At 54.0% G+C, this 282746-nt stretch overlaps 5 protein-coding genes and 2 long non-coding RNA genes across 12 annotated transcripts; 1 reads left to right on the top strand and 6 right to left on the bottom strand.

The window, feature by feature from the left end:
* Positions 1-25843: 25843 nt before the first annotated feature.
* LOC310883016 (uncharacterized protein) lies at positions 25844-29460 on the bottom strand. Its single transcript, XM_083802636.1, has 2 exons — positions 26012-29460; positions 25844-25895 (listed from the first exon to the last, which is right to left on the bottom strand). Exon 1 carries the CDS (start codon positions 28915-28917, stop codon positions 27643-27645), a length of 1275 nt encoding a protein of 424 aa, XP_083658762.1. The 5' UTR covers positions 28918-29460; the 3' UTR covers positions 25844-25895; positions 26012-27642.
* A 45105-nt stretch (positions 29461-74565) lies between these two features.
* Positions 74566-209522, bottom strand: EPHB2 (EPH receptor B2). Of its 2 annotated transcripts, none has more exons than XM_083802643.1 (16): positions 209289-209522; positions 168043-168107; positions 162876-163560; positions 125031-125186; positions 124071-124406; positions 104943-105067; positions 99966-100128; positions 99188-99296; positions 98897-98964; positions 96457-96579; positions 95806-96053; positions 94567-94782; positions 92854-93003; positions 89448-89641; positions 88617-88772; positions 74566-85824 (listed from the first exon to the last, which is right to left on the bottom strand). In XM_083802643.1, the coding sequence occupies exons 1-16, from the start codon at positions 209371-209373 to the stop codon at positions 85716-85718; spliced, it is 2988 nt and encodes a 995-aa protein (XP_083658769.1). In that variant the 5' UTR covers positions 209374-209522; the 3' UTR covers positions 74566-85715. The 2 variants fall into 2 exon arrangements, with proteins under 2 accessions (XP_083658769.1, XP_083658770.1); XM_083802644.1 differs by having other exon boundaries at positions 98897-98961.
* Positions 144769-158192, bottom strand: LOC310883026. The gene is made up of 2 exons (XR_014573290.1): positions 149203-158192; positions 144769-145526 (listed from the first exon to the last, which is right to left on the bottom strand). It is a non-coding gene; the product is annotated as an uncharacterized lncRNA (long non-coding RNA).
* Positions 209523-235726: 26204 nt separating the features above from the next.
* On the bottom strand, positions 235727-238049 carry C1QB (complement C1q B chain). Of its 4 annotated transcripts, none has more exons than XM_083802648.1 (3): positions 237891-238049; positions 236886-237055; positions 235727-236479 (listed from the first exon to the last, which is right to left on the bottom strand). In XM_083802648.1, the coding sequence occupies exons 2-3, from the start codon at positions 237043-237045 to the stop codon at positions 235905-235907; spliced, it is 735 nt and encodes a 244-aa protein (XP_083658774.1). In that variant the 5' UTR covers positions 237046-237055; positions 237891-238049; the 3' UTR covers positions 235727-235904. The 4 variants fall into 4 exon arrangements, with proteins under 4 accessions (XP_083658774.1, XP_083658775.1, XP_083658776.1 ...); XM_083802649.1 differs by having other exon boundaries at positions 236886-237058; positions 237891-238045; XM_083802650.1 differs by having other exon boundaries at positions 237938-238041.
* Positions 238050-239668: 1619 nt separating this feature from the next.
* C1QC (complement C1q C chain) lies at positions 239669-242041 on the bottom strand. 2 transcript variants are annotated; one of them, XM_083802647.1, is made up of 3 exons: positions 241780-242041; positions 240951-241140; positions 239669-240694 (listed from the first exon to the last, which is right to left on the bottom strand). In XM_083802647.1, exons 2-3 carry the CDS (start codon positions 241129-241131, stop codon positions 240138-240140), a joined length of 738 nt encoding a protein of 245 aa, XP_083658773.1. In that variant the 5' UTR covers positions 241132-241140; positions 241780-242041; the 3' UTR covers positions 239669-240137. The 2 variants fall into 2 exon arrangements, with proteins under 2 accessions (XP_083658773.1, XP_083658772.1); XM_083802646.1 differs by having other exon boundaries at positions 241787-242030.
* Positions 242042-243249: 1208 nt separating this feature from the next.
* Positions 243250-245660, bottom strand: C1QA (complement C1q A chain). The gene is made up of 3 exons (XM_083802652.1): positions 245504-245660; positions 244489-244660; positions 243250-244344 (listed from the first exon to the last, which is right to left on the bottom strand). The coding sequence occupies exons 2-3, from the start codon at positions 244649-244651 to the stop codon at positions 243776-243778; spliced, it is 732 nt and encodes a 243-aa protein (XP_083658778.1). The 5' UTR covers positions 244652-244660; positions 245504-245660; the 3' UTR covers positions 243250-243775.
* Positions 245661-260023: 14363 nt separating this feature from the next.
* On the top strand, positions 260024-268827 carry LOC310883027. The gene is made up of 3 exons (XR_014573291.1): positions 260024-261260; positions 267469-267651; positions 268225-268827. It is a non-coding gene; the product is annotated as an uncharacterized lncRNA (long non-coding RNA).
* Positions 268828-282746: the final 13919 nt, after the last annotated feature.

Here is a 282746-nt window from a genome sequence, read left to right as displayed (position 1 = left end):
TCTGTACCACAGGGTCCGTCCGTCAGGAGCAAACTGCTCCAACCTGGGTCCCCCACGGGTGGCAGCTCCCCCCAGACCCCCTGCTCCTGCGTGGGCTCCTCTCCATGGCTGCAGCTCTGGCCTGGGGCCTGCTCCTGCGGGGGCTCTCCACAGGCCGCGGCCTCCTCCAGGCCACAGCCACCTGCTCCAGCGGGGGCTCCTCCACGGGCTGCAGCGTGGAGATCTGCTCCGTGTGGGACCCGTGGGCTGCAGGGGGACAGCCTGCTCCACCAGGGGCCTCTCCCCAGGCCGCAGGGGAACTGCTGCTGTGAGCCTGGAGCACCTCCTGCCTCCTGCTGCACTCACCTTGGGGGCTGCAGAGAGGTTTCTCACTCCTCCCTGACCCAGACGCTGCTGTGCAGCAGGTTTCTTTCCCTTTCTTAGATGGGCTCTCACACAGGCGCAAACATCATCCGTTTTGTCTCAGTTCTGGGCAGCAGCGGGTCCCTCTGGAGCCTCCTGGAACCGGCCCTTATCTAACATGGGGCAGCTGCTGCATTCTCCTCACAGAGGACACCCCTGCAGCCCCCCGCTACCAGAACCTGTCCTCGTAAACCCAACACAAGACACCGACCGAGCCTCCCTCATTCCCAGCAGGTGGGTCAGGCTGGGAACCCAGGCCAGTGCCCGGCAGACCCTCCTGGGCCTTGAAAAGCAAGCTTTATGGGGACGTAGCACCCAGAAAGAACGGAGTCACACAACAGCATTCCTTTCCAAAACCGCCTCATAGACACCTGGGCCAAAGAGCAGGGCCTTGAGCGGGTATATCACGATGACAGAGTTCATTTCCTTCCCAGTAGCTGGCATGTGCCGTTTTTTGGGATTTCGGGGCTACAGTGTGCTGCTAAGAGGGATGTCTTAGCTCCTGCAGGGCAGTGCTTCCACTAAGGCCAGGACTTTTCTGCATCTTCTACTGCCCTGCAAGCGAGGATGCTTGGGGCACACAGGAAGCTGGGAGGGGACACAGCCGCAGGGATTCCATAAGACACAAGCAAACGCGGCCTTGGCTTGGTGACACTTTCTCTTGATTACTGCTCAACACAAATTACCTCGAGCAAGTCTACTGTGACGACTAAAGGAAAGAGACGTATGGATGCTGCTAAGCTCTTCTAGCTTGTACCAGGTAGGAAAGATACCTCTGTAGCAGGCGTGAAGAGGATAGCACTAATTAATTAGATGAGAAGCGGAGGAAAGGCACTTAGAGGTAGTGAAAAGCAGTTAATGTGATGTTCCGGGGAAGCTTCAGTCTGCTTAAGGAGTAGCAAGAACAAGCCTAAAGTCATAGCCAAATACAAGAAAGAGAGGAGGACACGCAGCATGAGAAGCTCCTGAGAGAAAGGAGCTCTGTTTTGGGTAAAAATCAGTCCCTTTTTCTATCATGGAGACATCCAAGGGCGTAGGACACGTGCACTTCAGGGAACCAAGCGATGCTGTGCATTTCTCTCGTCCCCCTGACACAGCCACTAGGTGACGATGCTTCCAATTCTCTCTAAAGAAACCTTGCTTTCTCAGGCCCAGGTGTCCAGCTGCACACCAAGGACGTCCCTGGCTCCCAGGCACAGTTCCCAGGCCCAAGGCCGAGCTCCCCTCCGAACCCCCATTCCAGCAGACCTTGCTCCTGGCATTGTGGAGCAGCCATTTCATGTCAGCCTTTTCTCCTGGCAGTCAGCTTAGCGCCGTAACCTCTGCCATCGGGGCGCCCGAGAGCCGTGTGAGGTCAGCAGAGAGTCACTGTCAGCCTTTGACCTCACAAAGGTGGGTGGCCATAAGTGCCCTGAGCGTCCAGCTCGCATTGAGTACTGCTGGTGGCACTCGAGGCGTGGAGGTCTGCATGGTGCAATGGGAGACGCCGATGTCCTGCTGCTGGAACAAGAGGCGCTGATGTGCTGCTGGCGCAGGAGGAGACTTGAAGGTGCTGCTGCTTAGAGGTGCTGAGGAGCGCGCAGCCTCCGTGCCGCTGGCTGAGCATGCTACTCTTAATTAGTGCTCTACCCTTCCTATCTTTTTCCTAAGGTGGCTAGAGAGAAATGCCCATATCTGTTTATTTCCTGAATGTAAGAAATGGAAGAGCCTTGTATCTGCATATTCACCAGATTCATCCCAGCGCCCTTGGTACTGGTGATCTGCATTGATCTGTAATAAAGAGCAATCGGTAGCACACCAAGTCTCCGTGACCTTGCATCTAACAGAATCGTCCAAACCCCTGTTGTGATCTCTCTCTAGCTGTGGGCTGGCTAAGCTGTCTGTTGGATGGTGAAAATGGGAAATGATTGGGATGGGAAATGATGAGTGGGCCGAGAAATCATTGCTGGGATGGGAAGACTTCCTTGGGGTGGAAAGCCATTGGGCTAGGAAATCAAAGAGATGGGAAATCTTCCCTGGGTTTGAAATCCTGGGGAAGCAAAAGCGTTGGGATGGGAAATCACTCCGGGGATGGGGAAGTATTGGGATGGGAAGCCTTTAATGGGGTGGGTAACATTCACTGGGGAAGGAAGGACTTGGAAAAGTAATCAGAGAGATGGGAATTCTTTGGGATGAGATCTCTTTGGATTAAGAAACGCTTTGTGTCGATGGGAAATATCTCGTATGGGAGTCTGTTATCATGTGAAATTGTAAGGATGGGAAATGACCGTTGGGATGAAAAGCTGGTACTGGGACGGGAAGTGCTTGGGACGGGGAAGTGTTGGTGTGAAAGCGGCACGGCAAATGATGCGTGGGAGGGAAAGCCTGATGGGGATGGAAAAGTCTTGCGATGGGAAGCCTGCTTGGGTCCAAAAGCTGCAGTCCTCACCAAGATGGCGGCGAGGGGCTGGTCAGCCGTTGGGACGGAACGGCCGTTGCCCGCGTTCCCCAACCGACCGCCCCACTCTCCAGCCACCATGGCAGGTACAGCAGCCGGCTCCCGCTCCTCCCGGGGCTGCGGCCCTGCTGGCGAGCCCAGAGCCCCAGATCTCACCCCAGCGCCCTTTTTCCCACAGAGGGTTTCCCCAGACGGCTTCCGCGGCTTCCGCAGACGCAAAACTCCCCCTTCGTCGTCCCAGCCGTGCCGCCAACGGTGGCTGCCTGGCTGCTGCCCTCCCTCCCCGGAGCGATGGCGCTGCCCTTGCAGCCCCCCCAGGTACCCACCCTCCCCTACGCGCTGCCCCAGGCCACCGTCTGGCACGTGGTGCCGGGGGTCCAGGGGCAGGTGCTGCAGCTCCCCGCCGGGGTGCAGCTGGCACCTGGGGGGCACCTCCTACCCGAGGGGCACCACCTGCAGCTTGGGCAGCTCCCCGCCGTGGGGCAGCTCCCTGCTGTGGGGCAGCTCCCCCACACCGCTCCTCCCTGGGCCCCCGCCTACCAGTGGGGACAGCCCGTGGGGACGGGGACGGTGCTGCCCCAGGATCCCCTCTGGCTGGGGCCCGGGGCCGTGCTCCATGGGGAGCTCCTGCACCCCGCAGGCACCTGCCTGCTGCAGGCCCCTGCCCACCCCGGCCCCCCACCACTCCTCGTCCCGGGGCCTCCGCTGCGGGGGCAGGCGCTCCCCGCGCCCCGCACCCTGACCAGCAGCCGGGGGCAGCTGCCGGAGCCCTGCGACCACGCCGTGGGGCTCAGCGAGGACCAGGGGCCCCCGCTGCCCGGCCCCACTCCCCCCGAGCCTGCCCAGGCTCCAACGACCGCCAGCACCCAGACGCTGACGCCCGACGGTGAGTTTGGGGCTGGCACAGCCGGCCGCTGGGCGCCCCACACCCAGGAGCCATGCGAAAGCTGGCATCGCCCATCCTGGGGGATTTGCTTGCTTTTTCCTCAGCGGCGACAGTTGCAGAGGTGCCTGAGGAGCCCCTGGAGCTGCTTGAGCTGGGCCCCGATGCCTTCGCCGAGGCCTTTCCCCACCTGGCAGGGGACAGCCAGCAGCTGCAGCACCTGCAGGACCAGCTCCCGGCCGACCTGGACATCTCCGGCTTGGAGGAGCTGCTCAGCTGGCTCGATGCCGTGGAGCCCCAGGACGCCTTCCCCGGTGTCCCCAGCAGTCCTGTGCTCAGCCGCTTCCTGTCTGAGCTGCCCGACCTCTGCGAGGACATCGAGGAGCCGAGCACACAGGGACTGGCAGCCACCAGAGCGCTGGGTGAGGTACCCTCAACCCCTGGGGTGCACCCCGAGAAGGTGCAGGGTGGGCGGGCGGTGCAGCCCCCTGCTGTGCCGGCAGCGAGCTCCCCCCTCAAGCCTGCAGCCAGTCCCCAGCTCAGTGCCCTCAGGAGACCCCTGCCCAACCCTCCCTTCACTCTCCCCAAAAGGCCCCCCCACCCTGAATTCCTCACTGCCCTTAGCAGACCCCTGCCCAAGCCTCCCTCGCGTCCCCTCAAGAGACCCCCCGACCCTGAATTCCTTAATTCCCTTAGGAGACCCCTGCCCAAGCCTCGCCTGAGTCCCCTCAAGAGCCCCCCCGACCCTCAATTTATTAGAGCCCTTAGGAGACCCCTGCCCAATCCCCCTCTGGGTCCCCTCAAGAGCCCCCCCGACCCTCAATTTATTAGAGCCCTTAGGAGACCCCTGCCCAATCCCCCTCTGAGTCCCCTCAAGAGCCCCCCGCCTGCCCCTGCGCCCACCGGCACCAAGTGGGGGGCCAAGCGCCCCGCGCCCACCAGCACCCCCAGCACAGCGCAGAGCTCCCAGCACAGGAGGCCGGCGACGCAGAAAACCCCCGGCAAGGAGAAGACGACGCTGCTGGGCCAGGGTGGCCAAGGCCCCAAGACGCTGTGCCAGGGGAAGACGGGTGGCCAGAGCGCGCTGGCTGGCAGCAGCAGCCAAGCGGGCGGCGGCAGGCAGCAGCCGGCGAGCGACAGCACCAGGGCGCCCAGCAAGAGGGCCCGAAGCCCGGGGGCTGCTGGGGGGCAAGGAGCAGCGGCACCGCCTCCCCGGAGAGCGCTGCTGCTGCTGGAGCCCCCCCCCATTAAGCCCCGTGCCCGTGCCCGTGCCGTGCGGGCCCAGGACAGGCTCCGTCCCCAAGCCATCGGGGACAAGACGCTGCAGCGCCAGCACCCGGGGACAAAGACCCCCAGCGAGACTTTGCAGCCGCTGGGGGCCAGGGCCAAGGCGCTGGGGCCAGTGCGCCAGCCGCCCTGCGTGCAGCCGCAGCCCACCTCCAGCGGCCCCAGCAGCATGCCCAGGGCCCCGCCGACGGTGCCAGGCTCCAGCGCTGTGCCCGCTGCCCCCCGGCCCCCAGCTGGCGACAAGGCCCAGGCGGTGCCGGCACCACCAGGCGGCACGGTGCGAGCGTGGAGAGCTCCCCTGCAGCAGGCGCCCAGAGCGCCGTGCCTGCCAGCCGCGGGGGGCCAAGCGCAGCGGGAGCCTCTGCCCACGCAGCAGCGCACGCTGCAGCGTCCGGCGCAGCCCCGCGTGGACTACGTGCCCTGCGTGGGGCCCTGGGCGGGCGGCGACGCGGCGCCCACGCCGCTGGAGGAGCAGGAGGCGTCGGTGCCCATCACGCCGCAGCAGCGTCCGGAGCGGGAGCGCCTGAAGAAGCTGGCCCAGGAGGAGCGGCAGCGGGCGGCCCACCAGATGAAGATCGGCCCCGTGCAATTCTTCGTGCAGCGGCGGAAGGACCACGCCATAGCCATGTATTACGGCTACCCGTGACCCTGCGCTCCTCGACGGCCCCCGCAGCACCCGGGCCCGCTCAGCGTGCAGGCACAGAGACCTCTGCAGGCGCCTGCTCCAGCTTCAGCCACGCTCCTCAGCCCTTGCCCCTCTCGCTTGCCCTCTCCCTTCTCCAGTGCTGGAGCTAGGCAGTGTTTGCCACTGTCAGGGATGGGCAACTGGGGCAATGGGAAATGCGCGGCTCACGAATGAACGTTGCAGTGGGAAGCTGTTGGGATGTTGGCAATAGCTGGGGTGGGAAAGGTTGGGCACGGGAACTGCTTGTTGGGACACCAAACGGCTGAGATCCCAAACTTATTTCTTCTTTCGGGTCATTTCTCTTCTTTAGTGCCTTCCTTATTAAATTCCTCTAGTGTAGGTGTTCACTCAGCAAGGCCTCTGCCTGCAGCTGTTCTGGCACTGGGATGCCGAGGGGATTTCATGCAGCCCGCTCCCGCTGCCCATGCTCAGTCCGTGCATGGATGTGGGCATGGCCAGCACGGACGGGAGAAAATGGGTGGACGGCTGGGTGGATGGGAGGGTGCAGGGAGTTGGGAATTCAGCCTTGGGATCAGACACGGGAGGTTGTTGGGATAGGAAATGATCAGTGGGATGGGAAGTCACGATGGGGATAGGAATTCATTAGAATGGGAAAAACTGGTTTTGTTTTTATTTCATTAAATTTACTTTATTGACTGTGTTGTACAGGATGGCATTTTTTTAGTTTCTCTTCCTTTTCTACCCTATTAAACTCTCTTTATCACAACGCACTGCTTTGTACTTCATTTTTCCTTCCGAGTCGTTCTGGATTCACTCAGGATGGGGGGGACATTAGTGAACGCCTGCGTGCTTCAGATCCAAGGTCACCTTTGCCCTCAACTCAAGATACATGTTTGCATCTGTTGTCATGAAACAAAATTAACAACAACAAAATAAAAGTTAACTACTTCCGAGCACCAGCTGTACCTTTGCTGGGGTCTGCTCTATGCATTTTGAAGACCATTCAATACTATTCAGCACCTTCAGGAGGAAACGTGTGGTTCTAGGGAAATGCATCTTGATCTGATGCAAACCTGTCATTTTACCTGCAGCCCCTGCAACCCCTGTGATGTTCCCTGCAGCCACTCCAACCCTGTGACAGGCCCTACAGCTGGCTGCGGGGACTCCCCCGTTGCCGTATCAGTCGCCAATACACACAAGATGAAGGAATGGATGCAGAAGTCATCTCGTTTAGGCAGGGAAGAAAGTCCTCCGGAGAAGGGGAAGGAGCAATAGGAAGGCGAGGCAGGCGACCCCAATGTAGGGCCATCCCAGGGAACAGGAGGCTGTTATAAAATAGAAAAGAGAGAAAAGCAGCAGGAAGCAGGTGATCCCCATCCCTGGGCGAGCTGCGAGACATGGGACAAGATTTCAGCTGTCATGCAGGCGAGCACATTGTCACCTGGCTGCTGCCATGCTGGGATAACAGCTCCGGGAGCCTGGAATCGGAGGGCAGGGAAGCCAAGCAGCTGGGATCCTTCTCTGGGGAAGGGGGCACTGAGAAAGCGATCGGAAACGGGGCACAAGCCTCTGGAGGCGGCGCCTGTCAGGCGTGAAGGAAAGGGATCCCTTCCAGGAAGATGCTGTGGGGTTGCTGAGGGTCGAAGAACAGCAGGTGTTGGCTGCTCCCACCGTGCTGCAGCAGCGGCAAGGGAGAGACGTGGTGGTTTTCCTCAGCTGGGCAGCTGAGCTCCACCTCAACCGCTCTCTCCCTGCCCCTCCTCAAACGGAAAGGGGAGAAAATAGGATGGAAAGGGCTCAAGGGCTGAGAGAAGGACAGGGAGATCACTCCACAATGATCGTCATGGGCAAAAGAGGCTTAGCAGAGCCTGTTCCAGTCCAGCCGGGGCCTGCTCCTGCGGGGGCTCTCCACAGGCCGCGGCCTCCTCCAGGCCACAGCCACCTGCTCCAGCGGGGGCTCCTCCACGGGCTGCAGCGTGGAGATCTGCTCCGTGTGGGACCCGTGGGCTGCAGGGGGACAGCCTGCTCCACCAGGGGCCTCTCCCCAGGCCGCAGGGGAACTGCTGCTGTGAGCCTGGAGCACCTCCTGCCTCCTGCTGCACTCACCTTGGGGGCTGCAGAGAGGTTTCTCACTCCTCCCTGACCCATCGCTGCTGTGCAGCAGGTTTCTTTCCCTTTCTTAGATGGGCTCTCACACAGGCGCAAACATCATCCGTTTTGTCTCAGTTCTGGGCAGCAGCGGGTCCCTCTGGAGCCTCCTGGAACCGGCCCTTATCTAACATGGGGCAGCTGCTGCATTCTCCTCACAGAGGACACCCCTGCAGCCCCCCGCTACCAGAACCTGTCCTCGTAAACCCAACACAAGACACCGACCGAGCCTCCCTCATTCCCAGCAGGCGGGTCAGGCTGGGAACCCAGGCCAGTGCCCGGCAGACCCTCCTGGGCCTTGAAAAGCAAGCTTTATGGGGACGTAGCACCCAGAAAGAACGGAGTCACACAACAGCATTCCTTTCCAAAACCGCCTCATAGACACCTGGGCCAAAGAGCAGGGCCTTGAGCGGGTATATCACAATGGCAGAGTTCATTTCCTTCCCAGTAGCTGGCATGTGGCTAGAGAGAAATGCCCATATCTGTTTATTTCCTGAATGTAAGAAATGGAAGAGCCTTGTATCTGCATATTCACCAGATTCATCCCAGCGCCCTTGGTACTGGTGATCTGCATTGATCTGTAATAAAGAGCAATCGGTAGCACACCAAGTCTCCGTGACCTTGCATCTAACAGAATCGTCCAAACCCCTGTTGTGATCTCTCTCTAGCTGTGGGCTGGCTAAGCTGTCTGTTGGATGGTGAAAATGGGAAATGATTGGGATGGGAAATGATGAGTGGGCCGAGAAATCATTGCTGGGATGGGAAGACTTCCTTGGGGGGGAAAGCCATTGGGCTAGGAAATCAAAGAGATGGGAAATCTTCCCTGGGTTTGAAATCCTGGGGAAGCAAAAGCGTTGGGATGGGAAATCACTCCGGGGATGGGGAAGTATTGGGATGGGAAGCCTTTAATGGGGTGGGTAACATTCACTGGGGAAGGAAGGACTTGGAAAAGTAATCAGAGAGATGGGAATTCTTTGGGATGAGATCTCTTTGGATTAAGAAACGCTTTGTGTCGATGGGAAATATCTCGTATGGGAGTCTGTTATCATGTGAAATTGTAAGGATGGGAAATGACCGTTGGGATGAAAAGCTGGTACTGGGACGGGAAGTGCTTGGGACGGGGAAGTGTTGGTGTGAAAGCGGCACGGCAAATGATGCGTGGGAGGGAAAGCCTGATGGGGATGGAAAAGTCTTGCGATGGGAAGCCTGCTTGGGTCCAAAAGCTGCAGTCCTCACCAAGATGGCGGCGAGGGGCTGGTCAGCCGTTGGGACGGAACGGCCGTTGCCCGCGTTCCCCAACCGACCGCCCCACTCTCCAGCCACCATGGCAGGTACAGCAGCCGGCTCCCGCTCCTCCCGGGGCTGCGGCCCTGCTGGCGAGCCCAGCGCCCCAGATCTCACCCCAGCGCCCTTTTTCCCACAGAGGGTTTCCCCAGACGGCTTCCGCGGCTTCCGCAGACGCAAAACTCCCCCTTCGTCGTCCCAGCCGTGCCGCCAACGGTGGCTGCCTGGCTGCTGCCCTCCCTCCCCGGAGCGATGGCGCTGCCCTTGCAGCCCCCCCAGGTACCCACCCTCCCCTACGCGCTGCCCCAGGCCACCGTCTGGCACGTGGTGCCGGGGGTCCAGGGGCAGGTGCTGCAGCTCCCCGCCGGGGTGCAGCTGGCACCTGGGGGGCACCTCCCACCCGAGGGGCACCACCTGCAGCTTGGGCAGCTCCCCGCCGTGGGGCAGCTCCCTGCTGTGGGGCAGCTCCCCCACACCGCTCCTCCCTGGGCCCCCGCCTACCAGTGGGGACAGCCCGTGGGGACGGGGACGGTGCTGCCCCAGGATCCCCTCTGGCTGGGGCCCGGGGCCGTGCTCCATGGGGAGCTCCTGCACCCCGCAGGCACCTGCCTGCTGCAGGCCCCTGCCCACCCCGGCCCCCCACCACTCCTCGTCCCGGGGCCTCCGCTGCGGGGGCAGGCGCTCCCCGCGCCCCGCACCCTGACCAGCAGCCGGGGGCAGCTGCCGGAGCCCTGCGACCACGCTGTGGGGCTCAGCGAGGACCAGGGGCCCCCGCTGCCCGGCCCCACTCCCCCCGAGCCTGCCCAGGCTCCAACGACCGCCAGCACCCAGACGCTGACGCCCGACGGTGAGTTTGGGGCTGGCACAGCCGGCCGCTGGGCGCCCCACACCCAGGAGCCATGCGAAAGCTGGCATCGCCCATCCTGGGGGATTTGCTTGCTTTTTCCTCAGCGGCGACAGTTGCAGAGGTGCCTGAGGAGCCCCTGGAGCTGCTTGAGCTGGGCCCCGATGCCTTCGCCGAGGCCTTTCCCCACCTGGCAGGGGACAGCCAGCAGCTGCAGCACCTGCAGGACCAGCTCCCGGCCGACCTGGACATCTCCGGCTTGGAGGAGCTGCTCAGCTGGCTCGATGCCGTGGAGCCCCAGGACGCCTTCCCCGGTGTCCCCAGCAGTCCTGTGCTCAGCCGCTTCCTGTCTGAGCTGCCCGACCTCTGCGAGGACATCGAGGAGCCGAGCACACAGGGACTGGCAGCCACCAGAGCGCTGGGTGAGGTACCCTCAACCCCTGGGGTGCACCCCGAGAAGGTGCAGGGTGGGCGGGCGGTGCAGCCCCCTGCTGTGCCGGCAGCGAGCTCCCCCCTCAAGCCTGCAGCCAGTCCCCAGCTCAGTGCCCTCAGGAGACCCCTGCCCAACCCTCCCTTCACTCTCCCCAAAAGGCCCCCCCACCCTGAATTCCTCACTGCCCTTAGCAGACCCCTGCCCAAGCCTCCCTCGCGTCCCCTCAAGAGACCCCCCGACCCTGAATTCCTTAATTCCCTTAGGAGACCCCTGCCCAAGCCTCGCCTGAGTCCCCTCAAGAGCCCCCCCGACCCTCAATTTATTAGAGCCCTTAGGAGACCCCTGCCCAATCCCCCTCTGGGTCCCCTCAAGAGCCCCCCCGACCCTCAATTTATTAGAGCCCTTAGGAGACCCCTGCCCAATCCCCCTCTGAGTCCCCTCAAGAGCCCCCCGCCTGCCCCTGCGCCCACCGGCACCAAGTGGGGGGCCAAGCGCCCCGCGCCCACCAGCACCCCCAGCACAGCGCAGAGCTCCCAGCACAGGAGGCCGGCGACGCAGAAAACCCCCGGCAAGGAGAAGACGACGCTGCTGGGCCAGGGTGGCCAAGGCCCCAAGACGCTGTGCCAGGGGAAGACGGGTGGCCACAGCGCGCTGGCTGGCAGCAGCAGCCAAGCGGGCGGCGGCAGGCAGCAGCCGGCGAGCGACAGCACCAGGGCGCCCAGCAAGAGGGCCCGAAGCCCGGGGGCTGCTGGGGGGCAAGGAGCAGCGGCACCGCCTCCCCGGAGAGCGCTGCTGCTGCTGGAGCCCCCCCCCATTAAGCCCCGTGCCCGTGCCCGTGCCGTGCGGGCCCAGGACAGGCTCCGTCCCCAAGCCATCGGGGACAAGACGCTGCAGCGCCAGCACCCGGGGACAAAGACCCCCAGCGAGACTTTGCAGCCGCTGGGGGCCAGGGCCAAGGCGCTGGGGCCAGTGCGCCAGCCGCCCTGCGTGCAGCCGCAGCCCACCTCCAGCGGCCCCAGCAGCATGCCCAGGGCCCCGCCGACGGTGCCAGGCTCCAGCGCTGTGCCCGCTGCCCCCCGGCCCCCAGCTGGCGACAAGGCCCAGGCGGTGCCGGCACCACCAGGCGGCACGGTGCGAGCGTGGAGAGCTCCCCTGCAGCAGGCGCCCAGAGCGCCGTGCCTGCCAGCCGCGGGGGGCCAAGCGCAGCGGGAGCCTCTGCCCACGCAGCAGCGCACGCTGCAGCGTCCGGCGCAGCCCCGCGTGGACTACGTGCCCTGCGTGGGGCCCTGGGCGGGCGGCGACGCGGCGCCCACGCCGCTGGAGGAGCAGGAGGCGTCGGTGCCCATCACGCCGCAGCAGCGTCCGGAGCGGGAGCGCCTGAAGAAGCTGGCCCAGGAGGAGCGGCAGCGGGCGGCCCACCAGATGAAGATCGGCCCCGTGCAATTCTTCGTGCAGCGGCGGAAGGACCACGCCATAGCCATGTATTACGGCTACCCGTGACCCTGCGCTCCTCGACGGCCCCCGCAGCACCCGGGCCCGCTCAGCGTGCAGGCACAGAGACCTCTGCAGGCGCCTGCTCCAGCTTCAGCCACGCTCCTCAGCCCTTGCCCCTCTCGCTTGCCCTCTCCCTTCTCCAGTGCTGGAGCTAGGCAGTGTTTGCCACTGTCAGGGATGGGCAACTGGGGCAATGGGAAATGCGCGGCTCACGAATGAACGTTGCAGTGGGAAGCTGTTGGGATGTTGGCAATAGCTGGGGTGGGAAAGGTTGGGCACGGGAACTGCTTGTTGGGACACCAAACGGCTGAGATCCCAAACTTATTTCTTCTTTCGGGTCATTTCTCTTCTTTAGTGCCTTCCTTATTAAATTCCTCTAGTGTAGGTGTTCACTCAGCAAGGCCTCTGCCTGCAGCTGTTCTGGCACTGGGATGCCGAGGGGATTTCATGCAGCCCGCTCCCGCTGCCCATGCTCAGTCCGTGCATGGATGTGGGCATGGCCAGCACGGACGGGAGAAAATGGGTGGACGGCTGGGTGGATGGGAGGGTGCAGGGAGTTGGGAATTCAGCCTTGGGATCAGACACGGGAGGTTGTTGGGATAGGAAATGATCAGTGGGATGGGAAGTCACGATGGGGATAGGAATTCATTAGAATGGGAAAAACTGGTTTTGTTTTTATTTCATTAAATTTACTTTATTGACTGTGTTGTACAGGATGGCATTTTTTTAGTTTCTCTTCCTTTTCTACCCTATTAAACTCTCTTTATCACAACGCACTGCTTTGTACTTCATTTTTCCTTCCGAGTCGTTCTGGATTCACTCAGGATGGGGGGGACATTAGTGAACGCCTGCGTGCTTCAGATCCAAGGTCACCTTTGCCCTCAACTCAAGATACATGTTTGCATCTGTTGTCATGAAACAAAATTAACAACAACAAAATAAAAGTTAACTACTTCCGAGCACCAGCTGTACCTTTGCTGGGGTCTGCTCTATGCATTTTGAAGACCATTCAATACTATTGAGCACCTTCAGGAGGAAATGTGTGGTTCTAGGGAAATGCGTCTTGATCTGATGCAAACCTGTGACGCACCCTGCAGCCCCTGCAACCGCTGTGATTTTACCTGCAGCCCCTGCAACCCCTGTGATTTTACCTGCAGCCCCTGCAACCGCTGTGATTTTACCTGCAGCCCCTGCAACCCCTGTCATGTTCCCTGCAGCCACTCCAACCCTGTGACAGGCCCTACAGCTGGCTGCGGGGACTCCCCCGTTGCCGTATCAGTCGCCAATACACACAAGATGAAGGAATGGATGCAGAAGTCATCTCGTTTAGGCAGGGAAGAAAGTCCTCCTGAGAAGGGGAAGGAGCAATAGGAAGGCGAGGCAGGCGACCCCAATGTAGGGCCATCCCAGGGAACAGGAGGCTGTTATAAAATAGAAAAGAGAGAAAAGCAGCAGGAAGCAGGTGATCCCCATCCCTGGGCGAGCTGCGAGACATGGGACAAGATTTCAGCTGTCATGCAGGCGAGCACATTGTCACCTGGCTGCTGCCATGCTGGGATAACAGCTCCGGGAGCCTGGAAAAGGAGGGCAGGGAAGCCGAGCAGCTGGGATCCTTCTCTGGGGAAGGGGGCACTGAGAAAGCGATCGGAAACGGGGCACAAGCCTCTGGAGGCGGCGCCTGTCAGGCGTGAAGGAAAGGGATCCCTTCCAGGAAGATGCTGTGGGGTTGCTGAGGGTCGAAGAACAGCAGGTGTTGGCTGCTCCCACCGTGCTGCAGCAGCGGCAAGGGAGAGACGTGGTGGTTTTCCTCAGCTGGGCAGCTGAGCTCCACCTCAACCGCTCTCTCCCTGCCCCTCCTCAAACGGAAAGGGGAGAAAATAGGATGGAAAGGGCTCAAGGGCTGAGAGAAGGACAGGGAGATCACTCCACAATGATCGTCACGGGCAAAAGAGGCTCAGCAGAGCCTGTTCCAGTCCAGCCCGGGCCTGCTCCTGCGGGGGCTCTCCACAGGCCGCGGCCTCCTCCAGGCCACATCCACCTGCTCCAGCGGGGGCTCCTCCACGGGCTGCAGCGTGGAGATCTGCTCCGTGTGGGACCCGTGGGCTGCAGGGGGACAGCCTGCTCCACCAGGGGCCTCTCCCCAGGCCGCAGGGGAACTGCTGCTGTGAGCCTGGAGCACCTCCTGCCTCCTGCTGCACTCACCTTGGGGGCTGCAGAGAGGTTTCTCACTCCTCCCTGACCCATCGCTGCTGTGCAGCAGGTTTCTTTCCCTTTCTTAGATGGGCTCTCACACAGGCGCAAACATCATCCGTTTTGTCTCAGTTCTGGGCAGCAGCGGGTCCCTCTGGAGCCTCCTGGAACCGGCCCTTATCTAACATGGGGCAGCTGCTGCATTCTCCTCACAGAGGACACCCCTGCAGCCCCCCGCTACCAGAACCTGTCCTCGTAAACCCAACACAAGACACCGACCGAGCCTCCCTCATTGCCAGCAGGTGGGTCAGGCTGGGAACCCAGGCCAGTGCCCGGCAGACCCTCCTGGGCCTTGAAAAGCAAGCTTTATGGGGACGTAGCACCCAGAAAGAACGGAGTCACACAACAGCATTCCTTTCCAAAACCGCCTCATAGACACCTGGGCCAAAGAGCAGGGCCTTGAGCGGGTATATCACGATGACAGAGTTCATTTCCTTCCCAGTAGCTGGCATGTGGCTAGAGAGAAATGCCCGTATCTGTTTATTTCCTGAAAGTAAGAAATGGAAGAGCCTTGTATCTGCATATTCACCAGATTCATCCCAGCGCCCTTGGTACTGGCGATCTGCATTGATCTGTAATAAAGAGCAATCGGTAGCACACCAAGTCTCCGTGACCTTGCATCTAACAGAATCGTCCAAACCCCTGTTGTGATCTCTCTCTAGCTGTGGGCTGGCTAAGCTGTCTGTTGGATGGTGAAAATGGGAAATGATTGGGATGGGAAATGATGAGTGGGCCGAGAAATCATTGCTGGGATGGGAAGACTTCCTTGGGGTGGAAAGCCATTGGGCTAGGAAATCAAAGAGATGGGAAATCTTCCCTGGGTTTGAAATCCTGGGGAAGCAAAAGCGTTGGGATGGGAAATCACTCCGGGGATGGGGAAGTATTGGGATGGGAAGCCTTTAATGGGGTGGGTAACATTCACTGGGGAAGGAAGGACTTGGAAAAGTAATCAGAGAGATGGGAATTCTTTGGGATGAGATCTCTTTGGATTAAGAAACGCTTTGTGTCGATGGGAAATATCTCGTATGGGAGTCTGTTATCATGTGAAATTGTAAGGATGGGAAATGACCGTTGGGATGAAAAGCTGGTACTGGGACGGGAAGTGCTTGGGACGGGGAAGTGTTGGTGTGAAAGCGGCACGGCAAATGATGCGTGGGAGGGAAAGCCTGATGGGGATGGAAAAGTCTTGCGATGGGAAGCCTGCTTGGGTCCAAAAGCTGCAGTCCTCACCAAGATGGCGGCGAGGGGCTGGTCAGCCGTTGGGACGGAACGGCCGTTGCCCGCGTTCCCCAACCGACCGCCCCACTCTCCAGCCACCATGGCAGGTACAGCAGCCGGCTCCCGCTCCTCCCGGGGCTGCGGCCCTGCTGGCGAGCCCAGCGCCCCAGATCTCACCCCAGCGCCCTTTTTCCCACAGAGGGTTTCCCCAGACGGCTTCCGCGGCTTCCGCAGACGCAAAACTCCCCCTTCGTCGTCCCAGCCGTGCCGCCAACGGTGGCTGCCTGGCTGCTGCCCTCCCTCCCCGGAGCGATGGCGCTGCCCTTGCAGCCCCCCCAGGTACCCACCCTCCCCTACGCGCTGCCCCAGGCCACCGTCTGGCACGTGGTGCCGGGGGTCCAGGGGCAGGTGCTGCAGCTCCCCGCCGGGGTGCAGCTGGCACCTGGGGGGCACCTCCCACCCGAGGGGCACCACCTGCAGCTTGGGCAGCTCCCCGCCGTGGGGCAGCTCCCCGCCGTGGGGCAGCTCCCTGCTGTGGGGCAGCTCCCCCACACCGCTCCTCCCTGGGCCCCCGCCTACCAGTGGGGACAGCCCGTGGGGACGGGGACGGTGCTGCCCCAGGATCCCCTCTGGCTGGGGCCCGGGGCCGTGCTCCATGGGGAGCTCCTGCACCCCGCAGGCACCTGCCTGCTGCAGGCCCCTGCCCACCCCGGCCCCCCACCACTCCTCGTCCCGGGGCCTCCGCTGCGGGGGCAGGCGCTCCCCGCGCCCCGCACCCTGACCAGCAGCCGGGGGCAGCTGCCGGAGCCCTGCGACCACGCTGTGGGGCTCAGCGAGGACCAGGGGCCCCCGCTGCCCGGCCCCACTCCCCCCGAGCCTGCCCAGGCTCCAACGACCGCCAGCACCCAGACGCTGACGCCCGACGGTGAGTTTGGGGCTGGCACAGCCGGCCGCTGGGCGCCCCACACCCAGGAGCCATGCGAAAGCTGGCATCGCCCATCCTGGGGGATTTGCTTGCTTTTTCCTCAGCGGCGACAGTTGCAGAGGTGCCTGAGGAGCCCCTGGAGCTGCTTGAGCTGGGCCCCGATGCCTTCGCCGAGGCCTTTCCCCACCTGGCAGGGGACAGCCAGCAGCTGCAGCACCTGCAGGACCAGCTCCCGGCCGACCTGGACATCTCCGGCTTGGAGGAGCTGCTCAGCTGGCTCGATGCCGTGGAGCCCCAGGACGCCTTCCCCGGTGTCCCCAGCAGTCCTGTGCTCAGCCGCTTCCTGTCTGAGCTGCCCGACCTCTGCGAGGACATCGAGGAGCCGAGCACACAGGGACTGGCAGCCACCAGAGCGCTGGGTGAGGTACCCTCAACCCCTGGGGTGCACCCCGAGAAGGTGCAGGGTGGGCGGGCGGTGCAGCCCCCTGCTGTGCCGGCAGCGAGCTCCCCCCTCAAGCCTGCAGCCAGTCCCCAGCTCAGTGCCCTCAGGAGACCCCTGCCCAACCCTCCCTTCACTCTCCCCAAAAGGCCCCCCCACCCTGAATTCCTCACTGCCCTTAGCAGACCCCTGCCCAAGCCTCCCTCGCGTCCCCTCAAGAGACCCCCCGACCCTGAATTCCTTAATTCCCTTAGGAGACCCCTGCCCAAGCCTCGCCTGAGTCCCCTCAAGAGCCCCCCCGACCCTCAATTTATTAGAGCCCTTAGGAGACCCCTGCCCAATCCCCCTCTGGGTCCCCTCAAGAGCCCCCCCGACCCTCAATTTATTAGAGCCCTTAGGAGACCCCTGCCCAATCCCCCTCTGAGTCCCCTCAAGAGCCCCCCGCCTGCCCCTGCGCCCACCGGCACCAAGTGGGGGGCCAAGCGCCCCGCGCCCACCAGCACCCCCAGCACAGCGCAGAGCTCCCAGCACAGGAGGCCGGCGACGCAGAAAACCCCCGGCAAGGAGAAGACGACGCTGCTGGGCCAGGGTGGCCAAGGCCCCAAGACGCTGTGCCAGGGGAAGACGGGTGGCCACAGCGCGCTGGCTGGCAGCAGCAGCCAAGCGGGCGGCGGCAGGCAGCAGCCGGCGAGCGACAGCACCAGGGCGCCCAGCAAGAGGGCCCGAAGCCCGGGGGCTGCTGGGGGGCAAGGAGCAGCGGCACCGCCTCCCCGGAGAGCGCTGCTGCTGCTGGAGCCCCCCCCCATTAAGCCCCGTGCCCGTGCCCGTGCCGTGCGGGCCCAGGACAGGCTCCGTCCCCAAGCCATTGGGGACAAGACGCTGCAGCGCCAGCACCCGGGGACAAAGACCCCCAGCGAGACTTTGCAGCCGCTGGGGGCCAGGGCCAAGGCGCTGGGGCCAGTGCGCCAGCCGCCCTGCGTGCAGCCGCAGCCCACCTCCAGCGGCCCCAGCAGCATGCCCAGGGCCCCGCCGACGGTGCCAGGCTCCAGCGCTGTGCCCGCTGCCCCCCGGCCCCCAGCTGGCGACAAGGCCCAGGCGGTGCCGGCACCACCAGGCGGCACGGTGCGAGCGTGGAGAGCTCCCCTGCAGCAGGCGCCCAGAGCGCCGTGCCTGCCAGCCGCGGGGGGCCAAGCGCAGCGGGAGCCTCTGCCCACGCAGCAGCGCACGCTGCAGCGTCCGGCGCAGCCCCGCGTGGACTACGTGCCCTGCGTGGGGCCCTGGGCGGGCGGCGACGCGGCGCCCACGCCGCTGGAGGAGCAGGAGGCGTCGGTGCCCATCACGCCGCAGCAGCGTCCGGAGCGGGAGCGCCTGAAGAAGCTGGCCCAGGAGGAGCGGCAGCGGGCGGCCCACCAGATGAAGATCGGCCCCGTGCAATTCTTCGTGCAGCGGCGGAAGGACCACGCCATAGCCATGTATTACGGCTACCCGTGACCCTGCGCTCCTCGACGGCCCCCGCAGCACCCGGGCCCGCTCAGCGTGCAGGCACAGAGACCTCTGCAGGCGCCTGCTCCAGCTTCAGCCACGCTCCTCAGCCCTTGCCCCTCTCGCTTGCCCTCTCCCTTCTCCAGTGCTGGAGCTAGGCAGTGTTTGCCACTGTCAGGGATGGGCAACTGGGGCAATGGGAAATGCGCGGCTCACGAATGAACGTTGCAGTGGGAAGCTGTTGGGATGTTGGCAATAGCTGGGGTGGGAAAGGTTGGGCACGGGAACTGCTTGTTGGGACACCAAACGGCTGAGATCCCAAACTTATTTCTTCTTTCGGGTCATTTCTCTTCTTTAGTGCCTTCCTTATTAAATTCCTCTAGTGTAGGTGTTCACTCAGCAAGGCCTCTGCCTGCAGCTGTTCTGGCACTGGGATGCCGAGGGGATTTCATGCAGCCCGCTCCCGCTGCCCATGCTCAGTCCGTGCATGGATGTGGGCATGGCCAGCACGGACGGGAGAAAATGGGTGGACGGCTGGGTGGATGGGAGGGTGCAGGGAGTTGGGAATTCAGCCTTGGGATCAGACACGGGAGGTTGTTGGGATAGGAAATGATCAGTGGGATGGGAAGTCACGATGGGGATAGGAATTCATTAGAATGGGAAAAACTGGTTTTGTTTTTATTTCATTAAATTTACTTTATTGACTGTGTTGTACAGGATGGCATTTTTTTAGTTTCTCTTCCTTTTCTACCCTATTAAACTCTCTTTATCACAACGCACTGCTTTGTACTTCATTTTTCCTTCCAAGTCGTTCTGGATTCACTCAGGATGGGGGGGACATTAGTGAACGCCTGCGTGCTTCAGATCCAAGGTCACCTTTGCCCTCAACTCAAGATACATGTTTGCATCTGTTGTCATGAAACAAAATTAACAACAACAAAATAAAAGTTAACTACTTCCGAGCACCAGCTGTACGTTTGCTGGGGTCTGCTCTATGCATTTTGAAGACCATTCAATACTATTGAGCACCTTCAGGAGGAAATGTGTGGTTCTAGGGAAATGCGCCTTGATCTGATGCAAACCTGTGACGCACCCTGCAGCCCCTGCAACCGCTGTGATTTTACCTGCAGCCCCTGCAACCCCTGTGATTTTACCTGCAGCCCCTGCAACCGCTGTGATTTTACCTGCAGCCCCTGCAACCCCTGTCATGTTCCCTGCAGCCACTCCAACCCTGTGACAGGCCCTACAGCTGGCTGCGGGGACTCCCCCGTTGCCGTATCAGTCGCCAATACACACAAGATGAAGGAATGGATGCAGAAGTCATCTCGTTTAGGCAGGGAAGAAAGTCCTCCTGAGAAGGGGAAGGAGCAATAGGAAGGCGAGGCAGGCGACCCCAATGTAGGGCCATCCCAGGGAACAGGAGGCTGTTATAAAATAGAAAAGAGAGAAAAGCAGCAGGAAGCAGGTGATCCCCATCCCTGGGCGAGCTGCGAGACATGGGACAAGATTTCAGCTGTCATGCAGGCGAGCACATTGTCACCTGGCTGCTGCCATGCTGGGATAACAGCTCCGGGAGCCTGGAATCGGAGGGCAGGGAAGCCAAGCAGCTGGGATCCTTCTCTGGGGAAGGGGGCACTGAGAAAGCGATCGGAAACGGGGCACAAGCCTCTGGAGGCGGCGCCTATCAGGCGTGAAGGAAAGGGATCCCTTCCAGGAAGATGCTGTGGGGTTGCTGAGGGTCGAAGAACAGCAGGTGTTGGCTGCTCCCACCGTGCTGCAGCAGCGGCAAGGGAGAGACGTGGTGGTTTTCCTCAGCTGGGCAGCTGAGCTCCACCTCAACCGCTCTCTCCCTGCCCCTCCTCAAACGGAAAGGGGAGAAAATGGGATGGAAAGGGCTCAAGGGCTGAGAGAAGGACAGGGAGATCACTCCACAATGATCGTCACGGGCAAAAGAGGCTTAGCAGAGCCTGTTCCAGTCCAGCCCGGGCCTGCTCCTGCGGGGGCTCTCCACAGGCCGCGGCCTCCTCCAGGCCACATCCACCTGCTCCAGCGGGGGCTCCTCCACGGGCTGCAGCGTGGAGATCTGCTCCGTGTGGGACCCGTGGGCTGCAGGGGGACAGCCTGCTCCACCAGGGGCCTCTCCCCAGGCCGCAGGGGAACTGCTGCTGTGAGCCTGGAGCACCTCCTGCCTCCTGCTGCACTCACCTTGGGGGCTGCAGAGAGGTTTCTCACTCCTCCCTGACCCATCGCTGCTGTGCAGCAGGTTTCTTTCCCTTTCTTAGATGGGCTCTCACACAGGCGCAAACATCATCCGTTTTGTCTCACTTCTGGGCAGCAGCGGGTCCCTCTGGAGCCTCCTGGAACCGGCCCTTATCTAACATGGGGCAGCTGCTGCATTCTCCTCACAGAGGACACCCCTGCAGCCCCCCGCTACCAGAACCTGTCCTCGTAAACCCAACACAAGACACCGACCGAGCCTCCCTCATTCCCAGCAGGCGGGTCAGGCTGGGAACCCAGGCCAGTGCCCGGCAGACCCTCCTGGGCCTTGAAAAGCAAGCTTTATGGGGACGTAGCACCCAGAAAGAACGGAGTCACACAACAGCATTCCTTTCCAAAACCGCCTCATAGACACCTGGGCCAAAGAGCAGGGCCTTGAGCGGGTATATCACGATGACAGAGTTCATTTCCTTCCCAGTAGCTGGCATGTGGCTAGAGAGAAATGCCCGTATCTGTTTATTTCCTGAAAGTAAGAAATGGAAGAGCCTTGTATCTGCATATTTACCAGATTCATCCCAGCGCCCTTGGTACTGGTGATCTGCATTGATCTGTAATAAAGAGCAATCGGTAGCACACCAAGTCTCCGTGACCTTGCATCTAACAGAATCGTCCAAACCCCTGTTGTGATCTCTCTCTAGCTGTGGGCTGGCTAAGCTGTCTGTTGGATGGTGAAAATGGGAAATGATTGGGATGGGAAATGATGAGTGGGCCGAGAAATCATTGCTGGGATGGGAAGACTTCCTTGGGGGGGAAAGCCATTGGGCTAGGAAATCAAAGAGATGGGAAATCTTCCCTGGGTTTGAAATCCTGGGGAAGCAAAAGCGTTGGGATGGGAAATCACTCCGGGGATGGGGAAGTATTGGGATGGGAAGCCTTTAATGGGGTGGGTAACATTCACTGGGGAAGGAAGGACTTGGAAAAGTAATCAGAGAGATGGGAATTCTTTGGGATGAGATCTCTTTGGATTAAGAAACGCTTTGTGTCGATGGGAAATATCTCGTATGGGAGTCTGTTATCATGTGAAATTGTAAGGATGGGAAATGACCGTTGGGATGAAAAGCTGGTACTGGGACGGGAAGTGCTTGGGACGGGGAAGTGTTGGTGTGAAAGCGGCACGGCAAATGATGCGTGGGAGGGAAAGCCTGATGGGGATGGAAAAGTCTTGCGATGGGAAGCCTGCTTGGGTCCAAAAGCTGCAGTCCTCACCAAGATGGCGGCGAGGGGCTGGTCAGCCGTTGGGACGGAACGGCCGTTGCCCGCGTTCCCCAACCGACCGCCCCACTCTCCAGCCACCATGGCAGGTACAGCAGCCGGCTCCCGCTCCTCCCGGGGCTGCGGCCCTGCTGGCGAGCCCAGCGCCCCAGATCTCACCCCAGCGCCCTTTTTCCCACAGAGGGTTTCCCCAGACGGCTTCCGCGGCTTCCGCAGACGCAAAACTCCCCCTTCGTCGTCCCAGCCGTGCCGCCAACGGTGGCTGCCTGGCTGCTGCCCTCCCTCCCCGGAGCGATGGCGCTGCCCTTGCAGCCCCCCCAGGTACCCACCCTCCCCTACGCGCTGCCCCAGGCCACCGTCTGGCACGTGGTGCCGGGGGTCCAGGGGCAGGTGCTGCAGCTCCCCGCCGGGGTGCAGCTGGCACCTGGGGGGCACCTCCCACCCGAGGGGCACCACCTGCAGCTTGGGCAGCTCCCCGCCGTGGGGCAGCTCCCTGCTGTGGGGCAGCTCCCCCACACCGCTCCTCCCTGGGCCCCCGCCTACCAGTGGGGACAGCCCGTGGGGACGGGGACGGTGCTGCCCCAGGATCCCCTCTGGCTGGGGCCCGGGGCCGTGCTCCATGGGGAGCTCCTGCACCCCGCAGGCACCTGCCTGCTGCAGGCCCCTGCCCACCCCGGCCCCCCACCACTCCTCGTCCCGGGGCCTCCGCTGCGGGGGCAGGCGCTCCCCGCGCCCCGCACCCTGACCAGCAGCCGGGGGCAGCTGCCGGAGCCCTGCGACCACGCCGTGGGGCTCAGCGAGGACCAGGGGCCCCCGCTGCCCGGCCCCACTCCCCCCGAGCCTGCCCAGGCTCCAACGACCGCCAGCACCCAGACGCTGACGCCCGACGGTGAGTTTGGGGCTGGCACAGCCGGCCGCTGGGCGCCCCACACCCAGGAGCCATGCGAAAGCTGGCATCGCCCATCCTGGGGGATTTGCTTGCTTTTTCCTCAGCGGCGACAGTTGCAGAGGTGCCTGAGGAGCCCCTGGAGCTGCTTGAGCTGGGCCCCGATGCCTTCGCCGAGGCCTTTCCCCACCTGGCAGGGGACAGCCAGCAGCTGCAGCACCTGCAGGACCAGCTCCCGGCCGACCTGGACATCTCCGGCTTGGAGGAGCTGCTCAGCTGGCTCGATGCCGTGGAGCCCCAGGACGCCTTCCCCGGTGTCCCCAGCAGTCCTGTGCTCAGCCGCTTCCTGTCTGAGCTGCCCGACCTCTGCGAGGACATCGAGGAGCCGAGCACACAGGGACTGGCAGCCACCAGAGCGCTGGGTGAGGTACCCTCAACCCCTGGGGTGCACCCCGAGAAGGTGCAGGGTGGGCGGGCGGTGCAGCCCCCTGCTGTGCCGGCAGCGAGCTCCCCCCTCAAGCCTGCAGCCAGTCCCCAGCTCAGTGCCCTCAGGAGACCCCTGCCCAACCCTCCCTTCACTCTCCCCAAAAGGCCCCCCCACCCTGAATTCCTCACTGCCCTTAGCAGACCCCTGCCCAAGCCTCCCTCGCGTCCCCTCAAGAGACCCCCCGACCCTGAATTCCTTAATTCCCTTAGGAGACCCCTGCCCAAGCCTCGCCTGAGTCCCCTCAAGAGCCCCCCCGACCCTCAATTTATTAGAGCCCTTAGGAGACCCCTGCCCAATCCCCCTCTGGGTCCCCTCAAGAGCCCCCCCGACCCTCAATTTATTAGAGCCCTTAGGAGACCCCTGCCCAATCCCCCTCTGAGTCCCCTCAAGAGCCCCCCGCCTGCCCCTGCGCCCACCGGCACCAAGTGGGGGGCCAAGCGCCCCGTGCCCCCCAGCACCCCCAGCACAGCGCAGAGCTCCCAGCACAGGAGGCCGGCGACGCAGAAAACCCCCGGCAAGGAGAAGACGACGCTGCTGGGCCAGGGTGGCCAAGGCCCCAAGACGCTGTGCCAGGGGAAGACGGGTGGCCACAGCGCGCTGGCTGGCAGCAGCGGCCAAGCGGGCGGCGGCAGGCAGCAGCCGGCGAGCGACAGCACCAGGGCGCCCAGCAAGAGGGCCCGAAGCCCGGGGGCTGCTGGGGGGCAAGGAGCAGCGGCACCGCCTCCCCGGAGAGCGCTGCTGCTGCTGGAGCCCCCCCCCATTAAGCCCCGTGCCCGTGCCCGTGCCGTGCGGGCCCAGGACAGGCTCCGTCCCCAAGCCATCGGGGACAAGACGCTGCAGCGCCAGCACCCGGGGACAAAGACCCCCAGCGAGACTTTGCAGCCGCTGGGGGCCAGGGCCAAGGCGCTGGGGCCAGTGCGCCAGCCGCCCTGCGTGCAGCCGCAGCCCACCTCCAGCGGCCCCAGCAGCATGCCCAGGGCCCCGCCGACGGTGCCAGGCTCCAGCGCTGTGCCCGCTGCCCCCCGGCCCCCAGCTGGCGACAAGGCCCAGGCGGTGCCGGCACCACCAGGCGGCACGGTGCGAGCGTGGAGAGCTCCCCTGCAGCAGGCGCCCAGAGCGCCGTGCCTGCCAGCCGCGGGGGGCCAAGCGCAGCGGGAGCCTCTGCCCACGCAGCAGCGCACGCTGCAGCGTCCGGCGCAGCCCCGCGTGGACTACGTGCCCTGCGTGGGGCCCTGGGCGGGCGGCGACGCGGCGCCCACGCCGCTGGAGGAGCAGGAGGCGTCGGTGCCCATCACGCCGCAGCAGCGTCCGGAGCGGGAGCGCCTGAAGAAGCTGGCCCAGGAGGAGCGGCAGCGGGCGGCCCACCAGATGAAGATCGGCCCCGTGCAATTCTTCGTGCAGCGGCGGAAGGACCACGCCATAGCCATGTATTACGGCTACCCGTGACCCTGCGCTCCTCGACGGCCCCCGCAGCACCCGGGCCCGCTCAGCGTGCAGGCACAGAGACCTCTGCAGGCGCCTGCTCCAGCTTCAGCCACGCTCCTCAGCCCTTGCCCCTCTCGCTTGCCCTCTCCCTTCTCCAGTGCTGGAGCTAGGCAGTGTTTGCCACTGTCAGGGATGGGCAACTGGGGCAATGGGAAATGCGCGGCTCACGAATGAACGTTGCAGTGGGAAGCTGTTGGGATGTTGGCAATAGCTGGGGTGGGAAAGGTTGGGCACGGGAACTGCTTGTTGGGACACCAAACGGCTGAGATCCCAAACTTATTTCTTCTTTCGGGTCATTTCTCTTCTTTAGTGCCTTCCTTATTAAATTCCTCTAGTGTAGGTGTTCACTCAGCAAGGCCTCTGCCTGCAGCTGTTCTGGCACTGGGATGCCGAGGGGATTTCATGCAGCCCGCTCCCGCTGCCCATGCTCAGTCCGTGCATGGATGTGGGCATGGCCAGCACGGACGGGAGAAAATGGGTGGACGGCTGGGTGGATGGGAGGGTGCAGGGAGTTGGGAATTCAGCCTTGGGATCAGACACGGGAGGTTGTTGGGATAGGAAATGATCAGTGGGATGGGAAGTCACGATGGGGATAGGAATTCATTAGAATGGGAAAAACTGGTTTTGTTTTTATTTCATTAAATTTACTTTATTGACTGTGTTGTACAGGATGGCATTTTTTTAGTTTCTCTTCCTTTTCTACCCTATTAAACTCTCTTTATCACAACGCACTGCTTTGTACTTCATTTTTCCTTCCAAGTCGTTCTGGATTCACTCAGGATGGGGGGGACATTAGTGAACGCCTGCGTGCTTCAGATCCAAGGTCACCTTTGCCCTCAACTCAAGATACATGTTTGCATCTGTTGTCATGAAACAAAATTAACAACAACAAAATAAAAGTTAACTACTTCCGAGCACCAGCTGTACGTTTGCTGGGGTCTGCTCTATGCATTTTGAAGACCATTCAATACTATTGAGCACCTTCAGGAGGAAATGTGTGGTTCTAGGGAAATGCGCCTTGATCTGATGCAAACCTGTGACGCACCCTGCAGCCCCTGCAACCGCTGTGATTTTACCTGCAGCCCCTGCAACCCCTGTGATTTTACCTGCAGCCCCTGCAACCGCTGTGATTTTACCTGCAGCCCCTGCAACCCCTGTCATGTTCCCTGCAGCCACTCCAACCCTGTGACAGGCCCTACAGCTGGCTGCGGGGACTCCCCCGTTGCCGTATCAGTCGCCAATACACACAAGATGAAGGAATGGATGCAGAAGTCATCTCGTTTAGGCAGGGAAGAAAGTCCTCCTGAGAAGGGGAAGGAGCAATAGGAAGGCGAGGCAGGCGACCCCAATGTAGGGCCATCCCAGGGAACAGGAGGCTGTTATAAAATAGAAAAGAGAGAAAAGCAGCAGGAAGCAGGTGATCCCCATCCCTGGGCGAGCTGCGAGACATGGGACAACATTTCAGCTGTCATGCAGGCGAGCACATTGTCACCTGGCTGCTGCCATGCTGGGATAACAGCTCCGGGAGCCTGGAATCGGAGGGCAGGGAAGCCAAGCAGCTGGGATCCTTCTCTGGGGAAGGGGGCACTGAGAAAGCGATCGGAAACGGGGCACAAGCCTCTGGAGGCGGCGCCTGTCAGGCGTGAAGGAAAGGGATCCCTTCCAGGAAGATGCTGTGGGGTTGCTGAGGGTCGAAGAACAGCAGGTGTTGGCTGCTCCCACCGTGCTGCAGCAGCGGCAAGGGAGAGACGTGGTGGTTTTCCTCAGCTGGGCAGCTGAGCTCCACCTCAACCGCTCTCTCCCTGCCCCTCCTCAAACGGAAAGGGGAGAAAATAGGATGGAAAGGGCTCAAGGGCTGAGAGAAGGACAGGGAGATCACTCCACAATGATCGTCACGGGCAAAAGAGGCTTAGCAGAGCCTGTTCCAGTCCAGCCCGGGCCTGCTCCTGCGGGGGCTCTCCACAGGCCGCGGCCTCCTCTAGGCCACAGCCACCTGCTCCAGCGGGGGCTCCTCCACGGGCTGCAGCGTGGAGATCTGCTCCGTGTGGGACCCGTGGGCTGCAGGGGGACAGCCTGCTCCACCAGGGGCCTCTCCCCAGGCCGCAGGGGAACTGCTGCTGTGAGCCTGGAGCACCTCCTGCCTCCTGCTGCACTCACCTTGGGGGCTGCAGAGAGGTTTCTCACTCCTCCCTGACCCATCGCTGCTGTGCAGCAGGTTTCTTTCCCTTTCTTAGATGGGCTCTCACACAGGCGCAAACATCATCCGTTTTGTCTCACTTCTGGGCAGCAGCGGGTCCCTCTGGAGCCTCCTGGAACCGGCCCTTATCTAACATGGGGCAGCTGCTGCATTCTCCTCACAGAGGACACCCCTGCAGCCCCCCGCTACCAGAACCTGTCCTCGTAAACCCAACACAAGACACCGACCGAGCCTCCCTCATTCCCAGCAGGCGGGTCAGGCTGGGAACCCAGGCCAGTGCCCGGCAGACCCTCCTGGGCCTTGAAAAGCAAGCTTTATGGGGACGTAGCACCCAGAAAGAACGGAGTCACACAACAGCATTCCTTTCCAAAACCGCCTCATAGACACCTGGGCCAAAGAGCAGGGCCTTGAGCGGGTATATCACGATGACAGAGTTCATTTCCTTCCCAGTAGCTGGCATGTGGCTAGAGAGAAATGCCCGTATCTGTTTATTTCCTGAAAGTAAGAAATGGAAGAGCCTTGTATCTGCATATTCACCAGATTCATCCCAGCGCCCTTGGTACTGGTGATCTGCATTGATCTGTAATAAAGAGCAATCGGTAGCACACCAAGTCTCCGTGACCTTGCATCTAACAGAATCGTCCAAACCCCTGTTGTGATCTCTCTCTAGCTGTGGGCTGGCTAAGCTGTCTGTTGGATGGTGAAAATGGGAAATGATTGGGATGGGAAATGATGAGTGGGCCGAGAAATCATTGCTGGGATGGGAAGACTTCCTTGGGGGGGAAAGCCATTGGGCTAGGAAATCAAAGAGATGGGAAATCTTCCCTGGGTTTGAAATCCTGGGGAAGCAAAAGCGTTGGGATGGGAAATCACTCCGGGGATGGGGAAGTATTGGGATGGGAAGCCTTTAATGGGGTGGGTAACATTCACTGGGGAAGGAAGGACTTGGAAAAGTAATCAGAGAGATGGGAATTCTTTGGGATGAGATCTCTTTGGATTAAGAAACGCTTTGTGTCGATGGGAAATATCTCGTATGGGAGTCTGTTATCATGTGAAATTGTAAGGATGGGAAATGACCGTTGGGATGAAAAGCTGGTACTGGGACGGGAAGTGCTTGGGACGGGGAAGTGTTGGTGTGAAAGCGGCACGGCAAATGATGCGTGGGAGGGAAAGCCTGATGGGGATGGAAAAGTCTTGCGATGGGAAGCCTGCTTGGGTCCAAAAGCTGCAGTCCTCACCAAGATGGCGGCGAGGGGCTGGTCAGCCGTTGGGACGGAACAGCCGTTGCCCGCGTTCCCCAACCGACCGCCCCACTCTCCAGCCACCATGGCAGGTACAGCAGCCGGCTCCCGCTCCTCCCGGGGCTGCGGCCCTGCTGGCGAGCCCAGCGCCCCAGATCTCACCCCAGCGCCCTTTTTCCCACAGAGGGTTTCCCCAGACGGCTTCCGCGGCTTCCGCAGACGCAAAACTCCCCCTTCGTCGTCCCAGCCGTGCCGCCAACGGTGGCTGCCTGGCTGCTGCCCTCCCTCCCCGGAGCGATGGCGCTGCCCTTGCAGCCCCCCCAGGTACCCACCCTCCCCTACGCGCTGCCCCAGGCCACCGTCTGGCACGTGGTGCCGGGGGTCCAGGGGCAGGTGCTGCAGCTCCCCGCCGGGGTGCAGCTGGCACCTGGGGGGCACCTCCCACCCGAGGGGCACCACCTGCAGCTTGGGCAGCTCCCCGCCGTGGGGCAGCTCCCTGCTGTGGGGCAGCTCCCCCACACCGCTCCTCCCTGGGCCCCCGCCTACCAGTGGGGACAGCCCGTGGGGACGGGGACGGTGCTGCCCCAGGATCCCCTCTGGCTGGGGCCCGGGGCCGTGCTCCATGGGGAGCTCCTGCACCCCGCAGGCACCTGCCTGCTGCAGGCCCCTGCCCACCCCGGCCCCCCACCACTCCTCGTCCCGGGGCCTCCGCTGCGGGGGCAGGCGCTCCCCGCGCCCCGCACCCTGACCAGCAGCCGGGGGCAGCTGCCGGAGCCCTGCGACCACGCCGTGGGGCTCAGCGAGGACCAGGGGCCCCCGCTGCCCGGCCCCACTCCCCCCGAGCCTGCCCAGGCTCCAACGACCGCCAGCACCCAGACGCTGACGCCCGACGGTGAGTTTGGGGCTGGCACAGCCGGCCGCTGGGCGCCCCACACCCAGGAGCCATGCGAAAGCTGGCATCGCCCATCCTGGGGGATTTGCTTGCTTTTTCCTCAGCGGCGACAGTTGCAGAGGTGCCTGAGGAGCCCCTGGAGCTGCTTGAGCTGGGCCCCGATGCCTTCGCCGAGGCCTTTCCCCACCTGGCAGGGGACAGCCAGCAGCTGCAGCACCTGCAGGACCAGCTCCCGGCCGACCTGGACATCTCCGGCTTGGAGGAGCTGCTCAGCTGGCTCGATGCCGTGGAGCCCCAGGACGCCTTCCCCGGTGTCCCCAGCAGTCCTGTGCTCAGCCGCTTCCTGTCTGAGCTGCCCGACCTCTGCGAGGACATCGAGGAGCCGAGCACACAGGGACTGGCAGCCACCAGAGCGCTGGGTGAGGTACCCTCAACCCCTGGGGTGCACCCCGAGAAGGTGCAGGGTGGGCGGGCGGTGCAGCCCCCTGCTGTGCCGGCAGCGAGCTCCCCCCTCAAGCCTGCAGCCAGTCCCCAGCTCAGTGCCCTCAGGAGACCCCTGCCCAACCCTCCCTTCACTCTCCCCAAAAGGCCCCCCCACCCTGAATTCCTCACTGCCCTTAGCAGACCCCTACCCAAGCCTCCCTCGCGTCCCCTCAAGAGACCCCCCGACCCTGAATTCCTTAATTCCCTTAGGAGACCCCTGCCCAAGCCTCGCCTGAGTCCCCTCAAGAGCCCCCCCGACCCTCAATTTATTAGAGCCCTTAGGAGACCCCTGCCCAATCCCCCTCTGGGTCCCCTCAAGAGCCCCCCCGACCCTCAATTTATTAGAGCCCTTAGGAGACCCCTGCCCAATCCCCCTCTGAGTCCCCTCAAGAGCCCCCCGCCTGCCCCTGCGCCCACCGGCACCAAGTGGGGGGCCAAGCGCCCCGCGCCCACCAGCACCCCCAGCACAGCGCAGAGCTCCCAGCACAGGAGGCCGGCGACGCAGAAAACCCCCGGCAAGGAGAAGACGACGCTGCTGGGCCAGGGTGGCCAAGGCCCCAAGACGCTGTGCCAGGGGAAGACGGGTGGCCACAGCGCGCTGGCTGGCAGCAGCAGCCAAGCGGGCGGCGGCAGGCAGCAGCCGGCGAGCGACAGCACCAGGGCGCCCAGCAAGAGGGCCCGAAGCCCGGGGGCTGCTGGGGGGCAAGGAGCAGCGGCACCGCCTCCCCGGAGAGCGCTGCTGCTGCTGGAGCCCCCCCCCATTAAGCCCCGTGCCCGTGCCCGTGCCGTGCGGGCCCAGGACAGGCTCCGTCCCCAAGCCATCGGGGACAAGACGCTGCAGCGCCAGCACCCGGGGACAAAGACCCCCAGCGAGACTTTGCAGCCGCTGGGGGCCAGGGCCAAGGCGCTGGGGCCAGTGCGCCAGCCGCCCTGCGTGCAGCCGCAGCCCACCTCCAGCGGCCCCAGCAGCATGCCCAGGGCCCCGCCGACGGTGCCAGGCTCCAGCGCTGTGCCCGCTGCCCCCCGGCCCCCAGCTGGCGACAAGGCCCAGGCGGTGCCGGCACCACCAGGCGGCACGGTGCGAGCGTGGAGAGCTCCCCTGCAGCAGGCGCCCAGAGCGCCGTGCCTGCCAGCCGCGGGGGGCCAAGCGCAGCGGGAGCCTCTGCCCACGCAGCAGCGCACGCTGCAGCGTCCGGCGCAGCCCCGCGTGGACTACGTGCCCTGCGTGGGGCCCTGGGCGGGCGGCGACGCGGCGCCCACGCCGCTGGAGGAGCAGGAGGCGTCGGTGCCCATCACGCCGCAGCAGCGTCCGGAGCGGGAGCGCCTGAAGAAGCTGGCCCAGGAGGAGCGGCAGCGGGCGGCCCACCAGATGAAGATCGGCCCCGTGCAATTCTTCGTGCAGCGGCGGAAGGACCACGCCATAGCCATGTATTACGGCTACCCGTGACCCTGCGCTCCTCGACGGCCCCCGCAGCACCCGGGCCCGCTCAGCGTGCAGGCACAGAGACCTCTGCAGGCGCCTGCTCCAGCTTCAGCCACGCTCCTCAGCCCTTGCCCCTCTCGCTTGCCCTCTCCCTTCTCCAGTGCTGGAGCTAGGCAGTGTTTGCCACTGTCAGGGATGGGCAACTGGGGCAATGGGAAATGCGCGGCTCACGAATGAACGTTGCAGTGGGAAGCTGTTGGGATGTTGGCAATAGCTGGGGTGGGAAAGGTTGGGCACGGGAACTGCTTGTTGGGACACCAAACGGCTGAGATCCCAAACTTATTTCTTCTTTCGGGTCATTTCTCTTCTTTAGTGCCTTCCTTATTAAATTCCTCTAGTGTAGGTGTTCACTCAGCAAGGCCTCTGCCTGCAGCTGTTCTGGCACTGGGATGCCGAGGGGATTTCATGCAGCCCGCTCCCGCTGCCCATGCTCAGTCCGTGCATGGATGTGGGCATGGCCAGCACGGACGGGAGAAAATGGGTGGACGGCTGGGTGGATGGGAGGGTGCAGGGAGTTGGGAATTCAGCCTTGGGATCAGACACGGGAGGTTGTTGGGATAGGAAATGATCAGTGGGATGGGAAGTCACGATGGGGATAGGAATTCATTAGAATGGGAAAAACTGGTTTTGTTTTTATTTCATTAAATTTACTTTATTGACTGTGTTGTACAGGATGGCATTTTTTTAGTTTCTCTTCCTTTTCTACCCTATTAAACTCTCTTTATCACAACGCACTGCTTTGTACTTCATTTTTCCTTCCGAGTCGTTCTGGATTCACTCAGGATGGGGGGGACATTAGTGAACGCCTGCGTGCTTCAGATCCAAGGTCACCTTTGCCCTCAACTCAAGATACATGTTTGCATCTGTTGTCATGAAACAAAATTAACAACAACAAAATAAAAGTTAACTACTTCCGAGCACCAGCTGTACGTTTGCTGGGGTCTGCTCTATGCATTTTGAAGACCATTCAATACTATTGAGCACCTTCAGGAGGAAATGTGTGGTTCTAGGGAAATGCGCCTTGATCTGATGCAAACCTGTGACGCACCCTGCAGCCCCTGCAACCGCTGTGATTTTACCTGCAGACCCTGCAACCCCTGTGATTTTACCTGCAGCCCCTGCAACCGCTGTGATTTTACCTGCAGCCCCTGCAACCCCTGTGATGTTCCCTGCAGCCACTCCAACCCTGTGACAGGCCCTACAGCTGGCTGCGGGGACTCCCCCGTTGCCGTATCAGTCGCCAATACACACAAGATGAAGGAATGGATGCAGAAGTCATCTCGTTTAGGCAGGGAAGAAAGTCCTCCTGAGAAGGGGAAGGAGCAATAGGAAGGCGAGGCAGGCGACCCCAATGTAGGGCCATCCCAGGGAACAGGAGGCTGTTATAAAATAGAAAAGAGAGAAAAGCAGCAGGAAGCAGGTGATCCCCATCCCTGGGCGAGCTGCGAGACATGGGACAAGATTTCAGCTGTCATGCAGGCGAGCACATTGTCACCTGGCTGCTGCCATGCTGGGATAACAGCTCCGGGAGCCTGGAATCGGAGGGCAGGGAAGCCAAGCAGCTGGGATCCTTCTCTGGGGAAGGGGGCACTGAGAAAGCGATCGGAAACGGGGCACAAGCCTCTGGAGGCGGCGCCTGTCAGGCGTGAAGGAAAGGGATCCCTTCCAGGAAGATGCTGTGGGGTTGCTGAGGGTCGAAGAACAGCAGGTGTTGGCTGCTCCCACCGTGCTGCAGCAGCGGCAAGGGAGAGACGTGGTGGTTTTCCTCAGCTGGGCAGCTGAGCTCCACCTCAACCGCTCTCTCCCTGCCCCTCCTCAAACGGAAAGGGGAGAAAATAGGATGGAAAGGGCTCAAGGGCTGAGAGAAGGACAGGGAGATCACTCCACAATGATCGTCATGGGCAAAAGAGGCTTAGCAGAGCCTGTTCCAGTCCAGCCGGGGCCTGCTCCTGCGGGGGCTCTCCACAGGCCGCGGCCTCCTCCAGGCCACAGCCACCTGCTCCACCGGGGGCTCCTCCACGGGCTGCAGCGTGGAGATCTGCTCCGTGTGGGACCCGTGGGCTGCAGGGGGACAGCCTGCTCCACCAGGGGCCTCTCCCCAGGCCGCAGGGGAACTGCTGCTGTGAGCCTGGAGCACCTCCTGCCTCCTGCTGCACTCACCTTGGGGGCTGCAGAGAGGTTTCTCACTCCTCCCTGACCCATCGCTGCTGTGCAGCAGGTTTCTTTCCCTTTCTTAGATGGGCTCTCACACAGGCGCAAACATCATCCGTTTTGTCTCAGTTCTGGGCAGCAGCGGGTCCCTCTGGAGCCTCCTGGAACCGGCCCTTATCTAACATGGGGCAGCTGCTGCATTCTCCTCACAGAGGACACCCCTGCAGCCCCCCGCTACCAGAACCTGTCCTCGTAAACCCAACACAAGACACCGACCGAGCCTCCCTCATTCCCAGCAGGCGGGTCAGGCTGGGAACCCAGGCCAGTGCCCGGCAGACCCTCCTGGGCCTTGAAAAGCAAGCTTTATGGGGACGTAGCACCCAGAAAGAACGGAGTCACACAACAGCATTCCTTTCCAAAACCGCCTCATAGACACCTGGGCCAAAGAGCAGGGCCTTGAGCGGGTATATCACAATGGCAGAGTTCATTTCCTTCCCAGTAGCTGGCATGTGGCTAGAGAGAAATGCCCATATCTGTTTATTTCCTGAATGTAAGAAATGGAAGAGCCTTGTATCTGCATATTCACCAGATTCATCCCAGCGCCCTTGGTACTGGTGATCTGCATTGATCTGTAATAAAGAGCAATCGGTAGCACACCAAGTCTCCGTGACCTTGCATCTAACAGAATCGTCCAAACCCCTGTTGTGATCTCTCTCTAGCTGTGGGCTGGCTAAGCTGTCTGTTGGATGGTGAAAATGGGAAATGATTGGGATGGGAAATGATGAGTGGGCCGAGAAATCATTGCTGGGATGGGAAGACTTCCTTGGGGTGGAAAGCCATTGGGCTAGGAAATCAAAGAGATGGGAAATCTTCCCTGGGTTTGAAATCCTGGGGAAGCAAAAGCGTTGGGATGGGAAATCACTCCGGGGATGGGGAAGTATTGGGATGGGAAGCCTTTAATGGGGTGGGTAACATTCACTGGGGAAGGAAGGACTTGGAAAAGTAATCAGAGAGATGGGAATTCTTTGGGATGAGATCTCTTTGGATTAAGAAACGCTTTGTGTCGATGGGAAATATCTCGTATGGGAGTCTGTTATCATGTGAAATTGTAAGGATGGGAAATGACCGTTGGGATGAAAAGCTGGTACTGGGACGGGAAGTGCTTGGGACGGGGAAGTGTTGGTGTGAAAGCGGCACGGCAAATGATGCGTGGGAGGGAAAGCCTGATGGGGATGGAAAAGTCTTGCGATGGGAAGCCTGCTTGGGTCCAAAAGCTGCAGTCCTCACCAAGATGGCGGCGAGGGGCTGGTCAGCCGTTGGGACGGAACGGCCGTTGCCCGCGTTCCCCAACCGACCGCCCCACTCTCCAGCCACCATGGCAGGTACAGCAGCCGGCTCCCGCTCCTCCCGGGGCTGCGGCCCTGCTGGCGAGCCCAGCGCCCCAGATCTCACCCCAGCGCCCTTTTTCCCACAGAGGGTTTCCCCAGACGGCTTCCGCGGCTTCCGCAGATGCAAAACTCCCCCTTCGTCGTCCCAGCTGTGCCGCCAACGGTGGCTGCCTGGCTGCTGCCCTCCCTCCCCGGAGCGATGGCGCTGCCCTTGCAGCCCCCCCAGGTACCCACCCTCCCCTACGCGCTGCCCCAGGCCACCGTCTGGCACGTGGTGCCGGGGGTCCAGGGGCAGGTGCTGCAGCTCCCCGCCGGGGTGCAGCTGGCACCTGGGGGGCACCTCCCACCCGAGGGGCACCACCTGCAGCTTGGGCAGCTCCCCGCCGTGGGGCAGCTCCCTGCTGTGGGGCAGCTCCCCCACACCGCTCCTCCCTGGGCCCCCGCCTACCAGTGGGGACAGCCCGTGGGGACGGGGACGGTGCTGCCCCAGGATCCCCTCTGGCTGGGGCCCGGGGCCGTGCTCCATGGGGAGCTCCTGCACCCCGCAGGCACCTGCCTGCTGCAGGCCCCTGCCCACCCCGGCCCCCCACCACTCCTCGTCCCGGGGCCTCCGCTGCGGGGGCAGGCGCTCCCCGCGCCCCGCACCCTGACCAGCAGCCGGGGGCAGCTGCCGGAGCCCTGCGACCACGCTGTGGGGCTCAGCGAGGACCAGGGGCCCCCGCTGCCCGGCCCCACTCCCCCCGAGCCTGCCCAGGCTCCAACGACCGCCAGCACCCAGACGCTGACGCCCGACGGTGAGTTTGGGGCTGGCACAGCCGGCCGCTGGGTGCCCCACACCCAGGAGCCATGCGAAAGCTGGCATCGCCCATCCTGGGGGATTTGCTTGCTTTTTCCTCAGCGGCGACAGTTGCAGAGGTGCCTGAGGAGCCCCTGGAGCTGCTTGAGCTGGGCCCCGATGCCTTCGCCGAGGCCTTTCCCCACCTGGCAGGGGACAGCCAGCAGCTGCAGCACCTGCAGGACCAGCTCCCGGCCGACCTGGACATCTCCGGCTTGGAGGAGCTGCTCAGCTGGCTCGATGCCGTGGAGCCCCAGGACGCCTTCCCCGGTGTCCCCAGCAGTCCTGTGCTCAGCCGCTTCCTGTCTGAGCTGCCCGACCTCTGCGAGGACATCGAGGAGCCGAGCACACAGGGACTGGCAGCCACCAGAGCGCTGGGTGAGGTACCCTCAACCCCTGGGGTGCACCCCGAGAAGGTGCAGGGTGGGCGGGCGGTGCAGCCCCCTGCTGTGCCGGCAGCGAGCTCCCCCCTCAAGCCTGCAGCCAGTCCCCAGCTCAGTGCCCTCAGGAGACCCCTGCCCAACCCTCCCTTCACTCTCCCCAAAAGGCCCCCCCACCCTGAATTCCTCACTGCCCTTAGCAGACCCCTGCCCAAGCCTCCCTCGCGTCCCCTCAAGAGACCCCCCGACCCTGAATTCCTTAATTCCCTTAGGAGACCCCTGCCCAAGCCTCGCCTGAGTCCCCTCAAGAGCCCCCCCGACCCTCAATTTATTAGAGCCCTTAGGAGACCCCTGCCCAATCCCCCTCTGGGTCCCCTCAAGAGCCCCCCCGACCCTCAATTTATTAGAGCCCTTAGGAGACCCCTGCCCAATCCCCCTCTGAGTCCCCTCAAGAGCCCCCCGCCTGCCCCTGCGCCCACCGGCACCAAGTGGGGGGCCAAGCGCCCCGCGCCCACCAGCACCCCCAGCACAGCGCAGAGCTCCCAGCACAGGAGGCCGGCGACGCAGAAAACCCCCGGCAAGGAGAAGACGACGCTGCTGGGCCAGGGTGGCCAAGGCCCCAAGACGCTGTGCCAGGGGAAGACGGGTGGCCACAGCGCGCTGGCTGGCAGCAGCAGCCAAGCGGGCGGCGGCAGGCAGCAGCCGGCGAGCGACAGCACCAGGGCGCCCAGCAAGAGGGCCCGAAGCCCGGGGGCTGCTGGGGGGCAAGGAGCAGCGGCACCGCCTCCCCGGAGAGCGCTGCTGCTGCTGGAGCCCCCCCCCATTAAGCCCCGTGCCCGTGCCCGTGCCGTGCGGGCCCAGGACAGGCTCCGTCCCCAAGCCATCGGGGACAAGACGCTGCAGCGCCAGCACCCGGGGACAAAGACCCCCAGCGAGACTTTGCAGCCGCTGGGGGCCAGGGCCAAGGCGCTGGGGCCAGTGCGCCAGCCGCCCTGCGTGCAGCCGCAGCCCACCTCCAGCGGCCCCAGCAGCATGCCCAGGGCCCCGCCGACGGTGCCAGGCTCCAGCGCTGTGCCCGCTGCCCCCCGGCCCCCAGCTGGCGACAAGGCCCAGGCGGTGCCGGCACCACCAGGCGGCACGGTGCGAGCGTGGAGAGCTCCCCTGCAGCAGGCGCCCAGAGCGCCGTGCCTGCCAGCCGCGGGGGGCCAAGCGCAGCGGGAGCCTCTGCCCACGCAGCAGCGCACGCTGCAGCGTCCGGCGCAGCCCCGCGTGGACTACGTGCCCTGCGTGGGGCCCTGGGCGGGCGGCGACGCGGCGCCCACGCCGCTGGAGGAGCAGGAGGCGTCGGTGCCCATCACGCCGCAGCAGCGTCCGGAGCGGGAGCGCCTGAAGAAGCTGGCCCAGGAGGAGCGGCAGCGGGCGGCCCACCAGATGAAGATCGGCCCCGTGCAATTCTTCGTGCAGCGGCGGAAGGACCACGCCATAGCCATGTATTACGGCTACCCGTGACCCTGCGCTCCTCGACGGCCCCCGCAGCACCCGGGCCCGCTCAGCGTGCAGGCACAGAGACCTCTGCAGGCGCCTGCTCCAGCTTCAGCCACGCTCCTCAGCCCTTGCCCCTCTCGCTTGCCCTCTCCCTTCTCCAGTGCTGGAGCTAGGCAGTGTTTGCCACTGTCAGGGATGGGCAACTGGGGCAATGGGAAATGCGCGGCTCACGAATGAACGTTGCAGTGGGAAGCTGTTGGGATGTTGGCAATAGCTGGGGTGGGAAAGGTTGGGCACGGGAACTGCTTGTTGGGACACCAAACGGCTGAGATCCCAAACTTATTTCTTCTTTCGGGACATTTCTCTTCTTTAGTGCCTTCCTTATTAAATTCCTCTAGTGTAGGTGTTCACTCAGCAAGGCCTCTGCCTGCAGCTGTTCTGGCACTGGGATGCCGAGGGGATTTCATGCAGCCCGCTCCTGCTGCCCATGCTCAGTCCGTGCATGGATGTGGGCATGGCCAGCACGGACGGGAGAAAATGGGTGGACGGCTGGGTGGATGGGAGGGTGCAGGGAGTTGGGAATTCAGCCTTGGGATCAGACACGGGAGGTTGTTGGGATAGGAAATGATCAGTGGGATGGGAAGTCACGATGGGGATAGGAATTCATTAGAATGGGAAAAACTGGTTTTGTTTTTATTTCATTAAATTTACTTTATTGACTGTGTTGTACAGGATGGCATTTTTTTAGTTTCTCTTCCTTTTCTACCCTATTAAACTCTCTTTATCACAACGCACTGCTTTGTACTTCATTTTTCCTTCCGAGTCGTTCTGGATTCACTCAGGATGGGGGGGACATTAGTGAACGCCTGCGTGCTTCAGATCCAAGGTCACCTTTGCCCTCAACTCAAGATACATGTTTGCATCTGTTGTCATGAAACAAAATTAACAACAACAAAATAAAAGTTAACTACTTCCGAGCACCAGCTGTACCTTTGCTGGGGTCTGCTCTATGCATTTTGAAGACCATTCAATACTATTGAGCACCTTCAGGAGGAAACGTGTGGTTCTAGGGAAATGCGTCTTGATCTGATGCAAACCTGTGATGCACCCTGCAGCCCCTGCAACCGCTGTGATTTTACCTGCAGCCCCTGCAACCCCTGTGATTTTACCTGCAGCCCCTGCAACCGCTGTGATTTTACCTGCAGCCCCTGCAACCCCTGTCATGTTCCCTGCAGCCACTCCAACCCTGTGACAGGCCCTACAGCTGGCTGCGGGGACTCCCCCGTTGCCGTATCAGTCGCCAATACACACAAGATGAAGGAATGGATGCAGAAGTCATCTCGTTTAGGCAGGGAAGAAAGTCCTCCTGAGAAGGGGAAGGAGCAATAGGAAGGCGAGGCAGGCGACCCCAATGTAGGGCCATCCCAGGGAACAGGAGGCTGTTATAAAATAGAAAAGAGAGAAAAGCAGCAGGAAGCAGGTGATCCCCATCCCTGGGCGAGCTGCGAGACATGGGACAAGATTTCAGCTGTCATGCAGGCGAGCACATTGTCACCTGGCTGCTGCCATGCTGGGATAACAGCTCCGGGAGCCTGGAATCGGAGGGCAGGGAAGCCAAGCAGCTGGGATCCTTCTCTGGGGAAGGGGGCACTGAGAAAGCGATCGGAAACGGGGCACAAGCCTCTGGAGGCGGCGCCTGTCAGGCGTGAAGGAAAGGGATCCCTTCCAGGAAGATGCTGTGGGGTTGCTGAGGGTCGAAGAACAGCAGGTGTTGGCTGCTCCCACCGTGCTGCAGCAGCGGCAAGGGAGAGACGTGGTGGTTTTCCTCAGCTGGGCAGCTGAGCTCCACCTCAACCGCTCTCTCCCTGCCCCTCCTCAAAGGGAAAGGGGAGAAAATAGGATGGAAAGGGCTCAAGGGCTGAGAGAAGGACAGGGAGATCACTCCACAATGATCGTCACGGGCAAAAGAGGCTTAGCAGAGCCTGTTCCAGTCCAGCCCGGGCCTGCTCCTGCGGGGGCTCTCCACAGGCCGCGGCCTCCTCCAGGCCACAGCCACCTGCTCCAGCGGGGGCTCCTCCACGGGCTGCAGCGTGGAGATCTGCTCCGTGTGGGACCCGTGGGCTGCAGGGGGACAGCCTGCTCCACCAGGGGCCTCTCCCCAGGCCGCAGGGGAACTGCTGCTGTGAGCCTGGAGCACCTCCTGCCTCCTGCTGCACTCACCTTGGGGGCTGCAGAGAGGTTTCTCACTCCTCCCTGACCCATCGCTGCTGTGCAGCAGGTTTCTTTCCCTTTCTTAGATGGGCTCTCACACAGGCGCAAACATCATCCGTTTTGTCTCAGTTCTGGGCAGCAGCGGGTCCCTCTGGAGCCTCCTGGAACCGGCCCTTATCTAACATGGGGCAGCTGCTGCATTCTCCTCACAGAGGACACCCCTGCAGCCCCCCGCTACCAGAACCTGTCCTCGTAAACCCAACACAAGACACCGACCGAGCCTCCCTCATTCCCAGCAGGCGGGTCAGGCTGGGAACCCAGGCCAGTGCCCGGCAGACCCTCCTGGGCCTTGAAAAGCAAGCTTTATGGGGACGTAGCACCCAGAAAGAACGGAGTCACACAACAGCATTCCTTTCCAAAACCGCCTCATAGACACCTGGGCCAAAGAGCAGGGCCTTGAGCGGGTATATCACGATGACAGAGTTCATTTCCTTCCCAGTAGCTGGCATGTGGCTAGAGAGAAATGCCCGTATCTGTTTATTTCCTGAAAGTAAGAAATGGAAGAGCCTTGTATCTGCATATTCACCAGATTCATCCCAGCGCCCTTGGTACTGGTGATCTGCATTGATCTGTAATAAAGAGCAATCGGTAGCACACCAAGTCTCCGTGACCTTGCATCTAACAGAATCGTCCAAACCCCTGTTGTGATCTCTCTCTAGCTGTGGGCTGGCTAAGCTGTCTGTTGGATGGTGAAAATGGGAAATGATTGGGATGGGAAATGATGAGTGGGCCGAGAAATCATTGCTGGGATGGGAAGACTTCCTTGGGGGGGAAAGCCATTGGGCTAGGAAATCAAAGAGATGGGAAATCTTCCCTGGGTTTGAAATCCTGGGGAAGCAAAAGCGTTGGGATGGGAAATCACTCCGGGGATGGGGAAGTATTGGGATGGGAAGCCTTTAATGGGGTGGGTAACATTCACTGGGGAAGGAAGGACTTGGAAAAGTAATCAGAGAGATGGGAATTCTTTGGGATGAGATCTCTTTGGATTAAGAAACGCTTTGTGTCGATGGGAAATATCTCGTATGGGAGTCTGTTATCATGTGAAATTGTAAGGATGGGAAATGACCGTTGGGATGAAAAGCTGGTACTGGGACGGGAAGTGCTTGGGACGGGGAAGTGTTGGTGTGAAAGCGGCACGGCAAATGATGCGTGGGAGGGAAAGCCTGATGGGGATGGAAAAGTCTTGCGATGGGAAGCCTGCTTGGGTCCAAAAGCTGCAGTCCTCACCAAGATGGCGGCGAGGGGCTGGTCAGCCGTTGGGACGGAACGGCCGTTGCCCGCGTTCCCCAACCGACCGCCCCACTCTCCAGCCACCATGGCAGGTACAGCAGCCGGCTCCCGCTCCTCCCGGGGCTGCGGCCCTGCTGGCGAGCCCAGCGCCCCAGATCTCACCCCAGCGCCCTTTTTCCCACAGAGGGTTTCCCCAGACGGCTTCCGCGGCTTCCGCAGATGCAAAACTCCCCCTTCGTCGTCCCAGCCGTGCCGCCAACGGTGGCTGCCTGGCTGCTGCCCTCCCTCCCCGGAGCGATGGCGCTGCCCTTGCAGCCCCCCCAGGTACCCACCCTCCCCTACGCGCTGCCCCAGGCCACCGTCTGGCACGTGGTGCCGGGGGTCCAGGGGCAGGTGCTGCAGCTCCCCGCCGGGGTGCAGCTGGCACCTGGGGGGCACCTCCCACCCGAGGGGCACCACCTGCAGCTTGGGCAGCTCCCCGCCGTGGGGCAGCTCCCTGCTGTGGGGCAGCTCCCCCACACCGCTCCTCCCTGGGCCCCCGCCTACCAGTGGGGACAGCCCGTGGGGACGGGGACGGTGCTGCCCCAGGATCCCCTCTGGCTGGGGCCCGGGGCCGTGCTCCATGGGGAGCTCCTGCACCCCGCAGGCACCTGCCTGCTGCAGGCCCCTGCCCACCCCGGCCCCCCACCACTCCTCGTCCCGGGGCCTCCGCTGCGGGGGCAGGCGCTCCCCGCGCCCCGCACCCTGACCAGCAGCCGGGGGCAGCTGCCGGAGCCCTGCGACCACGCCGTGGGGCTCAGCGAGGACCAGGGGCCCCCGCTGCCCGGCCCCACTCCCCCCGAGCCTGCCCAGGCTCCAACGACCGCCAGCACCCAGACGCTGACGCCCGACGGTGAGTTTGGGGCTGGCACAGCCGGCCGCTGGGCGCCCCACACCCAGGAGCCATGCGAAAGCTGGCATCGCCCATCCTGGGGGATTTGCTTGCTTTTTCCTCAGCGCCGACAGTTGCAGAGGTGCCTGAGGAGCCCCTGGAGCTGCTTGAGCTGGGCCCCGATGCCTTCGCCGAGGCCTTTCCCCACCTGGCAGGGGACAGCCAGCAGCTGCAGCACCTGCAGGACCAGCTCCCGGCCGACCTGGACATCTCCGGCTTGGAGGAGCTGCTCAGCTGGCTCGATGCCGTGGAGCCCCAGGACGCCTTCCCCGGTGTCCCCAGCAGTCCTGTGCTCAGCCGCTTCCTGTCTGAGCTGCCCGACCTCTGCGAGGACATCGAGGAGCCGAGCACACAGGGACTGGCAGCCACCAGAGCGCTGGGTGAGGTACCCTCAACCCCTGGGGTGCACCCCGAGAAGGTGCAGGGTGGGCGGGCGGTGCAGCCCCCTGCTGTGCCGGCAGCGAGCTCCCCCCTCAAGCCTGCAGCCAGTCCCCAGCTCAGTGCCCTCAGGAGACCCCTGCCCAACCCTCCCTTCACTCTCCCCAAAAGGCCCCCCCACCCTGAATTCCTCACTGCCCTTAGCAGACCCCTGCCCAAGCCTCCCTCGCGTCCCCTCAAGAGACCCCCCGACCCTGAATTCCTTAATTCCCTTAGGAGACCCCTGCCCAAGCCTCGCCTGAGTCCCCTCAAGAGCCCCCCCGACCCTCAATTTATTAGAGCCCTTAGGAGACCCCTGCCCAATCCCCCTCTGGGTCCCCTCAAGAGCCCCCCCGACCCTCAATTTATTAGAGCCCTTAGGAGACCCCTGCCCAATCCCCCTCTGAGTCCCCTCAAGAGCCCCCCGCCTGCCCCTGCGCCCACCGGCACCAAGTGGGGGGCCAAGCGCCCCGCGCCCACCAGCACCCCCAGCACAGCGCAGAGCTCCCAGCACAGGAGGCCGGCGACGCAGAAAACCCCCGGCAAGGAGAAGACGACGCTGCTGGGCCAGGGTGGCCAAGGCCCCAAGACGCTGTGCCAGGGGAAGACGGGTGGCCACAGCGCGCTGGCTGGCAGCAGCAGCCAAGCGGGCGGCGGCAGGCAGCAGCCGGCGAGCGACAGCACCAGGGCGCCCAGCAAGAGGGCCCGAAGCCCGGGGGCTGCTGGGGGGCAAGGAGCAGCGGCACCGCCTCCCCGGAGAGCGCTGCTGCTGCTGGAGCCCCCCTCCATTAAGCCCCGTGCCCGTGCCCGTGCCGTGCGGGCCCAGGACAGGCTCCGTCCCCAAGCCATCGGGGACAAGACGCTGCAGCGCCAGCACCCGGGGACAAAGACCCCCAGCGAGACTTTGCAGCCGCTGGGGGCCAGGGCCAAGGCGCTGGGGCCAGTGCGCCAGCCGCCCTGCGTGCAGCCGCAGCCCACCTCCAGCGGCCCCAGCAGCATGCCCAGGGCCCCGCCGACGGTGCCAGGCTCCAGCGCTGTGCCCGCTGCCCCCCGGCCCCCAGCTGGCGACAAGGCCCAGGCGGTGCCGGCACCACCAGGCGGCACGGTGCGAGCGTGGAGAGCTCCCCTGCAGCAGGCGCCCAGAGCGCCGTGCCTGCCAGCCGCGGGGGGCCAAGCGCAGCAGGAGCCTCTGCCCACGCAGCAGCGCACGCTGCAGCGTCCGGCGCAGCCCCGCGTGGACTACGTGCCCTGCGTGGGGCCCTGGGCGGGCGGCGATGCGGCGCCCACGCCGCTGGAGGAGCAGGAGGCGTCGGTGCCCATCACGCCGCAGCAGCGTCCGGAGCGGGAGCGCCTGAAGAAGCTGGCCCAGGAGGAGCGGCAGCGGGCGGCCCACCAGATGAAGATCGGCCCCGTGCAATTCTTCGTGCAGCGGCGGAAGGACCACGCCATAGCCATGTATTACGGCTACCCGTGACCCTGCGCTCCTCGACGGCCCCCGCAGCACCCGGGCCCGCTCAGCGTGCAGGCACAGAGACCTCTGCAGGCGCCTGCTCCAGCTTCAGCCACGCTCCTCAGCCCTTGCCCCTCTCGCTTGCCCTCTCCCTTCTCCAGTGCTGGAGCTAGGCAGTGTTTGCCACTGTCAGGGATGGGCAACTGGGGCAATGGGAAATGCGCGGCTCACGAATGAACGTTGCAGTGGGAAGCTGTTGGGATGTTGGCAATAGCTGGGGTGGGAAAGGTTGGGCACGGGAACTGCTTGTTGGGACACCAAACGGCTGAGATCCCAAACTTATTTCTTCTTTCGGGTCATTTCTCTTCTTTAGTGCCTTCCTTATTAAATTCCTCTAGTGTAGGTGTTCACTCAGCAAGGCCTCTGCCTGCAGCTGTTCTGGCACTGGGATGCCGAGGGGATTTCATGCAGCCCGCTCCCGCTGCCCATGCTCAGTCCGTGCATGGATGTGGGCATGGCCAGCACGGACGGGAGAAAATGGGTGGACGGCTGGGTGGATGGGAGGGTGCAGGGAGTTGGGAATTCAGCCTTGGGATCAGACACGGGAGGTTGTTGGGATAGGAAATGATCAGTGGGATGGGAAGTCACGATGGGGATAGGAATTCATTAGAATGGGAAAAACTGGTTTTGTTTTTATTTCATTAAATTTACTTTATTGACTGTGTTGTACAGGATGGCATTTTTTTAGTTTCTCTTCCTTTTCTACCCTATTAAACTCTCTTTATCACAACGCACTGCTTTGTACTTCATTTTTCCTTCCGAGTCGTTCTGGATTCACTCAGGATGGGGGGGACATTAGTGAACGCCTGCGTGCTTCAGATCCAAGGTCACCTTTGCCCTCAACTCAAGATACATGTTTGCATCTGTTGTCATGAAACAAAATTAACAACAACAAAATAAAAGTTAACTACTTCCGAGCACCAGCTGTACGTTTGCTGGGGTCTGCTCTATGCATTTTGAAGACCATTCAATACTATTGAGCACCTTCAGGAGGAAATGTGTGGTTCTAGGGAAATGCGCCTTGATCTGATGCAAACCTGTGACGCACCCTGCAGCCCCTGCAACCGCTGTGATTTTACCTGCAGCCCCTGCAACCCCTGTGATTTTACCTGCAGCCCCTGCAACCGCTGTGATTTTACCTGCAGCCCCTGCAACCCCTGTGATGTTCCCTGCAGCCACTCCAACCCTGTGACAGGCCCTACAGCTGGCTGCGGGGACTCCCCCGTTGCCGTATCAGTCGCCAATACACACAAGATGAAGGAATGGATGCAGAAGTCATCTCGTTTAGGCAGGGAAGAAAGTCCTCCGGAGAAGGGGAAGGAGCAATAGGAAGGCGAGGCAGGCGACCCCAATGTAGGGCCATCCCAGGGAACAGGAGGCTGTTATAAAATAGAAAAGAGAGAAAAGCAGCAGGAAGCAGGTGATCCCCATCCCTGGGCGAGCTGCGAGACATGGGACAAGATTTCAGCTGTCATGCAGGCGAGCACATTGTCACCTGGCTGCTGCCATGCTGGGATAACAGCTCCGGGAGCCTGGAATCGGAGGGCAGGGAAGCCGAGCAGCTGGGATCCTTCTCTGGGGAAGGGGGCACTGAGAAAGCGATCGGAAATGGGGCACAAGCCTCTGGAGGCGGCGCCTGTCAGGCGTGAAGGAAAGGGATCCCTTCCAGGAAGATGCTGTGGGGTTGCTGAGGGTCGAAGAACAGCAGGTGTTGGCTGCTCCCACCGTGCTGCAGCAGCGGCAAGGGAGAGACGTGGTGGTTTTCCTCAGCTGGGCAGCTGAGCTCCACCTCAACCGCTCTCTCCCTGCCCCTCCTCAAAGGGAAAGGGGAGAAAATAGGATGGAAAGGGCTCAAGGGCTGAGAGAAGGACAGGGAGATCACTCCACAATGATCGTCACGGGCAAAAGAGGCTCAGCAGAGCCTGTTCCAGTCCAGCCCGGGCCTGCTCCTGCGGGGGCTCTCCACAGGCCGCGGCCTCCTCCAGGCCACAGCCACCTGCTCCACCGGGGGCTCCTCCACGGGCTGCAGCGTGGAGATCTGCTCCGTGTGGGACCCGTGGGCTGCAGGGGGACAGCCTGCTCCACCAGGGGCCTCTCCCCAGGCCGCAGGGGAACTGCTGCTGTGAGCCTGGAGCACCTCCTGCCTCCTGCTGCACTCACCTTGGGGGCTGCAGAGAGGTTTCTCACTCCTCCCTGACCCATCGCTGCTGTGCAGCAGGTTTCTTTCCCTTTCTTAGATGGGCTCTCACACAGGCGCAAACATCATCCGTTTTGTCTCACTTCTGGGCAGCAGCGGGTCCCTCTGGAGCCTCCTGGAACCGGCCCTTATCTAACATGGGGCAGCTGCTGCATTCTCCTCACAGAGGACACCCCTGCAGCCCCCCGCTACCAGAACCTGTCCTCGTAAACCCAACACAAGACACCGACCGAGCCTCCCTCATTCCCAGCAGGCGGGTCAGGCTGGGAACCCAGGCCAGTGCCCGGCAGACCCTCCTGGGCCTTGAAAAGCAAGCTTTATGGGGACGTAGCACCCAGAAAGAACGGAGTCACACAACAGCATTCCTTTCCAAAACCGCCTCATAGACACCTGGGCCAAAGAGCAGGGCCTTGAGCGGGTATATCACGATGACAGAGTTCATTTCCTTCCCAGTAGCTGGCATGTGGCTAGAGAGAAATGCCCATATCTGTTTATTTCCTGAATGTAAGAAATGGAAGAGCCTTGTATCTGCATATTCACCAGATTCATCCCAGCGCCCTTGGTACTGGTGATCTGCATTGATCTGTAATAAAGAGCAATCGGTAGCACACCAAGTCTCCGTGACCTTGCATCTAACAGAATCGTCCAAACCCCTGTTGTGATCTCTCTCTAGCTGTGGGCTGGCTAAGCTGTCTGTTGGATGGTGAAAATGGGAAATGATTGGGATGGGAAATGATGAGTGGGCCGAGAAATCATTGCTGGGATGGGAAGACTTCCTTGGGGGGGAAAGCCATTGGGCTAGGAAATCAAAGAGATGGGAAATCTTCCCTGGGTTTGAAATCCTGGGGAAGCAAAAGCGTTGGGATGGGAAATCACTCCGGGGATGGGGAAGTATTGGGATGGGAAGCCTTTAATGGGGTGGGTAACATTCACTGGGGAAGGAAGGACTTGGAAAAGTAATCAGAGAGATGGGAATTCTTTGGGATGAGATCTCTTTGGATTAAGAAACGCTTTGTGTCGATGGGAAATATCTCGTATGGGAGTCTGTTATCATGTGAAATTGTAAGGATGGGAAATGACCGTTGGGATGAAAAGCTGGTACTGGGACGGGAAGTGCTTGGGACGGGGAAGTGTTGGTGTGAAAGCGGCACGGCAAATGATGCGTGGGAGGGAAAGCCTGATGGGGATGGAAAAGTCTTGCGATGGGAAGCCTGCTTGGGTCCAAAAGCTGCAGTCCTCACCAAGATGGCGGCGAGGGGCTGGTCAGCCGTTGGGACGGAACGGCCGTTGCCCGCGTTCCCCAACCGACCGCCCCACTCTCCAGCCACCATGGCAGGTACAGCAGCCGGCTCCCGCTCCTCCCGGGGCTGCGGCCCTGCTGGCGAGCCCAGCGCCCCAGATCTCACCCCAGCGCCCTTTTTCCCACAGAGGGTTTCCCCAGACGGCTTCCGCGGCTTCCGCAGATGCAAAACTCCCCCTTCGTCGTCCCAGCCGTGCCGCCAACGGTGGCTGCCTGGCTGCTGCCCTCCCTCCCCGGAGCGATGGCGCTGCCCTTGCAGCCCCCCCAGGTACCCACCCTCCCCTACGCGCTGCCCCAGGCCACCGTCTGGCACGTGGTGCCGGGGGTCCAGGGGCAGGTGCTGCAGCTCCCCGCCGGGGTGCAGCTGGCACCTGGGGGGCACCTCCCACCCGAGGGGCACCACCTGCAGCTTGGGCAGCTCCCCGCCGTGGGGCAGCTCCCTGCTGTGGGGCAGCTCCCCCACACCGCTCCTCCCTGGGCCCCCGCCTACCAGTGGGGACAGCCCGTGGGGACGGGGACGGTGCTGCCCCAGGATCCCCTCTGGCTGGGGCCCGGGGCCGTGCTCCATGGGGAGCTCCTGCACCCCGCAGGCACCTGCCTGCTGCAGGCCCCTGCCCACCCCGGCCCCCCACCACTCCTCGTCCCGGGGCCTCCGCTGCGGGGGCAGGCGCTCCCCGCGCCCCGCACCCTGACCAGCAGCCGGGGGCAGCTGCCGGAGCCCTGCGACCACGCCGTGGGGCTCAGCGAGGACCAGGGGCCCCCGCTGCCCGGCCCCACTCCCCCCGAGCCTGCCCAGGCTCCAACGACCGCCAGCACCCAGACGCTGACGCCCGACGGTGAGTTTGGGGCTGGCACAGCCGGCCGCTGGGCGCCCCACACCCAGGAGCCATGCGAAAGCTGGCATCGCCCATCCTGGGGGATTTGCTTGCTTTTTCCTCAGCGGCGACAGTTGCAGAGGTGCCTGAGGAGCCCCTGGAGCTGCTTGAGCTGGGCCCCGATGCCTTCGCCGAGGCCTTTCCCCACCTGGCAGGGGACAGCCAGCAGCTGCAGCACCTGCAGGACCAGCTCCCGGCCGACCTGGACATCTCCGGCTTGGAGGAGCTGCTCAGCTGGCTCGATGCCGTGGAGCCCCAGGACGCCTTCCCCGGTGTCCCCAGCAGTCCTGTGCTCAGCCGCTTCCTGTCTGAGCTGCCCGACCTCTGCGAGGACATCGAGGAGCCGAGCACACAGGGACTGGCAGCCACCAGAGCGCTGGGTGAGGTACCCTCAACCCCTGGGGTGCACCCCGAGAAGGTGCAGGGTGGGCGGGCGGTGCAGCCCCCTGCTGTGCCGGCAGCGAGCTCCCCCCTCAAGCCTGCAGCCAGTCCCCAGCTCAGTGCCCTCAGGAGACCCCTGCCCAACCCTCCCTTCACTCTCCCCAAAAGGCCCCCCCACCCTGAATTCCTCACTGCCCTTAGCAGACCCCTGCCCAAGCCTCCCTCGCGTCCCCTCAAGAGACCCCCCGACCCTGAATTCCTTAATTCCCTTAGGAGACCCCTGCCCAAGCCTCGCCTGAGTCCCCTCAAGAGCCCCCCCGACCCTCAATTTATTAGAGCCCTTAGGAGACCCCTGCCCAATCCCCCTCTGGGTCCCCTCAAGAGCCCCCCCGACCCTCAATTTATTAGAGCCCTTAGGAGACCCCTGCCCAATCCCCCTCTGAGTCCCCTCAAGAGCCCCCCGCCTGCCCCTGCGCCCACCGGCACCAAGTGGGGGGCCAAGCGCCCCGCGCCCACCAGCACCCCCAGCACAGCGCAGAGCTCCCAGCACAGGAGGCCGGCGACGCAGAAAACCCCCGGCAAGGAGAAGACGACGCTGCTGGGCCAGGGTGGCCAAGGCCCCAAGACGCTGTGCCAGGGGAAGACGGGTGGCCACAGCGCGCTGGCTGGCAGCAGCAGCCAAGCGGGCGGCGGCAGGCAGCAGCCGGCGAGCGACAGCACCAGGGCGCCCAGCAAGAGGGCCCGAAGCCCGGGGGCTGCTGGGGGGCAAGGAGCAGCGGCACCGCCTCCCCGGAGAGCGCTGCTGCTGCTGGAGCCCCCCCCCATTAAGCCCCGTGCCCGTGCCCGTGCCGTGCGGGCCCAGGACAGGCTCCATCCCCAAGCCATCGGGGACAAGACGCTGCAGCGCCAGCACCCGGGGACAAAGACCCCCAGCGAGACTTTGCAGCCGCTGGGGGCCAGGGCCAAGGCGCTGGGGCCAGTGCGCCAGCCGCCCTGCGTGCAGCCGCAGCCCACCTCCAGCGGCCCCAGCAGCATGCCCAGGGCCCCGCCGACGGTGCCAGGCTCCAGCGCTGTGCCCGCTGCCCCCCGGCCCCCAGCTGGCGACAAGGCCCAGGCGGTGCCGGCACCACCAGGCGGCACGGTGCGAGCGTGGAGAGCTCCCCTGCAGCAGGCGCCCAGAGCGCCGTGCCTGCCAGCCGCGGGGGGCCAAGCGCAGCGGGAGCCTCTGCCCACGCAGCAGCGCACGCTGCAGCGTCCGGCGCAGCCCCGCGTGGACTACGTGCCCTGCGTGGGGCCCTGGGCGGGCGGCGACGCGGCGCCCACGCCGCTGGAGGAGCAGGAGGCGTCGGTGCCCATCACGCCGCAGCAGCGTCCGGAGCGGGAGCGCCTGAAGAAGCTGGCCCAGGAGGAGCGGCAGCGGGCGGCCCACCAGATGAAGATCGGCCCCGTGCAATTCTTCGTGCAGCGGCGGAAGGACCACGCCATAGCCATGTATTACGGCTACCCGTGACCCTGCGCTCCTCGACGGCCCCCGCAGCACCCGGGCCCGCTCAGCGTGCAGGCACAGAGACCTCTGCAGGCGCCTGCTCCAGCTTCAGCCACGCTCCTCAGCCCTTGCCCCTCTCGCTTGCCCTCTCCCTTCTCCAGTGCTGGAGCTAGGCAGTGTTTGCCACTGTCAGGGATGGGCAACTGGGGCAATGGGAAATGCGCGGCTCACGAATGAACGTTGCAGTGGGAAGCTGTTGGGATGTTGGCAATAGCTGGGGTGGGAAAGGTTGGGCACGGGAACTGCTTGTTGGGACACCAAACGGCTGAGATCCCAAACTTATTTCTTCTTTCGGGTCATTTCTCTTCTTTAGTGCCTTCCTTATTAAATTCCTCTAGTGTAGGTGTTCACTCAGCAAGGCCTCTGCCTGCAGCTGTTCTGGCACTGGGATGCCGAGGGGATTTCATGCAGCCCGCTCCCGCTGCCCATGCTCAGTCCGTGCATGGATGTGGGCATGGCCAGCACGGACGGGAGAAAATGGGTGGACGGCTGGGTGGATGGGAGGGTGCAGGGAGTTGGGAATTCAGCCTTGGGATCAGACACGGGAGGTTGTTGGGATAGGAAATGATCAGTGGGATGGGAAGTCACGATGGGGATAGGAATTCATTAGAATGGGAAAAACTGGTTTTGTTTTTATTTCATTAAATTTACTTTATTGACTGTGTTGTACAGGATGGCATTTTTTTAGTTTCTCTTCCTTTTCTACCCTATTAAACTCTCTTTATCACAACGCACTGCTTTGTACTTCATTTTTCCTTCCGAGTCGTTCTGGATTCACTCAGGATGGGGGGGACATTAGTGAACGCCTGCGTGCTTCAGATCCAAGGTCACCTTTGCCCTCAACTCAAGATACATGTTTGCATCTGTTGTCATGAAACAAAATTAACAACAACAAAATAAAAGTTAACTACTTCCGAGCACCAGCTGTACGTTTGCTGGGGTCTGCTCTATGCATTTTGAAGACCATTCAATACTATTGAGCACCTTCAGGAGGAAATGTGTGGTTCTAGGGAAATGCGCCTTGATCTGATGCAAACCTGTGACGCACCCTGCAGCCCCTGCAACCGCTGTGATTTTACCTGCAGCCCCTGCAACCCCTGTGATTTTACCTGCAGCCCCTGCAACCGCTGTGATTTTACCTGCAGCCCCTGCAACCCCTGTGATGTTCCCTGCAGCCACTCCAACCCTGTGACAGGCCCTACAGCTGGCTGCGGGGACTCCCCCGTTGCCGTATCAGTCGCCAATACACACAAGATGAAGGAATGGATGCAGAAGTCATCTCGTTTAGGCAGGGAAGAAAGTCCTCCGGAGAAGGGGAAGGAGCAATAGGAAGGCGAGGCAGGCGACCCCAATGTAGGGCCATCCCAGGGAACAGGAGGCTGTTATAAAATAGAAAAGAGAGAAAAGCAGCAGGAAGCAGGTGATCCCCATCCCTGGGCGAGCTGCGAGACATGGGACAAGATTTCAGCTGTCATGCAGGCGAGCACATTGTCACCTGGCTGCTGCCATGCTGGGATAACAGCTCCGGGAGCCTGGAATCGGAGGGCAGGGAAGCCGAGCAGCTGGGATCCTTCTCTGGGGAAGGGGGCACTGAGAAAGCGATCGGAAACGGGGCACAAGCCTCTGGAGGCGGCGCCTGTCAGGCGTGAAGGAAAGGGATCCCTTCCAGGAAGATGCTGTGGGGTTGCTGAGGGTCGAAGAACAGCAGGTGTTGGCTGCTCCCACCGTGCTGCAGCAGCGGCAAGGGAGAGACGTGGTGGTTTTCCTCAGCTGGGCAGCTGAGCTCCACCTCAACCGCTCTCTCCCCGCCCCTCCTCAAACGGAAAGGGGAGAAAATCGGATGGAAAGGGCTCAAGGGCTGAGAGAAGGACAGGGAGATCACTCCACAATGATCGTCACGGGCAAAAGAGGCTTAGCAGAGCCTGTTCCAGTCCAGCCCGGGCCTGCTCCTGCGGGGGCTCTCCACAGGCCGCGGCCTCCTCCAGGCCACAGCCACCTGCTCCAGCGGGGGCTCCTCCACGGGCTGCAGCGTGGAGATCTGCTCCGTGTGGGACCCGTGGGCTGCAGGGGGACAGCCTGCTCCACCAGGGGCCTCTCCCCAGGCCGCAGGGGAACTGCTGCTGTGAGCCTGGAGCACCTCCTGCCTCCTGCTGCACTCACCTTGGGGGCTGCAGAGAGGTTTCTCACTCCTCCCTGACCCATCGCTGCTGTGCAGCAGGTTTCTTTCCCTTTCTTAGATGGGCTCTCACACAGGCGCAAACATCATCCGTTTTGTCTCAGTTCTGGGCAGCAGCGGGTCCCTCTGGAGCCTCCTGGAACCGGCCCTTATCTAACATGGGGCAGCTGCTGCATTCTCCTCACAGAGGACACCCCTGCAGCCCCCCGCTACCAGAACCTGTCCTCGTAAACCCAACACAAGACACCGACCGAGCCTCCCTCATTCCCAGCAGGCGGGTCAGGCTGGGAACCCAGGCCAGTGCCCGGCAGACCCTCCTGGGCCTTGAAAAGCAAGCTTTATGGGGACGTAGCACCCAGAAAGAACGGAGTCACACAACAGCATTCCTTTCCAAAACCGCCTCATAGACACCTGGGCCAAAGAGCAGGGCCTTGAGCGGGTATATCACGATGACAGAGTTCATTTCCTTCCCAGTAGCTGGCATGTGGCTAGAGAGAAATGCCCGTATCTGTTTATTTCCTGAAAGTAAGAAATGGAAGAGCCTTGTATCTGCATATTCACCAGATTCATCCCAGCGCCCTTGGTACTGGTGATCTGCATTGATCTGTAATAAAGAGCAATCGGTAGCACACCAAGTCTCCATGACCTTGCATCTAACAGAATCGTCCAAACCCCTGTTGTGATCTCTCTCTAGCTGTGGGCTGGCTAAGCTGTCTGTTGGATGGTGAAAATGGGAAATGATTGGGATGGGAAATGATGAGTGGGCCGAGAAATCATTGCTGGGATGGGAAGACTTCCTTGGGGGGGAAAGCCATTGGGCTAGGAAATCAAAGAGATGGGAAATCTTCCCTGGGTTTGAAATCCTGGGGAAGCAAAAGCGTTGGGATGGGAAATCACTCCGGGGATGGGGAAGTATTGGGATGGGAAGCCTTTAATGGGGTGGGTAACATTCACTGGGGAAGGAAGGACTTGGAAAAGTAATCAGAGAGATGGGAATTCTTTGGGATGAGATCTCTTTGGATTAAGAAACGCTTTGTGTCGATGGGAAATATCTCGTATGGGAGTCTGTTATCATGTGAAATTGTAAGGATGGGAAATGACCGTTGGGATGAAAAGCTGGTACTGGGACGGGAAGTGCTTGGGACGGGGAAGTGTTGGTGTGAAAGCGGCACGGCAAATGATGCGTGGGAGGGAAAGCCTGATGGGGATGGAAAAGTCTTGCGATGGGAAGCCTGCTTGGGTCCAAAAGCTGCAGTCCTCACCAAGATGGCGGCGAGGGGCTGGTCAGCCGTTGGGACGGAACGGCCGTTGCCCGCGTTCCCCAACCGACCGCCCCACTCTCCAGCCACCATGGCAGGTACAGCAGCCGGCTCCCGCTCCTCCCGGGGCTGCGGCCCTGCTGGCGAGCCCAGCGCCCCAGATCTCACCCCAGCGCCCTTTTTCCCACAGAGGGTTTCCCCAGACGGCTTCCGCGGCTTCCGCAGATGCAAAACTCCCCCTTCGTCGTCCCAGCCGTGCCGCCAACGGTGGCTGCCTGGCTGCTGCCCTCCCTCCCCGGAGCGATGGCGCTGCCCTTGCAGCCCCCCCAGGTACCCACCCTCCCCTACGCGCTGCCCCAGGCCACCGTCTGGCACGTGGTGCCGGGGGTCCAGGGGCAGGTGCTGCAGCTCCCCGCCGGGGTGCAGCTGGCACCTGGGGGGCACCTCCCACCCGAGGGGCACCACCTGCAGCTTGGGCAGCTCCCCGCTGTGGGGCAGCTCCCTGCTGTGGGGCAGCTCCCCCACACCGCTCCTCCCTGGGCCCCCGCCTACCAGTGGGGACAGCCCGTGGGGACGGGGACGGTGCTGCCCCAGGATCCCCTCTGGCTGGGGCCCGGGGCCGTGCTCCATGGGGAGCTCCTGCACCCCGCAGGCACCTGCCTGCTGCAGGCCCCTGCCCACCCCGGCCCCCCACCACTCCTCGTCCCGGGGCCTCCGCTGCGGGGGCAGGCGCTCCCCGCGCCCCGCACCCTGACCAGCAGCCGGGGGCAGCTGCCGGAGCCCTGCGACCATGCCGTGGGGCTCAGCGAGGACCAGGGGCCCCCGCTGCCCGGCCCCACTCCCCCCGAGCCTGCCCAGGCTCCAACGACCGCCAGCACCCAGACGCTGACGCCCGACGGTGAGTTTGGGGCTGGCACAGCCGGCCGCTGGGCGCCCCACACCCAGGAGCCATGCGAAAGCTGGCATCGCCCATCCTGGGGGATTTGCTTGCTTTTTCCTCAGCGGCGACAGTTGCAGAGGTGCCTGAGGAGCCCCTGGAGCTGCTTGAGCTGGGCCCCGATGCCTTCGCCGAGGCCTTTCCCCACCTGGCAGGGGACAGCCAGCAGCTGCAGCACCTGCAGGACCAGCTCCCGGCCGACCTGGACATCTCCGGCTTGGAGGAGCTGCTCAGCTGGCTCGATGCCGTGGAGCCCCAGGACGCCTTCCCCGGTGTCCCCAGCAGTCCTGTGCTCAGCCGCTTCCTGTCTGAGCTGCCCGACCTCTGCGAGGACATCGAGGAGCCGAGCACACAGGGACTGGCAGCCACCAGAGCGCTGGGTGAGGTACCCTCAACCCCTGGGGTGCACCCCGAGAAGGTGCAGGGTGGGCGGGCGGTGCAGCCCCCTGCTGTGCCGGCAGCGAGCTCCCCCCTCAAGCCTGCAGCCAGTCCCCAGCTCAGTGCCCTCAGGAGACCCCTGCCCAACCCTCCCTTCACTCTCCCCAAAAGGCCCCCCCACCCTGAATTCCTCACTGCCCTTAGCAGACCCCTGCCCAAGCCTCCCTCGCGTCCCCTCAAGAGACCCCCCGACCCTGAATTCCTTAATTCCCTTAGGAGACCCCTGCCCAAGCCTCGCCTGAGTCCCCTCAAGAGCCCCCCCGACCCTCAATTTATTAGAGCCCTTAGGAGACCCCTGCCCAATCCCCCTCTGGGTCCCCTCAAGAGCCCCCCCGACCCTCAATTTATTAGAGCCCTTAGGAGACCCCTGCCCAATCCCCCTCTGAGTCCCCTCAAGAGCCCCCCGCCTGCCCCTGCGCCCACCGGCACCAAGTGGGGGGCCAAGCGCCCCGCGCCCACCAGCACCCCCAGCACAGCGCAGAGCTCCCAGCACAGGAGGCCGGCGACGCAGAAAACCCCCGGCAAGGAGAAGACGACGCTGCTGGGCCAGGGTGGCCAAGGCCCCAAGACGCTGTGCCAGGGGAAGACGGGTGGCCACAGCGCGCTGGCTGGCAGCAGCAGCCAAGCGGGCGGCGGCAGGCAGCAGCCGGCGAGCGACAGCACCAGGGCGCCCAGCAAGAGGGCCCGAAGCCCGGGGGCTGCTGGGGGGCAAGGAGCAGCGGCACCGCCTCCCCGGAGAGCGCTGCTGCTGCTGGAGCCCCCCCCCATTAAGCCCCGTGCCCGTGCCCGTGCCGTGCGGGCCCAGGACAGGCTCCGTCCCCAAGCCATCGGGGACAAGACGCTGCAGCGCCAGCACCCGGGGACAAAGACCCCCAGCGAGACTTTGCAGCCGCTGGGGGCCAGGGCCAAGGCGCTGGGGCCAGTGCGCCAGCCGCCCTGCGTGCAGCCGCAGCCCACCTCCAGCGGCCCCAGCAGCATGCCCAGGGCCCCGCCGACGGTGCCAGGCTCCAGCGCTGTGCCCGCTGCCCCCCGGCCCCCAGCTGGCGACAAGGCCCAGGCGGTGCCGGCACCACCAGGCGGCACGGTGCGAGCGTGGAGAGCTCCCCTGCAGCAGGCGCCCAGAGCGCCGTGCCTGCCAGCCGCGGGGGGCCAAGCGCAGCAGGAGCCTCTGCCCACGCAGCAGCGCACGCTGCAGCGTCCGGCGCAGCCCCGCGTGGACTACGTGCCCTGCGTGGGGCCCTGGGCGGGCGGCGACGCGGCGCCCACGCCGCTGGAGGAGCAGGAGGCGTCGGTGCCCATCACGCCGCAGCAGCGTCCGGAGCGGGAGCGCCTGAAGAAGCTGGCCCAGGAGGAGCGGCAGCGGGCGGCCCACCAGATGAAGATCGGCCCCGTGCAATTCTTCGTGCAGCGGCGGAAGGACCACGCCATAGCCATGTATTACGGCTACCCGTGACCCTGCGCTCCTCGACGGCCCCCGCAGCACCCGGGCCCGCTCAGCGTGCAGGCACAGAGACCTCTGCAGGCGCCTGCTCCAGCTTCAGCCACGCTCCTCAGCCCTTGCCCCTCTCGCTTGCCCTCTCCCTTCTCCAGTGCTGGAGCTAGGCAGTGTTTGCCACTGTCAGGGATGGGCAACTGGGGCAATGGGAAATGCGCGGCTCACGAACGAACGTTGCAGTGGGAAGCTGTTGGGATGTTGGCAATAGCTGGGGTGGGAAAGGTTGGGCACGGGAACTGCTTGTTGGGACACCAAACGGCTGAGATCCCAAACTTATTTCTTCTTTCGGGTCATTTCTCTTCTTTAGTGCCTTCCTTATTAAATTCCTCTAGTGTAGGTGTTCACTCAGCAAGGCCTCTGCCTGCAGCTGTTCTGGCACTGGGATGCCGAGGGGATTTCATGCAGCCCGCTCCCGCTGCCCATGCTCAGTCCGTGCATGGATGTGGGCATGGCCAGTACGGACGGGAGAAAATGGGTGGACGGCTGGGTGGATGGGAGGGTGCAGGGAGTTGGGAATTCAGCCTTGGGATCAGACACGGGAGGTTGTTGGGATAGGAAATGATCAGTGGGATGGGAAGTCACGATGGGGATAGGAATTCATTAGAATGGGAAAAACTGGTTTTGTTTTTATTTCATTAAATTTACTTTATTGACTGTGTTGTACAGGATGGCATTTTTTTAGTTTCTCTTCCTTTTCTACCCTATTAAACTCTCTTTATCACAACGCACTGCTTTGTACTTCATTTTTCCTTCCGAGTCGTTCTGGATTCACTCAGGATGGGGGGGACATTAGTGAACGCCTGCGTGCTTCAGATCCGAGGTCACCTTTGCCCTCAACTCAAGATACATGTTTGCATCTGTTGTCATGAAACAAAATTAACAACAACAAAATAAAAGTTAACTACTTCCGAGCACCAGCTGTACGTTTGCTGGGGTCTGCTCTATGCATTTTGAAGACCATTCAATACTATTGAGCACCTTCAGGAGGAAATGTGTGGTTCTAGGGAAATGCGTCTTGATCTGATGCAAACCTGTGACGCACCCTGCAGCCCCTGCAACCGCTGTGATTTTACCTGCAGCCCCTGCAACCCCTGTGATTTTACCTGCAGCCCCTGCAACCGCTGTGATTTTACCTGCAGCCCCTGCAACCCCTGTCATGTTCCCTGCAGCCACTCCAACCCTGTGACAGGCCCTACAGCTGGCTGCGGGGACTCCCCCGTTGCCGTATCAGTCGCCAATACACACAAGATGAAGGAATGGATGCAGAAGTCATCTCGTTTAGGCAGGGAAGAAAGTCCTCCTGAGAAGGGGAAGGAGCAATAGGAAGGCGAGGCAGGCGACCCCAATGTAGGGCCATCCCAGGGAACAGGAGGCTGTTATAAAATAGAAAAGAGAGAAAAGCAGCAGGAAGCAGGTGATCCCCATCCCTGGGCGAGCTGCGAGACATGGGACAAGATTTCAGCTGTCATGCAGGCGAGCACATTGTCACCTGGCTGCTGCCATGCTGGGATAACAGCTCCGGGAGCCTGGAAAAGGAGGGCAGGGAAGCCGAGCAGCTGGGATCCTTCTCTGGGGAAGGGGGCACTGAGAAAGCGATCGGAAATGGGGCACAAGCCTCTGGAGGCGGCGCCTGTCAGGCGTGAAGGAAAGGGATCCCTTCCAGGAAGATGCTGTGGGGTTGCTGAGGGTCGAAGAACAGCAGGTGTTGGCTGCTCCCACCGTGCTGCAGCAGCGGCAAGGGAGAGACGTGGTGGTTTTCCTCAGCTGGGCAGCTGAGCTCCACCTCAACCGCTCTCTCCCCGCCCCTCCTCAAACGGAAAGGGGAGAAAATCGGATGGAAAGGGCTCAAGGGCTGAGAGAAGGACAGGGAGATCACTCCACAATGATCGTCACGGGCAAAAGAGGCTCAGCAGAGCCTGTTCCAGTCCAGCCCGGGCCTGCTCCTGCGGGGGCTCTCCACAGGCCGCGGCCTCCTCCAGGCCACATCCACCTGGTCCAGCGGGGGCTCCTCCACGGGCTGCAGCGTGGAGATCTGCTCCGTGTGGGACCCGTGGGCTGCAGGGGGACAGCCTGCTCCACCAAGGGCCTCTCCCCAGGCCGCAGGGGAACTGCTGCTGTGAGCCTGGAGCACCTCCTGCCTCCTGCTGCACTCACCTTGGGGGCTGCAGAGAGGTTTCTCACTCCTCCCTGACCCATCGCTGCTGTGCAGCAGGTTTCTTTCCCTTTCTTAGATGGGCTCTCACACAGGCGCAAACATCATCCGTTTTGTCTCACTTCTGGGCAGCAGCGGGTCCCTCTGGAGCCTCCTGGAACCGGCCCTTATCTAACATGGGGCAGCTGCTGCATTCTCCTCACAGAGGACACCCCTGCAGCCCCCCGCTACCAGAACCTGTCCTCGTAAACCCAACACAAGACACCGACCGAGCCTCCCTCATTGCCAGCAGGTGGGTCAGGCTGGGAACCCAGGCCAGTGCCCGGCAGACCCTCCTGGGCCTTGAAAAGCAAGCTTTATGGGGACGTAGCACCCAGAAAGAACGGAGTCACACAACAGCATTCCTTTCCAAAACCGCCTCATAGACACCTGGGCCAAAGAGCAGGGCCTTGAGCGGGTATATCACGATGACAGAGTTCATTTCCTTCCCAGTAGCTGGCACGTGCCGTTTTTTGGGATTTCGGGGCTACAGTGAGCTGCTAAGAGGGATGTCTTAGCTCCTGCAGGGCAGCGCTTCCACTAAGGCCAGGACTTTTCTGCATCTTCTACTGCCCTGCAAGCGAGGATGCTTGGGGCACACAGGAAGCTGGGAGGGGACACAGCTGCAGGGATTCCATAAGACACAAGCAAACGCGGCCTTGGCTTGGTGACACTTTCTCTTGATTACTGCTCAACACAAATTACCTCGAGCAAGTCTACTGTGACGACTAAAGGAAAGAGACGTATGGATGCTGCTAAGCTCTTCTAGATTGTAGCAGGTAGGAAAGATACCTCTGTAGCAGGCGTGAAGAGGATAGCACTAATTAATTAGCTGAAAAGTGGAGGAAAGGCACTTAGAGGTAGTGAAAAGCAGTTAATGTGATGTTCCGGGGAAGCTTCAGTCTGCTTAAGGAGTAGCAAGAACAAGCCTAAAGTCATAGCCAAATACAAGAAAGAGAGGAGGACACGCAGCATGAGAAGCTCCCGAGAGAAAGGAGCTCTGTTTTGGGTAAAAATCAGTCCCTTTTTCTATCATGGAGACATCCAAGGGCGTAGGACGCCAGCACTTCAGGGAACCAAGAGATGCTGTGCATTTCTCTCGTCCCCCTGACACAGCCACTAGGTGACGATGCTTCCAATTCTCTCTAAAGAAACCTTGCTTTCTCAGGCCCAGGTGTCCAGCTGCACACCAAGGACGTCCCTGGCTCCCAGGCACAGTTCCCAGGCCCAAGGCCGAGCTCCGCTCCGAACCCCCATTCCAGCAGACCTTGCTCCTGGCATTGTGGAGCAGCCATTTCATGTCAGCCTTTTCTCCTGGCAGTCAGCTTAGCGCCGTAACCTCTGCCATCGGGGCGCCCGAGAGCCGTGTGAGGTCAGCAGAGAGTCACTGTCAGCCTTTGACCTCACAAAGGTGGGTGGCCATAAGTGCCCTGAGCGTCCAGCTCGCATTGAGTACTGCTGGTGGCACTCGAGGCGTGGAGCTCTGCATGGTGCAATGGGAGACGCCGATGTCCTGCTGCTGGAACAAGAGGCGCTGATGTGCTGCTGGCGCAGGAGGAGACTTGAAGGTGCTGCTGCTTAGAGGTGCTGGGGTTGGGCAGATTACTCTAGTGCTCTCTCAGCAAGGCCTCTGCCTGCAGCTGTTCTGGCACTGGGATGCCGAGGGGATTTCATGCAGCCCGCTCCCGCTGCCCATGCTCAGGCCGTGCATGGATGTGGGCATGGCCAGCACGGACAGGAGAAAATGGGTAGACGGCTGGGTGGATGGATGGATGGATGGATGGGAGTTGGGAATTGGGCCTTGGGATCAGATGTGGGATGTTGTTGGCATAGGAAACAATCAGTGGGATGGGAAGTCATGGCAGAGATAGAAACTCTTTAGGACGGGAAAAATGTTCTTTTATTTCATCAAATTTACTGTATTGACTGTGTTGTACAGTATTGCATTTTTTTAGTTTCTCTTCATTTTCTACCCTATTTATCTCTATCACAGTGCACTGGTTTGTACTTTTTTTGCCTTCTGAGTCTTTCTTGATTCACTCAGGCTGGGGGGGGACATGAGCGAATGGCTGTGTGGTGCTGTGCTGCCTGCTGGGTTAAACCACAATAGTGTTTTTGGCAGCCAGCCTGGGGCACAAAGTGTTTATCTTGCCTCACCTCTCACCAGAGCGTGTTCAAAGAAGATTTCTTAGCAGCTTTCTCTGAGTTTGCTAGTTGCTGGTCACAATGTTGATTTTTTCATTTCCATTTTTGTTTTCTGTGTTTTTTTACATTTTTCTTCTTAATCTGTTTCTTGTTCTTTTTCCCCTCTAGGGGCTGGCCTATGTCTGATGATGGAGAAGCTAAGTTAGCAAAAATAAAAAAAAAAAATTAACTAGTTCCTAGCACCAGCTGCATGTTTGCTGGGTTCTGCTCTATGTATTTTGAAGATCATTCAATACTATTCAGCACCTTCAGGAGGAAATGTATGCTTCTAGGAAAATGTGTCTTGATCTGATTCAAACCTACGACCCACCCTACAGCCCCTGCAACCCCTGTGATGGGCTCTACAGCTGGCTCCATTGTTTACCCTGTTGCTGTATCATTTGCTGATATACAGTGGCACTAGTAGAGGCACTACTGTTTTAAGCAAGCTTTAATGTTCTCATTATCACAGCTAAACAGAGGGAAGAAGGTACCACACTTAAAGGTGGAGCAGGAAACATACCTCGTCTTGACCTTCAGCTCCCTTCACTCCTCCACCTTCTGTCTTCACTAAAATCCCCACCCCATCATGCAACGCTGTAAATCAGCACCTTTCTCTGGAGCTCTCCAATTAAGATTCAGCAGTGCTTGGAGAGCAGCAGTCGGCCCACACTGGACTAATTAAGTTTTCCTGCCTGAGTAATTACAGTCCAGAGGTGACCACGAAAACCAAGCAAATCGATTTGTGTTTTACTGAGATCCTCATCAGCCACGGAGCACTAACCAAGAAGAAAAAATGACCAGAGACAGAGCTGGCCCCCAAACAAGTAACAAAGGGTGGTCTGAAACTGCCTGCTGACCTTCCATACTGGAGACTGCAAAAACAATTCACATAATCTTTTTGTTTTGTTTTTCTTTTTCCACTATAAGTCAGTTGCCACAGTCACCCTTTTGAAAATTTAAGCTTCATCTCCTTCACTGGCATGAACATCCCATACATCTCATTTATATTCTAGCCAAAACACTCTTCTAAGCTCAGTTTGTAAAGATGAGCATGCTCATTTTGCGAACGTCTCAGCAAACACTGGGAGTGACTTTCCCACTTTCCAAACAGAGGCAATCTGCTGCTCTGCTGAACCAATGCATTACTGTCAGCAGCTCAAGCTATTTTCTAAGAAAAACTTTTCCCAATGTGCCAAGGACCCAAGCAAAGAATTGTCTCCACATACCACGTATTTGATGCACAACTGCTCATGAAATACCTCTCTCAGCCTTAACAGAGACCATCCCAGAGAAACAGCCTCCTGAAATTCAAAGTTTTATCCCTTCCTATCTAATATTTCCAGGTAGATCATGTAAATTTAGATGAAGAAACAAATGTTTTTAGCTGGTAGTATCGCAGAGAAGATGATTTTTTTCCTACGTGGTAAAGAGCTGGTACAAGTGGTTATTTCAGAAGTGTGCGGGAGGGTTTGTGGACAGGAGCTGTCTCACTTGGAAGGGTGCAAGTGGGATGGATCTCATTATAGAAGAAACAAGATATTGTACCCAACTGGAAGTGATTCCTCTGCCCAATCAAACCAGGTGGAACAGTCCAGTGTGGTGCATGCGTCCCAGAGACACTAACAAGCACACATTCAATCTGAGTTTTGGTGGCCAGCAGTGGTAAGGACAATTCTGCTAGCTCCATGTGTCTGAGTTTTTCTGAACTCTCTCTTGGCATGCTTCTTCTCTAAATGGAGAGCATCAAGGAGGGCATCACACCATCTGAGGTAGGGACAGTCATTCTGGGGAGGTGTCTGTCACTTTCTACTGAAAGGGAAGCACTCAAACCAGTTGACAAACTTTTACCCAATTAAAGGTAGCTTAGTTAAATGCCAACCTAAGTAACAAGGTTTTGCAATGGTTTGAGGTTACTTAGTGAACCCCAGAAAAGGAGCAAGGTAAATTACCCTAGTGGAGCTCCACCCAGAGACAGGACTCTTCTGGTATCCTCTCCTGTGTGTTTGCAGCAGCTCAACAGTCTTCATAAAGCACCATAATAGACAGTATAGGAAAAAACACTCAAAAAAAAAAAAAAAAAGATGTCTGGAATGTGCCTTACATTAAAGACAGAAAAACAGTGTGGCAAATACCTTGCTACCTCCAGTGATGTGAGCATCAGGAAATACCTGCAGAATTTTAGCTCAATCTTCTTTGTAACAGCTTTCAAATAGATGCAGCTGCAATTAGATCTTCCTTCAAGTCCCTCTCCACCTGGTTAACCCAACCCAACTCTTCACCTCTCCTTGTGGGCCCTGTGACCCAGGTCTGACTGCCTTCATTGGCATCAGCTGGCCTTTCTCTATTTTATCCATATCCCTCTTGAAATGGCCACAAACCTATTCACAAGACCCAAAACAGCCACAAGAAATCCTATTTGTTTTCACTGGTACTGACTGGAAAGGAAATTACTTTCCTTTATTTGCCTTGCCACAATCTTCCTAATGTTGCTTAGGATGTGGTTTTCCATATCTGCAAGGAGGGCAACCTCTTGGCAAATGTTCAGACTTGCATCCATAATTTCCTCCAGGAGGACTTGTGAATTTTCAAGAAAGCTGAAAATATCCACTGCTGTCAGACAAGGGACTTGAGCTGATTTGGAATGACTCTGGGATGTTGCGATGCCTGAATTGGCCTGAACAGAATGGAGAACTAGTCAAGTGCATCTTGCTAAACCCTTCTCTTTAAAACACATGTATGTAGATACGGACACGTGCATTTCTGCACACACGCGAGTATGTGTGTGGTGATGTGTCTCACTCCCAGCCACTTGCTGCAGAGGCAGATGGTTGTCTCTAAAAGTTAGTTTAAGGCTTTGAGACTCTTCAGAAGGTGTTGTGGTTTAACCCAGCTGGCAGCTCAGCACCACAGAGCTGTTCACTCACCCTCCTACCCCAGTGGGATGGGAGAGAGAATAAGAAAAAAGTAAAAGCTTGTGGGTTGAGATAAAGACAGTTTATTAGGACAGAAAAGAGAAAATAATAATAGTACTACTAATAATAATGTGTACAAAACAAGTGATGCACAGCACAATTGCTCACCACCCTCTGACTGATGCCCAGCATATCCCCAAGCAGCAGTCCCCCCCACCCCAGACAGCCACCCCATATTAATTGCTCAGCATGACATCAGATGGTATGGGACATCCCTTTGGCCAGTTTGGGTCAGCTGTGCTGGTCCTGTCCGCTCCCAGCTCCTGCTGCAACCCCAGCATCCCCACTGGCAGGGTGGTATGACCAGCTGAAAAGTCCTTGGCTTAGGGTAAGTACTGCTCTGCAACAACTAAAACATCAGCATGTTATCAACATTATTCTGATCCTAAATCCAAAGCACAGCATCATGCCAACTACTAGGAGGAAAATTAACTCTATCTTAGCTGCAACCAGGACAGAAGGATATGTTAGCCATATGTTTTATTTGACCAGGAAGATGCAACTTTGGAGATGTGCATACAGCACGATATAATTGTTTCTGGGAGCTTTCCAGGATTCTCCTGTTGTGTACACAATCCTACTGGCAGCCATTTGAGTCGGGATTCACAAAAAGTCAGTGGCAGGGCCCTCAAAGCGATGATCAGCCACACGGACATCAGGATGGTTTGAGAAGAGCACTTCTGCCCCGCCATTGACTGGAGGGAACGGCCTCAAGTTGTGCCAGGGGAGGTTCAGGTTGGAAATGAGGAGACATTTCTTCTCAGAAAGAGCAGTCAGGCATTGGGACGGGTTGCCCAGGGAGGTGGTGGAGTCACCGTCGCTGGCGGTGTTTAAGGAAAAGTGGGACGTGGTGCTTAGGGACATGGTTGACATTGGTAGTAGGGTGATGGTTGGACCAGATGATCCTGAAAGTCTTTTCCAACCTTAATGATTCTATGATTCTATACTCCACAGGGAAGAGCTGTTTCACTGAAAGATGTTATTGGTCAAAAACACAGTGCTACACCCTGAAAACAGCCTGCTTCATGGAGAAAATGCCATTCTCTGTTGAGGATCCTGCTGAGTTTTTTCACTTGTCTGCCTCAGAGCACATAAACGTCCTAAAGAAAAACTGTGCGACGATCAAGGTGTCCATCAGTGGTTTTTGCCCAGTAGTTCAGTGATTTGATGCTCCATTTAGGTCTATAACCTCTCACCTAGAGAAGCTATTTACTATAAAAAGCTGTTCTCACTAACTACGTCAAGGTTGCTGGGTTTGGGTTTTGTTATTTTGTTTTGTTTTGTTTTGTTTTTGGTGGGTGGTTTGGTTTTGGTTTGGTTTGGTTTCTTTTGGGGTGGGTCTCGTTTATTTTTCATTTATGTTTCCCATGCACAGAAGTTTACCAGGTTTTTCTGTGGTGGCCCCTTTCCAGAATGGACTTTTGTTGCCAACACATTTGGTTTTGGACTTAATTGGCTTTCAAAGTCCTGCAGATGAGTGTGCACTGAAGAAAGGTTGTGTTTGGATAGGCCCAAGTCCCAAGTTCAGTGAGCATTTGTGAAGAGGGATGAAATTGGTGGGATTTTTTAATTTGCTCTTTCTCCATGTTTCCTTGCCATCATTCCCTCTGCTGTCAATTGAAAGACCTTGTTTTTTTGACTTTACCAACCTCAGCGAAGCAGATACTGAAGGGACCCTGAGGCGCTATTACCACAACGAATGGTGTGCCAAGAGCTTTTTGTCCTTCAGTGTAAGCGGCTTGCAGTATGCAAACCCACTCTGTTAGGTCACAGAGGTTAATAAAAACACAACAAACAATTTATCAACATGGTAATTTGAAAACCACCATTGGTGAGAATTACCAAATTTGCATCCCAGAATAATTATCTTTTACTGTAAGATAAAGCCTCCCCCAGAATTCTCCCACCCTGTGTGCAATGGCACCAAGAAGATGATTTCTCTTGACGCGCTGAACTTTTGAACCCGATGAAGAAATCTTTTTTTTAGCTATACAAGAGAGTCACCGAAAGTTCATTGCCCTTTCTCACATTTGCACCACCAAAGGGACATAAGGAAAAACATCAAGTGTAATATCCATCAATGTTAGAGAGGCATTCAAAATACATCACCGATGCATAAATAAACCAAATGAAACTCCAGTGACAGGAGGATGTTCTGGAAGAACAGAGATACACAACAATATTTAATTATAAATTGCATCAAAATGATTGTCTTCACTCATCAAAGGACTTCTCACAATCATTCCTTTGGTTCAGATGTAAGCCTGAAATCCTGGGTGCTTCCATCCAAAAGCTCTGTATTTTTCTTGGTTCACTGGCTACTTTTTCCTGCCAAAGCTCATAAAAATCCAGACACCAATTTACTTAACGCAAGGGGTGTGAAATCCCCACTTAGGGAACGTGAATTTAATTGGGAAAAAAAAAATCATAAATCCAGGCCACTGAGCAGTTTGAATTGGCAAGCTTTCCTGTGACCTTGATTTTTTTTTTCCTTGAAATGTTTTTGCCAGTAGAAGTTGGATGGAAAAATCCCCACTGAAATTGCCAAGCATTAGTTTTTCCTTTAACCAGAGTAGCAGGTGTGTGCACTGTATGTAAGGCAAAAGCTGGTTAAAGAAAGTCTTCTGATAGGACAGGCAGACAAAAAAGCAGATATACTAATTGCTCAAGTATTTCATCTAATGGGAACCCAGGGCTGCCAAGTAATTGCCATTACCAATGGTTGTGGAAATAAATTTATCTGGAGCATCTTTGTTTCTATAAGTAGAAATTTAATCAGGAATAACCTGTGGCGTGTGCTATGAAGAAAATCAGGCTACAAAGTCATAAAGATGCCTTCTGGTGGGAGAGTCTCTGAAGACTCGCAGAGGAAAATGCTGCAAAAATATGGCCTACAGACACCCTGGACAGGTAGAGATCCTAGTTACCAGAGGTAATGGCAGTGATAATGAAAAAAGTACAGGGGGATGTAGACCATGGACTGGTCTTGCACCAAGGAGGAGATGATTTTTACAGCCTGAAGCTGAAAATGGATTGTGGGTGCAGAATAAATATTTTCTACTCCATAATTCCTGGACATGGTCCTTTATTCCTTTCTAATGTATGTCCATCAGTTAATCAGAATAATACACTGTCACACGAAACTCAAAGAAAGCTAAAACTACCGTATTCCCTTCTTTCTGTACACTACTGTGACAGCTTGTCGTGGGATCATTTCACTAACTCTGCTCTCTGAACAGTATTGCCACACTCTTGTGAGTGAAGACAGACATTTCTTCTTTGTGCATTAAATTTCTTCACTTTAACCTGTATGAAAACAGAGGTAGAAAGTAAGGAATCTTTCACAGCTGGTGAAAGCACTTTACTGTCCTATTGATGTTAGCATACTCCTTGTTGTCAGACTCAACTTTAAGTTTAGGCAAAATCTAACTAGTTGGCAGGGGAATAGAAAACACAACAAAATCTTGCTTATAAGCTGTAAGTCTTCAATTTCTGGATGTTTCTTAGTGAGTCATCAAGTATTTTAACGGCTTTCAGTGGGACAGTAACTGTAAAGGACGCCGGGGAATAACTACCAGCACTGTTGCCTGCAGGATTATCAATGTGTTAATTTGAAGAGGCGTGTGATCAGAAATAATGTTGGGTCATCAGGAGACCGTCATTAGCCTGAGCATTGTGCCACTACTGATGGACCAGGCAGCTAACATCCATTTCAATGATCTGCAATAATGCTACGGGAGAGGGACAAATGGCATGTCTGTGAAACTGGTGTGTGCTACCCAGGTAACATTCAGAGCATCATAAAAAACCTACTGAAAAAGAGATAATCATAAGAAAATGCAAATACAGGAGAAAGAGGCTCAGTGTAGAAAACTGTAACTACTATGGAATTATTTGAGAATAATTTGAAAGACATTCAGCAAGCAGAGGAACCAAATGAAGCACACGACACAGGACAGGGCAGGGACAGACCTCATGGAATTAGTTTAATATTGGTTTATCATACACAAAGCACGGGAGAGAAAAAGACCTTAATGGATTATGCCTGATGGAAGGTAGAAAAACAATTGAACAGACCTCCAGGAGAGAAAACCAGTTTCTTTCTGCCCAACATAAAATGAGACAGCTTTTTTCAAAGTTTTTGAAAGGTGCAGAGTGAAAGTCAGGGAGGAAATCAAGTCAGAGCAGTACATCCTCCAGCCCCCAAGTCAGTAGGACAGAACACTAGAAAATGTACATAAATGACTATTTTCCATCTAGATAACTTGTGTTGACTGAGAAAAAAAAGTGCAAATGCACTTTCTTTTCATGTAACAATGAAAAAAATGAATAAAGTTTACACCTTTCCAGTGATAGAAATTATTTATTAATCTTCCTTCCCATCCAATAAACATTGAAAAAAAAAAAAGAGAGATTTTGACCTGTACAAAATGTTTTTAATGTCTTGGTTCATCTTCACTTTTTCATTCCACTAGGCTGTGCTGTCCATATGTATTTGTTGTCATGGTACACTGAGATTTGCTGGTTGTTACCAGGGTTCAGAGAATGTTTCATCTGTAACGTTCCATTGTGATTTCCTCAAACACGTGGATTTATGCTGTTATTTATTCTTTATATAAATTCACACTGCTTTTTTTTTTTTTTTCCCCCAAATTGTAGCTTTATCCTCCAATAAAATCAGAATTTTATTCTTCTCCAATAGGATCAGAATTGCTGCCATTTGGGTTTACATTCACTGAGGTCTAATTGCCAGTGGAGCTGAAAAATTATATACACACTTACACAAGAATACACACACACATATATGTGTATGTGTGTTATTAATAACACTAAATTTGCGAAGAAGGGAGAGTTCAGGAAAGATGGAAAAGAGTCAAAAACTGTGTTATGTTTGGCAAATTTTTTTCAAGAACAAAGAATGGGGTGGATTTTTTTTTGTTTTTGTTTGTTTTTGTTTGTTTGTTTGGTTGGTTGGTTTGGTTTGTTTTTTTGAATACCAAACATTTACCCATAGACCCTTGCGTATTTATTGAACAGTTAGGATGTTTCCTTGTGACATATTTAAAATAAAATAGTCCTACCATTGGTTCAAAATGACACTTGTATACATTTGTATTCATAAAACAAAAAGAAAGAAAGACACTTGTAGAATTTGTGGAACCAAAGAGAAAGCAGAAAGTGTTGTTTTTACTATCATGAAATTCTTCAGGGAATTTGCACGTATATATGTTTCATTTTACCTAATGAAAACAACAAAACATCAAAAGAATAAGAATAATTCTATTTTGATTTGAACATACTGCCCGCCCTCCCCCCCCCCCCCCCCCCCCGCTCCCCTTTCCTTGGTTTGGTAAATTAGTGACTGATCCTGTGGTTTCCACTGTAAGAATAATGGCACTGCATTTATTTCTTTCTCTGCAAATCTTCCCCCTAGCATTCAGAGCTCCATAACTTCTGGTGAATAATGTCCTAACTAGCATAAATGTGTCATCTTTGTATATGTGTCCTGATCAGGTTAGCTGAGATGTTATTATCATCCTGGCCATTTATATATATGATTGACCGGAAATCTCTCTGTAATTGATTTTTATCAAGAAATGCAAATATCTGGAGTTTTACTTTTTACTGTGCTTGTAGTCAGCCTGGATCTTCATTCAAGTAGTGCTGTATTTTCTGTTTTGATGAATTTCTCCATCACGATCACAACAAAGCATCTTCTGTATACATTCCAATTTTTAACAAAATATGGCATAAAAGAATAAGATTGTGAAATGCAAAACCACACTGCTTAAATCTTATTAAAACATATGTAAATCAACAATGACAAAGATAGATTTGAGACACCAGGAAAAGAAAAAAAAAAGAAAAAAACAGTACTCAGAACTGGGAAACAGCTCAGATAAGGATTCAAGAATAATTAATAACATAATAATATATAATTTATAATATATATATTAAAAAAAATAAACACCACACCCACCAATCCTCCCCCAAAAGAACGAAAAGAAAGAAAGAAAGAAAGAAAGAAAGAAAGAAAGAAAGAAAGAAAGAAAGAAAGAAAGAAAGAAAGGAAGAAAGAAAGAAAGAAAACCCCGAATTCAGCACTAATTTTCTGTGAAGGTTTGGACAGAAGAGGGTTAAAAGAGATCATTCTGTCTATTCAGATAACAGCTGAGAAGAAAAGATGATGTCTCTTTATATATGCATCTTTTGAAGACCTGTGGCAAAAGCTGCAAGTTGAAGGCTCTTTGTTGGCCGCCAGAGAAAGCTCCTTTCCCAGAAGAGTGGCGCAGCACCGGGACAGGCCACCAGGCAGGTGGGGGATTTCCATTTGAGGTTTCTGAGACTCATCTAGACAAAGCTGCTGTTGCTGTGATCTCATGTTGGGGACAGCTCTGCTGTGAGAGTGAGGTTGGACCAGAGACACCAGAGGTTCCTTCCTCCGAGACACTGTCTGTAAATAACAGGATGATGTGGAAGAAGAGGGGACAGCAGAGCAGAGATCCAATTCACTTTCCAGGGTCCTTTAAACCTTCCAGAGTCACCTAGCAGCACACTCCAGGGAAACCGCACTGCTTGGCAGTGTACTTGATGTCCTGCCACTCCTCGGAGCCCAGTGTCAGCTCAATCTTTGTTCCCCACATCCTGTTCCTCACTTTCATCATGCTATCATACCTGGGAACATATGGGAATCTGCACTGCAGATGTCTCTGAAAAGATCTGAAATGTCAAAGTTTTTATCATGTTCTGCTACTAAAAGTGTGTTAGAAAGGAGTTGCAAATCCTAAAGCTATTGCAGTGCATAAGAAAATAATTAAAAAAAAAAATACAACTGTGTGGTAGCTCCCGTCCCTGAGTAAATGAGTGCAGAGATGTAGCAGTGAGAAATGGTGAGCTCTCAGTGGAATTGGCCCAAGAACAAGTTAGGGCATATACTATATTTGGCTTGGCTACTAAATGTCCTGACAATAGTCACATACAAGATAAAGGGTTAAAAAAAGTCTTGATGAGAACAACCAAGGCCCACACACTTACTTGTCTTGGTGGCAGAGGTATGAACAAAGCTGGTAAGCACAAATAAGCAAAGTGAAGCACACCTGGGGGTAAGCAAAGAAAACATAAAACTATGAAGCAAAAAATGTCTCAAAACTGTGAAAAGCAAATAAAGAAATACAGAAGAGGGGAGATAAATATGCAATATAGATGTGCAGACAATTAATATAATGCCTTTCAAAAAAAATCTCATAATAGTGTTGTATCTAGTAATCATAGTAAAACCAACCATTATAAGAAAGTTTGACCAGAAAAAGCCAAGGAAACAAAACATCACACCTGGGATATAAGCAGGGTCTTAAAATATCATGTATTACACATTTATGGTACTAGCATATTCCAAAATGGTAGAAGTATTTTTTATTTTTTTTAGCGCTGACTAGCTCCAGATAAGGGCAGAAGCACACAAACAAACAGGAAGCTCAATGGGAAAGAGACATGAAGACATCTGTGAATAAGCAGAACTACAAAGACTTCCACTGCATTGTACCAAGGGAGAAAGCAAACCTAGAGCTAAGCAAAGAGAAATTAAAATTTCATGAAGGCTGTAAGGCAGTGTCAGAAACAAACATTATACCAGAAAGGATATTCATCAGCTCAACAACACAGGAATCATTGCTTTCAGCAGTAAATTACGAGAATCATGACATGAAATCAGAAAGAAATAATCCATAAAAAATTCATAGGAGAGAAATGGGCAAACAAACATAAAATATTCAGAGCAGACAGTGTGATGCATCTGAGAGCTAAAGAGAAATCCTTTATGATAACCCGGTCTGTGGATTCCTGCTGCAGATATTGTTGCGGTTTTGGAGCTAGCAGTTTCAATGTATGCTAAGCTTCAGAGGCCACCAACCTCCTATGCACTTTCTTCTGCACAATGATGGCACAATCCTGAATGAGGCTGTTAAGACCTTGAACCTGACAAATTGATATTGTGAAGAGCATTAACCGCATTGGTTTTTGTGCAGATGTAAGAAGGTCCTTAAGAAATCCTGTAAGTATTTAATAAGCCATATTTGTGGTCTTTTCAAGGAACCATGCCTAAGACTATCACAAATATTAAGGTATGTCGAGGGTTCATTGCTAGTCCTGTAGTTGAAAGCAGACAGATCCCTCAATCCTGATGTCTGGGAACAGAGACTCTCTTGAGAGGACAGGGAAACCATTCTGGATTTAAAGGTTTCCTTCAAGTCGAACTTGACTATGAAGTGTAAATCCAATTCCATAAATGGGTCCCTGGCCTTCATGCTTCATACTTGGTTGACAAGCTGAAGTCAGGCCTTCCCTCTAGCTGACACAAGAAAGAATTTACAGCTGTGCCTCCTGTAATTCTGCTCTATCACAAGAGTATAAAAACACTTAGCATATGAATAAGTGAGCTGCCATTCTACCCCCAGAAGTACGCACATGTAGGCAGGAGACGCAATTAAACAGGTTTAGAGCTGCACAGAAGTTCCTGTGCAATCCAGAAAATCGTGGAGCTATCTATGTCTCCTGGGGCAGAAATATAAGTGCTTAAATAATCCTGCAGTTTTAGACATCATGATTTAGCCCTTTGGAGCCTGACCTCACATGTGGGTCTGAACCAGGTGGCATCTGCAGGGAGAGCTGAGATGTAATGACAGATCTCCCTCTAATGTCGTTCTTTAGGTAAATATCATTTTTGGAACCCTAAGCACCCTTGGTAGATTCTGGTTATGCAGCAGTTTTTCATCAAGTGTTTTTCCACTCAAACTCACTGAGTTATGCATGACTTGTATCAATGTGATGGGAGAGAAATATAAACCACCCAGAAAGCAGTAGGGTGTCTCCATGGAGTGTAGCAGAGAAGCTCTGAGGGAGATTTTGGGCTGCTGTTTGTTGAAAGGAGAGGGGAACATGAGCTATATATTTCACTGATAATTTCTTACCAGCTGGCTTTCCAGGCAACAATCAGTTACTTGGGGAATGGATGACAGAGGACAGGAACAGCATTATCCTGTAAAGTTCCCTTCTTGGGTCAGGAAAGGAAAAGCTTATAGGGTGGGTATATCAAGTTTATACATGAGACCTATCCAACTGAGATTCCTTCTTAATGGATTGCCATGAAAGCAAGGAAGCAGACTGGAAGCAGCCCAGGTAAGACCAATTTCATGTTTGTCAAGTGGGCTGAGGACCTTCCACTAATTTTCTGCATGCGCTTTGTAGATGCAGTCCGCGTAGAAGAACCCAGGTGGCTGGGGTCTTGTAACACTCAACATTACAAGGATACTTTGGGAGAGTGGGAGACCTGATGCAGAAAGTAACGCTTGGAGGAGAAATGGGGTGCTGAGAGGGTTCATGGAAAAAGACTTGGTCATGGGCAAGTCGGGAGCAGACTGGCCCAGACTAATGCACCAACCTGACACCAATATTGCTGAAAATGTGGCTTACTTGGGAAGAACCTCAGGTTTGTCCCGAGAAGACCTTGGTAGCTAATGCTGACCCTATCATTTATTCAATCGGTTTCCAACAGAGATCAAGTCTTGCCCTAGGTGGAGACAGCACTCTTCCCTGGTGAACTGAAGTGGCCAGTGAGATGGGATATGAGGTTTCATGACAGGAAAGACAAGCGATGCCTTTGCTGTCTAGCCAAGACCCTCCTCTGTGATTGTTCTGCATGTGGACTGAGGGCTGGTGTCTGGGTGGACAAGCATCAGATGCACTCACTTCCAGATGGCTCAGAACTACCTGGTTCCCAGTTTTTACAGTCATCCTTCTCCACACACACATTGAACCAGTGGCTTCTGTCCCTAGCTGCTCATAAATTGCAGGGCCTTGAGAAGAATTGTCACCACAGGACCCAAGCACCCTTGGTTTGGACCCAAGCACCCTTAGGGCCTTTCCAAGACCCTGTGAAAAGAAGCAAACTTACATCTTGTTTGGCTACTTCAAGAATTGTCCTGCCAGAAGTAATGATGCTGAATAATACCTAAATGAAAGACTTGCCTAGTTCGTTGGTTTTGTTCTGTTGCTTTCCATTTGTATTTCTGGTTGACAAGTCATTTCAGAACTGTCATGTATTGATCATGTGCAGAGACTGGAGTTGGCAGGTTCAGGTCCAGATCCAAAAATTTAGATGCACATCCAGCTCCTGCTTTCTAAATGTAGCTGTGCAGAAGTGTTTTATGACTACTGAAATATTTACCTCGAAGTTATAAACAAACCTACGGTTCTCCTGAGACATAAATGCAAAAATATCTTTTTCCTTAGGAAAGGAAGTAGGAGGGTGACAGAAACAGATATCACAGATCCGTGATTGTGAACTAAATTAGTGACGTTCTTATTGCAAGTCAAACTCTTTATTGCTGCTGAATGTCAGATTATAACATTTAATGTTCTATAGAGTCTATTTGCTATATTATTCATATTGGTCATCTAAACTACACCTAATTCTCCCATTGTGTGTGAATTTAAGGGTTGAAGTATTATTGCAGAGAAGAATTTAGGGATACTAATTATATTAAGAGCATCAAGTTCATTTCCACAGAACCTGAATTGCAGTGATCATTTATGTAGGTGATTTTATTTATTTATTTTATTTTAACATGCAGGACTGTGAAGGGAGCAGGAGTCTCATGAAAACAGCTATGATTTACCTTCAGTGCTGGGTTTAAGCAGGAATGTGATTGCTTAGGTAATGAATTGCCTTCTTTCCTTATCCTCTTTAAAAATGCATGTCATTGTATTGGGCAGCTGAAATGTTGTTGGACTAACATACCTCTTGTTCCTTGACAAATGAATACCAAGCAAAGTCATCACCCAAGTTGTAAGTTCAAAGTAGTTACATAAATGCTTAACACGTGCACATATGAATTTGTGGCATCTTTTTAACTAAAACACAAGTTAATGCAAACAAAGTGTTCTTTTGGATAATTTACAAGTGGAGCAAGTGACTATATTTGCCAATTAATTATTCAGACTAAATGCTGTAAGCCAGCTAAGAGTGATGTCTATTTATTTTGAAGTCATTTCCCATTAAGCAGGTTCTGGGCATGTTTTCCTCCCTGTAAGAGATCAATAACCCATATGTTTGTCTAACACAATATTTACACTCAGGCAGGATTCTTGGGAAGGGTAAAAGATAGACAAAGCACCTAGAAAAGAAAGCCACAAGCAAATGCTTTAAACTTTACAATTCACATTTATTTTGAAAAAATGTTTTGTTAAAAATACTCCTACAAAGGCATTGGAGCAGCGGGTTTCTGTTTCCTTTATAAATACATCTGATTTCTTTCTTTATTTATTTTTCTCAGTAACATTGAAAGACATCTGACAAAGCCAGGGGAAGCCCTGATCTGAATGGAAGACACATCCCTGTGTAACAAGGACCTGCACACTATCTCCCCATTCACAATTAAAAAAAATACAAATGTTGTCATGAAAAATGTTACATTGTCCACAGAGCCATGACCAACACACAGGATGATGAATAGTAGGAAACTAAGGTTGGGGATACTCCTGGAGCCCAGCTGATGGATCCTTGGACCAATGGTGATAAAAAGTAGTGTTCACTAGACATGCTTGTTTTGGGGTAGTTGAAGTTCCACAAAATTCCCCCGTCCTACACTGCCCAAAGCTGTGAGGAATTCAGAGCCTAGCAAAATTTCCCTATAAACTTCCCTACAATATAGTCGATTTCTCCACAACTCTTCCATTTGAGGCCGATTGCTTCCCACCTTGTCGTGTTGGAGGAGCTATGCAAGCACACCACAGTAATCTAAGGTCCTGACAAGCGGGGGGACTTCTTGCCACAACGCTCAACCTCTCTTTCCTGCTACAGTACTCCCATCTCCCCAAATCACCTTTCAGCCTTCAGCATAAGCCTTCCCTACACGACTCTCTTTCTTTCTTCCTTGCCTTGCTAACCTGGGGTCTAGTTGTTGAGCTGGGACAGGTTGTCCCTGCAAGTCTTCTAAAACAGAAACATGGGCACCTATGTTGGCTCTTCAGTTCCTCAGAAGCCTATTGATATACAATATCTGAGGCTGCAGAGGGTAGTTTGACTATCTGTGCCCAGCTCAGCTTGCATGGAGGTCTTTGAGGTCCTAATTACAACTCATCTGTGTCCTGCTACCCACCACATCTCAGAGTATAGCTTGGCCAAGTGAGTGGTGATCACAGAGTAGAATGAAAACATTTAGGCTGGAAAAGACCCTTAAAGATTATCAAGTCCAACCATCACAAAATTACTCACGACAGCAATTTGAAACACCAAGATCGTTTCTCCAGCAGGACCTGTTACTGCTTGGCTCTGGCTTCAGTCAACTGAACGCTCCCACAAAACTTAACACGGTTTCTGTGCTGAGCCAACTCTTCACAAGGAAACAGAAGAAAAACAAACCTACAGCTGCACAGCCCAGTACCAATCTGAAGGTTTCCTTTGCCCTGGGATGAGGCATGACATAACTATGTTGTCAGAGACCTTATGGATGTCTTAGTCCTACAGGATTGCAAGTTGAGGGCACGGGTGTTTTATGAAAGACTGGTAGAGAACTCTCAAGCTAAGACTGATGGTTGTGCTCATTTGCCTGTTGGTAAGAGGTAGGGTTGGACCCTTCGCCTTGAACTATTCCATGGGAACATTGACCAAGGATCCTGGCACTCCTGCCCCAGTTCCATATAAATTTCTACACCCTTCTTCAGAAAGACCTGGGATGTGAAGTGGCTGATGTTTTGAGGAGGACAGGCAGAGAGGGATGTTTCTTTTAAAGAAATGTAACTGAATACAGGTTTGCTGCAGAGATGTGCTGAGCCAGCTCCAAGGAAAAGAATACCTGGAGGTGGCCCAAACCTGACAAATCCATCCTGCTATTCTATACTGGGAGAGGGACAGAAGACAAAGAAACAAGAAAGCTGGAGAGAGACTTTTTACAAGGGCATATAGTGATAGGACAAGAGGCAATGGCTTTAAACTGAAGGAGGGTAGATTTAGAGTAGATATTTGGAAGAAACTCCTCACTGTGAGGGTTGTGAGGTACTGGAACAGGTTGTCCAGAGAAGTTGTGGATGCCTCATCCCTGGAAGTGTTCCAAGACCAGACTGGATGGGGTTTTGGGCAATCTGGTCTAGTGGGAGGTGTCCCTGTCCATGGCAGGGGGTTGGATTAAGTCCCTTCCAACCCAAGCAGGTGTTATGATTCTACACGATGAATATACAAAGCAATGTAGAGAAGAGACAGCCACTGATAGGGGGCAAGCAATAAGAAAGAAAAAGGATTTAAGGTTCACGGTGTGAAAAATGGATGAAGTCACAAAAGGAGGGGATTCAGTAGAGCATATCCTTGCAGGTCTCTCTTTTGGATCACAAGTGAAGGAGCAGATGCAACCTCCCCAGTCCCTGATTTGTCCCACTCCTGCTCCAGCATTAGGACTAGGGGTGTGATGTGATGTGTGGTCTTGTTTGAGGAAGGCCATGATTAAAAAGGGGAGAAATGAAGCAATGACCTCAGCATCTGGAGGATCTGGAGGTTCTAGCAGGAGCACAGACTGGCATACTAGAGTTGTGTGTACCATGGACTGCTCTCTTTGCAAGAGGGGCACATGTTTGGGAACCAAGACACTTAAATTGTCTGAGAGTCCATGCTGATGTCTCTCTACAAATCCTTTACTTCCTCAGTGGCTGTCAGTCTTTATTTCTCTGTACCTCAGTCCTGTGGTAAGCCTTAGCTTGTCTCTAGGATGTGTGTTTTACAGACTGTGACGTATTCAGGTAAGGTAGGACAGACACAGTGCTCAGTAGAAGCAGGGCTTGCCAGCATGGAAGCTGCAGCCATACAACTTTGCTTCCTTATATGAGGTTTGGGCTGTCCCCATTTACAATAAAGGCTGTGATTTTCATACGACCCCAGTGCTCCCAGGACCATAAACACAGGAGCTGGGATGTTCAGAGAAGAAAAAGAAGCTTATAAAACCATCAGCTAGAAGTACCCTGGTTCTTTCCCTTCCAGAGCAGAGGAAAGAACAGTCATACTGGAGATCAGACTTAGAGGGGGCCAGACAAGATAGAGCAAGGGAAAATACAAATACGCCAAACAGTGTGTCCCTTTCCTCATCTTCCATAGCTTAGAGAGGTCGGCAGGGTGTTAGGACTACACAGCCAGTATCCCTTCTGCCTTGGACAGGATCTTCTGCCACATTCCTGAGCTACTTGGAAGAGGGAAATGAATCATTGCCTGTATCAGATAGCTTTTTATTTATGCTATCAAGGTATCCTAAGAAACATAAGTTTTGTCTGGATCTAAGTTGTCCCCAGGACATAGAGAACAAATTCAGAACTGGGCCAGCACTCACAACTGAACATTGTACTTAATACCCGACTGTATCTGGTCCTGGAGGCCCAACCGCTTGGTCTGTGCTCTGGGATGCCTCTTGGCTTTCACTGCAGGCACCGAGCCCAGCTCTGAATTGCATTGAGACGTTTGACCATTTTAGAAGCTTGTCCCAGGCTTCTTTCCTGAATTTTCATCCTTAAGGCAGCTCTCATGTATTTATTTGGACTCATATCCATGCAACCAGCAGAGACTGCTCATGCAGGCTGAGCTAATCTCCAATGCAGGTGCAACAGTCTCACTGTCAGACAACAAACCATGTTAGAAGAAGGAAAGGGAACACTTCTTCCTCCAGCAGCTGTCTCCATGCCTCAGGTTCTCTGAACCAGAAAAGAAAGTTGAGACAAGGATGCTTCCACAGAGAGCTTCCACATTCAGCATGGTGGACCACCAAGAAGCCTTCCCTTTTGTGCCATTACTGCTGTTTGAAGCACTGACGATACGCTGCAGCTGTGAATCCCAGAGATGCCTCATGTTACACAGGGAACAGGGGGGAGGAATTGAGTGGTTTCCCCTGACAGGGGAGTACCCCTCTGGCTCCATGTGGAAATCCTTCACCAGAAAAAGCCATAACGTGTCAGTTGCAAGATGGTATAACAGAAGTGCTAGTAGGAGTTGTGTCATACACTCCATGCCCCCAGGCACCCATGACCCAGACAAAAACAGAAGAGGTATTTTTGCATTGAGGATGCTACTACAGATCTTACTTTCACAAATTTGTCCAATCCTCTTTTGAAAGTATCTAACGCTTAGCATCATCAACATCCTGCAGCAGTGAGTTCCAGCATTCAATCCTTGTGCTTTGTCACAGCATATTTCACTTCACCTGTGGCCCTTCTTTTATTGTGAGAAATAGTGACTACTTCTTTACTCACCTTTCTCACATCTTTCCTGATTTAATGGCATGAAATTTCATATCATCATTTGCCTCTGTCACACCTAGAATCAAAATCTATTTAGTCCCCTCTCATACTTCCAAAGTCTTCTGACTGTTCCTGTGGCCCTTCTTTGCATATTTCTTAGTTTCTGTGTATCCCTTTGGGAATTAAGTCCATCAGTACATTCAGTACTGGCTCGTAACATCATCCTTATGTGAAGACCATTGGGTGCTAATATCTGTTAGCAGAGACTTTGCACTCATTCTCAGAAAAGACCAAGCAAGGGTGTGGATTTGCCACACTACCTGTCCCAGGGTGGTGTCCACAATACATGAGGACCTCTTCAGTTGGGTATGGTGCTTTTGGCATCCTCTGTCTTCCAAACTCCTAAACCAGCTTGTAGACACAGATTGGAGCCAACAAGGGGGCAGTGCAGAAGAATTACAGTTTGGGGGAAAAGTGGGATTTGACTGTCTGTTTAAACCTCAGGCTAGAATAACATGCTTCCTTGAACTCCTTCCATTAGTTTTGCTAACATAGCTGTTTGGCTATTAAAGACTCATAAAAGATTATTTCTTTACCTCTTAGACTTAGTAGAGTTATCAAAGGACACAGTATGCTATCTGTGCAGGAACTCAAGACTGACCCTAGAGGTAGAAGCAGAAGCTACAGTTAAGACAACTGAAAAATTCCTGAAATTTTCTGGAATGAAACAATGGGAAAAGGATCAAGCAAACCTTTTTTTTTTTTTTTTTTTCAAGAAGGCTAAATTGAGCTTCTGAAAAATATGAGGCACACGAGGTTAAGTCCTGTGGCTTGTTGAATGGCAGTCCATGGCTAGACGAAAAATGAGTCAGTGATCAAACCATGTTACTTAAGTGGGACTGCTGCTGCTCTCCTACAAAGCACAGGAGTGCACAGAAGTGCAAATTTCTTACAGAACTGAGAACAAGAGAAACTGCTGAATTATTTGTAGGACAGTGAGGAATGAAAATTAAGACAAACACAGATTTGAGGGGAGAGAAGACCTCTTGATTCTATTCCTAAATTTCTGCAACTAACATTAGGCAGTAGAATGGGTAGGACTAAGAGAGGGAGAACAGTGAAGTAAATTTCAGAAAATAATTGCAAAATGCAGGGAGCTTTCTAGGACTACGGAATGCATCACATTTGAAAGTAAACACACACAGAAGTGGTGTCCTGTCTTTGGGAAGGGTTCAATAGCTGCAATAAGAAAAATCATCCTGGAGAATTCTAAAAATGAGGCCAAAATGAGTCTGAAGAGAGAAAAAAATATATAAATATTTTGCATAGTAGGAGAACTCCAGTAGTTCTAAGCAATGACAAGATGAAATCAGTGCATTGAATTGTGAACATGGTGGAACCAACATCATAAGCAGATGGGACTGGCGCTCAAATCACAGACTAAAGATCCAGGACAGAATCATGGAAAGAAAGCGGACTGAAATTTTGAGGACATGTAATTTAGTTCAATTGTCTGATATAAAAGACTGTTGATCCTAGAGCTGAAAGCATGTCAAGCACTAGCTTCACTAAGAGATCGCAGCATAGAAAGAGGGGAACAAAGCAAATAAGTTAAATTTTAGGATGTCTTTTATGACATTGGATAACTGCCAGCAGACTATAACAATGAAGTTGGTGCAATGTTAGCTGTTCTTAAAACTTTGAAGGGGGAAATGATGAATACTGTATGTGAAGAACTTGTAAAATTTTTCAAGTTGGAAAAGACCTACATTAAATCAGTCTCAAGTTAGACACACAGAAAGGAAGATGAAATGCATTAAAGAAATAGACTCAACTAAAACAAACTGGACAACAGTGTTACTTCCAGGCACTTTGGATTCATAAATCCAAGACAGCCACAGATTTATTATATTGTTAGAGGATACAACCGTTAATGATGCAGCAGAATTCAAGCCCTGATTGCAGGTTTCATACAAATCAGCCTAGAAAATTTACCAAGACGTTTTCTCAGCTGCTCAAATGCACCAAGAGGTTTTCTCTACAGACCTCTGCTAATCTGCAGCACGACGATTACTGGGAAAGAATCTTGCCTTGGACACCAACACAAAGAATGACTTCAAGGGGGTGTGGGGGGAAAAAAAAAAACAGTATTAGCACAGCCAGCACCTACCACCGAACCTCTCTCCTTAGCTCATGAAATGGCAGATCAGGAGGCACCTCCGCACTGGACAACAGCCATTTTATGGCAGGTTTTTCAAGCCGGAGTCACACGAAGGTGTGGCCCTGCTTTCTCCCCAGCCCTACCCAGGATGTGGTGTCGCGTGTCTCCCTGCACGTGGAAACACGGGAGCGCGCTGCCAGCACAAACAAGGTGGCTCTGCTGTACTACGGCTGCCATGGAGTTGTGGGATAAAACTCTTTACATTTGAATCATAATACTGAAGTAATAACTGGATAATTGCTAAACCCAGTGACAGCAGCATTTACCCAGGTTACGCGGAAGGTTACCGCCAGTGAAAGCTTGGTAAAGAGAATGCTACGGAGAGGAGAAGCCAGACTGTCACAAGCAGATCCTCAGCTGCTGCAAGACACAAATCGCCATCGAGTTTGTGAAGGGTAGTCCTGGGATTTTAGGGGTGGTGGCGGTAGAAGATAATTTGTGGAGGGGCAGTGCAGTACGTAGTGCCTTGTGTCTGTGTCCCCACAGCTCATGACTTCTGGCAGTGGTCTATCTTGCAAATTCATTTTTCATTTTGCCCGCCTTATAACTTTGCTGCTAATTCCAGGTAAAGGGCTGGTGGCAGCTGTTGAAAATGACCCATAAAATATAGCATTGTGGTGATTCTTTTACCTTTCTACTATCCATATATGCTTTGCTTTCTTCACTCTGCTCCCTGATGCTCCATATGATTTGATTTTTATCACTGGCCAACTAATATAGTATTTTCAACTTAATGGCCTGCTCAGCTCTTCTGCTGGATGCCATCACAAGACATGGGTGACCTTCAGCAACAGATGGCAGTGGAAAACAGCGGAGAAGAGTAGGTCTTGGTGCTAGCTTGAAAGGTGGAGGGAAAATGTGAAAATTGCAACAAGGTGCCTGAAAAAAAATCTCATTGTGATGATTTTTGTTAAGTATTCACACATGCACATGCACCATAGCTTTTCACAGTGTAAATGTCATGTGTCTTCCCCTTGTTACTTGTTCTCCACATGAAGTTGAATTCTGCAATTAGACTCATATTTCCCAGCAGCGCATTTGACACTCATGAAATAAAAGCATTATGTCACTTTGGTGACTGCCACCAACTGCAGCATCCACCAGAAGCATTTACCACCAGAGCACTTTACAGGAGCTTGGTTCCTCATCCTCTCTGGAAAGCTGGAAGGATGCAGAAAACTGCAGTGTTTTATGGATCATTTCTATTTTAGGTCCAATTCACCATTAGTCCTTCACAATCAGATACAGACTGATATGATGCCAGCAATGTCTGGTAATCAGATGGAATGTGTTACTCGTTACATGTGATTTAGGTCAGAGGAAGAGATAAACGATGTGCTCTCTCTGTCCTGCAGACAGCTGCCATGGCTTTGGTGCGTTGTGGCACTGAGCTGTGTGGTCCCATCCTTCACAGTGGCTTGGGTCTGGTAGGTAGATGTGTATGATGCTAGCCAGTGAGGAGATTCAGTGCATTAAGAAAAAAACGTCTTCAAATGACCTGAAGTGTCCTTCCAAGCCCTGTCTGATAGTGGCTGGCTCTGAAGGGGGATCCTGCCTGGCCATTGCTTATCCCTGGTGTATGCAGGCATGGAACAGAGGGTACAGAGCAGTCAAGAACTGTCTGGGAAAGAAAACTGAAGGGGATTGTGCACTCCTTCCGCATGGCTGCCCCACAGGAATTCGCTGGTGAGTTTTCTGGACAGACAGCTCTCCTTGTACTGCAGAGCCCCCTCGTACAAAAAGTAGCTGTCTGGCTGCGGGCAGGCAGCTTGGCACAGCACCGCGCTTCCCTCAGCCTGGCCTGCCACCAAACAGCTTCAGACGTGCCTTGGGGAAAGACATGCCTTAGGGAACTGGCAGCTGTTAATTGTTAAAACAGAGCAGCTATGCCGTGGAAGAGGCACACCACGAGAGCAGGTCTCACTGCTGCTCCACAGTTCTGTGGGACAGGGTGTGTGGAGAAGAGTTGTTTGTTTTTTTTCTCTGTGTGCCCTCTGACAACACTGTAGTTTAGTTGGCACCATCAATTTTTTGCATGCTGCTCTTTAAAACTGAGTTTGTTTCATGGTCAGGAGCAGCGATTTTTGAAGACACGATTTTTGAACGCAAGGGCATTCGAAGCATCCCTTCAGCTAGATACACACATTAAAACAGACTGGCTATAGGACAGGCAGCCCAAATGTCCAGGCACCACCTGCATACAACACACCTATTGCCCACTCACCCTGAACTCTCTCCACATCAGATTCTGCCCTAAAACAGATAAGAGGGTATAACATTGCTGTCAGAGGGCATGCACCGTAGTTGCTGGGAACAGAACACATCCCAAAGCCCCCAGCACACATCTGCGGCTCATGTTCATCTGATGACTACAGATGTGCTTTTGGGTGCAAGAGCAGGGAAATAAAATATACAAAAGAAAATGCAATCCACCAGTAGGGATCTAAAATGAATAGGAGCTAGGTGGAAAATTCCTTCAGTTAAGGCCCCTGCTGATGAAGCTGTGCACCAAACATTTGGCCAGTGAAAAAGCTAAGCAGAGAAGTAACTCTCACTTGCAGGGAATAGTCTCCTGCCACTCATATGTGCTTCATCATCTGATCTAGTCTGAAAGAAGAAAATGATAAGTACTTTATAAATAGCATCATATATTGCAAGCAGTCTAGGGAGATGATATCTGACCACAGAGGTCTAGACAGCTTGGGAGTTTCATCTACAGACTTCCTCTTGGATTCAGCTCCTGGAAAATACAGCAAACCAGCTCCCAGCAAACATGCCTTCAAACACTCCATGCTGCTGAAAATGAGTGAAGAACCCTACGAATGACATGGCAATGGCAGACAAGAGTTTGTAAATGCACATTATATGGCGAGGAAATGTGTGGAGATATGCCACAAACGGCCAGGGGAAGTTGGGTGGTGGTAGGCATGTTTCAGAAGATATGAGATGGTGCTGAACAGGGATAACTAGTCCAATTATTCTCGTATGTATTTCCCCTGCACTTGGTTGGTGGTATTTACACATACCAAAGACCTGTTGAGTAACTAAAGTATTTATTTCAGTTATTTATAAATCCACTGACTGACCTTTCAGCTTCAGCCATGGCATTTTCCTCCAGAGACCTGGGCTACTAGATGAGTTTTTTTCCTTTGCTCGCCCAGGTTCTCCAAGAGGCAACTGGCTGAGACTGAAGACGGCTCAGAGCCCCCAGTGCATTGTCCAGCGAAGGGACTGCGTGTCCAAAGTGCACAGAGCACATCCACAGAGTTTGGTTACTGTAGTGAAGCATCCACAACCTAGCAGCTAACACAATTCAGGCTCTGAGAAACTGTGTGCTAAGCTCCTCTTAGAGGACCAGGCTTACCCTGCCTTTCTGTGGTACATGCACCGACCCACTTCTGACACTTTTCTAAGCAGTCAGACATCTCCAAGGGGCTCTGGCAGCCAGCTGTGGAGTCACCACTCCCTCCCACGACACATCTATCCTCCCCCGTCTTTCCCTCCCCCCTGTAAAACAAAAACAAAACAAAACAACAACAAAAAACCTTCTGTGATGCTGCTCATCATTGCACCAGCAACCTTGCATTGAGCAGGTGGTCACTTCATCTCGGTGAACAACTGGAAACCCAACAGTTAGAAACATCTGTCAGGCCACGACAAATTGCAAAATAACAAACAAGCAAACATGAGGAAATGTGCATATAAAAAACTTATTCTCCTGGCATATTGTCAATAAGCTGCATTTTTTCCTTCCACAAGGAAAGGATTTAAGTTCTTGAATGATATGATGCTTGGAAATGTCATTTCCTTCTCATTAAAAAAAAAAAATAAATCCAACCCCAAACTCACAAATTGGTGTTAACAAAGCAAGGTAAAAGGACAATTCTCCCAACAATGACAACCAAAAATAAAGGTACACGTCAGCATTTGTAATCAAAATCTACTACATACTGTACTTGGGAAGTCTTCTGGGAAAAGATCATTGGCATCGAGTGAGGACATCACTAAAAGTCTTGTGCATATGATATGTATGAAACAATGATGCCATTGGAGGGTGGATGGACGGACCCTTAGGAAACTGTCACTCACAAAACTGTTCCATGACAAGAGAAAATAAGAGATGTAAAAAGGACTGGTTTTCCCCATCCCCCACCCCCCACCCAAGTGTTACAGATTCCTTCTCATTTGTCGGAAACAGCCTCTTCTAGTCTCAGTTTACTTGTTTAAAAAAAAAAAAAAAAAAAAAAGAATGTCTTCAGCTTTTGAAGTCCAACAATTTCTGAGATGCACTTGGTTCCACAGCACCAGAGAGCTTCAGCTCTGCTCTCTTTCCTCTTTGATTTGCTAACAGGGGCTTTCAGAAAGTACTGCCGGCTGCAGGACATTCCCAGAGCTGCCACTCCATGTGAGAAAGAGAAGTGCTTCTCGGGATCTATCCTCGCATTCATCTTCTTGAAAAAGTCTCATTGCTCCAGAGGTGTCTAGGCCCAGCTGCAGCAACTTTGTGCAAGAGGAAATAGATGAAGCTGCTCTATTCTCTTCCTTTGGAGACTCCTGGTCTTGGAGCCCTTTTCAAGAATGCAATTGCTTTATTATTATTTAAAAATAATTGTCTGTCTGTTTGTTTGTTTTCAAAATAGTTGTCTTTTTTTTTGTTGTTCCCTTTTTCCATTGTTTAAATTCCAGAAGCTCTTGGAGACTATTCACTGTTGATGATAGGGCATTTCTTCCTGTTGCCATGATCCTCAGAGCAGCTGCCTGTCTCTGATCCATGCAGAACACTCAAGAACTAGAGCTCAGACATACAGGGGCAAAGGGGAGCAGGGCCTCAAGGAAGTGGAGCATGAGGACACGTTGATATCAAACCTCCACAGACTGAATTTGGTTCATCTGTGCTCTCATCACCTGGATACTGTTCAGAATTTTCTTCTGGTGTCCTGCTAAAGTGACCCCAACTCGCAGAATGTCCCTTTGGGAGGAAAGAAACAAACACAGCATAAATATCAGAAGAAATTAGAAAGTACATGAGAACAAGCCCATGTATAGCACCCCCTTGCAGTGTGGTGTGTTGGGAGCTGAAGTCTCCAGCCTATATCTGTAACACTACAAATGTAATGAACGTATGGCAAACCTGTCAAAACCTCTGTTCTTTTGTCTTTAGTCTTGCTGGGTGAATCTCCCAATCTTTGCATTTTCTATATAAGTGCAGCAACCCCAGAGTACTAGAAGCCTCAATATAGAGTGTAGAAGCAAATAGTGCATGCTCTGCGCACTATTTAAGTGTTTTTGCCTTTGAAAAGCCTTAGGCTTTCCCACTCTTGTATCGTTTTGTTTCTTTCTTTGCATGCTTGGATTTTCTCTATTGTTTTGTGAGATAGGAAGTTAAAACCTATTTAAACTTCGCTGGCTATCCAAATTTCAAGAAAACAGTGTCTCATGGCAATGCAGCTCCATTTACCTGATAAGCTACTTCTGCAAAGACCAGAGCTGAGCTCAGTGGGACGATCACCTCCCTGGCCCTGCTGGCTGCACTACTCCTGACACAACCAGGATGCCGCCGGCCTTCTTGGCCACCTGGGCACCTGCTGGCTCGTGTTCAGGTGAGCATCGACCAGCACCCCCAGAGCCTTTTCCTCTGCACAGCTTTCCAGCCACTCTGCCCCAAGCCTGTAGCGCTGCGTGGGGTTGCTGTGCCCCAAGTGCAGGACCCGGCACTTGGCCACGTTGAACCTCATCCCACGGCCCCTGCCCATCGACCCACCCTGCCCAGGTCCCTCTGCAGGGCCTTCCTGCCCCCCGGCACATCGACACTTCCCCCCAGCTTGGTGTCATCTGCACACTTACTGAGGGTGCACTCAATTCCCTCATCCAAGTCATCAATAAAGATATTAACGAGGATGGGCCCCAACACCGACCCCTGGGGAACACCACTGGTGACCAGCTGGATTTCACCCTGTTCACCACCACTCTCTGGGCCCGGCCGCCCAGCCAGCTTTTAACCCAGCAGTGTGCCTGTCCCAGCCATGGGCTGCCAGCTTCTCCAGGAGAATATTGTGGGAAGCTATGTCAAAAGGTTTTGCTGAAGTCTAGGCAGACTATGTCAACAGCCTTTCCCTCATCCACCAGGCGGGTCACCCGGTCACAGGAGGAGATGAGGTTGGTCAGGCAGGACTTGCCTTTCCTGAACCCGTGCTGGCTGGGCCTGATCCCCCGATTGTACCGCATACATTGCGTGATTACATTCAAGATGACCTGTTCCATCACCTCTCCTGGCACTGAGGTCACTGACGGGCCTGTAGTTCCCTGGATCCTCCTTACGACCCTACTTACAGATGGGCGTCACGTTAGCAAGTCTCCAGTCATCAGGGACCTCTCTGGATGACCATGACCGCTGATAGATGGTGGAAAGCAGCCCAACAATCACATCTGCAAGCTCCCTCTGCACCCTCAGCTGGATCCCCTCTGGCCCCATGGACTTGTGACAGTCCAGGTGGAACAGCTTGAACTCTAATCATCTCTATTATTATGTCCAGCCAAGCAGGTGAGAAATGTGGAAGAGACACGGGAAGGAGCTGAGGGTCCCCTTTTGATTGTGTTGAAGGCACATGGTAGGGACTTGGAAGATATTGTGAAGGACATGGCTAGGTACTGGGAGAAATAGCATTAATGGACACTGATCGTGTCCATGAAGGATGCAGACTTCATTAGCTGGGCTGCCTGCAATATATCTATTAGATATATCACAAATAGAACCCACAAGATTCAGCAGAGTTGGGCTGTGGTGTGGGTGTGATGTCCTAGTTTGATCAAAGTTCTTCTTCAGATTTTATGGGCCCTCTTCCTCTTGTATGAACATAGCCTATAGTGTGCCAAAACCATCCCCAGGGCCTTGGGGCTGTACCATGGATACACTGAAACAGTCAGAATTGCCATGTGAATTTCCTGGCAGGAAATAAGAACAGAAAGCCAAAAAAAGATCAGTTTGGCTGTTTCTGTGAATGGATTCTGATTGAGTGGTAGTTTTAACGTGTGAAAATAGGCACCAAATCCAATAAACATTCCAAGTTACTATGCACAGAGACATCGCAGTGCTTACAGATGCCTTTAATGCTTGGCGCTTTCTCAGGAAGGATTTCTAAACCTAACTGCAACCGACTACAAATCTTCCCCAGAGGCACCAAAGCCCCACTTAATCCCAAGAGATTTCAGAAACCACCACAACTGGATTTCAACTGCCTGCTAAAATTTTGCCACTGAGGAAAGTTTGAGTGGATACAAGACAATTTAGACCAAAGTGAAACCATATGAAATTTCAGAGGCCTTTCCTAAGTAGAAATTTGTTTGCAGTGTGTTTTCATTGCCAATAAGCCAAACATGCAAGAGGATAGTGGAGTCTTAAAATGCTCTCCAGTAGCTGCAGAACTGCCTGATGCCAGCCTAAAATCTCCATTTGTTCCATGTGGGGGCTTTGGAGACCCTCATCATTGTTTTCATTTTCACGATGGTGACATGCAGTGTGGAAATGAATTCTGCAGATACAGAGCAACACACACAGTCTGGACACAAGACAGTGTGTAGAACACAGACATTTCTGCAGAAACAGAATAGACGAAAAGTGGGTCCACAAGGTAACAAATTCTGTAAAAGTAAAACTACGTCACATAATAATAATAATAATAAAAAAAATCTATTAATGGCCAATTGTTGTTAAACTACTGAGACTTTTCCTTGTGCTTTGGGACTTGAAGCCTGGGCACTTACTCTACACTCATCTGCGATACTATGTCAAAGGTGGTGAAGCCAGCACTGGCAAAGCTCTCTTTGTACTGGCTCATCTTGATGGCATCCAGCCACTCATCCACAGTGTTGAAGCTGGTATAATCTGGGATTGTGCGGTCAAGTAGAGGGAGATTAATCCTGAAACACAGAAATAGAGAACGATCAAAACAAGCAATAATAAGCACGTGTATTTCTGTACCCTCCACCAGCTAGAAGGATGTTGACCAGCATCATTCATAGTGCCTGCACTGCATTAAGCTGTACCACCCACGCTATCCAGCTGAAGCAACGACTGCAGAACACCAGCGAAGTCTGTTTCTGGATCAGTTTGTAAAGAAAAGGATGGAGCTATCAAAGACCATGGGATACAACTCTCAAATCGTGGCTGCACGAGGGGGGGAAATGCACTCCCAGAACTGCACCAGTGCTTCCCATAAATTGCTGCAGTCCTCACCTCCATTCTTGGGAAACATCATACTGTTTGATGAGGCCTTACTTGCCTCCACTGCATGCAAGACTGGGCTACCAGAGCATCCATACCCATCCATCAATCACATGTACATGAAACCATGATGCTCCTCTAACTGTGCAGAGGACCTTGTCCAATTCAATGAGCTCTCTGTGTTCCCAGAAATCTAAGCTGGCCAGAGAGAGACAAGAGTGACTTTGACATCCTCCCGTAAAGGACCAAACTACACAGGTCAAGCAGCCTCTACAACAGCTAGCTCAGAGAGATGCAGGGATAGTGCCCACCAGGCCACAAAGGACGGTAGATCTGCAAATAGAAGCCAAAAGACAAGATAAGATACATACCCAGAGGAGAGAGGTGCCATGGCTTTCAGGCTATTAGGATTTCGGATCATTTTATCTAAAGTGTTGACAATTTGCCCAAATTTGGGTCTGTGGTTTCGGTCCTTCTGCCAACAGTCAAGCATTAGCTGATGCAGGGCATTTGGACAATCCATAGGGGGTGGCAGCCGGTAGTCCTGCTCAATAGCATTTATTACCTGTGACAAGAGAAAAAGAGATCAATACAGTGGCAATAACGTCTTCATCCCTGAATGGAGGAGGTGGCCAAAGAGGCACTTATTTAATTCATAATGTTCCTTTTCTCAGCTCCTGAGGGTGACTGTCATGGCCAACCATAGTGCAACAGGGCTGTTCTGCCCACACTTACTGTAGCCTATTTCAGCAAACTACTCTTGTAGCAACACAATACCCTCTAACTCCCAGCCCTCCTCATGTCGTCTCATCCTCTAAGGTGATGCCAGCATTGATCAGCCAACACTGATAAAGGTCCTTGATCAGTGTTTGTAATACACCATGCCCATTGATTTCGTAATCTCAGAAAAGATAGCCATTTGCCATTACCTTGGCAAAGATTTGTGAGCCTCTGGCTGCAGGCATGAGAAAGGCCAGTCAGAGAGAAGAGTTCATGTTCTTGTCTGGGTGGACACTCTGTGGCCAAGCACCACATTTACATCAGGATACACCACAGCACACCGTAGTAACTCACAGGGAGAACAACCCAATCGAGGGAAGGGGCTGCTCTTAAGTGAGTTACGGACCAGGGAAGCCATCCCTATTTTCCTTCCTCCACTGCTGCTTTCTACTCCTGCATACACTCCAACCCTTCCATGCAGAAGTGTCATATCACTGGGCTGAGTGCACTGAACCAGCAATGAGAGCTGGATCTCTCTACAGACCTTTGTGCAACAGACTGGAGCGCAGCTTCATTCACACAGGTGAGTAGGACAGACACGTGGGTCAGCAGAGCCACATGCAGAAGAACTTTGCTATGGCATGCAGGGAAGGGTTGGAGCACATCTTGCCTAAGCCAAGCTACAGCTCTGTGGGCTAACACAAGAAGGTTTTGCCTGCTGCTTGTCTGATCTTTCCTACAGGACCTGGGAAAATACATGGTCTTGCCAAGTTCAGTGGAAATAGCACATGCACAAGATTAGAGGATCTTCTTCAAGAGGAACCCCAGCTCCCTATTCTGCACGCATAGCCCAAAACCTCCCCTGGGTGATCAAGGAAGACAGAGGTTCATGGTTTCTTCCAGGGGCATATGTTCTCTTGACAGAGGAATGTGACAGGCCTGCAATTCTCTTCCCTCCTGGCTTTATGCATCATATGGTTATATACACAGAACAGGCATTGAAAGCAGAGCAGAAACCTTGTACATTAGAAACAGGCTTTTTCATGGCAACAAAAAACAGAAGCGAGGATTAAAAACCAGAAATGAGGATATTGCAGTGACTGAAATCAGGGACAACACTTTGAAACGACAAACTCTCCATGGGGATGATAAAAAAGGGGAAAGAACTGAAAGAACCCCAACAGGGCTGGTAGAATGACCTTGACGTCTCTATCTAGTCTCACTACTTGATCAGAGCTGCCACAGCTTTGTTCAGATATGTCTTGCACACTACTAAGGACAGAAATCTCCTTACTTGCCTGGTGAGCTACCCCAAGGCTGTAATGCCTTCCTGTGGAAGGACAGTTATATTCATACAGGGAAGGACAGTCATATCCATACAGCAGCATGAATACGTTGTTGAGCAGGAAGGCTGCATAGAGAAAGTGGAGGATACTGCAGATGGGAGCGGGAAGGGGTGATACTGAGAGTGCTGTGGCAGTAGAAAGCTGCCACTCCAAGGGAGGGTAAGTGGAAGATCCATGGCAGGCAGTCTGGGGTGAGAAGTGGGGTATATTGAAGGGCTGAAGATCGATTGTGGCTTCAGGAAGAGGATAGAGTAGTAGAGTGCTCCAAACGTGCTTAGCCAGGATGCTGGGCAGGCTGATCCAAGACAGCTTGGGGCTGGCACTGCTGCTGTCCACATGTGCCAGATGGAATGAGCCCTTCTGCCTCTCCTTCCTCCAAGAGGCAGCGCTGGCTGGATAAGAAGGTGACCCCCTGGGCCTGTGAAGGCCTAACCTGAGAAATCACTGCTGTGGTTTGTGAAGCTCTTGGCTCCCATTCAGGGACTCTCCTGAGAGGTGCAAGCTGTCCCCTCTCCCAGCTCTCTCTCTGGATGGTGGATCCATCCGAGACAGGAGGGGAGGGAGAGCAGGGGAGAGGAGCTCTGGGGAGATGCAGACATCAAGCACTTGGCTCTGGCATTGACTGAATAATTTCCCAAGAAACCTCCTGCCTTGCAGCCAGAAGACACATCCCGCAAGGGGGCACAGGCTGCACTCTCTATTCTCTCTCCTGCCTCCCCAGGCACTCACACCCTAGGGTCAGGAGGCTAAACTACAGTGAGTATGTGCCATGTGCTAACGCGCAGGGCGCACCAGCAGCAATTAAGTGGTGACAGCCTCTGGGGCACGATGCTCTGTGGCACAAGCAGGGGGAGAAGAGGCTGGGGAGGCCTCCAGGAGGGGACAGCAGAGTGCTGAGAATACAGAGGGATACCAGGGTAGGGAGAAGAGCAGTAACATTAGTCTGCAGTAAATGCTTGAAACTGCAAGTGATATTGAAACCCTAATGTGAATGGGAAGGAAATTGGCATTTCTGAGAAGGGCATAACTTCTAACACCCTTCTTTGTGGCCAGAGAATTGATACAAAAAAGTATGCCAGGGGCTGGGACAAGGCCATGTACAGCCAAAGGTGCTAAAATGTCATCTGCTTCAGGCATTAGGGACTCACACTTGAGCAAATAGTGCACCATGAAATTGAGGAATTTGCCCTTCTCTGAAGAAACCTGACATGGTCTGAATGGAGTTGTATTGACCTGAAAAATGTCTAATTTGCCATTCAGGTGGGAGGAGTTGTGAAACCAGGTGGGAGCTTGGGTCTTACTCTCTTTTCCTGTAAGGCAGGGAAGCCTACAGATTGAAGAGTCCACAGATGGATGGACTTGGAGGTGCTTCAGGAGCTCTCATGTCAGTGGAAACTTTTATTTTTTTAACTGCCTCCTCCTTTTCCTCCCAGGTATCTGTCTGCCATAACTGAGGTTGTTCACATTAATCTGATCCTACTGCAGTAGGTTTTATACAGTCTCTAACCTCTGCGACAGCAGCACAATGGGACCAGAACAAAGGTCAAAGTAAATCCCACTATTTCTTCCAAAGGTGTTGACCTTGGACACATCTCCCATAACAGGGAAGGCTCTGGACGTGCCATCAGCTGAGTCCAGATATAACCATGCTTTGGCCTTGCAATCTGCTCCTGATTTCAGTATTCCTGCTCCTCGTTTCTTAAGAACTCACATCTTGGTTGGTCATATCCCAGTAAGGCCGCTCGCCATACGACATCACCTCCCACATGACTATTCCATAGCTCCACACATCACTAGCTGATGTGAATTTTCGGTATTGAATTGCCTCAGGTGCTGTCCACCGTATTGGGATCTTCCCACCCTGCAGGAAAAAAAGAAAAAAGAGAGAGAGAGGACGGTAGCAGAAAAAGAAAGAACAATTGAAAAAGATTTGTCCATTTTCATCCAACTGGTGAAATCCTAGAAGGAAGGGACCTCAGGACTATGCCTAACACTAAATCAGGATGGCCATGCCTTTGTCTAACCAGGTCCTGGCAACCTTCAAGGATGATGATCCCCCCCAGTTTGTCTGGTCATCTGTTGCAGTGCTGTACCACCCTCTCAGGGAAGAAGCTTTTCCTATTATTCAACTTGAACATCCCAAGCTACATTTTTGTCTATTGCCCCATATGATATCATCCGGTAGCACTGCAGAGAGTTTGACTCTGTCTTCTTCATAACTGCTCTTCAAGTACTGCAGGTCACCTTTAGGCATCCGTTCAGCCTCCTTTTCATCATATTAAATAAGCCCTGCTCCTTCCATCTGCCTACTGCTGTACAGCTATCTTCATCATGCCAAAATGCCCATTGTGCTGGTAGAGTCTTTTGTAGAAAAATGAATGACTATGAAATTAGAAAAATTCAAACTGTTTCCCTTTGAATCTCCCTCCATCGTTTTGCTGTCACCTAGCTACCTCAGGAGCAGAATAAAAGGAATTAAAACTTTAGCTTTCAGGTATTCAAGCACTGTTAAAATTCAAAAGAGCTATGGCAGACATCTCATCACTAGCAGCTTCAAAAGACTGGTGAGAGATGATTTCCTACAGATCATGCCCCAACTATATCAACACTCATTTCCAAGAAGTCCTATCATAGGCATTGCATTGGAGTGATGCTCTATGCCTTTGCAAAAAAACATATGGTACGTGGGAAAACTACTGGCTGCAGTCTTACTGAACATGAAAGTCTTCAAATAAGTCCTTGGTCCTGGTACACATTTTGTATTCCAAGACAGGCCATGAGTCCTCAGTGGCACTTGTGTCACTGGTATTGTGGTGTTCCTGGGAAGCTGTTATGTGATCATGAAGCCGTTTTTAAAATTATTTCTCCCTATAATTTTGAAAGATTTTCTGTGAGATCAGTGTCTAATACTGCTCGGCTTTGCCCAGCAAGCATTCACACTTCAGTCTGTCATTTCTGGGGCTGAGCCCATGACATGACATGAAAAACGATCATGGCTTCCCAGACAGCAGGACAGCACAGTTGGACAGTAATGGTAAAAATACAGAGACTTGCTGCCCTAGCAACAAATCTGTCAGGGTGGCATCTTGCAGGACCCCAAGCTGGTCCACACCGGAATGGGATATTTCATTATCCACATCTAAAGACTTTATCAGAGACATGCATGTGTTTGCAGACATGTTTGGAAGAAGGTTCAGTTATCCATAGACATGACTACAGAGCCCATCAACAGCCACTGGAATGACAACTGGCAAGAGAAAATCTTCCTTGGTTAATTTAATTTATCTTTGCCATCTGGCACGTTATGCCTATTGTTGGCACCCTGAGAAAAGTCTTCTCAGTGTCAGCAGGAGATCTCCCCTTCCTCTCTTTCCCTAACTCTTTCCTTCCCCACCCATCCCTCCCGCTCTAAAAGCAGCCTTACCAGTGCACTGGTGTAGGTGGGATCAGAAGTGTCATCCTCCAGAAAACGGGAGAGGCCGAAGTCAGACACCTTGCAGACCAGGTTGCTGTTCACCAGGATGTTGCGGGCAGCCAGGTCCCGGTGCACGTAGTTCATATCGGCCAGGTACTTCATGCCGGCCGCGATGCCCCGCAGCATGCCCACCAGCTGGATCACTGTGAACTGCCCGTCGTTTTGCTTAGGGGAAAAGAAAAGAGTCTGCATGAGAGGAGCAATTCACAGCCTGCCAGGAAAACAGACAGTAGCCTTCGTTTACACCACATTACGACACAGCTATACCACAAACACAGTTAAGTCCCTTCTCAGAGTAAGAGTGTGGAGAGTCAAGAGCTCACGGGGGCTGGAAGTCACCCTCACATGTCCTACAAGCATCACTGCCAATGGCAGTTGTCTGATCTCTGCCACACCTTGCACAGGAGGGTTCAGAAGAGGCAATCTATTCCTATCAGGTGAATTCAACATCCAGTCAACACAGTGATTTATTCATTTCAGACTCAAACGTGTAAATATTTAGACAAAGCAGCTGGAGTTGAAGCCCTGCTGTGTAAAAGATCTGGCAGAACTCACCTCCATGTCCACAGAGGCAGAGTTTGTAAATGTATCTGTGGGCATGCATACACGTAGGCACAGCTGCATGTGTTGTCCCCAGCCGTACATCTACCAGTGTGCTGCATTTTGTCATACTGTATAACACATAACCTGATCCACCCACATTCACACCCTGGGAACAATATGCATTTTTATTAATAATCGGAGTAATTCTTGTTTTGTGGCCTGGTTACAAAGGCCTTTGGGCATGCATTTTTGTTCGGGTACACCTCACCCCTCACAAATCACAAAACAGCTCAGCTGTTTCCTCAGGGCGATGCTGTGTAAGATGCACAGAAAGGTCTGAAAGGCTAGATTGCCTGCGGAAGGGCCACCAGGCTCCAACATGCTCCACGTGCCTTTTGCATGTGCCTTTATGTAACAGCCCTCTGAAACTGAGTGGCACTTCTCTAGTACAAGAGAACAAACACGTGTAACGTGACAGCTCTTGTGCCACTTCTTCTCCTGAGACCACAGACCTCTGCAGCATGCAGCAGCTGCCCCAGTGCCAGGGGTTGCTGGGCATAGTTATAGTGGCACAGGGAAAGGACCCCCCCACTCCAGGCCTCCTCTGGCCCTTCTCCGGGCCTGCGTGCTCCTGGAACCTCATACCCTCAAGAAGGAGTCCAGTGAGCCATTCTCCATGAACTCAGTAATGATCATGACTGGTGAACTCTTGGTTACTACCCCCTCCAGGTGGATGACGTTGGGGTGGTCAAACTGCCCCATGATGCTGGCCTCGCTCAGAAAATCCCGTCTCTGCTTCTCCGTGTAGCCGGACTTCAGCGTCTTGATGGCCACGAAGATCTCTCTTTTGCCGGGAAGCTTGAGATGCCCACTGCACACCTCACCAAACTCCCCTGTGAACAGAGAGAAACAGGTAGGGCTTGCTGGCCTTTCAGATCTCTGCCTTCCTCCCTGAGGGACCCCGTTCCTGAGGGACCCCGCGAGGCACACCCCTGAGCTGACCACTGCTTTGGATTTCCTCCCTCGCGCCACAGCAAAGGCCTCCTTCCTTCAGGTGAACCCATCCTTTGGTGAGGAGTGGTGGACACTGTGCACACACAGGAATTCCTTGTCTCCAGCACTGGGTGTCCTCCAGAGACCGCCATGTGGTGCTAGTCCAGGAAGGCTGGGGCTAAATATAAGACCTCACTTAGAGTAGCTTTCCCACTAAACGTAAGGCTAAATCCTCACCAAAGTCTGAGAGCACAAAGGAGACTGTGCAGCTGAGGGCCAGCCAGCCATTCACAGTTTACCTACCTGCCCCAATCACTTGCTCAATTTTCACACACGAGATATCGATTTCTTTTGCAAATTCCCTGACAGCCTCATTGGGATCTTCGTAGGTAAATGGATCAATATAAATCTTCATCCCTGGAGTCACTGCGTAAAGGTGAGGGAGAGAGTCAGACAGACAGGCACAAATGGACAAACGGCTGGCATCAAGGACAAGAGAAACCTATTTGTTTGTGTACATGGGGTTGTGTGCACACAACTGTAGGCACATGAATGCATGGATAGGCACGTGTGGGCAAGTTTGTGTGTGTGTGCATGCGTGTGTGTGCTTCTGTGCACAAAGACGCACGTCCATGAGGTGGACCAAAATGCTGTTGATGATGAGGGTCTTTTTTTTTTAACCTCAGGAAGTTGCACAATCAAGGGTGTGAAGCAGACACAGCAAAGAAGTTTGAGAAAGAACATGCAGAGCCAGGTTTGCACAGGCCTGGCTTCTAATAAACATTGGGCCCACAGTTGGCACACAACAGGGAGCTATTGGCCTTTCTATACTCACTTTGCTGGGCTCTGGCCAGCCCCCAGATTGGGAGTCCTGTAGAGAAGAGACCACAACTCACTAAATAAGGAGCCCAGCACAGAACCAGAGGCACAGCTCCCAGGTCCACGTGTAGGATGCTGGTCAGACCCATTCAGGCGAGCTGCTGCAGTATAAAGGCTTACAGACTCCCTGTGCCTTGGCAATCTGCTAACCATAAGCTGTAGCCTTCCTGCAGCAGTCACTGCTGGGAATCTGAGGAGGGACTATGCCTTGGATTGGTGTCTTGAATGACGATATGGCTAAAATGCACCCCAGGCCTGTTAACAGTTCATCTGGTGGCATCTAGCCTATTCCAACAGTTGTGAAGGCACAGCTATTAATGCCATCCCAGCCTGAAGCTGTCATGTTACACACCAGACCCTGGGAGAAAGTGTGAATGTATGTTTACACATGCAGCAAGGACTGACAAACAACTGAGAGTTGCATTTACATAATCTTTCTTGAAGACTGTCATTTTTACTGGTAAGTTATAGCAATGCAGCCAGAGCACTGCTGTTCAGGCACAGAGTTGCAGTTCAGTACCCTGCCTTTCGGAATATATTTCCAAGGTAAATGCAGAAACACCAGTGAGCCCTGTGCAGAAACATTACTGATTTTCTACATGCAAAACCATTTTCTGAATAAGGTCCGGGTCTGTACAGGAACAAGGTATAAAAAGGACAGAAATCCTGAAGCTGCAAGTATAATATAATGTAAATGATAACAGAGATATGAACAAAGCAGAATTTCAGTGATCTCTAGTGAGGGAGAAAAAAGACATTGGAGAGGGCATGCAGCCAGGGGTTGATAAGGAGAATGAGGGTGAGGCAGGCTGCATAGTGAGGTTGAAAGCAGGAATGCTGGGTGTGAGGGAGTGTCTTGCAGTGCATGGGTATATCAGAAGTGGCAGGCTGCAAGAAAGGGCATGTTTTGTATTGCATCTATTATAGATATAGATATATAACATTACAGATATAAAAATACCTATTATATAGTTAGATACAATGCATAACATGGTGCATATATATATATATATATGTAAAAATATAGATAGATAAATCATATCTACTAGGATTCTGGAAGCACTGGGATGGGCTATGGCAAAGGCACCATGAAGGACAGTGCTCCACAGCATGTAGGCAAGCTGGGGAAGGGGCCTCTCTGCTGCCCACAAACTGGGAAAAGCTCAGGAATCTGAGCAGCAAGATAGGGTGTGTTGGGAGGGGCTGCACAGCAGAAGAGTGTGAGGTTTTGGGGGCACACAGGAGGGTTTGTGTTTGATGTTGCAGGGGTCTGTAGAGCATGCACGGGTGCCCACTTCATGGTAAGCACCCAAAAGCACACAGGTCTGGAGAACATGAACTTTACTAAGCAGGGCAGAGACCTAGACCGCAGGGAACAGGTGAGGAGATCTAGATGATGCAAGTGGGGATCCAAGCTATGAATGTCAGTCTGAGCTTTGCTTCTGGGGGATGCAATATGCTGGTTCAGAGATGCACACAGCATGCTACAGAACATGTCTAGGAAGGGCATAGGGAACCAGAGGCAGTATTCAGCAGATGCATACTGAGATGAGGAGAAGAAGGGAGGGCAAGCGGACATAAGCCAAAGACACATAATGCAGTCCAGATCTGTCCAGTGGCTTCCTGAAGAAGCTCCACCTTGTTAGACCCCAAGGGCAGAAGCTTTCTTAGGGCAAAGATCAAAGGATCTGGCCGTGTTTGTTGGAGCCCTGGCCAGCACAGAGGTCCTCTTTTCTTCACATGCACACATGTGCCTGGCTAGAGACCCTGAGCCCTTCCCGCACAACGCAAGGAATGAGTGAACAGGAACACAAACCCAAGAGAGAGCGGACCCCCAGGCCTGGTGGGGGACCACGGTACGTACTGTGGCCACTGGTATAGTGCTGCAGCTTGTCAGTGTACTCGGAGTCGGCACGTTCAAAGCCCCGTCTTCTGGAAAGAAAGGGATTCCTAAGCACCGTGCACAGATTGATCGAGGCTGAGAAATGTGCTGTGGGGGCATCTTTTCCCTTCCTGTTTCCATCATCCCCACTTCTACCCCTGCCACCCTTCCTTTCTAATTGCTGTCCCCTCGCACAGCCCCAGCACAGCGGGCCTCTTGCTACCCAGCCCTGAGGCTCATGCGAGCTCAGGTAGTGCACTCAGACTGACCTACCTATTGCACACAATAATGATGATGACTACAGCAATGAGGAACACCAGTCCTGCTGCAGAGGAGCCGATGATGAGCGGCAGCTTCTCCTGGACACTGGTCTGGTACTCAGCTGACATGCAAGGAAGAAAGAATGCGTTACTGCACTGGTTACAGGGTGGGTAGACACTAATATATTCATCGGGGCCAGAGCCTAGGTCTGAGCAATGGCCTGTATTTGCATGGCTATTGCTAACATGTTTCTCGGCATGGATTTTTTCTGTGCTAGCTAGCCCTGTCCCAAGCACGACTCAAGCTGGCTGTGACGGGGATGCTCCCCAGCAGGAAGGCAGGATGGAGCTATCCTTTTTGGGTGGGAAAGTCAGTCCCATGGAAGCATGCTGTGCCTTGCTACTTGGCCTCAGGGCCAGAAAACTGGCTTGACTCGTCTTATTTAGCTGCACAAATTTGGCAAGTAGATCCAAAGCTGTATTTGTCATAAACATCTCTGCAGATGAACGTCATAAATTTTGTTCCCTCTAAATGCAACTGAATGGACAGGTCCTCACGCCAGAAAAGCATGGCAGAAATTGGCCTAGACTGTACGATTCCCTGCATGGACCACCAAGCACTCATGACCCTCACCAGTTCTTGCCAGATTGAATAAATGCATGTGACTTGTCAATGCACCCTTGATGGGACTACCAGGAAGGGGACCAGCACCACTACCCGTGTATTTCCATCTTGTTCAAGTCTCTGTAGACCTTATTTCATGTTTATGCAGTGACAGCTGAAGACTTACCTTCAGTCATGGTCTGGAAATACATCTTGCCACTATACCGGCCATACCCAGCCACAGTACGTGCCCGCACTTGGAAGACGTAGATGGTGCCAGCTTTGAGGTTTTGCACTGTCACAGTGTTGGTGGGGCTCTTCACAGTTGTTGAATTTAACTCACTAAGATCCTGCCAAGAAAATACACATATGTCATCAGAAGAGAGAGCCCAGGCACTGGACCCTGCTCCAGAATCAGGTATGGCATTTCTAGAAGGAAACACAGAACGAGACAGAATGGGTTGCACAGGTTCAGTGGCTGGGGAAACCACAGACCTGAACAAAATGTTCATTTCTCCAAGTCTGTCTGCCAGCAGGGAACTACAGAAGAAGGAATGTGAGTAATGACATCACTTGGCTAAATGCCACATCTCAGGAAATGCTCTGATGAAGGTGTTAGCCTCAAACATCAGGTCTCCAAGTCTTGAGCTCAATGGGAATAAGAATTGCTCCCCTCTTCTGCATCCACTTTCTGTTAGCACCATTCCTCACTCTGTCCTGTGTCTGATCCAGCCCCAGCACCCTATCCATTTGATCCTCCCCACCTTCCTTGGTATATGCCGGAGGTAAAGCCCACCTGAACAAAGGGTTTTGGTTCTCAGGAGAAGTACTGCGACCACCCCTCCGCACAAGGCCTGCTTCACCAGTAACCATGGTTAAGATTTCAAACCTAAGGAACTGAAGACGAGCTGCGAGCGTGATTCCCCCATAAAAGGACACACACACGGAGGCACTGATTTCTAAATGACATTTCTGTAGCTATGTTGAAAGTGCTTATCCTTTCCGGTAACACCACCAATCTGGCAGGTCAGGTTGCCTTAGCAGGATCACTGGTTGCAACAGATCAGTAGCTGACAGCTCAAAATCTGCGCTGGCAAGTTTGCAAGGGAGTTACTGAGAACTACTAACTTCAAGTCACTGCAAAGGGCTCGGCAAGCCCAAGAAATCCCACCCAGCACAGACTTGCCAGCGAGGTGAGATAACCTCACTTCTCATGAGCAAGTAGGCAGGGACCGACAAAGAAGTCATGCAGACAGGGTCTGCACAACCCCATCAAGTGGGTCCTGTGATTGAGGGACTTCTGTCAGCTGTGAAACTCCACTGGGGTGGCAGGGAGGAATTTCTTCATGCTACCATGAGATCAAAGTGAGACTCCCAGCAAGGACGGTGAGAAACACATCCGTTCCTCCTCACCAATGTCTTCAGCAATGGACTCCCGAAGGACAGAAGGTATTAAATAGGCAATCAGGCACAAGCCGTCCTCTTCTTGTGTTGAAGTGAGATTTCCTCACACTGTGGTGCAAGTTGTGCACTCTGTTGCTCTCATACTGCTTTGGCTGCCCTTGTTTTTGATGAAGCAAAAGTCAATGTAGAGCCACTCAGCTTTGTATGCTCCTTGCCTGGAAGGGGCTGTGTCACGCTCTTGTCTTAGCCCTCGCAGCTGCTGGAGCACAGGATGAGTTAGAGATTGTCTCAGCCACCACTGAATGACGGAGCTTGCCTTTAGGGCAGCTGATCTCCATTCTTTTCCTCTCTGCACACTGCTGCCCATCTGTTGACTTTGTTTTCACGTTCAGCCACTTCTGAGAACGGATCTGGTGCCCTCACTCACAAGCTGTTCCAGAGGATGCTCTGCAGCCAGATGCTGGGGTATAAGCAGCATTAGAGGCCCACAAAGAACAGTCATTCTCTGTGGGGCTGCATACAGCAGTCTGCTGCACCAGTATCTTCTTCACATTCATGGGAGAGTCTCGTGGCTCATGCTGGAGTAGAATTGCAAGTGCACTGGCATTTGCAAGATAGATTATGCTCATGACCTTGGTTTGAGCAGACTATAGCTGGAAAGCAGACAAAAGAGAACATTCAGGGAGTTTATTTCTTCTTGTATTAAGTTTTTGATTCAGCAGTGTTCTGGTGTGGGTAGCTGGTAAGAGAGTGGTCTGGCAGGAATGTATCTCTCCAAGTGTGCAGTCAGAGTTGGAGGCTTGGAACTGCTGATGGCATATCACTCTGCAGCATAATGCACAGCAGCTCTGCAAATGCCTGAGATTCCACTATTTACAGTGTTCAGGAACAGTTTTATCCATGTAGGCCTGGCACTGAAGGTGCTTGGGTATCATTGGGGTGATTAGTACTTAGGCTAATGACAATGAAAAGCTCCAGTACAGGTACTTAGATTAAAAGATCAAGAAAAGATTTTCTCACACAAAACTTACTGTCTTGTTTGCCTGAGCAGGCCTCAACACTCCCTTGGACCTTTTCCCAGGGAGCCGAGGAGAGAAACAGGTCAGCAAGTGTTTACAGTTTTAGTGCCCAAGGGCTTGGATGAAACCTCCCAGGCCTTTGGATGGCATTAACGTGGTTGTTTTAAAATCATTTGTCCAACTGTTCGAGGGACCCTCATCCCCATAGACCCTCATCCAGGAGGACTTCAAATTGAATGCCATAGGTACGCTTACGATGATTTATAGGCTAGGAAAATGACATCTGTCTGTCTCACGAAGCTGTGTTCATGCCTGTGCTCTCTTTTAATCCCCTCTTGCAAGGAAAGAGCATTTACATGTCTCCACAGTCCCATAGCTGGAACCAGGGTGAGTGCAACTCCAGTATAATCCCTCTCCTCAAACCTCGCTAGCACCTTCCATGAAGCCTAGCTGGGTAAAACTTTAGAATGGCTTGCCAAATCTCTTATCAAACCCACTCTTTCCCTTTGGCATATTGCTCAGACATCATTGCTTCAGCAACCTGCTTGCTCACTTCAGACACTGCTCTTTTACCTTTCTGAGCTTCTCTGGCATGTCCAGGGCATCCCAAGCGGTTTAAAGTCTATGGCCCTTTGCTGTTTATCCTACCTTGCTTTTCCAGGGCTTTTCCTGCTGATTTTGGTTGGAGTTTGGAAATCCTAATTCAAAATAACATACTTCTAACTTCCTGATAGATTTGATCTTGAGTCCTCATCTGATTCGCCTTCCTCTAAGCCAAATCTAAGCAGAAATCCAAGGCTGATCTACAAAGAGTTTCTTGAAACACACATAGTCTGTGAAATGCCCAAAGGATTTGCAGAAGTGGCTTCTCATAAGTCATGTTTTATCAGCCAAGAAAAAAAAAAAAGCAAAGAAAAATGTCAACCAGCTTAATCTGGCAGACAGCTGCTCTGTGCGTGTCAACAGCAGCAATCTGCTGTGGTTCCTGAAGCAAACAGTGCCACACATACAAAGCTAGCCCATAGCTGGATACCAACTAATAACACGTCTGAAGTTCAGCCCCATTAGGAAGGATGCTCAGAGGTGGTAGGAGGGCCCTGCTGGCCACTCTGGGGATGGATCCATGGGGCCCGCAGCCCCCAGAATCTTCTGGGGTGAGAAATGAGTGTCTGTATGGATAGCAGCAGTCTGGGTGTTAGCAGAGAGGTTGTGGCTCTAATGAAGCTGCCTCTTCAACACTCAAGACACTATGGGATGGCAAAGGAGGAGGAGAGTTAGTGAATCCAGAACTGATCCACAGTAAAATATCCTGCATCCAAAGCAGTGATCAGCTGAAGCATTTGAATACATTGGCTGCTGCTGACCGCTACCAGATCAAATCTTGTGTGTGCAACTGGGACTTCAGAGTAAAGGCTAACAGAGTAGTTTACGGACATGCCTTCTGAGAATGACATACAACTTTGTGGAGATAAAGACACACTTTTCTTCTTCAACCAAAGCACTGGCAAAAAAAAAAAAAAGTTATACCAAGATGTTCAAATACCAGGACAGAGAGAGCTGCAGCAACAGTACTTGGGGCAGCTGGTGCTGTCCTCCCCGCCAGTGCCAGCACCCTCCCAGGAATCGAGTGCCAAGAAAACCATTGCACAAGTGTGGCTTGGGCTGCTTGTCCTTGTGATCAGGGACAAACTGTGTCCAAATCTCTGACAACAGGGGGATTACCTTATACATGATCACCTTGTGGTTGGCTGCCAAGAGAGGCTACGAACAGCAGCTTCCCCTTTAGTCAAAAACTCCCTCTATTTACAGCTTCCCCCAGAAAACCAAGGGGAAGGGGGAGAAAGAAAGAGGATGAGATTAAGAGAAAGATTGGGAGAAAGAACTCCTTGAGATCATTCTGTGTGTCCCCAGGGAAAGGACCCCTCTTGCTTTCCAGATCTGTCTTGTTACTTTCTCATCCATCTTGCCACATATTCTGGGATCATTTCCAAGGGTCAAATAAAAGGCTGTGATTTATGCAATATAGGTCAGGACCTATTTAACAGCCTACAAAGAAGCTCCCCCACCTCCCCATTTTCCCTCTGGCTCTTGGTGATGAGAAAATAGGTCACAGGCAGGCAGTGGGGGGGATTAATCATTTCTTCCAGCAACTGCTGGGAAAAAAAAAATCAGTTCCATTTAATCATAAAGCTTTTTAATTAGTTAGTTTGCATTTTTAACATATAGTTTATAAGCTCTTGTGTAAGGGGGCAGACTCTTGGAAGGAGAAATCTCCTGCTTACCAGTCCCCACCTCCCCTGGGTATCACAGATGAAGTTCACCAGCCATGCAGAGCTTGGCAGGTCCTGGGACCAACATCAGCATGGTCTTCAAGTCCCTCAGCAGCCACACAGCTCCAGACCCACAGGACACCACTCCTCCATAGGGAGGAGGTGGAAGGGACATGCTCCTCAGGGACGGAAGAGTCACAGCTGTGCGATCCCTACACATCAGCCTCCCCCCGAGTCGCATCAGTAGTGCAATATGTTCCTTACATGCAGTGCCTAAGCATCAGGCAGGGTCACCTGGAACCACACTGGGCTCCAAAAGGTTGACAGCCAGTGCCACCCACATGGCCAGCTGCAGCAAGAGAAATAACCTCCTCAGTAGTGGTTAGACAAATGCAGTAGCCAGCGTATGCCCTTTGCGCCACCTCCTCTCCCAAAACCCTGCAGCTGAACCCTGCCAAGGTCCTGCAGTACCTTCTCATAATATTGTAGCTCGTAATCCAGGATGACTCCATTGGGTTGGTCAGGCTGAGACCATGAGAGGGTAATGCTGTCCACAGTGCGGCTCACCTGGTGCATGATAGACACAGCTGAAGGAGCTGGAAGAGAGAGAGAGAGAAAGACCTCAGTCAGATGCTGGTGTGGACACGACCCATATCCCCTCACTGGATGCAGGCAGGCGTGTTATTGCCATTTGGAGCTACTGAATTTTCTTCCAGCAGTGGCAGGGCTCTCCAAGTGTCAGGAGATCCTGGATTCTGCTGCTTAAAGGGAGCAGTTAGGGTTTCCACTGATCAATAAGAGTTCATAATTAGAAACCATGTAGGGGAGCATCTCTAACAGCAAAACTGGAAAGAGACCATTCCCAGGCAAAACGAGCCTAGGTTTGGAGCAAACAGAGCCTTATTCCCCTGGAAAAGTTCTACAAGCCCAGTAATATGCAATCCCCCCTGCTTGCCACGGAGAAGTAGGAGGTTTTGTACTTTTAAATTCGCACAGAGAAGGTTTATAAGGCACAGACAGATGCAGGAAGCAAGCAGCTTCTCTCCTCTTCGGTATGCTGGGTCTGCAAGTTGAACATGCCAATCAAGGGAGGTGCACACAGCAGCCTGAGCATGCAACATAAACCTGACCTGACATGCTGACAATGGTGAGTTCTCTTCCTCGTCAGAATGCCCTGGAAATAGTACACCCAGAGACTTTTCCCACCAAGTACAACGGGACCTTCCAGCAGCTCCTCAGACAATCCAGCCAGCTGTCCACCCCTGGCACTGCCCTGCGCTGCCCATGAGGCTTGACACATGGCTGGAACATTTGAGCCATTCTGGTCCTGTTTGCTGTGGACCAGGGCAGGTGAACAAGCAGCCCGGACTGCTTCAGATCTGTTTAGCTTGGGTGTTGACTGCAGAGATGCCGCAGCACTGCAGGTACCATCCTACAGCTCTCTGCCTGTGCTAAAGGAGCTGACACACGCTGATGCCTGTGCTGACTCCTCTTCTGTGGCTGATACCGGTGAGCTGAGCGTCCTTGCCCACCCTGCACCCAGACTGCTGGTGGCACTTCCAACACAGCCTCCGCTGATGTTAGACTGGAGGCTTCTCCACACCTCAAAAAGCAGCAAACCCAGACTTGGAGAGTGATAACTCCAGCACAGTGTCAGCCCTGGCAAGCCTGACACAGCAGGCTCAATGCATCAGCAGCTTCAGGACAGAGGGGAAGCCTCAGGGGTGGGAGAGGACTAGAAAGTGGTAGTGAGAAAGCTTCCCCATCACTCACGTTCCAGGCCTGTTACAAATGGGTGCAGAGAGGCTTGCACTCAGAAGTGCTTTTACCAGGTCCAAACCTTTCAATATTTCACGGAAGAACGACCCACTTGACACCCATTCTGAGAAACAGCTTGGAGGAGAGGCGCAGAAAGTAAAGCTCACCCACCTCCAGCCTGGTTTTCCTTGGCATCATGAGCAGTGACTGAAACCGTGCCAGCTGAGGATGTGCATTCACAACAATAGTAGGACTGCACTGACTCAACCAGCGTGGCTACAGCCCAGTTCTTGCACTTTGCTATACCAAACTACAGCTGAGATGCTCCTCTCAAAAAATACCAACAAAAGCCATTTTTTCTGATCCACCACCTTTGCCACTTCACTGCTCGTTCGCTGGATTTAGAACACTGCATCTACCAGTCTGATCAAAGTGCGTCTGTCAAGGGGAACAGGGGGGCAGGAGTGGGTAAAGCAAAATCTGCCACCATGCTGCTGCACCACTTCCCTTCATCTGCCCTGGTTGCCCCAGTTTTGAAGAAAGGTATAATGGTGGGTCAGCCTCAGCAAAGTATTGGTGATCTCTGGTTTTGTCCAGCAATTATTAAAACTGAATGAGGGCAGAGAACAGATGCCGAGGCCAAAGCATCACCTCCTCCCAAACTCCAATTCCTCAATCCTTTTCTGGTCAAACCTAGGCTTTTGAGACACAAACTCATTGCTCACCAGTCTCTGGTGATGCATCTCAGAGATGATACTCTCTGTATCATCTTACACCTTCTCTTTCTTCCTGATATACAGTGCATCTTCCTTCCCTCCTTATTGCCCCAGTCCCACTCCTTCTTCAAGGCCCAAATTTACAAACTCCTGGGATTAGTTTCTCAGGCTGGTGCTCAGATAAAACACAGGTAATGTTTCTGGGGCCTGTCAGCTGGTGCCAGAACTTGTTTTTCACATCAACACAGATTTCAGAGGATATCTGCAATCTCCAAGAAAGCACTTCTCTTGGTGGAGAAAGGCTTTGGAAAGAAGATGTGACCAAGCTACAGATTGCCCTGCAGCAGAGATTGGGTTTTGATGGGGATGAGTACACAGCCTGTGGGCTCTCTCGTACATCTGAACTGCACGTGGTCTGCGGACTGATCCCACAGTCCTACACGCTTTCCCAGGACAGAAGCCATGTGTACCCAGAGCTGTCCCACCACAAAACTGGGAGGTGACCATGCCCCGGGAATCAGACACAGGTTCAACGGTTGACCTTGCAACCGGAGAAGGTATGCTCTTCTACTTCCATGCATTACCTGCCAACCTGGAGGGGCATGGCTTTTGCAAGGCTGCTCCTGCTTCTCCAGGCAATGCTGAGGACGCTAAAAAAAGATAACAGCTAGAGCAGCATGTGTGTAAATCACTTGTGACCCCCCTGTGGCCCAGATGCCTGAGTACTTGGTGAACATGTGCTAGTGCTGTGGTTTAACCCGGCAGGCAGCTCAGCATCACACCGCTGTTTGCTCACTCCCCCTGTAGTGGGATGGGGGACAGAACTGGGGGAAAAAATGTAAAACTAATGGGTTGAGATAAAGACAGTTTAATAGGACAGAAAATGATGGGATAATAATAATAATAATAAAAAATAATAATAGAATATACAAAACAAATGATGCACAAGGCAATTGCTCACCACCTGCTGATTAACGCCCAGCCAGACCGCGAGCAGCAGCAGCACTCTCCCAGCCAACTTCCCCCAGTTTTATTACTCAGCATGATGCCGGATGGTGTGTGGGACATCCCTTTGGCCAGTTTGGGTCAGCTGTCCTGGCTGTGTTCCCTCCCAGCTCCTTGTGCACCCCCAGCATCCCCGCCGGCAGGGTGGTATGGGAAACCAGAAGTCTTTCACTTAGAGTAAGCACTGCTCAGCAACAACTAAAACATCAGCGTGTTATCAACATTGTTCTCATCCCAAATCTACGCCAGCTACTAGGAAGACAATTAACTCTGTCCCAGCTGCAACCAGGACACCTAGCCTGGCTCACAGAGTTAAACGGTGGGGCTCAGTGCTTGCCTAGTCCAGTTGAGAGACATTTAAAGCCACTTCTAAAAGGGCACCACAAATGCTGTCACACCTTGAGATGCTTCACACAATGCCCCAGGAGCTTGTGATAGATGGTGCTGCAAATGGGGAATCAAAACTTAAATAGTCTCAAAAGCACCCCTGAAATTTACCTCTGCTCTGTTTTGGGAACAGCAATGTATAGTCCCTGTGCTGGCCTCCTGCATATATGGGAGTACACCCAAGACCAGAAAAACTGTACCCAACCGCAGGATGCCATGAAATAAGCCTTAATGAGGCAAATACACAACATCTTAGGGTGGAGGCAGGTGAGATGAATGACTACAGCAACTTCAGCTCTCTTCCTACATCTCGGGTGAAGGTATCTCAGGATAAGCAGGAACCTCCACCATTGCATCTTCTCAGTAACTGTTCTTGTTATCAGAGACATCAGGAAAATGTCCAATAATAAAATCACAGAAATAATCAGGTCAGGAGTGACCTCTGGAGGTTTCTAGTCCAAATGGCTGCTCCATGATGAGTATCATAGAATCACAGAACAGCTTGGGTTGGAGGGCACCCCAAAGATCACCCAGCTCCAACCCCCCTGCCATTGGCAGGGATGCCACCCACTAGATCTGGTTGTCCAGGGCCTCATCCAGCTTCGTCTTGAACACCTCCAGGGATGGGGCAACCCAGGTATGGGGCATCCACAACCTCTCTGGGCAACCTGTGACAGTGCCTCACCACCCTCTGAGTGAAGAATTTCCTCCTAACCTCTAATCTAAATCTCCCCTTGTATAGTTTAAAACCATTCCCCCTTGTCCTGTCATTATCTGACTGAGTAAAAAGTCCCTCTCCATCTTTTTGATAAGGCTGAGCAAAGATAGCAAAAGACTCAAAATATCTAAGCTGACTTTCCTGAACTGTTGTTTCTGAATAAGCTACACAGAGGTTACTTCCATTGGGTTTCTGAGTGTTTCAAAGGAAAGATGTAACAAACTGCAAAAAGGAGAAGGACAAAAAGAAAAAAAGTTTTTGTTCTTTCAGCCTGCTTTGTGCCAAAGTACTGCCCAGAGAACAGCTGGGCTGCTAATGCCAAAGATTCAATGGCAGCACTTAACCTGGCACTGACAGATCCATCACCTTATTCCATGAACAGTGACTTCTCTTTTGTTGCCTTGTGACAACAGAGTGACCACTTCCAGGTGCAAGCTTTGCCCAGTGCCAGACACTCCCTTAACCATTGTAAGGTTCTCCCTTACTCATGGGAGGGGTTTGAATTCATGTGGATGCTGGAGAAGGGACCTGCCCTGTGACACATAAAGCAGATCAAATTTGGAGCACCCCAGGTCTCAGAGCCACCATCACTTTGGAAGTGTAAGCAGGGGCAGGTTTGTCCTGCAGGTGTCTCCAGGTGTATGCATACAGCAACAATCCAAAATATAAACAGATGCATTTCCACAGGGGGAACCTTTCTTTGCTTGATTGAAACCCTTGGACCCCACATCACTGTGAGGCAAAATGAATAATTCAAGTCCCTGAAAGGCACTTTTCTACATCATCGTTATCTGGTACGGCCTCAGATTCTTTGGATGCCTCTTAGCAGAGCCCTGTGGCTGGAGAAATAAACCGTGCCAAAACCGCTGCTGGAGTGTAAAATATGCTTAATGAAAATCCGCTGATGTAAAAAGGCAGATGACCTGTCCCCTGCTGTAACAAAACCTGCAGTGCGTCGTGAGGGGTGGCAGCAAACACCTCTCATGTTATGACCTCCCTGGTGCAGAAGCATGGAGGAATGTTAGGGATACTTCTACAGACTTCACCCTAAGCATCTGTACTGCCACACAACACCGAGCACAGCCAGATCCTCATCTTGGCCGGGGCTTGGAGCTTTTGCAATTAATCCAATAGGCTGGATAATATGGATGAAGTGGCTTCCCTGGCTCAGGGGCAGCTCTGCCTGTAAAAGAGTCTGTAAAAATCTACAGAGGTGTTTTTTGGTGGTGTTTTGTTGTTGTTTGTTTGTTTGTTTTTATGGCCCACACACAGTGCAAGCAGCTGCCTGAGTTCACTAACTGGAAACACATGAGAAGGACAGGGTTCAAGACATACTTCTCTCTCAGGTCTTGACAGTAGAGCCACGTACCTGTAACCTCCCCGAAGGAGAGGTATAACCACTGAGTTTTGCCAATACTGTAATGACAGCTAAACCAGCAGTGTCCTCACCAGCCACCCCAGTCTAATGCTCCAAGAGCATGCCTGGACCACAGAGCTCCTCCTGCCTTGAGCAATGCCCCTTGCAGTCCTATGGTGAAGTGTCTCTTGGAGCCGGGACATCCTTCCCTCAGTGCTCTGCCCCTCTCACTTCCTACCTTCCTGGCTGGAGACACCTGAGACTGGAGTCAAACTGTGGATGGAGGATCTGAACTGGATTCCTCGCCACCAGCAGGCTGGACTGTAGCCCAAAGCAAAGAGCTCTCACCGCACAGCATATCAGGACAACTGCACCGGCATACTTCAGGAGCCTTCATGGAAAGATTGGGATCATATGTCCTGCTTGACTGACCATCTTCAAAGAAAAGTCAAACGCCTGCTGGGGCGGAAACATAAAGTCATAACTTGATTTGGCAACAGAAGCACCAGAGCCACAAGGCTGTTCAGTCCACTGAGTATTTAACATTTACATAAGCAGTGGAGCAGCTTCAATAGCACAGAAGGCAATGCTTCACGCACATGCAAAGGTTAGTCTTTGTGACTTAGACCCACCAGTGTCAAGGTGGGTCTGAAAGACATCCTGCATAAGCACTCAAACTTAGAAAAAGGGAAATGGGCAAGGAAAGGCCTCCTTTCCTCCTCTGTCTGTGTTTTGTACCATAGACGTGCTGTGGACTAAGTTTGCCAATGAGAAAGAAACCTGGCATCATGGTGCTTGGTACCTCCCAGGGCAGTGTTTCTAGCCTACGTTATCAGCTCAGGTGCCTTTCTTGTGTATAGCTGAAGCTCAAGGGACCTTACTGGGGACACAGAGGAACCAGGTGCCTCCTCACCTAGCAGAGTGGAGCTGTGAAGGCTGAAGGGTGAGACATTTGCTTGTTGTTGAAAATGATAAGTCCACCGTGCCTCTTGGGAGGTTTTCCTCATTGTTACTTGCCATGTTCTAAAATGCATATTTTATTTTCAGGTTGAAATTTATGGACTTCAGCTTCCAACTGCTGGATCTTTTCTTCTTGTGCTAGCTTTGTCACCATGAAATTGAACTGAAAGATCATTAAAACATTTTCTTTTCATCTTCTTTTCTATTACCTAAGTAGATAGAGTTTGCTGAGTGCTTCACAGATTTATCTGCTTACTTATCAATCTGATAACTCTTTTCTGAAACTCTTCCAATATTTTGTTAAACTCCTTTTCAAATCTAAACCTCAAAACTGATCTCAGTAGCCACTAATTGTCCCTCTTAACTACAGACAGCAAAGAATCATTGAATGGTTTGGGTTGGGAGGACATTAACGATCATCTAATTCCAACACCATCCACCAGATCAGGTGGATAGGATATCGTGAGGGACAGTGCCAAATGCCTTGCACAAGTCCAGGTAGATGATATCAGTTGCTCTTCCCCTACCACCAGTGCTGTCTCCCCATCATAGAGGGCCACCAGGTTTGTCAGGCACGATCTGCCCTTAGTGAAGCCATGCTGGCTGTCACCAATCATCTCTTTATTTCCCATGTGCCTTCACATGGTTTCCAGGAGGATTTGCTCCATCATCTTGCCAGGCACAGAGGTGAGACTGACTGGCCTGTAGTTTCCCAGGCCTTCCTTTTTTTCCTTTTTAAAATGGGAGTTGTTTCCCCTCTCCCAGTCAGTAGGAACTTCACCAGACTGCCATGACTTCTCAAATATGATGGACGGTGGCTTAGCAGCTACATCCACCAGTTCCGTCAGGACCCGCAGATGTATCTACTCGGGTCCCATGGACTTGTGCACCTTCAGGCTCCTGAGATGGTCTCAAACCTGATCTTCTCCTACACGGGGCAGTTCATCATTCCTCCAGTCCCTGCCTTTGCCTTCTTGGGCCTGGGCCATGTGGCTGGAGCTCTTGTCGGTGAAGACTGAGGCAAAAAAGTCATCGAGTACCTCAGCCTCCTCCATACCCCAGGTGACCTGGTCTCCCGTTTCCTTCCGGAGAGGGCCCACGGTTTCCCCTAGTTGCCACTGGTTTTTAGTAGGCCTGACTCCCAGTGATGTGACACTGTGTAAAAAGCCAGCTACAGAGTAGGTGAAGTCCACAGCAAATCAGCACCACTTCGGAGCCTGCAGAGCCTCAGTACTGCTGTAAAGCCACAGGAAGTCACACTGTGCAGACTGGGAGATTGCTGCTGTAAAGGGAATAAAACTGAACGGGACTCTACCACCAGCCACAGCAAGGCTACAGGGAGCTGCCTGCAGGCTCGGACTCCTCAGGCAGCATTTTTTGGCTTTTTGATGGGGGAGTTTGGTACGACTGTGTGGCTCCAGCCTCTGGAATTCCAGGGAACGTCAGGATCTTTCCACATTTTCTCTTTCGTGATCTGTATATCTATTTAAAATGCTGCCAGTTGCGATCTGCCACCCATTTTGCAGCTAGCCCCCCACCTCTTCCACTTGCCAGGCCCGCAGGCTCAGCCTTCCACTCATTGCCTGTTTGTGGGTCAGCGCTGTTGAGACCACGGTGTAATCAAAGTGTCTCCATTCCTCTTCTGGATTAGCTGGAAGAGTCAGGTTACAGGCAGCAAAACCGCTATCTCTGATCACTTTAATACCACTAACCCATGTTATGTCAGACAGAGTCAACATTTGCTCTGGAAAACACTCATGACAGAGAGAGAGCAAAGCCCATCCAGCCCATGGCCTCTCCCCAGCAACACTTTGAAATTACCCAGGGGAAAGAAGAGGTGAACAGCTGGGAGTTTTCCAGCATCTCTTTGGAGCCCTTCTGACAGATCTTGGTCCCTGAAGTGTCAGGTTACTGGACAGGGAACTGCTTTTATTATTAGAGGGTCAGCAGGGAATTCTGGCATTTTCAATTACCCGCCTGCAGAAGCGGCTGTGATCTGGGGTCAGGATTAACTGCATGACCTTCAGCTGAAGACAGAGTGGCAGGGAAATGCACCATGATGCTGCAAGGCACCAGCTAGTCCAGAGGCCAAGGGACAGAGCCGTAAACGGGGAGACGGGGAGAAGGCTGCTGACAGAGCATCTGGCAGCAGATGCCTGAACTACTGCAACTGCCCTGCAAATGTGACAAAAGCAGAACTTGGGAAACCTACTGGGAAAAGTGGGATAGCTTCTCTTTTAGTGCATTTACCCAGGGCTTCAACTTTACTGGGTGACCCACGTTGCTCCAGCACAGCTGACAGACACTCTGACGTGGGGAGTGGGATCCCCCGTAGTATCACAGCAGCACATTCCCCAGTACAGGGCTCTTGGGATGCCCAGAACTCTCTTCTGTTTCTTCGCTCCGTGCCCTGCACAACTTGAGCAGCTCACTCTGGTGAGACTAAAGGGCGATGCCACGCAGCATCAAGGACGTTGCTGTGATCAGTCATGGAGCACGGGTTGCTCCAACCGTGAAGCCACAGGGCCTGGTGACATCTAGGCTGGGATCCAGGCTCCAGCGGCACTCAAAAAGGTTTGAAATGACAGGAAGACATAATGCTCCCATGCAAGGATGCAGGCAGGTAAAATATGTATGCATGCCTGCCTCCCCGTAGGGCTTAGGTGAAGTCTGAAGGATGATCTTCCTGCGATTACTGTAAAAGACAGCTGTCCTGGGATTGCGATGGAAGCACGCAGGAGGCCGAGCAGACCTAGGGCTGATTCCCCCTCATTCTAACTTAATTCCCTTCTGAGAGTTTTGGGGACCCATACTTCTTAAATGGGACAGAGAGGAAAGCCGGGATGACTCACTCGGTGCTTCCCCACAGACCTCAGTGTCTTGCATCAGTATCACCCAAGGGGAGTATAATCCAAATCGGCTCTCCCTCCTTGCTCCGAGATGTCCCAGGCCTACGTGGTTCCCAGCAGGTGACTGCCTTCTTAAACCTAAAACTTAAAACCCGCTCCATTTTTCACTGCTCTCTCCTGACATTTAAACACCACGAGCTTTCACATTGCCTGTTCTGAGTACCAAAACAGGGCCCCATGAGACCTCCTGGAGAACAGATCTGAGTTTGAGATGCCTTCCTCTGACATGAGCGCTGAAAGCAACATGGTAAGTAACACCTTGATGAGGAAGGGTGGAAAGGAAGATTTTCCTGATCTGGTATCAGTGGCAGCCCTGGTGACCCTACTCTGCATGGCAGGTCGGGCTGGAGAACTCCAGAAGTCCCTGCACCAGCACCACTGTGTTTGTGACTCTTTCCTGCCAGAAGCGTTCATTACTGCTCGAACTATTAAACGTTCATACTTTTGCAACCAATTATCTCCAGCAAAAGTTAGGGAAAGGGATGCAATGTCTCAGGGACAACAGCAGTAAGGCTCTTTAAAACAACATTCACCCTCAAACCACCAAAAGCCCCAGGACTGGGATATGCATGAGACTTACAAGAGATGTAAAAGACCACTATTTCACAGCTTGTTAGATTCTTATTTCGGAGGTTTCTCGCCTGTTGCTGGCAAGGTAGCCCCACCAGGCTGATACCTATGTTGTCTGTGTGTGGAGTGCCTGGAAAATGTCCCAGCAAGCCCAATTCTCAGCCTCTCAAGTTTGTAACTGTGAACGCTGGAAAATCTTAAAAACACAGCAAGGCAGGGCAAAGCTGGGTCCTGGCTCAGGCCCCATCTGGATCAACAAAGCCTTTGGTGTGAATTATAGCCTTTAAAGGAGTTCCTAATACCGCAAGCCCAGTAACTTGGCTCAGACAGAAGAAGGCTTTTGGCTGTCTTTATGGTCTTTGTTTAACCGAGTTCGTAGCCTTCATTTGCATGCTGCCAACCTGCCCGTGGAGGAGGGCTGGGCTTCACTCTTAGCACCGGGAGGAGATACTCCACCGGCACTCCAGGGGACCCAGCATCCAGTCAGGCAGCCTGAGCGAGTGGGTTTGGGGTCACTCAGTGCCAAGGTCGTCCCCACCTCCTGGCCCACTCCTCGCAGGGAAACATCATCTGTTCCAGATCAAGGCAATGGCATCAGCACAAGGCTGGCAGAAAGCAAGAAAGCTGGCAGAAGCCGCCCCTCCAACCTTCAATGAAATGGCATTTTCTTAGAAAGTGCCTAAATGCAGCCTAAACTGTTCTTAGGAACATACTAATTTTGAAATTTCAAACCTAGAAAACAGACCAGAGAAATACTTCCTGATAAAAGCTTGAAAGAATGATGCCTGCCGCAGTGCATCCCTTTGGACACACTGAGTCTTGCTAATTTGAGACTGAACTTGTTCCATTGCTCACTTCCACAGCAGACTCTGCCAGGTTGGGCTCCCTCTGTGTGCTGGGAAATTCTGGAAATGCCAGGTCGCTTTTTTTTCTGGAACGAGCATTTCCTGCCCAGCTCTACCAATGCAGCAGCCTCCTCCACGCTTGCCAGTGGCAGTGATGAGCGTGGACCAGGCAGTGGTAGGACAGGCACAGTGAGGACATTCCTGCCTGAACGGAGCCAGGCAGTGACTTATCATCTTGCACACAGACAGAGGGGACTCCTAAATCACAGGGACTCAGAGATGGGCCAAGGAACAAACAGCCAGGTAGCTACGTTAACCCAATTTGATACAACCATCTATTATGGTCAACATAAATGCACCACTGCTCAGTATTGCCCCCAAGCGTATGCTCAGCTGTTCAAACACTGTGACCCCGAAATATTTGCTAGTGGCTCCTCTCCCTGGGTCTGGCCTGTGTCTGCAGCCTCACATACCTGCCTCTGGTATCTTCACCTGCGCAAGTGCTGGCACTCAGTGCCTTGTGCACAAGCAAGCAATTAGCACTCAAGATTGTCTGCCAAGTGGAGCAGTAAAGATAAATCACCCCTCTTGAACACATAAGCAAAAGGTGAGCACCTGAGCCACTCTCTGTTGGCTCCCAGCACTCACACACAGCAGGGATGGCAGCACGTTGCAGGGAGAGGGAAGCAATGATTCATCAGAGAGGACTTTCCACCCCCATCCATCATGGATGAGCTTTTGTTTCCTACACAAAGTCAGATCCAGATGCTATGGAACACGTTTCTGAAGCCCCAGGTAGGTGTGCAAAAAAAAAAAAAAAAGATCCTCAAACTCACAAAGTAATTTATGCAACAGGGAAGCCTGGGAGTCAGCAAGTAGAGGAGCCCACAGAGCTGCTAGTGGGAGGACGAGAGCATCTGCTAGGACAGCACTAGCCATGCAGCTTATACCCTGCTTTGCCAGCATCCCTCCAACTGTCCACCACAGAGGCAGAAAGAGGAGTCCTGAAGAGCCAGTAGCTGGCAAATTTCCTACCATCTGGGAGCCCTGGCTCCAGGCAGTCTCCGGTGGCAGAGGTGGGCAGCAAATGTCAAGCTACATCAGATTTTAGTGGCAATGGCCCTGTGTCTGAGGCAGCCAGGGTGAAGGTGCGAGTTGGGGATGAAGAGGAGGGTATGGGACATACCCTCCCGTAGTAATGGGCAGTGGGAGAAGAAGGACTGGAGAGCCAAGACAGCAGGCTGCAGGGCTGTGGTGTGGTCCTGCTGCCACAACACAAGCTGTGGATGAACTCTGCTTTCACTGAGACATTCCTGTGTAGGCAGTGTCCACAGACAAGAAGGTTCAATTGCTGTCTGTGCCAAGGAAAGAGGGGAAAGACAAAGAGAAATGGAGGACGAGGTATTTGTAAACAGGCCAACTCACTCCTTTCCATGTAGAGCATTGCGAGGACCTGTTCTTGCTAAGGGTGTAGGCCTGGCTAGCATAGATGGCTACTTGGTTCCATACAGAGCATAAGATCTGGCTGTTTATGTCAGATAAGGGAAGTAGCCATGGGGATGCCAAGCTTTCAGGTGGTTTTGGGTTTGGGGAGCAGGCCAAGCTGTCGGAGAAGCACATACAGTGAAGCCTCCCAAAGAAGAAAGGGACCTCAGGAATAACCCTAAACACTCCTGCTTGCCCTATCACACAGGCAAACAGGCTTCTACCCTGGCTCCTCTACATGGGAGATGGCTCCACAGCTCAGGAAATTTTTGCTCGTCTACCTTTCTAACAGTATCACCAGGCAATCTGTACCATCTGCTTGTCCTTCTGCTTTAATAACTCTTCTGCCTTTTTGGTGTCCCTCCAGCCTACCGTATCCTTACAGGCAGCAATTAAATCTCCTTCACCAAGACTAAAGACACAAAGCCTTGTTGGTCTCCTCTTTGTAACGTGAGTTCTCCTGGGTCCCACTCACCTTATCGGCCTTTCTCTGTACCTGCTACCAGCACAGTCCAGCTCTCTTGAACATGGGTAACCAGGCGTATATGTAATGACCATCTGAAGTTTCGCTCTGATTTTTGAAATGGCAGTGAGATTTCACGACAGCTGGTGTACACACCTTGCTGTATGCAGTCCAGCCTTGCATTCCAAGTAATTCCCAACTGCAGCCAGCTCAGGACAAGGCTAGGAGCAGCTCAAGAGAGAACAGGAGATGCACGGCTCCTGATTAGTGTCTGGAAGAGCATGTGCCACTGCTGTGTATCCCTCTGAGGGAGGAAGCCAGACAGGTCTACTGATGCAAAATGTAAGTGAAAAGATAAAAACAAGAGTCCATGTGTTCCACGTGTATGGCCTCAAGTTGTGAATTCAGCAGAAAAGCTCATGGACCTCAGCTACGAGGGATTTTTTTCTTAGTTGAAGGCAAGGGAAAATTCCTCCCTTCTGGTGCTCCCAGGATCTGTCCCACCTGTGCTTCATTGTTCGTGTCTGAATTCCCCACCCTTTGCATAAGGACCATACTGGGTTCAGTCCAGCCACAAGACATCCACAGCAGACAGAAGTGCAGTGGAGTGGTCCACGCACTTGCTTTCAACCATTGAAACTGTCAGGTGTCCTTGAGCTCACAGGCACCACGGGACAGCCTGGTCCTATAGACAACACCTGGCTGGGATGCAAGCATTTGGGCAGTGATATCTACCACGATGCAGAGATTTAAACCCTAACAATGTCTGACATGAATCTAGTGCACTGGTATGAGCTGTACATCTCCCTAGCCAAAGGCCCCACGTCACAACATGCTGATCTAACCATAATAATAATGCAAATAAACAGAACAAGTTATCTGTACCCGCACGATAAAGGAGAGGATGGGCCACTGAACTCTGCTGCCTGCTGTGGATGCTTCTCCTGATCAGTTTATTAGGAACAAATACCTGCTTCTGATGTCAAACGCTAGCTGGTACTCACAGTGTGGTACTTGTCCCAGAGCTTTATTGCAGCTCATTTGGGTTCTGTTTGCAGCCAAGAGCCTCTGACACTGGAATTAATCATCCCTTACCCTGCACGACAAAAGAGTCCCTCACAAAAGGGACGCATTCTCAACAATCTGGATGTTCTTGTTCCCCCAAGCACTGGGAGGTCTTGAATTTGCCTGTGGAATCTGGAGATCAGCGCTTTCTCCTCCCTTCTCAACGAGCAGAAGCCACAGCCTGATACCGAGAGCAGCCCTTCCCATGTGCTTTTTAAGACATCCCTGCCCAAGGAGCCCTTTCCCTCCACAAGTTTCCCAGGGCACTCAGCTTGTCCACAGCATGAATGGATCCTGAAAATCCTCCCAGCACCAAGATTTTCCCCCTCCTTAGACCTCCCCAAAGAATAGCCACGAATTAGCAAGCAGGGGCTGTGTGTCACCACAAGTGAGAGGGCTGACACATAGCATGGTCCTCAATTAGTCAAGTGTCATTATCCCAAGCACTGGGCCATGCTCAGCTCCTTGACCCCTGGCTTCCCTCCTGCTCCTTCGCTACTAGGATGCTGGCATGGCTCTCAGCTCTCCTCTCAGCCACCCTCCTGGCACAGATCTCTTGCTCTGGAATGACTGAGAAAAGTTGTTTGGTTTTTTTTGTGGCACCGTGTATCTGAAACAGGGTGTGTTTGTTTTCTTTTGCACATCGTGGTCCTTTAGGACAGGAGTGGATGTGCCAGATGGAAAGTCCTGGACCTCCCTCCTTGGAGAGCTGCTGGGCTTTGTGGGCGAGGTACCATCTGGCTGCAGGGTGAAACAGGCAGGGAAATGGAGGGTGAGCAGTCTGTGGCAAAAATGCAGCGTGGAGCTTAGGGGTCCTGAAGAAGCTTGCTGAGAAGCAAGGGAGCAGGGAGGTGGGGGAAAGGGAACATTTCTTCCAAGCCCTCTTTATTTCTCTTGTGCTGATTTTGGTCCTTCATAATTTTTAAAAATTTAAAAATTTAAATTTAATTAAATTTAATCAATTACATTTAAATTAAATTTAAAAATTTAAAATTTTTATATTTTAAAAAGGGAAGTATTACACTTTCTGTTCTAACAAAAGCTGCCTTTCTGCAGGTTAAATACCTTTGATCGTTTTAAGCCACTCATGTAAGAGAAAGATGCAGTACACCACCTCCCAGCGCAGGCCGATGTCGGCCTTCTCACACGCTCTCTATTGACCAACCTTCTCCTAAGAAGAGATGGCTTGACCCTTAAGGCTCCTCTCTGCTCTGTCCCTTTGCTGATGGGACTGAAAAGGCAATAATGCTATGTAAAGGGCAAACCTGGGTAATCTAAGGCCAGCTAACACAATATCAACACCAGCCAACATGGGACACAAGGCCACAGACTAGGAGGAACTGCAGAGGATCCAACAAAGTGCGACCAAGGCAGTCAGCAGCCTGGAGCACAAGGCTTACAAACCCCTTACGAACCCTTCTACTGATGAAGACAGTAAGGGTGAATTTAATCTCAGTTACAACTGCTTGGAGAGCAGCTAAAAAAGGGTGGAATCAACTCTTCTCAGCAGGGATAGAGGATGTAACAAGGGGCGTGAGCCACAGAGACAGGGCAGAAATTATGAAAAGCATCTGTTCCAGGAGGGTGATGTCGGCCTGGGGGAGTTCACCAGATAGGTGGAGTTCTCTAGAACTCAAGAAAACCAATCTGCTGTTGGTGATAATGCTGCTGCAAACAGGATGGTGAACCACAAGATCTCAGATGTCCCTTCCACAAGCCTTGCTGGGCTATGGACCAAATCAAGAACGGCAGCATGACGGTCGAAGTAGCTCTTGTCAGACTGTCCTGATTTTTTGCATGAACTCAGGAGTTCAGCAGATTAGGTAACATTAAAACATGTGAGACACTAGGCCCAGCATCAGCATCACCTACAACACATGAAATTAGATTCAAACGAGGTTATTGTAGGAAGACTGTCACTCTATGGGGTCTCACACTGTCCAGCAGAGCGCAGGCAGCACTCTCCATCAAATTATCAGAGATCTAGGGGACGATGTGAAAACTTTGCTGGCAAACCACTTATAAAGTGTTCAAAATGGCAGTGTTGGGGACAACTTCTCTACAGAGCAATGGTCATAACTTGATGGCTGAGCCCATGAAGACCATTATAAGGTTATGCTTGGGTCTGGAAACCCAAATGTAGATGCTGCTTGCAAAATGGGGTATTTCATCCAGGGAAGCAGCATCTGAAGGGACCAAGACATTGTCAGAGAGACTACCAGGGAGGTAGGAGCTCATCGCAGAGCTGAGTGAGACAGCACAGTCCTTGAATGTGGAAAGCAAACAGTGAGTGGAGAAAGGGAAGTAGATTATTTGTAGTAGTGCTGCTACTGGGTACAATATGTAAATTTAAAAAATGTATGATTGAGAATATGAAAGTGTCCGCAAAGAGCTAAAGGAAGAGTCCCATTCTGGAAAGCCACCTCATAGTAAGACAGGATGATTGATCTTGGTATCATTGCTTATTTTTCCTTGGGAGAAGCTACTTGCAGTCTGTGTCTACATGAAGAGAAATGTCCTACTGCCACAAGACAACTGCAAAATAAGTTCGGTTGATCTAGATAAAATGTCAGTGAAATCCAGACCAGAAACAAAGTGCATGTTTTAAATGATGGCAGCAATTAATCATCGGAGAGCGAAATAACAGCGATGACTGCTGCTGTCTTTCTCTGGGAGAACAGGAAGGTGAATGGTGTGTCACCTTCTTTGATCTCAAGTTTCTCTTTAGGGTCAGCTCCCACCATGCCACCACATCCACCAGCTTCACTCCTCCAGTCCCACCCAGTGTTTGCGCCCTGGCCATTCTACAGGGGTTGTTTTCCCACTCTCACACAACAGCCTTTCTCTGGGATGCTGAAGAATTTATGATATCTGAAGGTTAAAGATGCCGCTGCTGCTATGCCATCTCTGCTCACTCTCAAAAGCACCAAACACAGGTACTGCACCTGTCCCCCAGCAGTCACCCATTTATCCCTGGGTGAACCAGGGTGATTTTGCTTTGCTTTCTAAGGCTAGCTTTCAATATAAAACCATGATTATTGATATTTTCTAAGGCCAGCCTTCAATATACAACCTTCTCATTCACGTGCAGTTGCCGGCTTGACATGTGTTGTCCATGCACAGCCACCCCACCCCAAATCCATCTTTTACAGCTTCTCGTGTCCTCAAGCCTTGTGTCCACCAGTGAGTCCAGGTGGGAACAGCACTTCTTGTGATGGTGGTGGGCATCACCTGGCTGCCGCAAGAGCAAAACCCTGTCACCTGCTCAGTCCCCTGCTCTGCTTGAGACAGAGCCCCAGCTGGCTGCCCAAGCCAGAGCCTCCCCGTGCAAAGAGGCCAGCTATAGCCACAATTCCCAGGCTCATCCCTCCCCTCCCTCTCCGTACCCTCCTCTCACGGGTACAACACCCTCCATTCTCCTGTCCCAGCTCTGCCTTTGTGTCTGCAGGTTATGTTACCAACTGCTAATGATCTACATGGAGGCTGCCAGGCAGAGTAAGCTGAAGAATTCAGAGCCTCTAATTACAGAGGAATTAGCAAGCAGTTACTGTTTAGCGCTAATGAATAGATATATTAAAAGAGACATCACGCAGGCTGAGAAGTGTGAGTCTCGATAATAAAGGAGAATCAAACAAGAAAAACACGAGGAGGAGGATCAAGGATCAGGGGACTGCAAGAGGATTTGCCTTCAACTCAACTCTCAGTTTTGCCAATTTGGAAGAAGTCACAGGCCATACATACATCGAGGTAACAAGTACACCACATAATTGCAAAGTGTGAAACGCAAGTGCTAAATAACTCCTCGGTGGGGTGGGTCTGTGCTGGGGAATGCAGAGACCCCTCCTAGCCACTTCGCACCGCACACCATCCCATCTCCCCCAGGCACAGCCCGCTCTGCGAAGGACGCTGCAGTAAGTCACTGTCCCAGACCGGTTCCTCTCTCTGTGTCACGAGCGTTTGTGTTCCTGCTCGCAGCCAAACCATGGTCAGGTGCCATGCTAATTCTGCTTTCAGGTATTCTGATGCCATATTGGAAATATCGTGACTACATGACTCTGAGCTAATCAGCAGTCACTCTGACGGTTCGTGGATGACCAAAATATTTCTGCAGGTTTCTCCGGCTCAGCACTCCGTATGCCCAACCAAGAGATGCCCACCTATACCACTGCTGCTGTACATCAGCCCAAATGGTCTTGAAGGTAATGCAGTGCCCAGGGCAGCCTGGGGCACGTTCACAACCCCTGCACGCAGACTGCAGCATTCAGACAGACCGCAGAAACTCGCTTGTTCCCTCACACACTCGTACCATATTGGTGCACTTTCACTGTGCAATTGGATTTAGCACGGACCCAGCCCCAAGAGGTGCTCCAGCTCCAGATGGCTTCCAGGAGGGACAGGGAGAGCAGCCCCTGACCAGCAGCCCTGTGGGGCGCTCTGCCATCAGCACAGCTGCCACCTGTGGCTCTCCTAGGATGCCGCACTGCCAGCAACCCAGATGCATCCCTTCCCGAGCAAAACCTGGGGGGAGCAGCCTCCTGGGCCAGCACAGAAGCTGGTGGCCCTGGGTGAAACCCCTCCAGCTCTGCCACTTGGTCTTCTTTACCACGAGCAGTGGAGAGGGGCCTGTGAGCACTGGCGGGTGGCTTGCAGGAGCACAGGACCTGGAGAAGCTTCCCAGGCAGCTATCCCGTATACCTGGCTCCCGGCTCCTCATCTCTACAGCCTTCCTCTGCTTTCAGGACCTGTGCTGGCATTTGGGCCATGGGCTGTGCTTTCTCTGAGCAGAGATTGCAGCTGGTGTCGAAACGCTGGAGCTGATCTTACCTTCTCTCCTCGGGAAGCAGGAGCACCAACAGGGGCTGCCAGTAGCGGTGAAAGCTGCCGCTGTGTCTGCAGTGCTGCCAGCAGCCAGGATTAAAGGCACCTACGGTGTGTGCACCCGCTGGCACCAAAGAAACCACTTCGGAAGCGGTTACGTGTCCGATGCCAGAGGGGAATGCTGAGACATCAGAGGACTGTGACACGAGCTGGTCTGCTGTGGTAGCTGGGATGGCAGCTCCGCCTTGCAGCACATTCCAGCTTTTCACTGAAATAAGGGGTATTTTTCTTATCTGAGACTTGGGATTCATCCAGGATTTGCCAGGCCACTGCATCTGCCCGTGTACTTTCATCACCATTTTTTAAAGAGCAAGAGACACCACGCCACATCTCACTCCATCTTCCCTCCCCGTCAAGTCCTGCTCACCACACAGGCTTTCACCCAGCACCTCTTACCCAGGGGATCAGCCTCTGCCTCCCACATCCCTTCCCCAGGGTCTCAGCCTGGAGGGGCCCGGTGGGTGACAGGGGTTTGCTTCTTACCAGCCTGGTTGGTGGTGATGTTCACTGACGCAAACTGCGGGGAGAAGGGGCTCTGGTCGGTGACGCCGTTCACCGCCTGGATCTCGAAGGTGTACTGCGTGTGGGCCAGCAGGTCGCTGATGTAGATGCGAGGCTCCGTCAAGCCCAGCTGGCGCGGGGCGAACTGCACGTTGTCCCCGCAGCGCGTGCACGCCCCGCGGCCGGCGCCGCAGCTCTTGCAGATGATGTTATACACCAGGTCCTCCCGGCCCCCCGAGTCCCGCGGTGGGGTCCACTCCAGCATCAGAGAGGTTTCGTTCACGCTGGAGATCACGGCCTGGGGGGCAGACGGGATGGCTGTGAAGGGAATAGACAGAAAGGTGTGAGAGCTGGAGCCCTGCTCGTTGCTACAGGACCTGTGCCATAGCAGTCTGTCCTGCACCACCTCCTCTTCCCCAGACCCAGACAAGCCGCAGCTTGCTGCTTCTCTTAGTGTCAGAGGTGTGTGCAGCAAGCTGAACAGCCAAAAGCAGGAGTGGGAAAAAAACCTGCCTACTTAACCCAGGCCAGCCCCTCCTGATATGTCCGCACCGTGCCCATGAACAAAATTCACCAGTTATTTTTTGTAGCTTCTGGTTCCTAGCCTTTGCACTAAACTCCTGAGTGCCTACACACAGGTCTTTGCATTCAGGTGCAGCCCTACACTGAAGTCATCCCATGGACTAGAGCTGCACAGAGCTGCCCAAATTTCTGTTCTGTATGCATGTGCAATGTTTACGAGCACAAACTGGCCCATGGTAAGAAAAAGTCCCCACTGCAAGGGCACTCCAGACAAGGGGCTCTGAGCACCCTGGCCTTTCAGACAGTGGCCAGCAGGAAATCTCCTCCAAAATCCCACTGAGACAGCGACCTTTGTGCTTTGACTGATGTCTCCTTCCCCAGCTGTGTGCCACCCTCCCCAGTTGCCCAGAGCCCACATACTGGTGCACGGCATGTCGACAGGGTCAGCATCTGCCCGGTAATATCCATTTCGGCAAACGCAGTTGGTGGCCCCTTCCGAAGTTGTCCGGCTGTTAATCGGGCAGTGGATGCATCCTTCATCCCCTTGGCTGGCCTTGAAAGTCCCTGATGGGCAGCCTGGAAGAAAACCAAGAGCAGCAGTGAGCAGCAAGGAAGGAGGGCTGATGGGGATGCCCAGAGCCCGGCAACACTGCCAGAAAACACCCCTGGGGCTTTGCAGTGTCCAAAGCCAAAACCTGACTAGTTGAAATAAACAAAGTGGAGAAAGAGCAGCTGGTCCAAAGGCCCTGAAAAGACAGGCACTGCTGCTCGTACCGCCTACAGAGATGGGGTTCCCATGCAGATGTCTCTCCCACTGTGTTCCCAACCACAAGCGCAGAACAGGGTCTACTCGATGAGCCTTAGAACTACAAAGGGGATTTTAATCCACAGTCATGTAGGATATTCTGAGCTGTGGTCCACAGCCACCATAGTCCTCCCTGCAACAGCAGCCTCCCAAGGAGGACGGCACAGGCTGGGCACGTGCATTGCCCAGAATACCTTCCCACCTTCCAACAGTTCATAGTTCAGGGACTTCCTAAGAGGCAGGCTCTTTGCATTCTTTCACTAAGTTACCCGGTCTATTTTTTATTCCACATAATTTATTTTTTTTTTGCACCCATTACATGTAGAAGCAAGGGGCTCCGTGGAGTAATTATGTGCTGTGTGAAGACCTGCTGTCCCCTGCTTCAAAGCTGCCAAGTCGTTTGATGTAAACTCACACTTGCATTGACAACAAACACTCAGTGGTCATCCACCTCCTCCCCTTAGGATTGTACAAACCTCTGTCATGTCCAAAGCAAGAAGCATGATATTCACTATTTTATTCTCTATTCTTTTCTCAAAATTAGCAAAGTCCAAATTGTTTTTTACCCACCAGTGTACCACCTGGACTACTTATCATAGTGCCAAGGTCTCATTTCTTAGAGATCACCTCACAACCTGTCACAACTCTGCTACCATCTCTCAACCAGTCCTTTCAGCCACATGAGCATCTTCACTCTCGGCGTGGGATCCTGGCTGCTCATTTTCTTCTAAAGCCTTTGGGGGGGAGAGGGGGGTGTCTTCCTTTTAGGGGAGGCAGAACTGACCTGTACAAAGCACTGCTGACTCTTCCACTCTTCCTAAGAATTTTACATTCATGCTAGTGCCCACCATTTCTGCTCTTCATTATTTTCCTCGTTTACTCCATTGCTAATCAAGCCATCACACTGTTTGGAGGGCTCAGCCACACAAGCAGCAGCATGATGGGGTCTAGCTCTGCTGGGGCTCTGACCTCTAAGCCGCCCACTATTGATGAAGATGCACCACTAGCAACAGCCACTCAAAAAATTTGTGTCGAGCAAGGCATGACGGATGAGGGTGGCTCCGGGAGTGTGTGGTGCCTGCAAGAGACGGCTGGTGAAGGCTGGACCACAATGTGAAATACGGTATTAACAGATACAGTACATATGGCTAAAAATATCAGTGCAAAGACTAAAGCACCAGAAGATCTTTTCCAACTCAAAGGATCACCAATGCCAATGCAAAAGCTTGGCTATACCTATTTATCATCATGGCTCTCGGTGATTAGTCTTGGTTGCAACTTTCCGCCACTGCTGATTTCTTGTGCAGTATGAAGAGCCTGGGGGGTGGCAGGTGGCTTCTGCACTGAAACAAGTTAAACCAACTTCTACTTCAGTTCAGTGCCAAGTTTGTCAGGAATGAGGTAGATCAGAAAAAACAGCCCGGGAAAAACATATACTCGGGGTTTCTGTAAGCAAGAGTTAGTACAGAGAAGAATTTTTTTTTCCTTTGAAAACAAAAAAAAAGGACTTGTGAATTTTCATCTTCCCTCCTCCAAAATCATCTTGAGTTTTCACTTAGGTCACCAACAGAACCGGACACAGTGCTCCAGGTAAGGCCTGACCAGGGCAGAGTGGAGGGGGAGGATCACCTCCCTTGACCTGCTGGCCACGCTCCTTTTAATGCCCGCCAGGATCAGGTGGCCTTCTTGGCCACCAGGGCACGCTGCTGGCTCATGGCCAACCTGTCATCCACCAGGACCCCCAGGTCCTTCTCCGCAGAGCTCCACTCCAGCAGGTCGTCCCCCGGCCTGTACTGATACGTGCGGTTGTTCCTTCCCAGGGACAGGACTCTACACTTGCTTTTGTTAAACCTCATTTGGTTTCTTCCTGCCCAGCTCTCCAGCCTGCCCAGGTCTCGCTGAATGGCAGCACAGCCTTCTGGCGTGCTGGCCACTCCTCCCAGCTTTGTACCATCGGCGTACTTGCTGCGGGTGGACACTATTCCCTCGTCAAGGTCGTCGATGAAGATGTTGAACAAGACCGGACCCAGCACCGACCCCCGGGGAGCACCGCTAGTCACAGGTCTCCAGCCGGACTCTGCGCCGCCGATCACCACCCTCTGAGCTCAGCCAGTTCTCAGCCCACCTTACTGTCCACTCGCCTATCCCACACTTTCTCAGCTTTGCTAGCAGGATGTCGTGGGAGACAGTATCAAAAGCCTTGCTAAAGTCAAGGTAGATGACACCCACTGCTCTCCCCCATCTACCCAGCTGGTGATGCCACCACAGAAGGCTACGAGGTTGGTCAAACACAATTTCCCCTTGGGGAATCCATGCTGACTACTCCTCATAACCTTCTTTTCTTCCAATTGCTTGGAGATGGCATCCAGAACAAGCTGTTCCAACACCTTTCCAGGGACAGAGGAGAGACTGACTGGCCTGTAGTTTCCTGGATCTTCCTCCTTGCCCTTTTAAAGACCGGAGTGACACTGGCTATCCTCCAGTCTTCAGGCACCTCTCCTGTTCTCCAACACCTGTCAAAGATGATGCGGTTTGGCAATCACATCTGCCAGCTCCTTCAGCACACGTGGATGCATCCCATCAGGGCTCATGGATTTGTGTGCACTGATCCCACTCAGATGCTCCTGAACCGTTTGGACTGCACGTGCCAGTTCTTTGTTACAGAGAAGTGATGGTGGCTCTGCAGCTGAAATGATAACATGGCCCCTGTACTAATACCAATTTTTGAAACAAGATAAAAACAACACATACAATTACTTTAGCCTGACATTCAGGGTGAATTATAGGGTCATTTGACCAAAGAAGTTTTGAGACATGGGCCTCTTTCACCTTCCCAAGGCTTATTTTAAAAATAACAACTTTCCTATACAGCTTCTTTTGCATCAGGATAGGGATACCTCAAAATGATACCTGCACTGCTGCGATTTAGTGACCCAAGGGACAAGGGTGAAAGAGTTCCCAAGGTTTAGTCTGGCACAGGGTGAAAGGCTGGGGGTCCCAGCAGGGCTGGCTGCACACTGCATGGTCTAAGCGAGTGCCCCGCTTCTCCCCACCAGCTGCCATCAGCACTTCTGCACACGCTGCTCTTGGAATGGGGCAAAACTCGGGGAGTGAATGACTGCTCAACAGAACATACCAAGCTGGGCTGCTAAAATTCCTTTCATGTGCCCTTCAAAACACGGCCACCGCTTTTGGCACCTATCTTCCTCTACAGGAAGTGTTCCCCACAGACCTGGGACATAATAATCCTGCAAAATGAGAACATTTTGGTATGACTTCTTTGAAATGTTCTGAAATCACGCTGAAAGACAGCAAAATCACTGAAATTTGATGCAAAGCCTCTTTTTTTTTTTTTTTTTGGTCAAGTAATGACATCTTCCAAAAGTAATTTAATTATTTTGTTCAAAACTGTTTTGTTCCCTCCAGGTCTTCCTGAGTGAGGAAACAGCTTTTAATTTGGAATCCACCCAATTCCTTGTTTCCAAAGTAAATAGCAAATCCAAGCACAAGTCTTCACACAGGGGCTAAAACGAATTCCACTAGGACAGAATGGATGTTCTCCTCACTCGCTGGAAGACGTCAGGACACCCATTTTCTGCCCTGGGTAGTGACAGAAGCTCTGGGACTTGCTGCTTTCCCTTCTGCTTGCAATGGGAGCTGGGGGCAGAGCCCCTCTAGAAACTCCTGCTTGGAGAGAGGAGCAGAAACTGTGAAAAGCATAGAGAGCATCCTATGGCAGAACTGCTTTATTTATCATAACATCCTTTATCCCAGGAGGGCTATTACCTTGACAGTGCTCATCACTGAAGCAGGAGTGCTTTGCAGCTTACCACGTGGTGAGTTCCTCCACCTCTAGCACCAACCGGAGGACTGATAATAGGGGTTCATGGGAAACATATGGACTTTCAATTGCCTCTCTGCTGCACACAGGCATGGATGTTTGCCTCTCTGGAGTATGGCTATGAGGCAGCAGCAGGTTTGCTAGGAACAGGGGCTGCAGCTCTCTTAAGAGCAGGAAGACCTAAGAAGTGCCCAGTGTCCTCATTTCCTACGCAGCAAGCACAGGGGAGGGAGCACCGCAGTGAGGAAAGGTTTCCTTGCTGGGGAAGAGAGGAAGCTTGCAATTTACCTCTTGCTCTCCCACTGCCTTTCCGTGCCCCTCCAGCCCATCGCCTTCCTGGCTGATTTCAGCCTCACGCAGTCCTGTGACCTCCCCCTCCATATCAGGGCCCAGATGGAAGGAGGCCTTGGACAGGGAGCTCCTGGCCCTCCACCGAGCAGGACCTGAAGCTCCCTGGGGCCCTGCTTTACCCTGCAGGAGGGTCACGGGTGTGGGACGCATCTCCACTTCGGCATCACCTGCTGCTCAAGGCAATGCTGGCCCCAGGTTTCCAGCCCTCCTCCCCAGAGCACTGCGCGGCCCACAGCCGCATAGAGAAAGGCATCCTGTGGCTCAGCTTGAAAGAAAAGCCTTCGGACTAGTGTGCAGGACAGGCCACAGAGGGGATGCCTGTTTGCATGCCCCATGTCCCACTGCCTCTCTCTAACCTCCTTTATAACTAATTCAGTTTGAGCTCCACATAGGTGCCTCTGCATGAAAACTGCCCTGGACTTTAGAATCCATCGTAGCATTGCACAGACCTCTTCTGCAAACAGCTCAGTATGAGCAGGTCTCTCTTATAATAGAAGTTTCCAAAATGGCACCTTAAATCCATGCTAATGGTTCTGAGGAGTGGCCATCCTCAGCTCTCTTTGCCTGCCTTTTTTTTCTCCTGGCAGCCTTCTTCCACTCGAGCAAGGCTTTTTTAACAGCTGATGGGAAGCAGCAGCCCTGGCTCTGTCAGTTAGGGTCTGATGAGTCTTAAATCCCCAGCCTTATCTCCCAGCTGCCTCTCGTCCCCCTCCAGCCCTCTCCCACTGACACACACACCCCCCTCTGTTCATTAGCACCGCCATCCTAATTACCTGACCCATGCCCACAGACTACAGGGCTGCCCTGCACTGGAGCTCGTGGTGCCACACCAGTGGGGTGCCAGCAATTTGCTCTCATTGAGGATATGGAAAAACAGGTCCTGGGCCATTCCAGGAAGGCCATGCCACGTCAAGGGAGGTGTTTTCCCCTGCCAGGCACGGGGGATGCTGTTGCTGGGGAATTGAGGCCAGTTTAGGGTCACACAGCTCAAGGGCAATATGGAGAGTCCAGCGGAGGGTCACCAAGACAGCCAGCCCTGATGCACGGAGCATATGAGAAGAGGCAGAGGGAGCTGGGATGGGTTAACTGGGTTAAGAGGGGGAGATATAACTGTAGCTGCAACTACTCAGGGGCAGATGCAAAGAAGACAAAGCCAACCCCTTCTCAGGGACCAGGTAATGACCATGGACAAGGACGACAAGTTCAGACTGAATATTAGGAAAAGTTCCTTCTCCAGAAGGTGATGCAGCCCTGGGGCAGGTCACAGAGATCTCCCCGGGGGAGACTCAGTTAAATGCTGTGGCTGCCTCGATCTAATGTTGGTGGCACCCCAGCTACAAGTGGGCGGTTGAACCACAGACCCTAGAGTCCCCTTCACCAGTACTTCCAGGTTGCTACTGCTCATGGTGTGTGGGGGGGTGCTTATGATCTTGTCCTTTGCAGAAGAATCTCATGTCCAACCAGCTCTGAATTTACCCTTTTTTCCTTTCATGAACCGTGCTTTCTTCTTATGTTACAAGATGAGGTGGGTTTTTTAACGACATTGTCACTTTTTCCTGTATTCTTCCCCATTCTGTTCCTTATGCCTTGAACCTTTTTTTAGTTCTGCATGTGAACGGTTCTCACTGGAGCAGCCCACCTTGGCGGCCACATCCCTCAAAGCACCGAGCCATGATCAAAGGTCTCCCAGTTCCCCTCAGAGGTGTATTAGCTCTAAATGCACATTCCCCTAGCTGGGTCTGTACCTTGGGACCAAACTATACAAAAACACTTTGCCTCACCTGCAAAAGTTGCCCAGTCTCTGCTTGTTCCTGTCCCCGGGCCTTCACAGTGTTTGTCACCTTCGTGAAATGATGGCCTCTGGACAAACCGAAGGAGCAATGCTGCCTTTGGATCTACCTATGCTTCTGCCTGGACATCTTACTGCCATAGGGAAGAGGATTCAATTCGGCCTTGCAGAGCTGTGGTGCAGGAGGCAGGCAGCAACACCTACCTGCCTTGCGTTGGCTGCTGGCTCTGAAAAAGACAGGATCCTGGGCCTCTAGGTGCCAGCTCTCAACACTCATCCTTCCTGGGACAGCCTTCCTCCACGTACTGCAGAGGTCCTACCATTTCCTTCCTGATAAATATAATTAGCAGCCCACGCTGCTACCTCATACTTGAGATAAGCAATTAATCCCATTGCCAGGTGCTGTCACTGCCAATGACAGTGACAGCGCTTGGAGAGCAGAGGATAGAAATGCAAAAAGGAAAACAGGGTTAAATGAGATTAGCTGAAGAGGAACGTGGAGCCCAGCCGACCTCTGTGATGTGGATTAAAGAGTTGTCAATAAAGGAAGAATCCACAATGCAAATGTTCCAGTTTAACCCAGTCATTCTCCATAGGACAGAAACAGAAGCTGACAGCACAAGCCTGCAAAAGTATCTTCCCCCTGCTAACGGCTTTTAGATAACTCCCCATGCTGTTATACAGCATCCTGCACCTCAAGCAGATCAAGATGGACCACATCATCTCCCCATAGTACTGCTCTTTCTGCCTCCCAAGCAAAGGTGCCAACACTCCAAAACCCACATCCTCTGCAATCCTACTCCCCAGAATTTCCCCTGAGGACCTCATCTGCCTCCCAGCTTCAGCACGGGGCACCTTCAGACAACTCCCTTGAAGGTGTCTCCAGCAAGGACTTCCATGCTGCACCCTGCGTGTTTGCAGCTCGCCACTGGGCGCAGAGTTTGAGGTCACTCCTTATACTCACACATTCAGCCAAAAAAAAAAAAAAAAAAAAGTGGGACACACTGGCTCCGTGGGCACATGCAGAAGGCAGCACTGAGTCACTGGGGGGGTGTGATGGGACCTTAGGACCAAGCTGTCACAGAGGCATGGAGAGGCCCAGCCAGGGTAGAGTGATTCCCTGTTTGGGAGGCTTTCCAAAGAAGCACACCGAAAGACCCTGCAAGGGACAAACAGTCCCAAACCTTCTAGCCAGGCTATCCTCAGAATACCCCAAAACAGGCTCCAAAGACCAAGAAAACTGGATGGCCAAGGAAGTCGGCTTTCTGGACGCCACTGACGCTGGTCATCACACTCTGACTCTGCAGCAGAACCTGGGCCAAAGCCAGGCACTCACAGTCCCCTGCTCTCCTGGAAGAGCATGTGCATCAGCCTGCTGCCCAGACCAACCTCAGCTGAGAACACCCTCGTCCAAAACCTAGCAGCTCTGTCCCGGGGCCCACACACTAGCAACAGGGCCAAGTCCTTGCCTCGGACGGGGTTCACGGCAGGTGCTTGCCAGCAAATCCCTCCTGTCGCTGGAGTCCTCTGCCTCTGCGGGGTTCACAAGGTCACCTCCCTGCTAGCACTGTGCAGAAGTTCAAGCATCTGGCTAGACCACCGCACCTGTGGGCACGCACACCTGCGAGCCGAGGCACATCCATCAGTCGTGAGGGGATTCAGCTGTCAGTGAGAAATGACTGGAATTTCTTACCTGATGGTGGTTCAGCCTCCCTGACCTGTCACGGGGGATCTTAAAGAGAAAAGGGAAAGCTTTCCATCCCTGTCTGAGCACAAAGAGACCGGGGTGTTCCCAGCATCCTCGGATTACAGATGGCAAGGACCGTAATCGAGCATGAATCCTGCTAGAGCTGTTTAGCAGACACCCGAGAGAAGCCTCCTCTATGCACAGGACATGCCTGAGCCCTAAACCTTTCAGGATCTGCATGTTCTGCAAGGCGCTGAATACCAAGGGCCAGCCCCAAAGACGACTCACAGCTCACTTGAGAGGCAAGCTTTCCTGTACGAAACTGAAATCAAGTGGAGGATCAGAGTCCACCTGCCTGACCACCTCAGAGCTAACCAAAAGTTAAAGCATATTGTTGAGGGCATTGTCCCAATGCCTCTTGGAAGTCCACCAGGACGGGAACGTTGGACGCTGCTGGTCTAGGAGTGCTCCCAGCCTTGGCATACCGGGTAATTCAGGATGTTGCCCCCACCTGTGCAGTTTTAACCCCAAAACCTTGTCTCAGCAGCTTGGCACGCACCGAAGTAGCCAGAGCTTGAGGTGGAAAACAGCATTGCACCAGGAGTCGAGGGATTATTTGCGTGGAGTGATGCCAGCCGGGGCCAGACGAGGTACTGAGCCACAAAGTTATTTCTGTGCAGATACGTGCTAGGAGATGTACAAAATGTCATGCTCTCCTTATTCATCCTCTTGTTTTCACGTGGTGCAGAGAATGCACTGACATGTATTGTAGCCTCTGACTGCAAAACTGCGGGGTTGTTTTGGTTTTACTTTAGATTCCTTATATTATGGCAATTTATTTTATTTTGATATTTTAAAAAAATGTTTTTCAGGGCAGAAAGCATGCCCTTTTTCAATAAATGTAAACGCTGCAGTGCTACACACTGACAGAGTGGTTGTTTAAGCAGTAAGCCAGTTTTCTCCAAGTGGTCTCCAGAAGAATTTAAGACTTTCACATTTTGTTCCTTTGTTTGGTCTTGTTTAAATGTTTCCCAAAGCTTCTGCCGGGAGAGCTCTGCCTCGGGAGGGTGGTATGTTAACAGGAACAGCTCCCAGCCTTTTAACATAGGGAAGAAGCAAACTGAGCAAGCAAGTGGTGACATCAAAGTTGCACTGATGGAAAACCCCTAATCCTATAAACCCTTCCTGCTTTAATTGGTGTTAAAACAAAGATAATCTTATCTCAGCCCTATAAAAGAAGGGATAGGATGTACTCTCTAAAAGCCTCTCTAAAAGCTCTCATAAACTTGACAAACATTCCATGTTTAGAGCTCAAGAAGAATGACTTTAATCCTAAAGGAAACATGAAAGTAAAAAGGGAGCTTTTCCTGGACGAGAGCCCTTCAAGTGGACCGTCTGCCCACCCCGTTGGGGAGCAGCCTGAGCCCGGGAGAGCCCACACGGAGCCTGCCAGACTGCTCTGCCCCCCGCAGCCCTTTCCACGAGATGCATCCTCAGCTGGGTCTGTGGGGGTCCTGGCCAAGCTCCGCTGGTGCTGCCTGGTGCCAGGTCGGGGTCACTCCCCCAGCACCCGCAGCGCTGCTGCGGGCAGACGCCACATCCCCCATGACCAGGCCTGGGGGACCAAAGCGGCCAGGGAGGGCCCATCTGCGCACATCTCCAGATGTGAGCAGAGACAGGATCAGGCCCCCGACGTGTGCCTCCAGCTCCCGAGGCTCCAAGTGCATCTGTGGCTGCTCGATATCTGCGTTGTGAGCAGCCTGTCTCTACCCATCTCCGTGATTAAGGATATTGAAGGAGCAGGAAGGAAATCCGTTTCAGGGTCAGGGGTGCAAAGTCTGAGACTGCCCAGAACAAGGGCTTTTAGGGGCATCTCCACCTGACTCAATCCCTCACAGCCAGCGTTCAGAATTTTTGACAGCACCATTTCCAAATCGATCTGCCTTGACTCTCCGCAGCAAGAGGGGCAGGGCAGGGCCCTGCCATCCCTGTGCTCTCCTCTCCACCTCCAGCTGGCACTCTGCAGGCCCTGCCTAGGTGCAGTTCCCAAAGGAGCCTTTCCAGGGCACAAGAAGCTTTTCCAGGTGGAGACAGGAGCGGCCAGGAAAACCTGGAATGGGCACATTTAATCATTATGTTTTAACGCCGCTCAGCACCCAGTTTAGACAAGCTTAAAAATACAGCCAGCTGGTGAAGTGCCAGCAGCCACTTTCCAGATGACAACATTGTTCTTTGTCAGCACTAGGTGCTGAGTGGAGCTGGCATAAGGGCTGATTAAAAATGGTTAGTTATGGTGGTTTAAATCACGGGGGATGTCGTTGCACAGTAACTTTGCAGCCTGCAGCGAGCAGAGAAGCTGAAGGCAGGCAGCACCACATGGGGAGGGAGGTCACACACCACCCAGGGCAGCTGCACACCATCCACCTCCACTTTCCGAAAACACCTTATAGTCTGCTTATTTATGAAGTATGAAACCTGAGGAGAACCAGCCTTCCTCTAAAACATGTTCCCAGGAGCTGGAACTGCCCCAGTACCCCTGTCCTCCTGCAGTTCAACCCAACACGGCCCAAGAAAATGAAGCCTGGGAGCATCCAGGGATGTTCTTGGTAGCGATTTCTCATTTACGAGACCAGAAAAACACAGGCTCACACCTCAGACGTGAACACAGAGGGTGTGCTCCTCCGGGGAAATCAGAAACACTGTCAAGTTTTAGAATAAGGAAACAGGACAGAGGACATGAGACTAGACTTAAGGTCCTAAAGCTCCTGTGTCCTTCAGCAATGTGGGTGGATTATCAGCAGCAACCCTGATAAAATGATGCAGCAGTGGATCCCCTCACACTGGCACTTGAGAGATCCGCTTGGAGCACCGTGTCCAGTCTGGGACTCCCCAGTGCAAGGAAGACACTGGAATACTGGATCAATACCAAGGGAGGCCGCTGGGACGGCTGGTGGCTGGAGCACGGGGTAGCTGACAGACCTGAGCCTGGACAAGAGAAGGTAAAGAGGAGACCTTACTGCTGCCTACAGCAACCCAACGAGAGGGTGTGGACACAGAAGAAGGAGCCAGATCCTCAGAGGTAGGACAAGATGCAACGTGGCACATGGAAAATTCCAGCTGGAGACAAAGAACGTTTTTCACGACAAGGGAGGTCAGGTATTGGAAGGAGGTCCCAGAGTGGTGTGGGCATCTCCAGCCTCAGAGACAGTCAAAGCATCTCCTAAGGGACTGACACACCTTCTCCTGTCACTGGAGCTGCCCATTGCCACCAACACTTTCATTTTTCAAGCCTCTGAATGCTCATCCCGTCCCCTGCTCAATGGACCACCACTTCCTGGCTGTGGGGATACATGTACAGCGAGCGGGATTATGCAAACACGCTGGTGGCCTGGAGGCAAAGCCAGCCATTTGTAACAAGAGCACAAAGGTTAAACAGTCATTTGTAGAAATGCAGGGAACAAACTTGCATCTTCACTTTCCTTAAAGTCACAGACTTTGCTAAATCAATCACACTTGAAAATGACAGTCCCCTTTTCCACAGCAGAGTCCCTTGGAACCATCACCACACACACACCTCGTGGACCACGGTGCCAGCCTGGAATCCCAGAATCACAGATTTTAGGGATTGGAAGGGACCTTGAAAGATCATCTAGCCCAATCCCTAGGAACACCTAGATCAGGTCACACAGGAATGTGTCCAGGTGGGTTTTGAAAGTCTCCAGAGAAGGAGACTCCGCAACCCCCCTGGGCAGCCTGTTCCATGTTCTGTCACCCTCACCATGAAAAAGTTTCGTCTCATATTTAAGCAGAACCTCCTGTGTTCCAGCTTGCACCCATTGCCCCTTGTCTTATCATCAGATGTCACTGAGAAGAGCCTGGCTCCGTCCTCCTGACACTCACCCTTCACATATTTACAGACATTCATAAGGTCACCCTTCAGTCTCCTCAGCTGAAACCCCCTGCTCCAAAGTAGAGGAAATCCTACAGACAGCCTCTGAAAAGTCTGTCCCTACAGCAGCAATATCAGCTTTGAGCCAGGGTTTGGAGGAGGAAAGATGAGTGTTGGGAAAGCAAGGCTGATTGTGAGTCACGGCTCCTCCCCTAGAGAGGGCATGGCTGGAGCTCCGGTGTCTGTCACTGCATCCATCTGTGTTTATATGGACTGTCTGTAGGGCTGAAGCATTATTTAGGAGCAGTCAGCTCGCTATCTGAGCACCGCAGGTGAAATAAAGCACACCAAGTATTCTAATCAGGAAGATTCACGACAGGGAGAGACAATTTTTAAAGCGTGCAGCCTTGAGTGCTGGAATGTTTGGAAATAGCAGGATTAAAGCTATTCAAACACCCCCTCCTGGCCCTCCCCAGCCCCCAAGCCCTCTCGTGTGCGTGCGTCACCACGGCATCTGCAGCACACAATCACGTGCTGTTTCTTCCCCACGTGCAGAGGACAGACAGGGCATGGGAGGGAGCACGCTGGCTTCTGCAGAAACAGGCAGCTGCGTGCACGTGGGCTATCAGTGAGCACGAGAGAGGGAAGCAGGAAGAGAGAGAAGAGCAAGGCAAGCAAAACCTGTCTAGGAGAGCTCTTTCCCTGCATTTGATAGAAGTTTTGCAAAATACGGATGGCTGCGTGGTATGATCATCCTCTGCTGGCATTGCCACCAGGTTCAGGGTCCCCAGATCCCTAGGAAGCTCTGGGGCCTGACGGGGATAGCCGGACTGCTGTGTGTGCGCAGACACGTCTGAGGTCAACGTGTCTTGTGCCACCACACAATCCAGGAGACAGCACGAGCTTAATGTGAATCTGCTACAGCTTCACTTCATCCACACGTAATGTTTCTTTCTAACTTCCAGCCTCCTTGTCTCCTCCTGCAGAAGGAAAACAACACAGCTGGCTCCTCTGCATTGGCCGTTGTCTGCCAGATGTTTAGGACAAACCACTGGGAAAATGTGGGCCCCAGTGGGTGAGACTCTCCACGTCTTTCCAAGCAAGAGCCCTGACTATCCTGTACACTGGACGGAGCAAGATGCTGTGAAAAAGCAGCACGGCCATGCCAAGATCCCCACGTGGCACAGCGCTGCCTGCAAGGAGAGTTAAAGCAGTTTGAGCAACCTCACCCCAGCATTACCCCGGAGTGCTTGGTTTCATGAAGGGCAAAGGAATCCCCTTGGCAGGGCTCTTACTTATCATTTTCTACAAAATCTTTTTGATAAACCTCCCTGTTTTGCACAACTGTAATGAAAATATGTCCTGTAACTGAATAAATACCCAGGAGAAATTTCCACTGCTGGCATTGTCTCTACATTCAATGCGTCAATTTGTTAGGAGTTTTTGTGCAGTACTGAGGGGTGCAAGGGATTGACATCAGTCATTAGAAGGAGAAGGTTGGACCCTAGGTTTCCTGGTTTCCCTTTCACTGATAACTTTCTCTGTAAGGATGCTCTGATGAGAGAAAAGCAGCACCAAAGAATTATCTGTCTATATCCATCAGGAGTAGTGTTGCATGGCAGGACCTGAGGCCAAGATCATAGACTGTTGATAATTTGTGGAGAAAACACAGATTAGGAAGAGGTAATTTTCAACAGCTTGTAATTCCTCTTATTTGGGAGGGTTTTTAACTGCATCCATCAAAATGTACCTTCCACACCTGAAAGCTTTTCTCCGCCAGATTTCGTACTCTTACTGCGAAGCGGAGAGACCTTGAAAAGAAATTGCAAGCAACGTGAGATGGAAAATTGTGAGGTTGCTCAAACACAAGCTCGGGAGCGTGCTGGATGGTTTCAGCTGCATGAAAGCTGAACTCAGTTCCTGCCTCCATGCATTTAAAAGTAACTGTCAATAAATCATGAGTCTTCCCCAGCTCTCTGTTTTGCTGTCAACAAAGCCACCAAGGCCTGAAAGGACAAACAACACACCAAGAATGATAACCAAGATTGCCTCAAGTATGTTGTTGCCCCCAGGAAAATGCAATTTCCTAATGCAAAGACAGATTTGTCAGCAAAAATTAATTCTGGCCAAGAAACGAGAGTGAAGGAGTAAAAATGTATTTTAAAAATATCATGAACTGGCAGCACTGGCTTTAAGTTAACACGTAGAAAATATAAGTGGTTGATAATGTAGCTAAGGTGGCAGTGAAAAAACAGGTCAAGATTAACAGCAACAAGCTGGAAATCAAGAAGGCAAAAATAATGAAGCCATAGTATAGATATGTCCTGCCCCCAAAGGACATTGAAATCGTGAATTGTGACACATAAAGAAAGTGATATATAATGAACATGAGTGTACAGAGAGAGAGAAGGATCATTTCATAATTGACACTTCCTTAAAACTTTCCATTCCCCCCTAAAGTAGGAAGAATATCGATGATCAGCTCCCTGTGCTAGGCAGGATCAGACAAATTGAACCCAAGAGCTTTAAGTACCCAAGAGCTTTAAGAGTCAACCAAGGAAAACTCTGTGATGTGAGTACTGATGTTTAGTAAACCAGTCACAGAGAGAATGTTTCAGGGGACCAGGCAAACTAATAATATCGCGGCATATGATTTTCAAGGGTAAGAGATGCTTAGCTTCACGCCGACCTTGGTCAAGACAACACCACCACTGACAGGGGCAGTCAGTGGAGGAAACGATATTAAAGAAAGTCCCCTGAAATATTTTCTTTGTATTAAAGGGTTTCACTTACAGGAACTTGGTTTACCGATCAGTTTACAGAAGGGGATCAGAGACGCTCAGTGACCATCCTCCCGGCTGCATTCTGCAAAGGGCAGCCTTTAGTTCTGCAGCGCCACACTGAAGCAAACAGGCCAGAAAGCATGGGGCTGCTGCTGAGAATAGGCTGAGTGCGACATCCCGCCTGGAAGCTGCAGCAAATGATCAGCAAGGTCCTCCGAGGAAGGAGTTGGAAAGCACCCAGCACCTTGGGTCAGACTCAGACGGGATGTGAGAGCTGCACAGGACCACCTGGTAGTTCCTTGTGCCCCAGCAGGGTATAAAAATATAGACAGATACGGGCTTCTTAGCCAGTGGAGTGCCTGAGCCCAGGGCTCATTTGGTTGCGAGGGGTCCTGAAAGTTCTTCTGCAAGACCTTCGCCGCATTTTCCCCAATGTTAAGCCACTTTCGAAGCCCACAGCATGCTACGGCTGTGGCTGATGGGATTTCCATTGCCTGCAGAGGAAGGGGGGAAACAACCACGTCTGCCTAGGTGGGAAGCAGCTGGGTTATTCAGAGCAGGGGCTGTGGTAAAGAAAGGTTTTCTTCAAAGCTCAAGGCATCTGGAGCAATTCCAGGCAGGCCTGCATGCAAGACAGATGGCAGAGCCCTGTTAATCCACATGGGCAAACCAAGCCCACGAGTGCACAGCTCTCTGGGATGCTGCCAAGCACGAACTCCTGCTTTAAAGGCCCTACTGCTCTTACAGGTTAACGTGGCCCCTGAGAAGGTCCCGTGGGGACATGTTAGCATTCGGTAAGATCCATGTCCTGCCTGATGAAGGAGGCCAACCTGAGATGGAAAGCAGAGCTGGGTCACTGCGCAGGGTGCAGTTCCCAGCCCACTCCTGGTGCAGCCCTCACTAATGTTGTGTGATGTTGTGTCCTTCATCCTAGCAGGGTGCGTGCTATGGCTTATAGACGGTGCCAAGGAATTGCTCTTACCGGGCCCACATGAGCAGAACTCGAGAACTCGAGCACTGTTGTGCTCCTCGAGGTGAGGCCTCTGCCCTCTCCCACTGTTCAGCTCCCTGGGCAATAATCTGCCTGGGGGCAGCTGGGGCTGCTGGTCCTTTCCATGGAAAACCATGGAAAAGGTGGCAGCATGGGCAAGGACCAGCAGCCCCCCGTTGTGCAAATGGCAGTCCTGCCAGGTGTCTTACGGTTTCTCAGGAATTTGAATGATCCAGACTTTAATCCGGTGCAGGAAATGATTTACTTGCCCGTTTATAGACATCTCAGGGGGTTTATATTATCAGTGGTAAGGACTTACAAATTTCTGTACTTGGAAAGAAAACTTCATCTGTTATTTAACTCCCATATATGATACCACGTATTTAAGGAAAAACATTCCCACCGTGAAGGTGCTCAGACTCTGGAACTGCTTGCCAACATAATCTGCAGCTTTTGAGACAATGAAAACTCAACCAGACAAGGATCTGAGCATCTTGATGCAACTGGGTTTGCTCTGAGTAGAGGGTTTGACTAGTTCACTTTAAAGGTTGCTTCCAAAACAAATTATTCTTGAATATCTCCCGTCTGGACGCCCACTTGGGCAAGCTGCTCTAGGGAACCTGCTTTGGCATGGGGGTTGGACCCGATGATCTCTTGAGGTCCCTTCCAACCCCTACAGTTCTGTGATTCTGCGACAGACCCCTCTGAGCAATGAATGACACAACAGCAGGCACAGGCATTGTGGACAACACCGTGCCCCCCCGTGCACCAGAACAGGGCAGGGCTGGCAGCTCGCTGCCCCATAAAACGAAGGTGATGCAGGCAAAGCAGCAGGATAAAAGAGCATGGGGGCAACTGCTGACGACTTCAGCTTACCCATAGCCCTAAAAACACAGGCTCCTGGAGGCAGCAGCATGCCTGGGGACCGGGAAGGATGGGGTTGTGCAGTGGTGGTTACACATCCCTGGGAGAGCATCAGCAGGTGGTGCACAACCACCTTGCTTCTCCCCTCTGCTGGCCACCAGTGCCCTGCCAGTCTGCCCCACTACGGACAGTGCTGTGGTGCTGGAACCCACTCGCAGGACTGCTATCTCTGGTCTAGAGCTGAAAATTAAATTAAAACTGCGACAGGGACAGTTAATTAAAGCAGATTAGTGTGAGACTAATTAGGGACGCTGACACTGCAACCATCAAGCCCTGTGTTGTTAATTAGCTGTTCATTAATGTCAGCTCCCTGTTCACTACAGAAATATGAACTGCCTATCTCCTGGGCCTCACCGCACAGCCGAGCACCGCTTGGTCTCCTCGGAGGAGAGAAATGCCCAGTGTCCACATCACCCCCCAGCAAGGCCCTTGCCAGGAACCAGAACAGAGACATCATCGCCACTGACAGCAAAGTGCTGTCACCATCCTGTGCCACCAGCACCACCACCCAGCAGGCAGACACTGCCACCGCAAGCAGCCCCACACCCCTGCACTGCCTGTGAGCATCTGCCATGTCCCTCATCACTGGCCACCACCGTCCCCCGTGCCACTGCCAGGGAGCCCAGCGGTGGACAGCACCCACCTTTACCACTAGGACTGGCACCCAGTGTCTTCCACATCCATAACTCGGCAGGGGACGGGCAGGACCACCCTTGTTTTATATAGGGAGCACGCATGCGGTGCTGAAGGGAGCTCAGTAGGGCTGTAGGGTGAACACACAGGCCACAGGAAGCAAAGGCCAGGCTTTAGGGAGCGCAGGTAGAGCTGAAGGGAGCACCCATTGGGGCTGTAGGGAGCACAAGCAGGCTGTAGGAAGCATGCACAGGCTGCGGAGAGCACAAACAGGCTGTAGGAAGCATGCACAGGCTGCGGAGAGCACAAACAGGCTGTAGGAAGCATGCTCAGGCTGTAGGGAGCACAAACAGGCTGTAGGAAGCACAAACAGGCTGTAGGAAGCATGCACAGGCTGTAGGAAACACAAACGGGGCTGTAGGGAGCACCAACAGGCTGTAGGGAGCAAAGGCTGTAAGACAGCAAGCATGCAGGCTATAGTAAGCACATATCATGGTGTACAGAGCACACATGGGACTGTATGGAGCACACAACAATCTCTAGACAGCGTACCGGGCTATAGGGAACATACACTGGGAGCAGCAGGGAGCACAAATGGGCTGTACAGGCTGCAGGGGGCACACACAGGGCTGCAGGGGGCACACAATTGTTTGTGGACAGCACACACTGAGCTACAGGGAACACAGAGTGCCATAGGGAGCACAGGTGGGTTGTAGGGTGAACACAAAGGCCATAGGGAGCACACATGGGATGTAGGTAGCACAGACGAGCTGCAGCTATCTCAGCGGTGAGTGCTGAGCAGCCACTCATGGAACCACTCCTGCAAAGCAGTCTTACTGTGCCTGCCAAGGAGCTGGGCACCCAGGTCCTGCCCAATTCAGCCCTGAGCACCCGACCCCCTTCGTTCCCCAGCTCCTCAGCACAACTGCAGATGGCCTCCTCTACCCTGCAGGGTAAACTCTGTGACAGCAGAGCATTGATCCACACAAAGTGTCTCCCAAATGCATCACAGCTGCCAGGCTGAAACAGCTCAAAAAACATGCAACCATCCAGCCTCCACGCTCAGGCTCCGCACACACAGAGACACTTTCCACCATGCAAATACGAGCTCCTTCCCTCCAGGGTCAAGCTGTGTTTCACATCTCAACCTGGAAGAAACAACGAGGATGCTCATGCCTTCTACTTTACCCTGCATCCTGCTCCGGCAATGCCGAAGCGTCTTTGTGTGATGCATTCATCACCTTTAGCCAGCTCCGCGGAAAAAAAGTGTCTCGTGTCTGGTGCGAACTGGTGCTGGGGTAGGAGCTAAGTGAAGACGTCCTAATGGGAAGCAATCAGACTCCGCTGGTTCTCCTCCCCCAGAGCATATTTAGAGCTTTCAGAAGGAAACAAAACTTGTTTATCTTAACGCTAATCAATTTATAGCAATGAAAATAAAACCCATTAGGAGCCATTCCCCATTTGAGTTTCAAAGAGGCTTCTGACCCCAGGAGGCTCTGAGCTGATTGATTAGAAATTTCTGACACTAATGTGTGTCTTCGAAGGGTCCAGTGTGGCTTTAATTCCTCTCTCCTGAGACCCTGCTCGTGTGTTAACATCTGTCAGCCCCTTCCTGCACTTAGGGGAGGGGAAAATTCATGAGCATACTGAGTTGCATGGCACAGCTGGGGAGAAGGCAGCATTTGCCGGCTTAAACAGCTTCCTCAAATCCTTTGGGGCAAATCATTTGCATGATCCTTTTCTCCTTGGGCAAAAAGCCGGAGTGCACCAAGAAATAAAAAGCACTGATGCAGAGTGGAGACAGCAGGTGGAGTGGCTAAAACCCAGGGCTGGGATTTCAACTTCGGCGTCCCAACTTTGCCCCTGACTCTGTGTCCTTGGGCAAGTCACCCCCTGCTCTGCACAGGGGTAACAGCAGGGCACAAACAGCGAAGGAACATACAGGAAAGATGATTTTTTATGTGCAGCTGGAGAGAAATGTAGCGAGGAGCCTTCGTCCTTCGGGATGGAGCATACTTGGCCCACCAGCCTCAAGTGTACTGTACTATGGTATGTATGGTATAAACATTTGTCTCCAGCTTGGGACAGAGTTAAGGCACAGAAACCATCGCTCCTGGCAGAGTCCTGCACGGCCAGGGGACAGAGGCTGTGCGCGAGCACAGAGGATGGTGGCACACACCGCCGCCAGAGTCACTTGCTGGAGCTGGACGAATGCAGCCAGGCAAGAAAGAATTTATTTATTTATTTATTTATTTTTGGCAGAGAGGTTGAAATAATTGATCCAGCGGTGGAAGGATTCTGTCACTTGAGCTGTTTAAACCAGGCCTGGAGACCTCTCCGCGTGCTCTGGCTCAGCGAGGAGCCCTGGAAGGGGAAGGTCTCCTGGCTTTGCTGGGCAGAACAGAGCGGGTGGGGGGGGGACATCGGGGGGGCTGAGCCGGCCAGGCTGCTGGGACGCTGGAGAGCAGGAGTCGTGATGCCTGACAGACCCCAGAGCTACGGGGTCAGGGACGGACGCTGGCTATCTCACAGCACTGCAGAAGGGTCGTTGCACTGCTGGTGAGGGCCAGGAGGCCAGGCTCGTTCCCACAGCCTCCTTTTCAGGACTGCAAACTCCTTTGCTGCCACGTTTCTTTGTTCAGTGCAAAAAACGGAGGGTGGCTGTGCGTGTATGCAAACACGTTCGGGCTAAGTGTGTATGCACGGTCACGTGCATCTGCAACGGGGCGATCGATTCGGGGCCAGCACAGAAACAGCATAATCCCTTGCACACTCTCCCATCTGTACAAAGAAAAGGGGTGGAGAACAGGTGGGAGGAGAAGGGGGTAAATCTGTACGCACAAAGGGCACGCAGGAAGGGCAGCGAAGGCCAGCGGGAGCCAGTCCCTCTGCAGCCAGCTGGCTCCCAGCTGCCTCCACCGTGGCCCTGCAGCTTGCCCTTACCTCTCACCAAAAAAGCCCCTCCGTGGCCTCCTCAGGCAGGACCGACTGCTTCTCACTTTCAGCAGATTAAAGTAGCTAATCTAGTTAATGAAAGCAGCTCAGCCTCAACGAGCCGCGCTCCTCCGCAGCGTGTTGCTGGGTCACTGGGAGATCGAGCATGCAAGGCGTGCGAGGCTGAGCCCGGGACTCATCCGGAGCTGTTGGTCTCTGCCCCCAGCTCGTCCAGGAGATAATCAGCTAGGTTCATCACACCCCGTGGAGCCGTGGCCCTGGGCCTCACCTGCAGGAGAGAAATTGGTCTGGGGACCGCAGGGCCAGCGGGAGCGGAGCTCGACGGGAGCGAACACGATGCAGCAGCAGCAGGGGGGTTCGCAGGGGTCCCTGCCATGGTGAGAGCCCCTCTGCCACTGCGGTGAGGCTGCAAACCCTCAGAGGTGCTCTGGCAGATGCCGTGGGCTTGGCTCAGGGCAAAACACAACGGACAACACGTCCGAAGGAGCCCTGTGGCTCGTGCAGTCTAAGGTAACAGCTCTCCTACTGACAGGCTGTGTCCCTCCACCTCGGAAAACCAGGCTCCAGGCTTCAACCCACGGGGCAGGGGAAGAGGCGTCCCCCTCTGCAGGCAGGAATCACTGCCAGCACGGCCAGATTTCGCGTCCCTTTGAACACCTCCCTCCTTTTCCACCGGTATCTCCTTCTGGGCCAGGCGGGCAGACCACTGCCCATGGCTCACGAGCCCAGCACCCACGGCGCCGGCAGTGGACAGGGGGTGCAGGAACGGCTGCGGGCAGTGCCTGCACGCTGGTCCCCTTGGGTTGCTGCTGAGATGAAACTGCTGCAGCTCTCGCAGACACAGAGACGCGGTGGGCCTTCTCAAACCCCTGCACCAACCGATATTTCTACGGCTTGGCACAGACCTGGGGGCTCTGCATCCTGGGGACCATAAACTCTGCCCAGCTGAGCTCCTGAGTTTCATCTAGCTGTGCTTTGCTGAACCTGTTCGCTTGTCTTTGGCTAAGGCCAAGTGCCCAGAAAATGAACCATCTTGTTTTACATCCTCCAAAACATGAAGAAGTCCCTCTCTTCTCATTAGCTTGCTCTAGTGGTTAATCACTTAGAAACACATGCCTAATTTTTTAATTTGTCTAGCTCCAGTTTAACCCTACCAGTTCTTGTTATACCTTTCCCTGCTAGATTAAAAAGCACTTTAGAGTCTGGTATTTCCTTTTGGTAATCATCTCCCCTCTTAATTTTCTTTCTGAGAAGCTGAACATATTGAGCTCTTTCAAGTCTCTCACGGAAAGGCATTTTTCGGGGCTCTCAGGACCCTGTTTGTATTTCTGTGCAGGTTTATTTCTCATATCCCCCTTGAGCCACGGAGAGCAGACCCAGCTGTCACAGGGTGTTGCTGGGGCGAGCTGGCAGCAGGCTGCAGCTGGCTCCGCGGGGCAGGCGTGCAGTGGCAGCGCTGCATGTCACGAGGAAGGATTTTTCAGGGTGTCTCGGCAGGGCTGGTGGGAAGAGACCTCCGAGGTCTCTGGGTCAGCCTCGGGCTCACCCAAAGGCTGTGCCCAAACACAAACCAGGGCAGCTGTGGCTGTGCGCAGCCAAGTCTTGGAAGTCCCCACGGATGGTGACGTTCAGCCTCTCTTGGGAACTCTCTTAGCTTTTCCCAAAGTCCACCCTGAGCCTCTCAAGCTACAGCTTGCGGCTGTTGTCCCTTCTCATACGATCTGGCACCACTAGTGGCGCCTTAGCTCCATCCTCTTTTAATTGTCCTGCAAAGAGCTATAGCTGTGATTAGATCCTTTCCGCTCCTTCCACCTCACTGAAGTCTCCCTGTGCCAAGCTCCAGCCAAGGGCTAAGCAACCCAGTCAATCCACGCTGCATCCAGCCCTCCCCGGTTCTGCACGGCACGTAATGCAGCCCTCCTCTGCTGGCTGCTCAAACGTGGCAAAGAGGCTCCTGGGCCAGGAGGTAAAGTGGAACCGCTAGGCTAATTGTGGTCAGAGAAATGACACCGAGATCCCCCCCTGGAAGAGAATTCAGCAGGTCCAAACTGAATAAATAAATAAATAAATAAATAAATAAATAAATAAACCGCCATCCAGCAAGAAAAGCCCAGCAACGTGATGCCTTCTCTAGTGGCAGAGGTTCAGACCTAGCTAGGGTGACCAGCCGCTGCTTAATGAACAACATCCCCGCTAGCACACATATCCGCAGCACTGGGCAGGAACACGGACGCTGGGGATGTTGCTCACAGGACAAGGAGCCCCCTCCGAGCACCCTGTGCAGGACACCCACCTGCAGGCTGGAGCAGGGAGCGAAGGGTGATGCGGCATTGTCTCCTGACATCCCCAAAAGAGCCAGGTTTACCACCCTCAAAGAGTGGGTGCTGAGTGACTGGGCAATAATATAGCAATTGAAATTCAGTGGTGACAAAAGGAAACTAATGCACTTGGGTAAAAAGAGCCCTAATTATACAAACACAATGATGGGCACTAAATTAGCTATTAACATGCAGGGAGGAGATCTCGGCAGCACCAGAGATAATTCTCTGAAAACACCAGTTCAAAGCTCATCCATCATCAAAAAAAAAAAAAAAAAAGAGAAAATGTAAGGAATTATTAAGAAAGGAACCCAGCACAAAACAGGAATGCTATTAAGCTGCTGCATGGAGCCACATTTTGAACAGCGTTTGCAGTGGTGGTCACCCTTAGACAAGGTCATGAGGTAGATGATAAAAATGATTAGGGATACAGAGCAGCTTCCATAGGGTGAGTCTATCAAATCAGGACCTTCCGTTTGAAAAGAGCCGACTCGGGGAGGCACACAAAGCCATCAGTAATACAGCAGACATGAATGAGAAATGATTGCTTTCCATTTTTTAAAATATAAGAATGCAAAGTCCAAAAAAAAAAAATCCCTCATGCATAAAACAAAGGATGTATTTTTTTAACACGGTGCATAATTAAATTGCGTAACTTAACTACCGCAAGACACCACCGGCACCGACAATACCAACAGCGTGCCAGAAGCTGGGAGGAAGCAGCACTCCATCCACACCTTGTCTCTCTTACCGTCAGAACTGTGCGGAGGTTGACAAACTGATAAACACCGGGACATTTCTGGGAAGGTCTGCTCACCACACAGCTGAGCCCACAGCACGTGGGACCCCCCTCGCACCGCCCTCCCGGCTGTGCAGACCCAGAAGGGTCTGCCCAGACCCAGCGGGGACGCAGCCTGAAGGATGCCCCCGCTTCTAGAACACCATCCAGCACGGCCTCCTGCTCTGCTACCCCCAAACACCATTTTTTGAACCGAGTTAACAACCTTAGCAGCTGCAATAGGAAGTAGAGGCACTGCCAAATGAGGTGCCTGGCTCTGCTGGGCCGCAGACCGTGGGCTAAGGGCAGTCACAGTCTCCCACGACAGCAGGAAGAACCACGGCACGCCGTAGCACTATGGGCCCATGGATTGTGAACCTGGAGCTCCGGCACCTCGCAGACGTGAATGCTGCAGCTACAGGAGCGTAAGCAAGTTCAGGCTGGCTCTGAAGCCCGGACCTTTGGACGTGCAACAGGTGTCTGACTCCGTACGTCTCCCCCCACCCGTCCTAAATCCACAGCACGGGGCCCGCACGTGCATTAAACCTGTTCTAGGAGGCTGCTCTAACTCTTCAGCACCATTTCTCCTGCTGGCTTTCAAGAGCCTTCTATTGAATAAGAAACCACCCCAAAACAGATCAAAGATGTCCACGGAGAGGCTGTTTAAGGGGAAATAGCTTCTGGGCTTCCCATTTGTGGGGTATGTTTCCCTTCATGCTCAGCCCAGTGATTAGTGCTCACCAGGGAATCAGAGCTGCAAAATGAATCCGAGAAGACAGAGCAGTGTCAGGCTGTTAGTAGCTCAAAAAGGATCTTGGCTCCCCTGAGCCTGAATGCTGAGCACTTACCATTCAGGCCCCAGCGATGGATTTAACAACGAAATGCTTCAAAGGCGTGCAGTGGCCTGCCTGCTAGGAACTCCTGCTCCGATTCCTCCCAGAGGAGACCATTAGCACCTGAAAACGGAGAAGCCGTGGCCTTGGCCGCAGCATCTGGGGTTGGATGCTTCTCTGCAGAGCAATGCTAGATCCATAGGAGAGCCAGGGCTACGAGACAGCTTCACGCACAGCCACTGTGCTGAGGCTCGTATTTTTGGAAACAGCATCCCCGAGGACTGCAGTGGATGCTGCTTGTTCTTGAGCCAGCCCTGACTGTTTTGGAAAGTTTGGTTAAGCTCCACTTGGCTGCCTCTGAGTTATTCAAGCACAGAAACAGGGGTTATTGGTTGCAGGAGGTTTCGGATTTTTTTTTTTTTTTTCTGAGCACAGTTCAGTCAAGAAAGCACAAATCTGGCCTGCCTGGTGCAGTTCCTGCAGGGAGGCAAAGCAGCCTCTTGAGACGCGGCTAACTTAGCAGAGCACTGTGTAAAAGCAGATACTCAGAGCTCACAGCCGTGGTCCGACCAGCCCCGTCTCTGCAGCTGGGGCAAAAGCCACCTTCACTGCAGCTCAGACGCCTCCGCCGTCATTCACCCCTCCTTCCTTTCTCTTCATACCTCTGGCAGAAGCCACTCACTGAGAACCACGGCGCCGCGTGCCGCTTTACCCCACGGGAGGTTTTGCAGGAAAAGCTGGATGAGGACAGGCAGTGCTGCTCCAGGCTGCCCTGCGGAGGCCGTGCAAGCTTTTCTGCGCGCACCTCCACACACCCTGGATGCTCGGGAGCCTGGGGTGCCCCCCCTCTTCAGCTGCTCTAGCCGTAATGCCGATAATAAGGAAACCTCCGCGCGTCTCCAGGGAAGCGGGACTCGGAGAGGGGCACAAAGCCTCCCGCAGCTGTGTGTTTGCAAACAACCCAGCTGAGCTGTGAAGAGGGGCTGAAAGCAGTAATTGTCTTTAATTAAAGGAGGTTGGAGGCATCTCAAGCTTTGACAAAAGACTTTCCCAGCCTGCTAGCAGCTCCAGCACTCATCACTGCTGCAGCCACCACCGGGCCCGCAGGTTGAAACGCGGCGTGGGACGTGGGCACGCCGGCCAAAGGGTGCGGATGCGCTGGTGCCAGCATGCGGCCAGGGCAGTGCCACAAACCCACCGGGCACGAAAGGACAATAATCCCTGGGGATCGCATCTCCTGAACTGTGCAGGACATCTGAGATCTGTGGCTGTGTCAGGAGCCAGCAGCTGCCTGAAGGTGCCCCCTCCCCAGAGAAGCTGCGATGCGCAGGGCAGTGCGGCAGAGGCTACGGAGCAAGCACAAAGATACTGCTGCAGCTCCTCCCAGGGTAATTAAACCGGCTCGTTAGCAAGCTACCCAGGTGGGCAGTGCTATCGCTGTGCTGCATCCAGCACCCTGCAAGCTCACCTTGGGCTAAGCAGACCTCGCACCCACGAGCTGCCAGCCGTGCACGCTTACTGAGCTGCCACCTTGCTCCCGGCTGCTCTGTGCTGCCGGGATGCTGCAGGCAAGCTCAGGCTATTGAAATTGCCTCCTTCCCTCTCTTCCACTCTCAGGGTCTCAGCTTCAGCACACCGCTGACGGTGCCAAGGGAGGGCACACGTTGCCCACGACCCCGCTGGTTTCTTCCCTCCCACCCATGTTTGCTTTTGCCCCTCCAGCACTGCAGCGCGCGGGAGATCCCGGTTCTGGTTTCCATAGGAACATATGAGCAATACGGACAAATCCCTGCCAGGGCTCCTGATAAGGTCCGGAGGGCCAAATGAACCCCAAAGTCATCAAAGTGTGCGTGGACTGTGTGTGAAGTGCATGTGTATTCAGCTTGACATATCCGCGACGAAGAACCATGCGCGGTCCTCATGCATATATTTTCGCCTGGGAAATCCTGGAAAGAGCAGCCGTGCTCTAATTCAAGAGAAACAAAAACAAACTGGGATCGGTTCCATCTGAGCCAGACAGCAGAAACCTTTCCAGAAGCAAAAAAAAAAAGACCATTTCTAATTATAGGCTATCCTGTAGATACATACACTTAGGTTTCTCACTCTATTTGCAAATTAACCATACTCATGGTGGCAACGCGATTAAGCAGCGGCATGACAAAGTTCCTCTTCCAGCCTCCTAATCCTCTTCAGAAATGAGAAGAAACAGTGTAAGCAATAAGAGAGGGCAAAATGGTCTGCCCTGCCACTTCCAGTGCCACAGACCTTTTGCAGGTCCTAAGGCTGGGATTCACACAGCCGCAGATGGAAGATCATGCTTGAGAAAGTCCAGAGACGTTTTTCTTACAACAGCTACCGCGTCTCTTATTCTTCAGTCAATGCCACAGGTCCACTCCCAGGGTGCAAATTGAGAGTAAAACACTAACATTACTGCACGGATCAACGTCTGAGCTGACAGTAATGGCATAACCACCGTGCTGGTGAAGGTGACTGAGAATTACAGCAAGGGCATCAGTCACCTCCTCTGAACAAGAGGAAGGGTGGCGAGGCACCACACACCATGAGGTGCGCGCTGTGGACTGCAGGTAGCTCTGCAAAGGCAATGCAGTGGTAAATGAAGGCATTTTTAGTCCATACTCGGGGTGCACAGCAGATAAAGGTGAACGAGAAGCTCGTCTGGGTGCGAGTCATTCCCCAAGTGTTTCTCTTGTTCCTGTTTTCCCCGCATCTACTGCTTCTGGTTTGTTAACTAGGGATGCACATACACACTGACAGGGCCAGAATTAATTTCACTTGCCCCACAGAGTATTACCAGGAAAGGCCTGCAGCTTTAGTGCTTTCCCTACAGGAAACCTTCATGCCTTCAGCTCCGGGAATCCTCCAGGTGATGGCTGGCAGAAGAGAGCAGCTCCGGCATCTCTCTGGCTGGTCAGCCTGAGGCATAACCTCCTCCCTCATCGCACCTCCCTGCAAACGAAACTCTGCGCTGGAGGCTCCTGAGCCATTTGGAAGACTGCACACTTCAGCACTAGAAGAAACAAGCAGGTTACGTGCCCAAGCAATGCTCTTCATCATGGTCACAGTGATACATGTCCGGAGAATTGTCACTTGTGCGCAAGACTGGAGGGACAAGGAGAGGAGAAGAGAGAAAGGGACAGAGGAAAGCTCATTCTGTGGCAGTGCTCATGGAAAGAGGCTGGTTTCCACTGACACTGAAAAGCCTCCAGAGAGATCAGCACCAAGACCTTTGGGATCCCTCGTTAAGGGTGTGATGCCCAGCAGTGCCTCGTGTCCTGCCTGTCCCTCGGTGTTCCCCATGCACGGGTACTTCAGGCCGCTGCACTGGGCACCAGCCCAAATCTGTGAGCTCTGCACAGTCCAGGAGAGCGAAGACACGATTTTCTCTCGTGAAGGACAGGGAGAAAGGTGGAACAGCGTGATGGAAACCACTGGCTGGTGTCTGAAAGCCTGCATTGCTGCACAGACCATTTCCATGCCTCTGCAGAAAGCCTCCTGGAGAGATGATGCCATAAAAAGGCAGATATAGTGCATTTAATAGATGGTGCTGTTTGCTGTTTGACGAATATTATCTGTTGCTACAGCCTCTTCAGAAGTCACTATGGTCTTTTGAAATGCCATCCAGACTGGAAGAACTACCATTTGGAGAAAAGCATCCATGTTACTCTATTTTATGGGCTCCACTTCAGGCTGCACTTTAATTCTCAATAATCTTGAGGGTTTGGGCATTTTGATAGTTTGAGATGAATAGAGCCTTTATCATGTGTCCATATATTTTCACTATTCCTGCCTCCTGTCACAGCTGCAGGTGTAACAACCACGGTGCTTCTGGGATCACAATGTTTTGAAAAGAAATTGCTAGCTTTGGTTTCAGACTTGAAAACAGTCTTCTTGACCACAGGGTCTCCATGAGCTCTGAATGTGACAATAGCCTCAAAGTGCAAAAAAAAAAAAAGACTTTGAAAGCGTGAGCTTGCTGTCCCTGAAAACCATCAGTGCCCATCTAATGAAGAACCAGGCCCTCTCTCAGAGGGCATTCTGAATTTGCCCTGCACGCTCCCTCTGGGCCCACCTCCTCCCCACAGACCCCTGGCTGCCTCTGCAGAATCTCGGTGCCCCCTTGGAGGGGCGAGGGGGCTCTGCTGGATGTGACTACAGCGAGGGGAAGCCAGCCACCCCCCAGCACCATTAATTAATAGCCAGCGATCTGTCTCCGATTGCAGCATCGGTTGCATCTCACAGCATCAGTTGCATCGCACACCTCGCGTTCTTCCCCAGCCCTGCACCTCTGGCCCTAGACGAAGCATCGCAGTCATCTGAAAATTCATTTCAGCTGCCAGAAAAATGAGATGTGCATGAACACAGGATCACGCGCTTCTGAATAAAGCCCCGGACACCTGCTGTTGGTGGGGCCTGGCTTGCTGCAAGCTCGGCAGCATGCGGGCATCCCTCACTGCCCCGCAGTGCAGCTCAGCCCTGCAGCCCCAGGCCTCCCTGCAGTGCAACGTTGTGCCAGCAGTGGCTTGGAGCTTTGGTCGTATTTCAACACAAATTGGGTTGCACGGACTTGGTGCAAACAAAACTTCAGAGCTGCTTTCTGCTCTGCAAAGGCTGCAAGAGTCAGAGCCCCTTTGGGCTGCTGGAGCCATGAGAATGGGCTTTTTGACACCAGGAGCAGAGCTAACACGCCAGTTTACCTTCAAGGTAAATTAGATATAAACTGTTCAAAGTCCAAAAATCTAACTTACTGCCAAGGACCCCAGGGTGATGGTAACCTGATGCTTGGCAGGTGTCATTTCAACCCACCAAAACAAGGAAAAGCTCTGTCTTTGAAGACCTGGTTTCAGAGATACGGAAAGGTTTTGCAGGAGTCACCTACCTGCAGAACACATGGTGTTCACAAGGTCCCCGTGTCGGGTACCTTTCTAAGAAAAAGCTCACTGGATGCAGGACAGTGCACTGAGTTGGCAGCTCCTGGCCTCTGTAGGGTTCTCTCTCTCCTTCACACCCTGCTTTCAAAGATGTTGTGACTTATGGTTTCCTGCTCACACGATACCCTGTCCTCCTTTTCCAATTGTAAGACTATAAATTACTATATTTTGCATACTAAGGGCAGTTTCCCCATTTCTGGGGGCAGACGCAAGCACTCCGACAGCCCCTGTGCAGTCCTGATGGCCAAGATCAGGATGTCAGGAAAAGCAGAACGGGGTGAAGAGCATTTGACCTATGACTCCCACTGCTTAACGCAGGATCTTCCACAGCATCCTTAACACAAATTCCTTCTAGAACAATGCTAAAGCCTGTGGGGTGCTGACCTGCAGCGCCACGTGCTCTTGTGGGCACCAGTGGGAACAAAGCTGGGCTCCGAGGAAAAGCACCCAAGCCATACAGGCACTGGAGCTTCCCTGTCCTTGAGGAAGGACTTCTGCTGGTGCTTTCCAGCACAGAAGTGGTCTGAGGTGCTGGTCCAGAGACTCTTCTGCCGGCAAATGTGCTTCCAGTGCAGTCACAGCTCACCCGGAGCATATGGCAGCACGCGGGGGTCCTGCCCCACAGCACCTGGTGGCCAGGTCCTGCAGCCTGATGGGTTATGCCCTTCTTCCCTGTTTGTTCTCTTTCTAATACCTTTCAAACATTATGGTGTTTGTTTGTTTGTTTGTTTTTCTTTTCTTAGACACTCATTCCTTAAATGAGGGCATTTGCACTGTGTCCTTCGCACCGCTTCTCCCCGCGGTGCCGAAATCACAGCCCCGGCTCACACGAGGTCTGCATATTGCTGGCCGGTGTCACCGTGCCTCAGGTCTCCTTCCAAAAGTACAGCATGCAAAAATGTGTACTTTGGCTCGAACTAATTACATGTTGTTTGTTCTACATAAACACAGCCATCGAGCTAGCTGTGAAACACTTTTGATTCCATTTCCTAACCTTTATGGGGACTTTTATGCATATTTTCCAGTGATATAGTATGTTTCTAAGGCATATGGGGAACAATAAAGAGTTTCCCTGGAGCTAATTAAGCTAATCATGGCTTCTAGATTAAATTTTCTGTAAGTTTTTTACCTTGCATTGCTAAAATTAAATAAAATAACTGTGCTCTTATAGAATGATCATCTGACATCGCACTAACTTTAAATTGGCAGCTCTCTCCAGAGAGAATGTCTGAAGGTATTTCCCAAAACTAAATGCTCAGAATAATCCCTTGGTTTCGGCCCAACTCAGAAAATTTTCAAACGAAAAACACCATCCTTAAAAGCAGCATTTTTTTTTCCAGTTTTCCTCGGATTACATACAATGAAGAATCAGCACTCTTCTAAATTCGGGAAAATGCCCTCCTTGCCTCCCACATCTCTCAGCACCTCGATGCAAACTAAAACCTAATGGCTACTAGTAAAAACACCTTCACTTTATGCTAGTAATGAGTTAAAATCCTGGAAGCCTGGGCTGGGATCCCAGCTATTTATTCCAGTTCCTATTAATGTTTACCACTATTCCCAGAAAAAAAAAAGAAAAAAAAAAGAAAGAAAAAATCTGAGGTCTATGAAGGCAAGAGAGGGAAAGCAGGAAGAAATCAGGCTCTCCCCCTGGGTCCTTCCAGAGGAGTGAGCACAGCTATTCCCAGCTCACATGGGTGTAGCAAGAAGAGGAATGCAGTATTAGATCCAAAACGCTGCTTCATGTGTAAAAATAAATCGGGGGGAATTCTGTTATCTGCACAGATGTGAGCGCCACGAAAGCCCCTGTGCTACGCTGGGGCTCCAGCCTCTGCCCCCAGCCTTCTGCCCCTGGGGCTCAGTGTGGGGCTCTTCGTACCCCTTCACAACAGGGCCAGGAGTGCTCCGAAACAATCCTGACCTTCAAAACTCACACTCATATGCTGGAAAACCGAGTCTGTTCCCCTTCTCCAGGCAGTAAGACCTCTTGTGGAAGGTCTCAGCCCACCTCTTCTTCCCTCTGACTTCCTTTACATGCTGCTGGCTGTTAAAGTCTAGTCCCCCAGCCTTTCCTAGCAGCCTTTCCTGTTCCAAGTGAGTTAGTTGTCTACCTGTTTCCTTCAGCAGCGTTGTCTTTCCCCTGTCCTGGGCCACCTGTGCTCCTCCCTGCCAGGTCAGCATTTCCTGGGGTTTTGGACCACCACAAAAAAAAGCCTCAGCCCCCTCGTCTGCCACCCTCTTGTTCTTATAGGCTCCCTCTGGTTCTACTCCAACCTCCAGAAACCTAAAGACAAGCCAGGAATGTACAGAGAACAGGCTGGCATCTCATCTGGCTCCACGGTGCACCGAACAGGCTCGGTGTATTTAATGCAGAGCAGCTGCAAGCCCCACCACGACCCTAATTGGATTCACAACATGGAGGGGTCAGCAAGTAGAAGGAGGGAGAAGAATCGAAGCGGTGGAAAGAAGGGCTGTACTCCTGCTTCCCAGACAGAAAGGGAGGAGAGGGAGAAGCCCAAAGAGCAGCATCCACAATGACATCGAGCCACTGCAGGCTGGGAGCATTCAAATTGTCAACAGCCCTGCAGAAAAGGCAGACAAATTCCTGTTTTGTACTTGGGAAGAAGCCAGGTGATGTAATCATCTTATAGGATGATGGCGAAATACTTTCCATTCCAGCAGTAACTCAAGATGTTAAATAGCAGCTACTAAAGTTAAACATTGTTAAATCAGTATGTCAGGATAGCATCTACCTAAGAGTTTTTAAAGAGTTGGCTGATGAACCAGCTGACAGCTAATGTTCACTTTCCACATGCCGTGAAATAGTGCAAAGCTTCAGAGAGGTAGGAAAAAGCTATTTGTTAAATGAGGCAGTCGTGGCTATTTTAGGACTGCCACTGCACCACCAGGACCAGTCAAATAAGGATGTGCCAGCTAGGGGATTTGGTCAGCGAAGGATTAAAGGAAGGTAGTAATAGCAGTGCCAATCTATGAACATATATGGGAAACAGATTAAGGCAAATTAGCCTTGTGTGTTTTTTGATGCAATTACAAGATTGGTTGGGAGAGGTAACAGTGTTAACGCAGCGCACCCAAACTTCTGAAGAGCATTTCCCTCGGTAACACACGATATTTTGATTCCGAAATTAGAGGGTCTGCAGACACCGTGGGACATATTCAATGTATTAAAACTTGGCTAGCTGATACTGCTACGGTCTGAGATCTAAGCAGGGAATGTGCAGAGAGCAGGTCTGTTTCTACTAGAGCCAACAGATTTGATTCGTGGCTCTGGGCTATTTAGCATTTTTATCAATGACCCAGGAGAAAGCCCAAAGTGTTCCTAATACAGTTAGCCGATGACATGGAAGTTGTAGTGCGGTAAATACTGAAGGTGATGGGTTACTGATGCACACATGCCTTGGTGAGCTGGGCACCAGCAAGCAGCGTGCATTTCAGTACCAACACGTCAAATCACACCTCTGGGGAACAGGACGCAGGCCACCCCACTTCTCCGCTGGCGGTCCTGCCACGAAGGACAAGGACCCTGCCAGAACAACCCGCTGCAAAGTCATTGCCACAAGGGTTAAAGCAAACCTGGGGTAATAGGGACAGGGAAACCGCAGGGAGGGAGGTGCCATCCTCTCTGGCATTCAAGGGTGGAGGATTACTCTTAGACAGATGAAAGCAGAGTTGTGGGAATGCATGACCTGCTGGACAGAGCTCAGTGGGGTCCAAGTGCCAGGCACAGTCAGGACTGGGGGGGGATTGGTAAGGGGGGAGGGATGGGTAAGGGGGGGGGAGCAGGAACAACCACTGGAAGCATTTAACGGGTAATTCTCCTTCTCTGGAAACATTTACATCACAATTGGCTGTATCTGCTCTAGCTCAACCAGGAATGCTTCCTGTAAGAACTTAATTACCCCTAGGGCCTTGCAATTTATTGGCTGGGTCCAGCATTATCAGTTGAGGCCCAGAACCAAAACAGGCATGGAGCCATAAATAGCCCCGTATCTTCAAAACATCACGTACATATGGGACGTGATCACGAGACTGCAAGAACATCGGGAAGACGCAGCCCCTCTGAGCGCGCTTCTCCAAACTGTCGGCACAGGCCTGGCCCCACACCGAAACCCAACGCAGCACAGCGGGACCAAGCCCACGGCTGAGTAATCCCAAAGGCTTCTGCTTTTCGAGGTGGATTCAGGCTAGGTCAGCTCGGTGTGGAGGTGGGCTGGTGTGGTGGCACCAGGCTGGGGTTGCTTGTGGAGCTGGACAGGAGCAGCACTGGGCAGGCTGACGACACAACATCCTCCATCCTGGCTCTCCGTGCCAGGGAAGGAGCAGGAAGCAGGCTGTGCAGGCTCTTCCCCTGCCTCCCCCCTCATGGTGGGACACGCTGTTGGGCGCTCAGGCTCCCCCCCAGGCATGGCCCTGCTCAACCCTGAGCTGGAGAAGGCAGATGGCAACCTGGATCTTCTACAGACCACTTAGGTGACCAGGTTTCTCCTCTTCTCAGCACGTCACCGGTCTCCCCACCTCACTATTGCTCTGAGCTCCTCTCCTCAGATATGCCCGTGACCCTAAGGGACGCCGCCGTGCGTCTCACAGCAAGAGAGCCCCACCACCAGCTCCCGCGGGACAAAACCACCCCGTCACCACGGCAAGGCTGGGGCTCCCCACGCTCGGTGCTATACGAGTGCAACAAAGAAGAGGCTGCCCACTTCACTGGGCACGTACGCAGAAGCGCCATGAAGCTGGAGGGGAAGAGAGGCTGGAGGTGGAAGCAGGGCCCAACGGCCAGGGCCAGCCCGCGGCTGCCGTCCCTGGGCAGGCAGAGACCGTCACGGGGAGCGTTCGGCCGCCGTCCAGCCTAAGGAGAGGGAGCAGGGAGCACAATGGCTCTGCCTCCTCTGTTGCAGAGCGGAGCCAATGAATAAGGGAGGCAGAGACAGAAATGCGCTTAACGTGCTGCTTGGGAGGGACAGGCGGGGGAGGAGGGGGGAGGCAGCCAGACAAAGAACGGGGAGATGGAGGAAAAAAGGCAGGCGGAGAGCAGGGGAAGGTGAAGCAGGGAGGCAGGAGGACGGGGCCGAGCGCGCAGGGATGCGCACGGAGGCGGCGAAAGGCAGGAGTGTGCACAAGCCCCACGCCACGCCGCGGGATGGAGCCGGGGCGATGCTCGGCGCAGCCAGGCAGCCCCGGCAGGGCCCTGCGGGATTGGCGAGCAAGGCCCGGCGAAATGAAAATCTCTTAACCACGCCGAATTGTTAACTGCCCCCAAATCCTTTTGTGCTGGGGCTGCGAGCTTAAAGGAGCTTAAGCTGTTAGATGCATGAACTTCCCCCATAAATATCCCTCGTGTGCGCTGCTGCGAGCGGGCTTGCGCCGCGTTAGCCAGATGAAAAGCCCAGTGGAGAAAACGAGCAGCTCCTTCCAGCGTCTTGCAGCTGCACGGGGCCAGGCTGCCCATCGCTCAGGGTGCCCGTCTCCACCGAGACCCACCAGCAGGGCAGCACGAGTGGGCCGCATCCCCCGCGCACCTTGCCACGTCCCGCTTGGGCTACACCGAGCCGTGTGAGAGCCCTTCACGCTGAAAGCCAGCTCGGATTTGCTTTTGTGTTGCTGCTGGAAAAGGGCCCAGATTCCCTCCCACCCCTCAAAACACGAGGAAACCTGCCGGCCACATGTAGGAGCGAGTTCCCCCGAGCCAGACGGCTCACACACCAGCCCTGTGGGTGCTGGCACCGGGATGTGATGGGAGCAGGGCTGCAGCCCCGTGGGTCCTTACCCCGTGGAGCTGGGCAGGGGAGCCCTTTTGTCCCAGCTGGGGTCATCGGCCCCCTCCCCAGCCCGCTCACTGCCTCGCCAGGATCTGGGAGAGGATGGGGGTGCCACGGCTGTGTCTCACCACTTCCGTGGGACGGCTCTGCTCCTGTCCCCCCGTCACCCTAGGTTTTCTGTCTGGGGCTGCTGGGGGAACTGGAGGAAGCGCTCCGATCCCGCAGGGCCCCTGGGCCCCCTCCAGCCCCGCTCGCAGCCCCGCAGCCAGCTGCCCCACGGAGACGGCAGGCTGCCGGCCACCAGGTGATTAATGACAGCGGGGAGCGTGGGGCCGCGCGCACGCCAGCACCGGCTGGAGAAACAGCTGCCGAGGTACCGGACCTCCCAAAATCCTGCTGCTGCTGCACAGACAAAGAGGAGACGCGGCCTTTCTCCTGCTCGCTCCCTCTACCTTGGCCCCCCGGCTCCTGCTCCCGCTGCCTCCCCTCGCAGCCGCACCGAGCCAGGCTGCAAGAAAGGGACGCTGCGACGGAGGAGCTGGGCACCCCGCTGCGTTCAGAGGGACAGCCCCGCGGCTGGGCTGGCTCCACGGCTGGGGAGCTGCTTTGAAGGAGCAGCACAACCTCAGAAACTGAAACTGCATCAGAGCGAAGCATTGCGCAGGGCTGGGGCTGCTTGGCCAAAAAAATAATTGGAAAAAAAAAGGGCTGAGATGGAAAAGCTCACGTGAATCATTTTGGCTTTCTTGTGTTGCTGTGAGTGCTTCCCTTGGGCACAGCAAAGCATCCAGCCTCCCCTTGAGGCTGGGATTATCAAAGCTCCCTTTTCATATTGCATTGCAGCAGCGCTCCCCATCCCCAGCACCGTCCCTGCTACAGCTGGAGGGCACTTGATCGCCCCTTAGCTCGGTGAGAATAGCTGCTCAGTGTCCCAGCAACACGGGTTTAAAGCAAGGATATTGAAGAATGCCCCAGCACGTCAGGACCTGTAGCTTGACACGAGCAGGCCAGCCACCAGCAGTGGAGGTGCTCTATCCTCCAGGTAAAGCCACGTAGCAAAATGAAGATGTCCATGAAGAGCTTCGCTTCTGAACCTTTGGCCTCAACAAGCTAAATCACTTCCAGATTTTTGAATTTCTTCTCATGCCCTCCTCAGACTCCGCCTTTAGTCCCATCCCACTCCTTGCCCCTGTGAAAGGCCCTGTTTCACAGACCCTCCCGAGGACTTGGGGCAGTATAAGTGCTCTGGTTGAAGGGGCGGCATCTTACAACATCTCATACAGTTGAAGCAGATGCATCCTGTCCACCCCTTGATCTAGACGCCCCACAGAGCCTACAGCAGCTACATGGGCTCGAGGAGAATGCCCTGAGCCCCCCAGATCACAGCAGCACCACGCAGGCCTGGTTCTGCAGGGGACCTCCAAACCCAGCCCTGCTCAAGATGGGCGTTGGGTCGCTCTGATCGCAGGGCCCTGCTGCTGGCAGGGAGATGGCAGAGGGACCACTGCGACTATTCAGCCTGCAGGCCCAGCCGAATGCTGCCAGAGAATCTGCCCCTCTCTGGCGTGGCCACCTCCTCACTATCAGCACCTTCCCCGTGCTTGCTTGGAGCTGCCTACCCATCCCTTCCTGCAGCAAGCAGAGAGGAGAAGCAGCTCCTTTCTTGCACAGCATCTGAGGCTCCGCGCTGCCTGCTGACGTATCTATAATTGATCTCAGAGAAATTCCGGCTCTGCTCAGTGTGCCGATGCTATCAAAACTGTAATGGGATTTTGATGTTTGGCTGGGACAGGGAAGAAAGAATCGGTTTGCCAAACGCCATGGTTTGCTCTGCTTTGCTTTCTTGGTCCTTTTCTGCAGCTCTCCCACTTCCCCATCTTCATAACTCCAGCAGCTCTGAGCACAGCCACCCAGCACACTGCTAAACACATCATTTTGGCTACTCTCTCCTCACCCATCCTTGGTGCACATGACCCAGTTTCCATCAAAGCAGAGCCCTCCACTTAGAAAGACAAGGTGGGTGTCCTGCACCCCTTCCTAGGAGGTGCAGAAAAGGTGGTGGAGAAAGTGGGGAAAGGATCACACCGATCCCTACCCCTACGGAGATAATCATTGAGACAGGGGACAAATAAGCTGCCAGCAGGCTTGAGTGCAGGAAGCAGTGGCTGGGACTGTGAGGGGTGTTTCTTCTCCGACCCAGCCCTGAGCAGCCCCATCGCACCTGCCTGGGGCTCTCTGCGCCTGTAGGACTGGCACCGTGGGATGCGGCTGAGCCACACGGGAGAAGCAGGCGCTCCCAGGGTCTGCTTGGACATCTACCTTTAGGCAGGAACCTCTGGCTACGGAGGGAGCTCAGGGGCTGGATTCAGCGATGTTCAGTCTGCAGAAATGAGCCTGGCCACGAGCACCCCACGAGCGCATCCAATCCTAGGCCGTACGCACCTCACCAGCAGAATGCTGCACACAACTGGGTCCTTCACACTGCGGGATGTTTGGGCGCCTGGAGCCCCGCTCCCTTTACCCCTGGAGCACTTCAGCCCACACTGAGCCACAGGATGTAAACTGAAACTAAACCAGTTCCTCCTGCGAGGCCCCGTACCTGTTTCTGTGCAACCGGGGAGGAACCTCCCTCTCTTCCAGACCCTTCTCTTGCTCCCTCTTCCATTCTAGCCCCAGAATTTTGGGAAGGGGGCTGCAGACCAGAGGCACAGCTCAGTGCCACGTGCCATAGCTGAACACACATCTCTCCAAGGCCTGGGGAGCACAAAAGGCGCCACGGACTTGACGGCACCCCTGGACTCGGAGGCTCAGAGGACCTGGAGGTAAGGCAGAGCCTCTGCAAGGGACGGATGAGCCCTGCTCCCTGCAGACCACAGCTGCGAATCCCAAGCACCAACTTAAGCACAGCCCACCGCGGCGGCAAGACGAGCACCTGAAGCAAGAACAGAACAGCGGTTACCTCTGCAGACGGTCCCGTTTTCCACCGACTCGTAGCCTGCCCTGCACATGCAGCGGCCGATGGGCACCAGCCACTCGCCGTCCCCGTTGCAGTACAGCTTGATGGGCACATCCACCTCCTCCGCGTTGGTGATGCACGTCCCCCGAGCCGCCACCAGGGAGGTGCTCTCCGCTCCTGAAAGAGTTTCTTGGAAGACAGCCCCGTTCTGGATCACACGGGGACACTTGCGGTAGAAGACACGGACTGCGATCAAAGACATGCAGCCTCCGTAGTCCTGGAAGGCCAGGTAGAAACCGTTTTTGGAGACGGGCCCAAAACTGCGCACCTCGGTGTTTATCTTCATCACCCGCCCACCTAAGTCCACCTGCGAGAAGCTCTCGTCGGCAGCAATTGTATCTACCTTCATCCAAGGGTTTTCCATCCAGTTGGGAAAAGTCTTGGTGGCAGAGTCAATGTCTGATTCATAATAATAGAGATTAAAAGTCTCCTTACAGGAGCCTGGGACGTTAGGGATGCTGCTGCAGTCCCGGACGGAAAATTTCATCTCCACGTGGATGCGGTGTGCTCCTCGCCTCCGGATATACTTGGTCCGGAGCCAGTTGTTCTGGCTGGATTCAAAGACGTTGCACACCTGGTAGGTGCGGATCGTGTTCATGTTCTCGTCGTACCCGCTCACCTCTTCCCACTGCGGACAGGACAAAGAAAGTCAGTGGGCTGCACGGAACCGACGGTCACGGCATTAAATGGGGTTCCCGCCTGCTTTGCCTCTTCCCAGTCCCCTTGCACGCTGAGCGGGCACACTGTCCCCGTACGAGCTGTGCCACACCATGCCCACGCCAGCACCCAACGCCTCCTTGCCCAGGCACGGTCACAGCACCAGCACCCACCCCTACGTCTCTCCATCCTGACCCACCTTGGGCGCTGGTGGCTGCCAGCAGCTAGCTCTCTGCCCAGCGCCGTGCTCGATGCCCAGATTTAGGGTAAAACGTCCCCGCACGTGGCCTGGGCGCGTCGGGGCACGGAGGGGCCGTGCACTTTGTCTGCAGCAGTAATGGCTTTAGCAGGGGCTCCCACCAAGCGGCTGCGCAGCGCCGCAGAGGCCTCACAACTGCAGAGCCTCACGGCAAAGTAACACGATGCCTTTAGCAGATGTATTCCCCCCGGTGCCGCTACGGTTACAAACGTGGCAGACAGGCTCTGCTTTCTCAGGAGTTCACAACGTGACTGCAAAACCTCCTGGAGGCTGCAGCTGAAGCACCGGCGCAAGGTGCAGGCAGCATCCCTCGGGGACAGGGTCTGGGAAGGGCAGCTCATGGCCCCCTCCAGTGCTGTCACCGTTCGTGGGATCCCACCCTGCCTCCTCAACCAAGCCCACGCTTCAGGACATGCAGTAAGAGACGCACACGGCTGGCCAGCAGCCCGGGGGGAAGGTTTATGGGAGCCTGCCTGACCTCGCCACGTATCCAGAAAGGGGGACGTGCTGGGCTCGATCCCTCTGGTAGCCCTCATCCTACAAGGACCGACTTTTTTTGGTGTCCCTCCCAGATGTGTGACACAGGAGCCAGCCCCAAGCCGGAGTGTCCGCTGCCTTAAAAGTGGGCCTGTGGCATGTCCCATGGCTGGTGGCGCTGCAGTAGCATCCTTCCCAGGAAGACAGCTCGGAGTCAGTGCATTTTCCCTGCAAACAATCTTGGGTTTCCCCATGGGAAGGTCAGCCCAGCTCCTCCCAGCTGACTTAACAGCAGCAACCAGCTCTGCCAGCTCTGGAGGGGTCTCTGCAGAGCTCAGGGCAGCTACACCACCACCCTTACCTGCACCCACTCCTGGCTGGCCATGTCCAGATCTCTGCCCTTTTGTCCAGTCCTTCAGGGCTTGTTGCTGTCTCCATCCTTTGTAGGACGGGGAGACACTTCAGAGCAGGTCAGAGATGGGATTTACCTGCTGGGATCCATCAGGATTCCTGTACTGAGGACCCCCACCAAACCATGCTGCTGAACACCCTGGGCAGATTGCACCAGAGAGGTGACCCAGGGAAGGAGAAGGGAGGAGGAAAATCCCTTTCTGTCCTGGGTTTGGCAAGGCTCCATGGCAGCAAAGGTGAGCAAGGGCCCAACCATCAACGGAGCCAGAGGAGAGCAAGCAAATGGGATTCCCCTGCCCCTTGGCCCTTTGTGCCTCCCTCCACCTCAGCTTCCAATGGGGACAGGAGGGAGGTCTGGGAAATCTTAGGGTGGTCTCCGTGGACGGGAATCACCAGACTATACGGCAAAGGAATCAGAGACCAGCCGGACAAGCTCATTCTGCACCAGGCCAGAGCTGCACCACCCAGAGCACCCTGCAGGCTGGACAGGGCAGAGCTGACCCCTGCCGATGCCGACCGTAGGGACTGGGGTCCAGCTCGAGTGACAAACCCCCAGCCAGCTGGAGCAGTTCTCCGTGAACTTGTCCATAAAGCTGCTCAAGTGGAAAGCGAGCTGTTTCCCACGCACAAGAAATTCACTGCACATGGCACAGCCCTGCAGCACCCAGGGCAGGACAGCAGCACCGAGCCGATGCTCCCGGTGCTCAGATCCAGCACCTGTGCCAGGACCAAGGACTGCGGCAAAACCCCCGCGGGAGCAGAGGCGTCCCCATATCCCCGCCCTGTGGCCAGCAAACAGCTTCACAAGGGCACTCAGGACTGCAGAGAGAGGCTCCCAAGATGAGAGACAGATTGGTTTTTGCACATCAAGGCTAACAGCTGAACAGAAGGCTGTCAGGGAAGATCCCTAAACAGCTCCAACCATTGCTGATTGGCCATGGCTGCAAATCTGCTCCCGTTGTGGGGAGGGAGGGGAGGAGAGCATCCTCTCAAAATGCAGGGGGAGCCTTTGCTTTGTTTTCCAGAAAAAAAATTGGCATGCTAGTGGAAAAACGCAGGATCTCTCTGCTTTTTAGGGCGCTGCTGGTGAAGGGGTGAAAGAACCAAGGACAAGGCATAAGAAGACAATTACCTCCCCTGCCCTGCCTCTGTCTTGGCTCTCCCTTGCCTGGACCACTCCAAACCAGCATGTCAGCCACCAGGACACAGGGATGCCCAGTACCTGACCTGTCCCTCACCCTTTCCTGCATGGCCCCAGGGAGGGCTCAGGACACAGCCCGAAGAGCTCAGCACCACGAGGCAGGAGGAGCAGGTGGTGGAAGGAGTCTCTGCAGCCTGAGGCTCACGGTGGATGGCAGAGGCAGGGCAAAGGGAGAGCTATGAACAGCACAGGAGCTCCACAGCAAGGGAAAAAAAAAGAAAAAAAACCCACCTATTTGGGCTTTTAGCTTAGAAATAAAACACTAAACAGAGCAGCAATCGGGGGCTTCTTCCAGGTGACCCTGGTTGCACCCGATCTTGCTGAAGCTGCGTCATCCATGGGGACAGGAGGCGACCCCACCAGCAGCACCAGCACCGTGCTGGGCTTCCCAGACAGGCTTCTTCCTAAGTGGTTCCCAGAAGGGATGAGGGACCGAGCAGGATGCCCAGGGCCAGCTCAGGGTGCCCAGCACGGCGAGCAGGGGCTGCGTGGGGCCGCCGGCACCGCTGGCCGAGCCGATCCTGCAACGCCCCGCTCCCGAGCTCCCTTCTCCCAGCTGGGAGAGAAAGTCACCCCTGTGCATCAGCCCCTCATCGCTTAATTAGAAGCTTCTCCCTTTCTCCTCGCTCTCTAATTAACATGCCGGGAACTCAAAAGAAGAAGGCAGCACAATAATACGGAGAGACGGCTTCCAGCAGGCCCAGGCCTCATTACCGCGGGGCTGGCGAGCTGGAAGCAAGGCGTGCTTTACATATGGAAAAACCGCAAACAAGAAAGGCTGGGCGAGGAGAGAAAAAGACTTGACCTCTGCTCCGGCCCATTGTGTGCCCGTCATCCCCCCTCGGCGGCCGGGCTGGAGCTGGTGGGGCGGTCGGGCTGGCAGGCGGGTGCGGGGCTTTATCATGGTGATGGGGGACCGGTGCCGGCAGCCCCTGCGCCCCGGCACCGCGGGTCGGCCAGGCAGACCGAGGAGGCCGCTCTCGCAGGGTTTAATCTCCTCGACAGAGGCTTTTCTCATCCGCTTCTTTTCTTCTGCCAAGCTGGCTCAGGGAGCGGGCTTGCTGTCAGCCCCGGGGTGAGGCCCAAAGGAATGTCTTCATCTGGCCCCGGCCGGGGCTGGGTGCAGGGCAGGATGGGTGCCGAGCCTTCACCGCTGTGCGTGGGGCAGGGAATTGTCTCCGGGGGCTTCAGCTGCCAGACCTGAAGGGCAGCACGACACTGCATCGGGGGGCACAGCTTGGCTCGGGGTGCTATGAGAGTCCCTTGCCAGCCTCACCTTCGCCCCCGCGCCGGCTGGTGGCAGCCAGGGGGTGTTGGGCACCACGGCCCCGAGCTGCTCCCAGCCACCGCGGGCAGAGAGGGGAGGGATGCTCCAAGCATCTCAGCGCCCCACACAAACCCGGTGAGAGACAGAGGTGGCCGGGGCCTCTTCCGTGTGTGCAGAGACACGCTGCCTTGGCCAGGCTCTGGTTTGAAGGAGCTTGATCTGGGTGGCCTTGGGATGGGGCCCAGGGGACTCGTGGTGCCAGGAAAGTGGAGAGGATCAACACTGAGCTAGCAAAGGTCCTGCCGTGAGTTGCTGGGTGTTCCTAACAGCCTTGTCTGGGTCCACGTTATCCCAGGGCCATATTGCAGACATGCACTTTGCATTTTCATTTCAGGACTTTATCAGACAGCTGCTAAGTGTGCAACCTCTCAGGCCAATGCCCTGATCCTTTTCTGCAGCAGGTGATGAGCAATGAGATAACAAGTGAGATTCTGGGGACAAATGATGGTGGCCTTCGCATTTCATTCCTCCTTCTCCCTCATCTTTAACCGACTACAGGGCAGCTTCACAGCGAGTGTAAGTCCCCCAACATCACGTGAGCCTGATGCTGTAAGGTGAGAACTGCCCTTCTTGAACATGGGATAGTTTGGGGAAGTGTCGCCTCCTAGAAAACTACCAGAAGCAGAAATTGTCTTCATTTTTTATACTCTTCCCATCACAACTTTTCATTTGGCCAAAGCACTTCAGCAGGTGCCTTTCACTGAGCAACCCCACCAACGTTCGGCCCAGAGACCGCAGACCTGGCACGCAGCTCCCGTACAGCAGGAGGATGACTTACCCCCGAGGGAGGATGCACCGTCCAGCCCAGCTCTGCTGTGGCCGTTGTGGAGTCCATCAGCGTCTCTGCAGGAGGAAGGAGAAACGAGGAGTCAGTGTCGGTCTGGGGCTTGAGGACAGTAAAGGAGCAGGAGGAGGAAAGGAGGTCTTCCAGATCTTGCTCCTCGCCCTCCCTCCATCCCCCTGCTCTAGCCCTACCATTGGTTTTTCCCCCTCTGCCCGTGCCCAGGTAGGTGCAGGCAGTGAGCAGGCAGCAGAGACCGGAGCACTGCGTCTCCCTGCTCTGCAGGGACCCGGCTCCCTCGTTCCCTCCAGTGTCCAGCTGGAGTTTCCTCCTCAAAATCCGAAATCACAGCCTGGGAGCAGCTCTGCAGTAGTGGCCGAGGAGGAGCCCTGGCCTGGACAGGTTATCTCCATCACCTTTCATTCCCATTTGCAAAAGTGAGACGTTTTTTTCTCAGCACTGTGCATGGCAGGCAGAATCCTTGGCCATGTAGTAGCCGACAGGAAGGAACAGCACTTCAAGGACTTGCCGTACTTAAAAATTAAGTCAGTATTAAAGCTGGTTTTCCAGGCAATTTGGGCAGATGCTGCTACAGCTGATCAGCACTGAACAGAGGCAGAGGATGGCTTCCTAAGCCACGTAGGCAGTGAACTTTCTGGACAATGCTCCTTGTCCTTCCTAAAACTCATCACATCTCCTGCACTCATGGTTTCTTTATCCTAAATAGCTATTGGCTGGCATAATTACACCAGGCTGATGGCAAGAGAAGGGATGCTTGGGTTATGCCCTGCCAGTACTTTGGGTAAAGTGGGGAAATGTTCCCCAGCCAGGGGAAAGCGTAAAGCTTGCAGGAGAGACTGTACAAGACAGTGATTCTGTGGCTAAGTCCCAGGTGATGGCCACAGAAGAAACCCTATCTCTCTGCTCTGCATGGAGAACATGAACCAGCGCTTGATTTGAGCGCACGTGCTCGGGATGCCAACTACATTTGCACGGATGCTGGGAAGCATCCATCGCATGCACAATCGACGCAAACCCGAAATACAGCCTGTAGCTTCCCTTCCCCTGCCCTCCCAATTACTGTGGAACAGGCAAGGAAACGCTGAATTTTTAGGGCTCTCCAGCTCCCAAGAAAAAGCACGTTATGTGCCAGGTGTACACCCACCCTGCCACGGCTTGCTCCCTGAGAGAGCTCCAAGGGGACAGCCCCTATTTAGTAGGGATCTCCAGCCACCAGCCTACAGACCCAAGAGATGGTGCCAGTTCCCCCAGCAGAAGGGGGGGATGGAGAGTTCCTGGCTGCAACCGTGTCCTGCTGCTGCTCCTGGCCACCAAAAACCACGAGCATCCTGCCACAAATTCCCAAAAAGCATCTCCACCTTTTCCCCTTTCACTGAACACAAAGGAAGAAAAGACCAGCCTTGTGCAAGATCCGTCATCTGAACAGACAAACCTGGATGCAGAAATGGCAAAATGGTTGTTATTCAGCCTGCTGAGCAGTCCACGGAAATTCTCTTTTCCCATAAGTGAGCTAAAAAGTGCCTCAGCATAGATATGCTACTTGCACCTACTTCTAGCAGTAAATCATTTTCAGGCTGTGGGTTGTTCGTTACTCCTGGTTAGAGCCAGCGGTTTCCAGTTCACAGGAAACCAGCATTTCAAAATTTGGTTTTATTCCAAAAGTAGAAAGCAAAAATAGTCCTTTTCAAATTTTCCCAGTAAGAAAAGTTCTGGAAAATAGCTAGCGCAGAAATGTTGTCATTCAGATTTATGAAATTTCTTTTTAAACTGAGTATTTGTTTACATAGTTTAATAATAGTGTTTATTTTATCAAAGTATCTGGCTTTTTCATTAAAACACCAGTGGCACTTTGATCTAGAAGGAAAACAACATTTTTTGCCCAGTGCTAGCTAGAATCTGCATTACTTAAAAAAATAAAAATAAAAAACTGTATTTGTTAATTTATTTTAGCTATCAATGACAATGATACGTAGTAAATATATTAATAGCAGTGACTGTCATAAAAGAAGATACACTCTAAAACAGTATAAGTAATTCCCCAAATAAAAACAGTATTTTGAAATAATTTGCATTTTTAAAAGCGTTTTCTTTTACGAAAACTTGGTGCAGTGGAAATGTGCCCAGCACATTAATGCAGAGCATTGCCCAAAGCCCTCGCCCTTGCCCCTAACCCACAGCTGAAGAGTTTCCCATCTCCTCTGAGACATGCATCTACCCAAGCTGGCCCAAGGACATTCATCTTCATAGAATTATTAAGGTTGGGAAAGACCTTCAAGATCACCTGGTCCAACCATCCTCCTACCACCAGTGGCACCCACTAAACCATGTCCCCAGGCACCACGTCCAACACAAGCTAACAAGGAGTAGAAAACTGCAGGTTTCCAGCAGGTTTTTCCAAAGGTCAATTACCTTCTCCTAAAAAAAAATAATTTATCTTCCATTACTTTTAGTCTGAACTTACGCTGCCAGTTATTAGATTTCCTTTTACTTTCACAAAGACTCTGTTACCCAAAACCTCCTTTCCCTCTTGTGCTGCTTACCAGTGCCAAATGAATCACCTCTCAGCCTTCGTGAAGATAACTAGATTAACTGAGCATCCTTATTCTTTCACTCTAACACAGCTCCTTTTCTTTGGGGCTTCTCTTTATCAACCTTCTTCATTTAGGGTGGACCCCAGGACCGCGGTCCCCATTGCGCACAGCTGTAACATCTCTTTGTGCCCCTTTTTACACATCTCTTCTAGCAAATTGTCGCCCTGGCTAATGTCCAGAAAGCATTATGAGATCAGTTGACATGTCAGCATTTGGCAGTAGTTGCCTGAATTCCGTAAAATTGCGAATAACTGGTCCCCACAAATTAGAGCAAACCTCGTTAGCTGCACTGACTGCAAATGTGCATGTGAAGCCAGGCTGGATTTCAAGGGTGGTGGTGGGCTTGATCCGCCATCCATTGCTGGTTGACCTCAAAACACGCTAACAACGGCCTGCCGCCAAGTTATCTTACCTGTATACCTGGACCAAAGCTCCTCACACCCCCCCCCGAGCTCGGAGAGGCCATACAACCCTCCAGGGAAGCTCACTGTCTCATCCTTCAGAAGTTGCTTATTTCTAGGCGAGAGAAGCACGTTAATTCTTTTCTCCAGCAAACTAAATCAGGAGCAATGCCCAATATCCCAGCGCGTTCCCCATCTGCTTTGCCTTCCCTCTGCCTCTCTCCTGGACTCTGAGCACTTCAGATCTCCATGGCAAGAAGCTGTTGTGGGGGGACAAAGGCCCTAGGAAGATGCGGCCAAGCCATGCTCTGTCATCTCATCCCGAAAACGCTGGCACTGAGCGTGAGCTAGCGATCAATAGACCAGGAAGGTTTAACGTGGTGAGATGAGGCCTTGCTGCCTAGCTCAGCTGCTCAAGAAAAAGGCTGTGGTGCTGCCAGGGCTTACTTCTCCTTCAGCTAGGTGAGATTCTGTCATTGCAGCTCTGTGGGAGACCGCCAAAGAGGAGTTTGGAAGGTGACTGTGGTCCGTAAGGACCTACGCTGGAAGAAAGCAGCAGCACACAGAGCTCCTTAGCCCACAAGGGAAATTGCAGCTACCGCTTTGCCTGGGAGCTGAGCCCAGTAAAGCAGATGGAAAACAAGGCTCTGCTCTAGCAGGGAAGGTATCCACCTCTGAAGGCCAATCATCGAGAGATGCAGCCCTTGTACCATTTGGATCCTTCCCCGTCCGGGGTGAGCCAGAATCTGGGCAAGCACGTGCTGCGGGAGCAGGAGCTGGGCAGGAGGCCACCGCGGTTCTTTCTGGCCCATCAAGGTGTGATAACCTAGGAGGTGCTCATGTCTGCACCGCAGACGTCTCTGAGCGGATCGGTGACTCACCTCCAGGTCCCGAGATGTCAGCTGTGCACGGGCCTGCTGCAGGTGAAAGACTCCCACAAGGCGCGATAAGCCCCAAGGAACAGGAGCCTACCATCCTCCAGAAGCAAGTCCTCCACACGCAGCAGTCCCAGCGGGGCTCAGCCCTCGGCGTGCTCAGCCCCTTGCACCGATTGTGACCCACGGTGGGTTGACAAGGCAACCCAGCAGCCCTTCTGATCCTACAGGCTGTCCCTATATACCCTATAGGCCCTGCTCCAGCCACCCAGCAGGACCAGCTCCCGCACCAGCATCCTGCAGACTACAGAGACGGACCAGTTTCTGGACGGGCAGTCCCAAAACCAATCGCTAGTGCCCTGCAAAGCGTGGAGGGGAGAAGTCGCCTGCTTCGGCCAGCAGATTTAGCAGCTTTGCTCGCTGCCACAGCCGACGCTTCCACAACGCCATCCCCCTGGTTTGGCAGCTCGGATGCCACCCAAAAGCAGGGGGCTGCTTGCAGGAAGGTGCAGCAGCAGGCCCAGGCACCCCGGGACCCCCAGCATCCTGCAGAGCGACCCTCCAGCAGCGACAGTGACGACGCGGAGCAAAATGCCCCCAGGAGCAGCACGGGTGGGTGTCTGGCCCCTGGCCCATCTCTGGTGGCTGGCGATAGCTGCGGCTCCGTGAAACGCTCTTGCCGGAGCAGTATTTTCTCAATATTGTTGTTTGTGTTATTCCCTCCCGCGTGTTTATCTGCAGATTCACATGCTACCCACAGCATTATAAATAAACCTGCAGCTGCTCGAAACTAGCAGACGCAACTCTGGCCTGCTTCCCACCAGAAACCGCACTGCTCCCCACGGGACGGTTAGGAGATAAGTGCCTGTCCTTTTCACTTTGAAGATGCTTTCAATAAGCAACTTTCTGCCAGCGCCGGGGCCCGCTGCTGTCACGGCCTGCCAGGGGAGGCACTGCTGCTTGCTACAAGAGCACGTCAGGGTCCGTGGCCTCTGCCCCGCGCTGGATCCCAGCTCGAGCACTTTGCATGCAAAAATACATCACTGCCGCCACGCCACGGCCTCCACGCTCACAGCAGTCACCTGGGAGAGGGGCTCCGAGATTTCTGCGTGACCTCCTTGGTGCTCGGCCACAGGTGAAACCAGTGTGGGGGTCTCAGCCGCACCGGCTCGGCCCATCTGGACAGGTCAGGACTGAGACCCGGGAGCTGGGAGGAGAGGACAAGGATCACGGTGGGTGCTGGCTGCGGCTGGGGCCTCCACCACGGGATGCCCAGGGCTGGGGACGGAGAGTGACAGGACCAGGAGACGGTGGCAGAGAGGCTGGAGGGGCAAGGGATTAGCAGGGGATCTGCGCGCACTGCAGACACACTTCTCCATGTCCGGAAAAATAACTTCCATGGAGTTTTGCCAATTCAGACCAATTTAGAACATCTGGACCTGGGTTTCTCAGAAGTCCTGGCAAATCCCTGACATTCGCAGGCTCCAAACTCATCCAGATAAAGAAACAGCTGGACAAATAAATAGCCCCACAGATAGCTGAAGCCTACACCCTCATTTTTCCACCCACAGCTTTTTCCCTTCACCTTTCACTTCTCATGTCAGCTCTTCTCTGAGAGTAGGGCACTCGCCAGTATTTTAATCCTTGTACAATATTAATGCAGGGTACAAGCTTCTAGGCTGACCCAGAATCGCAGTGATTGTGGCCAAGGCTGGATGTGCAAAGGCAGGCAAGAAGTTACCCAGACCTCACTGGTGGAGCAAAGGTGCTGGGAGCAAAGTCATCCCGAGTCAGCCAGGGCAGACACAGCTTAGACTGCGCATCACCACCATCTCCCAGAAGCAGGCCTGGAAGCCCAGCTAACGCACCTCGTCAGATTAATCCATGCTGGAGTGACGCTGAAGGAAGGGAAGACCCTGGCGTTGAACGAGACTCCGTGCTGGAGCCCAGCAAAACATCAAACTGCTCTGCACGGGCACACGTGCTCGTGAAACGGCGTTTCCAGCCTGGCCTCAGGTGCAGCCACCACATCCCCACGCAGGAGGGGCGGTTAATGAGAAACCCGTCTGTCCCCCGCCCCACGGAGCCCTCGCTGCAGATCTATTTATCCTTCCAGCAGTTGCAAGGCTCCTCTCTGCCTCCCGTGCTTTACTGGAGCCTTATTATAATATTTTTGCCAGCAAGAGCTAAGAGGGGCTGAGCAAACCCAGTGGCCTTTCCCTGCAGCACCGAGCTTTGCTTTGCCTGGCCAGTGGCCAGCGGAACAAACTGAAACCCAATCCCCCCCCGGCCGACCCGCTGGCGCGGTAACAGCACGCTGCATTGTGAGCCGGCGGCTACAGGATATTTTAGATACTTCACTCAGGGATCCACTTAAACTCCAAGAGGGAGAGTGATTGATAGGGAGCGAGGAGAAGCAACGGCTGAGCTGGGATGGGAACTGCCCGCATCCTGCCCAAAGCCCCAAGCCCCCAAGGCCACCCCGGGGGCAGCCGCCCCGTGCTGCAGGAGCAGTCTGTGCCGGCAGTCCCGGCACTGCGAGAACCCAGGCGGAGACAGGTACCCAGTTGTTCAACCCCTTCACCTGGAAAACAGGGTCCAGACAGACCGAGACCTACAAACAGAGGCATCGTCCAGCATCTCCACCTTCCAGAGCACATCCAGTCTCCTCGGGGCTAACAAGGCAAGAAGGGGGAGGGCCGACCCCAGAGATATCATACAGCTCTGGCAAGGGAAAGGTCACACCGCAACCCAGGAGCCCCACGGCGAACTCCCTCTGCGTCCCTCTGGTACTGGAGGAAGGGCAAAAACCTCAGCTCGGAGAACTGGAGCTCGAGCCTCAGGCAGCCAAAGCTGCGGCCGACGTTTTACCCGGTGTTAAAGCATCAGGCAGCTCACCTGCCCCACGGCGCACACCAGGAGCACTCCGGTGCCACCCTCGGTAGGACGTCACCCCAGGGAGGAGAGGGCACGGAGGTGCAGGAGATGAGGGCCCTGCCTCCCGTCCCGCTCGCTGAACGTTTGTGCTCCTTCCCCAGCGTCGAAGCAGGGACGCAGCCAACTCTTCAGCCCCACGCAGGAGGCTGAAAAGTGCCTGCAAGGGGCTCCTTCAGAGACGGCAGCAGGGCCCGTGAACTCAGCCCTGCTCCTCCTGGTTTGGAAGCCATCGGCCACCACAGGCGCTGCCGGAACACTTAAAACCAGCACGAAGCCCCCCTTCTAAGAGGGGGGTGAAGTCCAGCTCTAGGTCTTGCAAGTCACCCAAGCACGTGTCTTCCTTTCTGGCCACCCAGCTGGCCATCAGCCCGTCCACACACAGTAACGCTGCCAGGCAGAGCGGGCTGCCCGCCCCGTCCACCTTACAGGAGGGGAAACAGTCTGGCCCCAGCCCCTAGGAGGACTGAGAGGGGCTGGGGTTCCGCAAAGAATTCCAATTTTGTGATCTTGGGACTCTGTTGAAGATTCAGGTTAGGCTGGCAAGAAAGGATCACGCTTGGCCTGGCTGCCACTGCCCCAAGGCCATCGCTGCACATGCGTCCCCGGCCACTCCGTTTCCCCGACACCGGCTGCCCCAGAGGTCAGCAGAAACCTGATAACCCCACCGGGGACCCCAGAAAGCTGCTCCAGCAGCACCAGGGAACGCAGCCCCGGCTGGCAGCGCCTGCCCCAAGAGGAGCCGGGGTTTGTAGGTGGTCTGAGTTCAGCCGAGGGCAGGCTGCCGAGCAGAGACAATGCAGATGCTAAATGCCAGTGAGCAGGGGCCCTCCTGCTGCTCCCGGGAATGCAGTAGCCACACAGAGAAGACACAGATGCAGACATTTAACAGCCATTGCTACTGTCAGCGCTAACGACTCAGTCTCCGCAGTCACACAAACCCCATTGTCTGCAGGACACCTTGCGGGAGGGAGTCCCAGGGGTTAAAAAAGCCTCATCCTTGCCCGCATCCAGCTTTATCCGCCCTGCCAGGATGGGCCCAGCAGACACCGAGACCCCTCCGGGCAGGACACAGCCTGGCCATGTCCCCCTGGCAGCCCCAGGCTCCTCTTCCTCACCAGCAGCCGCAGAGCTCTGGGGCTGGAGGCCCGGTGCCCGTGAGCTGCTCCTGCAGGTGTTTCGGCCCTAGAGGAGCCGGCAGCCTCCACCACTTTACAACAGCTTTACAACATCATAATCTGCTCCTACCGTCATCACAGAACTGTAGGGGTTGGAAGGGACCTCCAGAGATCACCGGGTCCATTCCCCCGGCCAAAGCAGGTTCCCTAGAGCAGGTTGCCCAGGGAGGTGTCCAGACGGACCTTGAACATCTCCTTGAACATCTCCTTGAACATCCTGAATGTCATGCCCCAGGGCCAACTGGCACAAGTTTCTATGCGAGTGGAGGGCTACACCATCCAGGCCCCCAGCGCACAGCCCCTCCTCGACACCCAGGCCCCGTAGGATCCTCTGTCCCAGACAAGCATTTGTGCCTGGGCACAGGGCTGAGGGGACCTTAGGACGTCTGGGATGCAGCAGAAAGCCCAGAGACTGAGGAGTATCACCAGTTAAGCAGCACATGCTGGGCTTTTACACGACATCCGTCCCTTTTCCTCGCTAACCTCGTTCATCATCTGATTCAACGAGTGTTGACAGGACCAGGAGGAGCAACATGAGCACAGGGCATGGGTTTTGGATAGCTCTGGCTCCTCGTCCCCGTGGGGCAGTGCCCCGACCGCCCTACCCGGAGCGGGGAGAGTGCACAGCTCAGGTGCGTGCGGTGATCCCCATCCCACCTCCCAGCACCCCTGGCACTAAACGAGGCTTTGTCACCCACGCAGGATGACAAAAGGTGGTGCAGGCTGGAAGCAACTCCTTCCCAGCAGGCTCCGGAGCCCTGCTCAGCATCCCAATTGAGCTGTCCTTAATGGGCTTCAATTTTAATTTGCTTTTATTGGAAAACACAGATGGTCACCCCTCCTCCCCCCACCCGAACATATACAGGGTAATAACATTTACAGGGGAAAAGATATTATCTCCAAAGACAGCCAAAGCTCCAGCGAGAGCCCCACCAGCACACAGCGACACGCAGCTGCGCTGCGCAGCCCCGTGCCTGGCTTGTAAAGGCAGGGCCACACCGAGCACAGGCCCACCAGGGGTGGGGAAAGTGGGGAAACAAGACCAGGGCCCGGTGAGTGAGAGCTGAAGACCAGGCCTAGACCCTGGTGCCTCCGAGCAAGCCTGGCAGTGCCAGCACATCAGCCTGGTTAGCTTCTTCCCCGACCAGACCCTGCCAAACGATGTCAGGGGGTGCCCACGGCAATCCTCTCCTTGCAGTGCTGCTGCCTGGAGCTGGAGGGGCTGCGCCGGTGGTCCCATCCCAGCAGAGCCAGCCCCTGTCTGAAGGGCCCAGCCGGCTCTGAGCACCCACGGACCCATCCAGCCGGCTCTGAGCACCCACGGACCCCACCGGCCGCCTGCAGCCAGGCTACAGCGGGCGGGATGAGCCCAGTCGCAGGGAGGAGCTGCTCCCGAGACCACACAGCCTGGGGAAAGGAGAAACCTGCCATTCTCCCCGCATCCTGGCAGCAGCAGCTAGGAGCGAGGGGACCAGCAGAGCTGCTGTGCAATGCCCGCAGCACACGCACCTCTTCTCGCTTCTGCCATTCCCTGCTGGCCCCGGGACGGCAGCGCGGCGAGCAGGGCTGGAGAGCCCCCCAGCACAGAAGGAGCACCCAGCAGCACCTGACTTGTGCCTGAGCACCCAAAAGCTGGCGCCTGCGGGTGCTCCCGCTCCTCCAGCGCTGCCAGGCCCATCCGCACGGAGCCCAAAGGCCTGGGTGATGAGGGGGTCCCGGGCCCTTTCACAGCCCCAGGCAGCCGAAGCACGGGGTACGCAGCCGAGCGGGGATGCTCTCCGACGCATGTTTGGCTCCGTGCACCTACCTGCCAGCCAAGCGTTCCTGCTTTTCACTGTTTTTACTGACAGGCTGTAAATTCGCTTCTGGTTGGCAGCCCCAAGTGGGAACAGCTTAAGAGGAACCACATGGGCAGCTGCAGGCTCGCCTGTGCCAAGCTGCAGAGGGGTGCGCCGTGCCCCCCAGCTGGCTGCGACAGCAGGGGCCTCCGGGCTGGGCTCCCAAACCACGGGGAGCCTCTCCCCAGGACAGACGCAGGAGCTCCCAAAATCCCTGCCAAGGGGCTGGCGCAGCGCTCTCGGTCTGAGTTCCCTCTAGCAGGTCCCGAGGCTAGAGAATAAGGCAGCATCTCTCTGCAGCCCCCTCGGTGTCCCTGGGGGCTAGCGCACAGCCACACCAGAAACGTGAACCCCGCATCTCCGCAGGCCCCACACCACCGATAAAGCTGCGATGGAGACGGCAGCTGTTAACAGTGGGTATTTTTAGTGAGCTGCAAATGTTTCCTCCCCGGGGAAAACCCTATCTTCGATACCTCACCACGGAGAGGGCTTCCTCTTTCATGCACGGGTAATTCATTACACACTCGTCTAACCTCCCTTGTCAGCGCGTTGAACCAAGGCGGCCACCCCGCCAGCGGATGGCACGAGGCTGGCGCTGGTGGTGACCCTGCTCTGGAAGGGATGTGCTCCATCCATCCCAGCGCCGCCGGCCCAGCAGAGCCGCCACGGGATCCAGGTGGCCTCCCTCTGCAGCACGGGCAGGAGACAGCAGAGCAGACGGGATGGGGAGGACGGACTTCCCACGCAGAGGCCCCTACAAAAGCCTCGTCCTCACTCCACCAGCACTCCTTTTCTCTCTCTGAGCCGCTTCTCTCGGAGCACAGAGCTCCCTGGACGCTCTCAGCCAGCAGCAGCACCTGTGGATGAGCGGGCAGAGCATCATCTTGTACCTGCCCAGGAAAAGAGCAGGTAGCAGCAGGATGATTCAGTCCAGCGTGTCTGAATCAGAGGGACAGCGTAGGCGACACCCAGCCACTGGCACTGCGAGGAGGCAAACGCCAAGGACCCTCCTGGCGAGCAGAGGTAGGATGCCCAGGGCAGCGTTCACCAGCAGAAAACGAAGCTGCACACACAGGACAACCCCTAGGAGCTCTCTGTGCTGGGCCCACCCAGAGACACCACGAGATGGAGAGGTGAGTGCCTGGGAACGGGGTGGAAAAGCGCAGCTCCCACGCAGATCAGCTGTGGGACTGCCGAAGGAGCTCACCCTCAGGTCCTTGCCAGCCCCATCCAGTGCCTCCTTCCTCCTCCTTGGCCTCTCTCTGTCCTGGCTGGGTCCCCGCTGCCCCCACGTGCTGGCCTCTGCCTGGCCTGCTCCAAGCAGCCTCCTGGCACCAGGGTCTGTGCTCACGTCCTGCAAGGGCTTCCCTCCCCTTTACACACCCCATTACCTTCCCTGCCACTATATTCAGCTGCCCTATCTCCCACTCCCTGAGTGCACGCGGCAAAGCCAACCCCACCTGCAGCATCCAGACACAGCACTGCCTCATCCTGGGGAGGGAAGGTGCCCAGAGCCCCAGCACCGGCTCAGCTACAGCCCCTGCCCTGGGTATAAAATCCCAACGGCCCAGGAAATCCAGCTGGCTGGGGTGGGGGTTAGAAGGGGCAGAAAATCCCCTCCAGGGCCAAAACCTCTGCTACAATTTGCATCAGCAGCCACGGAGGGGAATGTGCTGCAGCAGAGCTGCCATACCCTGCAAGGGCTGCACTGCGAATCTGGGGTCTGGAGACCAACACGGCAGTGGGGAGCGCCCGTGCTGGGGGGTTTCTGCAAGTCTGCAAATCAGCCTAAAGCAGAAGCCAAGGGGCTACGAACCAGCTCTGCCCGATGCAGGCAGGGACCCTCCCCGCCGGGGATGGTGGAGAGCACACGTTGGGGCCTCACACTGCCGCTGAGAAATATTCCCGGAGACGCTACCGCTTAAAGAGGCTCATTTCCAACACACACAGAAAACCCGCAATCAATGTGGGCAATCACAACGCAGACCTCATTTTGACAGCTGAAGATGAGCAGATCAATGAACCAAAGATGAGCAGTTGCCTAGGTACAGGCAAACATAATCTGATCACACATATGTGGGAACAGATTTTTGCACCCACCAATAAGAAACACGCTCGGAGGTGTAAAAGGGGCAATTTCCAAAAACTGAAAGGGATTATTAGCAAAAATTGATTAGGGGGAAAATGTAAACAAAAACAATGAAGAGTAATTAGAGCTAGCTTAAGAAGGCTTGCCCAAAATCTCATAAATCTGCAATTATAAAAGAAGGCGTCCTTAGTTAAAAATTGTCTTGGCTTTGAATAAAAGAAAAAAAATGTAGTAAAAATAAACATATTGTATAAATAAAAAGGGGGAAGTTGGCAGCAGTAAATTAGCAGCTATAAAATGCAGACGGTTGCTAGAGGAAGTTAACGTATCAATGAAAAGTACACTGTCGGCAGAGGTAAAGGAGAGAAAGGGGAATTTTTAAATACATCAAAAGCAAACGATATCAGAGCTATGGAGAAGGAAGTTCACAGGGACACACGAGTGTGAACTCATGCAGGGAAGGCCCAAGTTCCTGGTGCACCCCACTGCCTGTGCCCGGGGGGGGCAGCGGGGGACCCAGCTCCTGTGCTGCGGGATTTCCCTGCCGCCCTAAACGCTGCTCCAAGGTCGCTGTGACCCTGCCCCAACCAGGAGGGACGGTGTCAGGGCCACAGGAGCAAGTTTGGAGGAGCTTCTTGGCAGCGCCACGACGCACAGGGCAACTATCTGTTCTCAAGGAGCCCCTTGGTGTGGGCAGCGCATCCCCCGCAGACCCGTGGGGAGAGGACAGCCCCCAGCACCAACAGCGCTCCTCTCTCATTCGACATCTTTTGCTATAAAGAAGCCAGGCGTCAAGCAGGGACAGAGCAGTCCAAGATCTGGGAAAGTTTTCATAGCATCCCACGGGGCTTATGGAAAGGAAGCCTGGGCTGTGGGTCCAACCTCATCCCCAACGCGAGACCCGGGCCGCAAGGGCTTTGCTGAGCTGAGCCTGGGAGACCTCCAGGGATGAGGTCTGTGAAGTAATACGGGGACCTCCAGTTGCTCATAAAGCCCTTCCCAGACCAGGAGGAAGCCCAAAGCACGTGGTTCAGGTGCTGCCTGCAGAGAAGCAATGGTTGCCCTCCAGGTGAATGGCTGCAGGAGCCATCCTGGCCCTCCAGGCACGACCTGATCACCAAGCCCTAACCCTTCGGCTCTGCAAGAGCCGTGGCAGCTGCCAGGACAACTCAGCCAACGTCTTGGCATGAAGACGAGGCAAACCAAAGCGGCCTTGCAGCAGCACGCCAGAGAGACGCCTGAGGCATTAGCTGAGCAGCCGGGAAGTAGGACAATATGGGAAGCATCAGGGAGGGAGAGGACGGGGGGTGAGAGCTCTGCAGACCAAAAGGAAGGAGCCAAGCAGCTCAGCCCGGTGCTCTCCGCTTCCTTGCTCTGCGCCTCAGATGCTTTGTGAAGTGGGTGCAGCAATGGGACCCCTGTCCCAAAAAAGCTTTGAGGATAAAAGCAGCGGAGCTATCAGCACAGGTATTCGCAAGCATTACCTAAGAGTCAAATCCAGAGCAGCTTGGCAGAGCTCTGGAGAGGGGCACAAGGAAGCGTTCGCCCAGCCCTTCGGAGGGGAAGGAGTGTGTTCCCTTGTGAGGCTCCCTTCAGCATCTCAGGTGGGCTCACAGCTCCACCGTATGCCTCCCAGTGCCCCCACACAGCTGTGCAGCAGGGGTATCGCTCCTCTCCTACGGCTGGGAGCGGGGAGCCCTCCCCACCGCCTGCCCCAGGAGAGGGCCGGTTCAGAGGAAAGCAGTGAGCACCAAGCACCCTGGCCCCTTACAACACCTGAGCTCACCGGGTGATCAGGCCTGAGGGTGGAACAGCACGGAAAAAAACGCTGAGGGGCCAGAAGAACAGCAGGATGGACGGTATGGTGGGAGCAGCAGCGCCTGGAGAATTTAGGGGTTGGTTTTAGCCTGACGCTGATCAACACCTCTGGACCTCCACGTGACAATGAAGTGACACCAGAACAGTCGACCCAGAGACACACACTCAGTAGCAAACTTGTCCCGGCACCTGAAAACGCCTTGAGGAAGCAGTGTCCTCAGGACCGTACCTGTGGCACCTTCCAGCCCCCCAGGCCTCGAGCACAGGACACGCAATGGGGACTGTACGGGATCCACACCACTGCTCCTTCCCCACACACGAAGCCTCCACATTGCATCCTCTGAGCCCCAAAGGATGTGAGGACAAACACGGATAGCCTCGCAGTGCTTACCACTTGCTGCCTGAGCCTCATAAAAGCAACACAAATCCAAAATTGAGTGTACAGAGTGACCGAGGCGTTACCTGACAGCCTCCTCAGCCTTGACACAGGAAATCAGGCAAAAAGTGTTGTGCGGAGAATGCACCATCCCCTGAATTCCCTGAACTCAGCACGAAGCAGACTTAATAAATCAATGTCTGCAGCAGGAAGACACATGAGGGAGCAGCAAGTTCATCCTCCCCTTGCTGTTGCACTGCAGATGATCCTTGAATCCCACAAGTGTGATGGGAAGGGATCCCTGGAGGGCCCGAGTCCCATCTCCGGCTGAGGGAGGCACCAGACCTACGAGAGCAAAAAATGAAGAGGACTCTGCTCTCCTCCCGCTTCCCAACACCATACTCATTCCTCTGTCATCCCCACCTCCTCACCCATCTGCAAAGCCCTTTTAGGACATGCAGCCACTGCAGCCTACCAGGTCTTGCTGCCATCCCATAGTGGCTGCAATGGCCAGCTGCAGGAAACTGCAAGGGACACGAGCATCCCACCTTGCTGACAGTGGAGCAGATTGGGATGCCGGGACTGGGACACGCAGGGAAGTTACGACAGACAGCATGTTTCAGCGGGCACATGTGCAGTCTGGGCCCAGGGCGGCCTCGGATACCCTCAAGACCAGACTTGCCTGTGAGGCAGGGCGCGAGCTTTCACGCATAGCTCTGTGCACGGCCAGAGCATCTCCTCGGGAGCACCTGGGACCCCGGCGTGCCTCGGCATGCTGCTGCACACCACGGAGGCTGCTCCCGGACACATCCAGCTACCGGTGCCCCCAGGAGCCCGGAGGCTGCTGAGCCACCACATCTCACCCATCTCAGGCCCATCTCACCATGAATCATTCCCTGGCAGTGCTTCGGAGAACCAGTGAGGGCTTTGCATCTCCCTCTATCCCCTCATCACCTGGAGGGCTCGGGTAGCTGGGTTTTCTCCCTCCTTGCAGGACTTGGAGCAAGGGAGGCAGAGCTGCCTGCAAGAGGGAAAGGGGCAGCAAGCTGCGGCAGAGCTCCTGACATCCTCCCACGGAGCAGAGAGCCCTGGTTGCAGGTCTTCAAGCTCAGGTGACTGCCAGCCTCCTGCCATCCTCCTCACCGCCAGCCTCCTGCTACCCCCAGCACAGCAGAGCTGCAGGGCAGCACAGCGCCCGCGGACAGCCTGCCACCGCTCTGTGCTCTTCCCACCCTGCTGGAAACCCTTCTCCAGATCTCCCTTGCATCCGCTGCCAGGTGCTGCCTGCTCCAGTTAAGTCCTTCTCGGCATGGCATGTACCTGGCTGTTCATCACAAACATCTGCAGCCTGGATGCTGCCCTCCCAGTGGGAAATCAACGCGTGAGACAAGTGCCCCAGCACCTGTCCCTGTGTCCTGGAGGGCAGCAATGGGGGCAAGCTGGCGCCAGCTCTGCAGGAGCGTGCTCAGGGCCCAGCACCCAGTGCAGCACACACTCTCACACATGTGCAGACACAAGCTCACACACGTGCAGACAAGCTCACACACGTGCAGACACAAGCAGCTGCACAGGTCTCCTTGTGTGGGCAGGCGCAGCTCTCCCCAGTACCTGCGCTCTCGTGTGTGAGCAAACCCCAGTGCACACAGGAGCCAGGAGCTAAGAGAGGTGGCCAGCTCTGGAGTGGAAAACGTCTCCCCTCGAGAGAAAAATACCTTGATTCACAAGGGAATACCTTCCCTCGCCTCCCACCAGGGAAGGACACAACGCTCCTCTGTCATCTCCTGATGTATCCTGCCTGGGGAGCAGAGGCCCTGGGGCTGCTGCGTGGACGTTGGCGGACGCACAGGGCTGCTCACCCCCTCTATCTGCTCACACTGCTGGAGATTTATAGATGAATAAAAATCTGTTGGCTGACCTTTTGTTTACTCCTCTCAGAGAAAATAATTAACTCTTGATGCAGTTCTAACTCGTGGTACATGGATTTGAAGAACTTGGTAAAGCTGTCTTTAAAGCTGGTATTTTATTATTTATAAATACCTGAAGTGTGGGAGACAGAGGGATTTGGCCAACCTCTTTTCAGTGCTCTGTGGGGACAGGACAAGAGACAATGGCCACAAAATGGAGCCCAGGAAGTTCCGCCCCAACATGCGAAAGAACTTCTTCACGGTGAGGGTGACGGAGCGCTGGGACAGGCTGCCCAGGGAGGTTGTGGGGTCTCCTTCTCTGGAGATATTCAAGGCCCGTCTGGACGCCTCCCTGGGCAGCCTGCTCTAGGGAACCTGCTTTGGCAGGGGGCTGGACCCGATGATCTCCGGAGGTCCCTTCCAACCCCTACAGTTCTGTGATTCTGTGATTCCCTCTGATAACTTTTCTTTCTTCAAATATCACAAATTTGCTTGATGGGGTTACTCCCGTGAAGAAGCCCTCAGATTGCTCAGTGCTGAAACGTCCCTACCTTGTGAAATGAGCTGCCCAGTGTGCCCAGCTCAGCAAAGGCTTCAGGGGCAGTGTTTTACGCTGCAGAGGAACAGGTGACAGGAGAGCACCTAAACCACTGGGGGCACTGGGGACAGAAGGGCCCCCACGCCAGCCCTGCGGGCCGGTGGCTGTCTGAGGCCAAGCCCATCGTCACAGCCATGGCAGCGGGCGTCCAAGCGTGGCGGCAGGCAAACAAAGAACAGTTCCCGGCTCCATCGATCCGGAGGTCAGCTGGGTGAAGCACGAACATCTGGTCCGACGCTGGCCAGCATGGGCCGAAGGACTTCCCCGCACTCATCTAGACAAGGATGAGCCTTTCAGAAGGAAGCATCCAGTACTGCTTTTAAGCTTCCCAGGACGGAAAGCCCTCCCTGGCCTGCTTCGTGACAGGGCCGTGGATGTGGCTGGAGACCTGTGCCACCCGCCTCAGCCACCCAGGCACTGCTGGAGGCCCTGCACAGAGCCTGGCTGTGGGCGTCCGCTGAGAGGAACGAGGGCAGCAAGGCGCAGAACCGCAGGCAGTGCAGGTGCTCGTTTTGGGCCCCATCTGGAAACCCACAGACCACAGAAAGCACCGCACAGTGTCCTGTGAGCTCCCTTGGGACTGTCAGGGAGCTCTGCCCAGCCTCAGCCCATCAAGCAACAAGGCCACAGCACACAGGAGATGTCCCCCCTTGGCCTTCTGAGCTGTCACCCAGCAGGGTAACCCTGATCGAAGGCTGTTAGCAGCTCTCTAGGTTTGCGTCCAGCCATCTTTGTTTTTATTACCGAATCCCTGCAGACTGAATCTGCTGTAGGGTACGTATTACCAGGGAAATGTTTCCTCCCTCTGACCCCGCTCCCTGCCATGCAGCACCCAACGTGGTGGGGTGAGCAGAGCCAGCGCAGCGTGCACCTCCATCAAACAGTTCCAGAGAAGTTTTAACAAAAGGAACAGGCTTTTGCTGCAGCTGAACATAGGCTTACACATTTCAAAGACAGAAAAAGGACTGGTCAGGCTATCTGCCTGGCCGTCCACCCCAGCACATGCCGGAGGACACTGGAGACAGAGGGGTATTAGCCAGAGGGAAGAGCCATGGGGGTCAAAAACTGTTTATGAGAGATCAGTCACCTTTGATCTACAGATTACCAGCAATAGCGAATCGACTACATCCCTGGGTGAACTGCTGCACAGTTAATTAGGCACGTTATTAAAAACATGCTCCTCTACTCATCTGAATTAGTCCAGCTTCCAAGCCACAGAGTCCTGCCCTGCTAAATTACGCAGGCCTTCACTATTAACAACCGTTCCTCCAGGCCGGGACCAGCAGACAAGGCAGAAGACACTCCTGAATCTGATGGATAAAGCAAATGATGGGCAGGCTTTCCACACCTTGAGTCCTTGAGTCATGACTGCAGGTATTTTGTTTTGATTTTGATTCTCTTTTGAACGCAAATACCAGAAACGGACCCAGCATCCAGGTCCAGCCTCCATTTCACAAACAAAGCATTCACTGATACGTCCTGCATTATTAAGCAAGTATCTGATCAGCTCTTTCAAACCAGGAAAACACTTTTCAGAAGTCCTTCCAGAGCCCAAGACATCCCAGTTAGCATCTCCTGCCCCACAGCCAAGGGCTGTACCTTCTGCTCCCAGACACACAGCGGGGCTCGGCCGGATTCAGACACACTTTTGTTCCCATGACGCACCGAACTGTTTTGGGTGTAACTAATCTATCCTCCCCAATCTTTACTACTCTTCCAACATTGGTACTTGCTGCAGACAGGGATCTCATTAGAAGTGCTGCCCAAAAAGTGCTGATGACCCACTTATGGTGTTTTCCTCTGACTAGCCAGCTTTAAGCCCCTTCAGCAAATGCTGCACTAAGGCCTATAAAATCCATTTTTGCTCGAATACCACGGGAACCTCCCCCCGTACACATAATGCTGCTGAATTACACATAAATGGCTTGAAAACCCCATTTACCTCTGTAAAAACTCTTAGGGTGACTCATCTGCCCCTCAGTTTGAAAGCACCATGTGCTGCCCACGTACTTTCCTCCACACTAAAGGACTGTGCTGCACATCCCCATGATCTCTGCATCGTTACTGCCAGCCTGAGCAAAAGGAGATGGGGTACGTCCTCATGGGTAGCTTTGTGCCCCACAATCATGAAAAGCAAGTCCTGTGGCTGCCCTTTTCCCTCAAACAGCACACTTTCCCTAGCAAAGCAGAATACTGACAGCCCCCATCAAAGGGCATCGCCCCCCACAGCATTTCAGAGCTGGCTGGTTTGCAGAATCCAGTGCTCATCCAGGGGCTGGTCGTCCACCTGCTGCCCCCACAGCAGGACCCAGCCTCCTCACTGCTCAGCCTTGTTGTCAGCCAGCAAAACCACCCCGCTCCCGAAACCTTTTATTAGAAACACGCAGGCACGAAATGATTCAAGAGGAATCCATTACGCAGCATTTAGTACATACCATTTGTACTTCACAGCCAGCAATCCTTCCGATTTCACAGGGAAACGGCTATTAAAAAGCCGCTGCAGCTGATGGGAAGGGGCCAGCGTGCCAGGTGGGAACAGGGATGGAGGGAGCATTTCTTCAGGACCCTTCAGGTCCGGCTGTGCCTGCTCGGCTAGGGCTTGGGCACATCTCGATGTCTCACCGAGACAGCCAGCAGCCCTCTCCTGGAGCATGGTGCTGCATCCTCCACTTGCAAGAAGCAAAACCTCCCTCTCCAGACTGTTCAAGCTGTTGCTGTGCAGGAGAAAACAGCTCTGCTGTCTGCAAATAATTCACCCATATCTGACTCAGATGCTTTTTGAAGCTGTGGTATGATTGCAAATTATTCCTAAAAGGAAAGAGAAACTCTGAAACACAGTTGGTATTTAGTTCAGCACCACTCCTACAAAGTCTCATAGATGTCTGAAGACTTATAGTTCGTGCACAGCAGGAGTATTGTACCCTGCCTTACAGACAAAGCTACTCATGGGCTAGCTCCTCTCCCACCTCCTAGGTGCTTCATTTCTCAGGCACCCAGAATAGGGTCCCCGGGGCCCTGAAGATCCATGGCCAAATGGGATTGTGTCCATCGGTGAATGCGTTTTATGTACCATCATCATGTGGGGCAGAGTAACAGAAGAGAATACGAAGACATGGTTTAAACCCCAAACGTGACTGGAAAGATACAATTTACTAAAGAACAGGGTGAAAGGAATGAAGTGAAAACGGTTTTCACCAATCCCCTGCTACACAGAAGGTATGTGATGTCATAAAGTGAGAACAGTGACTAATGTCATCCCATAAAATGAGAACAGCAGGTGACACCAGCAGGAGCATCTTTGACCCCTGCGAGATCTTTTCAAAATATAAATTGTGACTTGGGAGGTGCAGTTAGGATATTAAAAGATTATTTAGGATATCGCTTCCTCAGGAGGGCAGTACAGACCTGAGGCAGGCCACCAGAGAGGTGGCGGATCTTCAGCACTAGAGGTTTTCAGGACTAGACTGGACAAATCCACAGGCATCCCAATCACTGTTTTGAATGGGGCAAGGGTCCCCAGTCAGGAAACTGGAAAAAAAAAACACCCTGAAACCCTCAGGAACTGGGTTCACCACAGCTGGAAAACATTTCCTCCTCTGATCAAAGACGGAGATGCCCTGTTTTACCGATGGCGTTGAAAAACTTTGGTCTCCTAGAAGGTAAGCAAATGTAGTTTCCAATCACTTCCCCAGAACAATGTCTCCCTACATAATGATGCAAGCCACTGTCTCATCCAGAGCCCAGTTTGCCACCCCAATGTCCTCTTCTTCTGACAAGCTGAGCTACAATGCACAATTCTGAATTTTTGGCTGGAAATACGGTCTGGGAAACGCTCTCCTATGTCATCAAGACCTATCTCCACTTTAACCATCCAAGGATGTAGGAGCCACCCCATCCCACTGACAACACAGTCTTTTCTGCCTACTCCACAGTGGCCATCTGTTTAGTATTACAACCTAGTGGGGGAAAAAAAAAATTGCTTTCTCTTTATAGTGTTGTGAAAGCAAAAATCCAGTAGATGCACAAAGTCAGTGAGGCACGAATAACGCGGGGTCTCCTGGCCTAACAACAGGCTCGTGGCTATGAGTGTGAGTCTCTGTGCCTTGGCATCTGTCCCCCAAATTCAGAGGCTCGCCCCACCTTTCAGCAGATGCCAAAGTTACTCATTTTCCTTAACCAGCAGCAATACATCAAGACAACTGAACTCTCACAGCCCAAAACCAACAGAGACTCTCCCCGGTGAGACACCACCAAACGTCTAGGCAGGACTCCTCATCTGAAAGCTGGTTTTGGCTGTTTTTGCTGATGGTCCTTCCTTCCCCACCTGCGAAATAGATTACCTCTCCTGGTCACAAAGGAGAGGTTGCCATTGCATGTCTTCCCGAATCCAGCCACCGGTGGTCTTTCTTCAGTCCCGAAGCATCCCATTCACTTCTCCTAGTACTTCGCCTCTCCTGAGGCTGGGGGAGTCCCAGGCTCTCCTCTCCGTGCTCCCAGATGCCCTGGGGAGAGGGGGGCTCTCAGTAGAGGCAGACGTCTCTGAGCTGAGATGTGGCAACCTCATCAAGCACCTACTCATCAAAGCCTAAGGCTGGCAGAGATGAAACATAAAAATCTGATCCCAAAACACCAGCTGCCAAACAACCTCTGCACAGAAACTCCTGCCTTATGTTTATTTAAGACACTTGCGTACCTAGAGGATGCAAACCCCTGCATGCACGACACCAAGGGAGAACAAAAGGGCTGTAAAGCCAGTAGCCATGGCCCTGCAGGCCCTTGGCATTTTCTTCCAGCAGGAATCTGTCTAGGGCTTCTGAGGGGGAGGATCATAGCATAGAATCATTAAGGTTGGAAAAGATCTCCAAGATCATCTGGTCCAACCATCCCCCTACCACCAATGTCACCCACTAAACCACGACCCTAAGCACCACGTCCAACCTTTCCTTGAACACAGCTGCCGCCCATGGGGGACCCAGGTTGGAGCAGGTTGCTCCTGACAGATGGACCCCATGGTATGGAGCCCATACTGGAGCAGCTCTTGAAGAGCTGCTGCTGGTGGGAAGCCCCCACAGGCTCATTTCGGGAAGGACAGCATCCTGTGGGAGGGACCCCACGTGGAGCAGGGGCAGGGAGGGACCGTGGAGGAGCAGCAGGTGATGAAGTGTTAGGGACTGACCACAGCCCACATTCCCCATTCCCCTGCATTGCTCTGGGGGAGGAGATGGAAGGGGTGGGGGGAGGGATAAGGTGTTTTTATTTGCTTTTAGTTCTTACTGCTCTAGTCTGTTATCAATAAATTGTATTAAACTGCCTGTGCTGAGTCTGTTTTGCCCATGACAGTAAATGGAGAGTGATCTCTGTTCTTATCTCAACTCAGGAGCCCTTTTTATCATATTTTCTCCTCTTGTTCCTTTGAGGAGGGGTAGTGAGGGAGTTTAGCCAGCCATCAGTATGAAACCAGTACTCACGCCAGTCAGACAGAGCTAGGACCAGGACTAGCCTGCACTGTAAATTCATCAGGGGGCAGTTAATCCAAAAAGGATGCCAGAGAAGACATCTCAATTTGCACTGGTTCAGCTGAGCCAACATTGCACCAGTATAAATCACAAACATGCTCAGGGTTTTAAATGGGGCAACAACACACGATGGAAAGCCAGCGTGTGATGGACACAGACCCAGCAACCCGGCTCTCGCCATCAGGTTTCCGCTCCTCACACTGCCTTGAAACTCCGCTGTCTTCAGTACCTGTCAATATCTGTCATCATTACACTATAGCATGCCCTGCGATCGGTGAGGACAGGCTTGTTACGTAATTTTAATGCACAAAGTCCATTAAAGACCCTGAGGTCTACAATTTTGTACCTCATCATGACACAGAAAGAGAGCTGAATCACTGGACTGGAAGCAAGTAATTGCCCCGGCGCTGGGGATCACAGCCTGCACTGGGGAAAGGGAGGACAGGCCAAACCCCAAATTGGCCCGATGCTCCAAATGTATTAATTTACCAAATCAGAATATTTCCAGGCAGAGTCAACCGGCAGCAGGAACAAAAAAGCGCAAATGAAAATCAGAGGGGTTTTCAAAGAAGAGCTTATACAACCTTTTCTGTTTTTAAGGCTGCGGTTTGACGATCCATGAAGGAAGCAACTTTAACCAAAACCAACCTAAGAGCAACAAAGCTGGTGAAAACTGCACATACAAAGGCGACATACAAAAAACGGAAGAAGATTAAGCAGGCTACCCACATTTTATTGTGACTGGAATGAAATGAAGCAAGTTCATAAGGAAAACCTCTGGAAAACCTGTATCTGGCATGGCTGAATGAAGAAAAAGATGTGTTGTTTTTGTAAGAACAAAGGCAAAATGCCAAGTAAAAATTTCAGAATTTGTAGAAACAGAGAAGAAAAGTTGTTTGGAGAATGTTTAGCTCATTTTTCTGCTCTTAGATGGGCTAATTCCCATGGCAGACAAGGTTACTCAGGGCCTTGTCCAGATGGGTATTGAAAATGCCCATGGGTGGAGATCCTGTCACCTTTCGGTGCTGCACCACCTTCAGGGTGTTTTGGTTTGGTTTGATTGGATTTTGCTCTACATGAAATCAGATCTTCCCTTGCTGTAGTTCTTTGTAAAGGTTCGTAAAAGATGTCCACAGTCCGTGTGTTTACTAGGAAAGTAGGATTTTATTTCCATAGGCCCCTGGAGGACAGGACTGCTTCCTCCTGTTAGCAGAAGGATTCCTTAGCTCATACATAACTAATGACCTAGGGACTGTTTGACTGTAATTCTCTCAAAAATCAAGCAAACCATTTGCAAGCACCTAGAAAATAACTAAGCCTTTGGCCACAACCTGAAAATGCATCAAGGCCACATGGTGACCAAACAACTCAGCTCGTTTCTACACGGACAAGGTGCCTTGTGGAGCTATGAGAAGCCACTGCCATCGTTTATTTTCATTTCTGGGCATTTCCGATATGACACTTTCATAAACAAGCCCAAGGAACCATGGCTACATGAAATTCCTGTAAGACACCTCCACAGTAGGTTGAAAAATCAAATTCTGGGACTAGCCATTACCATCAAATTGGAATAAAACCACAAGAAAGCTCCAAAGACTGGCTCTAGTACTAGCATGAATAACTGGGCAGTGGAGCAAACCTACACAGCTCCTTCCAGTCCCATGCTTCCAGACAGCATCCCTGTCTCCTGTGCCAAAGGGAGGAGAGATGAGCCCAGAAGCACTCTGGAAGGCAGGAGCAGACTTCTGAAAGATCTCGGCCACTTGCAACAGGAGGGTGAGGAAAAGATGGTGCCGACCATGAGCCCCACCAGCCAGTGGGGAACACAAGGCAGGAGATAACTTCTGACAGAGCTCATAATACTTCAGGGACTGGAACCGGGAGAGGGAGAACTTAAAAAAAAATAAAAATAAAAAAAATCAAACACTCTCACTTCACAGGGAAAGACTCAACAGGCTTCAAGAATCAGCAAGACTCTATGAGAAGATGCCCAGGAGAAGAACAGTTAAGGAAAGCTGATAAGTCCTTAAAGACAATAATACAGAAGCATCTCAGTGCACAAGAAGGATCAAGTTTAGTAGATGCACTATGATTATAATGCAGTAAAACCATAGGCATTCAAGGTCTCGCTTAGCCTGAAATCACTTCTGGGAAAATAATGAAAATGCTGATGCAATTCAAATTATAAAGAATTAAAGAACAGGAGCATAATTAGCACCAGTCAACATACTTCTGCGGGAAACGCGTCTTGTCAAACAAATCTGATTTCATTCTTCACTGAGATTACAAGTTTGATTGGTGAGAGCAACCGTGCCCATGCAGGAGGCTCTCCGGCTACCGAAGGCAGAAGGCGTGACGGCAGCACAGCGAGGCAGGGCCAGCGCTGCCAGCGACAGGCGAGCTGTTGCCCGGGTGTACAAAGCAGCCACTGCTCCGTATCGCCGAAAACACGCTAAAGGGATTAAGAGCTGATTAGCGGGCAGGTTTCAAGTAACAATTCCCAGCGCTGCCAGCCCCCACAGACCGCAGTGGGCTCGGCAGGAACCGGCCCCAGGTTCCTTTTCGCCTTACGCTCAGCTTGCTGGAGAGGGACGAAGGAAACCGACGCTGAAATATCTAATGGTCTCCCAGACCCGCAGAGCATCCTCAGGTAAAGGATGCGGGATTCACCTCGGCTGGCATTAGCCATACGGAAAAATAACGCTTCGACTTTAATGTAGTCGTTAATTTTCTACAGATAGTAACGACAGAGAGAGATGGGCCTCTGAAGACAAGCCGAAAGATCTACAATTGCCATCCTAGACAGGCGGGCTGAATTGCTCTCTGCAGGATACTGTGCGAGAGGTTCTTGCTAACAGCTTACTTCAGAAAACCCATTTTTGTTCTACTGATCAAACCATCCTCTAAGGAAAGTTGGGGCAGGGCCGGGGCCACAACCCTTGGTAATAATTCAAACTATGTTGGGAAAGGCCTTGGAAAGCCTGGGCTCCTCCAGCAAACACCCCTGAAGGGACTGCTGGTGTGGGCCAGCGGATGCAAGCACCAGCCGGGAAAAACTCCAGATGGCCCAAGTGACCCCGTGACAGTGAAGTGGGGGAACCCGGGAGCTCAGCGCCTCCCTGCACGCCTCCGCCCCCTGCCCAGCTCTGGCACAGCGGGACAGAAGCTGCTCCCACCCGACAGACGTTCGCTGGGCACGAAACAACAGGACGGCCTCGGTCTTCATCCAAGCGGGCAGGTGTCCGCGACAGGACTGACGACACAGCCAGGGCCCTCGTTGGGAGCGTGAGGGATTAGCCCTAAGTCCGGGCGTGCAAATGAGCACGCTCCTCTTTAACACGTTGGATTTATCTCTGGGGCTCTCCCTGTACAACTACCTGGAAAAGTGGACACAGAGCAGACCGCAGCTGAAACCCAGCCTGTTTGTCAGCTGTACTCAGGAGATGCCCAGGATTTCACTCTTCCTTTCCATTGCTCTGAGAGGAGGAGTACGATCACGGTTTTAAAAAGGGATTTTCCCTTACAGGAAACTGAAGATGACTGTGCCATGCAGGAGCTCCTACGAGGTCTCTGTCCCACAGCTGAGCTACCCCCAAGACACAAATGAGGTGCGCACTGTCCTGGCAAAAGGACGCTGCAGCTGGGACGGGAACCACCCTTGGCACCACATGCATTCATCCGTCACCTTCCCGCGGCTCTGGAAGGGGCGAACAAGAGTGCCCAAGGCACTCTAAGGAAGTCTCACAAGTGCTATTAAACTGGGGGCTCTTCAATGGCAGGCGTCACATGCGGAGGTGATAGTGGCAGTGCACCTATGGCTAAAGAGAGACCACTCGGTGCCCAGCCTGAATTTTAGGGTTTTCAAGAGCTGTGAGGAACTTGCTCAAACTACAACAGAGACAAGACAGGTTGGAGGCGTCCTGGAAAACGGGAAAAGGAAATTCTCAGGCTCTCGCCCACCCCAAGGATAGGCAGCACTCCCCAGTGCCCCAGCAAATGGCAAATCCATCCCGAAAAATCCCTTAGCAATAGGGAGAGAGCAGCTGCTGCTGTCAGTGCCTTCTGAGCCTGTCACCACTGCCTCTTACCCCCTGCCTCCTCAGCCAGACCTACTGACATCCAACACCGCCTCTGCCAAGTCAGCCCAGTTGGGTTCCCCCACTAATGCAAGCAGAAAAGCCGTTCTTTGGGGGCTGCTTTAAAGCAGTGCCTCCTCCCCCCCGCCAAAAGACTTAGTCAAAGCAAATGCCAGACCCATTAAGAGCAAAGGACCTCACAGCCAACAGAGGAATTCTTGGGCTTGATGGACTGTTTATAGAGTCTTTTATAGGAAGGATGGGTAACCTAATCCCAACTACAACATTTTTTATGCTGCTCTATGAGGGTTCAGCTGTGATTAAACTGTTGGCACAGTCCCATGGCACATAAAACCATGGAGACCAGCAAGTCTCATCCCTGTCGGAGCCCTGCAAATGCAAGCAGCAAAACTATTCCAAGCATTAAAGCCCGCTGGGCCCTGCTGCCGTATCAGTGACACGGCTGCTCCTGCAAACCCTGCCGCAGGCCATCACCACTCGCACCTCCAACAGGCTTCGCTATCCTCAGAGACCAAAATAAAAGCTCCATGGCAGTCACCGTGCTGATCTCAAGCAGACGTTTACCCCTGCTGCAGCCCAGAGTCAACGGACGAGCACCCCCAAGGACCCCTTTTGGGTCCCAGAAGCTGGATACAGGAGGTGCAGCTGCTCTTGCAAAAATACGCACTCAGAAGTGTCCCAGGGTCTTCAGCGTCCTCTCCCAGCAGCAGTCCCAGGACCTCTGTCACCCTCCTAAGACACCAACTAAATCCTACAGCAAAACGTTCTGAGAGGTTAGAAAGCTGCCTTTTGGGCCAATCCCACATGAAGGTGAGATGATCTGAGCTGTGTGTCCCTGCTGTCCCGTGCAGGCTGCCCGCTGGTCAGGCTGTCACCCCGAGGGTGCCACCCAGCGCCTCTGCAGGGACAAACCAACCCCAAGATGCTCTGATTTGGCCGCTTGAGAAGGAAATAAAAACCAGAGGAGAGAGACCGGACAGGCAGGCACCTCCCGTTCAGCAGCAGAGTGCCCGGGCTCAGCACAGGGTACCGGTGAGCGATGCAGAAGCATTTCTGTACTAAGCTCTGCTCCTGTGCTAAGCTCAGCTTAGAAGGAAAAGGGGAAAAGGGGTAGGAGCCCAGGGCAGACCCCTCACCTCACTCCCCTCTGCCGTCATGTATTGTGCACAGCTTGAGCCTTCCACGCTCCTGTGGGTTCTTGGGGAGCAGCACTGCTTCACATCAGACAAGTAGGGTCTAACTCAGCGCGGCCGGTGGATGGCATTTCAGAAAGCAGAACCTACAAGATCCAGCAGGCGCTGCACCAGCATCTTCAGGCAATTTGAACACAACATTTGTTTTGTTTTATTGTTACAGATCTGGAAGAGAACAAAGACTTTTTTTTGTTTGTTTTTGCTTTGTTGGCTCATACATCAGTTTGGTTGCCCTCACGATACCCAGCTAAGGCTCCCTTGCACGATGTGGCATCTCCCTCAGGACCGCCCGTTGCCCACCAGGTGGGCTCCCAAATCTCCTGCTGACCCACGGCCGTGGAAGGCGGCCTTTCAGAGTTCCAACTCCAGACCACACTGAGCGCTGAAGGCTACCATCACGCTGATTTCCAGTCCTTTTCCCGCGTGCCCATAACCAAATGAAAGACATGGTCTCCTCAGAAACCCTGCCTCGAACATCCCCACCCGTAGCAGCCGAAAGAGGAACGTGTCCTTCAGTGTACAACCGGTCTCTTTATGTGGGATGGGACTTTGCCAGCAGTTTTATTTTAGCCCGGCGCAGGCCTGCAGCGCATTCCTATAGCCAAAGGGAGGAGGCTGGGGAGCGCTTTCTGATGCTATCACCTGATGCCATTAGCATCTGCGTGGCTTCTCCCTCCAGCAATGTACTAAGGCTGGACCCCCAGATATGCAGTGTGCAGGGAGCTCTGATGGAAATCCATCCAGCGCGTCCTGGATGAAGATGAGAGATGACAAGGGACAACCTGTCAGCTGTGAAGCCCCACGCAGCGCCGGGGAGGACACAGCCCCGGCAGGAGCCTGCAGCTGGGTGCTGTCAGACGCGCTGGTCGAGGAGGCAGAGGCGTCCTCTGATGAGGAAAGACAGGAGGGGAAAGCCAGCGGCAGGAGGGAGAACCCTCAGACATCTGGGGCTGCCCACCGCTCCTGCACACCCAAAGCCAGATGTGGCCAAGGGAGACGAGGCACCACCCAGACACCCAGGAGAGCACAAGGGAGAGGGCCAGGGAGCAGGCACGCCGCTGGGGGACGGGATGGGGACGGGCCAGGCACCCCGCTACGGCTCGATGATCCCTGCTGGCATGCCCAGGAGGCCCGCAGCAGCGCCCAGCCCCTCTCAGCACCTCCAGCCACCAAGCAATAGAGGGCCCACGGGTGACACACCCAGGGCTGACATCGGCAGGAGACCCGAGCCGCCAAGTAAATCCCCTTTTTTTTCCTTTTTTTCCTTGCATAGCCCACACACCGAGGACCTCCCAAACACATGGTAAAATGCCAGGTCAGCTTTCCAAGGGCTCAGCACCCACAGACAGGAGCTCAGGTCATATTTAGGCCAGCCAAATTACAGGGCAAGACTTCTACTTGAGGGTGACCTGCTTCACTTCCTCTGGCACAAAACAATACGGGCAGCCCCTACCACCCCTCCTGGCACGCCACAGGGAAGCACAGGCTCTGTCGGTCCCTCTTTGTCACCAGTTATTCCTCAAAAGCACCTCTCCCCAACCTATTGCAGCCCCTGGCAGCATCCCCCATACACACCCCTTGCTTTCCGGGCGTGCAGTCCAAAATGCAAAGCCACCCACATGCGCCCCCGCCTCTTCTCATGCAGACACTGCCACAGAGACACAACGCGGCAGGGAGCAGCGAAGCAGCACCACGGGGCCAAGCCCAGAAAACCTTTCCTTCACCTTCCCACCACGCTCAGCCCCACGGCTAAGCAGGGATGGGCTTCTGCAATGCTGAGTGATGAAAGCAAACAGTGGGGATGAGCTATAAGGTGAAACTTTTGGCCCATGCCCATTTGCCCCCTGTGCACACACCCGGCACCCATGAGCCGCATCCCACCAGGACGGAGACAGCCACTTGCTCAGCCCCAGTGCTCAGCCCGGTGGAAGGAACCAGCTCGGACTCGCTCCCCAGCAAAGCTTTACTTGCACACAGCTGCACCCGGCCGCAGGTTAAACCAGCAGAGCCCACAAGACCTCCCCAGCCACGCAAGAAGGAGCATCGGCAACCTCCCAGCACGGCGCAAAGGCTGCCTCAGCCAGACCCAGGCACAGAGACCCAGACGACAAATGGGAGCAGCTGCCAGTAAATTCAGCGTTTCCAGAGGATCTGTGTTTATCAAAAGCTGTCGCTCTCCAGCCAGAACAGGTGTCAGTCACAGCAAAATCTCATGGCAGCTATTCAATCTGAAGGCACAGACTTTGACATCAGACCAAAAAAAAATAAAAAAAAAAGAAGCATCGTTAGCAACTTCTCTGCCAGGCAGGCGCTCCCCTCTGCTTTCCATCTCTTCTACAGCCTTGGTGAAAGAAAGGTGAGGAGCCAGGAGGAGGAGGAGAAAAGAGGATGCTCAGAGCAGATCTGGCCACCACTGCCATATCACTGACTGTCACCCACATGCCCCTGGACGGCTCCATCACACACCCGAGCTGGCCTTGTCCCACCCACAGACTTGCTAGCGGCTGCTGCCTGGGGATTGATGCCGAGAGCGACACAGAGCAGACCCCGCACTGCCCATTCAGCACTTCCCACTAGCCAGACACTAACCCCTACTAATGCTGCCAACATCCTAATTAGCACCTTTCCTGTGCCCACCCCGCTCCCGGCTGCTCTGCGCCTGCCCGAGGACGCGGTGCAGGACTCTCTTTGAGGTTCTCTGAAGGTACAGCAGACAGGCACGGCAAGTCTTCGAGGTGCTGGGCTCCCCCTTCCCCTTCAGAGCAGCTGGCACAGCCTGCTCCTGCAACCCACACCAGTGCCCCTGCTGCTCTGCTATGTGTCTGCTGTCAAGGGATTTCCACACGGCATCAAGCACACTTCTGTGTTTATCCTTTCCAAGCCTCCGAAGCAGTGCTAACATGTGCCAAGGACAGGAAAAGCCCAGGAGGGTCCCAGTTACACTGGGGCTAAGCACCCCACGAGTTAGGGAAGAGGTGTGAGGCTTTGTCCCAGCGTCTGCAAGGACGGGGCGACTCCAAGCTTCGCCTGTCCTGCCACACAGCTCAGCCTGGCTGGAAGCTGCCCCTTGGACTGATGGTGGGGCTGCTCTGCTCTGCCTGCCCGCCCTGAGCTGCCCCTCGCTGCCACAGCACCACATCTCATGCCAGGAGCGCACACCCCGAGGCCAGCCCCACTTCCAGAGAGATTACTTGCCACTCTCTGCTCCCCTTCCACAAGAAAAAAAATAAAAAAATTAAAAAAAAAATCACCAGCTTGCTTTTTCCTCCTGGAGCTGAGCAAGCCATGTGTCTGCCCACACTCAGCATGCAGGTGCTATCTCGGTGTGCACGCATGCAGCTCGCAGGCTGGGCCGTGCATACAAAGGCTGGAAACAGGCACAAAAGTAGTGCTCAGCCACCTGCATTCTGCAGAGGCGAGCGCACAGCTCACAGGGCGCTCCACAAGCAACCTCGGAGACAGCAGGATCCTGCAGGAGAGACACGCCGCAGGAAATGCTTTCCCCAAAGCTGGCATACCACAATTAACTCTCTGCAGCCTGGCCAGCCCCCTCTCTCTGCAGGCAGCGTGCTCCAGCCAGCTCGTACACCTTGTTTTATTTCATCCGCACTGCCCCCAGTTCACGCGTTTCTCCTGCTTGCTTTGTCCCCTGATACCAGACAGGCTTAAAAGCAAAACAAGGCAAAGATTTATTAAGTGAGGCTCACGGTAAAGGTTTCCGAGTTACAGTTGTGGAGCCTGGAAACAGGATTACAAGCAAAGCAAATCATAAAACGCGACTATAACCTCTACACAACGAGATGTGACCCCTCACGTGTTCCAGCCTATCTCACACCCAACCATGTGGTGTGCACAGGCCGGCCAGCCAACTTGCAGGCTCACACCACCGCCCAAACCTCTCACGTGTGCACTGGGGCTTCTCTTCATGCCTCTTGCTTCAAGCACCCCTCCACTGCAACCATCTCGTGTAGGTGGCCCAGTCCTGACCTGTGGGAGGTTGTGACTTTCTACCATGCTTGCTGCCCTGTGCACCAAAATGCAAACCAGCATTTGTCAATCGACAGCACTCCTAGATCGTATTAAAGATTATAAACAACTTCTTTGGATCCATCCTCTGAACAGACAGCAGATATGGGATGATGGTGTCATCCCCAGGCACGTCTCTTGGATCAAGACGTCTGTCTCGGTTGGACTGGTGATTCACATCACCCTCACCCAACACAGCCCACCACAGATCTCAAACACTGGACACAAACACCAGGGACTTTACACTAGCATACCCAAAAAAAGTTGCTGCAGCACGTACACCTGGAGGGAGCAGGTAAGAGTAGATCCAGGTAGATATGGGCCTGGATGCATGAGTCTTAGACAAAACAAAGCACAAATCTGGAGGCATCTGAGCAGGCCATTCCTGCCTAGTTTGCCCTCAGAGACATCACGCTCAACACTCTAGTCTCAGCAAGCAACCCAAAGCCAAAGGACTTCAGTTCCGTGGCCACCCCGTGCAAATGAGCGGCCTCCTAAGAGGCTCAAAAAGGCAGAGGGAGAGCAGATACACAAAAGCAGGATCTTCTCTGCAGACCAAAGACCACCCAGCTTCAAGGCAGAGCGCTGCCATCAGTTTTCCCTTGCCCCAGGAGACTCTGGGATAAGAAGAACGTGCACTGCCACACGATGACACACGTGAGGCTTCCCACCCACAGCAGGCCTCCTGTAACCCCCACGCATCAGTGCTGTGGAGAATGGAGATGTCTTCTCTCTCCTGCATCCCTCTGCTGAAGTTGTTCAAACTCACAGAGGGTCTGGACAAGTGATTCAAAGAGTCCAGCCCCTGTTCAAGCCTCCTCGCCCCCCTTTCCCCCTGGCTCTTCCCCTCCTCTCTCTCACTGCATGCAGCAGCACCAGGAGCAGGGGAGTGCTGCAGGAGCCCCCCAGTTGGGGTCTCTGCAAGCCACAGCGAGGATGTACAGCCCGAGAGGTGAGTTCCTGTCCTGCCCAAGCTGAGCCCAGTCCTGGGTTACTGCTGCGAAGCCTCCTGTCTCACGGCAGCCGCCTGGCGCTGGGGTGGCACCTCACACGGACTGGGGGGCTCGTTTCAGGCTGCAGGCAGGCAGCCGCTCAGCATGGCGTAACCCTGAAGGTCCCCTGGGACACGGTTTCTCCTCAAGGCCGGGTACCCTGCGACCCTCAAAGCCTGGGTGGGAGCAGAGGGAAGCCAAGCCATTCACGGCCTGCCTGCCAGCTGCCCCCTCCACTCCCACCCCACAGCCTCGGCAGCCAGCCACAAGCGGGCCCAGGAGCCCGGCCGCTGAGCCCATTGTTCCCTTTGTCTGGCCTTGGGAGCACGAGCCCGCGTGGCTCGAGGCATCCCCTCCACCTCGGGCACGTTCGCACGCCCGGCCGCCCTCATCACCCCCGGGGCCAGGCCCTGACACTGCCGGGGGGCTCCCACAAGCATGGCCCCCACAGACGGGTTCTGCGGACGGGAGCTCCTGTCTGCGGCCTGGCTCCTCCCGCAGCAGGGAGCCCGGCCCCGCCATCGGGCTCTCCCCCTCCTCCGGCAGCTGGCCTGAACCCAGCCTGCGCTCCCCAGCAGGCCCCAGGCAGAGCTTAACGCCTCCCATCCTCACGGCCCCAACGGCCCTAGGAGGGTGTGAGCATCCCCAGGCATCCTCACCCTCTGAAACGCCGAGCTGGGCAAAGGTGAGCGCTAACGGCTGCTTGCCGGAGGACCTTGGCCTTGCCCAGGCACTCTGCTGAAATTAACGGCTTCGGTGGCACGCCCCGGGCTGGTCTCGGGACTGGCAGGTGGCACTCGGTGCCGAATAGTGCATCCAAACCCTGGCACCAAAGGGAAAACCCCCCCAGGGCAGCGTCAGGCTGCTCAGTGCCAGGTTGATCTGGGAAAACCCGACACAAATCCCCCAAAGCCCCGTCCAGGCTCCCCAGCAAACAGAGTGAGATCCAAAGAGCAGGACAAGCCCTGCATAAGGCTTGAAGACACGGAGGACCACAAGGGTCCGCGATTACAGCCACAGCAATGACCGAAACGGAGCGACATGAACCCCTCGGTGGCTGCAGGCAGTCTTGAGAGCCAAACTGAGAGCAGAGAGCAACAGGGCCTTGCTGTGCACAGGCATCCCACAGCAGAGCCGGGACAAGGTGCCTTGCCCGGCCCTGTCCTCTCCCTGGCACGGCAGACCTCAGCCGCCACATCTGTCAGGCAGGGCTGAGCCAAAGGGCCTCCCGGTTTCCCTGCCACCTCCAGCATCAGGAGATGCTCAGGGAAGAGGACGCTTTCTGCAGGCAAGCACTCGGGGCTTCCTGATGTCCTTTTGGACTCGGGACATGCAGGGGTGGGCTTCATGCTGATCTTCTGCCTCCGCCCTCCGCTGCCTCTTGTTTTAAACCCGTTTGATTCTGTTCATTTTAAACCTGCCCCTTGAGAACACAAGGCCAAGTGAAAAATAAAATAAAATGACATAAAGAATCGTCACTGCTTCACCACCACCTTCCTCACACCTCCTGCGTCTGGCACACCCCTCTCTCCCCACAAGCTGCATCTTTCACAAAGCCCTTCCCCTGGGCCCATCTACCTCTCCTGCGCAACCATCTTCGTCCTCCTTTCCCAGCCTTTCCCAGTTCTGAGTTGATGCTTTCAAAGAGCCATCCACAATGACTTTAAGATCTCTTTCTTAAAATGCTAATAAGTAATTTAAAGACCGCCACCGTGCATGCATGGGTTTAGGGTAATTTTTTTCCACGTGAATCCCTTTTCATTCATCACTGACTACATTTAATCTGCTATTTTATAGCCTGGTTATCCAGTGTCATGAGATCCTTTTACAATATTTTAAAGACAACTGTTGTTTTTATCATCCTGAATAATTTTGTACAATCTGCAAACTTTCTTGCCTTAAGAGTTCCCACCCCTTTCTCGCGCATTTATAAATACGTTGCACAGCACAAGCCTCATGCCGAATCCCACCCATTGGGAAAAATGACTCCGTTTCCCCTCCTTTAAGCAGATTTTAAACCGTAAGAGCTCCTCTAAAATTACTAGCATGGAGTTGCTGAGATCACCCAGGAAGCTCTTAAAGCATGTGTGTCCCATTTGCTCTGGCCCCAAATATCTATTTTCCCGATTTACTGTATAAAATGTGACCTCCTAAGCCAACACTTCATTGCAGGGCAGTCTCAGCACTGCCCTGCAGGGGGAAGTTCCTCTGCAAGAGGCCCCTGACCACGGCCGTTCTGGGGGGGGGACACATTTAAACCAGACTTCATCTCCCCCAAGTGCTCCTTTCCTGATCATTTTTAACCTTGCACTCTCTGATTTCCTGAGTCTTTGGGTTTTTGTTTGTTTGTTTGTTTTATTTGTTGTGGGGTTCATTTCTTTTCACAAACTATTCTTCAAACTCCTCTCAGCCTGCCATATATGGCCTTACATTCACAGTGCCATAGTTTATGATTTTTTTCTGTTTTCCTCTTTTAGACATCATTCCCGTTTTTCTGAAGAACATCTTTTTACCGCCAGTGACCTCCTTCAATCTGACGTTTAATCGAGATGGCTATTTTTTCGTCTTTTTAAACCCGTACTTTAAACAGCCACGCACATTCTGCGTTTCCCACATGACGTGCAAGTATTTTTCAATTTTAGCTGCTTCCTTCAGCTAGCTTCATCTTTACGTCGTTCCCCTTGCTTGACTTAAAAAAAATGTTACCGTATAGTGTTCTCAAGTGCTGGTGATTTTATGGATGCGAAGGCTTGAAGTGAAAAGAACATAATTTATTGGACCAACTGATAAAGCTTCGCAAACTTCTGCGGCTCCCCAGCCTTTTCTCCTTCCCACCTGGAGACTGAACCGAGCTGCAGTACAGCTGCTCCCATGGAGCCGGTCTCATGCCTTGCACGGCACCGTGAGTGCTGCTCGGGACTAAATCAAGAGATCCTCCTCTCGTGGGCTCTCTGAAGAGCTGCAATTATTCACAGTCACTAAAACTGTAATTTCTGAATAACGCCCCTTTGTGACATTTACCCAGTTTACACAGAGGCAAGTACCATCTGCAATTATAGCTGTGTTTTCTGCCCTTGCAGCCTGTTTAACCTCCCTTAACGTTTGGCAATCAGCGCCACAACTCAGGTCAGATGGGCAGCAGAGATCTAATGCTGCTCCCTTCATCTCTGAGCGTGGAAATCCAGAGAGGGGCTCACAGCCCAGCGTGACGCTGGCTTACCCGTTCACCTCCACGCTGTTCAGCTCGGGTGCCCGGTGCGCCGCACGCAGCCGCCTCTGTGCCTGCACCCCGGCACAAACCACCTCCCGGCCAGCACGTCCCCAAGACACGCGACATCAATATAAGATATCGGTATTGCCGTATCTCTGCAAGCCGCTGGGGCACCTCTCCTTTCTCACACGCTTGTGGCAGGGGCTCTGCTGCCTCTCGGCTCCAGGAAGGCCGCATCCCTGCATCCCTGCTCTGAGTGCCAGGAGGCTCGGCCCTCCCCGCTGACCCCCCCAGCACGGCACTGGGATGCTGCTGGTCCCGCCTGCACATGCCGCTGGGCGCTCGCCAGCCTGTTATCACGGGAGGCCCCATCTTTACCCCCTTATCTAACCGCTGAACTTTTGCCTTCGAGGATCTCCCTCCTACCTATCCCCTTTCCTTCACGCTGGGTTTTTTCACACAGGGAATGGGCAGCCGTGCTTTGCACTCGTGTCTCGGCAAACCAGAAACCAGTGGGTGGGATCTCACTGGGTTTTTCTTGGTAAAAATCGACTTTCTCCAAGGAGGGAACCACGTGCCCGCTCCCAGACAGGTGCGTGCACAAGTCCCACCTCCACGGTCTCATTCAGACACGCGTGCAGCGCAGCCGGCCACATGTCAGGGCAGGAGCAGCGGACCCAGCCTCTCATTTATCACCGCTCTGGCTGCACTCGCACAAAAGCACTCGAGCTTAGCCTCACTCACCAGAGAGCCCGGGATGTATCTCAGCATCGAGTATTTACCCAGCTTCTCAGGCAGGTTTCCCAGCTATGCTGGTGCCCACCCCTCTTCTCAGTCAGTTCAGGTATGTGTACACAAACGGCAACCACCCACCGACCAGCGCAGACAGACCTTTCGCCCATCTGCACATCAGCAAAGCGGACCTCTGCTCCCAGCCCTGGGGGACAGCCGCGGCGTGGCAGCACCGACACCCCTCGGACGCTTCCCCAAGGCACAGCCACATCCCCGTTGCCCCCCTGGTCGCTCCCTGGGGTGTCCCCAGGAGCCGATGGGCCAGGTGCACTGTCCCCACAGCATCTCCCTACAGCACCTACTCCCCGGGTTTGTATCAGCCAGAGAACCTAGAAATACAGCAGGGATCAGGAGCAAGTGTTCCCACCTGCAAGAAGCAGAGAAGCAGATGTGCTAGGTGCTGCAACCGCAGCTACAGCTACATGGATATTAAATTGGGCACCGAATTATTTGGTCCCCAAAAGGAGTTCTCGCCCTGGCCGCCCCAACAACGGGAAAGGCAGTTGTGCCCAAGAAATAAATCTCGTCAAAAATTAACCCAGGAAACGGAACCAGAGGGAGGCAGCATCAGGGGCTTGTGTCAGAGCAGAGGACTGACCCAAAACCAAGGTTTCTGCTCTGCACCCCAGTCCAATTTTTCAAACATTTGGTTTCAGCCCAGTCTCAGGACAGTGTTTACAGCACGGGTTGGAACAGGTCATCCGGATCAGTTCTGTGACAGCTCCCAGGTTTTCCTCGTGGGCTTCCCACCTGGGGAGAGGCGCACGTGTGTGCCTTGCAGGTCCCACATTTGAACGGCAGGACCTGCTGCTCCAGGTTGCCCCAGTGCAGCCAAAAGCACGTGGGATCACTGGGACCACGGCACAGCTCCTGCGCTCACATCACAGCCTGGGCACATGTCCCCACCCTGGGGCACTGGGTCATGGCAGCTTCCCCGGCACAGCCCATAGCCGTGGAGAGGTGGGCAAAGCCTTTCTCGACTGAGACCGGGAAGCAGAAGAAGCGACAGCACCAGATAAATCGAAGCACAGGCTGAGCGCTGTGTTAATTGGCACCTCCCTGCACCGCCTCTGGGCCTGGGGGAGGCGGCAGAAGTGCTCAGCAGCAGGTCACGACCAAGTCACCCCTGGGCCATGCGGGTGAAAAAGAGGACCGTGCTTTAACACTACCATATTCCACCGCATACATAAAACACAACATGCAGCGTATTATGCACACGTATGCAATGCAATAAATACATAATGTATATTATGTACGTTACAACACGTTATTAAATGAAACGCAAACACGCAGGTCCCATCTCCAGCTTGCTCAAAGGACGGGCGCAGGAGCGTGCAGCTGTGCATAGATGCAGCTCCCCCCAGCCCCTCGGCCACGGTGCGCCCCAGGTATGCCTCCAGGAGAGGATACAGCCCTCCTGCACCAGCCTCCCGTGGCTCAACGCTGGGCTTGGAGCAGTGACAGCCCTGCAGAGGAGTGGGAGGATGCTCAGCAACCCTACGGGGTGCGGCAGCGGCAAGTCCCCCTCCGCCGCTGCCCATCCCGCAGAGCCCGCACGGGTCCAACCCGCTGTGGGCCCAGCTGCCGGGGCCTCTGTGCAGCTCCCAGGCTAGCTGCGCCCTCGTAGATATTAGGACCATCCCGTTTCTCCTTTCACATTTTTTGGTACACGGCTGGCTTTCCTCCAGCCCTCGGGAACCTTGCCAGCACTGCAAGGTTTATGAAAAGTTAACTCCAAAGGGGTGAAGAGTGCCTTCATTTTTTTTTCTCTTGCATGTGAGTTAGCCAGGCTGTTGATTTTGAAATACATAACTCCCATCCTTGGCTCCAACCCCCCCCCCCCCCCAAATACCTTGGAAGTATCACTACTCCAGATATGCCACACCATGCAAGCAGCATATGTGAGCAGGAACACAAAGAGAAGCCGTTAGTGATAGCAGTACTGTTACCAACTGGTGTGGGATCCAGACCCTTCCAGGACTCCTTTGTTCTTGACTTTCTTTAAAAACACACACACACACACAAAAAAAAAAACTTTCCTTTTATAAGCCTGAACTTTCTCAGCCACAGATATGTTACCTTGCAATTGCCTTAACAACTGTATGCAATTCTTAACCTCTGCTTTATGTACATTGTCATCCACCTCCCTGTTTTCCATATTGATTTATGTTTTACGTTCTTTTCACATTTCCTTTTAACAGAGCCTTCTTTAACCAAACAGCCTTTCCTCCTGAGCCTGAGACATGCATTCTGCTGGCCAGTGAGTAATCAACTTCCAATTTTCATGCACACTCCTGTTTATATTTCCTTCCCTATCGGCTTTGTTTCTAATTAAGGTTTGTTAAATGCAAGTGAATATATAGTGTACAGAGAAATATAGAGCATGTAGATAAATAAACACCACACACACACATACCCTGACTAAGACTGTATTCTCAGTGCACTTTCAACCACGGATCCCAAAGCACTTTGTCATGTTCATTAACAAAACCTCGCAGCTCCCTTGGGAGAGACGCTTGTATTATTTTACGCCTTGTAATTAGGAAAACTGAGGCACAGAGGAGACAAGTGAAATTACCGGCATTACAGAAAAGCTCTGTAGCAGAGCTGAAAACAGGACTCAGGAGGCAGGTTCCCTGGGCAAATAACCAGAACTCATTTTTCCCTGAATGTGCCCTGCTCTCCCCATTTTGGCCCTGGACACAGTGGGGAATGGGCCAGAGCCGGTGACAGCAATGCAGGGGGCATCGCCACTGCGGAGGTGCTCAGCAGGGTCTAGCCACCATCCCCTTGGCCATCGGGCACCGTCGCGTCAGTCTGCCTGCACCAACAGGGCCCAGAGCATTAGGAAATGCAGATGGACACCGCGTCCATGCATGGCAAGGAACACCGGGATGAGCCACTGCCTGAAGCAGCAGCTCCCCGAGGGAAGGAAGGAGCAGAGGTGCACCACGGGGGCTGCATCCCGTGCTCTTGTGCCTCACTAGCTCTTCAGAAGGCTTTGCAAGGAGAAAAAGGCCAGGACATGGTAGCTGGTTGCCCACACCAGCGCTGTAAGCAACCACAACCCCAGGATACACGCAACGTGGCCAAAGGCAACAGCAAGGGCACAGAGGGGAACCCCCCCAAACCTTAGACAAGGCATTCAGCCCCGGATGGGGACGGCTGCTGGAGCCCAGCACAAAAGCAGCCCTCTCCCCAGAGCATCCCCACCTCTGCGGGAACACACCTCACAGCGATCACCTCCAGGGTGGGCGCAACCTCCCGCCGGCACTCACTGTCCCCTTGCCCCTAGGTGCTCGCTCCCCATCCCTTGGAACCAGCACTCGTGCACCCAGCTCCCGCCACAGAGGTGGGAAGGCCACCCGTGCTCCTCACGTCTTCCAGCAAGCGCACAGCAGCCCCAGGGCCGGGAACAAGCCCCGCGCCGCCCGGCATCACCCCGACGCGTCGCCCCATCCCTGCACGGGCACCTGCCTCCCTCCCCATCCGCAGTCAGCGGCACCACCTCGGCGTGGCCGATCCCTCCCGGGCCCGGCTGGCTGAGCACGAACGCCGTTGTAAGTGGCAGTGCTGCCGGCTGATCGGGCCACGCGTCCCATGTGGACACATATGCTCCCAAAACACGCTCATCACCCCCCCCCCCCCCATAATTAAAACCATACAAGGCTCATTTGAATAGCATAGCTGGCTAGCGCTCTCCGATGCAACGTAAATAGTCCTATTTATGCCAAGCTCCCATATTGTAAATATCACGACGTATAGCTGGCCAACCCATGAGTCATCTCCCAAAACTCCAACTTAATAAATGGTGCCTCATCCCCGTTCCAGACGACGAACACCGTCCGCACGGCTCCCACCGCCTCCGCGCCCGAGGCCAGCGGCGAGCACCCAGCGAACCCCGGGGGTCCTCCGCAGCCCCCTCGGCGGCTTCGACGCGGCCGTCTCCCACGCAGGGCAGCCACGCGCTGGGCCTGGCCCAGCCTCCGGCCCGACACCTCGCGCTCACCCCCGGCCTGGCGCGGTGCTTCCCGGGGTGCAGCGGAGGCGCAGCCCAGAACCAACCGGGGATGGGGGGATGCCGGGGGGATGGGGGCTCCTGCCCAGCGCCTTCCCCGCGCACCCACTCCGCGCCAGGTCCGCACCTGCCGCCTGCCTCTGCTTTGTCTCAGCACCGGGGAAGGGGGGGGGGGGGGGAAGTCGGTGGGGAGCCCGGTTCCTCCTGGGGAGGCCGGGAAAGCCGTGGTGCCGCCTGCGGGGAGCCGGCCCCCAGCTCCGGGATGCCGGCCGAGGCCTGGCCGTGCGCGCCCCGGAGCCGCTCCCAGGCACCGGCAGCGGGCACGGTGCGGCGGGGCGGGCAGCCGGGCGTCCCCCGGGAGGGAGGCTCCGCGGGGCCCAGCGAGCAGCCGGGGAGGTGCCGGCGAGGGATGCCCACCTCGGCAAAAAAAAAAAAAAAAAAAGGGAACGGCGGAGAAAAGGGCAGGAGAAAGCCACGCAGCCATCGGGAGGGTCCGGGCGCTCCCCCCCCCACCCCCTCCACGAAGCTCCGCACCGGGCTCCCGGCTGCGGCACCTCCACCTGGGGCAGCACTTCCCCGAAACTTCGCCTCTCCCCTCCGGCGGCACGGAAGGGGTGCGGCGGGAGGGGGGGGGGAAGTGCCACCTCCCGAAAGAAAAAAAAATAAATAAATAAATAGGAAAAAAAAAAAAAAAAGGAATAAAAGAGACAAGATAAAGGCGGCGAGGGGAGCTCGCGATGCCCCCCCCAACACACACACACACCACCCCCCTTACCTTCCACGGCGGCGAGCAGGGGCAGCAAGGCGAGGGGCAGGCAGCAGAGCCACAGCGGCCCCATGGTGCGCGCCGGGCCGGGCATCAGAGGCGGCGCGGCCGGCGCTCCATGGAGGCGGCGGCGGCGGAGCTCAGAGCCGAGCCGAGCCCCTCGCTGGGGCCGCCGCCGGCGCGGGCACGGCCGCGGGCACGGAGCTCACCGCCGGCCCCGCCGCCGCGGCCGGGCCGAGCCACCGCCGCCGCTCGCGGGGGAGAGGCCCCGCGCCGCCCGCCCCGCCCCGGGGCGCCGCGCTGCCGGCGGGGGCGGCGGGCGGCGGGGAGGGGGGCGGTGGGGGGCGGCGGAGCCGGGGGCGGCGGGGAGCGGCGGGGCGGCGGGGCCGGGCGGCGGGGAGGGGGCGAGGCGGGCGGCGGCTCCCCCTGCCCGCCGATGGTTCGGCCCGGAGCTGTCGATCATGCAGAGAAAGCCGTGATTTCAGCCCAAATCTTCCTCGCGGGTTTGACCGAGCGCTGAGGAAGCAGGAGGAAGGGGGGGGCTGGAAGGGAGGGAGCTCCCCGGGGGGATGCGACTCTCCTCCGGTCTGCCCGCAGCACGGGGCTCCGCAGAGCTGCTGCCGGGATCGGCATCCCCGCCCGGCCCCCGCCCCGAGCCCCCCGCGGGGCCGGGGCCGGGCCCCCGCACCCCCCCGGGCAGCGAAAGGAGCACGTCTGGAGGGACGGGGAACGGAGCCGGCCAAAATCCAGTGGCTTGTTACCGGCTTGCTCGGGGTGGCTTTGACCCAGAGACCCCCTGGGGTCAGCGACCCCGGTGGGGCGCGAGCAGGGATTCCCCCGTCTGGAGTTTGGGGGAGTTGAGGGCTGGTCACGAGCCCTCGTAGCGGGTTGGGGCAAGCGAGACTTTCCGTAAAGGTGCGAGCTGAGGCCCAGCTCCGTGTCTCCATCACGACACGCGACATCCCCAGCTTCCCCGTGCGCCTGGAAGCCGAATCTGCCCACGGGGGACCTCGTGAGCCAAAGGCACCCGATTCACCAAAATGTCTAAGCTTGAACCCCTTGAATTCCCTGCCTTGATCGGTTCCAGGTAACTCATTTCCTGCCAACTGCAGCTGTGTTTGGGAAAGGTCAAGGCTGTCTGACGGTGTCGGCCAAAGGCATGTGCATGAGCCAAAATGACCTTCCCTAACTCGGTGTGACCAACTCCGATCCCCTTTGGGAGCTCCTGCAGCTGGAGGTCGATAGGGTGGGTTGGCACCAAGGTCAACGCAGCGGCCTCCTGATATTTCTGTGGGCCAGCTCCATCATGTTGTCTTCAGGGACTTGTCCGGGTTTGCTCACGTGTTGTTTGCTCCCAGGCTCTGTAGTGCACCCCTCGGCTCCCATGGCTCTGGAGCACCCAACGTTTCCCATCAGGTAGGAAATGGGCTGTTTGTTTCCAAACTCTTCAGACCATAACCTCAACCTCTCCTGGTCCCAGGGCTGGTGTGCAGTGCGATGCCCCAGGCAGGTGTGTCCCTGAGAATCCACCACGGATCTCCAGAGCTGATCCCACAAGCCTGGAGTCCAAGACCCTCAGGATTTTCTTACAGCTCTCCAGGCCTGCGCTGTCAGGGGCAGAGGGGATTTTGTCCCAGAGGAGCCTTCTCTCTTCTGGAAGCCTTCTGTCTTCTTCAGCTCCTTCTTTGAGCATCCCCTTAGACTGTTGCTCCTGGAGACTGGATTTTGGACCGAACAGATTTATTGTCTGACCGCTGCAGTGACTTTGAAGCTCGCATGTACTCTTTGGAGTCTCTTTTGTCCCCTGAAAATGCTCTTCAGAGTCATTCATGAACTGTTGAGCTCTGGTCCCACCTCATTTCTTCTCTCTGCTCCCAGGAAGGGCCTTCAATGACTGTCATATCCCCGTGGCATTCATGGAATGGCCTCTCAAGGTCTCTCGGGAGTTTGTTGTCTGCACAAGGGGTGCCACCAGCCTCCACCCTCCGTCCTGCAACCCACGAGCAAGCCAGCAGCTCCGAGTGGACTAGCAAATGCCATGAAATGCCACCCCATGGCGACAGGATGCCAGACCTCCTCCAATGTCCCTTCCTCTCATTCCACCCCAAGTCCATTTCAGCGGCCTCCATAAACGCTGGTCACGGAGCAGGGAGCACTGGCATGCCCGCTGCTGTCCTCGGCAGCCGTGCCGTGAGCTGTGCCCTCCTTGCTGCCCACGTGGAGCTGACCGCCACCTGCCAGCTGTTCCCACCGTGGGACCAGGGTTTATTGGTTATACCGCTGGTGGCTGCACCCGTCTAATGCCCGCGCAGCACTGCTCAGGGACGCTTAAACCCTGCTGCAAGGAGCACTAGGTGAAGCCTGGTCTGGGAAAGCGGCGGCACTGGGGTAACAGAAATGGGACAGCTTCGACTGCACGTTGGTTCCCAGGCAGAGCCATAAGAGATGGCATCTAGAGGACATTAGAACGGGTTTGATGGTGACTCATTACAGCTCCTGGTGCAGGAAGAACAGGTTGTATTTGCACATGAAGCCCTTGGCTCATCACACCTGGAGGAAGTGGCTTCGTGTCTCTCCCTGCGAGGTTAAAGAGGTGCAGCAGCAGGCGACCGGCAGGAGCTGAGGGAAGTGATGGGGCAGGCGAAGCCCTCTCCGTCCTGCTGGGTAGGGCGATCGCAGGTCCTGCGGGCTCTTCAGGGCACCGTGCAGGGCCTCGTGGCTGCAGTGACCGATGTGCCTCGCTATGGGAGGCTGGGATCCACCTCTGCTCTGCCAGCTTGCTGGGAGCAAACCTGCTCCGTGCTCCTGCGAGTGAAGCAGTGTCTGTGCAATGGGTGGTGCGGAGCTGCCGTGCGTGGGCTCTAGGCTCAGTGGGGCCGTGCCAGGGCCAGAGGCGACACCTTCCAAGGAGTCCTGGCCACCACGAGGACCCAGGAGAAGCTTCCTCTCAAATTCCAGGGAAACCCTTTCCCCCAGAACTACTTAATCACGCTCAGTCCCCCAAAAGAGGGAGAGAGATGTTCATTAGGATGGGGAACGAGTCCCCTGGTGGCACTTGGAGCTGTAAATCCGCCTGTAAGGACCCACCGAGCGCAGGCAGGCAGCTGGTCGGGGCCCGTGGCGAGGCGCCCTGCGGGAAATCAGCACCCTTGCTCATGTCCCTGCATGCGAAAGGAAAGCTTTCCAGCTCCTGGCTGAGTCCCTCGGGCTCTGCGGAGCCTTGAGCTTCCAGGGGCAGGTTGGGAGGAGGAAAACACTAGCATATTTTTACAGAAATTGGAGTCTCCCCGCAGCAGCAAATCCCATAAAAGCAAAACCCAAGTGAAAAGCAGCTTCAGCTGTTCTGGCTCTGGCTGTGACGGGCTTGGCCCCAGGCCAGTAAGTTAATTCTGCCTATTAACTAATAGTGTAGTATTGTCGGCAAAGACTCATTGCTAAACTTATGTTTTTAAGATATCACTTATCATTTAAACACTTAACTCTTGATCCCCGAACATGTACAGGCACCATGTAGCCCTGCAGCCATGCTGCAGATAACCCAAGTCACTGCTGGTCGGGGAGGCTGGGCAGCGTTTAACCCTTTTTCCCCTAATAATATGTCTGAATGATAAATTGTCTTGGGCAGCACTATCCAAAGGAGAGCAGGCCCTCCTGCTCAGGGGCCACTTATTATCACCTACTTAATGTTCCCCAGCTCAGCAGGGATGCAGGAACTGTTCCCAATAGCATTTTTTCCTAGCCTCGGTCAAGGGCGCGTGACCAGCAAGAGACCCCACAGAGGGACGTGGCCGTAGCCTGCCACAAGATCCCGAGCAGAGCCCCCCTCTGTCCTTCTCTGCCTTTTCTCCTCACCCCCGTGCCCTGCAGGCTGCTGGAGAACCACGCCGGGTCCCTGCGGAGGAGGTCGGGGAGCAGCAGGGATGCTCCAGCCTTCCAGGGCTACCCAGCACCTCCGGGAGGAAGATCCCCACTTCCTGAGCCGTATGGGAAAGGGGCATTATTCAGGGTGCTCAGACCCCCTTCCCTCTCCATCCTTCTCCCGGAGCAGGCCACTTTTTTCCCCCAGATTTAGTGGGCTAAAGCCACCAAGCCGAAGGAGGTGGCCGGCCTGCAAAGCGCCGCCACCCCTGCCGCGCTGGGGCTGCAGGGAGGGAGGTTTCTCCGTGCAGAGCTGAATCAAGATAAGGCTTCTTGCATCCCCTTACGCTTTGTGCAGATAGATACCTGGCCCTGGGTGGCTCGTGCTGAAATGTGACACTCGGAGCCTGCCTTGCTCGACCCGTTCAGCTTGTTACAGGGTCCTGCCGGGGGAGCTAACGGAGGGAGCAGCAGCTCCCGCTCCCCTTCAGCTCTTTTCCTCCAGCATTTCTGAGCTCCTCCGCCGGTAAATGAAAGATTCGCGCGTGCCGTGCGCTTTGATGCTACCTGGAGCCAGAAGTGGGGCTGAGACAGAGAAGCAGAGAGGAGGAAGGCAGGTGGATGGCACGGGTCATGCAAACATCGCCCTGTGCCAGGACCCCCGGGAATGCTGCAGAGCCCTAGAAAAGCTTCAGGCAAGGATTTTATCTCTTCGGGGAGACAAGTGTGGCTGCAGAGAGGAGCAAGGAGTGAAAGGTAGCTTTATTTTTGTTGCCGTTGCAATATCTGAAGTCTTAGATTTTTAGAGCCTTGAGCTAAATTAGGAAGCAAAAGTCAACTGGTAGATTGCACTAAAGATTTGAAGAGCATTGCACTCCTAAAATGAATGTAACTTTTGAATGGTATCCATGGGAACAAATTAAAGAGAAGAGGCACTTTTGAAGCATTTAAAACAGATTTAGAAATCTAGAATTGGGCAGAAGATTTGGATATTTTGTTCAACAGCTAATTTGACACCAAATTATGACAGTCAGAGACAAACACAGGCAGGTAAAGCTCAGGTTAGGTATTGCAGAAATGATCTGATTGTGGTTGCATGTTAACTGGCCGCAGAGTTAAAAGAAACTTTTGGAAAAATAAAGCTCCTTTAGGGCTGCAAATATGTCAAGTCTTCTTGGAAAAGGGGGCATCATAAATGAGTAGGATTTTACAGAGATAGAAAGAAAAAAAAAATAGATAAAAAGAAGGCCAATTTAAATAAAAGCATAGAATTAACAAGGAACCACTAATTTCCCGGAATGTAGAGAAATTCGGTGATCAAGATTATAAGTTATTACTTTAAGTTTTTAAAAATATATAAATAAAAAATGGATTGTAATATACAGCAAAGAATGGGTGGAGCAATCGCCAGAATATAATGTTATGTATGTAAATCTAATCCAGAAGATTTTACAACCATGAGTCATGATTGGCAGAAGGTAGTTTTTGTATTCTGGAAAATATTTTCTTTTCAGCCCTTGATTATTTTACAGTTAGCCAGAAATAGCTATGTTAGTGAACAAAACTGCCCAGTAGTTAATCTCTGATAAAAAAAAAAAAAAAAAAAAAAAAAAACTGGCAGGCATTGCATATTGATGGAGGAAATGACCTAAAAGGATGCACCATTTAATTGCTGTAATTTTTAGAGATTTGTAAAAGTAAAGGAGGTAACCCGTGCTATTCTGTGGCAGGGCAACCACAGTCCAGAATTCTTCTGGAAAATAGCTTTAGAGTCGTTTGAAGGAAACTAGAAAAGCTGGAAAGTCAAACTCGGGTCTCTGTTTAATACTGTAAAATTACAGGGTGGCATCCTTGAAATTGAAAATGCTGAAATGGCATTTAATAGGAAACTGGGGAGAAAACTACCTGTTTTTTGTCATTGTCAGTGTTAAAAGTAGGAGTTTTGCAAATGCTTATGAACACTATGAAAAAAAATGCAGTGTTATGTGTTATGCTCAAGGCTTTCATGAGCAAAATTCTCCCGTGCCCTGAGACATCATAGGTTGATGAAAAATCACATATAGGATCAAAGACACTGGCATGTTGTGAAATGGCTCTTTTCTCCTAAGAGGTGATTACTATAAAAGCACGGATCTGAAGGAGGCAGCCACATCTTTCACAGCAGGAAGATGGAAAAGAAACGGGTTGCCTGGATCTTTCCAAAGAGGAGCAAGCTAACGGTGAGGCAGCAGCATGGAACAAGCGGTGTGGTGTGCAGACAAAAGCCCTCCAAGGTCTGCAGACAAAAGGTCAGGCGCGAGGAGGAGCAGCGCCGCATGTTGTATAACAGGCATCTCACATTTTCTCTTTGGCTGCAGGAATATCCACTCCGTAAGGTTTTGGCTGAAATGTGACGGAGCTGGAGCAAGTCCTGCAAGCGAGAGAGCTGCTGGGTGCCCTTGTTCCCTGGCAAATTTATGTGCACGCTTTTCATTCTAACACTTAACTTGCTTACTCTTTTTTTTTTTTTTTTTCTTGTAAGACACATCAGAGCAATAAGCTCTAGTGATGAGTTAATCCACTCCTACTCAGGGACAGCTCTGGCCCTGGGAGATGAAGGTGAGGAGAAGCACACAGCACAGCAGTGCAGCGCGGTGTTCGTGTTGGGCCAGCACGGTGGAGGCGGCGGGGAGGCAGAGCACGTCCTCGAGGAAAGAGAATCAGGGGCTCACATTGAAAATGCAGGGATGAGGGGGTCCGTTCAGGGCAGAGGGAGAGGAGGCATCCCCGCAGACTCAAGAAGTGTTGGCCACGGCACAGGAGCAGATACCTGCTCTGCGTTTGTCCGCCAACAGGAGATGGATCTGGCAAGGAGCAAGAGGAAACACTGCCCAATTAGCAAAGACGGATGGAGCACGGCTGCCCCTGGAACAGCCCATCCATCTGCTCTTTGGGTCGCTGCCCTGGCGACATGAGGGATCCACCAGCAAAACAGCACTCGGGGGACTCCCCTCCCCTTGACACGCTGCCACGGCTCCACTGGGATGGAGCAGAGCTGGTAGAGAGGCTGCTGCATGGGTCCCTGCCACACACCCGGTGGGCTGCGATGCTCAGGAGGGTCAATGGCGCGCTCCCCATCCTCTCACTGAGCCCTTCAACGTTGCTGACGGAGGAGGCACATCGCTTTTTTCCACGCTGGGCCTGGAACTTACAGCTGCTGAGACCCCCTTGGCCGGTTGGCATCAGCATCCTGACTGGTCTCTGAGAAACTTCTGCTCCTTGAATGTGCCCTCGGGGGACTGCTGTGAGCACACGGGGATGCTGGCCCCTGCTACACCCAAGAAAAGTGTGAGGAACAGGTGTCCTGAGGGATGCTGTGGTGGCTAGCATGATGCCAGCCTTTGTGAGAAGTCCCGGGAAGGCACGAGGAACTAAAGAACTGCAGCCTGGAGCTTGTACAAGACAGAGGTTGTAATAATGGACAGAGGTGAAGACACTTGGTTAAGTGCTAACTGCTAGGGAAGATACGATAGGGCTTCTGCAAAGGGGAGTCCTGCTTCACAACCCCTTGGAGTGGTTCAGAGAGGCCAAGCACATGCAGGTCGGTGTGCATGTCAGCTGCTGGAGTTTCCAAAGTCTTTTAAGTCATTAAGTGTCTTGCCAAAAGTATTTTTAAGGAAAATAAGCAACCAGGCAGTACAATGAAAGCTCCTTGTCTTTTTAACTGGTTCAGAGAGAGCAGCAGGGAGTTGGAGCAAGCAGTAGGGGATGCAAGTGGAGAAGTCCTGCAGGGTCTGGACTGGGACCCATACTTTTCAACAGCCCCAAAGTGACAGGAACAGGGACAAACAGGGAGGTGACAAAGGATAAACAATGCACATGGGGAAAACAATGACAACCTCACACACACAGCAACAAGCTGGCTGCTCTCTGTCTTTTCTTGTAAGCAAGCCAAGGTTGTCAAATGAAACCTGCATGAGGTTCAGGGTCAGATTAGAAAGGACTGGTGTTCAGAGGGAGGTAACTCTCCACCTGGGTGGAAGGTGAACTGTGGAACTCCTTTGCAGAGGATGCTGTGGACACAAGGAACTCATGGGGATTCAAGTGGAGACGGGGCAAGTTCTTGAAACAAGGATCCGGGTATATATAACAAACCAGGAAATCCATGGAAATGAAGAGTTGGGAAGTCTTCAGTACAGATCTCTCAGGGTTCATGTAGCCCCAGATTGTCTCCTTTCTGTGATTAAAACCCTTCCTGGGCCCATGGGAGATGCTGTGGACGCAGCAGGTTTGCACCACGGACTACCCCGACCTCCAGGCTGAGCAGCTGCAGATGCTCCCCAGCACCAGTGTGGCACCAGCGGGTGGATGGGGACTTGCAGCACGCCCCCACTGCCTGGCTGCTAGCCCCATTTGCTCCGAGCTCAGCTCGTGAGACAAAGGCTGCTGTATCCCATTACTCATCTCCAGGCTGCTATCAGATAGGCCTTTAATTTGATTTTAATTAAAACGGCTCTTTGCTCTTTTGCTTTCTTGAGATACTTTGCATTTTGTCTGGAGAGCTGTGGGTACCAAGAGCCAGAGCTGCTGCACAGGTGCTGGGCTGTGGGCTTCAAGAGGCCAGCGAGTGCAGGGTGCTGGAGCAAAGGAGCAGAAGCAGGGGCGGGTGGCTGCTCCATCCCCTGGAGGCAGAGCAATCGCAGAGTCCTCCAAACTTGGGGCAGGACGGCAGGGGTGTGTTGGGCTGGCTCTGTGCTAAATGCATTACTCAGCAGGCACGTTAGAGAGGAAATAAATCAGCTCCTGATTTACCTGGGAGGACAGATACTTCTTTTCAACTGTTTTTTAATTTGGAGTCTATTTCCAGGACTGTCTGTTCAGATGTCACCGAGGTAAGTGATCTGTGTTGCTCTTTGGTCAAACGGGATTTTCCTTTTCAGACAAGCAAAACTGTGTTCTGTAAGAGGATGTTCCAGCTACGGAGGTGTTAAGTGTATAGAGCATCACAAGTTCTTCATGGGGTGGCCTCAAGGGCAGATCCAGCTGCTAGTAAAAACAACAACTAGTATCACTATTGTCCCCAACTTCCAGGAATGACTTCAGAGAACGAAACTGTCCTAGGGCCAGGATCAAGGAGAAACTTGGGAAATACAACCACAAAAATAAGTCTGCATGTGCTGCTACAGCTGCACTACATTGCTGCGTGTGTTCCCTTTCCTCGGGCCAAAGGGGGAGTCTGATGACAAGGGGCACGTTTGGAGCAGACACAAACAGCGACTTTTAGCCTGCAGAGTACAAGTGATCTACTGGGAACAGACTCCAGAGCCCTGAAATACCAAAGTTTGCTGAAGAAATGGCCCCGAGAAAAGATTTGGTGGATTATGCCAAGCAGTGTTAGCGGACGCATCTGCTCCCCAGGGAGAAGAGGTGTTAGGGCCTGGGCTACGTACCTCCCTTTCCCCTCAGCCGTGACCCTTCGGCAGTGTCAGAAGTGCTGTAGATGAACAACTTTAGGACTGGCCTTGAAGGCAGATTTATCATCTGCCCGCTTTGTTTGCCTTTGGAGCAACAAGCCCTGCTGCACCTGCATTTACCAACACTGTGCTCTGTCCCTTGGCTGCGGAGGGCCCAGCCAGCTCCTCCATCTGTCCTCTGCATTGCAGCAGCACTGCCTGCTTGCCACGGTGCGGAGCAGCTGGGCCTCGATGCCACCCGCCACAAGAACAGAGGGGATGCACAGGCAAAGGGAACGCAAAGGTGACATGCTGGCTTTGCAGTGACCTGGTCTTCAGGACACTTTCGCATCGCAGAATCAAAAAAATCACAAGGGCGTTCCCTGAAATGGACCTCCCCAGTCTTACATCGAGGAGAAAACAGTGGCACGGTCTCAGCTGGCACATCAGCTGGACATCGAGGTTACGGAGAAAGTCCACAAAGAGGTTACAGAAGACCAGGCAGGGCAGAGCAGTGTGAACATTCTGCAGACGCAGAGCCTGGAGACGGGGATGTCCTCGCACGGGACCCAAGCGTAACGGATAGAGGATTTGAGGCGTGGAGGAGGAACACGGCAGGTGCCCACGAAACAACAATCTTTGGCAGATACGCTGCTGGCTGCACGTCGCTGAGTGCTGCTGCGAGCTCCATAGTCCTCAGAGCAGGGGGTAGGGTGCCATCAGCTCCAAGACTTGCCGTGTCTGGAGTGACTGCTGTCCCTCTGCTGGGGGCGCAGACACTTCTCCCAAGCAGGGCAGCGGGGATGCGAGAGCTGGGAGGAAGGCTCCAGCGGCAGGGCCCTCCCTGCCATCACAACATGGGAGAGCACTCAGCGCTGGCATCCACTGTGAGGCCACCTGTGGAAATAAAACAAAACTGGCAGCCAGCCAGTGTCTTTTGGCGGCACTGGCATTTATCTTCAACTGAAAAATACCTGCCTCGTCCTGGGATCCTGCATCCTTAGATGCCCAGAACGGGGCCGTCCTTTGGGAGGTGAGCTGCGTTATCTGACAAAGGGGGATTATGCTGTGAAAACTGCTCATTGGGGATTGTATATTAACAGGATATGCTCGGCTAGTTGACAGGAAGCAATAAAGTAATTTGAAGGAGACTGGGAAAGAGTGTGTGAGTTCCTGCGTCTGTGTTAAATCACGGCACTAGATAAGCAAACAGTGCAGCCCCAGAGCCCCACATAGGAGCACTGCCAAGAGTGAGCTGCTACAAAGCCTGGCCTGAATGCGGCGTGGATACCAGCAGATCGGAGGCAGATCGCAGCCTCCCAGCCCCGCAGGCTCCCAGGGCTCCTGCCTGGCAGCAGGCAGGCTGGCAGGTCCCGCTGCTCGCGGGTCCCGCTCTGCCTACATCCCCGCGTAGAAAGCGAGCATCACTCGGCAGCCAAGAGCCCCGGTACCTGCTTCCAGGAGCCCATGCTTGGCCTTTGGGGGGCTCGGGAAGGCGCTGCCCCTCCCAGCAGAGCCAGGCCTGGAGGAGGAAAGGGAGGAGAGCCAGGATGAGAAATCCACGCAACTGCCAGCAACGAGGCTGTGAGAGCTGCAGAGCGAAGGGGGAGACAGATACTGTCTGCAACGAGGGCAGCAAGGGGGATTGTCGGAAAACATCAGGCGATTTGCGTTCAGCAGCCGGCTCAGATTTACGCTCCCCATTCCGATCCTGCCTGGGGGAAGTGGTGCCTGCCATGCGTGTGTGTCAGCGAGCACTGCACCTGGCGTGCTGGCCATCGCTCAGCCTTCCACGTCCTGCTGGAATCAAATATTGGACATAACCATCAACATTTTTCACTCTCGTGGAGGCTTTGCTGGCCTCTGGGAGGGGAATGGCGGCTTTGCAGGCCTTCTGATGCAATCTCTGGTCCTTTTCATCGGGGATGTGCTTTCACACCCCGGTGTGATTGCCCAGGGAACTTGCTGCCTCTGGATACGAGCTCTGCAGGACCTGCAGAAGTGTGTCTGCATTTGGTGGACACTCACAGCGTTCTCCTCAGAATAACAGAAGTTAAAAAAAAAAAAGTGTAGACCCTTCTTTCCACCACAGGCAAAAAGAAAAAACAAATCTGACGCTCTGACCTGTGATGAGTGTTGAACATCTTTGCCCCTGTGGTAAGGACTTGTACCTAGGCTGACAGGCTGGAAAGTGCCTCTGGCAATGGATTGTTCCGAAAACTGAAACACCTAACACTATCCTCTCCAGAGTGCAGCGTGCATCAGGCACATGTACATCTGACCAACATGTTCCCCAAGGAATTAGCACCAGCAAAGTACTCGCAGTCCTACAGCTCTGCAATAAGGAGGCTTCCCTGGACACCTATATGGAAAATGGACCCTACACTGGAAAATAAATTCCCGATGGTATTTTTCATAAGCATGTTTACATTTCATAGGCATCACAAGTCCTCCCTGCTGAAGAAGCTGTGGTGAAGGGGACAAGTATGGTAGACAACTGGAGATAGACATGGACAGCCAGACACATTGAAATAGGGCCATGTCCATGCATTCCTCTTTTCCTTTTTCATCGTTCCCTCCCTGACCAATGCTTGTCTCTGTCTGTTCCAGCAGGCAGTCAGCACCAGGCCCTGGACACTGGTCACAAGTGTTTGTGAGCACCTTGGATGAAACATCTCCTGCCTTTTGAGATGGGTTCCTCATTTTGACCCTAAGTCTTGAGGAAATGTAAATTTTCCATTCAGTCATCTCCAGCAATTCGGGTTCTCAAAGGAGAGCTCCTCTCAAAGAGCTGCTCAGCACCATGCAGACTATCAAGCCAAGGTATTCCAGAGATTATAGTAACTAAATGATCAGTAATTTAAGAAAGATAAGTTCAGGCTCAGTAGGTAGGATGGAACATTGACCAGGGGATCAGAGGAAGTGTGTTTTAAATGTGTGTTATTACGAGGGAAGCCCAGGACTGCGTTGCAGCAGTGGGGAAGGAGGAGCAGAGAGCTCTGGAGCGGTCAGTGCTGGCTTGTCTTGAACTTGGACAGCAGCAGAGCTGGGATAGACCTTCCCTCCCTGCTCACTCCCCAGGACTCCTGGTTCAACAGACTTTTATCTGCTAGGTGTCTCTCATCGTCAGGCACCTGCATGAAATGCAAGGGAAGTTAAGTAAGTTGAACTAAAGTGAAACAGCCAGTGTGCTTCTCAGTTTTAGGCATATTGGGTTCACCTGTAGGGAGCAAGGAGGTCTGGGACTTTAAGAGGGAATGTATGGCCTTTGTTGGCTTACTTCGCCTTGCGAAGTGCAGTTTTAGCTGGGGAACTGCCTAGTGCTAAGTCAGCTCCTTTCTCTGAGAGCAATGGCAGGGGAGCAGGCCAGCAGGTGGGCACCCAAGGAGCTCTAACCTCTCCCTTTGGAGGTGAGGTGTTGTCATGCATCCAGACATCATCTGCAGCCCTGAAGTGGAAAGCAGGGCTGACACCTCCTCCTGTGCTGGGTCACGACATAGAGAAGCTCTCAGGGTTGGTAGGCTGCAAATATGTAGGCGGACACCTTCTCCAGATCCTCCTCAGTGCGTGGGGAGGAGGCACTGCACACAGGCTGAGGGAATTGTTTCTGATTTCACTCACTTCACTTTGCTGGGCCTGTTGAAGTTGGATGATGTTGGATCCCCAGCACAAAGAGACGCCAGCAGTGTTCTTGCACCCACTCCTCCTCTCGCATGCCTCACACCACCTTTGGACTAAAAGGCTGGACAAAAGTGCCGTATTCTTCCACCTGTGAAAGAACTGCTCCAGCTGGCTCTTCCAAATGCATCCAGGTCAGCCATAGCTCCAGGTCATCTGATGGTCATGTTCGGTGGCTAAATGTAACACAGCCAGGAGTTCTTCTCATAGACCTCTCCTTCCACAACTTGAATGTGCTGGTGAAACAGCTGGGTAGCAGGGCAGACACACAGGTAGTCCCCAGGGCCTGAGAGGTGCTGCTACAAACCGAGGGTATGCATGCTTGTGGTGGTTTCACACTGATGGGCAGCCGCTCCACCAAGCTTATCTCTTACCCCCCCCCTCCTCGAAGGGAAAGGGGGAGAAAATACAATGAAGAAAGGCTCATGAGTTGAGATAAGGGCAGGGAGATCACTCACCAATCACCAATAAAGGAGATAAATGTAATTTATTGCCTATTGATAACAGACTAGAGCAGTAAGAACTAAAAGCAAATAAAAACACCTTACACCACCACCACTCCCCACACACACACACCCTCTACCATTTTTTCTCCCCCAGAGCAATGCAGGGGAACGGGGAATGGACCTGGGGTCAGTCCCTAACACTTCATCACCTGCTGCTCCTCCACGGTCCCTCTCTGCCCCTGCTCCACGTGGGCTCCTCTCCATGGCTGCAGCTCTGGCCTGGGGCCTGCTCCTGCGGGGGCTCTCCACAGGCCGCGGCCTCCTCCAGGCCACAGCCACCTGCTCCAGCGGGGGCTCCTCCACGGGCTGCAGCGTGGAGATCTGCTCCGTGTGGGACCCGTGGGCTGCAGGGGGACAGCCTGCTCCACCAGGGGCCTCTCCCCAGGCCGCAGGGGAACTGCTGCTGTGAGCCTGGAGCACCTCCTGCCTCCTGCTGCACTCACCTTGGGGGCTGCAGGGCTGGTTCTCTCTCCTTGCTCTCCCAGCTTCTGTTGCACAGCACTTTTTTTCCCTGACCTCCCAGAGGCACAACCAGTGTTGCTGATGGCTCTGCTCTGGCCAGCAGCAGGTCTCTTTTGGAGCCGTCTGGAGCTGGCTCCTCTCTAACACAGGCACCTTCTGGACTCTTATCACAGAGGCCCCCCACAGCCTCCTGCTACCAAAACCTTGCCACGTAAACCCAATGCAATGGTGCAGCCCTTCACATCAGTATTGATTAGCAGACTGGGGTGGGTGACACATGGTGCCCTCCAGAGGGGCTGTTTATCCTTCACCAGTGACAACTGCTTGTCCATCGCTGTCTGTGTCTCGCACTGCCTCACTGAGGAGCCACACAAAGCCTGCCTGACCTTCATCACCAGCTTGGCACCTGGAGCTACCTGACCTGCTCATGAGTCACTTCTGCACACGGTAGAGATCAGTATCCTGCAGATAACGGACAGATTTGTGGCAATGCACCTCTTATCACAGGACTCTGGAGCACCTGAGGTGGGAAACAGCTGCCACCACTTCACCCCTGCCTATTTCCCAGAGCCACATGCTTGAAAGCCTGAAGGAGCCTGATGGGAGACCTCTGACCAGAACTGTCCAAAACAGCAATAACCTGACCTCAGCCCTACTCCTGCTCACATCTCTCTGCCCCACCATCTCTCAAAAAGGCTAATGGAACGTGGGTACTCTGATCCTCTGTGCTTCTCCAGCACTTTGTCCCCTTTCCCTGAATCTCCACCCAGCTGCAGGAAAGAGATGTTCTCCCCGTGCATGACCCAACCACATCATGACAGATTTGGAAGGGCTCCTGGAGCACTGGCTCCAGGCCACCAGAGAGGAAGGACCACTCCCTGGACTGGACTGGCGCCAGGCTAGAAAGAGACACAAGCTGCCTTAGCTGCAGTAATTAAATAAATCCTCAGCCCATATGAGAGAGAGCATCACATCTCCCCCACTCTCTCCATACTGCTGCAGTAAGTGCAAGCCACTGGCATTACTGTACAGTCCTTCCCAAAAGTGGCTGAAGACTTCAAATGGGGTTAGGTTGCTTCTATCCAAACTCTGGGCTCCTCTGGGCGGCATTTCCAGAAGCACCCATGTTGGTCTAACCTTCCTGGTCTGCTCACCCATGCCTGCCCTGAGCCTGGTGAAGCAGAGAGCAAATCCCTGGTGTGGGTTGACACTGATCAGACACGTTCTTGTGCTCACCACTGCACAGTGCTGATAGTTGAGACTGCAGGATGGGCAGGAAAAAGCAGAGGCCCAGTGTGTGTGAGTCCATGGGAGATGGGATATTTGCTGTCCCGAAGCATTTAGAAGCAGGTATCACTGTATCGTTGTGTGTTATTTACTGAGTCACCATCAACTGCTTCTGGGGATGAACAGATGGTTTCTACAGAGTGGACTAAAAGTAGCCCTGGCTTCTTCCTGCCTCATACAGAAATACAGTCCTTTCAGCTTTGCCTGGTCTCTTTAGGAGCTGAAAGCCCCAGTGAACATGAGCACTGCCTTGAGAGACAGGGAGATGTCCTTGCTCTGCATGGGTGCCCATGGTTGTAGGCTCTGGAAGCTGCTGTCCACCTTCTGCTGTGGTCCCACAGCTCGTCTGGCCCTGCCAACCGCTGGCTTTGAAGAAGCATCAGGCTGTTCACACTGTGATGGTGACATCGCTGGCAGTACGTAGTCCTTCTGACCTCATCTGCACAAAATATGCCACTCCTCCATTTCCTGAGGTTTGTGTGATGCTGGACACCAACGTCCCTGCCCCGAGCACTGCCAGGCTCCCTAATGTCCTGGGAGCTGTGCACCCGGTGCCCCAGCAGGACCACAGTGCCGCAGCGGGTATGGGACTGGGCATCGCCACGGCCAGACTGGTTTCCCATGGGAAGCCTTGATATTTTGCAGCCCCACTGCTTCCCACCAGGTCCCACCAGCCAGGCTGTGCGTTAGGCTCACGGAGGGTCCCGTGGGGTGCCCAGGGAGCCGGGTGGGTGCCGGTGCTGCCTTTTTGCCCCCCCCGGGAAGGCTCCCCCGGCTCCCACCTCATCCCCGGGGCCGGGGCAGTGGTCTCACGGCCCCCACGAGCCGCTCCCCCCGTCTTCTGCAGCCCCCTCGCCGCGCCGCAGAGCTGCATTACGCGGCGTGGCCCGGCCTTTCTTCCTTTTCATCCCTTTTCTCAGCCCCTGAATGCGCTTTGCTTGCTTTGGCGGCGCAGGGCAGGGAGAGCCCCTCTCCCCCCGCGCCCGGGGATCCCCCCCAGCAGATGGGGCCGGGCTGTGAATGCGCCCGCAGCGAAGGCCCTCTAAGAGGATTTGCTGGCGCCCCTTTCATTGCACGCCTTTGTGTGCTGCTCCGCTGCGCTGGGACGCCCCCCGAGCTCTCCCCCGGCTCTCTCCCCTTCCCCTCCAGAAGAAAAGAAAGTGCCTATAAAGGCCTTGTTTGTCCGACTTCGTCTGAAGGGACCATATTGCTGTAGGTGCCGCGGGTCCCGGCGGGCCGGCGTCGCTCCCTTTGAGCGAGGGGGACGGGCGGCTCCCTCCTGGGAGGGTCCGCGGGCGGCTTAGCCAGGCGCTGGGAAAAAAAAGAAAAAAAAGAAAAAAAAGGAAAAAAAAAAAAAAGGTTTCAGTTGCATTTCAATGCCCATTGAACCCCGAGAGTCCCAAGGCGCTGGGTTTTTCAGGGGCTCTGCAGCCAGACAAAGCGCAGCCGGGGCCACCGAGGCGGAGGCTGGGACCGGCCCGGGGGGACGGGGTTTTGGGGGGGGGGGGACACGGGGCTGGTGGCCCCGCATCCCCAGCGGGAGCCGAGCGGGGCCGCATCGTTGCCTTTCCTCTGACATCTAGCGGTAAAGGCGGGGAAGAAAGAAAATGTCGGACGGGTTTTCCTGGCCCGAGCGCAGTCGTCTCCTGCTGCGGCATTTTGCCCTTTGTGTTCCGGCCTTTTACAGAGCAGACGGTCCCCGATTAGCAGGGAGGCAAAAAAAAAAAAAAAACAACACACACAACATGCTGCACAATAGGCCCGGCAGCTCAGGGATGTCAAACAGTCCACCCTCCCCGAAACGTGTGCAGCCCCGGTGCCGTGGCTGTATTTTCAGAGCATGGAACAGGGCCCCCGAAGCGTGCGTCTGGGCTGGAAGGGGAAGTACGCACGAGCATACCTGCAGCCCTTCGTGCTCCAACATGCCCTCCTTGGCGGCTCGCCCGCCGCTCAGAGGAAGCAGTATGACATCCATGTCAGGCCCAGGAAAATTTCCAGTCGAGTGCAGCGCGTGCACCGTGTCTTGCTGAGCAGAGAAGCACGTTCAGCGGTAAGAGGCGAAGTGGCCGTGCAGCACAAAACGCGGCGGTAAGGGTGCTAGCAGGGCATCTTGCCCAAGCTAAGGCATCCTCCAAGCATGCACAGTCCTGCCAGGGCTCACTGCATGCGTCTTCAGTGCTGAGCAAGGCCGTGCTGCCAGCAGAGAAAGCAGAGGAATGAATGGCCAAGTGGAAACCGAAGCTGGGTTTGCACCTCTGTCCTGCCTGGCACAATCCCCAGTCCTCCAGCACAGCACCCTCAAGCACAAATTGCACAGCCAGGCCCGTTACCTGTGGGGTGTCTGCCTTCAGGGCTTGTGGAATGTTCCGTTTGCTTAGAGTTTAACTAGAGCAGAGCTGCCTGCCCTGAGCACTGCTCCCGTGGGATGCTGTGCTGCGTCTCTGGCAATGCCGACTCTGTGGGTACCAGGGGGTCACTGGAGAGGGATGTTCAGGGGACAGCTGGGGGTGCCTGTGGACATGGGGAGAGCAGACTGGCTGGGGCACTGAGTAACAGCCTTGGCTGCTCACTTTTTAACCAAACTACGTTAAGGTGACAGCAAGACCTCCAATACTTTACTAGATGATGGAAAATCCACTCTGGAGAGCATGCACGGAAGGGTGAATTGTTAGTCTCCACTATAAGGTTTCAGTGCAATTTCTGACTTACTGCACACCAGGGCATCCGCACCACTTGGTGACTGTCACGGGCTCAGGCTGGAGCCTTTCCTAAAGGGCTCTTGTCCATGGAGACTCTGAAGACTGGTAACCTGTAAGCCTGGAGTGCAGACACTCCTTGCATTAACAATCCCTCTGTCGTCTACCTGACACACTCTGCTACAAAACTTGCAGGAACCTAACTATACCAAGGCACATTCATTTTCTTTTTGGTTAGAGGAAATCATTTGGATCAAAATTTAATTGTAGAATTATCCATTTAAGGGATGTAACTTATTGACTTGTTTATTTCCTGAGTAACCTTAAGGGATCTCTTGCCTCCTCCCCATAGCTAATGCTCTCTGGGCCATGCTCCAGACCCGTTTTGGGAACATCGCTTCTGTTCTTCATTTAGAGACAGCCCACCAGCAGCTTTGGGATTAAAAGTCTGCTTAGGAAAGAAAAGCTGCAGGGTCTGGGGGAAAAATCTCTGCACAGTGTGCTGCTGGTAGCTGCTGGACTGTGTCCTAGGCCACAAGAGCCCACTGAGCCTGCGGCAGATCAGCCTGACTTGGCAGATGGGGCACGCAGGAAGGATGTGCCTGCAGATGCATCAGGTGTGTGAGATCAGAAGTAAGGATGAAGATGGGCATTGCAGTGGTCCTGCGCAGAGTCAGAGCATCTGTAGCCTCCACTGAATCCTAGAATCGTTAAGGTTGGAAAAAACCTCCAAGATCATCTGGTCCAACCATCCTCCTACCGCCAATGTCACCCACTAAACCATGTCCCTAAGCACCACGTCCAGCCTTTCCTTAAACCCCCCCAGGGCGGTGACTCCACCACCTCCCTGAGGCTGTGATGTGAGCCTGTGCCAAGTGATTGTGACACAGCACAAGCAGCCAGACTTGCAGCTGAACCCAGTTTGTTTGGCTGGCAGTGGATCTTCCAAGGCTGCAAATTGCTGGAGGAAATCTGGGGCCCACAGTCTGTCTCCTGCGACGCTTACTTCAGTCTCGCTGAGCGCTCCTAGCACAAGTGATGTTGCAGCAAAGCTAGACTCAAGGACATTTAAGAAGAAATGCGACTTGGGGAAATGGTGGTTATTTGACAGCATCCACATTTTAGTGCTGGCAGGAAAAAATAAGCAAGATGCAGAACACAAGGTGCTTTGAGAAAAATAATTAAATCTAGAATCACAAACACCAAAACGCGTTAATAATAAATGGGTGATGCTTCTGTCTGCCTGGGCTCAGGCTGCTTGAATGCAAAGGTCCTTGGGGTCACGAAAGCACAATATTCAGACACTTCTGATTTTTCTGTAATACATTTTACCATTAAAAACAAAACAAAACAAAAACAAACAGCAACAAAAAATACAAGGGAAGAGGCTGAAAATTTAGACAGAATGACCCAAAACCCTGATGGACAATGTAAACCCTGTAGGACAATGAAGATATCCCCTGGCCCACCTTTCCCTTCTCACTCGTTCTCTACATCCTACTGTTCCCAGCATGGCAAGTGACAGGAGCTGCTGTTTCCACTGCCGTTTCGGACACTCGCTAGTGGCTGCTTGTTGGGGCTGGGAAGGCAGGGGAGTGCTGTGGCATTTCACAAATCCCCATAGCATTTGTTTGTCCTTCAAAAAGGCTTTTCATTCCCCTCTTCCTCTGCTCACCCAGGAAACGGGTCCTTCTCTGAATCAAACAAACTAGGGGTGAAAATGCTGCTAGCAAAATAATGTTTGCATTAGGCCTGCAGCTTGAGCTCCCAGGACCTGCTTTCCGGCAAGTCTTGGGACAAACATGATGGAAGTGGAGACCGAGGGACTGAGAGGGAATTGTCAGGACTCATCCTGAGCCTGAGGACAGCGTTGGAGTGGTTGTGGTGGATCTACATGGATGTTAGAGAAAGAGAGGGCTGCCTCCTCTGGGCTGCCCGGCTTCAGACCACCCCACGGCTGAGAAGGGCCCAGAAGGTCCAGGTCTCGGTGGATGCTGATGTTTCCCCTTGCTGGTGCCTTGTGCCGTTTGCTGCACTCCCACAGACAGTCCCCAAAACCCTCGTGCTCCCAGGGCCTGACCTCCAGCTACCCCAGGCTGCAGAGACCCACTCCTGTCCCAGCAGAGGACACTGGGCTGCGCAGGCTGTCCGGCTCCCTCCCAGCTTGTCTGCAAGCTCGCTGCTGACCTGCCGCTGTTCCCGTCTCCTTGGTGACTGCACATGCCAGCATCCCCAGACAAAAGCTCTCCTGGCACATAATGGGAACAGAGGGAGTGCTGGGCAGCGGCATTCAGCCCTCGGGGCTGCTTTCGTCGTGCTCAGCCTGGGGGCTGCTCTGCAGCCCCCCCCAACTCCCAGCTTTCAGCCCTGCTCTTTCCGAGTCAGCCAGGACTGTGGACTCACAGATAATTCCTGTTCAAAAACCAGATGGGTATTTCAGGTATGTGCCCAAGTGTGTTACACACATTTCCCCGGGGACCTTTCTGTGGCTTAGCAGCCCTCGCAAGGCTGCACATGGTAGTGTCTTGCTGCACAGTGTATTCCTAGCTGTCTTGCGTGATATTTTTTCTCTGCGTGTAAATGCAAGATTTAGGACAGCGGGAGGTTGTGGAGATCGCTGCTGGACTCATCTGGCCCAGCACAGATCACTCAGCCTGGCCATGCCTTGCTCTCATGCTGCATGCTGAAAGTGTGTTGTGCTTTGCACGGTGTTTGTGTGGCTTGCATTTGGTGCATGTGCCTGCTACGTGCCCTGTGTATTAATTCATGAGTGCTCACCTCTAGGCACATGTCATGTGAGGCACATGGCTGTATATATGACAAGGATGGGGCTTAAGTCTTACTTCACAGCTGAGATCACGGCTCATCTTCCTGGTACGTACTGAAAAACGAGGACTGAACCCCCCAGACCTCTGCAGCAAGGTGGGTAGGACAGGTTATGCGACATGGCGGGGTCTGCTACTAGTGGGGAAACTGAGGCATTCAGGGGGTCACTGATTAGTCCCTGGTCACCCTCAGGAGGCAATAGTGGAAGAATAAAAGCGCTACCTTTCCTTTTTCTTGCAAAATGCAGAAAACCTCCAGACAGGAGAGCAGAGCGACGTGGGGCTCTCCCAAACCCACACTGACAGGCTGTGTCTCTGCAGCCCAGAGCTGCTGTGGGCCTGGAGGGTGAGCCCTTTGCAGCCAGCTCCCTGGCTGCCGAGCATCCTCCCCGGGCTCGATGAGGGCCAGGCAGCACAACCTGCACCCATCAGGGTGCCCTGCCCTGTCAGGGGTGCTCAGAGGCCGTGCTGCATCAACCCTTGGCCCCGGCTTCCTTGGTCCTTCCCTCCTGCACTCCCTTCCCAGCATGAGTCCCCTGAATGCTCCATTTGAAGCTAATTCTGGCTGAAATCTGGTTTGCTTTCCAACGTTGCTGCTTTAAATTGGAGAGATTGACCTTGTAGCAGGAGGTGACATGCAGATGCACATCAGCAGCCCGCCAGAGCGGGCGGCGGGGCTGGGGGTTGCTGAGCCGCCTCGGGGACAGGCCAACTATTTTATGAGTAATTTAATATCTGGAACACAGACTTTTCATTCCCAGAGATCTGCTGGGGAAAGAAAGAGCCTTTCTGCAGCCCTTCGAAGGCTGTTCCTCATAAGGAGGCAGAGCAGAAAAAAGGGGCTGGGACTTAACTCTTTGGTGGCCTGCCCAGAACAGAGCCTCCACAGCTCCCAGTTCCTGCAAAGGGGCCGGGAGAAGTGGGAGCTCCCTGTGCAGCTCCAAGCAGGAGGCAAGCCAGTCGGTGTTGTTCCAGGCAAAAGAAGCAATTGATCCAAAAGAAGCAATTGATCCAAAAGAAGCAATTTCTCCTTCCCATTTATATTCAAATAAAAGCCTGAGTAAGGGTAGGGGAAAAAAAAAATCAGACACCCCAAGGTTAGATTTGGGATGGGAGCCGGTCTCTGCTCTCACTTCCCTGTCTCGTACTGCTGGGTGCTGTATCAGATTCCCTGCAGGAGGCCCACCAAGGCTGCAAGCAGTGCCTGTCCTACAGGGGAGCCCAGCAGACCTGTGGTGGGGGTGAGAGCTGAGCCCCACAGTGCCCCGGCCCTGCAGATGGCTCCTGCCCTGCTGGCGGGGAAGGGACTGTGTGTGGCCTCCATGTCCACCTAACACGAGCTGATCTTGCTGTGTCCTGTCCGAATCTGGCAATGCTGGCAACAAGCACAGTCCGGTGAGACACAAACCTGCCCAAAGGCAGAAGAGACAGAGGAGAGCAGCCGCCAGACTGGTGCCAGTGACTTTCCTTTGCAGCTGGGAGGCTGAAGGGAATGAAATGCTTGTGGGCTGCTCAGGAGGGCACTGCTCTCAGGGAAAATGCGTCCCCGTGTCTAGGAGCAGCGTCATGAGCTGGGTGGGAGAACGGCTGTTAATGCAGGATGTGCGTGGGAGGTTTCACTTTGTGGGCTCCAGAAGGCTCTTCTGGGCAGCATGTCCATGGTTTATGATGTTTTCAGCAAGGACTGAGGTGAACTGAGTGTGGTTTAGGAATGGGAATTGAGTGGGACAGCTGGAGAGCATGGTCTGTTCCTACCACGTGCCTCTGTGCACAGCACGTGGTCGATGAGGAGTTGGCAGAAACCTTGCCAGAAGTGGGGCTGGCTCAGGGTGCTGGTCCCTCGTGCTGGTCTGCTACCTGTGCACCTCGTGTGCCTCCTTGATTGTGAGGCTCCTGGGACTGACTGGGTTCAATGCAAAGGAATCAACATGTTTAAAAGTGCACAGTGTTCACTGGGGAAGTTCGACACCTGGCCAGGCTGCAGGACCGACATCCCTGGCGCAGTCTTACTGACAGAGAGTGCGGCCATAGTTCCCACATTTAGCACAACCTGTGATGTGCTTCGATCTTTCTAGCTTAGCTTCACTTTCCGTGTATCTGGTAGGCAGCTAGCATGCTGCACCACATCATATCCTGCCAGAGGCCTGCTTACTCCTGGTCTGCAGCCTCAACATGGAGAAAACCCCCACAGCCCCCACTGGACAATGCAGGAAAAAAAAAAAAAAAAAAAAAAAGTGATGTTCTTTCTGATCCCTGATGCTATGTGCCTCAAAATAAGGAGATTTTAGTTTAAAATCCTGCCAGTTCTTTGTCAGCGTCTTTGCTCATCAGTGCATTTGCTCCGTTGAGCTTTGGCTCAGACTGGTACCTGGCAGTAGGGAGCCCCCAGAAAGTGACCTTCACGCTTTTGGGTGCCTTTTGGTGTCCCTGAACACCCTCACCTGACATGTGGTGGGACAGGGTGACGGCTGCCCAGGTCCCCCCCCCCCCCCCATCCTGCTCAGCTCACCAACTCTACACCACCTCCAGCACCGAGAGGGCAAAGCACCCCTCCACTGCCGTGTGACACTTATGACACTTATATCCCTAACACTCCTGCTCTGAAGTCGCCTAAAATTCCCTCCTGCTTTAGCTTTGAAGGGGGAATCTGCTGGGCACCTGCCTGGAAAGACACCAGGCCTCGCTGCAGGCCGGCCTGCACAGCTTCCACAGGCGAGGGCCACAGCTCCACCTGGCGCAGCTCCGCGGCCTAAGCGCTGGCTTGGCCACGAGGAGATGCTGCTTCCCCAGTTTTATATCTGTGGTGCCATGAAAAGAAAAAAAAATAAACGGTGTGAGCATGCACGAAGCAGCGTGAGTGTGCACAGACAGGTGTGAGCAGGGTGTGAGCACGTGTATAGGGCACTAGGATGGCTCTGTCAGCTCCGAGGTGAGAACAAGCCCTGCAATGCATTCAGCGGGTGCAGAAGTGGCTGGGCTAAAATTTGCTGTGTGACAGGCTCCCCTAAATTAATCACAGAATTAATCACAGGTGTGAGCTGGTCGTTCCCTGTGAGACACTGAATGTGGAGTTTCCCTTGTGGGCATCCCCACCAGCAGGCTGCACCTGCCCCTGCAACGGGTTTCTCTCCAGCTCTCCTGCTAATTGTCCTGTTGTTCCAAGGTCCGTTTGTTTTGCATGGAGTAATTAATTACATAATTAATTATTACTGGTGTGTGTGTGTGCAGGTAGGGCTGTGAGCGTAGCTGTAGCAGTCCCGCCTTTACTGGGTAACCTCTGATACCAAGTCAGCAATGTGTGATGAGCAGTGCAGCACTTAGCTACCTGTATCAGTTTCATTTTTTCTTGCTGTGGCCTGAGTGCCACTGAGGATCTTACAGAGATCTTTGCCCACAGGACAGCAATCCAGACTCCTGCTGTGGGAGGATCCCCTAGGAAAGGGGCACCTGCATTGCAGCTCCTGCCTAGGGTGGCACTGGGATAACTAGAGAGAAGGGGTCCTCTCCAGCTGCCCCCGGGTCGTAACTCTCTCTTTGAAGGCCTTGTGGCTTTAGGGCTTCCTGTAGGGTCATAAACCCACTGGATGGCCCTAGAAGGACTGAGCAGTGTTACTGCACAGCCTACAGCCCACCCTGGCCGCTCTGGGCCCCCAACCCTCTTTTCTCAGCACTGAGCAGAACTGCATGCCTGAGGGAGGTGCTGAGGCAGCCGGCGGGGAGAAGGCAGCACACGGTCCTCCCCAGAAGCTAATTCCTAAGGTGGCATTGATGAAAGCTGGGCTGGTGCTGGCTGAGACCCACAGGAGGAAGCATAGACCTCTGCAGCTATTTTCCAACCACATAAGCACAGAGCTTCACTTTAGAGATAGTTGGTGTCTGCACTGTCCTCTAACCCTCTCTGGTTACAGCCCAGATCTCAGAAACCATTTGGCTGATGCTGGGCTTAGGTCAGACATTAGTTTTTCAAAGAAAAATAGCTCTACTCCAGAGGGGCCCGGACAAAGACCTTTTCAAAAGTCCAAATGGATTATATCAATTATACAGAAAGGCAGAAAGTTTCAACTTCTTGTCCATCAGCATCCCAGATCCTTTCCTGCAAAGCTTCCTCCTGCCCCCTGCTCGTCTTTTTGCATTGGGGTTATCCCAAGCCAGATAAAGGACTTTGCATTTGTCTCTGTTAAATGTCAGTAGGTTCGTGGCAGCTCATTTCTCCAGCTTTTTGAACCTCTATGAATGGCAGCTCTGTCCTCCAGTATATTGGTTGCTCCTTGGTTTGGTGTGTTCTGCTGAAGGTTCGGGGGGTGTGGGAGGTGTACACTGCCATGCCTGTGTTTTGGGGTGAATATTGACCCTTTTCCTCCACCCATGCTGCTAGCTGCAGGTGTCTGACCCAGCCTGTAAGGCTGCTTCTGTTTGGGTTGCTGAGTCTCCAGCTGCAATATGCCATGTCCATCACAGCTGCATTTTATAAGCAGCCTCACAAAGGGAGATTCGGGCTGCGGCATTGAACACCTCTGCCCCGACTTTGTGGTGGGATGCGGAGGTGTGGGGACAGGACAGCTGCAGATTTTGCTGAGGGAAGGGCCAAGCAGCGAGGTGGTGAGAATGAGGCATTAACACAGGGCTGCAGGAAGCGGCACTAATCCTGCCTGCCGCCTCAGGGCCTCTTCCCAGACCCAGGCAAGGCAGAGCTGAGCCTCACACTTCTGCCCGGTCCCTACGAGCTTTGCCCCTGCGGCCTGTGGGACAGAGATGTGGTTGTGGGGCACCAGCCTCCTGTGCCACTTTTTTTCGTTACCTCAGACAGGAACGGGAGCCTCCAAGTCGGTGGCAGCGGCACCGTGTGGGCCTGGGAGGCATCGTCTTGTGCTGGGACTGGGGCGGGCAGCTTCTTCTCAGATCTGCTCAGGCCGGAGCTGTGGGGCCCTAAAACCAAGCCCTAAAATCTCAGTAGCAATGCTTCATCTACATCCCCCTCCCACATGAGACCCCTTCGCACCCTCCCCTACATCCAGCCCCTTTCAAATCCCGTACCCCACAGAACCCCCCCGAAAACACGTCCTTGAGCGAGCCGCCTGCTCCGGCCCAGCTTCACACACCACCGCGGGTCCCTGCGTGGCGTGGCAGGCCTGGGGGCTGCCGGCAACCCGCTTTTACAGGCACGGCTCTGCCTAGGGGACCAGGCTTCCTCGGGTTTCTTAACCCTGGGCAGGGAATTTGCATGCCTCCGTAAAAGGAGGCAGCGCGGTCTGCAGCATTAATTGACCGGCCACGCTTAGCAGCGATGAGATGCTAATGAGTGCAGGCTGCACCTTGGGGCGCAGGGAGCAGCATCCTGGGAAGCAGTGGGGCTGGCCTGGGTATTTGGGTGCTGTGTGAGGTGTCAGCTCCGAGGTGCAGCAGCTGAATGCCTGCTGGAGGCCAGGCACAGCTTCACCCGGAGCCTCCTGCTCAGAGGAGGGTGAGGGCCCTGCCTGCAGTCCTCCTGTACCCAGCCTGTTGTGTCCCAGCAAACAGAGTGCCGGTTTTGCACCCCAACTTTGACATGGGTGCCCCGTGGCCGCAGTCCTGCCTCCCTGGGCCAGTGGGTGCGCTGTGTGATTTTCGAGGCTGCTTTCCCGTCCCCTCCTCCCAAACCAAACCCACAGGCTGGGAAAGCCCCAGGGCCAGGCTCAAAGATAGGGAAAGAAGCAAACCCCAGGCAGGAGGGGACCAGCAGCAGCACGAGCCGTCATTTAATGTGCAAGACTGGCAACAAAAGACTTAGGGCACCGAATCTGGAGCAAAGAGTCATCTCCAGGGGAGTCCTTGCTCCTTGGTGGGGGACGCCAGCGGTAGGGCAAGGGCTGCAGAGAGCGTCTGGGGAGATGTCTTCAGCAGGCTAAGCCTCAGGGAAGATCAGGAAGCCGGAAAAGATGCTGTCAGACCCTTCGATCCCCACGATGGCGTTCTTCTCCGTTGGCTCCAGCCAGACAGACTCGTTCGCTACCATCTTGAGCACCACACCGCCGGTGGTGATCTGGTAGCTGCTGTGCACGTAGTCACAGAAGGTCACCACCACGTCGCCCTTGCTGCCACCCCGGCCCTTTTTCATTCTGAGGCACAGGCTGCCCTTGGACGTGACATGGTAGGTAAAGTAGTAGATGCCCGGCACGCGGCAGGTGAAGCGGCCGTAGCGGTTCTCGTAGTGACCCTTCTCGTTCGTGATGACGCGGTCAAAGCGGATGGGCTGCTCCCGGCGTGGGAAGATGCTGATCGTCCTGGCTGCTGAGAAGGCGGACTTGAGGGTGGCCTTGTAGTCCCCAGAGTCTCCCTGGGGGCCGGGGGGTCCCATGGGGCCCTGCAGTCCCTTTGAACCTGTGGGGCCCCTGGGGCCAATCTTCCCGGGGTGGCCTGGTGTTCCTGGGTCCCCCTTCTCCCCAATTTCTCCTTCGTCCTCCGCCTGGCCAGGGGGACCTAAAAAGCAGGAGGAAGAGGTGTTGTGGTCACAGCTGAGCCCCGTGGGTCCGCAGAGGGGACGCTGTGAAGGAAACCACAGGGACTTGTGCTGGGGTGTGGGTGAGTGGAAACCCCTGCCCACCTCGCAGGCATGGCTCCCCTTGCTCTCTGCCCGTGTACACCCTCCATCCCCAGGTCCTTCACGGTGTTCTCTTCATGGTGTTCCTGTCTGCCCATCCCCTTCTGTCTCTGAGCATCACCTGTGCCTGATAACACCTCAAAGGGCCTTGTATAAAGTGGTGTCTGCTGTACCACTTTCCCCCCAGCCGTATGCTTTTCACCACATTTTTTTTTTCTTTTTTTTTTTTTTCTGCTCTTGGTGTTTGTAAGATGATATTTTCCACACCTGCAGCCTACTCCTTACCTCGATCACCCTTTGGGCCATTCTGGCCATCTCTGCCATTGCTGCCAGGCTGGCCTGGTGCCCCTGGGATGCCCGGGATGGTGCCGTAAGTCTTGCAGAGCGTGGCACACGCAAGCTGCCCTCCGGCTAAGCAGATCAACATCACCCACATGGTCTGCATCTTGTCTTCCCTGCTGGAGCACAAAAGGATGCTGAGGTGCTACATAGCCCCAGGCAGTGGGAGGGATGAGGAAGCCCCTCTGTGCTGCTCTGGAGGAAGATGCCTAGAAGTACTCCTGGGTGATACCACGAATAAGGGAAAGCATCTCGTTGTGGATCTAAATCCACCCTTCTCATCGCCTTGGAGTGAACAACCCTTCTGGGCAGGTTGGGAGGGATTGTCGATCTCTTCCCACGTCAACAAGTGTCCAGAGCTTCAGCCACATGAACACCTGTGACAAGTGAGCCCATCCCAGAGGATCAATGCCCAGCCTCGTTGTGCTGCTGCCAGGAGTCTATGCTCGAGACAGCCGTGCTGCACAGGAGGGACGCACAGGTATGTCCTGCGTGTCCCTGCTCCGAGTCCCCACTGCTCCCTCAGAGGAGAGATTCTTCATCCCACCTTAGGACCACAAAGTACAGGGCCAAATCCTTCCCCAGGCCAGAGCAGTTTCAAGCCCTTGCTTTCCACCACTATGTATGAGGAACACCTTTCATCTTTGCAGATAGAAAAGATACCGTCCAACTTGCCCTCCTAACCCCCGTGGCTTCCCCTTCTGTCCTGCCACCTGCGTGCTTCATCCCAGAAGTATTTCTGTATCTAACTAGCCTAACTGGGACAGTCATCTGGGCTTCCAGTCCCTGGGGTCCCATCTTCCTTCTGCCCTCCCTGCATCCCACAGCTCAGCTCCTTCCCCCAGCTCCTGGTGCAGCCAGGGGTGGGCTAAGCACCGGGCACAGAGAAGTGCCAGTGACACAAGAAGTGATTGTCCCCCTTGTGCTTCTGGGTCCCCCATGTGCTCCTACCTGCAGGAGGGAGCTGCTTCTCAGCCTTCCAGGCAGCCTGCTCTTACCCTGAGCTTCTCGTTGCACAGACCGGGAAGCAGAGCAGGACACCCCAGCGTCCTGCTTGGAAATGACCCTGGAGGGAAGCAGAAGTTTGCTGCGAGGATTGTTGTGAAAGAATCTGGCCACATCCTTTTTTTTTTTTTATCTTTAGCTCATCGTCACTTTCATATCCCTTATGAGTGCCATCTGTCAGCTCAGCAGAACGTGAAGTCCTCAAACAGCAACCCGGGGTCCCTCAGGTGAACAGCTCTGGCCCTGGGGAGCAGGGGGATGTTCGCCATGCCCTGGGGGGTCTCTGTGCCTTGCTCAGCTCTGCTTCCTCTGGGGAACACTGCCATGAGCTCGATGCAAATTCAGGGCAGTCCCTCGGGAGAGAGGAGCATTGCATGCGTGCTTTGTTTAGGCTTCTCTGCACATACCCAGCTCTGTTGGGAGGGAACACCAGCCCAGAGGATGTGGCATGGCCTGAGCATCTATCACCTTGAAACCAACCCCCAGGTTCTCCTAAATGTTGTGAATGGAAGTGATTATACCCTGCAATAAAAGTGTTTCCAGTTCCATTTTCTGTTGGTGCCCTTTGGAGGTAAAGCGTAGACCATTGGGAGGAGAAGAGCTCTCCTCCAGTGTGCAGTGTGCCACCAAGAAAAAGCTCCACTGGGTTTTGGTGGGTTCTGTAGCCTCCACAGACATCAGCTCCTTCTCCGCGTCTCTGGGAGGCCTCTTGTGCTTCCCCTGCCCTGTCCCTTCCTTGTCCCCTGTGGGTAACACCCTTCCTGGTCCAGGTCCCTGCAGAGCTAACCCTGAACCTCTGGGCTTTATTACCCCTCGTGGAAGTCTTGCTTGGTGGCACCAAGACACACACCAGCCTGCTCCAGTGGGGCAGCTCACTGTTGTCCTACCACACCAGGTGGAGGTGGCGGCACATGTCCTGGGACGTGGCTCAGATCCCTTCCCCAGAGGGTCACTGTAGTGCTGAGTGGTCACTGAGGGTGACAGCAGAAGTCACCAAGGAAGAGCTGTTTCCCAAAGCCATGTCCAGTTAGCCCCTTTCAGCCAGGAGCTGGCCACCCTGCACTATGTTGCTGTGAAAACCGCGGTCTCTCTTGAAGGAGTTTCTTGGGTTCAGCCCAAGGCTGGGTTTTCTCTCTGCCAACCCCCTGCTACTCCCTGTTGCTATCATGCAACACCCTCAGGCACCCCTTGGCCGTTTCTTCCCAGTTAGCAGCGACGTCTTTGTCCCCGGATGAATTTCTGGTGCCTGCACTGTGCAGGTTGAGGTGGCGGAGCCCTCTGGCTGTCATCTGAAACTGGGGAGGGGGTAAGTGCCTGGTGAGGCTGGGTCCCTGGGGATGTCCCAGCTGCCTGACACCTGGCTACAAGGCTTGCTGTGTGGGCAACTGAATTGCATCCACTTGGATGGAAAGGGCCCCTTCCTGGGGGCGTCTTGTCCCCCTTAAGTGAGCACTGCTCAAGGGGAGGGTCCCCTTCCTGCTGTCGATGCATCTGAGGGCCCTACCGAGTGAGCAAAGCCAGCGTTGTGAATGGTTTGTGATGCTCACTGGTGCTGAGCACAGCCCAGACAGTGAGGGCTCAGGGACGTCCAGACATCATGCAGGCAAACAGACAGATCACATATACACGCGCTCGTGTGCATGCCACAGCCAGCCAGCCAGCCACACATGGGCCCCACCTGCAGAAAGGCAAATCACGAAGAAAAAACGATGCTCGGCCAGGCATACTGGGGAAGGATTTATTGACACTTTCCAGAACCAGCTCACGGCAAAGCTGTTGCTTGCAGCCTGCTCCAGGACCCCTGACTGTCCCCGGTGCACCCAGTGTGGGAAGGGGAGAGACACAGAAAGACCCTTGAGCCCTGGCTCCAGCAGCACAAGGTAACGGGGTGTTATCAGGGCAGTGCTTGGGAGGTGGAAATGTTTTGCTGCACAAGGCAGTGCCAACAGGACTCCAGGGGCTCGGTGCTGTCACTGCAGGCGCAGATCCAGCTGGATGTGCCTGGCCGCCTTGTTCAGGGACTGTCTGCACGCACTCCCCAAGCCAGGGGATTGTGGCCGGGGCGGACTCGCTTGCTGGGGCTTCCCACCCAGCAGAGAAACCTGGGGCATGAGCAACGGCCTGGCAGCGAGCAACAGAATTTGCAGGGCAGGGCAAAGGGCTTGGTGTGCTGGGCTGAGCTCAGGTGCTCCCCTATTCTGGGAAGAGCAGGAACCCCGAGAAGATGCTGTCGGAGCCACCGATGCCCACCATGCCGTTGTAGTCGTTCACCTCCAGCCAGACCTCGTTCCCAGCCTCCAGGTGGAGGAGGATACCACCCGAGCTGACCTGCATGGTGTTGGTCTTGTGGTCACAGAAGCTGGCCATCTTTCTCATGTTCTTGTACAGCATGACACAGAGGTTGGCTGTCTGTGAGCTGTGGAAGACGAAGTAGTAGAGGCCAGGCACCTTGCAGGTGAACTTGCCTGTGGTGGTGTTGTAGTCGTTGTTGGTGTTGGTGATGATGTGGTTGAAGACCACGGGGATGTTCTTTAAGGGGTGCTCAGCAGTCTGCCTCGTCACTGAAAATGCCGACTGGTGCTTCTGCTTGTAGCTGCCTGGCATGCCTGGCTCTCCGGCAGTGCCCATCTCCCCGGGGTCTCCAGGGGGACCAGGGGGACCGACGGGGCCGGTCTTGCCTGGCAAGCCAGGACTGCCTGGCTCCCCTTTCATACCCTTGGGGCCTCGTGTAGCAGGAATGGCTGGGATGCCTGTGGAGCGGTGGGGAGGGAAGGAGTTAGCCACAAAGAAAGGGACATGGGGAGAGGCTCCCCCAGACCCTTTCCCTCAGACAGAAGAGGGTTGTTTCCTCTCCTTCTGCCCCGTCTGCAGATTCTGGGAACATCAAGCACTTCTCCAAGTGCAGGGACACTGCTCTCCATGACCGGCAACTAAGGCAGACCGGCCGTGGCAGAGTCAGTGCCTGTCGTTTGACAGCCTTCATGGTTCCCCTCTTTGCTCACTCACCTGGCTCGCCTTTGGCTCCCTTCAGCCCATCTCGGCCATCCTTGCCTGGCACACCCGGCGTGCCTGGCAGGCCTGGAGCCCCATAGCAGCTGTGGGAGGGATCTCCGGTCACTGCAGACCCCAGGTGCAGAGGTAGGAGAGTGAGGGCCAGACAGAACTGCTCCCAAAAGCTCTGCCTCATTTTGGGGCTCTGGAGAGTGGAAAGGAAAAGAAAGTGCTGGGATGAGGTGCCATGGCAGGGCGGCTTTCAGTCCATGAAGCAAAGGAGGCTCAGTGCTATGAGGGTCACAGCAGCTGGAGCCTTCAATATTACCTTCCCCACGCCCATTGCCAGTTGGTGGGGAGGCCAATATGTGGAAACAGACCCTGGTATCATCACCAACCCCAGGGCAGCCGCTGATGGTACCAGGGGGTTAGACTTTCAGTCTGGGCAGAGCCATGAGGACTTGCGGTATCCGCTGCCAGCCCCAAGCTCTGCTGGTTCAGCACCCCCAGGTCCCCTGCAGACATGCACACCACTGCAGAGCAGTGCACCAAGCTGCCCTGAGGCTGGAGCTCCAGGCTGCACCGAGCTGATCTCACCCTTCCTCCAGCAGCAGCAGCCTGCCTTTTTCTGCACAAGAGGATCGAGTTCCCATCAGCTGGGGATCTCCCAGCACAGTGCCTGGCCCAGGGGAATGGGTCTTCCACCGGGGAGGAAAGGCACGCATGCCCCCACGAGACGTGAGCAGCTGGGGTGCCTGGCAGCGCTTCTGCCTCCTCCACAGCACCCAGCACTGCACCGTGCTGCCGGACCCGTGCGGCCCACCCCAAAGGAACTGTACAGCACCTCTTACCTCCAGCAGGGGAGCAGGGTGTGGGATCCTGCGCTGTGGAGCCCTGTGTGTTGAGGGCACTGCCTGCTGGCTCTGCACGACCTGCGTCTCTCTGCAACACCCTCCCGGAGGAAGTCACACAGTTAGGAAAGAGCCCGATAGGGACACGCAGCCCCTTACTGGCCCCCATCCAAGTTTCACATCCTCCTGCCTGATTATTTTCTCTGAGCAAGCATTTCCCTGGCTGTCCTGCAAGACCTGTGCTTGTGCCAGGCTTTGCCACTGCAGCAGCAGGGGCTGGGAGAACAGAAGTACAGGCGTGGCTGGACAGGGAACTTCTGCTGAGTCTCCAAGAGAAAACGAGAGTTTATGTTCGGTGGAAGAAGGGACAGGCAATTCGGGGAGAGTACAAGGATGTTGCCAGCATATGCAGAGAGAAAATCAGAAAGGCTAAAGCCCACATGAGCACAACGTGGCCACTGTGGTTAAAGATAACAAAAAAATGTTTTTACAAATATATTAACGGTAAGAGGAGGGCCAAGGAGAATCTCCATCCATTACTAGATGCAGGGGGGAACATGACTACTGAGGATAAGGAAAAGGCTGAGGTTCTTAATGACGTCTTTACATCTGTCTTTACCAGCCAGACCACTTATCCTCGGGGTACTCAGCCTCCTGACCTGGACGTCTGGGACAGGGAGCAGAAGAACCTCCCCACAGTTCAGGTGGAAACAGTTAGAGACCTGCTGCTCCACCTGAGCTGTCACAAGTCCATGGGGCCAGAGGGGATCCACCCGGGGGTGCTGAGAGAGCTGGCAGATGTGATTGCTGGGCCACTTTCTGACACCTATCAGTGGTCATGGTCATCCGGAGAGGTCCCTGATGACTGGAGACTTGCTAATGTGATGCCCATCTATAGGAAGGGTTGTAAGGACGACCTAGGGAACTAGAGGCCTGACCTCAGCGCCAGGAGAGGTGATGGAACAGGTCATCTTGAATGTAATCACGCAATGTATGTGGTACAACTGAGGGATCAGGCCCAGCCAGCACGGGTTCAGGAAAGGCAAGTCCTGCCTGACCAACCTCATCTCCTCCTGTGACCGGGTGACCCGCCTGGTGGATGAGGGAAAGGCTGTTGACATAGTCTGCCTAGACTTCAGCAAAACCTTTTGACATAGCTTCCCACAGCATTCTCCTGGAGAAGCTGGCAGCCCATGGCTGGGACAGGCACAATGCTGGGTTAAAAGCTGGCTGGGCGGCCGGGCCCAGAGAGTGGTGGTGAACGGCTGGTCCCAGAGACTTCCCCCGTTCCTCCCTGTAAGTGACGGCTCCGCTCCTACACTCGGTTCCCTCCCATCCCACCTTTGCAGCTGGTTCTTAGCTAGAGACAAGCTGGGATCACTTCTCTTCCTGGGCAGCTTGGGACAGCCCAGGACATCAACAGTGTGCTGCAAGTGCATGAGTAGGAAAGAGAACACAAGCAGTTGTCGGGGAAGAAGAGGTTTATTTGTACTGATGAGGACACTGTGAGAGGTAACACCGGCCTTGCACCAGAAAGGCATTTACAGTGGTTAGTGCAGCAAAAGCAGTGGCACGCAGTGATTTCACGCTTGGGAGCAAAGAGCCAGAGAACAGCCCCAGTGACAACTGATCCCCTTTGGTGCAGGGTCTGAGCACACAGGAGCTGAAAGGGCTGTTGGGGCCAGGAGTCCTTGGCCTCCAGGAGGCAGCGGGATGGCCTGCCTGGATCCCACAAACAAGAGCAGGCTCATCACAGCCTGGAGGGAACTGCTAGGGAGGTCTTGGCACTGCAGCGGCCACCCGCAGCCTGGCTGCTTGGTGATACTGGCAGAAGCACAGGACCTGGCTGGCTGTTAAATTTGAGGCCATTGCCTTTGCTGTGATAAAAGGCCGCTCGCAGGGCTCAAACACGCAGAGGCACGCACGCAGCAATGCTCTGATGCTAAGCAGGTTAGCTCTGGGCTGGCAAGTCGTGAGGTTGGTGGTCCGTCAGCCCGTCTGTGGGAAGAGCATGAAGCCGCTGAAGACGCTGTCTGCCTCGGAGCCGCTGTAGATCTGGCTGCCCTTCACGGGGTCGGTGCTCACTGAGACCTGGTCACCCACGGCCAGGCTCAGCACGCTGCTGCCCGAGTTCACCTGCAGGATGTTGCGGCTGTTGTTGTCGCAGAAGCTGACCACGCGCTCCCTGTTCTTGGTGATGCTCAGGCAGAGGTCTCCGATGGAGACCACTTGGAAGGCAAAGTAGTAGAGCCCGGGGATGCGGCAGGTGAACTCTCCGCTCTGGGCGCTGTAGGAGTTCTCCTGGTTGGTGATGATGTTGTCGAACACCACCGTGTTGCCCCGGCGCGTCTGGGACTTCCGTGAGGCAGAGAAGGCAGGACGTGGCTGCTCCAGGATATTGCCAGCCTTTCCCTTGGCCCCTCTCGGTCCTGGCTGCCCTGGCAGCCCATGGGGGCCAGGCGGACCATGGAAGCCCCGGTTTCCTGGGTTGCCAGGAGGCCCCGGCTCACCTTCATCCCCTTTGGGTCCCCGGATGCCTGTCCTTGGTGCCGCTTTCCCTGGGGAGAGACATTGAGGTGATGTTCGTGCCGTAGCTGGCATGCCTGGCATCGCCCGAGCAGCTCCTGCAGCCCACTCTGCTCCTGCCAAGAAGCTCGAGGCTCCCAGGCCACCCACACTGCGCATCCCTGGCTGCCCCTTACCTGGTTCTCCCATGTCACCCTTCTGCCCTGGCCTCCCATTGAGGCCAGGGACCCCGGGGAATCCGTCTTTGCCATCCGGTGCCCGACACACCTCCTCCTCAGGCAGGGCTGTGCCCAGCACTGCTGCTAGGGTGCTGGCTGCCAGCCAAAGACCGAGACGCATCCTGCCTCCCTGCAAGCACAGGAGAGGGGGAATTTGGGATGGAGGCAAGATCACAGCAAACATGCACGTGGTGCACACAGTGACAGATGCACCTTGGACACAGACATGCAAGTATAAACGTGTGTTTTCATCCAGACATGGACATGTGCCATGCACAGACACAAGCGTGCATGCACAGACCCACCACGCCACCTACGCGTTGTCTAATTCAGGTAGCCAGACACCACGTTGGAATGTTGAAAATAATTTCCCTGTTTCGTTGTGTGATCTGAAATCACTGATGTTACTGAAAAGGTCCGACACGTGCCCATGGCAGGGCTGTGGGAGAGCCTGGGACGCAGAGCAGGGTGTAAAGCCTCTGGTGCATGTCCTGGGGATGGGTGGTCACACAAACTGCATGAAGAAGTTGTCTCCTCCCGTGTTCGGGGAGAAAGCACTGATGTATGGGGCAGCACTCCCATAGGATGGAGAGCACAGGTGAGGAAAGGGTGTAAAGAGACACAGTAGAGGAGAGAGAAACAGGAAAGGAATAAACAGTAAAGGGATTAAAAAAAAAAGCACGAGGGATGTAGGTCCCCAACACGCAGACCTGGAAGAGAGGAGGGATGTCCTGAGCACATACCAAAGCCTGGGACAATCAGTCTGGGAACGGCCTGCAGAACCCAGCAGTGTCCACATCCACATGGTGGAGTGAGGACGGATTTACCCCTCTGCATCACCTTCTCCCCCTTTTCCTACTTCAGACTCCTGTGGAGGCTGGGGGACAAGTGGAATAAGGATGAGGACAGGGAGCTAAAACTGGAGAGAGGTGGCAGAAGAGGCATGTGTCCCCAGCTGTCCGGGGTGACTTACCTCCTGGCAGGGCTGAGAAGGGAGCAGTGAGAATCGGCAGCTCTGTTTGCTGGCAGCTCTTCCTCAGGAGCAGGGGGGAAGAGAAGCAGGGGGGGCGAGATGTCCTTGCATGCACAGAGGTTTACATGGTTGCAGAAGAGAAGTGCCAAGTTTCGCTTCTTTCCACAGTTCCCTTTCCGCCCTCGACCATGGATGTGCCGGTCACAGCGAGGGAACAGCCTGGTCAGCAAAAGTGCTGGCCCCTCCTGGGACCTCAGAGAAGTCCAGCAGCACGGGGAAACGCCAAGGTGGAGGAGGCCCAAAGGCACGACAAAGCCCTGCTGCTGCAGGAGCTGGCCGCTCCAGCGGCCACGCAAGGGATGCTCCACTCGGGATGGCAGGCAGAGCATGGCTGCCTGATGCCCAGCCTCTCCTCTCTTGCCAGCGCTTCCTGGGGTTCCCCCTGGACGTGATCCAGCATCTTCTCTCCCAGCCTGTTCAGGAAAATGGCTCTTCGGGCGCTTCTGATGCTGCCTTTTTGCAGCCCTGTTCCTTTTCCTGCTGGCTTGGCCTGACAGAGACGAGGTGTGCTGCCTGCTGCTGGCACTGCCATCCCCTGCAGGGTGCTGGTGGTCAGGATATGGGGCGCGGTGGCATCCATCCAGTGGTACCCAGTCTGATAAAAAGGCCGGAGGGCATGTCTTCTGACAAGAGTCTGAGGACACGTTGTTCGTCTAATTTGGAGAAAAGGAGGCTGAGAAGTGAACTCATGGCTCTCTACAACTTCCTGAGAAGGAGAAATGGAGAGGGTCTCATCTCTCTGCTCACCAATGGTAGGATCATAGAATCAGAGAACAGCTTGGGTTGGAAGGGACCTTAAAGGTCATCCAGTTCCAACCCCCCTGCCGTGGGCAGGCATGCCACCCACTAGATCAGGTTGCCCAGGGCCTCGTCCAACCTGGTCGTGAACACCTCCAGGGATGGGGCATCCACAGCTTCTCTGGGCAGCCAGTGCCAGTGCCTCACCACCACCCAAATGAAGAGCTTCCTCCTAACCTCTAATCTAAATCTCCCCTCTTTTAGTTTAAAACCATTCCCCCTTGTCCTGTCATTATATGCCCTAGCAAAAAGTCACTCTCCATCCTTTTTATAAGCCCCCTTTAAGTATTGAAAAGCTGCAGTGAGGTCACCCCAGAGCCTTCTCTTCTCCAGGCTGAACATCCCCAGCTCTCTCAGCCTTTCTTCACAGGAGAAGTGCTCCAGCCCTCTGATTATTTTCGTGGCCCTCCTCTGATCTTGCTCTAACTGCTCTACAACCTTTTTGTGCCCCAGACCTGGACGCAGGCTTCCTAGCAAGGTGGTTGATGTCCCATGCCTGTCAGTATTAAAGAGGCATTTGGATAATGCCCTCAATAATATGTTTTACCTTTTGGTTAGCCCTAAAGTGGTCAGGCAGGTGGACTCAATGATATTTGTAGGTCCCTTCCAACTGAACTGTTTTGTGCTATGCTATGCTATGTTATGCTATGCTACGCTGTTCTAGTAAAAAAATCAACCATGGAGACTCTTGCACACAAAACTTTGCTCATCAGTATATCTCCATTAATAATTACCTTTGGAGAACTATCACTGAGCTGGTCTTTAATTCACATCCCCTCTTAATGCAATATAATACACATTTTTAATCAAAATGTCAAGCCCATAATAAATCAGATGCCCAGAAGAAAAAGCAATTTTATTCTATCAACATAGTTCCTGTGTCAAGTAGGCCTGTAATCATGTCAAGAAAAGACGACGGGTGAGTTTGAAAAGACCTACCTTACAAAAAATGGTGTTTCTGGACAGTAATTGTATTTCTGCCCTATTGCCCTTTGTTAATATACAGCCAAAATGAGACCACTCCATCATTTCATCCAGGGTTGATGGATGTCCTGGTGCTCAGGTGTCCTCTGTCCCTGACTGTCCCCTTAACCTCACTTAAATGCTGAATTACAGGGGGCTGGCCACGGATTTCCAGCATCTCATGGAAGCTGGTGTTGGGCCGGACAGCACCTCCTCCAGGTCCTTGAGCCCCCCGAGCAGCGCTTAGCCCCATTAGCTTGAGTCTGGGGGACGTCGTGGTTCAGCCAGGTCTTCCTTGCCCATCTTCTGAGCGCCTCCTCTTGATCTGCACCTCGGACACCCGTGGCCCAGGGGAGCTGCAGGCCGCGGTGGCCACCGAATGGCTCAGTGCTGGTGGCTTCAGCAAGCCACGAGGTGGCACCGCTGTCTCGGCCACGCGTGGTGGCGTCGCCCCGCAGGTGGCCGAGATCCCACAGGCCACATCTCGGGATGGCCGGCTGCACGGCTGGGATAAGCACGTCCTGCCACAGCACTGATACATCGCAGCTCGAGAGCCGGAATAAATCAGCTCCCCGCTAGGTCCACAGATGCGTTTCCCTGAGTCTGGGAGCGGTTTGGCACCCCCCGAGTGGTGTTCCTTCAGTGAGGGCCAAGCCGGTGGGAGGTGTGAGGGGCAGCAAAGCCCTGGTAGGTTATTTCTGGAGTGACAAGAAGCCTCGAGCTGGTGGTGTAGCACCGCTGCTGACAGGCTCTGGCACACAGAAGGGGTTGGGATAACGGAGGGAAGCCCCAGGGGACGTGAAATGGCTCCATGCCCAAGGCAGACAGGAAAATAGGTGTACGTGGGAGAAGCTCGAGGATGAAAGTGCTCTGCAGAGCACTTGGTGGTCCCACATCCAACCCCAGAGAGGACAGATCTGTGCCCTCCTTTGCCTTCTTGCTGCCCTCTTGTCTGGTGGTGCCAGGCAAGATAGGTCAGTGCCAGCCCAGCCTTGCAGCACTTCATGGAAGAAAAATTACCCCTGCAAAGCCTCCTCCCTGTGTTCCCAGTGCTGGCAAGCACACATGAGTTGCCTGACAGCAGACAACAGGGAGAGATGCACCTCTGCTGCCTTCCCTGCTGGGGATCCCCCGCAGTGCTGAGCAGTGATGGGCAGGAGCTCTCAGAAGATAAATCAGGTAGCTAGCACCTACCTGTCACTGTGCAGGAGGCAGTGACAGAGACAGGTGGTGGACAATCATCAGTGCTGCCAGGTACCGCACACATCACCACTTTCAGTCACTGGCATCCCGATCTGCCTCCCGCACCTGCCGGGAGTGTGGGACTGCTCAGAGCATCTGTGTGTCTGCAGTCGCTGATGGCTTCACAATGCCTGAATAACCGAGCCCCTTCCACTGGAAAGCTGTGATTTTGCTGTTGTTGAGATGGCCTGTCCCAAAATGCCCAGCCCTGCTGACCACCAGATAAACTTCCTGCAAGGTGTTACGATGTTGGCGTGGATTCAGAAGTGTCCCATGTTTCAAACAATGAAAAAAGAAGCCGAAATGGTTCAGGTGCCCTGGAAGGATTTCCTGAGATGCCAGCTGAAAATCAGGCTGCACGGGTACTTGACACTCAATGTGTAAAATGTGTTAAATGCTGTTCCAGGAGAACATGACAGATGGCTTTACACAGAGCGCGTGCGAGGGACAAAGACAGGTATAGGCTTTAAAAGCCAGAATTTCATGCTCTAGCCCTTGCTCACTGTCTCCTGGCATTGGTGCAGATCCTTGTTGGCTCATGGGTTGAGGGGAGATAGATCAATGCTGAGCTGCCCTGGGCAACGCTGGGAAAGCTTGTCCCATCCCTCCTCTTCTTGGTCTATGCTATGGGTGTCAGTGTTTTTCATTACTAGATATCTACCGGTTAATTTGGCTGATTGTTTACCATTCTTTAATTTATCTACTATTTATTTATTCACTTGTGTAACAAGCACTTTCAGACTGATCACTTTGGCATGTAAATGAGCTGCTCTAGTGCTTGTCACTGAAATTTGTAGATTGGAAGAGTTTGCAATCAAACACAGCCAGAATCTAAATTACAACATTTCAGGCAATAATAGCTGGGAGAAGACGGGCAGGATGTACCATAAATAAGATGGGATCAGAGTAGGGTGCCCAGAGCTATACTGTCAACATGCCAGGAGCCCCAAGGCATGCAACAGGAGTACCTGCTTTGCAGTGCCAAAGTGTGTCTGGCAGGGCTAGCACTGCTTTGGGGCTGGTTCCCCAGGGAAAACAGAGGAAGCAAAATGGTGGGAGCTGGCCTGTGACCAAGCATTACTTGCACTGGTCTCTGAAGAGGGCTGGTTAGCCTAGCATGATGAGAATTATGCACACACAGGACAATAAGTGGTGTTCACCAGGCATAGTGCTATAAGTCCCATTAGGGTTTGTGAAAGGACCTGAGAGATCTCATTCCCAGCTGCTTGCTCATGGCAGGAATATTTCCAACACTAAATCGAGGTGCTCATTGCTTTGCCTACCTAATTCTTGAAAACCCTGCAAGGACAGAAATCACCCACCTCTCTGGAGACGTGGCTCAAGACTGAACCACACAACAGTGAGGAATTGTTTCCTAATGTCCATCCTGGATCTTTTAAGATGCAATTAGTGGCCACTGCCAATTGTTACATCATTTAGCACTGACGTGGAGTGTTTGGCTCCATCTTTCTTGCAATTGCTCCCAGGTAGCTTCAGTTCTGGTTATATCCCACCTTATCCTCCACCTCATCTGGCTGGCTACAGCCCAGAACGGGTGCCCTGCCAACCCCCCACCCCCCAGTTGGTAATAAGGATGAATAATTTCCCTTGACCTACTGGCCACAATCCTCCTAATGTAGCCCAAAGTGCAGTTTGTCTTATCTGTGGTTTGCTCACGTTCAGCCTGGTGTCCACTGCTTCCCACACCAACCCTTACCTGCTCCAGCAGTGAGTTCCCAGCTTGTAGTCTGGGGTTTTTCCCACCCCATGTGCAGAAGGTGGTGCTTATTGTAGGCCAAGAAGAGAGAGCCCACAGTACCTTCTGAACATCCTCAGGGATTTAAAAACTGGCTTGAGAAATACAAACCCTAGCCCTTCCTTCCTTTTTTCAGCTATTGGCTTGATGCTATGGACTCAGGAGACAAGGCTCTCTTGGAGACTCCCTGGACAGTGTGATGTTCCCTTCCAAATCCAAAGTGATGGACATAACGGAGGGGTGTGTGTAGGAGGGGCACGGGGTCCTTGTCTCTGGGTTTTGTTTTGACTCCCCAGTCCTGACTATGTGGGGTTTGCACTCTTTGGGGCTGTCAGGCTAAGGCAGGACGGTCCTGAATCCTTCCACAACAGAGAGATGAAGACGGGGAAATATCAGTTGCTTGTCTGGCTCTCGCGGAGCCTGATGAGCCCTTACGGAGGGCGATGCCTGGGTGAGTCTGACAGCGTCTGAAAATACACCAGGCACAGACGTTTTGTCCCAGAGGAACAGGGGTTGCCGTGCACCTCTTTGCAGTGACACCGTGATTCCCACTGGGCTGAGGTGCAGCGTGCACCTTTCCTCGCACCCCACTGCTCCCTGTGCACAGCCAGACCCCGCTGCTGCCACAAGCTCTCTTGCCCATGCAGCAGATTATTGTGTGCCCTTCCCAGGCTCCTTTCTACGCCAGCGTCTGGCTTTCCTAACATAATGCCTCGAAAATGGAGTGGAAGTTTCCTGCAGGCTAGTGTTAGTATTAACTGGGTCAGCGGCAGCTGGAGGTCCCTGCCAGCTGGAGACTATTACAACTTATTTCTATTACAACTCGCTTACCACGGTAGCTTCTCCAGGAACTCGGCTTCCTTCTAAGTGACCTTGGCTGCTGGATCGATCTGAAGTTACAAACTCACTTCTCACGTCTGCTCAATTTGGAGGGCGTCTGATTGCTGCTTCGGAGGCTTTGATTGCTTTTGCTTCTGGCTGGTGGGACCCCGGCTGGTGCCTTGCAGGCACCATTAGCAAAACTCCGGCTTAGCAGATTTGCTGAGGAATATCCCGACCAAGCCACAGGAGGGCAGGGCAGAGCAAGGCCTGGTGTTTTCAAAGCAGCCTGTGATGGGCTGGAGGGATGCCTCCTTGTCATTGTCCCCTCTGGGCCACAACCGAGCTCTTCTGTAGCAGACACAAGGCTTTATTCTGGTTTATTTATTTTTATCTAGGCTCTGGTTCCCCGGGCAAAGCAGCACCAGTGTGATCCTCACGTGTGTTGAATCCTGTAAGGCTCTTTCGTTAGCTCGACAGCTCGTTAGCCTCTGCAGGCAGACCCCAGCCTCTCTGCTTCTGCTGTGCTCGACCAGCCCCATTGCTTTCCGATGAGGAGACGGCCCATTCCTGGCCCAGGAGGCCACTTTTTCACTCGAAATTGTATTAACTATTCTGGATCCCCTCCCACAAGCATTGCCTGGGTCCTCTCCCCTCTCTCTGCAGGCAGAGGTCAGGCCTGTGTCCTTGCTGCCAGCTCAGAAGCAAATCGATTGGCATCTTCCAGGATGCGATTGCAGTCCTTGGTGAGCCTGTGTGGGAGGCACTCGTGTGGGCCCGGCACGGACGGTCGGGCCTGGAAGTTATTCTTCACTTGAACTCTTAATTTCAGAGTTGCACTGAGGGATGGGAAGACTCCTGGCTTCTAATTAATTGCTGAGTTCCCCGTAGTTGATGCAATTTACTGCCAACCTGTCTTTTTTATTGCACTGTGAAGAAAGTCATTCTGTAACACTATTTTCTCAAACGCCCTGGTGAGTGGCTGTAAGACATGCCCTGAAACTCATCCCCAGGCTCTGTATCTGGGGAGAAGTTTGTACCAGGAGACAGAAGAAGCCTGTGGTCTTGTGCCCTATCACCGAAATGTTCACACAGGAGGTACCAGGGGACCCACACATGGCACCGGGGGAGCATGGCCTGGTAGAGGGCCTTGGACAGTGGGCCTTGGTCTTGTGGAGCTGAGCCTGGTGAACACGGATTCCCTAGCACGAGGACGAGCACAATCCAACACATGTAAGACCCTACAGCTGGGCATTTTGCATTACATGGAATAGATGTTGTAATTTACAGTTCAGATTCATCCTGTAATTGGACATATTCATCCACATTAATCTTCACGGGGAGGTGCTGCCGTCCCACCTTCTGGTTTCAGGATCTTGGGGATGGGCAGATCAGGCAACAATATTTCTTGGTAGCTCTAATCCTGGTAAGCCCTGAGCTGTTCAAATTAATTTATTTGAGGAAGCCAAATGGAGCCTCTCATTTGCTGCAACTGTACAAGTTTAGCACATTGTGTCTCCTGTTCTCAGTCCTGAGCTGGGCAGGCTCCCAAATCCACTAAAACTGCACACGGTAGGATTGGTGGAAAATAGTCCGTGTCTCTTCTCAAGCAGCGACTATCCTGCTTTGGTGTAATGTCTCCTGGGTAAAGCCATATCCTTGTGCACGGAGCCATGCTGTTGTGTCTTGCTGGGGCTTAAGAGGGGATTTTACTGAGCCCTTCAAATTGTCTCACTCACTAATTAATGACTGGGTTTCAGTTTCTGAACATGCACTTAGATAAACTGCATAAGTGCATTTCATTAATCTTAATTAATGATTTAAATACTCAGAAGCCCCTGCTAAGGCCCTGTGATTGATGACAGCTAGCTGGCTGTATCATCGTGCTTTGGTCCTTCGGCATCCTTGACTGTGCAGTGGGGATACGGGCACTGATCCTCCTTGCTTTCCCCTTGCCTGCTGCCTTCAGATCCAGAGGTCACCTTTCAGAAATCGTTTAGTGACAATTCACACCTTTTGCTAGACAGGACATCCTCCTGAATTTAAACCCAGCATGTCTCTGTGCAACCACAGAAGCAATGCATGCCAGTTACTAGGGTTGATGAAAAATAGGCTTTGCAAAGAACACCGGGCAAAGAATTGCGCTTCAGGCCCCTGCAAAGCAGTTTCCTCACTGCTGCAAGGGTGACGGAGCACACAGGGTACAAATATGTTGCATGCCATCCAACTGGACATGGGTAGTGGGTTTGCGTGGCAAGGTTTGTGTAGCAGGGGGCCATAGGGGTGGCTTCTGTGAGAAGAATCCAGAAGCTGTCCCATGTTAGAAAAGGGGCCTGCTGCTGGCCAGAGCCGAGCTAATAAACAATGTTGTTTTCGCCTCTGTGAGAGTGTATATAAGAAAGGGGGAAAAAAAAAAAGGCAACAGCTGGGAGAGAGACGAGTAAGAAACATCCTTGCAGACAGAACTGCAGAATCACAGAATGTTAGGGATTTTGGAAGGGACCTTGAAAGATCATCTAGTCCAATCCCCCTGCTGGAGCAGGAACACCTGGATCGGGGCACACAGGAATGCATCCAGGCGGGTTTTGAATGTCTCCAGAGAAGGAGATTCCACAACCCCCTGGGCAGCCTGTCCCAGTGCTCCATCACCCTCACTGGGAAAAAGTTTTGTCATATTTAAGACACCTGATTTGGGTGGTTCATGACAGGCAAGTCCTGCCTGACCAACCTCATCGCCTCCTGTGACCGGGACTTCAGCAAAACCTTTTGACATAGTTTCCCACAATATTCTTCTGGAGAAGCTGGCAGGCCATGGCTGGGACAGGCACACGTTTTGCTGGGTTAAAAACTGGCTGGGCGGCCGGGCCCAGAGAGTGGTGGTGAACGGGGTGAAATCCAGCTGGTCACCAGTGGTGTTCCCCAGGGGTCGGTGTTGGGGCCCATCCTCGTTAATATCTTTATTGATGACTTGGATGAGGGAATTGAGTGCACCCTCAGTAAGTGTGCAGATGACACCAAGCTGGGGGGAAGTGTCGATGTGCCGGAGGGCAGGAAGGCCCTGCAGAGGGACCTGGGCAGGATGGGTCGATGGGCAGAGGCCGTGGGATGAGGTTCAACATGGCCAAGTGCCGGGTCCTGCACTTGGACCACAGCAACCCCACGCAGTGCTACAGGCTTGGGGCAGAGTGGCTGGAAAGCTGTGCAGAGGAAAAGGATCTAACCGCAATCTAAATGGTCCTTTGTGGGATGCCACCACTAAGGGCGAACTCTCAGTCCAGTGTCCTAAAACCAGGCTCTGGAAAGGAGGAAATGTTGCTGTCTGATTGTGCTTTGAGGGCGGTTGTTTGGATCAGACTGAGAATGGATAAATAATCTGCATGCAAAGTGTTTTCCTCACGCACAGCTGGCTCACATGACAGATACAGGAATCAGGCAGCCAGGGAAGGTTTATTATACCTGGGATTATAGAAGTGTCTGACAACTGCTTACTGTAAGCTGGCCAGAGGTAAAGGATGCTCTGCATTTTGATGAGAGTGAGTGAACAGCAGCAGCAGCCAGGGGACGGGCTGCTGCAACCTGGTTTTCCTGAGGATCTGTCACAAAAGTGACTCGGGATATTCCCTGACTGAGGAGGAAAGGGACCCAAGGGCAGATTTCCAAAGTTTTCCTGAAGTTAGTCATGAACATGAGAACCCTCCTCCATTAGGAAAATGAGGGACAGACCCCCATTAAAAATTGCAGCAGCTTGCTTACAGTTGGCAACAAAATGCTGTGCAAGCACATCCAGGCACATCATTACACCAAGTCCTGACTCCGCAAATCATCTTCCCTCGTTGCATTGCGCAGCAGGGCTCCGGGCACAGCCTTAGGACAGGTGCAGCCTTAGGTTGGCTCCAGCCCTCTGCTTCCATCCCCGGAGACCTTGCTTTTCTCCAGAGCTGAAGTTGTCTCGGAACAGGACTTTTAGTGCTGCTCCCAGTACACCCCACGAAAACGCTCAGGCTGGTTTCCACACCTACGCACCAAGCTCCTGCCTGCATCCCTCGTTCCTCCCTGCCTTTCCCAGGGCAGAGACCCTCCTGCAATGGACGGGGACGCATCCTCTGCAATAGCAACAGCTCCCCTCCAAGACAGGGAGGAGAGCCAGCTCCAGCTGGGCGGAGTAGCTGGAAATAGCCTTTTGCGAACCATTTTTAGCAGTTCATTTAGGATTGTGTTTTGCCAGCAAAACCTCCACATGCTGTTTATCTCTCTTAGCGCAAGGCTGTTATTATTGCAAAATGAAGCAGCGTGTATGCAGCTCCTCGGCAGCACAGAGCTGCTCATGCAGCAGGAGGGATTCAGGCGAGCACAGAGAGTGGCTTCAAAGTGCCATTATTAATTCACGCTCACATTCATTGTAATAACACCTTGAATCACAGCAAATTCATCTGGTGTTAACCACTTGGTGCAAGCAAGGGTCTTTCCAGGGGAAGAAGCTTGTACAAAGGAGCACGCTGGCTGTGCAAGTGCAGCTTCAGGCCTGCTCATCGATGCAATCAATGCTCATCAAAGCACTGGCTGTGCTGGGCTCAGGGGCCTGACCCTGGTGGTGCTGGTGGCTTTGCTTGTTATCAGCAGCCTTCACATCTCACAAGGTTTCATGGAATCACAGAACGGTTTGGGTTGGAAGGGAGCTTAAAGACCATCTAGTTCCACGCCCCTGCTATGGGGCCAGACCAGGTTGCTCCAAGCCCCATCCAACCTGGCCTTGAACACTTCCAGCGATGGGACACTCACAGCTTCTCTGGGCAACTTCTCTCTCTTCTGTCTTTCCTGAGAGTGGGCAGGGTGCTTTGAAGCACTGAGGTGGTCGCTGTGACCCAGTAGCCAGGGATGGCTCAGATGTGGAACTTCACTGGGAGGCGAGTGCCGCACCTGGACCTCCTCCAGTCTTTGAGCTTTGCCCAGCTCTCTGTTCAGGGACTGCACCAGAGGCACAGCTTCCTTTTTTTTTTTTTTTTTGCAAAGAGGGGGTAACTTAACACAGTGTGTACTTCACCCCGGCACTAACCCTGCGAAGGTGCCGTAAAAAGATTTACACCAGGGGAAAATGTGCCTGTGACAGGGGGTAGGTTTGGCACAGGTATTTTTGCAATCAGCTCACTGTTTTTTGCTTATCTGCCAACAGGGCCATGGCTAAGGAGAGCAAGTTTTGATGACCGCTTACAAGTTGCAATGGCAAATGGCCAAAATGCAATGGCCAAAATGCAATGGCAGGCCTGCCTGCAGGGCATGGCAGCTCTGGGAGCTCTTCTTGCCTGCTGCTGGGGCAGGGTTGTGGAAAGCAGCAGCAGGGTTTCATGCCACACTTCCAGGCCAGCAGCTTCTGGAAGGACATTTCGTGCCCAAAATGCCTTCTGTCAAAATGCCTTATCCCAGGCAGGCTGCAGCAGAGCTGAGTGCGAGGAGATGCTCTGGACTCAGCACAGCCAGGCGGGGACAGTAAATCCTTCTGAAAGCGCTGGCTGATCAGAATATTTGCATTGTTTTTCTGGCCTTTTCTGATGTACTAATGAAGTGCTTTGAGGCATAGCGTGAGTGAATGTGCTTCCTCAGCACGGTTACTCTGGGCAATGTCTGTTAGAGGAAGCCTGCTCTGCATGCTTGGTTATTAAGATACATTATTTACAGGGAGACAGAGAGAAAGCAAGACGTGCAATCAGTAATGACAGTGTAATGCTGCATCCTGGCTAAGGTGGGCTCATTTCAGAGACATACATTTTAACAAGGCCAGTTGCAAGGTCACACATCAAAGGCTGAGGCAGGAAGGTCACAGTTATCAGATGGGGTGTGTATCCTGGGAAGCAGTGCCCTTGGAAGAAGACTGGAGGTCGTAGCAGGCAGTGGCACCATCAGGGCAGTGCTGTGGCTATGGGGGCAAGCACAGAGCTGGTGTGAGCAAGGTAGAGGGGTGCTGAGGCGTGGAGGGGAGCAGCAGAGGGACAGGACCTCCCTGCCTGTCTGTCCAAGCCCTTGCAAAGATGTGATGTGGCCACTGGCTCTCTCAGAGTTGAGGAGAGGGTGTGGGAGAGCAAAACAGAGCCTGTGTCTGGGTTCTGGAAGCAAAGGAGATGCTCATTTATCAAAGCTTGTAGCAAAAGGCAGACAGGAAGAGGCACAATGACTTGGAACTAAACTGTGCCCAGGAAAACAAAGCATATGATGCAAATATAGATATACTTATCTTTAGATATATTAATATATTTAATGTATTCATATATTTAATATATTTAATCTAAATCCCTGTTACTGTTTCAGAGGATGAATGAAGCTAGATAGGGCTGTCACCAAGAATCACAGCTAGCACAGCCTGTCAGAGGTGGCACCTTTCCCCTTGCTCTCCAAAGCTGCTCAGCACTCCCTGCAGGATGTGTGCACAAGCTTTGTACTCAGAGAAACCACGATGAACCTTGAAGACCTCTTTGTACTAATCCTTCAGGAAAATGGAATTTGAAGGCAAATGAGATGCTTGGATCGCAAGGCTTGCTACAGGGAAATGCCTTCTTAATCCTTTGTCTTCCAAGCGCACATAGAGGCCGTGTGCCATGCAGAGTGGAAGGAAAATTGTGTATGGCCATTGGAGCATGGAGGCAGCACTGGGCATGAGGTTGGCCACCTCAGGGGAGATACAGGTGATGCTGATCAAGGACCGTGAAGCTCTGGCTTGACTTGAGCATTGACTAGACGTGCCTGGAGTTGTAACTACTGATTCATATAGAGGTGCTTCACTGTGGTATAGTCCCTCTGACACTGAGGAGGTTCTACCTCCCTTCCCTTGTGTGGCATCCACATGAAGGTCACACCTCTCCCACATCTCGGTTTCTCTCTGGACAAACTCTGCAGAGGTCTAGATCTCACTGTACAGGGATGTGGCAGAGTTCCTCTGCTGCACAAGTGCTGGCTTTCAAGGCAAGCTAATTCTGGAGTCACTAATGTAATGATGATTAATGACATATACACCACCCTTTCCTTCCTCCTTTCATCGACTGGGAAAAAAGCCCGGAGCAGAGCCGGAGATTAATTAATTCTCTCAAGTGGAGGGGAAAGTAATCAGACTGAAATCAGATTGAATTTAGGATTCTCGGGTGAGCAGAAGGATGTGCCAAGTGACATGTAAATGAAAGCTGACCCAGCGCTTGTTGGGTCAGGAGGGACACAACTGCTGAGCAGATTCCCCAGGAAGGGCCAAGAAAAGTGTTAGAAAAATGGGCAGGCAGTGCTGCAAGGGCCCTGGCACCACGGTGCTGAGCCTGGGGCATCCAGCCAAGGCCCTGAACCAGAGCAGGGTGAGGCTGTCAGTTCTGCTAGCTTGGCCAAGCCTGGCCACCTGTATCAGGCTCCTGCAGCAGCCAGACACGAGCTCTACCAGGATGCTCAGGGCTTAGCCTCTGCTCTGCCTCTGCCTTGACTCCAAAGTCGTGTTCCTTTTCACTGTAAGCTGATTGCAGCATCGCCAAAACTGGCTACGCGCTGCTATAGAAAGTTGTATACTCCAAATCTCTCTAACTGTAGATTGTTTTCTTTGTGCTTTTCATATTTGCTTCACCTGTGAATCCCTCTGTAGGGCTAATCAAGACTGTGAGGGTTAATCTGCCGTGTATTAAAACCTCATATCCTCCAAGAACATCTATTTCACCTTGAGAAAATGTCTCCTCCCCTATTTTCCTGCAAATCAGTTCACTAGCAGAGTAGAAATGAGTCTTACAGCTCATCCAGGCTTGGGGCTCCAGCAATCTCCCATGTATTTAAACATGACTAATTAGCTTGTGCCTACCATATCAGGGATTTAAAATCTATATATCCTAGTCAAATACTGGTCAGGCCCCCCAGATGCTTAGTTTTTAAGAGCATGCACACACAGCCATCAGCAAGTTAGATATTGCAGAGTGCCTTTCCCTTTGCAATCCAGTACAATGTTGACTCATATTAAGAATCCAAAATCTGTAATCTCTGTGAAATAGCCAGTGGTACTGCTGAGTGGGGGGATACAATGCGCACAAAAAAAAAACAAAACTTTTGACGTACTGCTTCAAAAAAGACTCCTAAAGAAATGGAACCATCTTAAATAAATGTTAATAAACAGCCATTTTGCATCACAAATAGAGTTGGGGTGCATTCTGGGATGGGAGCATTCAACGTGTCCATAAAGGACCCAAGAAAGTTTTCTGGTGTTTTGGCCAATGCTGTATGAGTCAGGTCAGGCCAAGCTGAGTAGGCAGCACACCCTTCAGAGCCAGAGGCTGTCCCTAGACTGGTCTACATTAGCAAGAACATCAAGGAAAGTTATCATTCCCTCTACTCTGCATTCAGGTAGCCGCAGTGGAGCACTGTGCGCAGTTTTGGCCACCGTACTGCATGGCAGATGACAAGTCCAACGGAGGCCACCAAAACGGTCAAAGGCTGGAGCAGGGGACATAAAAAAGACACCAAGGGAACTACTGTTCCACCTCAGGAAGGGAGAGATGGGGGAGATACTGCATCTTTTGATCCCTTAAGTGCGGATTTTTAAAGGAGTTAGAGAGAGAAGTGTGGAGTGAGAGGACGGGGGATACAAAGGTAGCACTCGGTTCAGTGGGACATAGTCAAAAACTTCCCTGTGAGAACGGTGTGTCCTCAGGACAAGTGCTCAGGGAGTTTGTGGGATCTCCACCCTTGGAAGTTTTCAAAACTCAACTGGACAAGGCACTCAGCAATGTGATCTGACTCTGTCACTGTTTGGGAGGCAATAACACCACCTTTACAGCCCCAGTTTGCTGCTCGTAGGATACAGGTGAGGTCTTGGGGCCCCTGTAAAGGCTCTCGGGCAGCTCCAGCTCTGTACTCAGCAGGAACAAGTGCAGTATTGGGAAGTGTTGCAAAGAGAGGCAAGAGCAAACCAGCAGCATAATTACTGCTTCTGCACGATCAGCAGAGACTTGTTTGCACAGTCATTGGAATATAATGTCCTGGAGACAAAGGTGTGGGAGTTCACTGGGACAGCAGGTATGTGGGAGCACTCTGACCAGGCATGAAGGTGGCATGGCCTTTTGTAGGCTGGTACAGTTAAAACCAAGTCTGAGGCAGACCCGTTATGCCACATTGCTTGGCCAACCACCCTCAGAAATTTATGCAGTAGTTAACAAATCATTTTCTCCCCTATGTTTCATGGAAAGAGCTGAGAGAGCTCATCTTCTGAGCCAGATCCTGCTCTGCAGCTCACAGGCTGGCTCTGGGGGAGGCGGTTGGGATGGTCACCGTGCCGTGCCACGGGGGCAGAAAGTGACAGAGCAATTGCCACAGCATCCCTGACCTGACCTGGCAGAGGCCGGTGGCTGTGGCAGACACAAAGCTCGTGCTAGGGTGAGTCTTTGGGGCAGCCGTGATGGTCCAGAACCTCTTCAAGGGACGTGGACTGGTCTCTTCTGCATTTTCTAGGCTGTACTGCCAGGACATGAAGAAGAATGTGAAGGGGGAAGTGCAGGATGAAGCTGGGCTCGTGGAGAGAAGGAAAGGAAGGCTGTCTTTGGTCCTTGCAGGGCACCCAAGCCTCTTGTCAAGGGAAGGGGCTCCCCAGGGACAGCAGACTGTACCCCCGGAGCAGAAGCACCAGCCCTCCTGGCTGCCTGCTCTGTTTGATCAGAGGCAACACATATCTCAGCAAGGAGAGCTGGGGGGATGTGTCCCTGAGACTGCCTGAAATCCACATCTGCAAGCTCATCTAAACCCAGCTGCGACGCTCTCTGAGCTGGGCCAGTTCCTCCTCTATGACTCTGTGCTGCTCCCTCTCTTCACGGCCGCTGTTTTCTGCATCTCCAGCACACTGCAGCGTGCCGATGCCGTGGGCAGGCAGGGCTGCCTTCCACCGAAGGCTCAGGACAGGAATAGCAATGAGTTGTTCCTGGCCCCCGCAGAGCTGCTTCTGCCTGTAGGAGCCGTCAGCGCGGCGGGGCGCAGCGGGGCTGGCAGCAGAGCGCTGCATCAGCCTCCAGGCTCCCATCGGGAGGGAGCACTGCCCGTCCAAGCAGTCCAGATGCTCTCCTCTGAGGGCTTGGTCCCCTGGGGCTTGGCGCGGGAGCCCTGGCCCCACTCATGAAGAGGGTAAGTTTATCATTTATTATTGATTGTCAAGCGTGGGGAGCGCCTTGCGTGGCGCGGAGGGCACAGGGAGGCACACGGCCTCTCCCAGTGCTTCTGCAGCAGTGCTGCTTTGTGATAAAAGTTTAATAAATTGAAAGACACAGTTTCCATTCCATTGGTAATTAACTTCTGCTGCTGTGTTCCCTCCTAATTGTCTCTATTACTCCAGATAAAACTGAGATCAATAGAAACCAAAGTCTGGAGACTGGGAAAGTTGCAATTAATTAATTATCTGTGTGCATCCTCCATCTGCTGGTAATCAGAAAAGACTGGCTGGTCCTCACAAAAGTCTTGGACCCCTCCACGGTTGCTGGCATCCCACGGGGATTTTGCAGTGGGCTGAGCAGTGCATCTTGGAGCACAGAATGCAAAGGGACAGCCCACGCTGTACCACTGCACCTTTTCCAGGTGCTTTGCCTCTCCAGGATGGTGCATGGTGGACTCCTTCTCCCAGGGTGGAGGCTGCACGTCTATTCCTCAGGTTCTGCAGGTTTTTTTTTGCTGGGACAGAAGCAGTAGGAAACACCTGGGAGACAGCATTGGCATGTGGCCAGTCATGGACAGGTGGTGGGTCTCCATGGCTGTCCACACATCTATTGGTCATGCTACCTTACTGTTATGCACTCCTGGAAAACTGCAGTATTTCCCTCTGTCATGCACTGGCAGATGCTGTCATGTTCGCAGGATCCAAGTGAATCTGAGCATCTTTCTCCATGCTTCAAACTGTCCCTGGTTCAGGTTGTAGGGGCAAGCTCTGCAGGAGAGGTGATGTATGGTTCCTTACCCCAATATCCCACCTGTGCCCTCCTCTCAGAACTGCTGTCTGTAGTTTTGGATAGGATTTTTTAGGATGTGGGTGCTGCTGAATTAAGAATTTGAAAAGAAGTGCTGAATTGCAACGCATCCCCCCGCGCTTCTACCAGGTACCATGAGCCTGGCTCAGCCCCCTCTTAGGATTTCCATATCCTTTGCAGGATGTAGTTGGCACAAGGCTGCTTTAGATCAGCTTCTCTAAAACCCTACGGGACCCTTCCCAGCACAGTAGCCCCTCGTCCATGGGTGAGAAGAAAGGTTCAGGTTCACCCATGCCTTCAGCAATCTCCATGGGCACAATCTGTGGCCTTGACACGTGCTTGGTGCAGAATATAGACAGACAAAAAGTCCCTCTGCAATCTCTCTCTTTCTTCACCAGAGACCACAGCAAATACAGTCTGTATTCATAAATTATATGTAAAATTATATATATAGTTAAATATATGTAAAAATTACATATACGTAAAAATTATATACATGTATAACTGCACAGCCCAGGCTAGAGGCTGATCATAATGCCTTTAAGGAGGAGCTCAACTCTTCACTCAGTTCTTTGCTACTGATGTACAAAGCATTCAAGTCACCCTTTGCCCTCAGAGATTCCTCCATCAGAAACTAAGCTGTCAGCAGAAAGCAAAAAACCCAGGCCAAGGGGTCCAAGAGGGACTGGACAACCAGAGTCAAACTCATCTCCCTACAGGCACGATAACAGCGTCTTTGCTCTGAAGCACATTCACTGCACATTCCCAAGGCTTACAGCACGTGAAGGCAAAGACAGGATGCTATTGCAATTCTGTGCAGGTATCAAGGAAGAGAACTGAGAGCAGGCAGTATCTCTGGAGAAAACTCCTGCTAATCCTAGGAGAAAGAAGATAAAACCTACAGTACAGAGAGAAAAAAGTCAGCCTCTCTGCCTCTCAGGTTGGGGAAGCTTCCTTCCTGACCTCGGTTATGCTGATAGACAAGTAAGGCCTGGCTGGCCTTATCCTGTAGGTTATTCCAGCTGTTTCAGTGCTTCTGCAGAGAAGAGAATCAAAAGATGGAGTTATGGGAAAAAGTATTAAGGAGAAAAATCCTTTCTGGCTCTGCAGGTGGTCAGCAGGACTGAGGCAAGGACAACCACCCTGACAAAGAGATGCGAGCAGACAGTGATGGACCTCTCTGGGGGGATGCTGTTATTCTGGCCGCATGAGTACTTGCATTTCTAACACCCGGCTCACTTCTGCCTTGACCCTTCGTTATGGTATTAATCTCAAGCCCCTTTGTCCCCTTCCCCCTGCTTGGGAAACCATTCCTCTTTGTGCGTTTATGAATCTCTTAATTTTCCGTGTCAACATGGTCACAGGCAGTTTATGCAGATTTTATATGATAAAAGAATCGTCACTGAAATCAGATAATTCCTTTCTCTTCTCATTATTTATCACCCAAAGCATATTTAAAAGATTGTGATCTCCTTTCTCGGCCCTGCTTGTGTCAGGACAAGCTCTCTGTGCAAAGCAATGCCTCCACTCCCCAAATCCTCCCAGCGTTTGTCGCAACTGTCATTCCTTTCTGGCTGTGCTTAGCTGAGCTGTACACAATAATGTAAGTAAGATCTTAACACCGCCTCGTACGTCCCTGTCTCTGCTGCAAACGCTTCGTCTGGTGCATTGTATGCCCGCATTAGCCACAGACTATTGGGAATCAAATTAGATTACAGGAAAAAAGAGATATCAACTACCCTTGATCTCTGAGGTTTGAGACCAATTGTTTGTGACTAAGATCTTCACTAAGCCCAATTTGAGAGGCACATATAATTTGCCTGGAGTGAAACAAATTAATGGAAAAGCCTCTCAAATGAGGTAAATCCATTTGGGGGTCTTGGTCACACTTGTTAGTCCATAACTGCTTCTGCTATCTTCTAATGTGATAAACTATACTTTTAGGCCAAACTAAAAGACTAAACTATTTTGCAAACAATAAAATAAAATAAAATAAGTAGTGTTTAAAAATTTGTGAAACCTCCGCATTACTATCAGCTGTATATTGAGCTGGAGAAATAGTAGAAATGCTCTTTTAAGCACTGTACAACAGAATTGTTAGGTTTTAAAATGGTTAAATTTATGGTTAAATTGTAAAGTGAACGTATCTTAGAAACAAAAAGAAACTACTGTCTAAATGAGGAAAACAGAAAAGTGCACAGACCCTGGCAAATTAAGTGCAAAACAATAATGAATCAGATTAAGTACTTTTGAAGAACAAATTGCTAGCAGCTTAAAATTTAGGAATGCCATTTTTCCTACACTTTATGAGCCCATATCATCAGGAGGCTGGTGGGGATGAGAGATGACTGCATAAAAGGAGGACAGGAGAAACACACAGATTTACAGAAAAACGAAATTAAATTTCGCAGTGGCATTCTGCACACCTCCCATCAAGGAATGTCCCACACCATAAGGGCTTCTTTCAGGGTATAAATCTGAGAAATTGTCTCAAAAAAAGGTGTCAGAGGAGTGTTTTTAGAACAAAGTGAGCACCTGCACAGTTACGAATGGCCAGGACCATGTGGGACTCACACAAGACTTCTGGAAGAAATCAAATCAGCAACAATCTCCAACGTACTGCTTAAACTGGTGTGGAAGGTGACAGATGTGACAGCAATCCATAGAAAAAGCTCTGTGGCCATCTGGAAAGCACACGGCCATCAGGTCTGAACGCCACATCAAGCAATTGGTGCAAACTAGAGTGACGAACAGACTTAATAGACACCTGGGTAAAAATAATTTATTAAGAAAGTGTCCTAAGACATTATGTAAAGAGTATTCATGTCTCTCAGATCTTGGAGAAATCTTTGATTCTTTGAACAAGTCAAAAAGGACATGCAGAAGGATATGGTCGATGTCGTGTACTTGGATCTCAAAAGGCTGTGCTTAAGGTCCCTCAGCAAATGTGCTAAGATATCACGGCATGGAAGTGGAGTCCTTTTGCAGACTGATAACCAGTGGAAAGGAGAGGAAAAATGGCTTTTAATAGATGTACAGATGGAAGAGCTGGAGCCCCAGAGGTTTTACATCGAGGCCTAGACTTTTTGACATGTTTGCAACATCCAGAAGAGATGGCGAAAGCTGAGGCAGCGATGCAAATCTGCTCAAAATATTCGGACCTGACTGATGGAAAATGAAAACTGATCCGCACACAGTAATGGACTCCAAATTAGCAATTAGTGCACAGAAAGGACTTTGCAGACACGTGCAGCTCCCTGAAAGTACCACGAAGTAACTCCCAGCAGCAGGCTCTGGGCTATACGCACTGCACAGAGGCAGGCAGGCTCCGTGCTGGCCCTGGGCTCGCTCTGCACTCCTGCTTGTGCAAGACAGGCTGGGCAAGTGGCTGCGGCCTCTCAGATCCCCCCTTCCTCCCCCCTGAAGTGGGAAAAGGACCAGGATAAACACAGGCCACAGGCAGGTTTCTGTCCAGGCCAAACCCGAAGTGAGTCTGCTTGAAAACTGTTTCCCTGGAGAGCGTGTTTGCTGCCTGCAGCATCACAAAAACTAGAGAGGGGTTTGGAGTTTACCTGCAAACCAGGAGAGAAGGCCTTATTTGCTCTGCGTTTGATTTGGCAGAGCTTTACTTACTGCAGCCTGCCTCCTCGCCTCTCTGGGTGCCTTTAGGGCTTCATTAGCACGAACCTGGGCGGCAGCAGCTTTAGCTGGGAAAGAGAAACCCCCCATTTTAGACACAGTTGCCAGGGTTATTATCTTTCCTAATTTGAAAGCTTGTGTCTTTTGTTCTCTTTTGTCAGCTGTGCCTCACCACTGCTCGTAGTCTCTCCCCCAGATATGACACAAGTGATACAGATGCTGTTGTGGCTGCCTGGACTGCGTCATTGCCAGACATTGAGCTCCCCCTTGTTCTTTGTTTCCACTTCCCCTATGCATGTTCCTCTCCTCCTGTCTCACACCTGGATCACAACCCCCTAATTACTCCCACTGCCTCTGAGCTCTCTGTAAAAAACCCTCCCTATGTCTTCCTTTCTTCCTAATACCTTCTTCTCTTCTCATATCCTTCCTTCCCACTCTCCCTGACGATTATTCCCTTTTGACCCTGGAGGCTGCGAAGGCTTTGCATGGCCTTGACCCCTCCATCCTTCCCAGCTGGGTGTGCACATCCCTCTGGGCCCCTCCTCCCTCCCTGCTATCTGTAATGTACGGGTGGCTCATTAAAGAAGTAGAGCCGCAGCCCCGTCCAGAAATACCATGTAAAGTATAAAGTGGATTTTGGAAACAACAAAGCCCTTTGTTTTGTTTCAGTGCCATAAACTTTACTTTCCCTTCCCCACTGCCCAGGCAGCACGCCCCACGGTGCTCGTGGCATTCGTGTGCGGAGTCCTGCACCCCGGCCACCGACCTGCACGGGGATGCCTCGCCATGGGGTGCCACCTAGGCCATGGGGCTTAGTGCCAACTTAGAATAATCTCATTTTCACAGCCGAAAAACCTCCGTAAGTCATCAGATTTTGTAGGAAACGCTAATAAAGCCACAAACTCTGCAAGGAAAAGGATTGTACGGACAGTCAGCCCCATCCGCTCTCCTCCCAGACTGAACTCTCCCAGTGCCTCCCAGGCACAGCTGCGTCTCCCCTGGCCAAAACATTTTCAGCCCAGGAGAAGCTGGGGACACATTGGTGGGCAGCAGGCACCCAGTCCTGGGACAGCCACTTCTGCTGTGCCACCGACGTGCCACCAATTTTTTCCAGTGCCGGGCAGCCTGGAGAGCTTCAGGTGCACCCAGCCCAGCCCGCCTGTGCTGGCAGGGAGATGAAAACTCGGCAGCAAAACCAAGGTTGTTTGTTCACAAATACCCTAATAGTCTCGTATCTCGCAAAGGAGCTGAGCAGGGGGTGGGTGGGGGGAGTACTTGAAAAGCAAATGAACTTATGTTTTATGCTTTTTAAGATGTCTAACAGAGTACAAAAGTTCATCTTTAATAGGAGGGCAACACAGAGTGCTTAGAGCTGCAGTTTGACACAGATACAGAGCTAAAATGCCTTTGAAGTACCTTCTGATTCCTCATTCTGCCTGAAGTAACTTTAGATTTATGCAGCAGATGGGAAATAGTCCCTCGTTACGTGGCTCTCTACTCCAGCACTGACTCCAAGATAAGGCAGCCTTATTGCATCCGCACGCCTTAGAAGAGCTCTTAGACAGTGCTTTAGTCTTCAGGGGCCTGAGTCTGTAGTTTGCATATTTTTTTTCTGTTTTTCTCTAAAATTACTCTTGATAAGTCTAACATGTTTTGAGCATCTTCAAAGGAGAACGTGGAGGAGAAAAGTTTGTCGGTGCAGCAGAGGTGATTCATTTTAATTCATTTGAAAACAGCTCTGTGTGTTCGGGGAAAGAGCTCGTGGAGAAGCAACAGGGAATGGCCTCGCCGTGACCCCAGCCTCAAACACGCCAGCTTTGAAGAAGTCTCTAAAAAAGCTTTTGTGCCAGTCCCGTGACTGCAAACCCCAGCGCAGCCTGTGTTCCCGGAGCTTCAACTCCCTGCCTGCTCCGTGCAAGGTGAGGCGAAGCCCCTTGCTCACCCCTGCACATTGCATGTGCTTCTCTCTACTGCAATGAACCCTGCCCCTGCAAAGAACCCTGCCCCGTCTGAACCCTGCCCCTGAAATATTTTCCTGTGCCAAAGCTCTCCCTCAAGGAGGGCTGCTTCATCCGGCACAGCCAGAGCCAAGCTGACCAGTGCCAAGGGCTGGCGCATCTCCTTGCCCCCAGCTAAGCACAGGCCAGCCCCAGGGTGCCCCCGTAGGGTGCCTGCTGCTTCCAGAGACGTTTCGGAGCGCTCCTGAGCTCTCCGGAGCTCGGATCGGATTGTGGCTGATGGATGCTGGATGGGACAAAACAAGGCTGCTGTGCCAATTGTCACCAGGAAGCCTTGTATATTATATCGCAAATTAACCGAAATAATGGAGGTTGTGCAAACACAATTTATCCTAGCAGGATTCACAGCTGTGACTAAGTTCATTTCGTTTTTAGCTTTGAAGTTTTCCCCACTGACCAAATGCAGAGGGTTGTGCTGTTTATCCTGTGCAGAAAGGCATCTATTTACAGACACCTTGGTGCTTCCTTTTTCAGGTTGCTTGCAAGATTGTCCAGAACATGCCATGATAGCATCACCCTCCGAGACCCCATGCAATGACTTCTGAAGCCTCCTAGCCCATCGCCCCTGTGGGCACCAGTGCAGACGCAGTCTCCTCTCCTGGCCCACCCTGCAAAACTCCAGCACGTATGACATGGCATCGTGCTCAGCTGCCTTGCGTGCTCGTTGCTGCCTTATTCCTGCCTTTGTTTCTAATGCTGGAGAGCTGCCGAAGCCAGGTACCCTGTAGGTGTCCCTGAAATTGCTTGTGTGAGGGGGGAGAGCATGGGGGGGCTCACGTAATTGAAACAATCCTTCTCTCAATCACCGTTCTGCAATGTTTATGCCTCACGCTTTGCCTCTGATGTTGAGAGCAAGCTGATAGCCACGGTATTAATAAGTTGTTTGTACAATAATTGCTGCTTAAGATAAATGATTCATAAAGTCCTACCATAGTCTTGGAAATGGTGTAAACAGGGAGAGCAGCTGGAGGACAGCAGTGGGATGCTAATGAGAGACCACCACGGGGAAGTAAATGTATGAAGACTGGGGAGGAGGGGACTAATCCAGCCCCAAGTGCTAGAGAGCATCCCACTTCCAGTGCTCACCTGCAGCACAGAAGCAGAGCCCGAGCTGTCCAGCCCAGTGGGTCGTTAGACCTGAAATAAGACGTTTGCAAGAGTCACTAGAAACTAGAAAAAGGCTGGGGATGAGGTGAGCAGCAGGTGTGTGCTGTGCTGGCTCCGTTCTTCCACCCATCTCCAGACCCTCTCCAGTGACAGCTCTGCCAGGTGCTGCGAGCAGGACCCGTAATGGTGGAGCTGCCAGTCCAGGAGGTTAAATTGGAGCTGTTGTGAGCTGTTGTTTCACTGGGAAGTGACAACATGCAGTTTAGAGCTGGCTGACTGGCGCCAAGCAGGAGCCAGAGGGACCTCTGGAAGTCTTTAGTCCGATCCCTTGCTCCACGGAGAGGAACTGCAAGGTCCGACCGGGTTGTTCAGGGCTGGCAGGAGCTTTTAGCTGAGGCACACAGGCACACGGTGGTACCTGTATCCCTGCTGTCACTCGTGTACCCCCCGAGGACTCGGTGCCCTGTAAGGGCGCTTGGGGTGCTGCAGCCTGGGTCAGGATGCAAGCAGGGATGCGAAGCCACGGCATCTCTTGACTGCGAGGATCATGCAGACGTGACCAGGGGCTGGAGCCTGTGCAATGCAACAAACGAAGTCACTTAAATCCTTTCAGGCCAGCTCCCGTTTGTAAGGGTTCGTGCTGTCAGGAGGGCATGTGCAAGCGAGTGCTGAGGAGGAGGAGACGGGTGAAACACAGGGCTGTGCTCCTGAACTGCTCCCAGCTCAGCTGTGGCAGGGGGAGATGCTGATGGTGTCCGGGCACTGACATCCTCCTGCCAGCATCATCCCACCGGGTGCGGTGTTAAGAGGGGACAAGAGATGACAGCAGCCCCCACCACTGCCAGCATCCCTGCAGAAAGGCCAGGCAGCCTGGTCCCAGACTGTCCCAGCTACCTCCGCCCTTGGGGTGAAGGTGGGAGCCTTCCTGCAAGACCAGGACCTGGCTGAACCTTCGGGGATCCCCAAAATCGATTGTCCCAACAGCTACCGGGACGTAGCCAGAGGAGAAGGGGCTGCACATCATGCCCGGCACTGGCTGTGCTGAACCCCAGGAGCCTTGGGACAAATGAAGAAAATGACAGGCTAGAAGGAAATTAATAGAGCAGAAAATTTGAAATGATGTGGAAATAATTCCTCTGGCTTAAGGAGAGCTCCTCGTATGCTTAATTTCAGAACACAACTGTTTGCATGTTGCTAAATTACAGTATCAAGGCAAGGAGCCCTGACTGGAGCTTATGGGACAAGGGGACATTTCCACTCGTGTGGAGAGCTTTCCCACCTGGAGCAAGGTAAGGGTAGGGGTGACCCTAGTTCGCTGTGGGGTTGGGGCATGGGGTGGTGGAGATCTGGAAGAGATCTTGGAGATCTGGAGATCTTGGAAGATCTGGAGTGCTGCTTATGGCCTTCACGAAGATTTGTCCTGTCACCTTTTCATTCCTAGCTTGGCCCTGCCATAAGCAGCTGGGGCAGGGAAAGGGAATGGGGGGGTCTCTGAAGTTTCTGCTGCCCCCAACCCCACAGCATTTCCAAAGCTCTGCTCCCTTCTCATCGGAGGGACTTCTGTCCGCTCTGTTGTGCCAAGCAAAGAGGCTGAGGCACAGCCAGGCCTGGGACCTGGACAAGCCAGCAGGGACAAGAGGTTGTAGCAGTGACGAGAAGGGAGGAGGAAAAGCTTCTGTTGAATGGAAATGTCCTGAATCTGCCCTGTGTGTGGGGTCTGGCACCAGCTGCGAGGATGCCACCAATGCCCTGACTTAGTCCGCCACCCTGCAGCTTCCTTGGCTCACATCTGGGACAGGCGAGGGCTGAGCTGGCCCTGTGGGGACACCCCACCACTTCCAGCCATCTAGGAGCAAATGCCTGCGCCTGTGCGGCTCAGCCAGAGAGGGAGAGAGCACAGGAGGCTCAGCTCTGCCGCTGTGCCAGGATCCGTGGGGCTGGGGTGAAGCTCTCTCCCCAGGCTGTAGATCACAGATGGGTCCACGCTCCCCATCCGGAGAGCTGAGGTCTCTCAAGCAAGAGCAGCAGAGATCAGAGACTGCTGCCGAGGGAAAACATGCGTCCATGGAAATGGACCCGTGGTGCCTGCTGCGCCCCATCCCATCCTGGGGGGGCCGTGTCGGGGGGTCTGCAGCAGCCCCCGGGCACAACCTGCCCCTAGGTGCCAGGGGAAGGCGCAGAGTCAAGCAGGGTGGGCGTAGGGAATTTGCTCTCTCTGATGCTGGAAATCTGTGGGGAAGTCCCCAAGGAGCCCCGGGAAGAGAGAAATCAGCTTCTTTCCTGACAAAAGCACAGAAGTTTTCAAGGTGCCCTTTAGGCTTCACAGCGCTCAGTGAGATTGATCTGTGCTCAGCCCCCCCAGAGAAAATCACCGGTCTGTATTTTCGTCTTCCTCACACACAGATGGGCAGGAGCTGCCCGCACCTCCCCGTCACTGCTGGCTCCAGCACATTATGGGGCCAGCACAGCATGGGGTGCTGCTCTCCCCAGGGTGCTGCTTTCCCCCTTTGCACAGGAGCCACAGGGTGCCGGAGGGGCATGGGCAGGCAGAGACCCAGCCCTGGGCACGGTACCAGCAGGAGCCTCCCGTTCGGAGACACTTTTGGCTCTGCAAAAGCAGCTTTTTGCTGTGTGTGTAACCGCACGGACCTGTGCCCCCCTGGCCGTCCATCCAGATGCCCTCCCCTGCCCCACAGATGCCCAAGCACCAGCCTTCCTCTCCCCACGTCGTGCCCCCAGTGCAAGGCAGAGCCTGGTCCTGCCCCACGGCAGCAGGGTGCTGGGCAGGTCCTGATGGGGCCATCCCAGTTGGGAAACTGGTGTGGGACACCCTCTGCCCCACAGTGCTGGGCATCCGGGCAGCACAAATGCACAGGCAGTTCCCACGTATCAGGGGGACACCCCAAAAGCCCCGAATCACACGAGCATTGCTAGAAGGACCAGCTGGGATAGCCCATGTCCTCTTCCTGCTGAGCTGGAGCACTCCTGGCATCTCTTCTAACCAAGCTGAGTGGAGGTCTCGGCTTCCTCGGGAAACACCCAGGATTCCCAAAGGCTGCAGCCATGTCCTAGTTTTTCCCTGCGTGTCCTAGTTTCATCCTGCTCACCGCTACGCGCCGGCAGCACTGTGCAGTCAGCTTGGTGCCAGCTGGGGAAATTCCACTTTTATTACAGCAGATGGAGTCCAAAGCCCAAAGTCCAGAAGAAGCACATGCCGTCGTCCTCCACCTCTGCGTGGCAGCCCCAGCACGGGCCATCGCAGCCCCTCGCCATCCTCATGCTCAGGTTAGCCAACCCTTGCCGTACAGACCGCAGCGGTACAGGACGGTGAGGATATTCCCTGTTCCTCAGAGCCTGGATTTCCCACCTGGATAGGACCTTCTGGGCCATCTCCATGTCACAGTGAACTTTTCAGGGTCCCAAGGTTGTCCCTGCTGCTCTGTCTCTACCTGGCCAGAGGTCATAAGCCGCGGCAGTGAAACGCAGCCCGCTGCTGGCCCCAGCTCCCTGCAGGGTGATGCCAGAACCAGATAGCCCACAGGCTAGCAGAAGGGGAGCCTGGTGGTGTCTTCACTCCTGAGCTGAGCCCTCATTCAGAGTCCCAGGGCTCCGACCAGCTGGCAGCACAAATCTGGGTAGCCGTATGTCACCAGCTGCAGCCCAGACATCCTTCACCACCCTCCTCCGTGTACCTCTGAGCTGTCCGAACCTCTGTGCAAGCACCTTTCTAAAGTCTTTACGTAGCCCCTAGCACACAGGAGGGATGACACGTTGTGGACCTGCACCTAGACGTCTTCCACTTTATTTCAGTCCTGTGCTTGGGTGGCCATGGTTCGCCTTGCCCTAGTAGCCACTCGCATCGATGGTGCATCAGATCTCCTTCCCCTCCAGCACGGGTGTCTGGCATCCAGCGAGGCTCTGCTGGCAGCCACACACTGTACACGGGGGAGCCCTGGTCCCTCTCTCCTGCAGGTTTAGCCTCCAAATTGGGCTTGCTGGGGAGACCTGGCTGAGCACGGCACACGGCCGGTGCAATGGCAGGTGAAATGCACAGCAAACACAAAGAGGAAAAACACGTCGAACCTTCTGGACATTTAAATGGTCCTAAACTAGAGCGCATGATCTGGAGAAACGGCACAGGATTTAGAAACAGCTGGGGGTGTTACCAGCCCTCGGTAGACGTAGGGTCTGCACCCCCCTCAGGCAGGAAGAAGCCCCTGGGATGCTTCCAGTCACCCCAACGCAGGAGCAAAGTGACATCTGGTGACACAGTGGGAAAGTCCTGCGCACGCAGCCTCCAGCTCACCAAGGAGTGGGACACAGCAGGGCTGAGGAGGGCCCTGAGGAAGCAAAGCTGGACCTGAGTCACCCGGAGGGACCCTGGCTCGTGGTCAGAGGCCACCCTCACTGCTGGGGACCTCCCAGAGCAGGAGCACTGCAACCAGCCCACCTGCTGGCAGCTTGAGCTGGGAGAAGACCGGACCATAAAGATCAACCAGAAAAACCTAAGAACGATAAATTCAATTGGAGAAAAAAATCAGTTAACCGCACCAGGTGGGTGAGGTGGGGATTATTTGCTTGCTATGGCATAGGTGAATGTTCAGCTGGCCCAGCATCGCCCACCAGTGACTCCAGTACAGTGGATAGTGCACTGGGAGAGCCATCCCCAAAATCAGAGGGGATGCACAGTGGCCTGGGGCAGCCAGGCATGCGAGGAGCAGAATGGGGAGGACAGCAGAGAAAAGGCAGCAGTGGCAGGGCAACGATCACTCACGCCGCCAGAGCAGAAGCTGCTGGCTTTGGTGTGATGGCGGGGGCAAGGATGGGCCCGTGGCGCTGCGGGGAGGAGCGTGTGTGTCAGAGAAACCCCTGGCTGCTTGCTGTGTTGTGCCAGCAATAGCGTGTAAAGCGCTGTCTGCGCGAGAGGATTCGCGTGTCGAGTGCTCCCCGGGGCCGTGGGATCGCTGCTCGGCGCTGGAGGCGAGGGCAGAGCTGCGGAAAGGGTCTGGAAGCAGCACCCGCCGCACTGGGCAGAGCCGGGGAGGCATGGCTATGCAGCCCACCCAGGTTAATGGTGCCTAAGTCACACCGCACGTGGGCAGACAAAAATTTGCTCCGGAGTTCATTGCACCTGGGATATCAACGCAGCCAGCTGCACTGCACCTCCAGGAGGTCAGCGAGGCTCTGGCAGGGAACGGTGCAGTTGGTGCATGGCTGTGATTGAAATCAGCACGTAAGGAAGGTCAGGCAAAGCCACAGCACAGATCGTTCCAGCAGGGGAAGTGTAAAAGCACGGCCCAGAGCGTCTGAGTTGCCTGTGCTGTCATGAAGCTAGGCTCAGACAAAGTTTGGAAGGGCTCTCCAGGGGTCGACAGTGCAGCCCCCAGCTCCAAGCACGGCTGACTTCAAAGTCAAAATCAGGTTGTCCTTGGGCAACTGAGTGCTGAAAGTCTTCACAGAAGGATATTATTTAGCCATCACCAGTACTGCCTGGGAAGTTTTACGAGTACACGTAATTAACAGCGTGGATACAGTGCAGGGATGCAAAAGGCAGAGGCAAAGTTTTCAGCCACGAGCTCAGCCAGGCTTTTTCCAGGTACTCAAGCATTTAATTGTGCAAAATGTTGGTGCCTTTGATGCCTCCTGCAACTGTTCCTGTGGGAAAGAGGCAACCAAGTTCCTGCCAAGCGTCGGCCACGTGCTCATCTGTCCGTGTGGATGGAGCCAGGGAGGAACGGTTCTTGCACAAAGGAAGCTGAGGTACGTTGTTATGCACAAAGTTTTATATCCGATGGTACACATCAGCTTCAAGGTTACCTTACAGCGCGGGGACAGAGAGAGACGGAGACACTGTGGTCTCTGCTGTGTCCCCTTCTCCCTGCCCCACAGAGCAGCTCAGGGGAAGCCCGTTAGCGCTCGCATTGTCCCAGATAGCTGAAAAATGTGAACAGTAGGAATGTCCTTGCTAGGTACAATCAACTGCCTGAAATAGCCCAGCTGAATTCTCAGGAGCCAGGCTTATTTCGCAGGCCTGGTCATTAGGAAAATCATCAAGATCGTGCTAAAGAGAGAACATTTATCAGCCCGATCAACATTTGGGAGCTGAACCTGTGCCCCTGGAGCTGCGCCATTGATGCAGGAGGTGTCTGGCCGTGCGCCCTGCCCTGTAACCCCTGCACCAGGCAGGGTCCCATCACCCTTTCCCTTCGTGTTGCTGCTCCACGTCCAGCCCCATCACACCACCACGTCACGAAAACACCTCTGGCATCGCAGAGCACCGTGGCAAACACCAGGCTAGGAAGAGGAAGAAAGCCAGATGCTGGCAGCAGCGGCGAGAGCAGGCTGCAGGGAGAGGGGCTTGCTCCAGAGCAGCAGGAGGTGGCAGGGGATGGCAGCGGGCAGGGACGGGGACGGGGACAGGAGGGAGGGAGCGGATGGCCAGCAGGCAGGCAGGAGCAGCAGGCAGGAGCCGCGGCAGGCAGCGGGTGGTTAATCAGCCGTCTGCTTCCGTGACTGAGCTCGGCGTTTGCAGCAAAGAGCTCCGCGGAGGAGAAAGCCTCTCGCTCATGAAAGAAACATCAGTGCTAATCGAATCAGGGTACAGCCCAGCAGCACGCGACAGGCCACGGCGGCTCATTCATATTTCATGCTTTGTTCCACTTCGGCGAGATAAAGCCCAGTGCAAAAGGTGGGGGAGCCCTGCCCAGCAAGGGTGGGAACCCAAAGAGCACGGAGGGAGGCCAGGGGAGGGGAGAAGCCAAAGGCTGCAGCAAGGATGGGCTGGCACCGGGGTGTGGGAGCTTGGCTGGGTCTTGCCAGGGAGTCTGCAGCCTCCCAGGGAGGATGAAGTCAGCAATCACCTGCTCTCAGGTTCTGGCTTCTGGGGGTCAGCAGAGCAGCGAGCTGCACGGGGCTCTGCTCAGGCTCCTCCGTGCCTGCTGGAGGCTTTTCCTGATGCCTGTCTGCAGGGTGGTTGCTCCTTGCTGCTGCTGCTGGTGGGTGGGAGCCCAGGGAAGCCCCTGCTGGTCATGGCCAGCAAGGTAAGACATTTCAACACCCACGGCAGACAGTGACTAGGCTTTTGTTGCCCCTAGAAGTGGCTCTTTAAGAGCTTTGTCTTTGTAAGGGATGCCAAAAGCCCGACTGTTGTGGGGTCTCCTGCCCCAGGAAGCAGTGGAGGCAGGAATAAAGCTAATCCATGGGCTTAGCACCTACCGAGGAAGCTGACAGTTTCCCCCAGGTAGGGGTAACCAAATGGTGCAGAAGCAATGTCCCAGTGGAGAAAGAGTAAATGAGGAACTGGGAACAGCAGTTGACAAGGCTGGGGATGATCAGGGATTGCCACGAGGCTGCGGCACTCCTCACCCTCCTGCCAGGGCCAGGACATCTGAGTGGGCAGCTGGGCACAGGATGGGACCTGTGCATGAGGAGGGACCTGCAGCCACGGAGCAGCCCCCCCACATGTAACCTACTGCAGCAAGGGGCTCCCTGAGGGCAGACCCCACCTCCTGGGAACGAAGCAGGGTTGGACCTGTCCTGCCCCCTGAGTCTGCAGGTTCGTGCTGCATGGGAAGATGCTGAAACCAGAAGAGGGAAAAGGATTTGGGACAAACAAGCCAAAACGCTAGCAATTCCCTGCGCAGCATGTACAGACTCAAGGCACATCTGCCTGGATCTGCTCTCTTGTCGTATGCTTCAGATGCCAGCACCCCCACAAAAATGTGGTCTTAGCGAGAGGCCAGCCACCTGGGAGAAGTAAGAGCTTTGGGCAGTCGTCATAAATGCCTCCCATGGATGCTAAACATCTTTAAAAATCTAGGAAATACCACCCCAGCTGTAATCCTGATCCTTGCAAGCCAGTCCCAGGTGCCAGCCCCATGTGCCTCAAGCAGCCTGCGGTGCTGTGGTTTTCACAGAATCACAGAATCGTCTAGGTTGGAAGAGACCTCCAAGATCACCTAGTCCAACCTCTGAAAGTCCAGCTTTCACCAAGTACGCTTAAATTTCACACTTCGGTTTGTGCAAGGCACTTGGATTTTAGGGAGGTTTGAAAAGTAAACCTGAATATAGATATGGTGGTAGGCTTGGCAAATCGTGTGAGAACAAGAAGCTGCAGGACACTGCAGAGGTGCACCCAGCATAGACCCACTCGTCTTCCCTGGAGCCAGGCTGGTGGAGACATGGGGATGGACCAGCTGTGGCTCATCGTCCAGCTTTATCATTTTGTTACTAACACCTTGCTCATCACCCCCAGCTGCCTGTCGTCCTGTGACACAGGACCCTTGTCCCAGAAATGTACTCCGAGAGAACAAAGGTTTTACTAGGCTGCACCAAAGCCCTGGGATAGAGCAGGATCAGCAGCCTGGGATGCTTAAGGAGAGCAGGGTGGGCAGCAGGAGGGCTCTCCCCAAGGGCAGGACAAAGTCTCCTTGCCAGAGGAGCAGTATCAGGGGCTTTCCTGCTAAAGTGAGGACACAAGAGAGCATAAAAGCTGAGGAAGAGATTTTGTCAGTGATGGGAGCAGCCCTGGGAGAGGATCGAGGTGAAGGCGCTGCTTTGCAAGGGCAGAGTCAGCGGCCGTGGCTGTCAGCACCGACGCCAGAGGACTTGTCAAAGCACAGGGAGCTCTCCGCAGCCTGCCGTGAGCATCGCTCAGCCCAGCCACGTCCATCCGTCCATCCGTCCCGTCTGCCTGGAGCTGGGCATCTCTGACAGGCGCTCTGCAGAGAGAAAACAAAACGCAGGCTTCCCAAATCGGCACCCTCCTGGCTCCCCGGGATGTGTGTGCAGGGAAATTCAAAGAGGCTGCGGCTCTGCTTTTCCCACGGAGGAGCTCCCTGTGCCACCGCCCTCGTTCAGAGCATCGTCCCACCACAGCTGTCCTCCCTGGCACTGCCCCAGCACGTGGGCAGGGAGGTGAAACCCAGCACATTCGTTCAGGATGGTGTCTCAGGGCTTGTCGTGAGCCCGGAGGAAAGCTTTTTCTACGGGGAGCTGTCACAGATCCCTCCTCCGTGCCTTCTTCTGGACATGTGTATGTGCAAGCTGGGGCTGCCACCGTCTTGTCTGTGGGGGCACTGCTACATCACAGGCTCTTTCTCCAGCTGCCATTTATTTCCATAAAGCCTGCAGAAACAGGCACTGCTCCGTGCTTGCTGTCCTCTGTCGGGTCTGCCTGAAACACACAGCGGCTCCAGGAAGGGGAAGGAGCCGCAGGATGGGGCCAGGCACACGCACTGCGGGGCCCTGGCTGGTCCTGAAAAGCTCCTGACCAAGCAAAAGAAGGGGAAGGCCTGGAAATGTCTCAGCAAGCTGAGCCGTAACACTTCAGCAACTGATGCAGAACTTTTATTGACGAGATATTTCATTGTCTAGATGTTTCACGGGCTGGCAGAAGAGACCTCTGGGTTGTCCTGCCCAGCACCACACTCGTGGTGGGGCTGCCTCCATCACAGATGGACCGGCTGGCACCTACCACAGGTCAGGTCGTCCCATAGCATCATGCTCCCTTCAGCCCTCTCCAGGGACGTGGCACGTCCTTGCTGTTCGCAGCTGGGGATCCTGCTGGCTCCTTTGGGGCCCTCTGAGCCCCAGGTGACAAGCCACGGGTGTCTGGTGGCACCTGCATGGGCACAGCGAGGTGGGGGCCCAGGGGCCGAAGGGCGAGGTCTGAGCTCATGGTTCAGGCGTGGGACCAGGCCTCTGAGAGGACAAGGGAAACTGAGGCAGGGAACGGGAGACAAACGTTTCACTCAGAGCTGGGTGCACACCGTCAGGCTGTGCTGGCAACCTCCAGCCAAGGCCGGGCCTGTTCCCATAGCTGTTATAGGGTTGGCACGGAAGTGAGCTGGAAAGCAAAGTGCCTGGAAGGCCGAGGATGCAGCTTTTGCATCTTTGCAGCTGCAAAGCTTTTTCTCAAGAAGCCATTGCCTTTAGATATGAAAGCTCTTTTCAAACCAGGCACAACTTGACCAGGCCTTTTATTTCAGCTCCCCTCCCCCTTGGGCCTACCTTGGCTCTCCTGTTCCCTCACCCCTTCCTCTCTCTGTCTCAGCTCTTCCCACGTCTCCCAGCCACTTCTTACTTCACCAAAACCACTCCTGGTTGTCCCTTCTTTTTTCCCATCACCCATCCCTCCATCCCCTCTAAAAGATCTGTGTCTCTTGCATGATGCCAATCGTAGAATCACAGAATCATTTTAGGTTGGAAAACACCTTCAGGATCATCACGTCCAGCCTCCAACCTGACCTGCCTGCTTCTCACCACACCCCGGCAGAGTCACATCAAAGAGCACAGCCTTTTGTTTGGGCCCTGTTTGAAGTTGGCTGCTCATTTTTGGTATGCATGCAGCAGTTCTTTGGCTCATGCTTGTTCCCATAATAAACACTCATTGCATTGCTCTTAAATGACTGGGAAACCTCGAATTTTAGTCTTTTATTCATAATCTTCCATCTCAGACACAGAAAAAAAATAATAAAAAAAAAACACATGTAAATTCAAAACCTGCGAGAATTGAAAATTTCATAAGTGCTGCTGACCCTTCACTGGCAGCTCTGAATGTGAGGGAAATAAAGGAATTGCAATGAGGAACCTCACCTTTTGATAACAGATTTGGAGGAGCCCAGCACTAGGACACACCTGCTAGCTGCCGACTGCTCCCAGGCCTGCAGCCAGAGGTGCAAGCGCCCTCAGTCCTTGGAGCGTGTCCCGCACGCGTCGCAGCACACACCGTGCCAGTGCATCGCGCCATGGCACTGCATCAGAGCACAGCCACACAAACACCTCCGCCACTCCGTGCACGACCACCACCGCTCAGCTGCAGACCCTCTCCCTGGTGCTGCAAGGAGTGAATTTACAGGATTGCTTCCCGTTTAGTCACTGGGTGCCACCCCACCCACGCCCTCTGTCCCACTGTCTGCCCCTTCAAGGGCCACTTTTCTGGACAATTTGGGTGGAAAAGCAAGGAATAACAAGAAATCTATAAGAGTGAAAGGCTCTTGGTTGAGGAAGACATCAGTGAACGCTGGGGAATAATTCATTTTCAGTGTCAGTAAAATGAAAATCTCCAATGTGCCGTGGCTGAGAGTCAAAATCAACAAGTTTCGATGCCTCTACACTCTTCGCAAATTTCCTGTGTGGTGTGCAACTTTTCAAACTCAGTGATTTATTTTAGTTTATTTTTTTAATTTCAGGAATAAACAGTGACTTGTGTAAAGGAAGTGTTGCCAGCTTTGTAGGCAGAAATCTTTCTGGCACCTGCAAGTGGTCTGCAATTCCCTTCTGGAAGGACTGCATAAGCCAGAGACGCAGTAACTCTGTACTGGGATTTCCCAAGACACGACTGCCAGGGGATTTCAACCAGGAAACTTGAAAGTCTCTTGTTTTCCTGAACATGGTTGATATGCCTGCTCAGAAAAGCAGGCGTAATAGTGCCTGGCTTGTTGGCTAGGAGACCCTTAAGCTTCCAAGGGTGCAGAGAGCTGAGGAACCTGTTCACATTCTGCACAGAAAATAAATAAATAAATAAAATAAAACCAACACCAAACATCCTAGTCCATGTACATAGTGCTGGGGCCAGTCCCAGATCCCTGTGCTGCTGTCCCACTCCTCCACAGTGCTTTCCAACCCAAATGTGACCGAAGGGACACTTCAAAGTCACCCTTTTGGGGGTTAAAATGGCATCCATGGAGGGTATTTCTATCTTGCTTCATGTTATCCTGAGTAATTTGCTTGGACACGATGCTAAATGGCTGTGCTAAAAGCAGAGAGAGAAAGTGGTTTGGGAATACAGCCTTCCTTGGCAGACTGAGCTGGTATGTGATCAGACAGGAATCGTATTAGTAAACACAAAGCCGAGCTCGCCATCTGTTAACGCCATCCACGGAGTGGATCTGACCCCTGCAAACCTGCATAAAGCTGGCACAAAGCGCGCGTGGGTGCGGCGCTGAGACGGGCGGCTTCGTGCAGGGCTCCACGGGTGCTCTGCGAGCCCAGGCTGCCACCTCCAGGCACACGAAGCTCGCGGAGCCTCACTTGTTACTGACACAGCCAAATCCGGCACGGTCAGCTGTGAATTAAAAGCTCCAGAGGTGACTTGTCAGTAGTTTGGAGTAATATCAGGTGTGACTAGAACAGGAAACTGTTTTACCAGGTTCCCAAGGGTGCACGCGGGTTCCCAAAGGAACCAAGAGCAGTTCTTGAGTGTGCAAGTTAGAATAAAAGTCCCTCTGGGGACATCTAAGAAGGTGTGAAAGTCTTGATGGCTGCTGTGGGACGTGAGGAGGGTTATTTGCTGCCAAGCCCAAGCCAGAGTTTCCATCTCCTGTCCTCGGAGGGAAGGGTTGGCCTCTGCATCAGCTCCTTCCCCAGGGCAGGTTCCCCAAGCCCTCTCCACAAGGGGTTTTGCACGATGTGAATGTGGTTTTGCACGATGTCAATGCCAAACTTTATTCGTAAGTGAGATAAATCAGCAGGATGTGGGTTCTCAGCGAGCGATGCCATAACCCAGCACCCCCAGGCCATGCCACGTGCCCGGTGCCAGCAATGAACCAGGAGCAAGGTGCAGAACCGTGGCTGTCCCCGTCTCTGCGTGGTGGGGAGAGGAACCCACATAGGTGTGCGCGTTGGCACGCGTGTGGAGGAGCTGCGTGAGGTGACCTGCGGAGGTCCCTTCCGACCATATTCCCTTGAGGGACAGATAAAGGCTCCAGCAAACCAGAAAGGTGGGATATCACGCTGACGGGTGGGTTTAGGAGGTGATGGGGAAAGGAGGAGGGTCCAGGGCAGAAGTTAAGGGACGTGAGCACACGAGAAGCATCAGGCATCCTGCAGTCATGATGTGGGTGGTAGAAGATCCCGACACAATAACAAGACAGGCAGACACCAAAACCCGAGAGCAGATGGCAGGGCTTGCAAGCTCAGCCCTCAGCTGGGGATGCTGCACAGCAGCAGCTTCTCCAGCCTGGAGCCAATGCATCAGGACAGGGGACACGGGGGAGGGCGATGGGAGGCCAGAGAGGAGGGCCTGGGAGGACGGAGGTGCTGAATGGGGCCGGCAGGGGCTGCAGGTGAGAGGACAGCAGGACGGCATGTGGGCAGCTGGCACCAGACTGGCCTAACCCCATGGCAGGGGCTGCACTGCCTGGGGACGGTCACCTCCATCCCCGAAGGGCTGCGGGGGCTGGGGGCACACGTGCTGTCAGTGACACAGAGGGACCCGACGCTGCGGTGCCCTTTTGGATTTATATGGCAAGTAAAATGTGAGCCTTTCCTGTAAATGCTGGCATCACCCCGGTCCCTGTGTCTCATATGCTGGCAAATCCTTTGCTGGAGAGCAGCTAACCTTCCAGCTAAACGCCTACAAGACGGGCTTTGTAAGCCCACCTACAAAATACTTCAGCTCAGACTACAGGAGAGAAGGTTTGAAGTTATGCTGTTGTTTTTTTTTATTATTATTATTATTTTGCTTTTTTTTAACAATTCCTAAATTACCAGGCAGGTAAGCCTAGACATTCCTGTTCCCTAGGGATGTATCCTTCACATGTGGGATAATTTCTGTTGCAGGGAAGGAGGTGGCTAGCTGGGCGTTGGAGTGCTGGCCCTTCCGTGCCTGTGACGCACCCTTTGAGGCCCCTGTTTTCTCTGTGAGCGGTAAGGCAGTTTTCTGCAGCACAGGGGCAATAACAGGCGAGGCGATGGCCCGTGGGAAGAAGGAATTTTATTGTCCAGGAGGAGGTGCACACTGCCCCGTGCCGCAGGGCTTGGAAGGAACACTGTGGTCACTCTGACTGCGGGGGCGGTGCGTGGCGGGTCTGAGTGCAGGATGCGGAATGCAATACGAATTCAACAACACATTGCATCTGTCCCCCGTTACAAAGAGCTTCCATAGG

This window comes from Anser anser (genome assembly GCF_964211835.1).
Source record: "Anser anser genome assembly, chromosome: 17".
Classification (NCBI taxonomy): Eukaryota; Metazoa; Chordata; class Aves; order Anseriformes; family Anatidae; genus Anser; species Anser anser.
Note: the sequence above shows the minus strand (reverse complement) of the source record. Positions and strands in the feature narration are given on the sequence as shown.

Coding starts and splice junctions, on each gene's coding strand:
- LOC310883016 (XM_083802636.1), bottom strand. CDS start 28,917: ATGCCAGCTTTCGCATGGCTCCTGGGTGTGGGGCGCCCAGCGGCCGGC.
- EPHB2 (XM_083802643.1), bottom strand. CDS start 209,373: ATGCCCGGCCCGGCGCGCACCATGGGGCCGCTGTGGCTCTGCTGCCTG. Junction 168,108..209,288: donor CCTGCTCGCCGCCGTGGAAG/GTAAGGGGGGTG, acceptor TTCCTCCTGCAG/AGACGCTGATGGACTCCACA. Junction 89,642..92,853: donor GGGATATGACCAACCAAGAT/GTGAGTTCTTAA, acceptor CTCTTGTCACAG/GTAATAAATGCTATTGAGCA.
- C1QB (XM_083802648.1), bottom strand. CDS start 237,045: ATGCAGACCATGTGGGTGATGTTGATCTGCTTAGCCGGAGGGCAGCTT. Junction 236,480..236,885: donor TGGCCCAAAGGGTGATCGAG/GTAAGGAGTAGG, acceptor CCTGCTTTTTAG/GTCCCCCTGGCCAGGCGGAG.
- C1QC (XM_083802647.1), bottom strand. CDS start 241,131: ATGAGGCAGAGCTTTTGGGAGCAGTTCTGTCTGGCCCTCACTCTCCTA. Junction 240,695..240,950: donor GGGAGCCAAAGGCGAGCCAG/GTGAGTGAGCAA, acceptor ACCGCTCCACAG/GCATCCCAGCCATTCCTGCT.
- C1QA (XM_083802652.1), bottom strand. CDS start 244,651: ATGCGTCTCGGTCTTTGGCTGGCAGCCAGCACCCTAGCAGCAGTGCTG. Junction 244,345..244,488: donor GGGTGACATGGGAGAACCAG/GTAAGGGGCAGC, acceptor GTCTCTCCCCAG/GGAAAGCGGCACCAAGGACA.